Below are 278245 nucleotides of genomic sequence, written 5' to 3' on the forward strand. Positions count from 1 at the left end.
TTTTTCTCACGGGTTAATTTCCTGTTAATGTCAATCCCTTTCCACCCACCCACAGACACTCCCTTTCTTTCCAGGAAGAGAACGGTTTCTCCAGCTTCAAGTGTGTCCCGGGAGACAGGCCGACGGGGCCGAGCCCCCTCCTGGGATTGGGCATATGAGCCAAACGCAGGCCATGGTCATAAGATCAGGGGCACCCCTCTGGCTTCAGAACCGGACCCCTGTGCTTGTACTACCCACGGGCTAATGACAGTTTTTCCATATTTAAATGGTTGGTATAAAAAAAAAAAGGAAAAAGACTGTGTTATGACATGTAAAAATTATATAAAATTCGAACTTCAGGGTCCATAAATAGAGCTTCATTGGGACACAGCTGCATCTGTCATTAATGATTATTATCTGTGGTTGCTTTCACCCTACAAGCACGAGCTGAGTAGCTGCAACATACACCCTCTAGCCTGCAAAGCCAAAAATAGTCATTGTCTAACCCTTTGCAGGAAAAGTGCCTGGTGCTCTGAACAGCCAAGGGCTGTGGGCCCTTCGAGCATACGCTGAGAGTAATGGTAACTCTCCCCCCAAGAACACCTGGGTGCATGAGATAACCTGTGCACACAGCTCGAGGGGGGCTGTGGCTTGTCCGATAGGCCAGCCAACGACCCCCAGATCCACGGGTATCAGTGGTTCTCAACCAGGGCCGTTTTGCCCCCAGGGGACATGTGACAAGGCCTGGAGATGCTCTTTTTACCGCAGAGAGGGGGACGCTACCGGCGTTCGTGCGTTGAGGCCAGGGACGCTGCTAAACTTCCAGCAGCGCATAGGATGTGGCTACAGCAGAGAATGATCTGGCCCCAAAGGTTGACAGGGCTGAGGCTGTGAATTCTGCGGTAAAGAAACCTGATTCCAGCTGGTGTGTGCATCATTGGGCCAGGCCTGCATCAGTGGGGAGGGGACAGATGGAGCTGGAAGAGGCAGAAACTGAGAAAACCCGGCGGAGCAGGAGGCAGACCCTGCGAGCTGAGTCAGGAGCGCTCAGGTTGGGATGTGATGGGCTGCACCCGCTGGCCCTTCCGCTTCGGACGGACAGCCCTGAGCCCTCCCAGGTGGCTCTCCGCACCCATGTGCCGGCCCCGTGCTCCGCCCTGAGGAATGGGGTGCAAAAGAAAACTGGCTTGTGCCTTTGGTTCCTCTCACTGAAGCTGGGGGAGAGAAGCCACGTCACTGACGGCAGACAAGGCCCTCTGTGGTTAACAGCCCCGCACCCTCTCCATCCTCGCCTCTCGGGAGTCCCTGGAAGGCCCTCTGCGCTTCCCCTGCAACTGGAACTTCTGAAAGCTGCCCTCCCTCCCTTCTCCTCCCCACCCAGAATTGCACACACGCCGTGTTTACACACCACTTTGTACAAGCTTCTAAGATGGAGCTCTTGGGGTGCGCCGTGGGGAGCTGCTGACAGAGCCCCTACAGGCAGGGCCTGGGCTCTGTCAGTCCCACTTTGTAGTGCAGGGCTTCTCGCCAAACCTGCCCCAGGCCTCCGAGCCTCAGCTCTTTGATGACGGAATGAGGGCCCGGAGCCATCTGACATCACATGGAATCATCCAGCAGTCACGTGAGAGAGGCTGGCTTTGGACGAGAGGCCTCCGGGGGGCTCCAGGTAACGGAGGACAGTTCCTCCCGGTGTGAGGCTGCCAGGAGGTGGAGGGGAGGAAGGGCAGGGCTGCCCCTGCTGAAGGGGCTGCAATGGACATTCAGAGCCCTCCTCTGGGTCACGCTGATGAATTTCCCAGAACACGAATGAATCCAGAGCAGATTTTACAAACTCTGAACAGACGGAAATCAGCATCAGTTGTGGAGAGACCAAGGGCCGGGCTCAGGCCAACACCATATGAATCATTTTCAAGAAACTAGTCCTTGGCTCCCTGGCCTGTTCTCTCTCCTTTGGAAAGCTGTTTCCATTAAAACATTCTGGAGGGTGGAGGATACTTTTTCAGTGGATTGAGCTCACACATGAGCTCTATGACAGTTATGGGGTTTTTGAGCCACTGGTTTTAAAGATGAGATGAGTAGTTCTATCACTGTGTGCCCGGAGCGCAGCAGACCGCAATCTGGAGAGGCCAAGGGAGCCGAGGGTGTGAGTCCCTTTCACCCACAGACATGGAGGCCTCGGAGATGCAGATGGAGGACGGACTGAGCCTTTGGGGCAACCAGACTGCTCAGCTGATGAGGGACACACATGAGAGAGTCCCTGGAGCAAAAGCACCAAGGATGGGTGGCCCTCTCGCCAGCTATGGGGTTTTGTCAAGATGCTGGGCCTCAGTGGCCTCGTGGGTACAAAGGGATGCTATTAGTTTAGTAGGCTGCTTATCAGAATCACCTGATAGCTTCTTACACGTGCAAATCCTGGACTCCTCTGAGCAGCTTCTCCAGGCGTGGAGTAGATCAGAGGTTTTAACCCCTCTCCTGGCTGATCGTGGGCCTGTTGAGGTTCTGGGGCAGCGCTGTCCGAAGTCCAAAAGGACTCGGTGCGCTGATGGGAACGTTCTATATCTGCAATTTGTGGCCGCTAGTTACCTGCGGCCATCGGACACTCGCGATGTGTCTAGTGCAACTGAGGAGCTGACTCTTACATTTTATTCAATGTTAGTGGATTTTAAATTGATAGTTAAATGGTCCTGTGTGGCTAGTGGCTAGGGTGATGTACAGCACAGTTCCGGAAACGCCGAGCTAGTCAGGCCCACAGCCATGAAGCACCAGAAAAAAGTCACGTATGAATTTTACAGCCGGGACTTGCAGAGAGCACACTCTGTGCTTGGTGGCAGCAGAGGAGCTCATCGTGTGCATTATTCCTTTTCATCACCAGAACCCAGGAGGCAGAAGCTTAAGTGCGGAGGGGCCAGGAAATTGTTCAGCATTGTGACACTAGCCAGGATTTCTAGGCAGGAGTTTGTCAGTGTGTCTCTCAAACCGTTCAAAGATTTTCACTGTGATGTAGGAATAAAAGAGTCAGCTATTTTATGTTTGGGCCTTCAAATTCTCTCAGAGAGAGCCTTCAGAACTGGGGAAAAAAAAAAAAAAGAAGAAGAACAAAAGAAAAAAGGAAAGAAAAGGAATCTCCAAACCCCATGAGAAAGAATGAAACTGAAGCATCATCGGGCCATCTGGTCTACCTCGTGCAGCATCTATGCACAAAGGGACTGTGGACTTTCCAGAAGCCTCCGTGATATTCCAGAAGCCCTATTGCAGCCACTACATGGCCTCAGAAAGGCCAATGCCAGGCTGACCTTCTGGCCTTCTGCTCAACTTGACTCTGTATCCTGTATGCTACAGTACTCCGAAACAGGCTCTCCCAGCTCAGGTCCACCTACCTTACGATCTGCATGACTCCGAGCTCGTTAGTCACCAGCTGGCCTGCCGGTGGGGCTGGGGCATGAGACGTGTCTGTGGACGTCCCCATACTCTGCAGAGGACGGGCGCCGTCTCAGGGCCTCCAATACCACCTCCCCACCCACACATGCTCTCCCACCCCAGCACAACTGCTCATCACTGAGGGTGACTGACGCTTTCCTGCCAATGGACTCACTCGGCCTGGGTGCTGCGGTGGGTGGTTCAGTCTTTCTGGAGCCGTGAGGCTCATCCCAAAGAAGAGGATGAAGAGCAGCTCAGCTATTTCGATCAGGCAGTGGGTCAACCCCCCAGGCCCTCCTGACTTTAAAGCCAGCACTTTCTCAGACAGACCCAGCAGCGTCTCACACACACTGCCGTGGGCATTTGCACATAAGCCTACATCTTCCTTCTGACCAAGCAGCACGGTTTCCCCTGGCCCCGGCTCAGGCCAACACGTCATCTCAGCAGAGGAGGGAGCTAGCGGGGTCCTAAGCAATGAGGCCATTGGGGTGTGAGGACGGAGCCTCGAAGCACAGCTGTGGACTGGAGAGACTCGGCCCAAATTCCAGCCTGGATGTTCCCTTCCCTTCTCTAAGCCTCGGGTTTCATCTGCGAAGCAGAGGCACGGCATCCATCTTCCAGGATTCGTTGCAAGGATAAAATATGATTTTGTGTCTCAAGTACCCCTAGCACTCAGTTCTTGGGACCCGTTCTTTGGACAATGCTGTCATTTTGGTACCTCGGAAGTAGCCATTCCACATGGGAACAAAGGCTGGACCTGTGGCCAGGGGCCCAGAGCTCTCACCTGGGCTTTGCCACACACAGTGTGGGGCAAGACTTGGCTTCCACAGTCTCCTTATTCTTCTCGTGAGCTTCTCGTGGGGGACAAAAGAAAGGATGCGTTTGAAAGCATGGCCTAAACTGTAAGCAACAAGCAAATTGAAGGAAATACTTATCATTCAGTGGATAATAACCATCCTTTTCCCATGACACTGACTTAAGATTGATGTGAGGAAAATGCAATCACTCCCTTCCTGGCGCCCCAAAGACCATTAGTCAACCCAATTTTAAATCTATTGTGGGGACTTCCCTGGTGGTCCCATGGTTAAGACTCCACACTTCCACTGCAGGGGGGCACGGGTTCGATCTCTTCGGGGAACTAAGATCCTGTAAGCTTCATGGCAAGGCCAAAAAAAAAAAAAAAAAAAAAAGAGAAGGAATAAATATAAGAAAAAAACATAAAAATCTATTGCGATCAATTAAATTTGTTTAAAGAGGAAACACAACAAGACAGCATACTTTGTATCTGGGGTGTCCAGCTGACGGTCTGAAAGAAAGCCGATCATCCAGCTGCTGGGAAATGCAGCTCCAGGCCCCACCAGGGCAGGGGACCGGGAACCTCATTGTTCCAGGGTGCCTGCTTCAGGGTCTATGATGGAGACATTGTCCTCCTCGGGTGTTTGCTGAGTGACAGTGTTGGCACTTAGCCCCCCTCCGAGAGCCCCCCCAGCTTTGACGTTCCGTGATCTGATGCAAATAAGGGGCGTCTTGGTCACCACGCCTTGAATTTTTGCTACAAGCCAGGCCTGTGCAAAGAGCTGTGTGTGTGTGTCACCTTTTCCTGGGAAGACATCCAGGTTATACCAACGGGAGGAGTTAGGTACACCTACTAAGAGGGCATGGGAGGGGATTCATTTACAATGAAAGCGTCTCCTCGCGCTGAAAATGAGCTGAGTTTTGAGGGACCCTCAGACAAGATAACCCCTGGGAAGGATTCCTGTGACTCTAAGATACATCTGGAGTGAAAGGAAAACCGTTCTGCCAAGTATCTACCCCGTGTGGCGTTTCTGCTGTCCTCAGGGCCCATATGGAATGACTCCTTTTCCACATGATAGCCCTTCAAATATCTGAGGACAGCTGTTTAGAAAAGACAGTTTCTTAGGAAAACAGATGGCTGTCCCACAGGAAATCTGAGGTTTTAAAATGGAAAAGGGGAAGATCTGCCTTCCCATTCTCCCCTAAAGCCCTGAGACATCACCGAAAGATTTCAGGGGAAGATGCTGGCCTCCAGCCGGGACTCAAGGAAGTAGATCAGGGTCAGAGATCCACTTAGGGTGAAACCAGTGGGGTGCTGGTAAATGTTTAATGACCGACTCTTTAAGGAAAAGGCCTAGCTTGGTAGCGTTCGCCAATTTCTGCAGTGTAAATACTCGCGCCATGGCTGATTTTAAGAAGTTCATGACTGGCTGTCGTGAGCTGGTACAAGCCAGCTCCAGCCCACCTCGGGACCTCTGCTAACATCTGACAAGTGGACAGGCCTCAGGGGAAACAGTCAGGGTCAAGATTAGGTCTTCCAGGGTCTGCAGAGGTAAAGGAGAGGGGCAGTCTGTGTGGGCTGGTTCCCGGGACGGTGGGGCAGAGGCCCCTACCAGCCCGGGAATTATTCTAGTATCTAGACCTTGGAGTGTCTGAAGTTCGCACGCTGGCCAGTTTAGAAACAAAGGTACCACCAAGGGCTCGCCTGTTTGACTCTCCCCAATCCAGACCAAAGTCTGATTGACATTAGTCGACGTGGCCCAAGCACTTCTGCTGCCTGGCCAGGAGGGCGTGTTTTATCCCACTGGGTCCTCATGAAAGCCCGTGAGGTTCCCATTGTACAGATGAGGAAACTGAAGCACGGAGAGGCTGAGTATCTTGACCAAGGTGTGTAGCCCGCTGGCTCGGAGCACGTCTGTTCTTGGTGCCTCCCTGTCCGCGAGTCGGGGACAAGAGTCAGCCTCTGTCCCTGTGGTCCGTGCAGTGAGGGGGCAGCAGCCTGGAGGTGGCATTGGGAACCCGCAGCAGGGAGTGAGGGACAGGGTGGAGCTGAGGTCCCTTGTCTCCGGGATGCCATCCTCCCCCTCGCCCGCTGCCCACAGAATTCGCAGCTGTCCTGCCTGGGGTGGGAAGCCAGGCCACTGTTGTTAAGACCTGCAGGAGTGGAAAATCTGCAGCTTCGGCGCTCCTGGTTCCCATTAAAACCAATCTCCTTGTTGACAAAAATAAAAAGAACTTAGTCGACGCCAGTATTTGCCGTCGGCGTGCTGCTTTTATTCTCCCACAAGAAGCTGGATCCCGTGTTCCAAACTGGCACGGGCCCACGGGCTTCAAAGGGGAAATTCCAAAGCGGGCGGGCCTTGGCGGCGTGCTCTGGAGAATGGAAGTGCCCCCCGGGGGGAGCGGCCTGGAGATGTCCAAGCCCAGGGTCTCATTAGCGCCCAACGCACTCTGTCTCATTTTCCTTGGCACCACGTCTGCATTTTCCTAGGCTGAGAGGTGGGCTGTGAGTGCGGAACGGATGGTCCTGGCAGGCTCAGCTGCAGAGCCAGCGTTCTGAGCTCGGGCAGCTGGGTGAGCCTGAGGTGCCACCGACGGGCCGCACACCCGGGCAGGGGGGCCCCACGTCCCCCCGGGTCGGGTGGGAATCAGCTGGTCTCCCACATCTTTGAGCGTTGGGTCTCTGACGGGGACATGGGGGGCCTGGCTTGCCCAGTTTATTTGCTTCTTGCGGCTGCTGTAACAAAGCACTGGAGAGGGGGACGTGGAGGGGAGCTTCGAAATACAGAAGTTTATCATCTCCCGGTTCTGGAGGCCAGAGGTCTAAAACCAAGGTGTCGCAGGGGCAGGAGCCTCTCGGGGAAGGGGCTGCCTGCCTCTTTCAGTGGCTGGTGGCTCCAGGCGTCCCCGGGCTGGTGGCCACATGGCCCTAGTCTCGGCCTCTGTGGTCACGTGGCCTCTGCTCTTCTCTTCGTGTCTCCCCTCCTCGTATCTCTTATGAGGACGCTTGTCACTGGAGTTAGGCCCACCCCCACCTCTCGGAACCCAGCCTGGAGCAGCAGCCCCCTCAGCCCATCTAGGGCCGCCACAGGCCCGACACCTCCTCCCAGACCCACCCCACTGGCCCAGCGAGGGGACAAGTGCCCCTGGGCCATGTCAGCTCAGGGGCCTGGGCTCAAGACGGACCTGCCTCCTGATATGTCCCACCTCCCTCCGGGTCCCGCTCCAGGTGCCCCACCCCCTGGAGGTCTCAGAAGAACAGCGTATCAGTGTTCGGTGGCTCTGATAGCAAATGACCACAAGCCAGGTGGCCAACACGCAGAGCTTCACTCTCTCCCCGTTCTGGAGCCCAGAAGTCCAGGACCAAGGGGTCTGCAGGGCCGCGCTTCTTCTGGAGGTTCCAGGGGAGGGGCCTCCCTTGTCCCTTCCAGCTCTGGTGGGTCCAGAGGTTTCTTAGCTCGTGGCTGTGTCACTCCAGACCCAGCCTCGTCTTCCTATCTCTTCTCTTCTGTGCATCTGTTTTAAATCTCCCTCTGTCTTCCTCTTCTAAGGACAATTTCCATGGGCTTTAGGGATAAACCAAGATGATCTCCTTATCTCAAGGTCCTTAACTTAAGCACATCTGCACAGATTCTTTTCCCAAATAAGGTCACAGCTGCAGGTTCTGGGGATCAGAGTCTGGGCGTGTCTCTGGGAGCCATTGTCGGTATCCCACAGCCAGACCTGTCCGGGTGTCCCAGGGTCAGCTCTGCACACCCTCCTTCTCGGTGCCCTGGTCCCCGCATCAGGCCCTGAGAGTCAGTGTGGGTCTGCTTGGCACTGTTTCTGTTGGATGGCAGCAGGGAGAGCGCATGCATCCTGGGGTGGATGGGTGGGGTCCTGGCTTCTCCACTGGGAGACTTGACAGCCCTGGCACCCATTTCTAAATGCTCTGAGTCTGAATTCTCACCTGCGAACGGGGGATGCTCTCTGTGGCACGGCATGAGTAGGAGGGTTAAAGAAGCTCACGCAGCTGCCATGTCCCTTCCCGCCAGCATCGCCGTCCTCCTCCTCCTCCCCCTCTGCAGGAACCCCGAGTCACTTGCAGCTCCGCAGCGGCTCAGCTCAGGGACTGAGCTCAAAGATTTGGAGGAATGAATGAAGTCGGTGTCTGGGTTGAACTCCACTTTGGGACACTCATTTTAAATTCTATATTCTCTTCTATTTCCTCTCGTGGAAGAAAATCTAAGCTGGGAGCTATTTCCATTCAAAATATTAGTTTCATACTAAAAATGAAAACAAATAAAACTAGCCCCTGCTGGAAAAAACTATAACCCCAGGCAGCGTTTGGCACCCCTGGGCACCGTGCCGCCACATGCACGGCCCCGCTGAGATGCATGTCCTCTCACCAGCTGCCTTGTCCCTGGCCTCGTCCCCTGCTGTTGGGGACCTTACCCTCGGGACGCAGGGGATATAGTGGGTTCTCTGCTCTTGCACCACTGGCCCGGTATTCCAACCCAGGCTGGCTGCAGTGTCTCCTCAGTCTCCGAGCCGGGGAGTGCCTGAAACTCCAGACACGGAGGCCTATTTTATTGTGTTCAGGACGGCGGAGGGTGGAATGGTGGCCCATGTGAATGTGACCTTATTTGCAAAAGAAGTCTTTGCAGATGTAACGAAGTTAAGAAGCTTGAGAGGAGGAGAGCATTCTGGATTACCCAGGTGGGACCTAAATGCCATCACGAGGATCCCTATAAGAGAGGGAGGCTGAGGGAGAGTAAGGAACAGTCACACGGGAGGAGCCACATGAAGATGACGCGGCCAAAACTGGAGGGATGCGGCCACAAGCCAAGGCATGCTGGAAGCCCCGAGATGCTGGAAGAGGCCAGCAGGAGACCCTTCCCTGGAGCCTCCGGAGGGAGGGCAGCTCTGGCACCTGGATTTCAGAGAAGGCACTTCTGTTGTTTTAATCGCCCGGTTTGTGGTCATTTGTTACCGCAGCCCTGGGACACTAATACGGGGACCAGGGTGAAGATCGTGACCGCAGGACGGGAGCTTCTTAAAAATTAAGCGCGGCTGTTTCACGCAACGGGCATGGTGTATTTGCCCTGCTTGGATGCCGCCCCACCCAGACCCACGCCGCTGACCTGAGAGGTGAAGAAAACAGTTCTGAAGGTTTTTGCCCTAAATGAGCATCTGGTTTACTTTTCAGGAATACTAATAAGCATAAAATCGGCATCCCACCACGAAGCCTGCGCTAATTTAGGGCCCACCTTCTCCTTCCTCTGCTGTTAAGTCCTTCTCATTTATTTACTTTTTAGTTTTATCTTTGTAAGAGATTAATTAATGTATTTATTCGCAAGGCTAAGACACATTCCCTATAATTAGTGACAGATTTTTGTTTTCACTTCATGAATTCTTTGGTGACTTCCTTTTTATAAATTGAAGTCCAGTTGACATATCGTCTTGTTTATTTATTAAGCGGCAGGCTTGTGGCCCTCCACATGCAGCTGTCCTCGGGGCCAGGCGGAGCGGGGCTTAGGACCACCCAGGTTCCAGTCCCCTGGCACTGCCTCCTCCTGGGGTGGCGTCGCCCTCAGTTTCTGCGTGTGGCGTTGGTGGGAGGATGGGGCCACGCGGACGTGTCCCTCCCGTGGCCAGGACTTTTTAAACAGCAGGCAGCCCTGCTTCTCGGAGGGAGAGTGTGTTCGCATCTGATCCCTTAGTGGTGATGGGTGCCGTGCGGGGAGCGCCAGTCGGGCAGAGACGCTGTAGGTAGATGCAGGGGTCTGCGCCCCCCTCTCAGGGCCTCGGCGCTCTCACCTGTGGAACGGGGGCACTGGCCTTTGACCCCTCACAGGACACAGCTGATGAAAGGCCAAGGGCCAGGTGAATGGGGACCGGGAGGTGGCTGTGTAGGAGGACATGAGAAGGGGGTGCTTATGTGGAGAACAGAATATAGACCTACCCTGGGTGGGTCGAGGGCCCCCCGCAGTGGGAAACCTCGCTCCCCCATCCGTGGACGGGCGGGGAGACAACACTCTCCCCCCTCTGGATGCTGGGGCCCCCTGCGAGGTGCCGGGCCCTGGACTCACATCCTGCAGTGGACAGCGTCCGTGACGAGGGCACATAACGGGCGGGTCGGCTTCCTGGCTGGGCCCTGGGCTCCTGGCAAGTCCAGGCGGAACCCAGCCCCCGCCCCCCCCCCCATTCCCCCCTCCATCCCCATCCTGGCCTGTTCGTTCCTTACACCTGCTCTTGCCTCTCTGAGCAATTCTCCACCCTGCAGTCAGAGAACTTTCCAGAACACAGCTCTGAGGTAGGCTTTTCCTCTCAAAACCCTCTGCGCGGCCCCGCTCTCCTTGGCAAGAGGCCACAGTTCCTGCCTGGACCAGCGGCGCCCCCGGCTCCCGGCCTCCTCCACTCTCTGCTTCATCACGGCCCGGAGCGCGGCCCCGAGAGGCCTCCGCTGGGGACCTGGGTGCGCGTGTTCCCTCTGCTGATGGGGAGCATCCAGGGAGGACATCCCTGAGAGGTGGCAGCAGGCCCTGAGTGACTCCTCTGGGACTCTGGGGTCTGAGCTTCAGTGTCACCTCCTCGGGAGCCCCCAGCCCCCCCAGAGGTCGGAGCCCTCGGATGCTAGCCCACAGCCGTCTCGGCTTCCCCCGCCAGGGCACCTGCCCTGCCCTGAGCCCCCGAGCCCCAGGCTCCGAGCTTCTGCCGCCAGCGGGGGGAACTGCCTCGGAGATGGTGCGTGACCAGGCTCCCGGCTCTGAGCCCGGCACACAGGGCCTTACAGGGAGGGCGAGGGCGCCAGGCCCAGGCCCGGGTCCACGCAGCTACGGCAGAGGCCCTTCCGAGCTGCTCTGAATCCACGCGAGGCAGAAGGGCCGGGAGCCCACCCACCAACCAGGCGTGGGAGTGGGCTTCCCCCGCAGGGAGGGGCTCGGGGGCCTCCGCTCTCTGCGGGGCCACAGGAGTGCGGATCCCCGAGGGCACCTCGGCCCCCGCGGCAGCTGAGAGCGGGAACCTCGCACGGTTCGCAGAGCACCTCTGCCGGCTCTCCTCTGCCTGAGCCCACAGACCCAAGAGGCACACAGAGCACTGTGGCCAGGGAGTGGCCAGAGCTCGGCCGTGGGGCCGGGCCCCCCATGCCTCCACTCACTGGTCAGCGCCTTAACCCCTCGGAGGCTCTGTTCCCTGATCGTGAGCGCGTGCTCTGTGCCTGGAACAGTCCCTGCGTCACCCCCCAAAAGCAATCACACGGCCTGCAACGGGGTCTCTCCTGGCCCATTTTCCAGACCAGGAAGCTGGGGTCTGAGTCAGCTCCGTGCACAGAGGGCCATTTGCTCCGGGGTCCGTGGACACCTGTGCCTTCACCTCCCAAGGTGGGGTCCCGTGTGGGCCGGAGGGGAAGATGGGATGAGATCCTGATGTTCAGCAGACGCCGTCCCGGGCAGTCTAGAAATGCCCTCTGCGTCTGGGGAACGGAGCCCTTTACCTCTGGGCAGCTCTCACTTACACAGAGTGCTCTTCCCGAGAGTCCACAGGGATTTTTCCAACCGACGTTTTTCTGGGCTGCAAACTCAACCTTTGCCTAGAAAACATCTCCGGGAGGGTAACCTGCCCAGCGAGTCTGAGGCCGGGAGAGGTGGATCCACATCCTGTTGTATGAACAAAATCGCAAACTCGCTCTACGTGTCCAAAGTCCGACTGGCACCCGTCACGGTCTGTTTTGTCTGGAAATTCCATTATTTTGTGACGCTTACTTGGCCCCCGGTAGAAACATCGCGGGCATGACATGGAAACAGCCGTGCCGCACGGAGCAGGGAGAGGGCCATGCGGTGAGGGCCCGACAGGCCTGATTCACCACCCATCACATCTCTCAGCCGGTCCTGGGCGCGTCTGTTGTGGGCGGCTCTGGCAGTTATGCTGTCCTGTCCCTGCCCTCGATGCGGGGCGGCGCCCTGGCCGTTGAGAACCGTGCTGCTTGGCCCTGGGTGGGCGCTGTGTAGCCACGAAGGACTCCAGTCTCAGGTGGACCTGAGTGTTGGGTCTGCACGATGCCAGTGGCTGAGCGTTGACTGGTTTGCTTGTACAGGTCTGCTGGTCCTGGACGTGAGCTCTGGGAGGGAAATAGCTCCTTGGCTGGACTCTGGGTTGGCTGGGTGAAGAGACCTTCACTTCTCGGAGCTGTGGGAATTTCGACACAGTGGAGCGGGGCCTCACGGGTAAACCATTAGAGAAAACCCATAGAATTTTAGGTGTAATCACGGGGCCCTGGGGTGCAGGGTGACAACAGGAGTCCCTGGGCCAGCTCTTTCCAGCACAGCCCCACTCACTCTCTGGTTCACCCAGCAAATGGCGCACCGGCTGGGGGCCGGCCCGGGATGCCGAGACCGGGTCCCTGGAGGGAGGGACCACGTGGCCTTCCGAGGCCCGGCTCCACCCACGGTGCTGGGCTGCTCCTGCCCCCACACTTGTTACGGAGACTGCGGTGCATTTCCCCGCAGCCCCGGGCCCCTCCTCGGGAAAGGCTAGGTGCTGTGGTTAGGTTAGGGGTGGAGAGAGGTGACCCCGGCCCGGAGCCTCTGCAGGAGGTGGCTCTGTCTCCGCCACACTCTGCCCCCTCACGCCGCCCGCCCCCGCGCTCCCTTGCCCGGTGCGGACAGCATCACGGACCAGACACTTAGCTCCATGTGTGTCGGCAGGCCTGGACCAACAGTCAGGGTGAGCCGCCGTCCAGGCCCCTCCCGCTGGGCAGGGTCCTGCCCCCACCCCCGTGGGCATCAGAATGTCCCTGTTGTTCCGGAGAGCAGAGAGCCCCCACCCCCGGGTGTCTCCAAGAGGCCCACAGGCTAGGATTGCCAAGGTGTTGTGGGCTGAATTATGTGCCCCCCTTCCAGATTCACCTATTGAACCCTGACCCCCAGCACCCCAGGATGTGACTGTCTTTGGTGAAAGGGCCTTTAAAGGAGAGACAAAGGTAAAATGAAGCCATCTTCATTTTAAGGTGAACTCGTCCAACGTGACTGGCTGTCCTTATAGGAAGAGAGTAGGGCAAGACCCGCACAGAGGGAAGTTGCGGGGAGAAGTGGGTCGTCTTCAAGCCCAGGAGCTGCCCCAGGAGAACCAGCCCCGTCCACACCCTGAGCTCGACCTCCCGCCTCCGGGATGAGAGAGTGCATTTCTGTTGTTCAAGACACCACGTCTGGGGCACTTTGTTATAGCGGCCCCGGGAAACTGATGCCCTGAGAAGCGTGGCATCTTGGGAGCTGCCTTTGGCCGTTGGCCGGCCTGGCTAGGCTCTCTCCCCGGCTCCTCCACTGTGCCAAAGCGGAGGAGGTGAAGGCCACGCATCACCTCAGGCCTTAAAGCGGTGGATTTCCCCTAGTAGCTGTGGAGAGTCCCCTGGGAGCAACAGCCACCCAAACCCAGCGTGGAGGGAGAGCCCTGTTGACTGGGTGGGCAGGGCAGCAGCCCCTGGTGTGCTGAAGTCCCAGCACTGCAGGTGCAGCGGGCAGGGCCCAGGGCTGGAAGGTCAGTCGGGGGCAGCGCAGGCAGAGGAGGGGTACCCTGGAGCCAGCCTGGAGGCCCTCTGACCAACAGCCCCCCTCGTCCTGGAGAGCAGGCTCACACGGGGTTGGGGGCCCCGGCAGGAGCTCTGGGTTCAGGCTTGGCCGCCCGTCCCCCTACTTTTGGACCTGGAGCAAGTCTCACGGCTCCCAGCTTCCGTGTCCTCCTGCCCCCAAGGGAGCGATTTTACTCTATTGAGCCAGTGGTGCAGGTGAATGGGGAGAAGCCCTGAAGGACCCAGCAGAAGGCTCAGAGGGGCCGGAGGAAGCCCCCCCGCTGCAGGATGCAGGGGGAAGGAGGGGGTGCTGGAGCCTCCCAACGCCCAGCAGGGCTCTTTAGGCCTTCCTGCCTGGCTTCTCCTCCAAGCTCCACAGGGACCCCCGGAGGCCGGCTTCCTCACCCCACTGCCCAGGAAACAGCACCGAGGAGCAGAGGTGACGACTCACTGGCCCAAGGTCCCCCGGCCGGCGGTTCCTGCCACTGGGGCTGCAGCTGAGTCTGGGACTCTGGAGCTGGCCTGGCCCCAGACACCCACTGCAGGATGCAGCTGTGGCCACAGGTGCGGGGTGCAGGTTTGAAGCATCCTCCTTGGGCAGCTTGAGGGAGCCTCGAGGCCACTTCCGGTGCTGTGAGTAACTGGGGGGCAGCTCCAGCCCCTCACTCCACCAGGCAGTAGCTCTCCATTCCCTCCTGGGCCCAGTGGACCATGAACTCTTGCAGGGCAAGCAGGTTACCGGGTTCCTCCACCTCCTCTGTGGGACTCTGAGGTCGCGCCTGTGAGAGGGGGAAGGAGAGAAGGAGCGCAGTTGTCCTGGAGGGCTTCCCCGGGCTTTCCCCAGCCAGGCGATGGCCCTGGGAGGCTGGGTGGCCCCTTAAGGTGGGAGGGTGGGAAATGAAACAAGCCACAAGAGGGTAACACTTGGGGCTTGTCATGGACGCTAAGAACCACAACTCTGCCGCTTGAAAAAAATCAATGAGGGGGGACTTCTCTGGCGGTCCGGTGGTTAAGAATCTCCTTCCGGCGCAGGGCACTCGGGTTCGATCCCTGGCCTGGGAACTAAGATCCCAAATGCTGCAGGTCAACTAAGCCCACGCGCCACAACTACAGGGCCCTTGTGCTCTGGAGCCCGTGAGCCACAACTAGAGAGAAGCCCATGCGCCCGAACAAAGAGCCCCCATGCGGCATTGAAAAGATTCCGCGTGCCACAACTGAGACCCGACACAGCCAAAAAAGAAAAAAAAAAAAAAAAAGAAAAGAAAAAAAAAATCATTGAGAAGAACTTACAGCAGAGGAAGGAGAAGGTGGGCAGCGGGTCCCAGGTGCAAAGCTGGGGGCACCCCTGGCCTGCCAGGCACTGTGGGAGATACACAGCCGTGGGCGACCAGGGGTGTGCAGAGCCCCGGATGGTGGTGAGTCCCTCCCACGGCGGAGCATCATGGGTAGAAGTCCACGCACAGGGAGGGACTGGGTGGGAACCTGGCAGTAATGACAGGAGAGAAGGGAGGCACGCAGTCAAGCAGGTACCGCTCTCCGTACAGGAGTTGGGGGGAGGGGACTGGGTTGGGGGCTGGCCAGGGGGATGGGTGCCGGGCTCACTGCAGACATCCTAGAGCCCAGAGTGAAACAAACAGTTTTCAAGGGACTCTCCAATTTCATCAGTTATGGGAGGGCCAAGGGATGCTGCTCGGGGTCAACCACCGCCGGGCATTGATGCAAGGACCTGGGCAAGGCGATCAGCATCTTTCCCGCCCGAAGGTAAACCTGGTTTCAAATTCAGGCTCGGCCACGGATGGATGCTCTGGTACTTTGGGTAAAGGTCCTTTACCCTCCCTGATCCCTACTTTCCTTGTCTGTGGAGGGGAGAAAAGACAGTATTCCCTACTGCCGTGTGTGACCTGATGCAAGAGTGGCTTTAAAGTGGGAAACACAAGTGGCTGGCTGGCACTCCTGCTGTTCCCACCGGAACAACATTAGTGACCAGGCATCACGGTTACTCTCCTACAGTCCTGGGCTGCTCAGTTCGGGGATTTTGCTTTTCAAGTTTTCCGGTGGGATAGAAACTTACCTCCTCGCCCAAGTCCAGGTGTGGATGAGCCCACCTTTGTCTCAAGCTTTCTCATTACAGTGAGGTCAGCTCTCTGGGGGACCCTGGGTGTCCCTTGACTCTATCAGCTCTTGAGGGACCAGATGCCCGTCCTGAGCTCCAGGTGTTGGGAGGGCCGGCTGGCCGGCACAGAGGCACCTGTCACTGTCACAGAAGGAGCACCCTGTGTGTCCTTGGGGGAACCTGGAGCCCTGAGTCTGCATTATCTTCCAAAAACTAGACGGTAGCATCCCAAGTCTTTGGGAGAAGCTGGCCTTCCCCTGGTGGGGGGGGTGGTCTAGGGGCCAGGTGGAGCTGGGGGCTCAGGGGGTGTCTGATGGAATTTCTCTCTCATTAAGGCACACAAGGGACCAGCTCCAGCAGAACCAACACACACAACTCACACACACAGACACACACGCACACACACATTTCCTGGATCACATATGTGATCTATACAGGTTGTGAAACAACAACAACAGAGGACCATAAAAAACCAGAAAGACCATTTAGCTTTACTCTGTGAGTCTCATCCTTTTCCCGAGCAACATTTAGAGCCACGGAGGGCACGTGGGGGCAGATGTGGACCACCAGGGTAGCACCAGTGAACCAGCAAACCTAACCTCTACCCACCTCCCCTCCCTTCCTGTTTCCAGAATGATGGGAATTAAAGGGCATTTGGGGAATTTCACGCCCAGTCTGGAGATGTTAACTGGAGACAGGGAGCACTGCTTCAGCATCACTGGCTGAACTATTTGTTCAAAGGGGATGTAGATGGCTTAGGGTTTGAAAAGCCCCCTGACTCACTTTCCCTCCTCTTTAAAAACCAGCTCTGTTGCTCTTCGAGGAAGGGGTGTGAGCGGGGTTTCAGCAGGTTATGTGGGGAGCCAGATGGAAGGGGCTGCTACCGACCACCGGAGCCTGGCACGCCTCCTGCTCCAGGGAGACCTCACCGAGGCTTAAAGAAGTGGAGGGAGAGAGGCAGTGCCCAGTGGCAGTACCAGGGCAGCAGCGCCCCAACCCAGGCACCTCCCCAAGGGGTGTCTTCTTTGCTTTCCTTTTTGTGGCACAGGGGTCTCCACGCAGTAGGAGGGAGTGAGTGGGGAGGGGGTGCTGGCCAACTTCACCCGATTAATATCCAGGATGTGTGGCATCCGAGCTCCCTCGGAGACCTCTTGGGAGCCTAGACCCCAGCCTGGGCACGGATGCCCAATCTGCAGTGGGGGAACGTGGAGGGCGGGTCGTCTCTCTCGGGGTGGACATGTCTGCCACAGTCTTGGGCGCCCCGATCTGGCTGGATTGGAAGTTCAGTCTCCACCCAGAAGAGGAGCTCTGAACTCCAAGTAAACGAAAAAGTTAGGCGGGGTGAGCTGCAACGTCCTTTAGAAACCCCAAATGATCGAACTCGGGGCCCCTCCACACTGGTTCTGGGGCTCGGCCAGGTGCGGGCACCTGGGGCGGGGAAAGCGGGGTCTAGCGTGGGCCGCCGGGCCCCGTCCGCCCGCGCTCGCCCGCAGAGCGGGGGGCGCCGGGCCCTCGCCGAGGCCGAGTCCCCGCCCGCGCCGGGCCAGCCCCTTCCTCGCCGCCGCTCGCCCGCTGGCCCCACCCCCTCGCCCGCTGCGCCCAGTGGGAGGCGGGGGCCGGCCCGGCCGAGCCCAGCGCCGGCTCTGATTTGCTGCGGGCGCGGGGGAGCCACGGCCTCCGCGGGTGCTTTCCCGGAGAGAGGGCGGGAGGGAAAGGGGGAAAAGTGCTGGGCGCCCGAGGCCAGGTCCGCACTCCTCGTTCGTCCCCGCGGCCGGCGCAGGACCGCACTCGAGCGCAGCGCCCACGGGGAGCGAGTCGCGGGGCGGCGGCGGCGGCGAGGAGGAGGCCAGAAGGAGTCGGAGGAGGCGGGGGAGGCCAGGGCGAGCGAGCCGAGCGGGGTCCCGGCCGCCCCGCGGGCCAAGGTCGAGCCCTCCCGCCCGTGGGCGAGCGCGCCGACCGACCCTCCCGAGAGCCACCGCCACAAAGAGAACGGGCCGGCGGCTGCTCCCATGACTCCCTGAAGTTGCGCCGGCCCCGCTGAGTTGTGCCCCGCGCCCCGTGCGTCCCCGCGCGCCCAGCCCGCGCCCGCGCCCCGCCGGCATGGACGTCCACACCCGCTGGAAAGCGCGCAGCCCGCCCCTGCCGGGCGCCCCGCTGCTGTCCCCGCCGTTGTTGCTGCTGCTGCTGCTGTGGGCGCCGCCTCCGAGCAGCGCAGGTAAGGGCGCGGGGCGCTCGGGCGCGGGGGCCCGGGGGCCCGGGGGGCCGGGGGGCCGGGCGGCCGGGGCCGGTGCGGCTGTCATCCCCGGGCGCCCGGCCTCTTCCGCGCGTGCACGACCTTCCCCCCCTGGGCTGTGGAATGCACGGGCCGGGACTTCGAATGCCATTCGTTGGGGCCCCCGGAGAGGGAAACGCGCCGGCACAATACTCCCCACGCCAAACGGGCCGGCGGGTGGGGCTGTCGGGGAGCCGAGGAAGGGCTCTGTGTTGGATCAGCCAGAGGGCTCGTCCACCAGGCAGGCAAACTTTTGTCCCGAAACTTTGCGTTCTCTGTCCCACATCACGAGCGCGCAGCCCTGGCCCACACAGCACAGCTGCAGAACTTCCTTTCCTGAAACCCGGGAAGGGTCGCCCCCTAGAGTCGCAGCGGGCCAGTTCCGGCCGGGCCTCCTGGGATTGGGGGGCCGCTGGGGAGAATCCCAGCAGCTGAGCCCCCAGCCCAGGACTTCGCCAGGCACCCTCTTCCTCTGCCTCCAGACCCGCTGACTCTCCCTTTCCCAGGGAACAGAGCTTCCTGTGGTCCCCACCATCTAAGTACCCAGTGAGTGGTACTGGGGAGCCCCCCGCGGCGGGGAGCAGCCCTGCTCTAATCCCACATCTCGACCTCCTGGAAGGCAGGTTTTTGGGGTTAGCTGCCCAGAGATGGGATTCTTGGAGCAAAGGCGGGAGATGCTCTCTGAGGAGTCTTGGCTGTGAGGGGTTCAGATGACATACAGATGTGGGACTTCTTCTGCCAGAGGTCTGCCCTTAGAAGGAGCTGTCTCCAGTGGATGGCGTCCACCAGGCCAGCCCTGACAGTGTGCCTGCCTGGACGCTTGCAGCTCCAGCTCTCTCCCACACAGCTTCCTGACGGGACAGTGGTTTTTCTAAGCATCAACTTTTGTAAAAGGTTACCTGTGGGATGGGTCTTCACAAGCCTCAGTCGTTGGAGCCCGAGGCCCCCAAAGTCCTCTGGGGCCCCATTAACAGCTGCGGAGACGAGGCTCAGAGCCTCTCTTGCAGGGTCAGGGAAAGTGCGGGCAGACCGATGGGACAGTGGCTCAGTGGACAGCAGGGCCAGCTAGGGGGTCCCCTGTGAGAAGACACCGCTTTACTGCCTTCGCCCTTCTCTCCTCTGCTTTGTCATTTGAAGACGTGTGGGAAGAATCACTTCCGTGTTCCACTTGCCAGTTAAGACGTTCTGTCCCTGGTACAGTGAGTGCTTGGTGGGCCAGAGGGGGTGAGCAGGAGTGTCCAGCCAGTCAGGGGCTGGGGGAGCGGAGGGGAGCCTGGCCTGGCTTTGGGGACCTGGGTCTTAGCCCTGGGCTACCACCTACGTGCCCTGGATCCCAGGCTAACTGGCTTTGTGTTTCTCCCGGGGTCACTGGAGGTGGGGGACAGTAGCGGCCTCCAGAAAAGCGGCACGGAGCAGGGTGGGGATGTGGTCATGGGACCCCTGTAGGCCCAGGGCCATAGCCCTGTCCCAGCTCCTCTGCCGGCCTTTCCCCTAGGAAGTCAGGTGGGAATCCTTCAGGGGAGTCGCCACCTCCAAAATCCGGGGCTGGGCACTGGCTGGGGAGCACGCAGAGCAGGCGTTCGCCTGGGTTTGGGGTCGGCTGTTTACCCCTCTCTCCACCTCGGCCCCCCACCCACCTCCGGTTTCCCTTCCTAACTGAGTGTGGTGTGAGGTGGATGTCTGGACGGTGGCTGTGGAGCTGGACGTTTTGCTCTTGTCGAAAAGACGCTGAGAGCCTGTGAAGAAGCCACCTCTCTGGGCGGGTTTCACAGACCTCCCCTCACCGCCACGAGGGTGGGACCCTTTTGGAAGTCATCCTCAGTGAGTGGCCAGCGGGAACGGCTGTCCACTGACATGTGGGGGGCGGCTGGGGGGGGGCAGGAGAGGCCATCCGCAGGCAGCTCCTCTCCTCTCCATTTCGAGATCCACCAGATGTTTTTTGAGTTCCCTCTGAACATGGCTCTTTTTCCTACCTTCTTCTTGGCCAAGTGTGTGAAGGAATGAAAAGTCAGATTGCATTTGGGGCCGTTTAACATTGTAACGGGCAAAGGAGAGTAAGTGAAATGAAACATGACCCCAATATTTGGAAATTGAGGTCATCTCCTCGGCACATCATTGGTTGACGCCAGTCACGTGATCGCTTTTGCAATAATTTGGTGGGAAGAGTTGTCCAAATGTTGTGGGACTTGACAGACATCAGATGGTTAAATTTCCTCTGACTCAATCAAGTTGGCTGAAAAGACAGCCTTTTCCATCTTCTCCTCCCCTTCCCCCTCCTCCCCATAAAAGAGCAGTCAGTGGGAGGAGCTCAGAAGCCAAGCTGATTCCCCGAAGCCTCTGTCTTCTCTGGTCCAGATTTTAGTGGCCGCAGGACTTGGAGCTCGGGGTCGCCGCCCAGTGCTGGAACCACCCGGCAGTGGCCACGGGCAGGAGTTTCTTCTCGTGCGGAAGCGAAAAGTTCCCTCGTCCCGTGATGTCGCTCCGAGGCTGTTCCCCGGGGTGCTGGCCAGAGCCTGCCCCGTTACCCCACCCTTCAGATATCTCTGGACTCTCACACAGCCACGCCCTTAGCCGAGCACAGCTGATGCCTGCCTGCCCCGCCCCTGCCCTCTGGCCCCGTCGCCCACCCCCTGTGCCTCTTCCCTGGGTCACGGACATTGTTGGGTGGAGCAGAGGGGTGTGGGGAGCAGACACCCACCGCCCCCTGCCCCGCGCTGAATAACGGTGACAGTGAGCACAGGCTCTCTCTGAGCCCCCGAGGGTCGAGGATGAGTCACGCGCACCCCGAGGCCCCGTGGCTGTGCCCACAGTGGAGCCCTGGATTTTCAGCGAGGAGCAGGGCAGCATCCCTGGCCCCTGGGACACCCGCACCCGTGGTACCGATTGGAACGAACCTGCTGGCACTTGCCTGGTCTGCTCTTAGCCCTGTGCCCACATCCTCTCCTTGGACCCTCATCCCGGCCTGCAAGGTGAGGCGGGGGCTGGTACGCTGAGAGGCCCAGGGAACAGGGGCCTGGGACAGAACACTGTGGGTCTGTCTGGTCTCTGCACCTGGGCGTGGAGTGAGCTTCTCCCCGCGGGCGGCCCCGTGCCTGGAGCTGCCCTCAGCCTGGGGCTCAGCGCAGACACGGCCCTGGGACCAGGGAGGGGTTCCATTTGGCCCCAGCAGACTGTTTCGGTTCCTTCCTGCCCCCTACGCTCCTGCTTTATATCCGAATGCCGTCAAGGGGCACCCGGGGCCGGCAGTCTCCACTCCCCTTTCACCAGGCCCTTCACTCACTGGCGTGACCCGATGACCCCTGGAGGCTTTGCCTGCGCTGGGCCTGCTTGTCTGAAGGCTGAGGTGACAGAGCGCCTGGCTCCAGGGCCCACAGGCTGGTGCAGGGCACGCACGTGGACACCGTTCGTTGTACTGTTCGTTCTCCTGCCGAGCGAGCGTTGTTGAAAACTGTCTGGAGGGTTGGCCTCCTTGGGGAGATCTGGGGCAGCTTCCTGGAGGAGGTGATGCTAAACTTGACCGTTCCTTTCTTCTTCCCCTTCCTCTTGATCCAAAGGGCCTCCTTCGCAGGTGCCCTCCTCCACCTCTGGCTTTTGTCTCCTCCGTGCCTTCTTCCCCGCAGGACATCCCACCCCGCCGCTTCACTGTTCTCCTGGAGCTGCTTCCCTTGGCTGGAAAGCCCCTCATTAAATTGGTTGGCAGGGCGCCTCCAGTACCGCCTGCCCCGGGAGTGCTGTGCCAGCAGAAGTGGCTGCTGTGAGATAGAGGGGGCCTCTGAGGGAACAGGAGGGAGGCCGGGGCCTTCCTTAACCCTCTCTGGGTTAAGAGATGATCTGAGGGATGCCGCCTGCCCTGGCCTGGGTGGGTCCTGCGCACTTTGAGTCCCCTGTCTGGGGAGGCAGGGACGTGGGGGGACAGTCCTTGGCAGTCAGATTGTTGAACCCGGGGCAGCGTGGACGGTTCCTCTGCCTCTAAGGGGTTGGCTGGCTGGGGGCCGGCCACCGTGCCTCAGCTTTCCCCTCCGGAAAACGGGGAGAAATGGCTTTCTTGCTTTGAGGGTGGTTATGGAGACTGAGGCGATCTACAGAGACCGTGTGTGGAATGTCGAGGCACAGGAAGCCCCTGATGAGCGGAGAGTCTTATTATGGCTACTGTGTTGGGTGGTGTTTCTGCAAAAGGAAAAAGCGCGGAGTTGCCACAATCCTCTTTAAATGCAGGTATTCCAGCGGGAGCCCGTCAGACGGAGGCGTGTCCGTCCAAGGAGGCTCTGGGGGCTGGTGAGACCCCCCCAGGGCTCTGCCCTCCACAAGTGACTCAGCCCGGGCCCCCCCTCACTCTCCTCAGCACCCCCATATGCTCGGTGGGTCCATTTCCCACGACACCTCGCGGGGTCGCAGTAAAGGTCACCCTAGGCAACGTATGTGAAAATGCTTTACAAGCCCATTGGAGGGTTGTACACCTGTGTGTGCGTTTGTGTGTATGTGTCCAAGCGTGTGTGTGCATGTGATGTGAGTGTGCGTGTGGATGCATGTGCCTGTGTGTGCCTGTGTGTGTGCCGTGTCCGTGCGTGTTTGTGGGTGTACACGTGTACACGAGTATGCGCGCCCACATCCACGCACAGGTCCATGTGTTTTCAGGGTCTGCCCAGTGAGGTGCTGGCGGCAAGGCTGCATCTCTCTCCTTATCGTGCCCCACCCCTGCCGGATTGGAGATGAGGAGACGGCCCGTGGCCACGGAGCTCACTGCACAGCCACGAGGCGTCGGGTCTGGCCCCAGGACAAACTCAGTCCCCCTGGGTCTGATGATCTGATGAGGTTTTTTTTTTTTTTTTTTTTTTTGCGGTACGCGGGCCTCTCACCGCTGTGGCCTCTCCCGTTGCGGAGCACAGGCTCCGGACGCGCAGGCTCAGCGGCCATGGCTCACGGGCCCAGCCGCTCCGCGGCATGTGGGATCTTCCCGGACCAGGGCACGAACCCGTGTCCCCTGCATCGGCAGGCGGATTCTCAACCACTGCACCACCAGGGAAGCCCTGATGAGTCTTTTTTTACTCACAGGAGGGCAGTGTTATGTTATAGCTTCTGCTTTTCGCTCTGTTTATTTCTCCCCTGTAATCGACTCAGCTGGTGTCAACACTTGGCCAAATGTTAGTTTTAAGCTTTCTGGCCTGGCTCGTGGAGATATTGAGGTCCTGAAGGCGGAGCCTGCGTTGGCCCTTCTCCTAGGCAGAGCTGCCCCTGCCACAGGACACGGCACGGAGACCCGGTGTGGGTGACGGCTCAGGGCCGGCGGCCTGGAGCTGGACGGCCTGGGCCCACATCCCCCCCCCCCCACCAGCAGTGCACTTTGCCTCAGTTTCCCTATCTGCAGGAAGGGGTGGTGGCTGTGACTCCTGCAGGATTTTCGAGAGGGTTCAGTGCATAGCGTGTCCAAAGCACAGAGCAAGCCCCTGTCACTGTTGTCACTGTTGCGTCCTCCCTGGGCCCCCAGGCAGCAGCAGGTCTGGGGTCCAGGGTGAGTTCTTGGCTCTGCTCACTGGCTGGCTGGCTGAGTCACCCCCTCTGTCCTGTGAACAGTCACCCTGGTGCACCTTCACGGGTGAGCATGAAAAGGGGTTACACAGCCCCCGGTGAGTTTATTGGAGCCCTTGCTGCTACTTTTGCGGTCCGAGTCCCAGCCTGGAGGCGCGTGCATCCTGGAGCAGTCGTGGGGCGGGTCACGTGCAGCAGGCCACCCCCACTGTACAAGGAGGAGTGGGGACCCCGGGGATGGGAATGGACCTGCCCACGTCCCATCTCAAAGACTCTGGTCTTCTGCCCCTGAGACGTGACCGTGGGTGATGGCTGGTGATCTGGAAGGACATCCGGGCCGGGTGCGGCGGGGGTTTTGCTAACTCGGACGCTGTTCCTGCACCCGCGCTGCCCCGGCGTCTGGGGCAAAGTCCATAGAATGAATGAATGAATGCTCCATTGGAGGCGTGGGGATTCGTGGTGGGCTGATGGGGGTCGCTCCGTGTTATATATGTCATGCTGTCTGAGCCGTCATCCCATCAGCTTAGACTCACCCGGTAGTTTTTCTGGCAGGTTCCCAACCTATGTCATAACCCACAGTAGGAGTAAATGTCGCCACTCCTTGGTGACTCAGACCTAAGAAATGGAACCACAGTCTGACCCACTTTTCTCCACGTCTCATTACACAGAGCTCCAGGGGCCCGTTTCCTGCGATGTCTCTGTGCATGAAATGGGGGATTCCTTTATTTCCTGTCTCCTAGACCTGTGTTCTTTTGGGGGAGATTCACTCTTCTGTCCTGTTCTTTCCTGCCAGCACCTTGGCAATAGGGATTTTATTAGTCTCTTTATTTACTAATTTTTTTAATAAATGCTATAAAATGACATCAAAATGTGCGTATGTGACGGGAGTGATTTAACTAAAAACTCTGACTCTTGCATTGGAAAACTAGTGACCTAACAATGAAAAAGAGTGAGCGTTTTAATCAGAATGGAAGGTGGGAAGCCATCGTCTTCCACTCTGCTGGCAGGGTAACCCAGAGGGCGGTGGGTGAGGCTTTAGTGGAATCCTTTCCTGTGTGGGTGATGGAGGAGAGGCTGGTCCTTTGTGGAGAACTCCGGAGTGACAGTGGCTGTGCTTGAAGCATTTGCAGACCTCTAATGCGAGGCAGACCTGTGCCGGGCACCTGGCAGCAGGTGCACAGGTGAGCGGTAGGTGAGCATCCCAGCCCTGCAGGAGCTTCCGGTGCAGTGAGGGAATCAGACCTGTGAACAGGTGATTGTATCCAGTGAAGTGCAAAGTGGGAGGTGGTGAGACATTCATCAGCTAGTAGAGTGGTGCCACTGGACAATCAGGGGGAGGCACCCGCCGGCCCTTAGGCCACTGGCCAATCAGAGGGAGGTACCTGCCAGCCCCCAGTGGGGCTCTGGCTAATCAGAGGGAGGTACCTGCCAACCCCAGTGGGGCTCTGGCCAATCAGAGGGAGGCATCCACCAGCCCCTGGGCCACTGGCCAGTCAGAGAGAGGTACCTGCCAGCCTCAGTGGGCCACTGGCCAATCAGAGGGAGGTACCTGCCAGCCCCATTGGGGCTCTGGCCAATCAGAAGCCAGCCCCAGTGGGGTTCTGGCCAATCAGAGACCAGCCCGTTTTGCCAGGGCCTGTGGCTTTTGGGGTTCCACCCCATGAGTTTGAAGGGAGGGGTCCCTTGGTGGAGGCAAGTGGCACTTTCCCATGTGTGTCTGTCCTCTGACTCCTGTTCATACTTAACCAAACCCTGCTCTGGGGTGCTACCTGTAGAGTGCCCTGCTCTGGGGTGCACCTGGACCAGGTGGAGTTGGCCCCATCCTGCAGATGTGCAAAGGGGAGGCCCTGTGGGCCCAGCTGGCACAAAGGAGTGATGGTTGCCCTCTGTATCCCAGTGAAAAGCACGGCCCCGCCTTGGTGTAGGTCATTACCGGCATATAAACTGATATTAGGTGCCAGGTCCGGGGGGGGCTCCAGCAGCTTCCAGCTCTTCTTTGCCGTGGGACAGTCCCTTGGAGGCAGGGTCCTTGCGCTTCAGAAAGAGGTCTACGGCCTCCCCCAACTGTGAGTAGCCTCTGCACCTCGGCCTCAATTCCTCCTTCATTTCTGATGCATAAAACTGGGTGTGTGTACAGTCTTGTCTTGTTAAATGTCAAGGTCTTCTCCTTTGGGAGGGTAGTGAGCAGCTGTGTGTGGCGGGACCTGGGGCCCTGGCTCACGGGGGTCCGTGAGGGGACCCTGTTGTGTGGCAGGTGAGGGGAGGGCTGGCCGGGGCCCAGAGCCCTGCACAGGGGAGCGTGCAGCCGAGAAGGAAAGATGGGCCATTTCTGGCCCTGGGCCCCCAGGTTCAGTTTGCAAGGGCCCTGCCTGGGGAGATATTGTCCTCATGTCCGCTGGGGTGAAGTCTCTGGGACCCGCCTTACTGTTACTTCTCTTCTTTTGCACTTTTTTTCTTTGGGGAGAAGCTGAAATGCTGAGGGGCAGTTCTGGCTTCCTCCTTCGAGGCAGTTCTGTGTTCTCCTGGGGTGCGGGTGGAGTAGACAGCCTTCGGCGTCAGTGTTCTGTGTAGACCTTGCTCTTCTAGGGAGAGAGGGTCCCGGTTGGTTTTGAGCAGGGGGGAGGAAGCAGCGCCACCCCTTCCATGCCTTTTAGACCAGAAAATGTTCGCATCGAGAAGGCAGGGCGCATAGCTCATTCTTGGATCGAAGTGCAGGGAACAGGGCTTCTAAATGTAATTCTTTTCCAGGGAATTCTTACTAATGTTGTTCAGGTTCATAGTTTAAATTGTGGCCGTTTAGCTCAGAAAGCACTGCTTGGGCAATGGCTACATGTCAGCTAACTCTGGGACCCCGAGGAGCATCCTGGGGTCCTCGGTGTGATGACGCTGGCACTTGGGAGGGCCTGGGGAGGGGATGCAGGGCTCACACCCGGGCAAGGGGGTGGGGCGGCTCTGCTCAGCGCTGCCAGGATCTCCGGGGGAGGAGTTGGAGCCGACCGAGAGGAGGGGGCATGGGAGGGCGGCCAGTGTTCTCTCAGGACTTCCTCCCTCACCCGAAACAGGTGGACTGCAGGTGTCAGCATGAATGATGGTGGGGGGGGGGCACCTCCGAGGGGAGGCGTGCCAGGAAGGAGGAGAGGAAGAGGCAGATGCTCCCCAACCCCCGTGTCCTCCCTGCTTTCTTCACGGCGGCCCCACTTTCTGGAAGGAGCAGTGATGCTTTGCTTTTCTTCCCTACCTGGGGGCAAGCTTGACCTTCTCCTAAGGAAAGACTCTTATTCTGCAAGAGCGCAGTACGGAGCCTCAAGTGGAAAGGTTTACGGGCGCGGCTCTGAGAGTGTTGTTATTATGATCGTCGTTGTTGTTGTTCGGGGACGTTCCAAACACAGCAGAGCAGACCCCCAGGACCCTCGTGGGTTCGGTGCGGATCAGGCCAAGGACACTCTCGTGGTCCAGCCGCCACCCACTCCCGTCTACCCAGTTACTTTGAAGCCGATCCCTGACGTCAGCTCTCACGTACTATTCCTCTGTGTTCACCACACATCAAGAGCGAGTACTTCCGTCTCGGTGGAGGAGGGACACAGAGAAGGAGCTCAGCCAGGTCCAGCTCCCTGGTGAGCCGAGAGGGCGGGCCCCTTGCTTCCTGCCTGTCCCCGTGTGCCTGGGCTCAGCACAGGTGCCGAGGCACCTAGGAAAGCCTCTCTGAGCCTCAGTACCCCATCTGTGAAGTGGGCATAAACTAATACCTGTCTCAGAGGCCTGCTGGGAGGACGAAAGGCTCTTGTCATCCTGTTGCCATGTGTTAAAGCCACGACGTCAGCATTCAGAACCCCCAGGAATGTTCTAGCTGGAGGCCTGGGCCCCAGACAGCAGCTTCGCTGGCATTTTGCAGAGGGTGGAGTCCCCTGGGCGTGGGGCGCTGGCTTGGGGTTGCCTGGGACCACAGGAGGCTGGTGAGCAGGTCCAGTTTCCTGCGAGGTGGGCTTTGATGGGCTTCAGCAAGGGATCCGGGTGAGACCAGAGCTTCAGCAGCCGTGGGGCCCCGCCTCACAGCTCCGGGCTCCAAGGGTCTGGGGTGGAGCCTGGGGCCTGCCGCTCGAGTTCTGATGCCAGTGACCAGTCGAGGGCACTTTGGGAAACGTGGGGTGTACCAGATGGGAAGTTCTGAACCTCCTCCTGGCCCTCCCTTTCCCTGTGTGGGTCCAGCCACTGTGGCCAGCTGACAGTCAGCCTCTCCTCTGCTTTCGAATGGAAAGTTCAGGAGGTGAGGCAGGGAAGCAGTGATGCACCAGTGCATGGAGAATAGGACCCCCGGCTGTGTGACCTCGAATGCTTTACTTAACCTCTCTGATCCAAGTTAGCTCATCTCCAAACCGGAGGCACTGGTACCACCTGGAAGGAGGTGACCTGCGTGTGGACATAGGGCCCTTCCCGGGGTGTCCTGCATCCCGTGTTCAATGCAGGACAGCAAATGCTAGATCATACTGATAACAGTAACTGCCTTTGTTAATTATTCTATATCATTGTTGTTATTTTGTATTGTTATTATGACTGGCGGAGCTCACAGAGGCAGTGATTGTGTAAAGTTTCTATAAAGTGCTTGAAAGTAGGAATAAAGCTGCCCCTTGCAGGTTCGGGGCTACAGCGGGGCCTCAGAGGAGGCTGAACTGTCAGTGCAAAGGGCCCGGTTAGGGCCCCGGGCGGGGAGCGAGTCCAGGTGGGGCAGGGGGTGCAGTTTGCAGTTAATACTTGGGGTGGGGGCTCTGTGTGGAACCTTCCACTGCGTTTATCTATTTATTTATTTTTATAAATTTATTTACTTATTTAGTTATTTATTTTTGGCTGCGTTGGGCCTTCGTTGCTGTGCGCGGGCTTTCTCTAGGTGCGGTGAGCGGGGGCTACTCTTCGTTGCGGTGCACGGCCTTCTCATTGCAGTGGCTTCTCTTGCTGCGGAGCACGGGCTCTAGGCACCCGGGCTTCAGTACTTGTGGCACGTGGGCTCAGTAGTTGTGGCTCACGGGCTCTGGAGCGCAGGCTCAGTAGTTGTGGTGCACGGGCTCAGTTGCTCCGCGGCACGTGGGATCTTCCCGGGCCAGGGCTCGAACCCGTGTCCCCTGCATTGGCAGGTGGATTCTTAACCACTGCACCACCAGGGAAGTGTCTTCCACTGCATTTAATGTGGGAGCTACTTCCGGCTCTTTTCCTTTACCGGGAGCATGGGGCTCTGACGGCGCCCAGGCCCCGCCCCCCGGGAAGGAGTTGGGTATTTTACCGGGAGGGCTCACAGAGTGAGTGGTCCGGCCTCTGGCCTTGGGGTCGTTTTGCAGATGAATAAACTCAGACCTAGAGGACTTGGGGGTCTCCAGGGCCACAGGCTGCTGAAAGCAGGGCGGCAGGAGAAGCAGGCCCCACAGCATCGGGCTTCGTCACCCGCTGGTGGGCTGTGCTCAGCGTCCCGAGGCTGGGGGAACCCGGTGGTCTCGGAGCTCTGCCGTCGGGGGACGGTGTCGGAACCTCGAAGACTTGTTCTGAGATTCCGAGGCTGCAAGGGAAGTCAGGTGTCCAGTCTCAGGGTTCCTTCTGTCCAGGGCAGACCTGATGACCGTTGTTTGCCGGGCACCTCCGTCGGGGAGCTCACCTTGTGCAGGCGGATGGCACCCAGTTGGAATGTGGCTGAGCCTGGCCTCCAGAGCCCATGGTTTTAACCTTTATGTCACCAAACCTGGGGCTTGTGAGCCTCTTCAAGCTTCCTTGCTCGCGGAACTGAAACACAAGCTGCTCCCACGTGGAGACGCTCTCTCTTTTCTTTCATTTCACGCCTTTCCCGCTGTGGTATTCCCGCCAGGAGGCAGCCTGTCCTCACACACCCTGCAGCGCCTCGGGGTGGACAGGCTCCCACCTCCCCTTCCTGGCCAGGGCCTGTCCGATTACAAACTAGCGGCCTGGCCCGCAAGCAGGATTTACGAACCCGGGGGAGGGCTGTTGTCGAGGGCTGGGAGGCTTGGGAGGGGGTCCGCTCCTTGGAGAGCTGCCCCCCCCACCACTCTGGGAGCCAGTGGGGGTCAGCTGAGGGATGGTCAGCCTCTGGGCCTGGAGGATGAGGGACAGCTGGTCCCATCTGGCCCTGGGGTCACTGCCCCTTCGAGGCCTTTCCTTAACCCAGCAACTGAAATGTGAATTACGTTCAAAGAGCATATGATACAAGAGGGGGGAGGAAAGTGAAGAGTCAGAGAGATCTCTCCCTCTCTCTCTCCCTCCCTCCTTCTCCCTCCCTCCTTCTCCTTCCCTCCCTCCCTCCCTCCCTTCCTTTCTTATCCTAAGTGCTTTCACAAGTTGTTTCCTGTCATCAGGAAAGATGTCCTGATGACATCTTTCCTAGGTAAGAGGTATCCCCATTTTACAGGCAAGAAAACTGAGGCTCACAGGAGCCCCACAACCAGTCAGTGACAGATTTGGAACCTTTAAAGTAGCATTTGACTTGTGGAAATTGGGTTCCATCCAGCCTCCTGGGAACAGGGCCTTCCCAGAGCAGACATCACGGTGAGGTGGGGTTTCAGCCCCATCTTTTTCTCTGGGGTCTTCACCCCAGCAGAGAGGGGGAGGTTGGTGAGACCTGGTGGCTGCCCTCCCCTTGTCTCCGGGGGCCCAGGCTGGGGGTGGGCGCCTGCCTGCTGTCAGGAGGAAACAGTGCTGTATTCGGCACCCACTTTCCAAAGCCCCCCGGAATCCTGGGTTGCTCTGGGCCCTCCTCATGCTTCTTGGATCAGATCTACAGGATCAGATCTTGCGCCCAGCATTCAGCTGTTTGCATACAGGGGTGAGCTGCCCTGGATGAGTCATTTTTTCCATTTTAGTGGGGAGGAAAGAGTGATAGGAGAGGATTATAGCCAGGGAGGTCCTGCCTGTTTAATATCAGTTCACACACGATGAGAGAGGCTCATCTCTTGGGGCTCGGTGCCCCCACATTTGGCTCGGTGCCCACAAGCCAAATGTTGCACAAGATAAGGGTAGGACACGCTTCAAGCTGCTCCCCCTCTGAAGGCGAGGTGGGGACTGAGCAGACCATGAGATGTTTGAAGAGTGAAGCTGGTACAGCTAAGCCATCACCTCTTCTGGGTCAGGGAAGTGGACCAGGGCAGAATCCACATCCTTAAACCATCAGCATATCAGAAAAGAAAAGTAAAAATCCGGCTGGGCCCGTGAGCCACGGCCGCTGAGCCTGCGCGTCCGGAGCCTGTGCTCCGTCCGCAATGGGAGAGGCCACAGCGGTGAGAGAGGCCCGCGTACCGGAAAAAAAAAAAAAAAAAAAAAAAAGAATTCTGCTCTTGGTTTTCCCTTAGGATGGATTGTGGGTCCTAGATAATTGTCAGAGCCCTCTGAAATTTTGCTACTTGGGTGGCCCACCTACCCCACTGACTGGGTCAGGCAGGTTCTACTGGGAAAAGTTAGGGAGTTGCAGCTTATTTGAAACCAAGGGAATAGCACTCATCCTGCACATGTGGTCCGGGGCATTTCTAGTTGAAGGTCATGTCAGCGGGCAGAGGTCACGGTAGACAGTGGGGAAGCAAGGCCCTAGTTCACCGTCATGACATCCAGGCCTCACTTTTCAAGACCAGGTGTGGGCGTGGTCACCTAGAGGCCCAGGGAGGTACTGCAGCCCAGCTCTACCTTCCGTGGAAACCCGGCGAGGCTGGGGGGCTGGGGCTGCCTCGTTGTTGAGCTGTGACCTTAGAAACGTCATCTCTCTTCCATGTCTCTGTTTCTTCACGTGCAAAATAGAGCTGGGGATGTCTTCCTTGTAGAGGGTTTAAGGAGGCGCAGTTTGGATCTCCACACACACAGGGTCTCTGGGTATGTCACATCCCACCGTGTCTGCAGGAGCTGTGGGATGGAGCTGATGATGCTTGGTGAGCCTGGAGGGTATCGGCTGACGTGCTTTGAGCTGGCTCTCCAAAGCAGGGTGGGCGGACGTGAGGGGCCCTGGGCTATTCCGGGCAGAGGATGGGGGCCCCCTCACTGTCTGGCAGAGGTGGGTATTCTGGGCTCGTTGCCCCTGGAGGGGCCAGAGGAGAGAGGAAGCAGGAGATCTGCCAGGGTCCCTCTGGAGTTCAGTCAGGCGACTGTGGAAGAACAGCCCAGGGCGTGTGCAGGATGGAAGCTGTGGGCTCAGGGCTGTGCTGGATTGTCCCGCACTGACATATCCCACCACGCTTCACCGAGCAATGTGGGCCACCCCAGATCTTTCACGGGATCCCCAAGCAAATGGCCCGTTTGCAGCAGGGCGTGTATGTGTGTGTGTGCGCATGCGCGCATGCGCTCGTGCATGTCACGTGCACCTAAGCAGGCGTGAGCACCGCCCTCCTGGTGTCCCCTGCCCCGCGAGCACGGATGCGCCGTGTCCTGGTGCCTTACACTCACGATTTCTTACGACACCCAACAGGCCCGTGAGGTCAGGCGTGTGAGGACTTGTCCGGGTGAGTCAGCTAACAGGGAAGAGCCCGGGGATTAGAACGTGGCTCCCGCGGGGCCCCAGGCTACCTCCTCTGCGAAGACCCACCCCTCCGTCTTCTTGCTCATTTCCCCAGCTGTCACCCTGCTTCTTGTCTTTACTCTGTCCAGGCCCTTTCACCTCAGGCCCCTTTCATTCCAGAATCAATCGTCTTACCCTATAAATAATGTCCAGAAACCCCTGCGGCTGTGTTTTGGAATTCTTTAAATACCGTCAGCTTCTGCCCGCCCTTCTTCGCTTCCGAGCCCTGACCTTGACCTGCTTCTGTCCTCCGGGACTTCTGGGCAGGTGGCGGGACCCCCACGTTGTCCCAGGACGCCACCTTCTGCTCCCCCCCTCCCGCCCCCCGCGAGCATGGGTACCAAGCATCACGCGCTCAAAGCTGCCCTCCCCGGGATGGCTGCTCTTGCCAAGCCTGGGCTGCCTCTGGGTTTCCACGATCTGCCCCCCTGTGCTGAATTTAAGCCCCAATAAAAGCACTGGGCTCCAGGCATGTGCCTTTCCCCATAAACTTTGATGCCTGGTCAATATCTTGGCCAAAAAAAAAAAAAAAAAATCCTCTGAAGAGGGGTAGTCTGGTCTCTTTCTAGTCACTTATTACAATGTTTTCTGGTCTGATGTCTGTAGTAGTGGCAGCAGCCATGAATAACTGCCCCCAGGAAAAGCCCCAACATCTGTGCTGTTCTGAGCACCCACCCATCTCTGGGGTTCGTTAGCCGCACGCTTAGTGAATTTTTCGCTGACGACTCACTGCTTTCTCTCCTCTTGCAGCCCGATTCTTCCTTCCACTTTGCCTTCCCAGCGCCCTGGGAAGCTCCGTGCTGGTGCTGTCACCCGGCCGGTGCCAAGGGGCCAGATCCGGCCTGATGCTGGCCAGGTGTGCAGTGCTTTCTGTCCCGGCTTGCCCAGGCTCCTTGATGGAGCGAGGGGCAGGGCGGCCTGGCCGGGGCGCTCTCCTGGCCTGGGAAACGGTGCTCTGGGTCTGGCGTTCATCTTGCCTGCGCCCAAGCCTGTAACCTGAAACTCCGGAGCTGTTGGCCATGGGAGGAGTTGTTGCCTGGGGAACCTGTGTCTGCGCATCTCCGTGTGCCCTGCCGCCAGTTAGGCGCATGGTGGGAAACGCTCTAGAAACACTGCTTCTGAATTAAACCCACCCAGTGTCTTTGTGGGCGCCCACAGCGTTGTGGGAAGCGTGCACGGCTTTGCCAAGGGGCTGGTTGAAGAGACCGCCTTCCTACAGTGCAATTCAGCATTTAATGAGCACCCACGGTCTGCACGCTGCAGTGCCAGGGCAGTGGGATGCAGCCCTGTGGGAAGGGCTCACAGCCTGGCCCTGGGGGGTGCAGGGGGAAGCCCCTGCCCAACATGGGCTGACCCTGAGGCCTTGGAAACTGGGGCTCCCCGTCCTGGAGTCAGGGCCCCTGGCTTTTCCCAGTCCAAGCAAGGGTCACTTTCCTTGGGCCGCCCTGTTCTTACAACAGCACCCTGAAGGAGGAAGAGCAGTTCTGGACCCTGGGGGTCAGAGGTCAGTTGAAGACCCGTGCTGATGGCGTGGGTGGAGCCAGGGCAAGGCTGGCCCCTGACTGTCCAGCTGTGTTCCTCTCCTGGAGTGTTTTCCCCCTACTTCTCTTCCCTCTTTAGTTATATATGTATATGTGTTTTTTTAAATAAAAATGATACCTGTTCATTATAGGCATTTTGGAAAATAAGAAAAAGTATAAAGAAGAAAATAAAAATCACCCATGACCCCCAGACTCAAACTCCACTGGGTCTGAGTACAAAAAATAAGGAACGGAAGGAAATACCTCATGGTGGCCGATCTGGAAATTCTTGGCGGGGGTGGGGGGCAGTCCTACTCAGGAGCCTTGTCCCCCGCGGGGCACCCCCTCCCTGAAGGGGAAGGCCTCCGACCCCAGCACAGTTGGTTTGGACGTTCTCATTTCACTTGGAAAGGAAGGCATTCTGTTCACATCCATGACGGCCTGTAAAAAGCCTAATTTACTTGAAGAGTCTCCTAGTGTTGGACGTTAGGCTGTTTCCCATGTTTTGGATATTGTCATTATCTGTGTGTCAGTGAAGCATGCTGACTTGGATTTTCCCTGAGCCGCATCCGCTTGCACTTGGGGGAGGAGAGCATCCTGGGGCGGGGGCTGGGTGAGGAGGGGCACACCGCCCCTCCATGTGGGGCATGAAGGGGGTGCGTAGGCATTGCTCTGTGGCTTTTAAGGCCTGGCACACGCAGGAATTTAGGGTTTGATAAAGGCAGCCTTTCAAGTTGGCTGGGAAAGGAAGGATTAGTCATTGAAATGGGCTGGGTTAGGGAAGAAGCCATCTGGGGAAAAGAACTTGGATCCTGCCTCAGTCCTGCACCAAAATGCATTCCAGATGGACCAGTGATGTGAACTTGAAAAACGAAACCATAAAACTACTAGAAGAAAATACAGGAGACTGGGTTTTATGATCTTGGGATGAGAAGGCCTTTCTCTCTATGACATAAATCTTAGAAGTTATGAAAAAAAAAAATTGACCCCATAAAAGTCAAGATTTTCTCTCTGGCCAAAACAAACCCCCCAGACAACTCATCAGTGTAAAAAAAGAATATGAAAATACGTGTATCACAGAAAAGGGATTGATCTTTTTAATGTGTTGTTGGATTCGGTGTGCTAGTGTTTTGTTGAGGATTTTTGCGTCTATGTTCATCAGTGATATTGGCCTGTAGTTTTCTTTTTTTGTGACATCTTTGTCTGGTTTTGGTATCAGGGTGACGGTGGCCTCGTAGAATGAGTTTGGGAGTGTTCCTCCCTCTGCAATTTTTTTGGAAGAGTTTGAGAAGGATGGGTGTTAGCTCCTCTCTAAATGTTTGATAGAATTTGCCTGTGAAGCCATCTGGTCCTGGACTTTTGTTTGTTGGAAGATTTTTAATCACAGTTTCAATTTCATTACTTGTGATTTGGTCTGTTCCTATTTTCTATTTCTTCCTGGTTCAGTCTTGGAAGGTTGTGCATTTCTAAGAATTTGTCCATTTCTTCCAGGTTGTCCATTTTATTGGCATATAGTTGTTTGTAGTAATCTCTTAAGATCCTTTGTATTTCTGTGGTGTCAGTTGTAACTTCTTTTTCATTTCTGATTTTATTGCTTTGAGTCCTTTCCCTTTCATAAAAACAAAAATAAACAAATGGGACCTAATTAAACTTAAAAGCATTTGCACAGCTTAGGAAACCATAAACAAGAGGAAAAGACAACCCTCAGAGTGGGAGAAAATATTTGCAAATGAAGCAACTGACAAAGGATTCATCTCCAAAATATACAAGCAGCTCATGCAGCTCGATATCAAAAAAACAAACAACCCAGTCAAAAAAACAGGTGGAAGACCTAGGTAGACATTTCTCCAAAGAAAGCATACGGATTCCCAGCAAACACATGAAAAGATGCTCAGCATCACTAATTATTAGAGAAATGCAAATCAAAACCTCAATGAGGGATCACCTCACACCCGTCAGAATGGCCATTATCAAAAAATCTACAAACACTAAATGCTGGAGGGGGTGTGGAGAAAAGGGTGGGAATGTAAATTAATATAACCACTATGGAGAACAGTATGGCCGTTCTTTAAAAAACTAAAAACAGAACTACCGTAGGACCCAGCAATCCCACTACTGGGCATATACCCAGAGAAAACCATAATTCAAAAAGACACATGCACCCCAATGTTCATTGCAGCACTGTTTACAATAGCCAGGACATGGAAGCAACCTAAATGCCCATCAACAGAGGAATGGATAAAGAAGATGTGGTACATATGTACAATGGAATATTAGCCATAAAAAGAAACAAAATTGGGTCATTTGTAGAGACAGGGATGGACCTAGAGACTGTCACACAGAGTGAAGTAAGTCAGAAAGACGAAAACAAATATCGCATATTAACAACGCATATATGTGGAATCTGAAGAAACTGGTATAGACTATCTTATTTACAAAGCAGAAATAGAGACACGGACGTAGAGAACAAATGTATGGATACCAAGCGGGGAAGGCGTGTGGGATGAATTGGGAGATTGGGGTCTGACATATATACACTATTGTACATAAAATAGGTAACTAATAGATGTTGTGTATAAGATAGATAACTAATGAGAACCTGCTCTGTAGCACAGGGAACTCTGCTCAGTGTTCTGTGGCGACCTAAATGGGAAGGGAATCCAAAAAAGAGGGCATGTGTGTATACGTACTGCTGATTCATTTTTGCTGTACAGTAGAAACTAACCCATTATTGTAAAGCAACTATAGTCTAATAAAAATTTATAAAAGGATTGATATGCTATAATATGCAAAGAACTCCTACAAATCAATAAAAAAGGGCCAAGAATCAAAACAAAAAAATGGGCAAAAGACATGAATAATTCTTAGAAAAGAAAACACCGGTAGCTTTTAAACGGGTGGGAAGATGTTTGACCTTACAAGAAGGGAATGCGGGTGAACCCCAGGGAGACACAGCTTCTCACCTGGCCAGGTGGACAAAGGACAAACACTGAGAACAGGCACTGTTGGCTCCGGCGAGGGAGGTGGGCATGCTCACAGATTGTTCTTCTAGGAAAGGCTTTTGTGATATCTGTCGAAGTACTAAAATGCACATACTCTTGGACCTGATGACTCTGCTTCTTGGAATGTCTCCTGTGGATACATGCGCACGTGGGTATAGACACCTGTGATGACAACAGGCGTGTAGCGCCATCTGCAAGTGCAGGGGGTCGAAACAACCAGGTGCCCATTATGAGAGCTATTTAGATAAGTCACCGAGCACTTGTGGAGGAGAGTCAGTGAAGCAGCTGCAAGAGTGGGGTCTACATGCTTTTACATTTCCTGAGATGGATCAGTCTCCAGGATATGTAAGTGAAGAAGAGCAAGGTGGAGAATGCTCCTCTTGCTATGAATCCATCTCTAGTAAAAAACCACAGAAATCTAGGCTTTTGCATATTCGTAGATGTCAAGGCAGGACACTCAAAAATTGGGATCCATGGCTTTCTCTAGAGGGGACATCTGGGTGCATGGGGGTGCAGTTCTCTTGGCGTCTTTTGAATTGGGTGAATGTGTTGTTAAAACGGGTGGGCTGGTTGGAAGGTGGGCAGGTGTGTAGGTAACAGAGACACGAGACAGGGGAGTGTGGGCTGGCTGCCCTGGGAGCTGGGTGCCTTTCCTGCTGACAGGCGGATGCTCTGGGCTGGAATGACTCGGTCAGTTAAAAAAGTTGATGGTCAAAAAACAAGTAAAGAAAGGAAATAAGACCAACAGACCAATTCAGGAAGGGATGGACAGGATTGGTTGAGCACGCGCCATTCAGAGATCCTTTGAAAATGGGAACTTGCACCCGTCACTTTGCAGAACTGAATTTGTCCTCGTCACCCCCCGTCCACCCCTTCTATAGGTGGGAGACTGAGGCTGCTACACACATCACCTGGTGTCACATAGCAGACGGGGCAGAGCCCTGCAGACTTTGTCTGTTTTAACCCTCAGAAGTAGGTTCTGATAATGGGTTTACTTTATAAAAAGGGACCTGAAGGATGTTGCCCGGAACCACAGGGCAGGGAGTGGGTCTCAGGTTCAGCCCAGTCTGCGTGATTTCCCCAACACTGCACTCTCTGAGGGCGGCACCCTGCCCGGTACCTGGCGCCCACCTGTGGGCTGAACACTCACGCATTTTACCTTCTGCTCAGGTACCAGGCCCTCCCAGGACCAGGGGCCGCAGAAACGTTTGCAGCCGGGGCCCTCGGGGTGTCAGTGGGAAAGCATGAGAGGGTCGTGGACATGACAGCTTTTCGTGGGACAGGTTCTGTGCCGAGAGGCTGGGGCTCAGCTCAGCATGTGGTAGTGGGTGGTGGGTGTGGCCCTGTGACCTCTGACCCTGTGAGCACCGTCCTGGCTCTGTGGTCGCTCATGACCCTGCATCGTGGCCCCGTACTCCCTCACCAGCTGTCATGAGGCTTGTCCCTTTCCACGGTTGCTAGTCACAGGGTCCTTCCAGCCTCCCTTGCCAGCTGAGAGGTGCCCTGCCTCCTGGAAGGCCAGCCCAGACAAGGGGCCTCGGGGGTCCCACACCTGGAGGACCTCAGGTGTCGACCGTCAGGGGAGGGGGCTTTGTGGGGTCACGGGACGATGGAGACTGAAGTCCCCGCTTGTTGCCCGGGGCCCTCCATGTCTTCTTTCCCTGAGGTCTCTGCTGCAATGTGAGCTCTCCCCCAGTTCCAGTCACTATTATTCCCACCAGGGTGCTGCTCTGCCCTGTTGGAACACAGAGCGGTGGGGGTGGGGGCGGGGCTGAGAGCCCTTCGCTCACCTGTTCCTCTGATGGTGCCATGGGTGTGCCAGGTGCGTTGGCTTGATCATGACACCAGTGCTGGAAACTAAAGGATGGACGGCTCCCTGCCCTCGACTCTCACGTCCTGGTGGCATGGACGGCCTTAGCGTGGCGATGGGTCTGTTTGGTTGAATCACCTGGCATTGCCATTTTGTGGGCTAAAATAGCCAAACGGTCATCTTACACGGTGCAGTCTCACCCCATAAGAGTGCACACTGAGGAGGACCACTGATCCAGCAGGGAGGCTTGGGGAAGTCTTTCCCAGAGGCAGTAATGCCTGAGCTCAGGTCTTCAAGGTGAAAGGGATTCACCAGGAGTAGAGGGCAGGGGAACAGGATTCCAGGTACTGGGAACGAAATGTGCAGGGGCCTTGACACTCTGTGATCTTGGTCTTTGAACGCAGGCTTTAGCTTGGCTAGAGCATAGCGTGAGTAGGATGGTGGCGGAGGGTGGGGCTTTATAAGAGATGAGGCTTTGGGTCCCTAAATTCAGTTTAAACTGTTGAAGGTGTATTGATGTCTTCGTCCATCCACCCGCCCATCCATCTACCCATCCATCCATGCGTCCATCTACCCATCCATCCATCATCCACCATCCATCCTTCCATTCATCCACCATCCATCCATCCTTCCATCCGTCCATCCACTCACCCATCCATCCATCCATCCATCCATCCATCCACCCTCCATCCATCCACCCATCCACCCTCCATCCATCCACCCATCCACCCTCCATCCATCCATCCATCCACCCATCCATCCATCCATCCATCCATCCATCCATCCATCCACCCATCCATCCACCCATCCACCCATCCATCCACCCATCTCTCCATCCATCCATCCACCCATCCATCCATGCGTCCATCTACCCATCCATCCATCCGTCCATCCATCCATCCCTCCATCTGTCCATCCATCCATCCATCCATCCATCCACCCATCCATCCACCCATCTCTCCATCCATCCATCCATGCGTCCATCTACCCATCCATCCATCTGTCCATCCATCCATCCCTCCATCTGTCCATCCATCCATCCATCCATCCATGCGTCCATCCATTCATCCAACCAAGCGTCCATTCATTGATCCATCCACCCATTCACCCACCCACCCATGACCCAGGCCTTAAACCCACCCACTGATCCAGATCATCCAGATCAAATCTGCCCACCCACTGATCCATCCATTCTTCCATCACAGTTCTGGGTTGCCCCCTCCACCAAACCACTTTTCCTTTTTGCATCAGGGTGTATATGGCCACCCAGACTCCCACCCTCTACCTAGGGCTCCTTGAGGGCCAGGAATGGCTGACTCCCTTCAGCTTCTGCAGTGCTGAGCGAAGTACCAGAGTCACCACGAGATCCTCCTCGGGTTTGTTGGCCTGAACGCAGAGACAGGATCAATAGAGTTGCAGCAGCAGAGGGCAGTGCAGTCAGGGTAGCAATGAGGTGCTGGCAGCTTTTTAGGAGTTTAGGAGAGAAGGGAAGCCTGTGGCTCTGGAGCGGCTGGGGATGTGGGAGGTGACCTGGAGCTCTCGGCAGGGGTGGGGCGTGGACAGGTGGGGAGCAACACGGGAAGCCTTCCAGTTGGCAGGAACGTCAGATAAACTCCATCTTGGGAACCCGGAGGTGGAGTGTTCGTGTTTCAGGATATTCGGTTGTCCATTCAGAGATTCTACTAATTCTCCAAATACCTCTGTTAACTTTTCTTGACTATAAAAATAAAGCACACTTATTAGCAAATTCGGGAAATAGGAAACTATAACGATGCCCTTTTTCTTTCCCTTCTGTCTTAGTCCGTTTGGGCTGCTATAATAAAATACCACAACCTGGGTGGCCGATAAACAACAGAAATGTATTTCTCAGAGTTCTGGAGGCCGGGAAATCCAAGATCAAGATGCCAGCATGGTTGGGGGGAGGACCTTCTTCCTGGTTCATAGCTGGTGCCTTCTTGCTGTGTCCTCACATGGTGGAAGGGGCAAGGGAGTTCTCTGGAGCCATCATCTTTGGGGGTCAGGACTTCACTCTCTGGATTTTGGGGGGGACACAGACTTCCCTCACATTTTCCTCTTTTTATGGCTGAGCTCATGTATAGAAACAGTGTTGTGTGTGCCTTCCTGGTGGACACTTCCCGTGTCATTCATTACAGACTCTTCGTAAGTATCTTCATGGCTTCCGACATTCCATCAGAGGCTTGCCTTAGAGTTCACTTCACTGTGCCTCTCATGTTGGATTTGGGTCATTTCCAGTTGTTTGTGTTATAAATAACACTTGGAAGAACATCTTCTGGTGAATCCTCTCTGGTTATTTCCTTAGGGTGGATTCCTAGACGTTGACTGCATCTGAGCACAGGAATGTTGTGAAGCCCTTTTACTGCAGAATTACACTCCAGCCGAGGGTGGGCAGTTACTGCCCCAGCTGCCGTGCCCTGGGCACCGTGAATCCTCAGGTGCTGAACCCAGGTGGACCTCATGTGATAGAACTGGGGTTACCCACCGCCCTGTAAGCCAGCCACTCCCCCGTTTCTCCTCCTGGGAAGCAGCAGGAAGCTGTCGTTTAACGCCTGGGACCTGGCGTGACCGTTGCTGGGCCTGTGGCTCGTCTGGGTCACTTGGGCGCCTTCTGGGCCCTACAGTTTCCTCGTCTGGGGGATGGAGTGGCGCGTCCTACTCTACGGGGTCGTTGGTAGATGTTGGATGGTTAATAACAGTTATAATTCATGTGCATGCCTAGCTTTAGACACCTCCTCTCATGTAGTCAGAAAACCTAAGGGCATCTTTTAGAACCTACTAGACAGTCAATAGAGGCTAATTTTCTCCCCTCCCCTTCTCTCCCTCTCTTGGGCCATCTGTGCATTTGCTGAGTGCCTGCTGTGGCTGGTTGAGTGAACAGTGATATCGGGGTCCGGCTTGGTAGGATCTTCTCCCCACCGAGGAGGTCACATCGAATGAGTGTGCTTGGCGTCTACACTGGAGGACCAGGAAGGAGTGGGCTAGGGTGGGGCTCACATCTGGGGGTGCTACAGAGATGGGTGCAAGATTGGGCTGGCCTGGGCCGGGGTGGGGCAGGTAGGGAGGAAAGGGCAGCACTCTGCTCACCTGGTCTGGGGCAGAGGATGGCTTCTTGTCGTGGATCTTCCAGGAGTGGGTACGGGCTCCGTGTAGCTCTGCACTCTTGCCCTTCACCCTCTTCTGGAAGGTGGATGGAGCTTTCTGAGACGGTGACCCTGACTCCTGGAGAGCCTGCAGCTGTCCACCCGGTGGAGCGGGGGGGACCCTGAAATCTGGCTTCGTCACGCCACTGAGTTTGGGGGCCAGGATGTTCAGCCGGGACTGGTGGTACGGACTCGTGGGTAGTGACTGTGGAAGTCTGGGCTCGGTCCTGCTCCCAGGGGAGTTGATGGAGTCCATGCACAGTTCATTTTGTGTCCACATGGCTGGTTTTGAGGCCTAGTTAGAGTGTTTTGAAGACTTTCGTAGCGATTGAAAGGTGCCTTCTGGCCCCATGGGAAGCGCTGTGACATATTTCTCTAAAGGTCAGAGTGACCCAGTGAAATGTCCTTTTCCTTGAATCACATAGTTGAATAAAGTCATTTCAGTGCCCAATACATAGAACCACCTAGACACCAGAATCATCCTATAGCCTGTACCCTGAAAGCAGCTCCAGTTGGGGCTGTGCGAGGAACCGCACATTTGGGCGAGTGTGTGAAGGTGTTGATGGTCCAGACAGTGGCTTTAATCTGGAGCAGGAAATATTGCTTTGTGACATCTAATAGGTGTTAGACCATCTTCTATTTCCAAAGCTGGATTTTCCAATGAGAATTTCAAGGCAAAGCCCAGCTGATGCCAGTGCTGGAAAATGAAGGAGCCGACAGACACGCTCTTGCCTTTGTCCACATGTTAGTGCAAAAGGGCAGGGGAGAGCTGGCCAGGCCTGACGAAGGGGGCCCTGTGAGGACTCCTGGTGTGGGGTGGCCCACTTCAAATGTCAGACTCTGGGAAGCGTAGACAGTCCAGAGAAGTGCAAATGCAGTTTTGTCTTATAAAGACCAGTTAAACGTTGCCCATTATCAAGGCAAAGAACAAGAGATCTGTGACTATCTTGTATTTTTAGGTAGACATGGAGAGAGGACAGTTATTTAATCATATAATGCCATTTTCTGCTGAACATCGATTGGCATTTATGATGCCATTAATTTGTTATACAAATACACGTCCATCATAGAATTGTTAAAATAAAAATCCATCCTCATCGTCCCTTACTTGTTTAAACCATGGTGCTAATCATGCTGACGCTATGGTGCTTTCTGTTAAGTGCAGCCAAATAAATTACTCATTGAACGTTTTGATGTATTTATTTTCCAGTATTTTTTCTACACCTGCTTTTACAAAACTAGGATTACATACTCCTTTGTAATAGTTTTAAATGAAAAAATATATGATGAGTAAGTCTCTGTAAATGGGGAGTAAAAGGGAACTTCTTCAATCTGATAAAGGATATTCATGTAAAACCCACATACTGAATGCTTTCCCCCCTAAGATCAGGAAAAAAGCAGGGATGTCTGCTCTCAGCACACCTATTCAATATTATTTGGCAATCCTAGCCAGTGCAATAAAGCAAGAAAAGGAAATAAAAGGCATGTAGATTGTAAAGACAGAACTAACACTGTCTTTATTTGAAGACCACATGATTGTCTGTGTTAAAAATTCTAAGGAATTTACCCAAAAGCCTCTCTAGCTAATAAGTAAGTTTAGCATGGTCACAGGAATCAAACTCAGTATACCAAAATCAGTCCTATGTCTAGATAGTAGAAATGAACAGTTAGAAATAGAACCTTAAACAGTGGCATCAAAAATATGAAATACTTAGAGATATATATGATAAAATACCTGAAAATTATAAAACATCACTTAGAGATACTAAAAAAGATCTGAAGAATTGGATAGATATACCATTCTTATGGACAAAAACACTTAATATTGTCAAGGTATCATTTTCCCCTGAAATTGATCCACAGAGTCAGTGTAATGCCAATTAAAATCCCAGCAGGCATTTTTTAAATGGATATTGACAATATGATTCTGAAATTTATATGGAAATGCAGAGGACCTAAAATAACCAAAACAGTTTTGAAAAAGAAGAATACTGGGGGACTCATGCTATGTGATTTTAGAAACTTTCATACATTATTGGTGGGAATGCAAACTGGTACAGAGCCTTTGGGAAACAGTCTAGCAAGTTTTTATAAAGTTAGTCACACACTTGCCAGAGGGACCCAGCAATTCCACTCCTAGGTATTTACCCAGGAGGAGTGGAAACATATGTCCATACAGAGACATGTATGTGAATGTCATATGCCATTTATCACCCCAAACTGGGGATAACCCAGATGTCCATCCACTGGTAGACGGATAAACAAATTGTGACACATCCATACAATGGAATACTACTGGGCCATAAGAAAAATGAATACATGAAACAATATGGATACAAAAGCATTATGTTAAGTCAAAGAAACAGGCACAAAAGACTGTATAGGACATGATACTATTTATATGACACTGGAGAAAGGCAAAACTGTAGAATCAGAAAAACATTGGTGGTTGCCAGTGGCCAGCGGGTGAAAAGAAGGACGTAACTTTTGACAAATGTATAGTCCTGTAGCCACCACCATAGTCAGGATACAGAACATCTCCCTTACCTCAAAAAGTCTCCCATGTTCCTCTCCCCACCCCCTGGCTAGTTGGATGGGAGACAAAGGAGTCTTGATTGATTTAGATTTATTTAACTTCTAGTGACATTGAATATTATTTATTTGTTTGCCCCCTCTTTTTTTTAGTTACAAGAGTTTCATACATAAATAAATTGTATTTCCGTTACAAGTATCTCCTCCTCTTTATTGCTTTTGCCGTTGTTGCGGTTATGTATATTCCTGCGTAACAACCACACCAAAATGTAGTGTCTAAAGTTGAAAGCAACCTTGTACTTGAGCAGTCTTAGTTTGCTTGTGAGTCTGCACCTGGGGCAGAACCTGGCAGCGATGGTTTGTCTGCTCCCATGACGTCAGGTAGAGCGGCTTGGCTGGGGCTGGACGGTCCATTTCTAAGATGATTTTCCCACACGGCTGGCAAGTCGGCCCTGGTTGTTGGCTGGGAGCTTGGCTGGGGCTGTTGGCTGGGGGCCTGGGTTTCTCTTCCTATGGGACCCTCCAAGGGGCTGCTTGGGCTTCTTCACAGCATGGTGTCTGGTTCTAAAGAAGAGTATTCCAGACACCGGAAGTAGAGAGTGTCAGTTTCTTAAAGCCTAGATCCATGAGCTAGCAAGCATGCATCACTTCCACCACATTCTATGGGTCACATAGTCACGGAGCCCACCTTCATTAAAGGGAGGAGGCACAGATACCACCTTTTCATGGGCACTTGTGCTAAAGACTTTGTGGCCATTTTTAAACTGCCACATTTAAAACATATGCTTTAACATTTTTTTTTTTTTTTTTGTGGTACGCGGGCCTCTCACTGCCGTGGCCCCTCCCGCCGCGGAGCACAGGCTCTGGACGCGCAGGCCCAGCGGCCATAGCTCACGGGCCCAGCCGCTCCGCGGCAGGTGGGATCTTCCCAGACCGGGGCACGAACCTGCGTCCCCTGCATCGGCAGACGGACTCTCAACCACTGCGCCACCAGGGAAGCCCTGCTTTAGCTTTTTTTTTTTGTTGTTGTTGTTGTTAATAAAACGGTGCACATTTTAGGTGGATATAGACTTACAGCATTTTTCGGGAGGAGAGGTACACAGAGAGGAAGCAGACCCTCCCATCTGCCATTCTACCAGTTCTCAGCCCCTTCCCAGGTGTACCCCCTTCACTATTTGGCTGGTACTGTTCTGGGCATTTTCGTGTGTGCATTTACCTGGTGTGTTTTCAGATTACACAGACGTCTCTTATTTTAACATCCGAGGGATGGTGCTCTCTGAATGTTCGGTGACTTGCTCTTTTCCCTTAATGACGTGTCTCGTCTGTCTTTCTGTGTCGGGCCATCTAGATCACCCCCCTCCTGCAGCCTCTAAAGAGTATGTCACAGATGAGCCTCCTGACTGATGCGCATTTACCTTGTTTCCAGTTCTATTACAGACGACACTGCCTTGGATGTCCTTGCATGTATACAGGCCTTTGTGCAGGATTTCCCCTCAAAGCGGGGGGATACCAGGTCCATCTGTGTGTACAGCCTGTTGGAATGCTGCAAAATTGCCACCCCTTCCAAAAGGTTCCTCTCCCACTGGCGTTTATCTTGGATCCCTAGAAGGCACGTTCCCTTTGGACGTTGGTTGGTTTCAAAATGGCCAGTTGGTTGGATGTTCCTTCATTCTCGGTGCTGAGTGTCTGCCCCGGGCTGGGTTCTCTCCTCCGCTGTGAGGAAGGGTACCGCTGTCCCTTCTCTCAGGGAGCTCACAGGTGGGGAAGTTGCAGGGCTGCCAGGAGCACCTGCCGCCGCCCAGGGCAGACTGTGGTGAGGAGCTGGGGTGACACGGAGGAGGCACAGGCCCGCCCCGGTGTGCGGTGGCCTCTTGTTCTCCTGGGCCTCCATGAAGCAAAGGGGTCTCCTGTGACCACCACTTTGACTTGTCATTGTAACTCTCGAGGGAGGGAAGGAGTCTGGAAATCCAGCGTTTTCGGTGCTGTTAATTCCAGCGGCCTTTCACGGCTTCCCAAGAGAGGCAGGAGGCCCGGGGAGGTGATGGAGCCGCTGTTGGTTGGGGTGTGCTAGCACTTGCTCCATCGTGGGTGTCACTGTCTCTAGTCCCGGGTCCTGAGGACTCCACTAACACGTGCAAGAAGCCCAGTGTCCTCCTGGGGACCCACCGGCAGCAAATGCACAGGTCAGCGCAGCCAGGGCCCGGCCTGGCCTCTGCAGTGATGGGACGGTGAGTCCAGAAACGGCCCGGACCTTCCCCACACGCGAAAGCGCAGTAGGCCTCATAGAGCATCGCTGAGTGAATGAAGCCCGCCTGGCAGCTCAGGCCAGCCTCAGGCACAGGTCCTGCTGGTCCCTTGCAAGATGCTGTCTGGGGTGGGGTGGTCTGCTCCACAGCTGGTGCGGTTCTGTAATTGGCCCATACCCGTATCCCTCCTTAGCACGGCTCCCCGGGTGCCCCGCCTGGGCGAGGCCCTGGCTGCAGAGGGGCCTCTGCCAGTGTGACCCCAGCTGGCCCGATGGCAGCCAGCCCTCCCTCTGGGCCTCCTGGAAGCAGGTGGGGCTGTGCAGAGCCTGCCCGAGCAAACCCAGCCAACCCCAGCATGTGGAATCTGGCGCTGGGTGCCATCTGCCCCCCTTTCCTCCAGAACAAGGAGACAAATTACCTCTGAAGAAACTGAGATTCATCATCTGGTTCCCCATCACGCCTGTGGGCTCCACTCCTGGACCGGCCCCTGCTGGCAGCGCCCGGCCCTCTCTGCCCTGCACCATCGCTGGCACTCGGATGCGGGATTGATGTCTGTGGCCGTGTCTGTTCTGTCCATAACCTTTGAGGGTTGACAGGGGAGAGGAACGTGTATACTCACACGTTTTTATAAAGGCAGGTGAAAAGCGGGGATGACTGATGAGAGGAAGGGGCGCGGAGTAAGCGCAGGGAGAAGCTGGACGTGTCCGTACTTCTTAGGGCTCCTGCCCCTCGGCTGTGACGTTTCCTCCCAGTTCGCAGCGGAGTCTAAATCTGGTTGCAGCACCTGCAGCCGTCAGGACAGTGGGAACGAGCCTGCCCTGTGTGGCCCGGCTCCATCCTGCCTGGATGTCCCCATGCTGCCCCGCTGGGTGAGGGAGCATCTGAGCCTGGAACATTCCTTGCGTGGCCCCAGACTAGCCGGAGAGGCCTCTGCCAGCTCCCGACACCCCGTCTTCCTCTCTGCTCCTGCTGCAGGACTCCTTCCCAAGGGCTCTGCGGGTCACCTGGCCCTCGAGTGAGTCCTCGTGGGCGACATGACTTACTTCTAAGGAACCGTGTGTATGCTGAGGGGTGGCCAGGCTGGACTGTAGGTGCCCCCAGGCTGGGTGGTGGCACCTGCATCCTTTTGAAACCTGCAGAGGCACCGCCAGCATCTGGGCTTAGTGTGGGATGATGTGGAGGTGCCAGGTGTCCAGACACTCAGGTCAGCCTCAACGAGAAGTGGAAGACGGCCATCACACCCAGGGGAAGCAAGTTTCAGACGCGTCCCATCTCTGAACGCGGGGATGGGGGAGTTGCCTCCCCACCGTGGCCGCTCCCCGGTAACATTGTGTTTATAAGCAGGGCGATGCCCTTGCCAAGTGACATTTCACCATAAAATCTCCCAACCACCTGTCAAAAGCTTCTCAGAGCTCTCGACGTTTTGGCCAGGAGAGGAGAGCCGTCGGGCTGCGAGCGGACCAGGAGCAGGGCAATCAACACTGTGTTCCGGTTGCCAGGTCTGGCACCTCATGCCAGGCCCCTGCTGGGGATGGGGGCTGGGCGGCAAGCCCTCTCTGTGGTCCGTTCTGCACTGCCTCACTCCCTGGAGGACCTAGAGCCCTGAGCACGTACGACACGTTACCCACAGGCAGGCCCTTCTCAAGGGTGCTGAGCCAGGGTGCAGTTTTTAACCTCTGCTCGGGGAGGAGGTTGCCATGGAATAAGACACACGCATCCCACGGGACTTCACCTCTGGCCCAGAGGGAGAGTGAGGCTACTAGGGTAGGGAAATGCTCAGGTGAATTGTTGGTATCTAAAACCTTTGAGAAGTTAAAGTTTATCAACTAAATCTTCAAGATGACGGCATTCCTTCCTTCACTCACTCACTCATCCATCCATTTATCCATGCATCCATCCATCTGTTCAGTCATCTGTGAAGTCATGCTTCTCTGTCCTTCCTTTTTGTCATCTTTCCATTAATCATCTGTCCTTCTGTCCTTTCTTCCATCTGTCCGTCCATCCATCCGTCCTTTCATCCATCCATCCATCCTTCCATCCGTCCTTCCATCCATCCATCCGTCCTTCCATCCATCCGTCCTTCCATCCATCCACCTATCCATCCATCATCCATCCATCCATCCATCCTTCCATCATCCATCCATCCATCCATCCATCCATCCTTCCACCCACCCATCCATCCGTCCTTCCATTCATCCATCCATCCACCCATCCTTCCATCATCCATCCATCCATCCATTCATCCATCCATCCTTCCATCAATCCATCCATCCATCCATCCATCCATCATCCATCCATCCATCCATCCATCCATCCGTCCGTCCTTCCATCCGTCCTTCCATCCATCCATCCATCATCCATCCTTCCATCTATCCATCCATCATCCATCCATCCATCCATCCATCCATCCATTCATCCATCCATCCTTCCATCCATCCATCCTTCCATTCACTTCATCCTTGTGCCCATGTGTCCATCCTTCAGTGAGGCTTTACTGGGCATCCCATGTAGTACTTTGAAGAGACCGAGGAGAGGACACACTGTGTCTCTGAGAAGCTGACGTTCAGACCAGTATTTTGATGAGGTAGAAAGTAAAACAGGAGAGGCGTCCTCTGACCTGTCATTCTTCTCTTAGCCCGGGGTTTTGAGCTTCTCCCCCATCCCTGGACGGGGAGGTCGAGGATCCTCTCTCCACCCACGCTTTCCCAGGGTCCTGGACCTCTAGAAGGAGCAGGTTCTCTCTGCCTTGGGGCCACCTTGCTTCACCTCATCACTGCTGCCGTGCTCTCTGCTGTTCCCTCCCTGGAAGGAGAGTGAGCTCGGCAGTGGTTTCTCTGGAGGTGTCACGGGGAGCATCCTGCCCCCTCTCCTCCCCGAAGTGTCAGCGGAGAAGGGAGACTTTGCCGCCAGACAGCTGTTTGCACCCCAGTAGGACCTGGGATGACTCACCGGACCTCTCCCAGCCTGAGATTCCTCATCTGCAGAGGCAGGTGCCTACTTGGTGAGCCGTCCTGACGACTAAGGGAGCGGAGAGCCCAGGGCCAGCTGCCCCTCCCCCAGGCTGGGTGCCACCGCCCGCCAGCCCTGCCCCAGATCCCTGCAGCCTTCGTCCTGGTGCTGCCTCCTTGCCAAGTGACCCCTCCCTGTCGCCAGTGGCGACATGGAGGCTCTGGATGGAACCCACTTTGCCCAGGGCCACGTGGCCCGCAAGGGGGTTGGGTCAGCGTCACGTCCACTGCACCTTATAACCCGGGTGTTCTGTGTCACCCCGGGGACGCGGGGGAGGCCAAGTCAGGCGGGTCTGCGGGGATGATGACACACAATGGCGCCGTGTCTCCTTCGGTAAAAATCCCCCCAGAAGCCCTGCTGGTGGGTCCTCGGCCCTTCTTCAGAACCGGAAAAATGGACCAGAGGCAAGGGGCAGGCGCACTGTCACCAGGCCCCGTGGGCCCGAGCTGGGCTCATTGGCGGCCATTCCTCGTCCCCAGGAAGCGACAGAGATGGACAGGAGGTCAGAGATGGTGTGAGGCAGTTGGGGTTTGAGCAGGGGATGGAGGGGCTCCCCTGCCCGGCGGGCAGGCCCCTCACGTCCATTCCCGCTGGGCACCCTGGCGCAGGGCGGGCAGAGCTGGGCTCGAGTCTAGCCCTTCCGTCCTCCAGGCCGCCGAGCCTTGGAGGGCTGCAGGCGGCCCCCCGGCCTGGGCAGGGCGGGTACGCTGGCCACTGCACACCCCGGGGATGCTGTTCTCGGGTGTCGTGGGCCCCTGGGAAGGGCTGGGGTCAGAGGGCCAGGTGCCCTTGATGCCGGGCAGAGGAGAGGGAGGTTCTCGGGGACCCACCGAGGAGAGCTAAGGGCGGTGGTTTTTGTCAGCGCAGGAGCCTGTGAACCTGTGACCACGGCCCGAGTTCCCCTGCGCTGGGCTCCGGTCTCTGCCCCTGTGACGTCCCCGGGGGCGTGGCAGCCAGGGAAGCTCTGGCAGGGGACGGCCACCCAGTGTCCTGCCTCACCTGCCCTCGCCCTCCCCTTTGCCGTGTTCCCACGGTTGGGTCACTGAAGAAGAATCTCATTCGGAGCCTCCAAAGCAGCCTGTTTGTTTTGCAACCTGCTGGGCTGACCTTCCCGACAGGGCCACGTGCTTTGTGCCAGGGACCCGCGGGGAGGGCTGGTGGGGAGAGGCCCTGGCCCGGGGTGAGGGGGGCCTCGGCTCCCCCCACCCCACTCACTGGCCGTCCCTCGGTCCCGTAAGAGCCATGACTCTTTTTTGCTTCCGGGCAGCGTACGATGGGATGTAGCAGGGACAGCAGGACGGGCAGGTGTGTTTCTCGGGGGAGCGTGCTGGGTGCCCCGCTAACGCAGAACAGATGCTCCCTTCGGTGGCAATTACCGTGAGAGCCGGCCGGGTCAGCAGGGACACGCCAGGCCGGGGCCCCGCCCTCCTGAGGCTCGCAGCCCAGGAAGGCAGGGCCATCTCATGCAGGGAATTAGGTGTATGTATACTTAGGGAAGGACAGACACACACCAGGGCAGCGAGGGCAGTGGGGCTGCGGTTTCGGGGCCCGTCCCCAGCTCCGTCCTTCATCTGCTGCTGCCGAGTGGAGGCAAGTTCAGGGCTAGGGTGGGTCAGAAGCTGAGGGCGGCTCTGTACCAGCCTGCTGTGTAGTCTCAAGATGGCCACACCCCGTCTCCACACAGCCCCTCTTTCAGAAGAAAGGTCATCAGCCTGGGTGTTATTTGTGACCCCTTCTAGCTCTGAAATTAGCCAGTTCAGAGAAGTTTGAAGACATAATGGCGTTGACCTTGGGGCGAACAAAAACCTCTTCAGCGCCGCCCCTCTGTCGGCCCGTCTGTCCTGCACGTCCTGCTGCACGGCTGCTTCTCCAGCAGCCCCCAGACGCTGGCAGGACTTGGCCTCAGGCTCAGGGTCCAGAGGGCGCGGCGTGGCAGGTGTCGGGCTGTGTGCTTGGGAGGACAGGCCACGGAGCTCCAGGGCCGGGGAGGCCTGGGGAGTCCATTGAGGCTACTGGGTCCCCTCAGCTGGGATCAGCGTCACTCCCCCTGGGGTGCCGGGGACTCAAGCTGGCTTCACTTTACCCAGCAGCGCTGCCCGGGACCCGGGGTCTGGAGCGTCCTGTGCATGCGTCACCAGGGCCATGGCCTTCCCAGACCAGCGAAGGCAGGCATGGGATGGAGGCTGTGCAGACGGTGAGCGGGACACGGGGGGACTGAGGACGAGGTTGCCTCCCCCTGGGCCTCGGTCCTGGGTTACCCGGTGGAATCTCAAGGCGCACCGCAAGCAGTTCTGATACATCACAGACTCCTGCCCGAGCCTCTAGGATGGAGCGGGGGGACAGTGACCAAACACGCTGTCTGGCATGGGCTTCAAAGGCAGTCTTTACCGACAGCACGTGCTGAAGAACGTTCATAGCCTGTTGGGGGAGAAACAGCAACAGGAGTGGGACTTGAGTGAGAGCCAGTGCAGACCCTCGCAAGCCTCGTTCAGGAGGCCTGACTCTCAGGACCTCGACCCCGCTCCTTCCCAGCACGTGGAACGGTGGTGTGTCCCCTGCTGGCAGCTCAGTGTCACTCCGAGAGTTAAGCCCAACGTGGCGCGGTGACCGCGAGCCAAGGTGAGGTAGCGGCGGTGTTCAAGTTGTCACGTCCCCCCTCTGTGCCTGTCGTGTGTAAGAGCCGTGGGTTTTTGCTCACTCAGTCTTTCAACAAACGTGGCTGGGCGCCCGGTGTGCGCAGTCAGCTTCTGCGTGGCTGGTGACTAAGCTCCGTCCGCACTGGTGGCGCCGCCGCCCCGCCCCGCTCCTCTTTTGGGGTCCCCGCTGAGACCTGGGGACGTTAAATTTGGTGAGTCATTCAACCATGGAAATGGCTCCCTCTCCTGGGCCTCTGGGCTCAGGTGGGTCTTTCTGGCCGAGTCACTTTTGTTCGGGACCCCACCTCCCACATCAAGCTCTGAGGGCTGAGGAGGGCTGGGGGGTGAGGTGCTGATGTCAGCGCTTTTGGTGAAGATCCCCCAACCCCGGGCGATCTTGTGCCCTGGGGCTGGCAGAACGCTGGTGGCATTGGTCGGCGGCGCCCGGCTGGGACTTCCTGATACCGTTCTGAGGACGCGTCCTTTGTAGCTCAGGGCGGTGACCCCAAGTCCTCTCCCTGCTTTCCCTCCTCCTCCCGCTCCTGAAAGTGGGCCGTGACTCGGCGTCGTTGGCAGAGAAACCTTCTTCCGTGAGGGGCTCCCCTCGCAAAAGAGGAGCTGCTGCGCCTGAGATGGACCCTCAAAGCCCGGGCAGGCTGGCACCCTGGCCTCAGGGGCCCCCTGCTTGCTCTGAGCACAGTGGAGGGGTGTCCAGAGGCCAGCTGACTGCCAGAAGCCAATTTAAATTCCTGCTCAAGGCAGTCACCCGATTCAGTCTGCTCTCCTGGGTGCTGGATGCCCTCGCCAACCCCCCGGCAGCTCTGCTCGTTCTGGGCAGGGGAGCGGAGCGCCAGGCAGACACAGAGATGCCGTCCCGGCTGTGTCGCCAGCCAGCCGGCGCTACTGGGGCTGGTCGCTTCTCGGTGGGGCTGTGTGCCGCGTCCTCCAGGCTCACCAGCGGGGCTTTGGTCCCGCCGCCTCTGGTCCCACACGCTGCGTCAGAGAGACCCACTGGTGGTCCGGGTCGTCAGTGCCCTGGGCCTGCGGCGTGCTGCGGTCATTCTGCATGGCTGCTGTGGCGCCTCGTGCCCTGCAGCCGTGAAATGAGGGCCGGCAGGACCCTGGGTGACATGGAGCTCCCTTATTCCGTTATTCGGTGTCCAGAGGAGCACAGGGCAGCTGACTGGTAGGGGTGACTGTGGAAGTGCCTTTTGGGGGAGGCAGAGAGGTCATCTTTGTGTGGTGGTCCGTCCGTCCATCCGTCCGTCCATCTTTCCTTTCATCCATCCACCCGTCTATCCATCTGTCCATCCACCCGTCTATCCATCCATCACCCATCCATTCATCCGTCCATCCGTCAGTCCATCCATCCGTCCATCCATCCATCCACCCGTCCATCCATCCATCCATCCGTCCATCCATCAATCCACCCGTCCATCCATCCATCCACCCGTCCATCCATCCATCACCCATCCATTCATCTGTCCATCCGTCTGTCCGTCCATCCATCCGTCCATCCATCAATCCACCCGTCCATTCATCCATCCATCCGTCCATCCATCGATCCACCCGTCCATCCATCCATCACCCATCCATTCATCCGTCCATCCATCCGTCCGTCCATCCATCTATCCGCCTGTCCATCCATCCGTCCATCCATCGATCCACCCGTCCATCCACCCATCCATCTGTCCATCCGTCTGTCCATCCATCCATCCGTCCATCCATCCATCCATCCTGCACTTCTATAGATATATTTTTATTGCAGTCTAGTTGTTTTACCATGTTGTGTTAGTTTCAGGTGTGCAGCCTGCACTTCTGTATTTGAGCTCCTCCTTTGTGCCACCGCTTTTCAGGGCCTTCACGCTGCCTTTCTGGCGTAGGGCAACTGGAACTCGACTCTACGTTTCCACATCCTTTCTCAGCTTCCCCCTTTCTGTCTTAAAACTGACCTCTCTGGCGTCCATTCCTTTACGGGTCTGGAGGCATAATACCTGGTTACAGCCACGCGGCCTCAGGCAGGTTCAGTGCACAGGCAGGAAGGGGGCAGCAGGCTGCTGCAGGGGAGGGAGACCGACTGCAGGAATCGGGGGCTTACGCAGCCACTGGCAGAGCAGGAGTGGTGGGGTCACCAGACCCCCCCATTCATGGTCACACCACCAGAGTGGGAGGGCACCCAGGCTTCAAGGAGTCTGCAAATGTCAATGGACCCCGTGACCTGGTCCCAGGCCCTGCAGGAAGAGGGTTTCTTTCTCTCCCGTTCCAGCTCCCCTCTGAGTGTGGGACATAATTTTCATCCCGAGCCCTTCCCGCAGAGGAGTCTGGGAAATGTAGTTTTCAGCCGCGCAGGCTCCGTGGAACAGGAAGACACTGGAAGAGCCTGAGTGAGCCCAGGCCTGGCGCCCGCCGCTCCTGGGGGCTCCCAGCACGGGGGCGATCCCCGTCACCACCAGGGTTACGTGGAAGCCACTGGGCTCTGTTTCCACGAAGCCCTTGGAGCTGCCTTGTTCACGTCACCTGTGGTTCTCAGGTGGGGAGGGGCCCCTGGTAGGGTGCACGGGCTGCAGGGTCAGTTGCTTTTCTGTCTTCCCTGAACCAGTGGACCACGGTGACCCCCAGGGAGCCCCGGGACGTTCTCTGCTCGGAGGGAGGAGTCAGGAGAAGGGCTCTGGGTGTTGGGCTCTCGGGTCCCAGCTGTGCTGGGCTCTTTGCGGCTATAGCTTCTCTCATTGACCTCGAGAGAGGAAGTGGCCCTGAGATGTTCTCCCTGGGGGGTGATGCTGGGCTCCAGCCCCCGCCCACTTGTCCCCAAAGCTGGTGCTGTCTCCCAGCGGAGTTCTTGCCCTGACAGAGGAACCAAGGCTCCCAGTTCAAAGAGGGGGTCCCTGGTGTCACCAGGGAGGAGAGACCATGGAAGCCATTACCACACCTTTTATAAAATGAAAGAAATACTCTTTTAGCTCTGGCACAAGCAGCAGGGGTGGCATTGGGCCTGGAAATGTTGGTGGCCTTTTCAGCTTGTTGCAGCAGAGGTCCATAAACGTGGCCCGGACAGCTTCTGGGGAGCAGCTCTCTCTGCTGCGGCCGCGGAAGAAGCAGGTCCTCGGCCTGTGCACCTGGGAAGAGCGTCTCATCTCTTGGGATGTGAGTCCCAGACGCGCAGCCCGGATCTCTGATGCCACAGCCGGTCTTGGAGCTGGCCGCCTCAGAGATGAGTCAGAGCTTGGCTGGGTCACAGGGCAGGTGAGCCAGCGGCCGGCATGGCCGTCTCTCCCTATAAGCCAAGCCGAGGCCCGGGCTGTGCCAGGCACCCGTGTCTGGCTCTGCTTCTGATGTCAAGTGGACAGGCTTCTGGTGGGGGGGGCGGGGCTGGGCGGGGTCGCTGGTGCCGAGCGCTTCGGAGGCGCCACCCACGCGCAAGGGGCTGACCCCCCTGTGTGGGGTGAGGGCTCTGGGCAGGAGCTTGAAGCCCCCCAGGAGAATCAGAGAGACCCTGAGGAGCAGCAACTCTAGTCGTGGTGGATGCCAGCCTGGACCAGGGGTGTCCTGGTCCCCTCCCTCTGCAGAGGTGGGAAATCCTCATCCCCCAGGTTTCTGGCCCCTTGATTAAAGTGACAGAGGTGTGCAGCAACGCCGAGTTGGAGAAATGACACTGCTGGAACAGGGGACCTCGGAACCCTGGAATGTGGGCCGTTCGGTGCCTTGCAGGGAACTGTGGGCGGGGCCGGGGGTTGGTGTGTGTTTAGTGATGGAGAGCAGCTTCAATTCGCTTCCACCCTGGTCCCCCTCAGAGCCTGGCCCAACCTGCCGTCCTACCCTCGTGCCCATCTCCTCATGGTGGGAGTGGCCTACAGGGCACCGCCCCCCCTTCCCTCTGGCACCGTCCGCCATGCCTGCGCTAAACGCCCCGCCCGGCACCTGCTCCCCTTCCAGGCTTCCATCTGGGTGATTCTCTTGTTAAGAACTTACCTGGACAAGCAGCGGGGCTGCATGGCCACCCACCCCCGACAGCTGTGCCGGGTTCCACGTGCAACAGCTTGGCTGCAGGATTGCTCAGAACCCGGCCAAGGGGAAACCGGCCTTGGTGGTCCTTTCTCACCTCCAAAACTTTCGCCCTTGTTAAAAAGGTGGAACTTTCCTCTTGAGCGGGTCCCAGGCATGTAACGACCCTCTGGGGAGGAAGGTCAGTGGGCCGGGGAGCTGAATACTTAAGGAGCCCAGAGATCCCAGGGGCAAGCTTGTGTCCGTCCGCTGTTGCACCTAGCAGTGGACGTGGACTTCTGGCAGCGTGTCAGAATCGAACCCAAATTGGTATAAGCACCATGACAACCTATTGGTTTGTGTAGACGAGTTTTCTTCAGGCACAGCTTGATCCAGGAGCCCAGGCTGTGTGGCGGGAGTCTATCTGTCCACATCCTCAGACAGGTGCTCCCCACAACCCTAGAAGACAGTCACCTGCAGCTGCAGGTTCATCGTCCACGTGTGAAGCCAGCAGAGCAGAGAGGAAAAAGCCCCAGGACGGAGCTTCCTTGGCCTGGTGCAGTCACATGCCCAGCCCTGGACCAAGCCCCTGGGACAGGGTGGTGCTGTGCTCTGATTGGCCAGGGAGGCCCACGTGCCCCAGTGGAGGGGGTGTGGCAGCCCCACCCACACCCACTCGGATAGGCGGGTGCTGGCCACTGGGTTCCCCCAAAGCCCAGCTGCACAGATGTCCTGTCACGCTGACTCCAAGTTCGAGTTTACTTTCTCTGCCTGGACTCCCAGGACTCTTGTTTGTAGTAGCATGAGCTGAACTTTCCATACGAAACTGGCTTTGTTTAGGGCAGGGGGGCGTGTGGATCGCAAGCCCGTAGTCCTCACAGCCTGGAGGTCTGGGGTCTTTCTGATGTGGTTGGGGCGTGTGCAGGCACGTGGAGGCTATGTTTTGCATTTGTGGGGGACGGTTGAGCTCACCAGAACGCCAGCTTCTCCCCTGCCATCAGGAGCTGCTCCCTCCTCTGCGGGGCCCTGGAGGGAGGTCAGGAACTTTCCCGAAGGGATGCAGGGACCCGCCCCTCTCTTGCTCTTGGTTCTGCGCTGCCTTGCCCTGTATGCAGCGGTCTTCTGGGGGCAAATAGAATCTGGCTATGTGTGTAAACTGTTACGGGAAAATTACATTTTAATTGGATGAGGATGGGGGATAAAATGTGCCAGGGGCATGTCCTCTGTTCTCAGTGACACCCAGGAGGGGCACGCGCTCCGGCAGTTACATAACAGATTTCATGAGCTGGCAGTCACTCCCGTTTCGTAGGACCAGCCTTTATCAAGCTGCTTCCATCAGCTGTGGGATCTGACACCGCCTTTCAGCTCGTGTTTGGGCTGGGTCTTCTGTGACACTAACGAGAGGTGTCTTGGAGCCCGGGGCTTGTACGGCACTTGGGGAAAACAAGAGCAACGTGAGAGCAAGATCAGGGAGGCTTTGCTCCTGGTGGGTGGCTGCTTGCAGGGACCAGGTGTGCAATTCTACAAAGTGGGGTGTCCTGCCCCCAAGAGCACCCGGTTTCTGAGCTGATCCCTTGGTATCTATCTTCTGAGTGTCAGAGATCGAGGTGTGGCTGAAGGGAGGTGGTGCAGGTTGGTTTCCGGTTCATCTAAACCCTCCGGGGGCTCACGAGAGGGTGGGCCTGCCCTGTGTGCACCCCCTTCCTACCCGTGGCTAACCCTGCCCCTCCTCTCTGTCCTTCCAGCTCAGCCAGCAGATCTCCTGAAGGTCCTAGATTTTCACAACCTGCCTGACGGAATAACCAAGACCACAGGCTTTTGTGCAGCGCGGCGATCTTCCAAAGGCCCGGATGTCGCTTACAGGGTCACAAAAGATGCCCAACTCAGCGCGCCCACCAAGCAGCTGTACCCTGGTAAGAGACGGCGTGTGTGCCTGGTGGGGTGGAGAAACGTGCTTGGTTTTCCGCGAATGAGCCGGGTTTGATGTCAGGATGGTGAAAACACAGCCCGGCACCCCTCACCGCCCACCGCCAAAGGGGCCTCCTCTGGGGGCTTCCCTGGTGGCGCAGTGGTTGAGAGTCCGCCTGCCGATGCAGGGGACACGGGTTCGTGCCCTGGTCCGGGAAGATCCCACATGCCGCGGAGCAACTAAATCCGTGAGCCATGGCCGCCAGGCCTGTGCGTCCGGAGCCTGTGCTCCGCAACGGGAGAGGCCACAACAGTGAGAGGCCCGCATACCGCAAAAAAAAAAAAAAAAAGGGGCCTCCTCTGTTCACACTGCATCTCCAGGCAGGTGTCTCTCCAGCTGTGGACAGGCTGTCAGGACTCCAAAGGCTAAAAGGAGATGGATGGTTCCCGGGTGACGAGGTTAAGAGAAACCCTGGGGTCGCGGGAAAGGAAACGCTTCCAGACAGAAGCTTAGCTGGGGGGCGAGGGCGTTAAGAGGCACGTGAATCAGACGTCATGGCTCCCAGCAAGAGGGTGCAGGCTTTAAATGAGAATCAATTGCCAGGTGTCACGTCGCTGCTTTTAATTACGTACCCAGGGCGGGAAGTGATGTTTCCTGCTCGGATGCAGCGTCTGAGTGGTCCCCGACTGCCCCCCTCCCCCCCACACCCTCGGGGCCTATCTGGACCCGCCCAGGTTTGATGACCTCTCCCTCCACCTCCAAGGGGTTCTTCCTGACTCACATGAGAAAGGGCCCGGGGGACCTTGGACAGATGAAGGGACCTCAGGAGATGTTCTGTAATAATGAGAAGACCGTGTGTCACCTTTTTGGTGATTGCGTGCACCTTGGACGCTGATCCCTGAGTCAGGCAGTCTTCTGACAAGTAATGGTGTCTCTGTTTTGTCACATCCCCACTGGGTCCCAGAAGGACGCACTCCTTCAGGGGCTGCAGTTTGCTCCCTCTAACTCTTTCACTCGTAACTCTCTGCTTCACCCCAGCTCTTTTCTCAGCCTTCCTTTAAATCCAATGGGCACTTTTAAGGGTTTGTCTCTGCGAGAGGGGCTGGGTCTCCTCTTTCCAGGAATGTCATTTGGGGTCGGGGCCCCGAGCCCCTTCACTGTCTTAAAGAGCCCCCCACTTTACCACCTTTGGGAGCCAGACATCCCCCTCCCAGAGCGTTTGACCGTCATTGAAGACAGGGGTCACTGCCAGGGCTCCTGGGTCACTCGCCCCAAAGAACCACGGGGATTTCACTTTCCCGCACGGCCAGAGGAGTGTTTCTTATCCTTTCTTGGGGCCAGCGTTATCTTTTAGAATCACCCAGAAGCTGTCTGCTCTCCTGCCCCGAGTCCCCAGTTTAGAATTCCTGTCCTAGGGGGACTGAGGGGCTGAGGGCAGGGGAGGCTTGTGAGGGCTGACGGCCCCAGACAACGGTGACTGCACTTTGGGACAGACACCCACTGCCTGACGTGTGTGTGACGTGGTCACCTTCCAAGGCCGTCCTGTGGAATTAGGCGTCCTACCTCGAGGTCCTCTGTAGTTGCTTTGCTGACAATTAGTTTAATCTGATGCCTGCCACCCAGTTCAGGGTCACAACCAATTCGTCTGAGTTAGTATCCCTGCCTGCCCCCCGGACCTCGGTTATCTTGGGGCGAGAAATATCAGAGGGTCTCAGAATACAGGCCAATTATTGGAGATCTGGTATGAATTCCTCAACAGCCAGACAGGGATCTTTTTTTTTTTAAGCCCACAGTTTTCCTAACCTCTCAAATTAGGATCTTGATTAGATATTCAAAGAGTTCAAAAGGCCGTTACAGGGCCTTTTAGACATCATTAGCTTATGGGGAACAATGGGTCCATATATGATGATCGTCTCATTAATGCCAAATAGAACTGGAGGTCCTTGGGGATGATTTAAGCGGGAACTTCTAGGGGGCCTTTTCTGCATGCCCCAGGGTTGATGAAACCACACAGACTCTCTGGCCTTTCCTCTCTTGGAAACCTCGGACGGGGCACCCACCTGTCTTGCTTTTTGCTTGGATGCTGACCTCCGGGGAGCCGTGGCGTTTGGCTGTGTCTTAGACGCTGTATGTGCTCGGCAGCTGCAGAGGGAAAGGGTGGTGTGGTCGGGTGGCCGCGGCCAGGCCAGGGCTGTGGGGGCCTGAGCGGAGCGTAAACGTTTTAAATGTCTCAGTGCAGAGGAGGTCCGGGTCCGGGTGGCCTCTCCGTAACGAGAAGACCTCCGTCATTCTCCCGAGAGGCCACCTGGATTCTCTGGGGATGCAGGCGCCCCTGTACAGGCCGGCTGGGTCTGGCTCGTGGATGCGGGCTTGGGGGCCAAAGCTGAGCAGGTTGTCTGGGAGCCTTTGCAGGACCTGTCCCCCTTCCCCAGCCCAGACGCCGGCCTCACCCAGTCATTGCTTCTCCCGCTTTGTAGAGATTGCTGCGATCCAGGCCGTTTCTTTTGGGGAAATCAGGGTTCCTGGGGCTGGGGTTCTTCAGAGGACCCGCCCCCTTCCCAGCAGGTGAAGAGAAGCAGTTTGGTGTTCTCTGTACTTGCCAGCAAGACGGGGCCTCGTGTTCCTCCCCGATCCTAAGAGGATTTTCTAGTCTTGCTTAGAGCCTGTGATCCGGGTTCTGAATCAGCAGGAGCAGGTGTGCAACTCCAAGTTACTGACCTTGATGGTTGGCGCTGGGTGGTCCTGACACTGGGTAGACCAGGCCGTAAGGACTAAAGCAGAACCCGGGACGGTGACGCTTTGTGGGAAGTGGAGGCCACCAACGAACCGGAGAGGGTTGCACAGCTTGCCTGGAGGGGGGCATTTCCTGGGCCTCATCAGCCTCTGCCTGGGGACGTGGGGGGCAGCGCGTCAAGGTACGGCTGGCCTGAGACCCTAGAAGAGGCCGTCACAGGCCCTCTCTGAATGCAGGAGGCAGGCGTGTCCCATGAGGCCGCCCCGGCCCCTGGGGGTGTGCGCCCGTGTCCCGGAACCACGGGCCTGCTGCCGTCGTCCAGGTCCAGCCACCCCCTCCGAAGACATCCAGGCGAGGCAGCCTCCCCGTGGTCAGGCGGGCCCCTCCTCCGTTCTCGTGCGTAGGATTGGGGTCCTCTCCCCATTTCGCCCTCCCTCTGGTAACCTCGGGGCCGCCGAGATGCCCTTCCTGCTCAGGACCTGAGACGGGGCCTGGGCATTGTTATGTCCCCCGCTCACTCTGGCACCTTCGCTCCAGGCCTGCCCTCCACCGTGGGGCGGGACCTCCAGAATCGGCCTCTGTCCAGCAGAACATATAACTGTTGGCTTCGTAGGCTTCAGTTTAATAGCAAATGCACTTATTAAACGCCCACTGTACACCTAAACTGCTCCGTGCCCTTGGGCTTCAGCCCAGGTGGGAAGGAAATGGTCTAAGGAAGTAACTGGGCCTCTTGCTGAGCTCACCCCTCAGTTTTGACTTCTCTCTGAGCAATAAAATATGAAGCTTTGGATAGCAGGTGAGTTCCTCCCAGACACTGTAGATTATAAAGCGTGTCAGCGTCTGGCTCGTGTCCAGACGAGAATGAACGGTCTCTGAACTGTCAACAAATCCTTTGTTATTTTGCCAGGAGGGAGATGAACGTTGAACGTAATTTCTCCTTTCAGCTTATCTGAGCTGAGAACGTGTGTTGCTGTAGCGATTTAAAACTTGGGAGGCAGCGTCTGAATGAGTCGGGAGCGAGGGTGTCCGTGGCCCTGGGTGGTGTGTCACGCTGCAGGGAGAGGGAGGGGAAGGGGGAGGGGGAGGGGCCCTCCCATGTCCGCCCTTCTCGTTACCTGAGGCAGGAGGGTGACTGAGAGGCGTCATCGCGGGGTGGGGACGGGAGGCAGGCGACCCTCTGAGATGAGAGCGAGGGCGTCACGGACTCACATGGTGATTTCTCGTCCATCCTGGATGGGAGCAGGGACCTCTAAGGTGCTTGGGGTCAGACACCACCCTGGGCCCCTTAGTGCCCGCTCACCCCCGGGGACCAAAGGGCCACCGCCGAGGTCCTGCCACTGGCCTGGCTGGGGCCTCCCCCTGGGACCTGCACGCAAACCCCCTCCCCTACCACGGCCGTTCACTCGGGCCGGGATCTCTGATCCCCTCTCACATCCCGCCTTTGGAGGGCAGTGTGGAGGGGCAGCCGTGCCGGCGGTGACCCCCACGGGCCTCTTTCCAAACGGCGTCCCGTCCGTGGGAGGGCGGCCTGGTTGGTCCGTCAGCGGAGCCAGCCTTTGCTCAGACAGATGACCACACTGACCTCACCCCCCACTTGGACCTGGCAAAGTTCGCTGGATGTGGTGGCGCTCAGACATTTGCTGCACGTCTGCCCCTTGATCAAACTGTTCCTGCAGCCTTTCCCTAACAGTACATGGCCAAACCCTTCCCCTCTCTGGGAGTGGAGGCGTCCAGCTGCTTCCCGCCCCGGGGGCTGGGCTGGGCCATGGTGCTGAGTACAGCAGACAGACCCCGACTTCTAGCTCCTTAACACGGGGCCGGATCCCGCCCGGGCTGTGAGCCTTGGGCCTTTCCAGATCCGCACCTTAGCCAGAGCTTTGGGGGCCGTGGGATGGATTTCTCCATCACGGCCTTGAAAACTCACACAACTCTGTTGGCCTTTGGGGTAGGGTTTCTCTGCCTGAAGCTGCCGTGGCCCCTCTTGTCCTCATGCTAGAGAGACCGTGTGTCTACCCTGGGTCCTGCAGGGGCAGTTCTTTTCGTGGCACCCCGCCTCCCCTCAGCAGGGCATCGGCAGCGCTCGCCACAGGGACCAGAAGCAGAGCCCGGCGGCCCCGCAGTGCAACAGTTCTGCCAGCAGAGGGCGCCCAAGGACAGCATCGCCCCTGGAAGCTGCACTGACTCCCTGCTCTGCCACGCGGGCCATCTGGTTGACCTTGTTACAGTTCTAAAGAAGGGGTGGGTCTGATGATGGGCTCTGTCCTTGCCCAGGACCGTGGGCTGGGCTTCAGCGCTCTGCAGCGTGCTGGATGTGAGGCAGCTTCAGCCGCAGGGCCTTGTCCTTCCTCTCTCGGGTGTCCCCATTGACACCCCTCGGGCTCGCTTCTTCGGCCTGGTTCTGAGAAGCACACTGACTTGGGTTGAGCCTTCCTGGCTGCGCGTCGATAGCCCAGCTTCCTTGTCAGCCCCGGGCCCTCGCTCTCGGGGCAATTGCAAATTGCACACAGAGAGAACCAGGATGGATGGAAGGAGGGGGCTGAGATTTCCTCTCCCGTCCGTGGAGGGCAGGGTGTGAAGGGCGTGCGTGTGGAGGATTCTGGAGCAGCCTTGTGACCTCGGCAGGGCCAGCGCGGGTCTGGCTTTTTTTTTTTTTTTTTTTTTTGCGGTACGCGGGCCTCTCGCTGCTGTGGCCTCTCCCGTTGCGGAGCACAGGCTCTGGACGCGCAGGCTCAGCGGCCATGGCTCACGGGCCCAGCCGCTCCGTGACATGTGAGATCTTCCTGGACCGGGGCACGAACCCATGTCCTCCACATCAGCAGGCGGACTCTCAACCACTGCGCCACCAGGGAAGCCCTAGCGGGTCTGGCTTTTAATGGCCTCAGATTGTTTCTGGCCTGTGTTTAAGGATCTCTCCCTCCCACCAACATACCAGGGTTTGGGTTCTCCTTTTATATTTGAAGTCTTTTGATTTATTTTACTTTTTCTCTGATTTGCGTGTCAACCAGGAAATGTCAAAAAGTGCAATTCTAGTCATGATCCCCTGCCTCTTGCCTTCCTTCCCCTCTTCTCTCTCTCCTCCCTCCCTCCAGAGGGCGCAAAATGAGACACACTCTGCTAGGCACAGCTTTAGGCACTGTGGAGGGTAAAAGACGCACCTGAAACAGCACCTGCCCAGAGGAAGCTCACATTCTAGAAAGTTCTAAGAAGGATTTGTGCATAGATGTATTGAGGTGTGGGAACTGGAAAAGATAGCATTGAAGGCTCACAGTTGGAAGGACCAATCAAGTTTGCATTTGGACTGAGCCTAGAAGGGGGTAGGTTTGACCATGTGGTGTTAGGGGAAGGCTGCAGGAACAGTTTGATCAAGGGGCAGATGTGCAGCAAATGCACCACCATATCCAGCAAATGTTGCCAGGTCCCTGAGCCGGTTTGTTTGCAGAGAGCTGTGGCTGGGCATGGTTGGGGGCTTCCGGACTGCCTTATCTCTGTCCTCTGTTCCAGCATCTGCATTTCCCGAGGACTTCTCCATTCTAACCACTGTGAAAGCCAAGAAAGGCAGCCAGGCATTCCTGGTCTCCATCTACAATGAGCAGGGCATCCAGCAGATCGGCCTGGAGATGGGCCGCTCTCCGGTCTTCCTCTATGAGGACCACACAGGGAAACCGGGGCCGGAGGACTACCCCCTCTTCAGAGGCATCAACCTGTCAGATGGCAAGTAAGTGGCACCACTCAGCAACCCACTCCTTCTCCTGCTGGAGGGTCGGGGCAGGTCACCTAAGCCCCCGGCCGAACTGGGGACCTATAGCAGGATGGTGCTGACATGCCCGCAGGTTGGAGGGCGCACTGGGCTTGGAGTCCTGGGAGCTGGGTCTTGGTCTGGGCTCATCCTCTGTGGCTCTGGGGAGGCCTTCTTCTCCCCGGGCCTCCATGTCCCCTTTGTAAAACGCACTAAGCAGTATCAAATGCTAGCCTCTTAGTGTCCGAAGGGACACGGGAGACTGTGTAGGTATACCCAACTTCTTCCAGAAAGGATTTAAGGTATCCTTAAGGATACAGACACAGATGTGAGAGTGAATGATTTTTTAAAAAAGTAAAAGAAGTCAGGTCTTTCCAGAATTCTCTGTTGGATGCATCCCTCAACCCCGGTAGTTTGAAATTAATTGGCTGACACGTTTGAGGCCACGTGCTGTGATCCTTGAAGCCCTCAGGACGTGATTTCTGCATTTCTAATTGAGAGTTTCACATAGATCCATCAGTCGTACCATTTCCTATCAGGCTTGGTTTCTCCGGCAGCCTGCATTTGCTGTTGAGGGTTGAGATGGTACATAGGGAAGTACTATCAGGCCTCCCAGCCCTTGACCCGCTCAGCAGCCACTCCAGGTTTCAAGGCTGTGCTCCGGGCTGCACAGCTGGTCTCATCCCAGAGACGAGAGACCTGATTTTTGAGGCCAGTGGGTCTCAGGTGGCACGCGGTGTGGACCTGTGCCCACGCCTGTCTGCCCACAGAGGCTCGGCTCTGAACTGCTCAGCCCCGTGACACCGCAGGAAGGAGATTTCCTCCTGGGTCCCCAGGGATTTGCGGTTGAGGCACTCGCATCGGTACTTCGTGACACCAGCCCCTCTTCACCTGCCCGGCTGTCTGTCTCTTTGCAGGTGGCACAGAATCGCTCTCAGCGTCCACAGGAAGAATGTCACCTTGATCCTGGACTGTAAAAAGAAGGTGACCGCGTTCCTGAACCGCAGCAATCACCCCGTGATAGACGTTAACGGCATCATTGTGTTTGGCACCCGAATTCTGGATGAGGAGGTGTTTGAGGTAAGCAGGGGGCCGGGCTGTCCCGCGCGCCTGGGACGCACGCCGGTCCTCTCCTCGGGGACCTGGGGCCAGCCGAGCCGAAGCCGCGTTGCCCGGATCCCGGGGTTCTGCCGGGGGCGGCGGGGAGGGAACGCCTACTGACGGCCCTGCTTCTGTTACCGGCAGGAGTGAGGTCTGCCAGCGGAGACGGGCAGGCGTTCGGGCTTTGCGCCCGTGGGGAGGATGGGGTTTGGGTCTCACCTCTCTCGGGGGTCCTCCTGGGGCCACACGCGTAACTATGAGAGGTTCGGGGGCGGGGGAGCTGGCCTCGGTGCAGGCCCGCGGGGCCGGACTCTCCGCTGTCTCGTTTGCTGATTCTGGGCCTTGGGCAGGTTGCTCTGACGTTTCGGAGCCTCGGCCTCTCCATCTGTAAAATGGGGTCATGAACGCGGCTCCTTCATAGACCGTGGCGAGAATTAGGTGGGGCTGGCTGCTGTAAAGCACCACGGCCTCCTCATAGTAAGCGCTTGACGTGTGTCAGCCTTGATAGCAACCCAGCGTCGGGGCAGGTGGAAAGGCGGACGGAGCCCAGTTGGTCAGATGTGAATGCGCAAGGAAAGACCAGAACAGCCACCTCTACGCGGAGGCGGGGCTTGGGCGGATGGGGGACCCAGTGTGTGAAGGTGGGTCCGTGGGTCCTGCCGAAGTTGGCAGCTGCTCGGCACAGCAGGAGTCCAGGACGGCCGCAGCCTGTGACAGCAGGGTGGGCCGGCCGCCTGGGTTCCGCAGGCACCGCCAAATTTTGCGAGTGATGGCGACACACCCTCCGAGCATGGCTCTGACCGCAGTTGCCCAGAGACCCGGGATGAACTACAGACAGCTGGGCTGTCCTCAGCCAGGCCTGAGCAGCTGCCCGGTCCTCCCGCGGCGCTACTGTCAGAAGGCTTGGGGGTCGCACCGACTGGGACTGAGTTTTTGCGGGTGTAGACCTCTTGCTGGCGGGAGGATCCAGGTGAAGCAGGTGGCTTTGGTGAGCTTTAGGACTTCTTTGTAAAACGTGGGTGCTGGCAGTGTTGCCTGGAGAGGTGCCGGGGGCTCACCTGGGCTCCTCTGAGAAGCGCTGGGCTTGGGGACCTGCTCAGCGCCCGGGAGCCTGGGTCGGTGCCACCACCCTTGCTCGAGGTCTGAATGCGGAGGTGGGTCTGTGTGCCGAGGCTGGGGTTTGAATTCATGTACCGCGTGGCAGCTTTTCTGCGCTGTTGCCAGATCTTCCTGATTTCTGGGGCCTTTTGTGTGCTGATGGTGTGTCTTTCATTGTAACGATTCAGGAGAAAGCTTTATCTGTCTTAAAAAAAAAAATAAGGATCCTAAACCAAATCCTGCTTCCTTGATTTTCTGAGCCCGTTTTCCCATGAGCACACAAGTCTGTTAAGACTCCGGGGCTGTAAGGAAGCACTAGGAAGGTCAGGGCTGGGTTCAAGTCCCAGCTGCACTGTTTACATGCTCTGAGATCCTGGGTGACTGCCTAGAGCCTCTCTGAAATGCTTGTGTGGGTGAGGTGTGTTTAAGGACCACCGAGGCATACGCGCGGCCCATGGCCAGCATTCCGTAGCCGTTACCCACGTTTATGGTTGGAGAAGAAAAACAATTTATAATTATCAAAAAGAAATGGAAGAGAAAAACAAATATCGTATATTAACGCATATATGTGGGATCTAGAAAAACCGTACAGGTGAACCGGTTGGCAGGGCAGAAACAGAGACACAGATGTAGAGCACAAACGTGCGGACACCAAGGGGGGAGAGTGGGGTGGAGGGTGGGGGTGTGATGAACTGGGAGATTGGGGTTGACATGTACACGCTAATATGTATAAAATAGAGAACTGAAAAGAACCTGCTGTATAAAAATAAATAAATAAAATAAAATTCAAATCAAAAAAAAAAAAAAAAAGAAGAAATGGATCTCAGATCGGATAACTCTGGCTTCCTCCTCTGTTTAGCCTCCCAACAAGCTGAGTAGATCTTGCTCTGCGGCTGAGAGCATGCAGGCTTTTGATTGAATCTGTAGCTCAAAAATACGTTCAGCATTCTGGGGAGCCCTTCTTCCCGGTCGTGGCTTTCGACTTGAGGGAGAGTGTCTGCCAGGCGCCAGAGATTTTTTTTGACCACATGCTATTCACGTTCTGAAGGAGGTGATTCTGTAGCCTTGGACTTTCCTGGCTGTTGGATGTGTCCACGTCGGAAAATGTGACCTGTCTTTCCTAATGAAGACCAGTGAGCTGGAGGTGGTGATGCCCTCGGGGGCCCCAGAGCATCATTTTTTGCTTTTCTTCCTTCAGAGAGCAAGGATCAAGTTGGGTGGGTGGACCTCATATCCCCAGCCCCCACTTTGTCTCGTGGCGAGTGAAACAGAATTTTTATAAATAAAAGTGGTTTAACTCTTGAGTTTCCAGTCGATTTCCAAATAACGACACTTGCCATTTTTAACCACTTCGGTGTCTGGCGAAGTCTCTTTAAAAGGAGGGGCCAGCACCACTGAAACCAATTCCCCAGCAGCCACGTTCTTCCCCGGGCAGGATGACTTCCCCTCATTAAAAGCCCATTTGTCCCGAAGCTCTTAAAGGCTCTGGGGGAGCCGGAAGGATTCTGGGTACTTTGGTGGAGGGCCAAGTCGCCGCTGGCACACGCTGGGTTTTGTGATGTGTGCTGTTCCCAAACAGGGGTTTACTGAACTCTAGAGAGTCTGCTGGGGCCGCTGGGGTTTTTCCTGGGGTGCGCGTGGGCCCACAGAGGCCCCCTTTCTCCACAGAGAGAGCCGGGGATGGAGACCGTCAAGGCCAAGACAAACGCTTCCTGTAGTGCAGCGCCCGGTTTTAGCCAGACTGTACCGTGCCCGGGGCCTCCCTGGTGCCACCGCTGGCCTGGGTGTGTGGCCGGGGCCGGGGGCAGCAGCCCCCGCTCCCTCGGCCTCCCCACTCCCGGCTTGAGCCTGGCTCTGAGGGGATTGCCCCGCTGCACGGGGGCATTGGACATCCCGTCCTCCCAAAGCCACCCAGGGAGGAAGTGGGGTGCATAGCAAGGTCCCCCAGGCTTTCATGCTCTTCCTCTCCGGCTGATGGCCTGGAGCCCACGCTGAACCTGTCTGAGCCCAGTGTCCCCATCTGTAAAATGGGCGCGACGGGGCCAACGCTAGGGGTCGTGGGGCGGCCCGATGGAGTCTCTGTAAGATGCCTGCACCTGTGAGGACCAGACCCCGGGCCGTCAGAGCGGGTGGCGCACCGTCAGCATCCACCCGCATTTACCTGTCGACCACGGCAGCGGCTGTGACCGAGGTCCGCTCCCTCTGTGGTGGCACGAGCTGTCCCTCACCTCACCGTGCGAGTTAGGTGCTGGGCCTCCGCCTCAGAGATGAGGGCCCTGAGCCGTGCGGGGGGGTGGAGCCGCCTGGGCTCACAGGCCCCCCAACTCCTGTGCCCAGAAACCCAAAGGGAAGGGACTGGCTGTGGGTCGTGCTGCCCTGGCCGGGGTGCACGCTCCCGGCCAGAGCGCCCAGGCGGGGACTGTCCCTCAGGGTGCCGTGGGGTGCTCTGGAGGGGGCTCGGGCTGGCTCCCTGGTCGCCGCTTTGCCGCCCACCTCGCTGACCTGGCCAAGCCCCCGTCCTTTTTGCCCGCCTGTTTTCGGGTGGAGCGGGTGCCCTCCAGGGCTGCCCGAGGACCTGCCCCAGGGGGCATCCGCAGTGATATTCCCGGGGAGCCGCGTGTCCTGCCCCCCTTCTCCTGGGGTGTACCCGTGCCCTGGGACCAGTGAGCAGCTGGGGGTCCCGGGGCTTCGTCCCACCCCCCCAAGGGCCCGCCGTCGGGGCAAGTGGAGGGTATCCTTCGGACCCCTATGCAGCGGGGTCCTGCGGGCCTCCCTGCGCAGGAGAAAGTCTTGTTTTCATCCCGGGCTTAGGACGGGCTTTGTGTTTTCGGAAACGGACAAGACTGCCAGGAGAGCGAGTGTGTCTGGCAGGAGGGGGAAGTGGCTGTATTTCTTCAGTGGCCAACCTGGGTGGGAAGCCAGGCAGGGCCACCAGCAGGGCCACCAGCAGGGCCCTGTGACAACACGCCGCCTGTGTGCTCTGCCCTCCCCACACCAGAGAGGTGGAGTAAGCTGCTGAAAGCCACCCAGCAAAGCGGCAGCGCAGCGGGGTTGGTCTGTTGTTGCTGAGAGCCGATGGCCCGTCCCGATGTCGTGGCAGGTGTGACGGTCACGGCAGCCCCTGTGTCTCTCTATCCACCTGACCGAGGAAACCGGGACAGTCCCCAGCCAGGGCGCAGCCCTGGTGGTCCCGACTGTGCTGGGGGGTGCCTGGCCTTGCTCCAAACCGCTCGGTTCCCATCGTCCTGCGTAGGCCCTGGGGACACCGGAGTCCCCTGGCCCCTGGGGTCTGGAGCCCTGGAACCTTCCAGGAAGAGCCAGCGCGAGCTGCTACAGGGGCAGTGGCTGCCAGAGCTAGCCTCCCCTGCGTGACTGGTGACCTGCCCGGCACCCTTCCCCAGGCCAGCCTCTCAAACATGGGACTGAACTGGTGGGCCCCGCACCCGCCCTGGGCTCACCTGCGGTCCTGGAGCCGGCCGGTGTTCTAGATGGAGAGGTCTGGAGGGTGGGACTGGGGGGCAAGCCAGAGCCTGGTGCTTGGCCGGGGGAGGCCGTCTGCTCTGGGGTCTGCAGGGGAAGGACCCCCCCCTTGGGTCCTCGAATGGAGGGGGATGCGGAGGAGGAGACCTGCCCCGGGGGACGGGGATCCGGTGAGTTCTGGGCCAGGAGCCAAGTCTGCTTTTAAGCTGTTGAATGTTTCAAGGGAGAGCAAGACCAAACAGACCACAAACTGGACCTTTTCTCCGCGGAACCCCCGCACGCTGGCAGGGAAAGAAGTAACGCTCCTGCCGTCTGTCTGCTCTCCTCGGCCGTTTGGAAAGACCCAGTGGTTTACTTAATCCCTGACTCCCTTTTTCCAGGGGGCTGTCTTTTCCACTGACATGGTCTTTCTTGGAATTTAGCTTTCCCGGGGCAGGAACGGGGCCACGGCCGGGGAGGCGCTTTCCCAGCGATCCACGGAGCCGGCCCGGGAGGCCTCTCAGGAGTGCAGACTCACCCTCCTTGATGAGAGAGGTGCCTGGCATCAGGGTCTCGAAGGGGAGGGAGCAGTGAGTTGGTGTCAGAGGCCAAGGCTGTGACCTGTGACCCTTGATTCTGGGAACATCCGTCACTGATCCCTTGCCCAGAGCCCCCTGGGGTGCAGGACACTGGTTGGTCTAGAGGCTACAGAGCGGACAGACGTGCACCCGGGCGACGAGGGGTGTGGTGATGGGTGAGCTGCAGGGCTGGGTAGCACGAGGCCTCCTGTATCCTGTCACACCCGGGGACGGTGCTGGAGAAAGCACCCGTCCCGCCGCTGGCGAGGAGCCTGCTGCTGCTGTGTCTGAGCGTGACCCTCATTTGCACTTGACTTCCTTTCTGTCTGCCTTCCCACGGCTTTGTGTCAATTTGACCCCAGCGTCTCTCTGGAGAGGGGCTGCAGACACTTCCAGAGTGCGCTTTTCCCTTCCTTGGAAGGTGGTGCATTTGCGGGGCCAGTGGGGCCACTCTGGGTTCACTTTCGCGTCCATTCAGACACAGGTGGGTAGGATGGGGATACGGCCAGAGGGCATCTGCGGGCAGCGAGCAGCTCTGCGGGCTTGTCTGGGGGTGTCTCTGCGCTTCCATCCCCACTAGTTGACAGTGTTCACAGGCCAGGTGCCCCTCCCTGGGTCCACGGGTATTTTTCCGGTTGGCATTGGTGGGTAGACCGGTGCTGGGCATAGGAGGAGCTGGGCTCTGGAGCCGGACTGGGTGGGAAGCGCGGCTCCATCTGGAAAATGGGCCAGTGCGTTCAAGATTGATGCTGAGGTCGGCCTGCTGCGCACACAGCGCCCCCATGTTCTCAGAGATCAGGACTCAGAGCGAACCATCAAAGACCCCTAACGAATGCTCTGCCCTGGCACGCAGAGCCGCCGTGGAGGGCCCAGTGTCTGCACGGAAGCTATCCCAGTCGAGGCCGTGTACTCGGACTTTCGTCGGTGGTGTGGAAGCTCCCAGGGCTCAGTCTTGGGTCCAGGTCCCCCAGGGGGCAGCTCAGACCCAGCCTTTGCTACCGCAAACCGCACGTCCCAGGCAGGGCCTGGCTGAGGACCACGTCCACGCTGGTCCCTGCCCTCTCCTTCGCGGCCATCTGTGCGTCGTCCGGGAGCGCGCCGCCCTGCTGCGTCAGGCCGCGTGAGGCGGCAGCCCTGCGGCCAGCGAGGCGGACCCTAGGGAGGCGGAGGGGCGTGAGTGAGTCAAGGCCAGAGGCCTCTCTGCTTCAGCTCTGCCCGCTTCACAGGGACCTCCCCTGATTCCTGCCAGGAACAGGGATGTTGCAGTCTCTGTGTGTTTCCTGGCACCCCAGAAACCCATGTCTCCAACTGGGTCTCTTAAAAAGACAGGAGTTTATTATTACCTGGTTCTGGAAGCCGGAAATCTGCAGTCTGAAATGGGTGGGGCAGAGCTCCCACCAGGGGCTCCTCCAGGGGCGGGTCCTTCCTGCCTCTCCCAGCTTGGAGGGCAGTGGGCGTGGCCAGGCCCAGCAGCAAGTGGAATAATCTGGAAGGGTGCTGCCTCGAGTGGCCCGGCAGGGCAGGGAGGCCCTCCTGGGGAAGCACAGGCCCGGGTGTCGCTGACCGTGGCCGCATCACTGCTGCCCCTGCTCCGTTCTCACCTGGCCTCTCCTCTCCTCTCCTCCCCGCATCTCTGTTCTGTCTGCCTCTTAGAAGGACAGGAGTCAGTGGGTTCGGGGTCTGTCTTAATCCAGGCCGATTCTCTTCCTGAGCCCCGTCACTTAACTACGCCTGTGAAGAGCCTGTTTTCCAGTAAGGCCACATTCCCAGGTTCCGGGGATGAGGACTTGGCCCTGGCGTGGGGGTCCCTGTCCAGCCCTCTGCCCAGGCCAGCGTGGGGAGGGGCTGCTCCCTGTTAATGCCTGCGGGGCACGTGTGGGTAATTAAAAGCGGGTCTCTGGGCCTGCACATTTGCTCGTTTTCAAACCGAGGCTTGTCTCAGGCTGCTGGGTTGTGTCTGCCCAAGGAGGCTGGGGCGTAAGCTCTTGCGGCTGGAGGGGCTTAGGGGGCCGGCCCCGTGCGCGGCTCCCGGCTTGAATGGGCGGCGGACTGACCAGTGAAGCCAGTGGGCGGGGAGTTTGAAGTGCGTTTTTGTCTCCCGTTGGGGTGCAGGAGAGGCTGGGCTGTGGGCAAGCCGGGGCCAGGACTCCGCCTGGGGCAGGTGGCCGGCAGCCTGTGGGCTGGGGAGGGTGTGACCACTCAGCAGAGGCTGGTGGGAGCAGGAGGACGGTGAAGGGATCGCATGGTCTCGTGTTAATGTCTCCGCCAAGGGGCTTTCTCCTGGAGTCGCTCCTCGGGTGGGCAGCGATTTTCAGGGGGCGGGGTGCTCTCCTGGGTCGTTCTGGGTGTTCACGATCTGTGTCGAGCCCAACAGAGGGGGGGGCACCTCTCTACCTGGGCCCGGCAAGGAGGGGCCCGGAGAGACCCCAGAGCATCAGGAAGGCCCTGCTTCGCCCATGTGCTCCGGGACCCGGCTCCTCCTGCTGCCTGGCCCGACGGGGCTGCAAACCGTGAACGACGGGCCCACGTCCCAACCCGACAGACAGGCTGACGCGATGCTGGAGGCCGGCCCTGTGGCGCCACGCAGCTCACAGTGGGCTCTCTGATCTGTGGGTCCCCAGGGAGGATGGTGCCCGGTGACCCGCAGGCCGCGGCGGCTCAAGAGGAGGGTGCTGGGGACGGACTGGGTCGTGTCGGAGGAGGGTCAGGGGTCTGTGGCTTTCCCGGGGGGTCCGGCCGTTGCTGCTGAAGCTTGTGGACGCTGAGTCCTGCGGTCCCGCCCGCGGTGGCAGTGGGTGGGAGGGGGAGGGGAGGGTAGTGGCCCAAGGGGTGCCCACCCACTTGAGCATGGGAGCTGCCGTTGTGCACGGCTGGAGGGTGAGGGGGTCCTGCCGGTGCGTGGCCTCCTTCTTCACCCCAGCCAGCCGCTGAGGGCGGCCCTGCCCTCACTCACCGTCTGCAGGGCCTTGGGCAATCCAGGGACTCGGCTGCTCACCCCGAAGGTGGGACTGCCGCGCTTGCGGTGACAATGGACGGCCACAACGCCTGACAAAGTCCTCAGCCCGCCGGCCGGCACCGGGCGTCCCGCTGCCGTCAGTGATGTTGGTGGAGGGCCCCTGGGGGAGGGGGGACACAGGCATCCCATGAATTCTCGGGGAGGGAGCTTTCTTCTGATGACGGTTCTCGCGATGATATGGATTCTCGTTGCTGTTGTTACCACCCTGTGCCATAGGCAGGTGGATTCCGAGACGGGAGAGGGGACTGAAGGCCTGCAGGCTCAGCTGGCAGGGAGAGCAGCGGGTATTCAATCCTCACCTGCAAACCTTGGGCGTGGGCTATAGCTGGGCGCATCTGGGGGTGCGGTGAGACCCCCCCCCCCGAGGGGCAGAGGGGAAAGCGGGGAGGGGCTGGCCCCCAGCACCGTGCCTCCAGGCTGGGAACCCTGGTGGCCCCTTCCACCGCCTCTGGGAAAAGAGCCTCGGAGATGAGGGTCAGCGCACGAGCTTGCCGGGTGCCCCCTTCTCGAGGGTGCTCTGGGGTTGGAGGGGCCGGTGGCGGGGAGACCCAATAACAGTTGTGCAGAGCATTCGTCAGAGGTCTTTGATGGTCTTGATCTCTGAGGACACGGAAAATCCATCTCAGCTCCTTTCTGACTGTGCCACCGTGGATTTTCCTGGAAGCTCTCAGCACCGGGAAGGTCAGGTGTGTGTGCGGGCTGCGCTGTTTGGTCTCCTTCACCTGATGAGTCTTCACAGAGCCCAGGGGATGTGCATTGTGTTGGCTCCGTAGTACACGTGGGGAACCTGGAGCCCAGAGAGGTAAAACCACCTGCTCAAGGTCACACAGCAGGGAAGTGCAGGGTTGGATTTCGGGCCCAGGTCTGGAGCATTCCCTGGATCAGATGGGGGCTGCTGGGTCCCCAGTGTCAGACTTCTGTCCCTGTCCCTTTGGGGGTCTCACCCTCCAGCCTGATGGAGCCCCTTGTTTGCTCACTCCCCTCTCGGGGGTGACCCTCCAGCCGGCCCCTGGTTCTCAGTCCTTCCTGAGCTCCAAGGACTGAGTGTTTCCACTCAAAATGAGCCCCCGCCTTCTGCCCCCCACCCCCCCAGGCCTGGCCCTGCTCACTTTCAACCTGGCATTGCCGTTTTCTCTCGTCTGAGCTGCATTTTCCAGGCCCCTCCAGGCGATGTCTATCCAGCTGTGGCCGGTCCAGAGTCTGTCCACAAGCAGGTCTTTCCAAAAGGTCCAGGGAGTGACCAGGCGGCAGCCGGGACTTGAGGGCACCGCGGTGACTCTTGACCCTCGTGGAGGCCTGGAATTCTACGAATCGATTAATATAAGTAATTCTACGAGATAATTTCCCTGAGGGCACGCTACCTTCTCCAGAGCCCAGCCCCACTGCTTGCAGCTAATGCTCCCGGGAGGCTGTGTTTGAGGCCACCTCGCAGGGATTGGGTCGTGTAGATTGTCCCCATGAGTCAGGCCCGCTGTGTCACCCCGTCCTTCCGACGTCCAGCAGCGTGTGTTTGCAGTCGAGGTTGCCGGGTCTGGGGCAGAGCCCGGGACCTTGGCCGGCGTCCTGCCGCACGGCCTCAGTGCTTGAGGGGAGGCTGGATTATGGCACAGGGTCTGCCCAGAACGGGGGTGCTGGCCTGGAGCGTGTGAGGCAGCCCGGGCCTCTACGATCAACCCCTCGCCACCACCCCCTGCCTGGCCCCCCACGGGGAAGTGTGTGTTCTGCGTGCCATGGTCCTTCTCGGGGCTGTGGACCTGCAGAGAGACCTGCGTGGGCTCTGTCACAAACGATGCCAAGTTACTCTCGTTGGTTGACAGAGTCAGATGCCACAGAAAGGTCTTTCAGATTGGGACCGTGTTCTAGAACCAAGGAAGTGAAGTTCAGTGAAGGTCAATGTGAATCTCGGCACTTGGGTTCAAAACGAGCCGCTGGCAGGTGCGGGATGGGGAGACGCGGGTGGAGGACGCTCCCGTGGAGGAGGTGCGGCGGTCAGTGCGTGGCAAGCCCGTTAGCGACCACGGGCGTGATGCGGTATCACAGTGATACGCTCGCAGCGGAGGGTGGGATGATAGAGGGGCTGGACGTGCGCGGCGGAGGCGGAACTAAGACCTGAGGTCTGCGCCTGGAGCGGGGCGGCAGGATGGAGGCAGAACTGGTGCCTGAGGTAGAGCGTCTCGTCCAGGGGTAGGGGGTGAGGCAGGGGCAAAGTGGGGACCACGGAACAGGGCTTTCACACGTATGAGCCTTCAGCATCCACGTCCTCCACCAGGGCCCAGCTCTGGGGCCACTGCCTTCAGGATGCCTTCCTTGGCCTCGCCAGGCAGAGGAGGTCACCTGGGCACCTCCTGAGGCATCAATGAGAGCTTGAGATGTGCGGTCAAGGACACTGATTTATTTGTCTTTGTGTCAATAAGCTTATCATAGAGGTGCTAACAATGCTGGTTGAAAGGGTGAAAGAATGAATAATCAGAGCTGACTGCCTTCAGAGGGAGAGGGTAGTGAGCCTTTGTCAGGGATCCAGGGCTGATGGTGATGGTGGCGATGGTGGTCGTGGTGGTCGTGGTGGAGGTGGTGGTGTTGGTGGTGATGGTAGTGATGATGGTGATGTTGGTGGTGCTGATGATGGCAATGGCAGTGGTGGTGAAGGTAGTGGTGTTAACGGTGGAGATGGAAGTGGGAATGGTAATGGTGGTTATGGTGGTGGTGATGGTGGTGATGATGATAATGGTGGTGATGTTAGTGTTGGTGATGGTGATGGTGGTCATGGTGGTCAATGGTGGTCTTTGTGGTGATGGTGATGATAATAGTGATGGTGGTGATGGTGGTGGTGATGGTAGTGATGTTAATGATGGGGATGGGAGTGATGGCGGTAATAGTGGTGATGGTGGGGATGGTGATGGTGGTGATGATGGTGATTTTGGTGCTGATGGTGATGATGATGGTGATGGTGGTGATGGTGATGGTGGTGATGATGGTGATGGTGATGATGGTGGTGATGATGCCGATGGTGATTTTGGTGCTGATGGTGATGGTGGTGATGGTTATGATGGTGATAGTGGTGGTGATGGTGATTTTGGTGCTGATGGTGGTGATGATGGTGATGATGATGGTGATGGTGGTGACTATGGTGATGGTGGTAATGATGGTGATGGTGATGGTGATGATGGTGGTGATGAAGGTGATGGTGGTGATGGTGCTGATGGTGATTTTGGTGCTGATGGTGATGGTGGTGATGATGGTGATGATGGTGATGGTGGTGATGATGGTGGTGACTATGGTGATGATGGTGATGGTGATGATGGTGATGATGGTGGTGACTATGGTGATGATGGTGATGGTGATGATGGTGATGATGGTGGTGATGGTGATTGTGGTGATTTTGGTGCTGATGGTGATGGTGGTGATGATGGTGATGATGGTGATGGTGGTGATGATGGTGGTGATGATGGTGGTGACTATGGTGATGATGGTGATGATGGTGATTGTGGTGATGATGGTGATGATGGTGATGGTGGTGATGATGATGATGGTGATGATGGTGATGATGATGGTGATGGTGGTGAAGATGGTGATGATGGTGGTGATGGTGATGATGGTGATGATGGCAGAAATGGTGGTGGTGATGGCAGGAATAGCAGTTTCCACTTTGTCTCGGCGTCACCGGGTGCCAGGCCCACCGAGCATGCTGCATGTACCATCACGCGTAGTCCTCAGTGAGGTAGATCTTGTTATCTCCTTTGCAAATGCACACTCGGAGGCCTGGGAAGATTCAGTGATGTGTTTAAGGCCCCACAGCCGGCAAGGGGCGGAATCCTGCCCCCAGGCCACCTGTGGTCACTGCCTCACCCCTTCCTGCGGTGGTGCCAGGGTCGTGCTCCTTCCTCTGTGGAGCTTATCACGACACGTGCGTCCCCGTGCCGCGTGATCAGTCCAGTGCCCACAGGCTTGCTGCTCTGAAAGTCTGGGGTGGGCGAAGGATGGGACAGCTTCACTCACGTGCTGCCTAGGCTGGGCTGCTCACCTAAATGTCTGGAGTGAAATATCTAGGGTCGCGTAGCCAGTGGGGAAAGGATGTGAGACCCAAGCCCTTTATCGAGTCCGGTGGGCCTGTGAGCCAGCCTGGCCCCTGCCGCTGGCTCTGCTGCCCTGTCCCTTGATCTGGGGATGAGGTGTCCACTCTCCACTCTCTGAGTTCACTAAGGTGAGCCTTTAGTCACTGTGGCTAGTTTCGGGTCTGATGAGGCTGGGGCTTGACCATCCCCCCACCGTCCCTGCCCCTGGCCCCTTCGTGGAGACTCAGGTGTGGCACACACCGCCTGCACCAGCGCAGGTTTGAGGAGACACCAGGGGTGGGGGGTGCAGGTGAGAATTGGGCCGGGACCAGTGGTGGCCACACGGTGGGGGGAAGGCCACAGACGTGGACCCCGGAGGCGGGACCTGGGGGGCAGCAGGAAGTGGCTTCCAGCTGAGTGGAAACCTTTCTTCAGCCCTCACTCACTCGCCTGAATGGTGTTGAACTCTTTCTCACGCTGTGGGTGCTGCGAAAATCATAGAAAAAGTGACTTAGACGCCCCTGGCTTGGGCCCTTCCCTTTCCATTGTGTGACTTTCGATGAAAAATGTTGCAACAAGATGTAAAGTGTGACCTGTTTGGGCCGTGAGAGCTTGAACAGGAAGCGGGGACTCGGGCGGTCTTTCGTGTGCGAGGTCTGCTGGGACATCAAGAAGGTGGCTCATAGAAGCCCCCTGCCCTGTGTCCCCCAGGCGGGTCCCAGTGTCAGACCCAGCAGGCTCCCCCGGGGAGGAAAGCTTTGCAGGGTGGACAGTGACCCTGTGTGCCTGCTCCGTGGTACTTGCTGGGAAGTGGACTCAGACTGGGCTGTCCTCACCGGGGGCAGATTTGTGACCGGACCCCTGGCAGCCGAAGGTCGATGCTTCCTTCTTGTTTTTGCTCCGTAGACTGCACGCTTCTCCCCCAGCCTGGGACAAGAAGTATCCGTCCGTCCGTCCTCTCAAAAGACCGTGTGTCTCCATTTACAAGTGTGAAGTGTGCTCTGGCTAAAATCAGCTGCAAAATCCACAGGAAGAGCCAAGTGCACAGTGGGAGCCCCTCGGGGCTGGTTCGGGTTGGACAGGGAGGGGCCCGTGGTGCGGGGCAGTCCCTGCAGGGCTGGCTTCCCCAGGGGACCCATGGCTTTTTGTTGGAAGGAGAGATGCAAGATTAAATGGCCCTGGAGAGAGGAAATGAAAAGCCGGGCGCGTGATTAGAGGAAGCAGCGGCACAGACACTTCAGGCTGGGAAGCACGGGGCGAGGGCCTCCCTCATCTGGGCAAAGATGTTTTCCGAGTCCACAGCCCTCAGGGTTGCAGCGCTCTCCAACGAAAACTTTGCAATTTCCTCAGCTCATAGCAGGAGCGCAGCTTGGGTAAAATCTCATTATGGGAAAAGGCAGAACCGATTCCCTCAGGAAAATGCCGGGCTCAGCCAAGGACACCTGTGTCCTGTGTGCCTCGACGGCTGGGGCCTCGTGGGCCACCCAGCCTGTCCTCGGCAGGAAGATGGACAGCCACTGGCCACCCCGGGCGTCCGGGCTGTGTGGGGAATGGAATGGCCACGGTGACCGCTGGGCTGGTGCAGAAGCTTCTAGGGGGTCTGTAGAGCTTTACTGACCTGGTGGGGGCAGAAATAAGGCGCGAAAAATGAGAAAGCCCTGGGTATCATCGGAGCGAGGGATGCAGTGAAAGCAGCGCACCTGCTTCTCTGGGCAGGGGACGTGGGCCACCGCAGGGCAGGCTGTGTGGGGCGCCGAGTCTGGGGCCGGCTTTTAGAGCTAACCTGAGCGATGACAGGGCGTGGCCTGCATCGGAGATGTGGAGTCTGGTGTCAGGAGCATCCACGAGGCGGGTGGGGCGGGGACCTGCCCCACAGAGGGCTGCCCGGACCAGGAGATGGTGTCGTTTATGGGAGCTGGAAGCTCAGGTTGACGTGTGTGCAGGACATAGCCCTCGGCTCCAGGGAGCCCCCATTCCGTGCCCTTGCGAGAGTGACCAACCCCGAGCGTCAGTGGATGCAACTGTGACATGGGGATGAGGGAGGAAACGAGGTCCAGCTCCCTCGTGGAGGGGCCGGGGGGCGGTGGGCTGGAATGGGGACAGGCAGAGGCTCGCAGTGGGCAGTGGCCGCCCGGAAAGCCACCCCGCCGGGTGGCAGGTGGGGCGGGGTGGGTGCGTGCAGCCCCGGGCCCTGGGCTGCTGCTGAAGGAGGAGACGGGGCCCCAGCCGCCTGGTGTCTCTCCAGCGCCCTCCGTAGGTCTGCTGCCCGCTCTGGGCTGGGCCGTATGTGACTGGTGGGTCCTGTTGTCCGTGGGAGCCAGGAGGCCCACCGTCAGGGACAGGAGTGGGGCATGTTCCCCTGCGGGTGGCAGCGAGAAGTGCTCCTATCGGGGGGGCTTGTAGGCTGTGGGAGGAGCAGGGTGGGTGGTAATCGGCCAGCAGCTCCCCGTGCAGCCCGCTGCTCCAGGCTCTGCGGGGCTCGGAGGGCAAGGCTCCAGGCAGGGAGGGGGGAAGGGGGGGAGAGGTGAGCCTGGGCAGGCGACCGTGCAGGGCGGTCGCGGCCTCAGCCATGTATCACGATGGGGATTTCGGGGAACAGAGATAGCAGTGGGGACCCTTGGTGAGCGCTCGCTGCATCATGGGGGAGGGGGCCGAGGCCCTGGTCAAGTGTAAGACAGCACGGAGGCTGCGGGGCTGGGGGCTACACGGCAGGACCTTCCTGGTTCTGGAAAGTTCTTCCACCCCACGGCCTCCATTTCCCCATCTGTGAAGTGGCGGCTGCAGTGAGGCTCAGGAGAGATGCGTGGGGGGCGCCCAGCAGTGGCCAGGCACACTTTGGACCCCTGTCACGGCGTCACAGCTCCCCAGACTTGGAGCCCTTGGGGCTGATGTGAGGTTGAGGCTGGCGGGATCCCCCCCCCCCGCCCCCCGCTGACCTCAGATTCCATCTGTAAAACGAGACAGTTTTACTACATGGGGCATTTTGACTTTCTAAGGGAACCTGTAAACCCTTTCTTAACTAACATTCCTCTGGGGCGGCCTGGTGTGTAAAACCTGCTATAGGACCCCAGGCCCCTCCATGGAACCCCTTTTGAGAAGCCCTGGCCAGGCCAAGCTCCAGGTCCCCACGTCCCGAGGGACCTGCGAGGGGCAGGGAGGCAGGAGGCGGGACCTCCCAGGAGGTCAGCGAGGGCCGGCACGGCGAGTGGGGGCCGTCCGCTGACGCTCCCTGGGCTCCGAGGGGCTGCATCTGGGCTCCGGCATCTGCCACCAGCAGCCGCTGTGCAGACTGCGCCAGGGCAGGGGCTCCGTGATGGGCCTCTGGGTCTGGAGTTTGGAGCTTGGTTTCCCACCCCACGAGGCATTGTGAAAATGCTCTCAAAACACAGTCACGAATGAGCTGTGCTCATTCGTCGCACGTTTGGAGGGCAGCATGCGCCCGCTTAGGGCGGCTGGGGGGCGGGCAGCCAGGGGGCACGACGTCTCCTGTGCTGCCGGAAGCCCTGTGTCGAGAAGGATTCTGAGTTGCCTCTGGTCTCAACAGGACAAAGCACAGCGGGAGACGAGGTCTCTGGGAGGGGCATGCGAGGTGTTCGGGTGTCCCCAGCCTGAAGCGCAAACTCGAACAATTGCAGTTCTGGCTTCCAGCCTCTCTCGATGGCAGGGTCTATTTTGATTTTCCAAACTTCTGGCAGCGCCCTTCTCCTGGACTGCCCGAGGGTGGAGGAGGGCAGGGGAGCCCCAGGTTTCCTTTGGCTAAATGGGGAGCCCAGGGGCTGCGTCCTGTCTGGGGTCGCCGGCCACCAGGACAGTCGCCCACATGCCCCCTTGCTGCAGAGAGAAATTGGTTGGCTCTGATGGGATGCTCCAGAAGGGGCAGAGGAGCTCCTGAGGCCTCACTGGGGACGGAAGGAGGGGTACTCTCGGGGTGCGCAGTGGCGGCTGCCTCTGACCCATATGTAAGATCAGAGCTTGTCTGAAGACCTGAGGGGCCGCTCTCGGGCCTGGCTGCCCCTCACAATGACCAGAGCCTTAAGGAGCCCAGATCCCAGGCTCTGCCCCCGAGCCCTTTAGCGCAGAGTGTCTGGGGGCCTGCGTCCCTCGGGAGCCCCCGCTGGGTGTGGGGCAGTGCTGCCTGAGTCCCCGTGGCACCCCAAGGGCTGCCTGCGCCGCCAGTGCCCCATCGGTGCTTTGGGGTCCAGGAACCAGCCTGCCTCCGATCAGAACCGTTGACCGACCGCCCCAGGTGACAGTGGTCAGAACCCCCAAGGAGGGCCGAGGTTCTCCCTAGCTTTGTGTAGACCTGGTGTTTCCCGTGAGGCCAGGGAGGTGTTTCCTTGGCTTGTGCCGGGGGGGCTGGCCACCTGTTCCCTGAGACCCAGCTCCTCCTCCCAGTCCTCAGTGGGGTCTGCTGCTGGGGGCTGGGGGCAGCATCCTGAAGCCCCCCTCCCCACCCTGCCCTGCCCTCAGGAGGTGGTACCACTGGGTGATTTGGGGGCAGGGGAGCCACCTGCTCCATCTGGGAGCCCAGAGGCAGAGCCAGTGCCACATCCGTCACCCCAGGGTCCTGCCCCAAAGCTCCTGCCCCTGATGGGGTGCCCGGGGACGTGAGCCCCTCCCTGTGTGCAGGAAGAGGTAGGGGGAGGGCTGGAGGGAGCTCTGGATGAGGATCCGGGTGCAGAGCTTCTGGGGGGCTTCACACCCACGCCTCAGTTTCCCCTTCTCCGTAGTGGGTGGGGGACAGTAGACCCCTGCCCTCTGAGGGACACGCCCACAGAACCAACAGGCATGTTTTTTGGTGTGAAAACCCACTTGAGGATTTGGCAGGAGAAATGATTTTCAACATGTACGGGCATTTGCAGGGGAGGGTGGGTGCTGGAAACGAAGGGGGCTTCCTGCCGGCAGGGCCCTCGACTGGTCACGTGGTCGCTGCTGCCATCTGGGGCGTGGGCGGGCAGGCGGGGAACCAGGCCTGGCACATCCCAGAGCCTGGGCTGAGAGGTGAGGTGGGAAGCACCTCCGCCCCGGCTGGGCCCGTTCGTGGGAGTGGGTGCCCGCGCCCTTGGCCTTGCTCATCGCCCTGTGCGGGGCCTGCGGGGCCTGGCGCTGGGCCGGACACCTTGTGACACAGGGACACAGAGGTGCACCGGCCGCGTCCGCCACCGGGGGACCCGGGCTTTCCGGGGAGGCAGGCCCTCCGCCGGACCACTGTGATGAGCGTGCTGGCTGCTCCTTCGAGGGCGCACCCCCTGCCCGGGGTCACAGCTGCCCCCCAAATGCCCCGAGCCTATTCCTTTTCCCAGTAACTGCATGTGGAGAGCATATATTCAGATGTCAAGCTGCCAGTCACAGGGAGAAATACTGTATTTGAGTTGCATGAAATTGGAACTAGAAGTCACGTTGTTTAATAAAAATGTGTGGTTTTGATTCACTGTGCCCGTCGTATGGTTCCTGTCTGCTGGAGAGTTTAAAACGTGTGCCGGGAGCCTCTGACGTCCAAAGGGAGAGAGAGGGGGTGGCTGAGAGAGGGGGTGGGCGCTGGATGGGGAGCGCTGAGGTGTGGGCGGGTGGCGCCCCTCTCCTGCTCTGCCCCCGCGACAGCCCCACTTGCTGTTAGGGGCCCAGGGCTGTGGCAGCGCAGGCCGTTCACCCTGCACGCCCGCTCCTCCCGGTGGCAGGAAGGCAGGGGGGCTGCAGACCGAGCCCCGGGGCACCGCGGCCGGGCTCTTGTCGGTGACACTGACGGTGAGCGTCCGTCTGTGTGCCGGAGACAGTGCTGGCCGTCGGGGTGGGAGGGCCCCGCTCCATTCCTCTGAGCCCCCCCGCGTGGAGGCGGGCAGCCGGCGGTAGTTCCGAGTCCTCACTCGTCACGGGGCGGTTTCAAACCTGGGTTGGGAGGCCACGTGTTTGGAACTGTGCTTCAGGGATCGGGTAGGAGCGGGCCTTTGCCGGACTCCAGGACTGTCACCCCGTCTCTAGGTCAGGTTACCCATAGAGCCTTTGGGAAGCCGAGGAGGGCGAGGGTCCTGTCCCCAGAGCTGTGCACACGGCCGGCACCTTGCTTCACAGATCCCGGAGGCCATCCGTGGACCCACGCTTAGTGACTTCGGGTGACACATCACCCCAGCCCTGCCATGGTCCAGCGATGAGAGGCCACATCTGGCCCCTGCCCGGGGGCCCGTCTCTCTCTCCTCCCGGGGTCTGGCGCAGAGAAGGGCCTCCCGCATCTTCGCCAAATGACTGGCAGGGAGCGTGCGGCTTCCTTGCCGGGGCCTGTGGTTCTGACGTGTGCAGATGGGCACCGTGTTCTCGCTCTCCCCGTGGCCCTGCCCTTCGGGAGTGGCGCGTGCCTTTTGCTGGATCGTGGCAGAGCAGAGGCTCAGGAGCAGGGGCAGCCTCAGGCTTCTGGCCGGAACGGGGCCGTGGGACTGGTGGAGGAATCCATGACAATCTGATGAATACGCAGTCTGGGTACGGTGGGGTCTTCTCCGTGGGGCACAGGGCAGGCCCGAGGTGTTAGGAAGGGTGTGGGCACCGCCAGGCAGTGGTTCTGGGCCGTGGGGGCACCCGCCACGTGTGATGCGGTAGCTTGCACTTAGTAGGTGCTCAGTGATGGCTATCGAATGAGTGGGTGGGTGGCTGGAGAGAAGGATGCATGGTCCACGCGTGGATGGACGGGTGGGTGGAAGGATGGACGGGTGGGTCAGTGACGCGTGGATGGCTGGGTCGCTCGAATGGCTCTCGGAGCTAGCAGCTCCCCGAGAGGAGGAGGATGAGCTCTCAGGCGTCAGGCAGTTCCCCTGGGTCCCCACGTGGGTGCCCCCTCTGTGCTGCCTGTTCAGGGCTTTCGTCCTTTTCCAGGGAGACATCCAGCAGCTGCTGTTCGTCTCGGACCACCGGGTGGCTTACGATTACTGCGAACACTACAGCCCTGACTGCGAGGCTGCGGCCCCCGACAAGCCCCAGTCCCAGGACCCCAATCCAGACGAATATGTGAGTCCTGGCGGGAGCCGCGGGCAGGCCGTCCGGGGGTGGGGGGCGCGGAGGGACACAGAAGCTGGGCGACTCCCGTCTCAAGCAAACCCACTGGGTGAGACTATGACTGATCCCCGGGGCAAGGTGGACTCCCGACTCACTTTACGGAGGGTTCAGTGCTCCCAGAGCAATTGAGTCAGAAAGGATGTTGGTAAAGAATCTTCCACACAAGTTTCTGGGTGAAGAGAGCCACGCGCCCTCTGGATCAACAGATCCACCCCACCCCTGGGTGGGGTGCTGTGAGCGGAAACGCCACGGGTGCCCTCGGCGGGCTGTCCGGAGCTTGCCAGACAGGAGGGGCTCAGGGCTGCCGGAGCGGAATGGCGGCCCCCTGACCCCTACAGTGGCAGCGACTCGGAAAGGGCAGCCTCGGCCCGAGCGTCTCAGGAGCACGTCCAGTGCCTCTGTCCTCTGGCCGCGAGCCGTGTGCCTGTGGGTCAGCCTTTCCCACCCACCCGCCCTCACGCCCCAGCAGCACCTCGGCTAATTTGACTTGCAATTCTTTGTACCGTTTGCAAATGAAAATCCTCTCCCATCCCCTGCGCAGATTGCACTCCTGTTTCTTTTAAGTGAAACTCAGTCCTGCTCTTTATTTTTTCTCTGAGCTTCCCTTCTTTCACGAGCAGTCAGAGGAGAAGGAGGGGGACCCCCTGAAGCTGTGGAGTCCTGGGCTGGGCATGTCTTTCACGGCCCGAGAATAGGGTGGGCAGTGCTCCCAGCTGGGCTGCTGCAGCCGAGGCCTCCTGGCCACGCCTCACCCTCCCCATGCCTGGCACCCAGAGATGGGTCTGAGGGTGAGACCGTCTCTGTCGCTGTGAAGTCCCTGCCGTGAGGCCTGGGCCTTCGGTGAGGGTCGGGGAGGACCCTCGCTTTGGCTGGTTGTCCTGGCCCTCGGGTGCCAAAGGGTCAGAACATTTGGACCTTTTAGGGCTCATCTCTCTTCGAAGGCCACCGGGGGTCCCCGTTTCCTTCCCTGGACTCCTCATGGGGCTTGGGCTCTGCTCCCCCAGGGGATGAAGGGGGAGGACTCCTTTCAGGGCCCACGGGGTTGGTGCCTGGAGCTGGGCACGACTTTTTGGGATCCGATCTTCCCAGTTGAGCCCACGAGGGAGGGAGATGGCAGGCTGGCATCTCGGGGTGGGGGGCCCACGCCCTCCTCACGTGGCCCTATTTGCTCTCAGTACCCGGACGGAGAGGGTGAAGGAGACACCTATTACTACGAGTACCCCTACTACGAGGACACGGACGACGTGGGCAAGGAGCCCACCCCCACCCAGACTCCAGTGGAAGCTGCTCGAGAGACCACGGAGGTGGCCGAGGTCTGGCCGCTGTTCCCCGGAGGCCGCGGTTGGCGGGGGGGCCGTGCCGAGCATGGGGGCCGTTTGGAGATGCGTGGAGAGCAGGGGCGGTGGGCGGGAGCTTGGCAGGGAAATGGGGGACCGGGGACCGTATGTGCTTTGTCCTCACGGGGAGTGTAGGGCAGAGGGCTTCCCGTGGTGCGGGGGACACCAGGGGACGTGGATGTGATGGAATCCAGTCCCCTCCCCAACGGGTGGCCGGGACACTGGCCCATATGGCTCTAAGAGTCTGGAATGTTCTCTTACTTTTTTTTTTTTTTGTTTGGTCACCGTGTGGCTTGCAGGATCTTAGTTCCCCAACCAGGGATTGAACCCAGGCCCTCGGCAGTGAGAACAGGGAGTCCTATAACCACTGGACCGCCAGGGAATTCCCTGTTCTCTTACTTTTTAAAAAAAATTTGAGATACGGTTCAGCCTGCCCAAGTGCGTGATTGCGGGGGGTTGAGTCGTGCGGAGCTCTTCCGCGGGCCGGGCTGCCTCCCCCGGACCGAGGGGGCCCCTGTGCCCCGATCCACAGGGGCCGGTTGGTCGATGGGTCAGCCTCCCCCTCGAGCCACAGAGGAAACCCCCGAGCCGGTCCCTGCCGCGCCGGCCGCCCCCCTAACCCTGCGTGTCTCTGCCCGGCTCCCAGGAGCTGACCCAGCCCCCCACGGAAGCCCCTCCGGTGCCCGACACCAGCGAGGGGGCCGGCAAGGAGGAGGACCCCGGCATCGGTGACTATGACTACGTGCCCAGCGAGGACTACTACACCCCACCCCCTTACGAGGACCTCCACTACGGCGAAGGCATCGAGAGCCCCGACGAGAGCCCCGACCGGTCCCCCGACCAGGGCGCCCCGGCCGAAGTTCCCACCAGCACGGTCCTCGCCTCCAATGCCTCTGACGTAATTGCCTTCCCGACGCGTGGGCTTGGTCCAGGGGAGGGGGCTGGGCCCCGGGCCCCTCCTCCTCTACTCCTCCCCTTGCTGTCCCGGGGCAGCTGCCCTCCCCCAGCCCAGCACTACTGGCCCTGCAGCCCTTTGCAGCCGGGCCGTTTTAAATGATCGCCGAGGGTGCCCGGTGAGTCTGCGGTCACTGACTTGCTGGGTGCATCTCAGTGGTGTCAGTTTGTCATCAGCAAAAACGGGTGGCACGGGCCCCGCCCTCCAGGTCTCTTGGGGTTCGGTGGAGATGGATGAGGACATGCGTGTTTACAGACGGTGTTCCTGTCTGTGGCCCGGGTGAGGGCAGGCCAGGCCGGTACATGAGCTGCGGGTCTGGACAAGCAGACCAGACGCGAGGCCGGGTAGGACCGTAGGCTTTCCCATCGGGCAGACCTGACTTGAAATCTCTGCCAGTGACCTTGGAAGGTGCCACCCCCCGTCTCAAAATCAGTGACCTCATTCACAACCTGGCACCAGCGTTGCCTGCCTCTTGGGATTGTTGCCTCGTCTTCAGATTGCAGAGGACTTGAGCTCAGCCCACGGTCCGTAGGGAGTGCTTGAGAACAACCGTGGTGTGATGCTGAATTCTTGACGCCCGCGGGGCAGACACACGGGGTTCTGATGGGTCCAGACCCCTCTGGCAGCGGGCATGGGATGAGGGGCCTGTTACCCCGAGACCCCGGGCCTTGGGTGGAGCCCCTGGCGGCCCCGGGTTTCCCCAGGTACACGGTGCAGCCTGGTGCCGCGTGCCCGGCCTCCCGCAGCCCTGATTTGCCGCGGGGTCTTGGGCGTTTTGGGGTGAGTTTCCCCGTCGTGAGAGGGAGCCGATGACTCCCAACAAGTGAGACCCCAGGCTACCTGTGTTCTGTGACCTCGGGCGCCACGGTGCTTGGAGTCCCGGGGCTGGGGGCCTGTGCGTGTCCGTTACCTGGCGTCCTCTGGGTGACCCCTGCCGCCTTCCCTCTCAGCCGGATCCGCCTCCGGAGGAGGGGATGGACGACTTGGAGGGAGGGTTCACAGAAGAGACCATCAAGAACCTGGACGAAAACTACTATGACCCTTACTACGACCCCACCATCTCCCCGTCGGAGATCGGGCCGGGCATGCCCGCCAACCAGGACACCATCTACGAAGGGGTGCGTGGCTAGGAAGGGTGCCTTCCCGGGGGCCCGTGGTGGGGGGACCCCTGCTTCATCAGCCGTATGGATTTGGTGTAATCTGTACCTTCTTTCTGTCCTCCCTCTCCTCTCTCTGCATCTTACAAACCTCAGATCGGACCACGGGGCGAGAAAGGTCAAAAGGGAGAACCTGCCATCATCGAACCAGTAAGACACTTTCTTATGGTCTCCCCGAAACCGGCGGGGTGGTGGGTCGCAGCTTGGGGCACGTGGCGGGTTAGGTAGGATGTGGCTGGACCTGCGGGACCCCTGCGCCTCTACGCCTGGGGCGACCACGAGGGGCTACGTCCCCTCGTGGATGCCACACGCTGCTTCGAAAAGCGCCCGGGCCGGGGTAAGGTTCCGGACCTCGGATGAGGTGGTGGCTGCCCGGGATTCGAATGGGTCAGGACCCTTTGTGCTGCGTGCTTAAGATCCGGGCACATCACTGCGTGTCGATTTCTCCTTGATAAAAAAGACTCGGGGGCTTCCCTGGTGGCGCAGTGGTTGAGAATCCGCCTGCCGATGCAGGAAACACGGGTTCGTGCCCTGGTCCGGGAAGATCCCACATGCCGTGGAGCAACTAAGCCCGTGAGCCATGGCCGCTGAGCCTGTGCGTCCGGAGCCTGTGCTCCGCAACGGGAGAGGCCACAACAGTGAGAGGCCCGCATACCGCAAAAAAAAAAAAAAAAAAAAAAAGACTCGGCTTCTGGGAAGGAGGGAGCTCCCCTGGAGGACAGAGGGGCTTAGCAGGCTTGAGTGTGGACCGGGAGCGGCCGGTCTGGAGCAGGGAGCGTTAGCCACGGACCCAGCTCTCCGCGCCGGCTGTGCAGCCGTGTGGCTGCAGCTGGTGAAACAGGGAAGCCTGGGTGTCAGCCACGCCGAGGGGACTTAACAAAAACAGCTCTGCACTGCAACTCCCACTGAGTGAAACTGCCCTGTGCCAGGCTGGGGGCGAGTTAAACAAATGGACTGTTGAGAACGTCTTAACCTTGGGGTCACAGGGAAGAGGTCCCACGTGCACCTCGTGGGTCGGTGGGTGTGGGCGGGGGCCCCGCTCTGTGTTGGCATGTCCTCTGCCCTCAGGGAGCCGTGCCTGGCCGGGAGCACCAGGGCCCACCCTGTGGCCTGTGGGCTGCCGCGGTCCGGGCCCTGAGCCGGGGCGGGCGAGGTGCCAGCTGATCAGCCGGGTGGGGGCGGGGGGTGCCCTGCAGCGGCACGTGGTGGGCATGGCATCGTGGGCTGGGAAGCAGCTCTAAGAGTGGGGAGGGGCTGGCTGCCAAGGCCCACCCCTGCCACATCCTCCAAGAGCCAGAGGGAGGAGGCCAGCGTCCTGCACTCGACGGCTCACGAGGCTGGGGCCGGCCTCCGGCTTTCTCTACTGCCGGGACCTGGTTGCCCGACGTGGAGGCTCCAGGGCGCTTCAGATCTTGGGGCTCTTCTGGGACGGAGAACCGAGGTGACCCCCATCCTCCCGTGGGACTGGGAAGGTTCTTTTGGAACCTCATCCCCCTTAGAGGCACCCGAAGCCCGTGGCTGGGGCAATCAGGCCGGGGGGCCTAGACGACCGTTCTGCTCTGTGCTCCCTGCCCCGCCCCCCAGGCCTGTCCCAGGGATGGGCCACCGGGCGCACACGTCCTGTGCTCGGGCTGGGAACGTTCCTTTTCCGCTGCTCCAGGCTCCAAGGCAGTCAGGGCCCGTCTGGGGCCGAAAGATGGTGATGCAGAGGAAGTGGGCAGAGGGCCCGAAGGGGGACACCAGCACCAGGTGGCCCCTTGCTCGGCGACATGTGAAACCCTCACACCAAGTCCAGAGTCAGGGAGGAAGGCGACCCCGGGGAAAGAGCAGTGCGGCCAGTGGTGCCGCCTCAAGACACGGGGCTGCCGGGGACCCGCTCCGGTCCTCGAGGGGCTGTGTCAGGAGGGGGAGCACACCCAGCGTGACTTCCCTGTGGTCCAGCTGTGTGCAGACCACGGTCCAGATGGCCTGGGTCCCCGGGGGACCTGCCGCTGACTCGGATGCCTTCTGTGGTGTCCCCATTGCTTCGGTGAAAGGGGCACCTCGGGCAGGCGGGGGCCAGGCTCTGTGGAGCCCCGGGTTTGGTCCTGGCTCTGGGAAGGCCTGGCCGGCACCTCGGTCAGGACGAGCTTCCAGTTCACACGTCCCCCAGACCGGGCTGCCCCTGTGTGAGAGCCATAGCATCCCAGGGCCGGGTGTGGGGGGTTGGTGAGAGTGAATGAGGTGTCCAGTTGCCAGGCTCCACCGGGCTCCACCGGCGAGGGTGGGTCAGAGGAGCAGGCTGAGAAAATGGCAGCGGCCCAACACAAATCGCATGTCTCCAGAAGATGCATTTCATCTTTGTTCGGGGAGAAATGAGCCATCGGGACGCAGTTAGGGGAGGATGCCCTCCCCTCTGGCCCCAGCATTTGCTCCCGCCCAGCCTCCAGCCTGTGTGGAGTGTCCGAGGGGCCGAGGCCGGTCTCCCTGGAGACATCATGGAAACAGTTGGAACTTCTCAAGCTGGAGCCTCCCCAGATGTCCTCAAAGCCTTAGCTCCCTGTAAACAGATGGCCGAGTCCTGGACGACGGCCGAAGTGGTCTTGGCCGTGCAGGCGTCAGGGCCCCGTGAAGGTTGGGTGGCTGTTTCCTCTCCCCAGCGACCTCCTTCTGGGGGGCGGGGCTCACTGTCCCAGAGCGTGGGGCCTGGGAACCAGCTCCTGCTCGTTCCATCCATCCACCCGCCCCGGGGACACAGGGGCTATTTCCCACTCAGGCCCGGCACCCTCTGTCATGGCTCAGCAACACCAGCGGCTCCTCGACAGGACAGGAGTCCCTCAGCCGAGAGGATTCAGGTCAATCAGATCCGGTGCTCCTGGCTGCCCTGGGACCTCAGGGAACCAGGCATCTCCAGAGTCAATGTCCTATATCATCTGGTGAAGGCCCGTAACAGGCATGTCTACCTTCCGCTGTGGCTTAAGGAAGGTTTTCTTGGTCTGTGCTGTGTAGCAGATGAATGGACCCCCGTTAAGGATTGTTTCGAGTTCTCAGCTGAGGCTGAGACCTTCCACCCTGGTGGGGTGTGGAGCGGGGCCAGTGGAGGAAGGCCATGGCTTCCCATGTCTTGGGAGCACTTCTCGTTGGGGTGGTGGCCAGGGGTCCATCCCTTCACTGTTCCTGGGAAAGCGCCGGCACGCCTCCGCTGGGCTTATCCATCCAGCGGCCTCCAGCCCTTCCCGGGCCGACCTGGAATGATCCTCCCATGAGAGCCCACCCACCGTGGCCCCCAGTCCCTGAGAGCAGCGGTTGTGTGTCCGGGAAGACAGCTGCGGCCCTGCAGGGTCCGTGGCAGCCAGGGGTTTCTCTCCTAATCCTAGCGCAGTTCTGAGCTTCCTCAGCTGCCTTTGTCAGAGGAGGAAACAGGAAGGTGGGGCTGATGAGGCCGTCTGAGTGGACTCTGTGTACATCTCGTGGACAAACATTTCTCTGGGTGCACATCTGTGTAAACCCCGGGTGCATCCTCCCAGCGACTGGGGAGCCCTGGTGGGGAGGGTGAGGGGCTTGGAGGGGACCCGCAGCCCCTGGCCTGGATGCCCCCCACTGGGGGGTGTCCGACACCTGGGCTGACCTGGTGCCTGTCCTGGCCACACACCCTGTTACTGCTAGGAGGCAATTCCAGGTTTCACAAGAGGACTGTTCACTTGCAAAGAAAAGCCCAGGGCACGGCAGCATTGATCAGCCCCAGAGAGAAGCAGCCTGAGTCTGCGTTGTTCCAGGGAAACAGGAGGCAGCTCTGCCACTGGGGGGCAAGTCTGTCCAGGCTTCTCACCGCTGTCTCGGCCGTCACAGGAATTCACTGGGAGGAGGGGTCCGCGGCAGCCAGGCACCGTGCATGAGGCTGAAGCCTGCCCAGCCGGGCCGGACGGAGCCCACCGGGTCCCAGGACCTCCAGAAACGATCCACCACTGTGTTCTCAGCATGCAGACCCTTGCAGGGGCCAGAGGTCCTTCCCTCCCTGGAAGGCCATGCGTTGCCTCTGACCCCTGAAGTGGGCATGGAACACAGAGGACGCTGGGGCCTCCCTGACCTTGGTGTTGACCGGACAGGGGTAGAGAGGAGGCCCGCGCTGGGAAGGTGGCTGAAGCCGAGGCCCGAGAGCAGGAGCCCCCGGGCCGGGAGCTCTGTCCGCAGAGACCTGAAGCCTGCTCTCCCCTGCGCTGCCCGTGCCGACTCCAGTGCCCGGGCTGACGGGGGGGCAGGAGGCCTCGTCCCCATTTGTGGGGAGAGACAGTGAGGCCTGGGGGCCAGAGGCAGCGTGAACCTCGGCTCAGCCAGGTGAGGGGCTAGAGGAGGAGGAGGGCAGCTGAGTGTCCAGTGGACTTGGCTGTGTTTCCCACGTGGAGGGAGGAGGGGGCTGGAGACCCCAGCGTGGCTTGTCCAGCAGTTGGGCCTAACGCTTCTCTAGGCGGGGACCTCAGCCTGTGGCTCCCTTCCCTCTGGTCCTCCCTTAATCCACCGGGTGGTCGTGTCTCCAGCCTCACCGGGCCCCGGCCCTGGGGTCCACTGCTCCCTCAGGCCGCCGTCACCAGGGCCTGCCGGGGCACTGCCCCCTGGCCACAGGAGGGCCAGAGGTGTGCCCGGGGAGTCCCGGTCCCCCTCTCTCCTCTGGAAGCTGTTCTTGAGGGAAACCTGGTTGCTGTCTGGCTTGTGGCTGCCCTGGAAACGCTCAAAGGACGGCCACCGTGGGCCCCATTCCAGAGGCTGCTGCTCGGGACCCCTCCCAGGACGGAGGGTGCAGACCCAGAGGCCCGAGACTGTGGTCCTCTGGTCCACCCAGCATGGAGGGCTTCCTCAGGACTGGGGTCTGCTAGCGGCCGGGCCCGCTCGGGGTCTGGGGATGGAGGGAAGGGGTCCTGGGGTCTCACACGCTCTCCCTGTCTCTTGCAGGGCATGCTCCTGGAGGGCCCGCCCGGCCCCGAAGGCCCCGCGGTGAGTGTCCCATTTTATTTCCCGTGACTTGTGGGAGGCGCTCGGGGGTGGAGGGAGACCCCTTAAAGCTCCCAGATGGAAAAGAGAGGGGTAAACGCCCTGGGACCGGTACTTTCTCGAACCCTCTCCTGGCCAAGGCGGGAACCGCCCTGTGGCTGCACCTTTAACTCCGCCTGATTTTATTCTTAATCCTAGGGTCTCCCAGGACCTCCAGGAACGATGGGTCCCACTGGCCAAGTGGGTGACCCTGGAGAAAGGGTAAGGGCGCCTCAGTCCCCTCGGATCAACGGGCTCTGTGGCCTCGTCCAGGTGTCCTCCCTGCTCTGGGAGCAGCCTTGACCTCACCTGTGTGGGTGACCGCGGTACACGGACGTCCTTCCCCAAATTGCCCCGTCCCCTCGCATCTCACGCCACCCCTTAGTGCGTCCCCTCTCTTCAGATGTTTAGGGGGCCGACTGTTGCGTGGCCCTGAGCTGGGGGCAGGAGACCCCCCTGCAAGAGTGAGCCTCAGCTGGGCTGTGGGGCCCCCGGTGGGTTCCAGGGGCCCCAGCTGACAGTGGCGGCCCTGCATTAGGGTAGCAATAACAACAGCCTCAGTGGCCAAAGAGCTCTGGTGCTGCCTGGGTATCCCACAGGATCCGAATTATCCTCCCTCAATACGAGAACTTCATTGGCCTTAAGACCCCCTCGCTCCAGCTTCCTTGTTGGAAATCTAGCGACAGACACAGAAAACGTGCTCTGGGTCAGAGAGACCATCCTGGGATCTCCCTGGGCAAAGGGACACATCTGGGGGTCACACTGGTCAAAGGGACCATCCCCGGGTCGCCCTGGGTGGCTGCCGGAGAGATGCAGGCTGAGCCCAGTTGGCGGCAATTTCGTTCCGACTCCTAGTGGGCGTTTGGGGGGACTGCAGCCCTGTGGGTTCTCGTCCAGCTTGACACTTTTTTCTTTTCGTTTTTCCTGCTGATCTAATGAATATCGATGTGAGCACAGTCAGACTGAGAGCTGTAATTGGGTGTAGTTGTAGATGAGAGACGCTGGGGGCGTGTGTGCATCCTAACAGACCTCTATCCCCAGCGCCTGGCGCACTGCCCAGAGCAAAGACCTCACGGTTTTGGGGTCTGGTCCTGAGGAAAGGCGGCCGGGGTCTGCTTCCAAGGGGGCGCCTGGCTGTCAGGTTCTGGGGGCTTTTGGGCGGCGCTCGGGGTGAGGTGAGGTGATGCCCGCAGACAAAGCAGGCGGCCACGTGACCTCTGAGGGCAGCCGGGTCGGACTGGGCACCAAACAGGATTCTCCGCCACGCTGCGTCCCTGTGGCCAGTGGCTCTGGGGGCAGAGTAGGTGGGCCTTGCTCCGTGGCTGGCCTGTGACATGCTTGGCCTTCCCGTACTTCCCATATGCTACTCCTGACTCTGCCACGGTTGAAATTCCAGACAAGCAAGTGAGGGGCCTGTCCCCTCCCCACCCCTGAACCCACACCAGTCAAGTTCTGCCCCAGGGGCTGCAGCCTCCAACCCAGCTCACTCCAAAGCTCTGGGAGTGGATGGAGGGGTGACCGCCGTGTCCCCCCACAGAGCCATCCCCAGATGGACCCAGGGGTGTGACTGAGTCCAGATGTCCGTGAGAGAGGACAGCCTGCCATAGCACACATCTTCTCTCTTAGACGTAGGGAAGGTCGCCGTCCACAGGGGGCACAGGTACTGACTGACATCTCCCGTCAGCCTCGGTGTTGCTCCAGGTGTCTGTCCGTCTGTCCGTCCAGCACAGATATCCACAGCGCTGGGTGCCGGTCCAGCACTGAGGACCTAGATGCTCACGAACCAGAGGGGCTCTCCTCCCCACTTGGCGCCTCTGGACTGAACCTGGGTCAGGGCCAGAGGCAGCGACCTTGCGGGTGCTTTGTGTGCCGAGCTGAAAGCTGGAAAAGCCAGAGCACCTGACAGTGGAATCCCGGTGCTTTTAGAGCTGGCGTCTCTTAAGTTCAAGTCAGGGTCCAGGAGAAAGGGACTGGGATGAGGGAGGCAGAGAAATCACCGGCTCTAGAGCCTCTGCTCTCCCTGGAATTGGAGGGGGAACCTGCAGCCCATTGGCCTTCCCAGGGCCCTTGCCCGGGCGAGGGGCTGATTCCAGGAGCTCACCCTCTGGGCCCTGCTTAACCAGCTTGTCCAGGAACTGTCCCTGCTCACAGCTCAGCATCCTCTCCACGCCCAGATCTCCTGGCTGTCTGCCAATTAGCTGTGAAAGAACATTGCATGCAGAGTCAGGATCCTGCAGTGCCACTTGCTGGTAGCCTGACCTCAGCATTCCTGTGTAGGAGAGGAAAACACTTTACCCTCTTAGGTTTTGTCGGTGGGACCTGCCAATTAAACTGACCAAAGACATTAACGGGAGAAAAGGCAAATGAATTTAGTAATATTTTTAATTTTACATGAGGCTTCATGAAAAAGAAAAAAAAAAAAAACCCAGAGAAGTGGTTAGACTTGGGAACTTATATACCATTTTAACAAAAAGCAATAAACCACGGAGAAGTGACTGCAAAATACATGGGGGAAACTAATGGAAGGTAAGGCTTGTTTCAGTAAAGGTCTGTTTATGCCGACTCGTCTGAGTGCCCACTGTCTGTCTCCAGTGATAAGGGTTCCTCCCTTTGTCCTGGTACAGGTGGGGTGGGAGTGAATTCAGGCCACCTTCACAAAGGGAAATGTGTGCCCTGCTTGCAGGCTGATGAGGGGAGGGCAGGGGACTCTTCCTGCACCTGTTGATTCTCAGTTGCCTTCAGCGCAGAATAATCCTTATGCCGAAGTGGCATGTTTTGGGGTGCCATATCCTGGTCCCCGTCACCTGCGTGGCCTCACATGCCCGTCTGCACCTGAGAGCTTTTCACGGAGTGATCTGGCAGATCCTGCCCTCCCCCTGCCCCAGGCCTACCGTCCTGGGACTCTGCAGCTCTTCTTATTACTAATTACTTCCGGCTGCCTACCCTTTCCTCGTTTGAGCCTTTCTTGCTAACCGGGTGGTGAGTTCCTTGAAGGCAGGCCCCACGCCTGCATTTCTCCTTGTAACCCCGTCCGTGTCCGGGGTACCCCATGGGCAGGTGGCTGTGAGCCTCTCTGCATCCTGGCGCCCACAGCGTCGCGTCGGGGCAGACGTCCAGTCCTGTTTCCTGCCCTGCTCCGGCCTCCTCCGGCCCAGCTGTGCTTCCTGCCTGATACCATGCCTGAGGGCTCTGCGCTCCTGGACCTCTCTTCTCCGCCCTGTCTTGGCTGCTGGCTCCTCGAATCCTTTCTTGTCGCACACTTACTAGTGTGGATTAAGCAGTAGTTGGGTTTGTTGGGTCTGAATGGCTGAGGAGGAAATCCCTCCCCCACCCCTAAGGGCCTGGTTGCTCCCAAAGCCTCAGGGATTCCTTCCAAGACCCTTCAGGACCAGAACGGAGGCCCTTTCCCGCGGGGGGGTGCCTCCCTCCCTGCAGAATCGGGCTGCACTTGATACCCTCGGGGCCAGAGAGAGGCAGGGTCAATGACTCTATAGCATGTCCACACAGCCCAGTAATGACGCTGCCACGAGCACAGCTTCTCCAGCCCCTTCTCCCGGTTGTTGAGACCTCAACCCCTCCCCCCCACCTCTTTAGGTTTCAAGGGTTGGGCATCCTTTTGGGATTTTGCTTGAGGGTCTTTTCTGTCCTTTAAAAGGCCTGTAAGAACCCCCATTATTACACCCACGGAAAGCGTGCTTCACAGGTGCCTGCACTGCTCCCCAGGGCCACCTGGGACAATGCCCAGCTATGTCACCACCTCCCCCCGCGGCTGGCTGGATTTATGCTCAGGGCCGGGGGAGTGGACACAGGCTGGGTCCCTGCAACTTGGCTGAGAGGCAGAGTCCACTGAGGCCCATAGGAAGCTTTTAGCTTCGCAGAGGCCGTGGTGAGTGACCGCTGTTGCCCGCAAGGCAAGGTTGTCTGACCATCTCCTGCCTTCTGGGGGCAGGACAGGTGGCTCTGCCTTCCGGGGCCCCTGTGTGCCCAGGACATCTTTTATGGGGCCATCCAACCTGGGACACCTGGTTACTCACCTGTTCCACACAGCCAGGTATCTCTGTGATGTCCTGGCCACAGGCCACAGTAACACGGGCCTCCCCTGGGTGTGTTGGGGCCACGTCCTCTCTGTGACCTGGTCGTCCCCCCTCCAGTGCTATCAGTGAGGCATCGCTAGGATTGAGCCGGGGCCACCTGAGTCGTCTTGTTAACCTTTTGAACCCCCTAGAAGCCAAAAAGACCCTTTTTCATATTAGGGAGCACATGGCGGGGGGGACCTTTTGAGCTGGGACAAGGCCGGAAGTATCGATGGAAACACCTCAGCGCCTCCCTCCAGGCCTGTCGGGCTTCCCGGGCTCAGAAGACCTCCGTGAGCTCCGCTGGGACTTCCCAGCCTTCTGCTGCTGCAGGGCCGGCTGAGGCTCCTGGTGGAGTGGGAGGGTGCATGGTGCCAGCTTCCCCCAGGGCTCTGGCCCCGGCCGTAGGTATAGCCAGTTTGCAGATCTAGAGCAGGAGCTGACCCCTAAGACGTTCTCTGGCCTCTCCCAAGCTCTAATTGCACAGGAGCTGACCTGAAAAAAAAGAAACAAAGCAAACCACTGGTACCGAGGATCTGAGGGTTTGGTGCATGTGCCTCTCCTTTTCTGGGTCTTTCTAAGAGCAAAAGCAAAAATATCTCAGCATAAAGACTCCCCTGGTCTTTGCAGCTTCCTCCCCGACCCTGCTGCTTTTATCATGAGAAGCAGCTCGGCTTTGCAGCTGGTCTTGAGCCCCGGGCTCCTGGGTTCAGCCTGGGGCCTGAGTCTACAGCCACTTTCAAAGGGTCCGAGCTCTCTGTCCCCTCATCTCCGTGCCAGAGTGACGCCAGGACGGCCTCAGGAAAATCCTCTGTTAACCGTGGAAGGGGTGCCTTGTTTCTTTACCTGGTCTATGTGTGACCAGCCCTGCGGTGCCAGTGCTTTAAAACATTTCCGTTTGACCAACTTAGGCCTCTGATCAGAAGACACACAGAGGCCGGGTGGCTTTTCTTATCTCGCCTTGAGCCTGGTGACTGGAGCGTATGCCCCCTACCTGACAGGCCATGTCATTAGCCTGCGTTCAGTGTCCTGAAGGGTGGGAAGGCGGCTGTGATGTAGCCCCATCTTTTGGCTCAGGGGACAAAGTCTTTGAGTTACAGACCTCAGTGCTTGGCAAAGCTCGGCTGATGGTTTTTTCAAGCCGTGGTAAATACAGGTGCGGGCAAAGGGGACACGCGGGACTCAATCAGATTTTAAAGAGTCGGAAAGAATCACGGGGTGCTTTTCTCCCACAAACCTTCTCTTTCTCACAGGGTTTCCAGAGTTTCCTTGTCCATCTATGCATACGCTCTTGGGAATCACTCTGGGTGTAATTGAAGCATGCCGGCGTGAGGGTGAAATAGCCTTTGGGCCCCTGAGCTTGAATTTTCACCCTCTGTGGCTTAGGAAGAGAAGGAGGAGGGTCTTTGAAGGTGGAAACAGTGGATGAGGGGCTGCCCCAGTATGCTTCCTGGTTTCCAGTGCTACACACACACGCGCGCACACACACACACACACACACACTCACACACACACAAGCATGCGCTCACCACGTGGACGCCACATGGACAGCATCTTGTCCCTGGGAGACACAGACCCTAAGTTTTGAATTGGGGGTTTGATTTGGGATCGACTCAGCAGCAGAAAGCTCAGCTGTGAACAGCTATCAGCATTGGATTTCCAGGAGAAGATCTGGGTGGCAAAACACATTCTGGATTTTTCTTTTTTCAGCAAGTTTTATTTTCTGAGAATTTTTTTGTTTTTTTTCTGAAATGGCAGGCAAGGACCATTTAGCTGTATCCATTAGCAAAAAGGGGAATGGGAATCCTTTGACCCAGCAGTTCTGCTTCTGAGGACCTGCCTAAGGAAGATGCCTGGGAATTCCCCGGTGGTCCAGTGGTTAGGACTCTGTGCTCTCACTGCCACGAGCCCGGGTTCGATCCCTGGTCGGGGAACTAAATCCCACATGCTGCACAGCCTGGCCAGAAAAAAGTTAGAAAGAAAGAAAGAAAGATGCCTGAAGACTCATCACGGCAGCCTGTGTCCTAATGAAAATTGGAAATGACCCGAACGTGCATCAGAGTGGGATGGATTAAATAAATGATGAGTCTGTGATGTGTGGCCATTAAAATGAATGAGGCCAAGCTCATAAATAGGCCACGATGTGCAGCAGAGGAAAAGGGCCAATTACCGAACAATATGGACATGATGATCTCGTGGAAAAGGAGGAAAACCACCTCCCTGGCGACGGACCCCTAGACGGACGGACGTGATCCGTGTCGGGTGTTCGGTGCCTGTGCTTCTGGCCTCTCTGGATATGCACAGGGTTTTAGCCCTGGTTACTTCGGGAGGAACGAGAGGGAACTTTCGCTTTTCCCTTTGTGTGAATCTGTGTTATCCCACATTTCACAAGAGCGGGGATGGGTCCTGGAGTAAACATAACCGCTGAAGAAAAGACGGTGTTAGTTCCGGCCCAGGCAGGGCACACCCTTCTGGGTCGTTCCAGGATGGACCCCCTGGGTGCCTGGTCTTCTGGGCCGGGGAGTCAGTCTGTGTCTGAGCTGGGAGCATCGTAGGCTGTGGTGGCGTTTGCACACTCGGTTTGAGGGCTGGACCCAGCATCGCTCGCCGATGGTGGGGCCGATGCTGGTCTCTTTCACTGAGGAGGGGGAGCTAAGCTTCATCTGTCTGCAGATGCAGACAGACCTCGTCCCCCACCAGCTCGTTGGGAGTCTGCCTGTGTCAGTGGAAAGCTGAGCGATGAGACGCTTTTTTGTCCATAAGCCATATTATTCGTGTTACGTTCACATAAGCCTGACCTGGGCCAGAATCAATTAGAGACTCTGTCGGCAGGGGGCGGGGGTGGGGTGGGGTGCTGTTAGGATGAGCTGGAGGTATGATGTTTGTGCAGAGGTGGGGGCCTTGAAGTGCTTGAGCGCACTGGGGTCCCGTGCACTGCCCTCCCGGCGACTCCGGGCCCGCACGTCTGTCCAGACAAGTGGATGCATCCCGTCTGGTCTCTGCTCCACCCGCAGAGCCGAGGGCGCGTGAGGAGGGGCCCCTCGCTGGCCACGCGTGAGCTGGCCCTCTGAGCAGCCAGCGCAGGTGTCCTTGGGCTGCCCCGCCCAGGTGGGACACCCGGCAGGGACGTTCCTGGCGTTATTCCTGTGGTCGTGGAAGCCCCAGCACCTGCCCCCAACCACCTCCCGCAGTGTGGCCTCTGCCCTCTACCCCCCGGCCCCATGGCAGGCTCCAGCCTTTCTGTCTCCGATTCCTCTGGATCCGCTCAGGCCTCCCTCCATCCTCCTCCCTGTCCTCCTCAGCCCACAGCAAAGCCCCCTCCTCTGGGCGTGGGGTCCGCGCATCCCTCTGCCGGGGTCCTGCGCCGCTCTGTGCCTGCGCGGTGCGTTTCCTGCGGGCCCTGACTCCGCCCCGTCTCCTCATCGCAGCCCAGCTCCGCCCTGTGCACTGACCCACTCTCCTGGCCCCTCTGTCCACAGGGTCCCCCTGGACGCCCAGGCCTTCCTGGGGCTGACGGGCTGCCCGGCCCTCCTGGAACCATGCTCATGCTGCCTGTGAGTGTCCTTACCTGGGGGCTGGGGGGTGGCGGCCGTGTGGGTGGGCTCGGGGCTCCAGGTGCGACGGGGGAGCGGGGCCCTGGGCTGTTTCCGAGGGGGTCGCTCACCGGGCCAAAGACTAGCTCCAACCTGGGCCCCGACTGTCTTGTAGAAACAGGCTCCTTGGGGCTGTTCTGCTGACACGGCAGGGTGGACACCGGGGTCAAGGGCTCCACCTCTGCCGGCGTCCAGGGCTGGCCCCTCCGAAGGGAGCGGAGTCCAGCTCTGCGGGAAGCTGTGTGGTGTCTGCTCCCATCACCACACACCTGCCCTCTCCACTCGGACCCCCGTGCCAGCCGGTCCCTCCTTGAGCTTGACCTGCTCACGACTTTGCGGGTCCTCATGGGGAGGCCAGGCCCGGAGGGCGGGTGTGTGGAGGGCTGGTCTGGGCCCACGGCAGTTTCTCCGTGAGCCCGTGTGCCCGGGAGGCTGGGTGCAGCTCGAGAGATCCTGCGTGGACCTGCCGCCTCCCCGCTGGGCCTCAGTGCGGGGTTTGCACTGGGCCCTGGGCTCTTCCTTGTCATAAGTCGGGGCCATGGGGCCTCAGGTGAGATGCCTCAGGTGCCAGAAAGGGCTTCCCGGCTGCAGGGAAGGCTCTCTGGGTGGCCCCAGGGCTGAAATGGGCCGGCGGGGCTGGAGCAGCTCTGTGCTGGCAGGGTCGGGTGGTGTGACCGAGACGGGGTCTGGGGCTGGAAGCTGCCCATCCAGACTCTGCAAGGCTCTGCTGTTGCCAGAGAGGCCGATGGGCACTGCCTCAGCCCTGGCGTCCAGAGCGGGCACCACGTCGGTGTGCCCTTGGTGACCCCAGTCTCACACCTACAGTTCCGGTTCGGAGGGGGCGGCGATGCGGGCTCCAAAGGACCCATGGTCTCAGCCCAGGAGTCCCAAGCTCAAGCCATCCTCCAGCAGGCCCGGGTGAGTGGTGCCTGGGGCCGGGGGGCCTGGGGGGACAGAGCCCGGCCCCATGGGGCTCGGAGCCCAGCTTGGAGGGGAAGTGCCTCTGGCCAACTTGGGTGTGCTTGCCCAAGAGTCAGGAGCCTGCGGGGATCCAGTCCTCCCTGTGCATTTGGGGTACCTGGGTGAGCACCAGGAGGGGTGGGGGAGGTTTCTTAGGGGTTCCTTGCCCACCCCGAGGGTCCAGGTTCCTGGATGAGGACTTGGCTGCTGAGCCCCTCTGGCACCTGCTGACGCCGTGCGCCCAGCTTCAGCCGTCTGCTGCCCTGCTCTGGGCTCTGGGGATGGAGAGACCCCCCCGCCATGTACTCCCGGAAGGGGCTCCCTGTGATGGGCTGGGCCGAGCCCGACTCCCCGGGGAGAGAGCCCCTGGGCCCCAAAGCCCCTTGCTCGGCCTGGGGGTCCCGAGGTGCCCTTGCCCCGCTACTGCTCTGCTCTTGGCAGAAGAGCTGATTAGTGAATTTGTTTTTAATTGACGAGGCTCCAGGTTGCTGACTGCCTGTGACAAGAGCAAATGCCACCCGGCGGGGTGCGTGACCTTTCAGAGGAGTGCCCGTAATGGGGCATTGCAATAGGCTGCTAAGTAGTCCCTTGTTTGGCGATATTTACGTAGCTCTGGCGCGGCGGACAGCTGCTAATGATCAGAACGTGTGGATGAGGAATTACAGGGCGGCGGGTACTGAGTCGTTGCTGTGGAACAAATTGCCGTGTCATATAATCAGCGGGTAACAAACCCCATCACCTGCCACCGGGTTTACTGACAGGCCGGCCTGGCCGGCCTTTGAATCTGTGTGTGTTTTGACTGAAGTCAAGTGGGCGATGGGCTCCCAAGAAGATGTCATAACACAGAATCTTCCAAAATTAAAATGGCATCATGCAGGGGAAACAGTCTCAGAGTGGCATGGAGGAAGCCCTTTAAGAAAGCAGGTTGAACTGTGTGGTGGCAGCTGGGAGGCGTGGAGCCACCCGCACAGGTATCTAGGTGGGGCCCTGGGTGGCCGAGGCTCCCTGGCTGCGTCTTCCGGGCAGGACTTAGTTCACCCTAGGAGGGCTCCCCGATACCTCCCCGGTCGCTGGAAGTGCCTCTCGTGGAACCCTAACCCAGCCCGGAAGCGGGGCTGCTTTTCAGGCTTACTCAGCGAGGTGCAGGGCCGAGGGCAGGCCCTGCCTGTGTGAGGCCGGCTGGGGAGAAGGAAGCAGTCAGCAGGAGGCTCTGAGCACCCACGTGGCTGGAGCGCCCGTCCCCAAAGTGGGCACCCACCCGGCTCCCAGCCCACCTCTGCCGCTCTGTTTGTGATTGTCGCCGGGAGCCCAGAGGGTCGGAGCAAGTGGGTCTGGGGGGGGGGTCCGTGTGACCTCCTCCCCCAGAGGCTCCTGTCCTTGGCCTCTGGTATCGGCCCCCCTTCCCATCTGGCACGTCTCACCTGTCGGTACAGGTGAACCAGCCATTTCTCAGCGTGTGCTGTTTTCCCTTGCAGCTGGCGTTGAGGGGGCCGGCTGGCCCCATGGGTCTTACTGGGAGACCCGGCCCCATGGTAAGTAGCCATGGGGGAGCCTGGGGGGTGGGGTGCCTTCCCTTCCCACCCACCCCGAGCCCATCAGGCTCCCAGCTTATCCAGGTCAGAGCACACTTCACACCGCTGGGACCTCGGGGCAGGAGGGGCCTGGGTGGGCGGGGCCTGTGGTGCCCTGGGGGCTGGGAAGCCCTCACACTTGCACTGGCTGCGACTTTACCTCGTGACCCCGGGGGCTCCAAGCCTCTTTCTTTTGAGGCTGCCATCCCTCTTTATAGTCGAGACCGCCTCAGTGTGAGGCAGACCCCGATTCCAGCCCCCTGCCCACCCCCTGCTGCACGAGCCTCGGGCAGCCAGGCACACTCGGGGCGGTGAAGGGGGCCCCTGGGGGTGTGCGTGGCCCTTGAAGCTTGCAAGGAGCCGGGGGATCGAGGCGCACGGTGCCCCCATCCCCATTCCCCACGTGGGGTGGGCTCGGCCCCTGGTCCCGGGTCTGCGTCGGTGCCCTCCCAGCATCTGGGGATCTTGCCCTGCGATGGGCGAGGATGTCCTCACGCGGCCCTGGGCTACCGTGGTCGGATCCATCCTGGAGAGAAGCGGGCGCGTTCTGGGCTCGTGGCCCTCGTGCGCACCACCGTCCAGGATCTCCCTCAAACCTGGGGAGAGATGCAGACCAGGAAAAGTTACTTGCTTGTCCCTCGGGCTCCGTCCACGGCAGCCGGCCGGGCTCTGCGGGAGCCCTGCCCACGGACCAGTCCTGTGTCCCTGCTGCTTCCCGGCCCTTCCCCAGTCACCCCTGCAGCCTGTACCTGCCGGGCATCCCCTAACCGGACGTGTCTCCCCAGGGCCCTCCCGGGAGCGGAGGTCTGAAGGGCGAGCCGGGAGACATGGGGCCTCAGGTACGTACCCCCCTCACCTTCCTCTGTCTGAAGGGGTGCCCCCCCCCCCGGAAGGCGGTGTCCCCCGGTGCTGCATTTCGTCAAGGAAGTGGCGGGAGTTGCCATCACCTGATGCAAAGCTGGTTGCAGAACAGCAGTGGTGTCTGCAGCAGGGGACCGAGCTGGCTGTTTTCGGCCCCCGCCCTCACTCAGGGCAGTGGGTCCTGCATCCCGTCCTGCTGTTGCCCGCGTGCTGGCAGCTGGGACAGTAGCCACGGGCCAGGTGGACAAGCATGGGGACCAGGCTTCCCTTGTTCCCCCTGCGAAACAGACACGCTACTGACCTTTGTCCTCTGATGCCCGACAGGGTCCCCGGGGTTTGCAGGGCCCACCTGGCCCGTCAGGAAAGCCTGGAAGGAGGGTGAGTAGTTCTCAGTGACAGCGGCTGGGCCACGGATGGGGCGGGAATCTGCGGTGCGCTTGCCCTGATCACGCTGCGTCTCGCCGGCTACGCTCGGCCCAGCTGCTCCCCTCCCTTCAGAGGGCGTGTCTGTGTCCAGGGCTTGGGTGGGTCCCGTTCCCCGGGGGCAGCGAGCTCCCCCACCCCTGCCCCCAGCCTCTGTCCCGAGCATGTGATCGTAGTTTAACAAACATGTTTAACTAAAGCCATTTCCCACGCTCTTTGGGGGCAAGTATGGCAAAGACAAAATGATCAGTGGGCCTTTCTTTGGGGGCAGCCTCATTTCTCCAGAAATGGCTTTGGCCGGGGGGGAATTGGCCGGCCGGCTGCTCGGGCCCCCCGCGCCTTACCTGTGCTCCTAGACTCCTGCATTCTCTGTTTGGGTTGTAATTTTAGTGGATGGAACTGCTTTGCCTCCATACGACCGTGGCTACTGACAGAGAGCGTGCATTTATAACCTAATATAGATTAACGAACACCCTCCAGACGAGCTCGGGAAATCCTAATTAACCCACGTCAGGCTCTAACTAGTGGATCTTTTCATCGAGTGGATCTTTCTACTGAATGAAAAAATTATGCGTTCCTGTGTTGTATTTATACCTAGATGAACCCCCGCCGGGAACTGGGTGGGTCGCCACTGAGCTGCCGGTTCCCGCTTTAGCTGCAAAGTATACAAGGCAAAAATGAATAATTCCTTAGTGGTTACAGGGCCTCTGTCCCGGGAGTTAATTGTAGTTACAAGGCAAGTGATGGAGTGAGTAGCAGTCAGTCACGGCTGTCTCGTGCTGGCCCCTCAAGGCTGCAGGTTCACAGATCGTGGAGGGGACCCAGGCATGGGGCAGAGGGGTGCCCGGATGATTCTGAAAGGGCCACTGCTGCCGGAATTCCGTGGTTCTTGATAGATAGTGAGGTGCTTTATCTTGGATCTGGTTCTGAAAAGCATTTTATTTCCTTGAGGGTCTTTTGTATCTCTGTAAACACTTATTGTCAAGTTTCAGTGGAAATGGTTTCTCGGTCAGGGCGAGGTGAAAACCGAAAAGGGAAAGACGCCAGCGATGGTTCCTAGGGTGGCTCGTAGCAGAGACCACTGGCACCAGGGCCCGTGGATACGCATGTGCTGGAGGAATGAGGCTGGAGAGGAGGGGACGGCGGGAGGGGCTCGAGGCCGCATGGCGGGCTGTCCCTTTAGTTCTTCGTGCAGCGCGGAGCCCGTCGGCGTGAGAGAAGCATCCAGCCGTTTGCCTGCAGTGTCCTGCAGTGAAATGCTGTCAACTCTTCTGACAGATTTCTCTTGATTTCCGAAAGCGCTTGGAAATTTGAGGAGAGGCTCCCGGTCGGCCCCTCCGTTCGCGGGCTCGTGTCTGCGTTCCGCCTGGAGCTGCGTGGCTCGGGTGCATATGTTCTGAGATGACTTTTCATCCCTGGCGGTTCCTTGTAACCTTTGACCTGGGGCGCGCAGGCCGCCTCCTGGTGGCCCCCCCAGACCCTCGCCGCTTTCGTGCCGCCCTCCCTGTCCTGGTTGTGCTGTGAGGCCTTTCTGCCTGCGGGCGCAGCCCCGGTGCCCCTGGCGAGGCCTCCTGGATCAGGCACATGTGGCCTGGAGAGGAGGTGCTGTCGGTCCAGGCCGGCGCTTTATGCTCAGCGGCCTGACGTTCCTTATCGGCGAGAGGGCAACTGCCTTGGTCCCCGCGCCCATTCTCGGTGGCCTCACGCCTGGCAGGCTCTCCTGGGGGACTGCGGCCTTTATCGGGGACCCTGGTAGGTCCGGGCCCTGTCCTCCGGCCCCGGGTGGGGACCGTGGGCCTCTGCTGCCCCGGCTGGAAGGAGTGGCCGTGAGAGTGGCCCCCGGGCGCGGAGGGTCGAGCTCACAGCCCAGACCTTGCCTGGGGGCGGCTGCACGGCCTTCGAGAGGCAGCCCACCCCTCTGGGCCTCACTTTCCCCCCCCTGCATCACACTAACCACGTGCTTTCTCTCGCCCTGTGGCTCTCTGGGCTTTCCCTTGATGTCAGCGGGTGGACAGGACATGTGCAGATGTCAGGGGCGGGCTCCCTCCCGGGTGGTGAAGCGGGCGCCACGGACCCACACGGCCCCTCGGTCGCCCCCCGTCACACCATCTCGGGCACACCACGTCCTCCTCACCAACACAGAGGGGCAAGCGCGTCAGCCCCGCTCCAAGGTTCAGGATGGCGAGGCTCGGAAAGACCAGAACCTGCGTACGGCAGCCGGGACTCCGGATTGGGGTCCTCTGGGCCAGCCTGCCCCCTGGGGCTGTGGAAACCTCTGCTTGGTGTCACAGGCAGCCTCCGCTCAGAGGTCTCTCTAAGCCGGCCACTCCTTTGTACTGACGGTTTCCCCGCTCCGTTCCAGGGGCGAGCCGGCAGCGACGGAGCAAGAGGGATGCCTGGACAGACGGGCCCCAAGGTAGGTGCTGCTCACCGCCTGCTGGTGCCCTTTCCTCGCTCAGCGTCACCACGGCATCAGCACGTGCTGACGTGACGGATATGGTTATGCCGACACGTGATGACTCGGACATTTGCTCTCGTCCGGGGGTAGGACCTCGGGGGTTGGAAGGTTCAGTCTGGATCGGCTCCTCCGGCACGTTGACACAAAGACAGGGGTTGGCGGGGAGAATTTCATGGGTCACTCACAAGTCCACGGGGCAGGAAGTCCTCTTGCCTAGATTTGGGGTGTCTGAGCTCTTCGGAGTTGCAGGGAGCGAGGAGACGGCGCGTGGGTGACTGTGGAGCTGAGGCGTGTGCGTGTGCCCCGGGGGCAGCCGCCGGAGCCCCCAGGGAAGCCCCAGCCCTCCCGGCTGCGGAGCTCCGGTGTGCCTGTCCCTCTGTCTCCGAATCTGGGATGAGACTCCCCCTGTTCTTGGTCCACCCTTCCTTCTCGGCCCCGGAGACGTTTGTCCAAAAGCGCGTACAAGGTGCTGGAGGAAGTGCTGACTTTCTCCAGCGAGGAGAAAGTCCCCCCCACACACCGTGGGGACAGCAGCTGTTCTCAGGGGCCCCCAAACCCACCACGGGGCGCTGCGCCTGCTCCCCCAGGAACTGGCTTGGATTGGCCCCGGGGGCTCCTTTGAGTGCTGAGCGAACGGGCGGCCCTGGTTTCCAGGGGCGTGCGGTGACAGAGGAGGAGAAGTTTCCTGAGTCTGTCCCAGTAGATTGTGGTCTTTCAACAGCAGAAGTGCTCAGGCCTCAACTAGCCTTCTCTTGACTTCTGTCCCACATGGCTTGCAGCCCCCGTGAGGCGGGGAGCTGGGGCGCCCGAGGGTGGGCGGGGCCGGGCCACATCCGCCAGACGGGTAGGCGCACCCGCCGTGTGCGGGCGGCACTCGGAGCCCCGAGGGTGCCGTGATAAGGGACACGGGCAGACAGCAGGTGCGCGCACACCCTCTCTCTCTCTCACACACACACACACACACCCCGACTTTGCAGCCATCACCCCAAACACTGAGGTCGCAGGACCCTCCAGGCTCCTGTCTGTGGCTCTGGGACGGAAGGCCCGTCTCTGTTTGCAGCCTTTGTTGGTGTTTTGGGGAGAGGCGTTGGGAATATGGACCCAAGGCTGTGGAATGGAATGTGTGATGGGGCAGCGGCCAGGGGCCCCACCGCGGGGTCCTGGGGCGCCGGGTGCACAGGCGGTGCGGAGACTGCGGCCCGAGGCGGGTGGAGGGGGCCGAGTGGCACGGGCTGAGCTGCCCTCTGTCCTCCTCGCAGGGTGACCGCGGCTTCGATGGCCTGGCCGGGCTGCCGGGAGAGAAGGGCCACCGGGTGAGTGTTTCCCCTCTGGGAGCTGCTGGGGGAGGTACTGTCGGGGGGCTCTTCTGGGCACAGCCTTAGGCTTCCTGGGGCGTTGGGCACTCGATTCCAAAGTGGTCGCTGATGAGCCTCATGGGGCCGGGGCAGTGGACTTGGACGCGGGCGTGACATCCCTGCGGATGGAAGGTCAGCCCACGGAGAGCCGACTTCACACCCGCAGCTGACGGTGCAAGAGCCGGTGGCCTCCTCGAGGGGACTCTGTTAAGGGGCCCTCCACACCTTCAGGAAACCCAGTGGCTGCCCTTTTGGGAACCCCCGAGGACCCTTCTCACCGTTAAAGGGGCGACTCCAGGAGGTGTGGGCTGGTCCCACGTGACCGCCCCGTGGATGGGGGTCGGGGTGCACGTGTTATCTTAGCCGGTCCCACGTGTCCCCGTGAGATGCTCTTTGCAGCCCTTCCCTGTTTTCTTTGATGTAGATGATGCCTCTTTCACGTTTTGGCATATCCTGGGCATGCAGGCACACGCACGTGTGTACGTGAACGCACATGCACACACACACACACACGCTGTTGATTTTGTCATAAGGTTCACCCAGCATGTCTCTGCCGCCCTGAGAAGTGGCTCTCGTGCCTTAGCCAGAGCTGCTTCGCCCACCTTCTCCGACACTCCTGGGGAAACCGGAGGGAAGGGCCAGTCCGTGGGACTGACAGATGAGCACGTACTGTGCACCGATGGTGCGCGAGGCCTGAAGCTGCAGGGGTATCAGCTGGACCGGCGCTGACCTTCACAGTCCAGAGGGGTGGCCCTTTCAGGGGGCGGTGCGGGGCCGGGGTGTGCCCCTGCTTCACACGGAGAGGTCAAGAGGGTGCAGCTCAGACCCTGCCTCGGTGTCCTGGGGTGCCCGCCGGTCCCTGGGTGCCGGTGCAGCCTGCACCCTCCTCCAGGACACCGAGTCCCGGGGTGAGAGTCCTGCCAGCCAGCCTTGCAGCCCGTCACGCCAGGAGGCCCTGTCTCCAAAGGGGTCCTCTGTGACTCTGGGAAAGCCTTGGGCGGGGGTTGGGACTTTCAGTCCCAGAAGCAGGGAAGGACGCAATGGGGGGCTTGAGACAGCCGTGCGTGTCTGCCCGCGTGCCTAACCCTGACCCTGCTTGGCTTCCCAGGGTGACCCTGGCCCTTCCGGCCCTCCGGGACTTCCAGGGGAAGACGGAGAAAGGGTACGTATCCTGCTGGGGGGGGGCCACACCCGCTGCCCGTCTCCTCGGTGAAAACTGCACAAGATGCTGGCAGCGGTGGTCGGCACCTGCGTCGGGGAGGGTGTTGATGGGAGTGGACAGACGGCCGCGCGGGACTTCCTTCCTGTAGAAGCAGATCTCAGGCCTTGACGTTGGGGAGCAGATAAGCTCCGTGTCTGAGTGAGGGGCGGACAGAGGCAGCGAGTGGCAGAGCTGGGGATTTGGGGTGAGGAGTGAGGTGCAGAGAGTCCAGAAAGTGACCTTCCTTGGCCCTGGAGGTGGGGACAAGGTGACGGACGCGTGTGGACACGGCGAGGGGCGATGATGCCATCCTGGGCTGGGTCGGGCGCCCAGGTGGGCTCTGCCCCGAGTCCTGGTTCTGTCAGGTGCGTCTTGGTGGGGGCTGCAGACTAAGCGATGTCCTTAGATGGAAGCGCAGCTCTCCTGTGGCAGAGAAGCCTGCAGCCCCTCTCCCTCCGTGCGCCCCACTCACTTAGACAACTTGTGCGGGCATTAGGGGTATTTGGGGGACAGGTTGAGAAGCCCTGGTACCTGGAAAGAGGGGCGTGCCTGTCCTGACAGCTCCTGGGCTGGCACCATCAGGGCACTGTCTCCTGTTGGGGCCTCAGCCTGCACGGTCCACTGTAAGATGAGAGAGGGGAGAGGGGTCCCCTAGATGTCTGTGCTTCTGGAATGAGGAGGTGCACGCGCGTGCACGCGTGTGTGTGTGCGCGCGCGTGTGCGGGGCTGTGTGTGTACACGTGCACTGAGTGGGTACGTGTGCGTGCATGTGCAGTGAGTCTGTGTGCACGTGTGTGTGTGTGCGTGCGTGTGCCTGTGCAGGGTGTGTGCATGTGTGTGGTGAAGGAAGGAGGAGGGGGCAGTGTCTTGATGGAGAGAAGCGGGGTGTGGACAAGCAGCTCCTGGTCGTGACCCAGGCAAGCTAAGGCAGCTTTCCTTGCAGAGCCAGAAGGAAAAGACTCATCCTGGTTTGCTCCCCTGGCTGTGTTTAAGACGTTAGGGTCCCTTGGGGTTGGCCCAGGGCATCTGGTGATTCTCTCAGGATCTTTCCCTACACTAGTTTCTATCATTCATGTCTCTATCTACCCATCACCTATCTATCTATCATCTATCTATATCTATTTATCTCTATCATCTATCTATCCATGATCTATCTATCCATCTATCTATCCGTGTCTATTATCTATTTATCAAGCTACCTACCTACCTATTTATCTATCCTCTAGCTATTTATTTATCTATTATCTATATGTCACCTATCTCTCCATCTTGCTGTCTTTCTACCGATCTACCATCTATCTCTGTCTAGTTTCTGCCATTCTGTTTTTCATCTGTATCTTTACCTATCAGGTAACCATTGGTTTTTTTCTGCCCAGCTTTCCCCTCATTGGGGCTGTGGTTTGGGAGCCCCAAACCCCACCTTTTACCTGTAGCCTCTGGGAGTGGGGACACTCCGGACTTTTCCTGCTGGCACAGGGCTGGTAACTGTGGCATATATGCTGAAGCAGCCCCAGGCCAAAGAATCCTGCACGGATGAAGGGAAAATTGTCTCTCTCGTGTCCAGGTTTTATGGCTTATCCCTAAAATCCTGCCTCTTTTCTCCCCCATAGGGTGACGATGGAGAAGTCGGGCCCAGAGGGCTGCCCGGGGAGCCTGTAAGTCCACTGACTGGGTGGGATTCTGTGTCTCCTCCTTGATGCTCTGGCCAGAATCAGGGATCAACTCAGAGCATAGATTAGAGAGGGGCTCAGCCTTGAGACACGCAAGTCCGGGGACCTCCCGGGAAGGGAGCGGGCGAGGTGCGTGGACAGTGCTAAGTAAGGACTCAGCCTGAGCCTTTGCCAGGGGGGAGGCCCCGGCCCCTGAAGGTCGTGATTGGGACTCCAGGTACAGACGTGGTGGGTGTCCAGGGCCCGCGATGGTGGGAGTCCGGGGCCCGCGATGGTGGGAGTCCGGGGCCCGCGATGGTGGGAGTCCGGGGCCCGCGACGGTGGGTGTCCGGGGCCCGCGACGGTGGGTGTCCGGGGCCCGCGACTGTGGGAGTCCGGGGCCCGCGACGGTGGGTGTCCGGGGCCCGCGATGGTGGGAGTCCGGGGCCCGCGATGGTGGGTGTCCGGGGCCCGCGATGGTGGGTGTCCGGGGCCCGCGATGGTGGGTGTCCGGGGCCCGCGATGGTGGGTGTCCGGGGCCCGCGATGGTGGGTGTCCGGGGCCCGCGATGGTGGGTGTCCAGGGCCCATCAGGGTAGGTGTTCAGGGGCAGCCCCTTGACCAGCCACACGTTCTGATGGCTACATTTTCCAAATAAAAGAGTGTCCTCCAGTAGGGTGCCCCTGCCTGGGCCTCCAAAAGCTCTTTCCCCTAAGCTGACTTCTATTTAAGACCAGAGCAGATTTCCTCAGTGACAAAAGGACATTAATTGCTTTTCACTTACTGTTACTTTTCAAACATCTCATTTTTGTTACCCACGCCATCGTGGCCATACACATCTGGGGACGTTAATTGAGGAGAAATGTTGCAGGCGCTGCCCGGGGTCGGCGTTTGCACCTCCGCTTGGGACTAAATTACACCCCAGGTGTCTGGTGGCCATAACGGGGACGCATCAGCTCAGCTGCCCTCTTAACACGGGTCTAGGCGATGCCTTCTGGGTGACTAACTTCCGAAAAACATGTATGTGGCTAGGTATTAAAAGAAGGCAGGGAGCATTTCAGTGACAATGAACGTGGGAAGGGTTTCTCTGCTAGTGCATCTGAGCAGGTTCTATCAAAATGCAAAAGGCACTCGAAATCGCGGTGCCTTGAAAGGCTCTGTAGCTCTCCAGCTGACGGGGAGGGAGGGAGCCGTCGGAGGTGGGTCCTTCCCATGGCAGGTAGTGACCGCTCTGGGGCCCCTCCCCCTGTGCGTGGGGGGGGGTACTGAGCCCCTATCAGTTCTAGCCACCCCTGCCTCTGGTTCTGAGAGCCCCGGTGGAGAGCTGGGGTGCGGTGAGGAGTTGAAGCGGAGGACAAGGGGGAGTTGAGCCGGCCACACTCCCCGGGAGACCTGCCTCAGCAGCAGAGGCTCTGGGAAGAGGGGGTCGCTCGGGAAGGCTGGGGACGGGGCAGGGGGCTGGGATTCCCGGCCGAGTCTGAACCTTCCTTTTGCTCTTTCCTCTCGCAGGGGCCTCGTGGTCTGCTGGGGCCGAAGGGGCCCCCAGGCCCCCCTGGACCTCCCGTAAGTCCTTCGCGTGTCTGTCCCGCCCCTGCCCTCGAGATCCCGCCCCCAGCTTGTGGTCCGCTCGGGCCTGCCGGCAGCTCCCCACGCTGACGGCTGTGGACGCCGCCCGGCGCTCGCGTTGGGTGTCTGTGGGGCCCTGGTGCAGCCCCGTGGCGGCCCCGGCAGGTGTGGGCCTGCAGGTGGAGGTGCAGGGTTCGCTCTGGCCTGCGCCGCACACAGCATCTGCCAATATAAACGGTCACCGGGACGCCCATTTTCCCCCCTTGCAAACACTTCCAGTAGCATCTTGGCAGCTCCTGGAGGGAGACGGAAGCCCGTGGTTCTGGCAGGGCTCTATCCAGGGGGCGGCTTCCCCAGGGCTGGCCCCTCGGCCCAGCTGTCCGAGAACTCAGGGCTGCCCCACGTGATGCTGGGGCCTGGAAGCCCCGCTAAACCCCAGCCAAGCTCGGGATGTATTTGGGAGCGAGCCTTTCCCCTGCCCCAAAGGATGTGACGTCCTCTGGCACTGCGGGCAGGGACCGAGCTGTGTTGAGTGGACGTTTCCCGTTGAGCTTTGTTAATTTGGGGTCTCTTTTGTCTCAATGTCATTCATCCAGGGTGTGACGGGAATGGATGGCCAACCAGGCCCGAAAGGCAATGTGGTAAGTCTGGGGGTGCCGTGCCCCGGTCTCACGGCGGTTACCCCTGGGCTCACTCCCAGCCGCTCGGGGCAGGGGAGGGGGGGATCCATGCCACCAAAACCAGGTGGGGGTGTGACGGGGAGGGTGCAGAGTCTGAGCCCCGGCCCCGCGACACCGCGAGGTGCGGGCCTCCGGCAGGAGAACACATGTGAGATCCCGGGGTCGGTGCGTGCTCCGTCCAGAGCCTGACCGCGTCAGCGCGGGTGTGGAGCGAAACCTCTTTCTCACTGCGCGTGGCAAGCTGGTGGTGGCCAGGTGCTGTGACGACGCCCCCCGAGAGAGAGGGGGTCTCATGGGTCTCTTTTAAGGGCCCGGGAGAATTTAGCTGGCGTGATGATTTGGGAGTTTTCAGCCAGGGGGGGATATTTTCTGGTAGATCCTGTCCCTTGTCCCTCCTGGCCAGCTGTCTGCCGTGCCTGCACAGACACAGCCAGGTGCTTCTGGCCCGCAGGGGCCTGGGTCGGGCTCCCTGCCTGCCCCAGGGTCCCCTGCCTTCCCGTCGGGGCACGAGAGCAGACTGCACCCCCTGCTTGCCCTCCAGAGCCCCCTTCAGTCAGTGTCTCACTTGTGCTTCCCGTAGGGTCCCCAGGGAGAGCCCGGTCCCCCGGGACAGCAGGGTAACCCAGGCGCCCAGGTGAGTGAGCCGGGCGGGCTTGTGGGCAGCGGGAGGTGCAGGCCCGCGGTGCCCCGGGCGCGAGCGGACGCTGAGTGCAGCCCCGCGTTGCCAGGCAGCCCAGAGGGGCCCGCAGCCTGGAGGTGACCCAGGGTGGGGTCGGCACCCAGATGAGGGAGAGGGTCGGGGAAGACGGACAGATGGCAGGGAGGGGTTCTGAGTCAGTCGGATAAGTTGCCTGACCTTTCCTGCTCGCTTTCCCCTCCCAGGGTCTTCCGGGCCCCCAGGGTGCAATCGGACCTCCAGGAGAAAAGGTAGGTGGGCTGAGCTGCGCATAGGGGTGCTTGCCTGTGGGGTGCATTAGGAGCAGTGGTCACCAGCTTGTGGTGTGGACCTTTGTCCTTCCTTCCTTCCTTCCCCCTTCCTTCCTTCCTTCCTTTCTTCTTTCCTTCCTTCCCCCTTCCTTCCTTCCTTCCCCCTTCCTTCCTTCCTTCCTTTCTTCCTTCCTTCCTTCCCCCCTTCCTTCCTTCCTTCCTTCCTTCCTTCCTTCCTTCCTTCCTTTCTTCCTTCCTTCCTTCCCCCCTTCCTTCCTTCCTTCCTTCCCCTTCCTTCCTTCCTTCCTTTCTTCCTTCCTTCCTTCCCCCCTTCCTTCCTTCCTTCTCTCCTTCCTTCCTTCCTTCCCCCTTCTTTCCTTCCTTCCCCCTTCCTTCCTTCCTTCCTTTCTTCCTTCCTTCCTTCCCCCCTTCCTTCCTTCCCTCCCTCCCTTCTTTCTTTAGCTATGTATAAGGTTGCCAGATTTGAGAAGAAAAACGTACGGGACGCTCAGTTAAATTTGAACTGTGTTTTCTGAAATTCCAAATTTAACCGGGCATCTCGTTTTGTTGTTGTTTGTTTTGTTTTGTTTCTTTTTGCTAAATTTGGCAACCCTAAATATATCCTCGGCACCCCGAGTCCACATGATGGGACGAGGACCGGGGCCGGAGTCTTGCGCAGCTTGTGGCTCAGCCCCAGGTGTGCGGTGGACTCAGCAGCCGGGGGGCACCAGCAGAATGGCCTCAAAGGGGCGGTCCTCGGTGCATCATAGCCCCTGGCCGCCCTGTTTGAGAACTGCTCCTGACTTCACTTGGCGGGTGGTTGTTTTCCGGTAGCAAACCTGAAGGCTCTGGAAACAGCAAAGGGTCCACTATCTTTGGGCGCTGCCCGTGGCTGGAAGCTTTGTAGCCAGTGCGAGAGGGTGCCTGTGAGCAACCTTTTTAAACAAATGCTCTTTGAGCAGAAATGTTGAAAAATAACTTGGGGGCTTGTAGAGAGGGTGGGCAGCTGAGGGGACCCCTGGGGCATCTGCTCATGGAGTCTGTGGTTTGTTCTAGGGCCCCCTGGGTAAACCAGGCCTCCCAGGAATGCCCGGTGCTGATGGACCCCCGGTGAGTACCACCCCACCCTTTACCCCCCACCTGCCCATGTCCACCCAGGGGTGGACACTCGGAATCCGGGCAAACTGTCCCTCCCCTCGCTCTTGAGACGGCCCTGCATGCGTCGCCCCCGTCTCCTTTTCCAGCTCCTTCGATGAAGACCTATCCGATGGCGAGCCTGATTGCTCAGGGATTACTTACTGGGTTTTGGACACACTTTCCATAATGAGGTTCAGTCAGAGGGAGGTGATCGCATGAGTAGGAACGTCCGTTATTTATTGGGGTTTTGCTGCTTGTGATCAGAGCCCAGCCTCGTACTTGTAACTCTGCGGAGGGCTGGGCTGGGCTCCGAGCAATCGTGTGTGTCACCAGTGCCGGGTGTATTTTTAGCCATCACGCACGCACGGGGAAGAGGGCTGTGAACACGCAGCTGTGGAGCTAAGTAGATGCTGCCTAGAAACAGGGAGTGAGGGACAAATCCATCTGTGGCCAAGCTGTGAGGGGGAGGGGCGGGGAAGTGACCAACACTGGGTGTGGGCCTGTCTTCGCGAGCTTATCTGCACCCACCCCCCTTGTGTGAGTTGCCGGTGGGTTTTTTGTTTTTCGGTTATTTTTAGCATATCCAGTTGATGCCGAATAGAGAGCCTATTTCAGAAAATGAGATTAGCGAAATTATTTATTTCAGACAGTTTTTTTGTTGTGTTAATAATGCCATTATTGGGCTTCCCTGGTGGCGCAGTGGCTGAGAGTCCGCCTGCCGATGCAGGGGACGCGGGTTCGTGCCCCGGTCCGGGAAGATCCCACGTGCCGCGGAGCGGCTGGGCCCGTGAGCCACGGCCGCTGCGCCTGCGCGTCCGGAGCCTGCGCTCCGCAACGGGAGAGGCCACAGCGGTGAGAGGCCCGCGTACCGCAAAAAAAAAAAAAAAAAAACCGCCTTTAAAAACGAAGCAAGGAAGTTCAGTCTGTCAACCGTTCATTGGTGATCGGTGATTGGCATAGGACGGTGTCTTTCCGTTTTCACGGCTGAGAATCCCTTGGTCCCGTGAATCTCACATCACCCATTGCCCCGTCCTTGTCTGAACCAGCAGATTTACAATCCCGTTCCTGCTCGAACTGCTTTGGGGGACTGAGTCTCCTGGACTGAGTTTGGATATGAAGAGATGAATATTTTGCAATATGTCTTCTATGTGCTTTCATTCACATTGACACCTAATTGCATTTTCTAATGGTAAAATATTTTCTTCTGGAAAATTAGGAAAATAAGTAAAATGACAAAATGCAAACTACCTCTGCTCCCATTCCTGTGGATTAAACCCTGAGAGCAGGTGAATGTACATCCTTCCGGTCATTTTTTCTATCCATCTTCTGCAATATTGGGTGTCAATGGGGCATTTCCCTCAGTGCATCATGTCAGGAAGGGGGCGGTGCCTGCACGGCCCCCCGCTTCCCTGACCTTCCCGGTCACGCCCTGGAATCCCCCTCTCTGAACTGAAACTCTATTCACTAGGGTCCCTAAAGGGTCACCAGTTTCCCTTCAGATTCTGTGGGGAGAGAGGGACCTGTAAGAGGGTTAGGGAGCCGGGAGGCTGCCTCTCCATTTCTCTTCCCCAACCAACCATCACACTGTAACGTTTGAGTGTATGAAGGACCCGAGGGAGTGTGGTTGTGCTGGGTCGACACTGAAGATAATCAAAGCGAAAGATAAAAAGAGAAAACATCAACACTGCAGGCTGAGGGAAGCGGAGCCCTTGTCTTAGGTGAATCGGGAGGAAGCAAAAGATTAAAAAAAAGACTCTCCTTACAGATGCATCACATGGTTGATCAGCCTGAAAGAGGAGAGGGTTTGTTCCTTTTCCCCTTTGCGTTGGTTTGGCGTGGCTTGGGCTGAAGAAAGAAAGGAAGATAGATTTCAGAGCCTTTGAGAAGCGTGAGGGGCTTGGGGGCAGACTCGATGCTCTGCAATACATTGTGAGGTTGTCCTGGGCAGCACACGAGAAGGATGCGGGAGATGAATCTCGGCCCGTGGGAATATTACAGAGCCAGGAAAAATTGAATTCCAACGAATATTCAGTGACGTGAGGAAATGCTCATGATATAATAGTAAATTAAAAATACATCTTCCGATGCCAATTTTGCATGCAAATGTGCAGAGAAAATAGATTAACTGTGCTATATCACACCCTTGGCCACCGTTGCCATGAGTGGTGAGGTTATGAAGGGTTTTAATTTTCTTTTCCACTTGCCTAATTGTCTACAATGAACGTATATTACTTTTTAAATCAGAAATATATCAAATACAAATAATTTAAGCTTTATTATTTTTCCATTTGCCTACAATGAACATATATTACTTTTTTAATCAGAAAAATATCAAATATACATAATTTAAGTTTTATTACTTTTCCATTATAGAGTCTTGCTGGTTATAGAATACTGGGGAAAGGCCAGCAAGTAGAAAGAAGGGTGGAAACGGCCTGGCCTTTCACGGTGGGAAGGCAGCTGCTCCGACTTTGATGTATTTCCTTTCCATCGTTTTCTGTTCGAACATTTAAAATAAATGAGCTTTGTTCTCCCCTGCAGAAAGTTACTCTTATCCCCAGAAAGTTACAACTTAGAATGCATTTAAGAAGCTTGGCCTTGATTCAAACAACAGCAGTCATGGCAGGGACTTCCCCGGCGGTCCAGTGGTTAAGACTCCGTGCTTGCACTGCCGGGGGGCACAGGTTCAATCCTTGGTCAGGAAACTAAGATCCCGCAGGCTGCCTGGTACGGCCAAAACCAAATAAACAAACTAAAAAACAAAAAAACATTAATCGTGGTGACGATCAGTCCCTCTTTTTTATCTCTTCCAAAACACTGCGATCTTATCGCCACCATGTACGTGAGGTCATTGCCACGTGCAGGGGTCAGCTCTCTTCCCCACGTGAGTGAGGCGTGGGGTCTGCCCCCGGGTGTGTCTCTGGGGCCTGGCTTTCACCACAGCTGTCCGTCACCTCAGTGCCTTCACAGAAAAATTCTGGGTTTGATGGAAACTGTGAAAAAGGCCCATGAAGAGCCCACAGGGCAAAGGGAGCGGGACTCTCCTCTCTCCCAGCCCTCCCCAGGGCAGGATCTTCTCCAGGGCACCGTTTGGGTACAGCCCTGCCGGCCTGGGTTGCTGGTGCTGTGAGCCTCGTCTTGGGGTGGGGGACGGCGGGCAGTGTGTCCCTTCCAGGCCCGGGCAGCTGGCGTGGTCCGACCGGCGCCTAACTGTCCTCAAGGGCTCCCTGGGGTACCCCACCCTGCAAAGGAACTTCTGCATCCTCCCCCGTCGCGTTGCCACCGTGATAGGCTATTTGCAATGGCATCAGATCCAGTTCACGACGAATACAAATTGAAAAGAACACACACATGTCGTTCACTTGAGTTGAGGCGCTCTGGGTCTCCACAATGCTGCTGTGTTCGACAAGTGGCATCCTAGAACTTTAGAACAATCAAGCTGGATGAGCAGCCAACCCACCCTCTCATTTTACACACATGAAAGCGGAGGCCCAGAGAGGGCAAGTGGCTTAGCTAAGGTCACACAGCGGGTTGGGTGTTACCAGGAGTAGAACCAGACCGCCCTACCCTGCCCTGCCAGCATTCTCGCCACACCACATGGCCTCTCTTTACTGGAATCCTTGGGGGTAGAACTGTATTTCCAGATAATGAATACTTCTGTTTCTGTTTTTATCATCTGTGTTTGGCTCGTGAACTCAGAGGCATTGAACCTAGTCACCAGCTTGGGTCAGAAAGTCAGAGAAGGTCAAGTTCCTGAGAATAGAATTGCTGGGGGCCAGGGTGGAGGGGGCAGTGACCAAGGGGCCGTGAGCAGTTCCGCGGGGGCCTCAGCTCTGCATCTGTGGGGCAGGATGTATATTCTCCCCTGCGCTCAGCTTCTGTGTCACCTGGGGTGGGGGGGTGGCTTTGAAGACCTAGGGTGCGTTGGGACCCGGGAGGTCTGGTCCCACTTCACTGTCCTTGTTTGGCCACCGATTCGGTTTTGCTGGGTGGCCTTGAACAAACACCCTTGTCACTGTCCCTCCCACTGCACTTGGGGGCAGGCTGGGCTCTGGCTGAGTCAGGGGACGCTGGTGCCCAGTGGGGCCTGGAGCCCATCCGTGGGTTTTGAAGCACATTCCCCTCTGCTGTTGCCGGGGCCCGGCATTATTCCCATTTTACAGATGAAGCAGCTGAGGCTGGGGCTAAAGGACGGGGGGTGACCAAGCCGCTGTGGGGAGGGGCGGGGAGGAAATGGGAGGGACCTGGGCTCTGACCCTCAGTTTTGAAGGCAGCTACAGGGAAGCTGGAGCATGGCCAGGCCTGCTTTCCCAGAGGCCACTGACTAACGCCAGCCTTCTCTTTCCTGACAGGGGCACCCTGGCAAAGAAGGCCCTCCGGGAGAGAAGGGAGGCCAGGTGGGTAACGGCCGTGCCCTCGGCCCCTACAGCATCTCCTGCGGGATGGGCAGGGCTGCCCCCCGCCGCCCCGTTCTGGGACCTCCAGTCCGGAAGGGACTTCCTGCCCTGTCCTCACCCATCCTGAGACACCCGTGCGGACCCGCCTTCCCCGTGGGGCTGGGCGGTGCCCGCGTGCCTACCCCCGCGGGTCCGACCTGGGACGTCCGTCCGCTCTGCTCGGAGCGAGAGGGCAGTGTGCTGGGGGCAGGCACGCTGTCTGGATTGTTCTGGAAGGACGCAGGGGTGGCCCAGAGTGAGCCCTGCGCCCTCCACCTGAGATAGGCCTAACGTGCTTTCCCCTCTGTTTCCAGGGTCCGCCCGGCCCCCAGGGCCCCATCGGCTACCCAGGCCCTCGTGGAGTCAAGGTGAGGGTCTCACAGCCTCGGGTCTTCCTGGAGGTCAAGGTCGGGACTGCGGGGCATGGCTGGGCCGGTTTTAGAGATTCCTCTGTGCTCTGACCTCCCTCCTGCCCCCAAACTGGGGTGGCCCTGGTCTGGGAGGTGTGTGGTCCCAGAATGTGGGCCGGAGCCGGTGAGGGAGGGGCCCGCGGGGCCAGGAGGGGCTGCAGTGGAGCAGGGCTCGCTCCCGGGGGCGTCTGGGACAGCACGAGCAACGCGGTGGTGGCCGTCTGCCGGGACGGGGTGGCACCCTTCTGCCCCATATGCTCCTTTAACTATCACCGCCTGCCAAGTGGACTCAACCCTGGACTTGCTTATTCCTAACCAAGTACCCCATCCTGACCCCAAGGGGCTCTGACTTCCATTTCCCAGAATTGGGATGTTCCAAGGTCAAGGGCAGAGAGATGCCCCAGGTCAGGACCCTTAGACAGGCGGCTTCTCTCTGAAGCAGGCTTTCGCCCCACACGCTGCCTAGTGAGTTTATAAGGGCGGTGATTTAGCAACTGTGCTGATCGTGTGAGCTCTGTGCGTGTTTATTTTACAAATTCCCATTGCACAAAGAGCCTGTGCCAGCCACCACCGTACACGGCCGACGCGTGATGCTGCTTCTGTGAGCCGGGAAGGTGTCTACCCTGAGCTGTTTGTGGAGAATGCTCTTATCTTGTCGGTCTGATTAAAATTCATCCGTGATATGAGCAATCCCACTAGACGGGCAAGCGGAGGGTGGAAGGAAAAGCAAGACCGAACGCTATTTTCATTGGAGAGATAGATTGCAGAGCCCGTGGCGTGAGGAGCCCCGGAGGGCGCTGCTGGCGGAGGTGGGCTGGGAAGTCCGCGTGTCACCGTCAGAGCCCGAGGTCCTTAGCTTTCCTCCACTGGAGCCCTGCCTTCCTCCTGGGAAAGGTGCCCCTCCAAGCTCTTGGACCTCACTGACCTTTAAGCATCCCCCGGGCTGCCCTCTGACTTGCCCCTCCCTCAGGGCGCTGTTTGGGCTTGACTGTCAGCAAATCAAATCAGCCGCTCACTGAGCCTACGGGACCTGGGTGGGCTGGCGGAAGTCCCCCAGTGCGAACTCACTGGAGGCCTTGGGAAAGCCCTGTCCCCCTCTGTGCCCCCACAGCCGCTGGCCCAGCAACTCCTTCCCCTCAGCTGTTCTGTGACCTCTGACCTCGCTCCCTGAGCGCTGGACCACCCGGGCCATGGTGGCTGCTCTAGGCCAGGGGTTCTCACCCAGGGCAGAGGAGACATTTCTGACCGTCTGGGCTTGGAGGGGCAGGGCAGAGGTCAGGGAGGCTGTCCAACCCCTTACACTGCCCGGGGCAGCCTCGCGACAACAAACTATCCAGACCCTGAAGGCGACGGCGCGAGGCTGGGAGACCCTGGTCTGTTTGTCTCCTTGGCCCCATTCCCCTGGCCTCGGGCGGGTCACGAGACGCTAGAACTTTAGGTCTGGGAGGGATCCGAGCAATGCCGTCTCACCCTCTTCTTCCCGGAAGTGCGTGGGCAGGGGAAGCCCACTTGGCCTGCCCGGCAAGGGGGAGGGGACCTGGTGCCAGAGCCCCCCACCCGCCCGACATCAGGGTTTCGGGGTAACTGGCCTCCCCTCTGTCCTGAAGCCGACCGTGACCTGGGCCGATGGAGCCGAGGGCGCAGGCCAAGCCCGGCTCTCTGCGTCTGTCCGGCCCCGTCCCTCTTTCCCTCCGCAGCTTTTCTCAGCTCTCCTGGGCCTCAGAGAAAAGGCTCGGAACTGCAAATGCTGTGCAAGGTTCTTGCGACAAGAGGGCAGCTGGCAGCCCGAGGGACCCAGCTGCAGCCTCAGCTGGACCCGAGCGGGAGGCCCCGCCTCTCTGGGGCCCCGCGGGCTGGTGGCTTGAGGAAGCTTCGGGCAGTTCAGTGGGGGGCAGGCTCTGCATTCTGCTGGCAGGCGGGGGGCACGGCCGTCAGGTCCGTTCCAGGGATGGAGTGGTTTTACCTGGGAGACAGGGAGCAGGCTGGTGGTGCCCTGACGGTCTTGTTCAGCACGGGGATGAGGAGGTCCTTGGCCGATGCGACGAGCTGAGCGGGGGTGGCTGGCGTCGTTAAGTGGTAACTGTCATCACTACCATCCTAACGTGTGGTGATACGTCGGTAATAATAGAGACGGAAGATGGTCCGACGGTGCACAGCTCAGCTCACTGAGCACCTGCTGTTTGCCGGGCGCGGTCCCAGGGCTTCCCGAGCTCCCCCCCCCACCGCACGCCAGTGGTGATGGGGCGAGGGCTGTCACCACCCCCTCTTTCCAAGTGCCTGGAAGTCCGGGGCCTCGTCAGAGACCGCATGTGGGGGGCCTGACCCCGTCTGCCTGATTCCAGAGCCTGAGCTCAGGCCTCACACCCCCTCTGCTCCCCGGGCGGAGACCGAGGGAGAGACCCAGATGTTTCTGGAAGAGGGCAGGGGGTCAGCGGGCGACGCCCCGCACACCCGCAGAGCTCTCTCTCCCGAGACTGGGGACAGTGGGAGGGGACCGGTCTGTGCGGGGCGCTCGGGCTCCCCTGGCGTTGGGGGTCGGGCCCGTTTTTCTGTGGGCTCCGTAGAGGCTCGGGCTTGCGGCCGCTCACTTTTCTTCTCTGTTTGCGCAGGGGGCAGACGGCATCCGAGGTCTGAAGGGCACCAAGGGCGAGAAGGTGAGTGTCCCCTGCTTCCCTCGGGGGCTTGGCCAAGGGCCGGGAAGGTGCATCCTGGGAGCCTGAGTGAGCGTAGGCCACGGACATTTTGAATCCCCCAGTCCACAAATAGCATGGGCGTGTACAGCTCCCCCGTGGGATGCGGGAATAGGTAACTGAGCGACGCCGGCCACCTGCTTGTCCTTGGCCCAGGCTGCAGGCAGGACAGCGCGCGCCCCCAGAGCCCCCTGGCGACGCCTGTCCCTTCCAGAGAACTCTTCCTGGCCCCCCCCCCCCAATAAGGCCGTCAGCAGCAGTCCCAGCCCCCTTGGGGGCGCTTCCAACTGGCTCCCCCTCCTCAAACATCTGCTTGTCAGCCGCTACTGGGCCTGCGGTGATGCTTGGACGAGACAAAGACGCTCCGAGAAACGGATGCTGACAGGTTGGGTGCTGGGCTGCCCCCCCGCCCGGCCGTGCAGAGCTTTTGAACTCAGACAGGGTGAGCAGGGCTGCAGCGCTCCCGCTGCGGAGGCTGCAAAGCCAGCCGGAAGCGCAGAATGCAAAGGGTTGACAGGAACACATCCCGCAGGGGACAGGGGGCCGGGCACTGACCATCCTCTGCCCAGCATGTCTGGCGCTGGTGTTGGGGCCCAGAGGCTCTGGGTGGGGGGACCTCGGCGGTGGGTTTTCTCATACAGACCGAGGCTCTCTCCGGTCCCCCGTGCAGGGTGAAGATGGCTTTCCGGGCTTCAAAGGAGACATGGGCATCAAGGGAGATCGGGTGAGTGTTTGGGGGCAGGGGAAGGTGGGCTGGGCGGGAGGCCCTGCCGGGGCCACGGGGCAGCTTCTCAGGACAGAGGTGATGCCTCCGTGGGGGCTCCTGGGCCGCCGGCAGCTTCCAGCTCCTCCCCAGCTTCCAGTTCGGAGCCGTGGCAGCTGGCACCTGCTCCTAAACCCCTGCTTACAGGGTCAACTGGCCCCGCTGCCCTGTGTCCTTGCCCTGCATTAGTGGGTCAGTGGGAACTTGGTTTTTTTCTGGCTGATACCGTGGTTTGCAGAGCAATTCTTTTGGGTCAAGAAGGGTGACAGGCGTCTGGGAGAGAAGAAGGGGTCGCAGAAACGACCCAGCTGGCCAGGGAGGGTAGCAGCCTGACCAAGGCCACCGGCCGGTCACTGGCAGGGCCACACCCTGACCAGCACTTGGAGTGTCTTGGCCCCCAGGCACCTCTTTGGCTGCTCTTCAGACCCCCCAGACCTCCTGCTGGGCCGTCAGAGGTTACAAGAACCAAGTTGGTTTTCAATGAATGATTGACCTCAGCTCCGGGGAAACTGGTGGGTGCGGGGGCGGGGTGGCGTGGGCCACGCGGCTGGCGCCCCACAGAAACCCACTGGCGGTGATTTTGTGCAGATGAGGAGAAGGTGATGCAGGTGGCGCTTCAGGAAGTGGGGTTAGGGGGCCAGCTGCCTGCTGCCGTGGGGCCACTTGGAAGTTCCCCCAACAAGTTCGGAATGAGCGGAGGCCAGGCAGGAGGGAGGGGATGCCCACACCCCCGGTGGGCCCGCCGTGGCAGCAGCGGCACACATGCCTGGACCGACGCTGTCGTGGAAACAGGGCTGTCATACAGGCCGCCCTCCTCGTGCACCACAAAACAGATGCCTTACCAGAACCTGCCGGGACCAGAGGGCCTGCACGCTTGGCGCTTTGTCCCACGCTGAAAAGGCAGACGTGATCCGGGGCTCTGTCAGAAGGAAGGGGAATAAAAGAGAGGGGTTCATTGCACAGTCCTGTCCCAGTTATATTGCTGCTGAAGACAGCCTTTCTAGAACTTTCTCTGCGGTGACCACGCCCCACTTCTGAGGGCCTCTCTCTGTCTGGCTGGTGAAAGTCCCTTTTATCTTCCTTTCCAACGACTTGATGCCCACATTTGGGTCCATACTAGGAGAGCGCATTTTCAAAAGACATTCCGCAGTTGCACGCCGTGCCCTGAGTGGCCCTCTGGCTGGAATTGGATGAGGATGGATGGGTGGGTGGGTGGGTGGGTGGGGGGGGGGGACACTTCCTCAGCTGGGCAGTGAGGCTCCTCAGTCTTGATTTCTCCCGGAGAGGAATTTCTGCAGTCTTGATTTCTCCCGGAGAGGAATTTCTGCACGGTGCTTAGCATTTCCTAATTTTCTGAGTGCTCAGAAAACGTGGGAAGGATTCTTTTGCTGAACGAGAAAAGCACCTCTTAGGGACAGAGAGTCCTTGACCTGTAGATACACTGGGGCTGGGGAATAAGGGAGTCATTAGCTTTCTTTATCCGTGCAGCACACATTTCTGTTGGGGGTTTGCACAGCTGTCCTGCAGCTGCTTCTGGAAGCCAGTGATCGGAGGAGGACCCATCAGTAGACAGAGAGGGCCGGGGTGGGCACTCGAGGCCGGGCCAGACCCCCGCTGCTGCACTTGGCCACGCCCCAAGGCCCTCCTCCTTGTGTGGGCTCAGCCCCCCCCCCCACCTGTTACTTGGGGAAGTTGGATGAGTGACATTTCGGTTCTTCCGTCTCTGGATACACCCTGTGGGTCTCCCTTGTGCCACGACGGCCAGGCGTGGCCCAGCGAAGCCTTGTGGTCCATTTTGATGCCTCCTGGGGCTTCCGGAGAAGAAAGCAGCTCCCCCAACGCATGGCACTTCTGCTCTCTTTGGGGAAGTAGCAGTTCAGGGCTACCGTAGTCACCGAAGTTACCTTAGCCAAGAGGTGCTCGATTTGGAGAAAGGTCATCGGGAATAGGAGAGCGAGGGCTCAAGCGTGGGTCCCGAGGGACATCGGTCGCTCAGCGGAGCCCTGGTCTCCTCGGTGCGAGGACGAGGGTCCATCTGCTTGAGGGGGCCCGGCGGCTCTTACCGCCCTGGCCTGGGATCCGGCCCCTCGCTCCCAGACGGTGGGGGGGGGGGGCGCCTTGGGGGGGCTAGAGACTCTGGGGGTCTCCTTCACCTTCTCTTTCTGAACTGCAGGGGGAGATCGGCCCACCTGGTCCCAGAGGGGAGGACGGTCCCGAAGGCCCCAAGGGTCGTGGAGGTCCGAATGGTGACCCGGGTCCTCTGGGACCCCCTGGGGAGAAGGTACGTGACCCAGGAGGTTGACTGCTTCCCGGGGACAGTCTCTTGCTGAGGGCCTTGGGCGTCCAGGCGGTGGCTTGGTCAAGCTGAGCCCCGGGTGGGAGCTGGTGCGAGTCCTGGCGTGGTTCCCGTCCCCTTGACGCCACCCAGCACCCTTGTCCCCACATCCACTCCTGGCAGAGTTCCTTCCTCCGCCGGTCACAAAGCTCGGGGCCTGAGCTTGGCAAGCCACATGCACCATCCTCTGTGGCGGGGTGGGCCGGGGTTAGGGCTCCGACAGCTGCTCTTACACCTGCAGGAGCCCCCCCCCCTCGTCTTGCTCCCCTACCCCCCCTACCTTCACCCCTGAGCAGGAACCCGCTCTGAGTGGCCCAGACCTCCCGCCCTGTCCTGCCCCAAGGCTGGAACTCTTTTACAAGAGGATTGAACAAAATGTCGCAGACAGAGAACTCTTTTCCTTTATTTGGAGCGTTTTCCTCCACCCACTGTTGCTTCAGCAGTGGCGTCCGTCCATCCCTGCTCGAGGGCCCTTTGCTTTAAACCAGGCAGGGCGCTTTCCGTGATGACCGTATCCTCGGCCTCTGGAGACTCCAGCCTGCTCCAGTCCCCTGTCGAGACACACCGGCTTTCTCTCTGCTCAGGGAAGTACAGAGCTGGCCGTGAAAGTCACCTCCTTTATTTCCCCAGGGAAAACTCGGAGTCCCAGGATTGCCCGGCTACCCAGGAAGACAAGGGCCAAAGGTAACGTACCAACTACCTTGTTAGATTTGACAGTTGGCGTCTCCCTGCCCCACACGCTATCACCCATTTGCCCTCCCTGGCGTAGCTGCTGCAACAAAGCAGAGGGTCACAGTAGCTGTGTCTCGTTTCTGCCCCATTCGCCACCGTCTGTGTCAGAAGGAGGGGCCTGGACAGTTAGGTGAGCCTTTTCGGAGAAGGGGGGCCACCCAGCCGAGCGTGGGCTGCCCCCCGGGATCCTTAGTGCCCCTGGCCTCATGCAGACCGTTGTGCACTGGTTTCTCCACACCCAGGACTTGTTTTCCTCCCTCAGATGTAACTCACCATGGAGATCCAAATGTTATTTGCTCATAACTGAGTATAAAAGAAAGATGAAACCTTTCTTATGGGAAATCATGCTTTACTTTACGTGCAACAGCTCCTTGAGGCTTTGCAAATCATTTAAAACATTTTTTTAAATCTCACCTTTTATTATTCATGGTTCTTCCTTAAAAAATAACCAGCTGCCTTCACTAGAGACATAATCAACAGCAAGAGAGAACTCGTGGGTCTCTCCTGTCTGCGTCCGTGCGTCCTGCCCTCCTTGGGCTTCCGGCCTCTGGACACCCCGCTTGTTAGCAGAGGAAAGGCCCCGTGGACTGGGCTGCAGCTCTAGCTATTTCCTTGCTGCTGATGGCAATGCTTACATCAGTCCTTCCTGTAGAACGCGAAGGCCCCCACTCAGCAGCCGACAGCCACCCTGCAGGGGAGATCATTTGCTGTGACACAGGGGTTTTGTTTGGTATCTGTCGGCGATGTAGTTGCCGACTGCAGTGCTATCCACTGTGTTTGGAGGGAGAGAGGCTGATGGACCCATTTGCTCCCCTGAAATGCGTGTCCTTTTTGGGGAGGAGAAGAGCCCGAGGAGGAGTTGGGGAGAGACGGGAGTAGGGGGAGAAGATAGATCGAGTTCAGGCAGCTGTTTGGAGAGATGAGGGCAGAACCTTGGAGCTGCTCAGGCAGTTTGGACGGTCCTTGGGCGGTGACCCAGCTCCTGAGCCGAGCACTGTGGAGCCCGCATCCCAGGTTTTCCCGCCCTGAAGCTCGGTACAGCCTCTCCTACTTGGAGCAGGCAGGAGGGCACGTGGGTGGCTTGGCGAAGCTCAGCACCCTGGGAGAAGTTCAGGGTTTGAACCTGGGTCAACTGTTCCCAGTCTAAGCACACGTTCAGGTCAGGATTTCAAGTCACGCAGAGAGTAGAGACGTGCTGAAGACATGCTTTAGACAGTGTCACTGGGGGCTCACGTGGTAAGTGTTTGGATATTCGTCCCATCAAAGCCCTTAAGTGCATCCCTGCCTGTGTGCACCTTGTAAAGTCCTAGAATTAAAGAGCCGTGCGAGGCCACAGTCGGTGCATAGGTTTGCATTCATTTCTGACTTTATAAGCTGCCATGCTTTATTTAGAGGTGTTCTGGGAAGATAACAAAACATGGCGACAAGGTGCGGAAAACAAATGCCATAAATGTGACATTCACACAGCATCTCCAGTTAATCTGAGCGGCACATGTTCCCTTTTCTTCCAAAACACCAGTGTTTTGCAGAGATGGGTGTGTGAGAGGAGAGTGTGGAGAGAGGGAGAAAGGGGAAGCCTGGTTAAGATTCAGTTCTGGTTTTAAAATGTGGAGTGTGTGAGATGCTCAGGAAATACTGAGTAGGCGGGTGGATGGATAGATGGATGGTGGATGGATGGTGGGTGGTGGGTGGGTAGACGGGTGGGTGGTGGGTGGGTGGGTAGGTGGGTGGTGGGTGGGTAGACGGGTGGATGGATGGCGGGTAGATAGGTGGGTAGTGGGTGAGTTCGGTCCGAGACTATGAACTCTAACAGACTCTTCTTGCTGCTTTCCCAAGCAGCATAGCTTGTCCACCTGATCAGGCTCTCCAACTTCTTCCCTAATTAACTCTCTTTCAGGGTTCTATCGGATTTCCTGGATTTCCTGGCGCCAACGGAGAGAAGGGTGGCCGGGTAAGGACGGTCTGGCCTCTGCTTAGACGGCTTGTTCTGCTGCCTTGGTATTTCGCGGGTATATTCTCCAATACGTCCTGTTTATTTCTCACCCACTTGGCTGCCAAAACTGCTTTCCGGAACAGCTGACCTTAAGCCTGTCCACTGAGCGCTGGTGACTCTTGGACCCCGGGGCGGGGCAGTGCCGCAGGAGAAAGGGCAGCAGGCCGGAGAGGAAGGCATGCTGAGAAAACGGCACTTTCTCATGCGCAGCCGCCGTCCTGCCAGCTCTTTTGGGTCACCGGCGAAACCCAGATTCTCCTCTTTCAGCCCAAGTGACTTTCCCTCCAGGCTAAGTTTAAAAGGAGGGAAAGGAGTCCTGCTTTGTACCTCAGGGTCTCTGCTCAGCCGGGGTCAAGTCGCTTCCTTCCTCCTCTTGGCGCGCTGCCGCTGTCACGGGACCCCGCCAGGTGCCACGCGCTTTGCTTCCCTCTGTTGTCCCCCTGAGGGAAGGTGACCCGAGGGCTCAGGCTGGGGGAGCCGTCCTCCCGGCGCCCTGCCGGCCCAGGCCCTCCTGCAGGAGCTGCCCTGGACGCTGCTTAGGGGAATCGTGGGAGGCTGCCTGAGCACGGCCACTCGGCCGACCAGGATAGGAAGGGTCCTCCCGGGCCTTTGGACCCTGAGCGGCCTGGTCCACGGGCGTGCGGGGTGTGTGCAGAGCAGGCCTGGGGGAGACGCTGGGCCCAGCCCCGTCCCCTCCGCCCCAGGCTGGTCCTCCCCACACAGACGGACGGGCTGCCCCTCCTCGCTACAAACTAACGTTACCGCGTTTGAGCAGAGACAGTGAGAGCTCTTGAAAGCGGGGAGGAAGGCGTCAACCTTCCAAATTCCACGTGCACGAACGTGTCTGCCAGGCTCAGAAGAGAGAAAAGCGGGGACTTTTCTGAGTGCAAGTCCACCGCATAACCACAGGGAGACCTTTATCTATTTGTCTGCGTCGGTATCTAGATGCGTCTACACCTATGTCTGTGTCTGCAATGTTTAGATGTATGTCATGTCTATATCATGTCTGTGTCTGTGTCTGTATCTGTAACTGCCTGTGTGTCCATCTTCTACCTGCCTACCTGTCTGTCTAGTGCCTCCTTGGAGGGACAGTCTGAGCGGTGTCTTTAGGGAAAGACTGTCACTTGAGCAAAGCGGTCCAGGGTCTGTAAGAGCGTGGGAACCGCGGGGTGACGGGGTGGCAGCCCCTGAGCTTGCGGACAGCGCAGAGTTTTCCACACCACGTTGCCGTGAGACTCCCCAAAAGGGGTCGTGACGGTTCACGGGGGGTCATGTGACGTGACCACAGGCCCCTCCGTGGAGGAGCTGGGCTGCAGCTCCAGACCCTGTGGGGTCACGTGGAGCAGCCAGAGGCCCGGCCGTGGCTCTGGGGGCCGGCACTCTGGTGCAGGCTCTGCCCCCCTCTTCTGCCCCTCTTGCTCTCAGCCTCCCCACTCCCGAGCTGAGAAGGCCGGGCCGATGCCCGGACGCCCCCCGGCCCTCACGGGTCATCGTTCCAGTGCGTCAGCACGTGGATCACCGGGGTCACCGCTGAGAACAGGTTGTTGGAAGGCAGGGGGGCCTGGCACCGGGAGACTTCCTCCTGTTCTGAGCTTCGGACGTGCTTCCTGGGGCCTGCAACCTGGACACCCCGAGGAAACGCTCTACTTCGGGATTTGCAGGGACTGTCGAGTTGCATGTGGCTGTATCGTGGCCACGTGGGTCGGTGTGGCCGCGAGCACTTGGAGAGCGCTGGGATGGCAAAGGTGCCAACTCTTCCAGAAGGGAGCGGTCGGGCCGTGGTCAGGCCTGACCGGAGCACACGTCTGTTCGTTGTGGGAGAAATGTGCCTGGGGCACGGGGGGGGGCGCTCAGCGCCCCCCAGGATCCAGGGGAAAATGGCTACGTCTGTCCCCAGGAAGCGTCTGAGATCACCGTGCTCGCAGCGAACTAGTTAGTGCGGCCGTTTTAGTGCACGTCCTGGCAGACGGACAAGCCCCCGGGCCTGAGACCCCGAGCGTTCATTGTTCAGCCGTGGGCTCCCCATGTCCCCGGACCCAGGAGAGGAGCCTGGAGTCACGAGACTCAGCACTTACGGCACGTCTGCCCGTCCTCTCCTCCGGAGAGACAGACGCCTTTATTCTGGAACCTTCCCCACGGAAGGAAGGAGGAATCCACCCTGGCTCTCGTGCCCTGGACTCCAGACCTCCCCAGGCCTCCACTCCGAGGCTGTCTGCCCACAAGCCTCGCCGTCCTTGGCTCAGAGGATGGAGTGTGTGGGGACGCTGAGGAATCCAGGGGGAGTGTCTCCCGCGGCAGTGGCCTTCCCGCAGTCCTTTCCCCGCGGTTTTGAACTTCCAGTGTCGGTGCCCGTCCTGCTGTCCGTCCTTGTCAGACGGAGTTACGGGCTTGTTCTTATGTCACTGTGTCTGTCTGTTCCTGCACACTGTTGGTTGAGCGTCTGCCCTGCATGTATGTCCCGGGTGTTCTGTGAGCCCAGCGGGGGACACTGAGGGAAAAGGCCAAATCCGTGCCCTGGGGGTGCTCACCTTCCAGAGCCGGGACTGTGGACAAAGCAGTAAGTGAAGCAGACGGCGCGGCGGACGCTGGTCTGTTGCTCTGGCAAAAGATAAGGCAGGATGTGGGCGGGGAGGGAACTCAGGGGAAAATTGCGATTTTAGGTAGGGGGTCAGGGCCGGCCTGGAGGAGGAGGCCTGAGTAAGGGGCAGAGCCTGGGAGGGGCAGGGGGCAGAGGAAACCCGCCTCAGGGGTGGAGGACGGTGACCAGGGTGTGGGGTGGTGGAGGCGAGAGGGGCCAAGGCCCCAGGATTCACAGCATCGCTACGGAGCACTTGACGGAAGGCGCCACTGCCTTTGAACCGTCACCCACGGGAACTGCACGTGGAAATGATCGCACTTTGGATGGGGGCCGGGGGAAGAGTGGGAAGGTGGTGAGAGACACAGGTTCCGTGCCCTCGGTGCTGGTGGCCCCCGATCCTGCTCCACAGTTGAGGAGGAGGCGCACAGCTCTGGGGGCTGACAACGGCGGGACCCAGAGCATAGAGGCCAGACTCCAGACCTCCTGGGGTCTTCAGGCCACTTCTGCACTCCCGAGGCTGGAGGCGAAACGCAGAAGCTGAGACCAGTCTAGACCAGCCGGGCAGCCGGCCCAGCCCCGGACGGGAGCCCCTCACCCCTGCCGGCATCACGAGGAAAGCCAGACCCTCTGCTTCGTGAGCTGTCTGGTGCGGTTGGTCTCCTGAGCCGTGGTGACTGGAGGAGTCCCCCGGCGGCCACTGGTGTGACTGTCCCCCACCTTCCCTTGGCTTTGGAATTCAGAGTGACTGAGGCCATTTGGAGAGAGCTCATTCACTCCTACCACAGCTGGTGCTTCTAACGTCCTGTGAAGTGCCGGGCCCTGGGGACCTTGCCGCCCAGAGAGGGCACCCATAGGCCGGCTCATGAGTGATGAGTGTGAAGGAAGACAGGTGAATCGGGGTGTCTCCCAGGAGGAAGAGCCTAAGCCGGCAGTCAGGGGAGGCCTCCTGGGGGCGGTGACGTTCCTGAGACCCAAGGAGGGACAGGAGTTGGGTGGGTGAAGTGGGGAGGGAGGAGGGGAAGGAAGGCTGGCCGTGGCTGCCCCTGCAGGCCGAGGCCTGGGGGGTGAACAGCTGACCTGTACTCTTTATCCCCAGGCCCTGGGGACCCACCCAGGCTTTCATCGGGGGAGCAACGTGGGAGGTTTTTAGAGTAGCTCTGGTCCCCGCTCTGGTGTGGGGAGCGGATGGGAAGGGAGCAGGCGGGCTGTGCTTCCCTGGAGAGGTCGTTTTACTCTCCTTTTGGACATTCTGGTCCGATGGATGCTTCTGGGTGCTGGGATGCTCAGCGGGACGGGTGGCGTGAGTGCTGATACGCGTGTGCCTCCCGTCTGACAGCTGCTTGTAAGCCGGCAGGTGCCCTTCTGTCCGCCTCATCCTGGCCTCTGCGGAGGGGCGGGCTGGCTGGGTTGGGGGACTGCCGGCTGTGGATTCCACGTACAGCTGTGGCTGTCACGTGAGCAATCAACGGTCTGTCCGTGTCACTGGCCTGCAGCCCGGGCCAGGGCGGGGTCCCGGCCTGCCCTGCCTGGGAAGAGCCAACCCCTTAGGAACACCACCATCGACCAGAGGCTTCTGCTACCTGCGTCGGGCATCTTGGCTTGAGCAAGGCTAGTTCTGGGGTGGCCCGTGCCTCCCCGCAAGGACGCAAGGACAGGCGCTCGCGGGAGATTCTGTTAAGGAAGCCATGGATGGGGCACCTTCTGTTCAGTGACGTAAGTCACCGGGATGCAACCCTCTGGGTTCGTTTGCAAGGAAACCTGGAGAGCGTGGCACCACCTGGGAGGCCTGACAGAATCCGTGGCTGAGACTCTGTTTTGCTGCCCTTGCCCGGGGCACAGTTAGCTTAGGTTGGAACCCAGAGCCTTTCGGGTGACCAGGTCAGAACTGAGATCTGGGTCGTGGCGTCGGGTGGAGGCTGGGCGTGAGATGACGTGCCAGCCGGACTCAACCCGCAAATGCCAGGGGGTCACCCGGGTGGGTCACGGTGTCTCTGCTGGTGAAAAGCCCATCCTTTGAAGGAAGCAGATGTTTCATTAATTTTTGTAGGCAAATATGTATTTGAAGCCGAAAGATATCGTCATCTAATGAAAGCAGCGAGACCAGAGTGCGTCATTAAAAAGCATCGTAATCACCTCATTATCATAAAAGGTTTTATTAAATTCATTTCAGAGCGGGAGGCTCTAGAAAGCAGTTTTGATTCTGGCAGCGAACGAATGAAAGATGGTGAGAGGAAATGTATCAGGTGGCCTTTAGCAATACAGATCCATCTTGGGCTTTCTCGTTAGAAACCAGAAAAAAAAAAAAATTCCGGAAAATGAATGGAGAAGTGGTGGAGATATAGGAGCTGTGATCAACCCATTACTTCCGTGTACTGTGGGTAAACTGCACTTACTGGCTGTTATATATTTGCTTTAGAAAAAAACAAACGCGGTGCGTTTGTTTTCCTTGGTTTGGAAAATGCAAAACCACAGAGGAAGAAGGAGTCTAAATTCTATTAGAAGAGAAGCAAATCACTCTCGGATATATGATTTATATATTAAATTGCAAGTTTGTTCATCTGCAGAGCCTGTTGAAAATTTAATGGCTAATATCCTTAACTGTAGCAAAAGTAAATTATGTAGGAAAGGGGTTGACTTCCTTCTCTTTGCTTGTAATAATGATTCCGCCCACCCCTGCTGAGAGAGAGAGAGAGAGATGAAGGGGGAGGAAGGGGGAGGGGGGAGGGCTAGATGCTTTGAGGGAAGGAAACCAGATAAGCGTGGTTGACATCCATCAGGCAGCAGGAAGAAAATTGGAAGAAAATTGGATTTCAGCAGGCCTTGTACAGAAATATAGAGCTGTGTGTATTGGATGTGCAGTGAATTCTGTCACCCTGAAAAGTCTTCATTTAAAACAAAGATAAGGAGGGTGGTCTTTCCCAGCTTCTGACTTTGTGTGGTCTCTCCATCACCCAGGAGAGGGGCCACCGCCCAGACAGTGACAGGTGTGTCAAGTGACTGACCGACACCCATTTTCTCTGATTCCAGGGCACCCCTGGGAAGCCGGGACCACGGGGGCAACGAGGCCCAACGGTAACCCTGGGCGTGAGGGCCGTCTTCCAGATTGGGAGTGGGTTGTGGGGTGCATGCCCGGTAGGGAGGGGGCGGGGAAGGAGGCGTCAAGGGCGCCGAGGATTGGAGCTGACCTGTCTTTTGTTTCCTGCTTGTCCAGGGTCCACGGGGTGAAAGAGGCCCCCGAGGCATCACTGGGAAGCCTGGTCCCAAGGTATGTGTGCAGCATCCTCTGTGGCCCCGGGATGCACCAAAGTTTTTGATGCACCAAAATGTCAGGCACCTGAGGGTGCCCCATGGCCTTTCTCACTTGAAAAAATAAAAGAAAGAAGTTTTCTTGGCGGTATTTAAGACGGAGCTGGTCTCCTCCACCAGCCCTTGGATGAGTTAGGTCAGGTTGAGTCACGTGGCAGAGGCTACCCAGGGCCACCCCCCACCATGGAACTTTCCAGCCAGAAGCCCCGCAGCTCCAGGAGGTCAGGCCCAGCCAGGCTTTGGACAGATTTCCGCCACCCCCGCCCCAGCCCCCGGCCCTGGTTCTGATGGGGAGGTCTCATTTCTTTTCTTGAGAAGGGGTTTGGAAGCTGCAGACATCTTCGCTAGGATTCTAAAGAAGGTTCTTCCTGCCCCTCCTCCCACCCTGGGGCCTTGAAGCCAATTCCACCCCCCACCCCCCACCCCGCCACCGTCAGTGTGGAAACGAACCTCGGCCAGGCGGGCTGGTCCTGTCCTGTGCTGTCCGGGATGTGATTTGCAAAGTGCATTCCTGCGAAGGAGATGGGCCCGCTGCTGGCCGAGGTGCAGAGCCGGCCAGATGTGCCGGCCCGGGGGCTACACACATCCTTCCCTGACGAGCTCTGAGCCACGATCATGCTCCCTGGAGGCTGACTTAATGCTCAGCTGTTGCCCGGTGCCGGGTGGGCCCTGGGACGGGGCCTGTGTCCCGTCTTCTCATGAGTGAGTTTGGGCTGCACGCCCTGGTGGAAGTGTGGCCTTTGTCCCACAGCAGGAGAGTGTCCTGGAAGGTCACGGCCCCGGGGATGCCGGCTCAGTGTCAGGTGTGCCTCTAGAAGCAAGGGGACAGGTGGCCTCTGGGAGCCACGGCCTGGCTCTTTACTGAGAATCCAGTGGGGTGAACCTCCAGAAGGGCACACATGCAGTATGTGACTCTGAACTTCTGATGATGTCATGGGCCAGAGTCTTTGCTCAAAGATAGTAATAGTAGAAATAATAATAAGCTTTTCTTGATCTTTCCCTCCCTTCCCAGGGCAACTCTGGAGGCGACGGCCCGGCCGGCCCTCCGGGTGAACGGGTAAGCATCTCGACATGACCCGGAAACATCTCCAGGAACATCTGCAGGAAAGCAGCCTGCCTTAAATAGCCTCCCTGCGTTTCTTCCCCAGTGGGCGGGGGAGAGGGAGGCTAGCCTTTGACTCTGCCGAAGGAGAGGGTTTTCCTAAAATGGAAGGGGGGTCAGAGGTAGCCTTCCCTGGGAGTAAAGTCTTCTGGCGGTTGGAGATGGAGCGCCCATCCACTTGGCCTTGGGGTTTGGGGGGGCAGTGGCTGAGATGTCAGGAAACTGGGTCCTGGGCCTGTGCTGTCCCGAGGGACCTTGCTCTGTGACCTGGCCTCCTCGTCTCCTGACTGGACTTCTTTTCACTTCGGTGAGGGCAAGGGCTGGAAAAAATAGAGGAAGAGTCATGGGGGGCAGTGATAAATCGTACCTGGTACTTGTGCTCAGAGAGCCGGCGGTGAGGGCTGCTGGCCCCCCCCCCCCATGCTGCAGAGAAGATAGCTGTCCTCATACTGGCCATTCTCTGTCCTCAGGGACCCAACGGACCCCAAGGACCCACGGGGTTCCCAGGACCAAAGGGCCCCCCGGTGAGTACTGTGTTTTCTCTGTGGCGCTGGCCCAGGATTTCCCAGAGACATTGGATCTTCCCCCAGGCTCCAGCGGCCTCCTGGCAGCCGGCGGGGTGGGAGGGAGACCTGCCCGGAAGCCCTGGCTGCAGAGAGCTGCTTTTGGGGGACACGGACCCCTCTCTCATTTAGGCCATCCCGATTCTCTGGTTGGTACTGTCTCAGGGCTCTAGGGCTCTGCCATAACATGATCACACACCCGGTCCCTTAAAACCCCCGCACAAATGCGTTCTCTCACAGTCTGGAGGCCAAAGTCCAAAATCCAGCTGTGGGCAGGCCTGGTTCCTCCCCTGAGGGCTCTCGGGGAGAACCCGTCCCAGGCCTGTCCCAGCTTCTGGCGCCTGCCGGCCGCCCTTGGCTTACAGGTACTTGCCCGGCTCTCTGCCTGCATCTTCGCCTGGCCTCTCTGTCCCTCTGTGTCTTCAAATTCTCCATCTCTATCCATCGGCCGCTGGATCAGGGCCTGCCCTCATCCATTCGGACCTCACCTTGACCTGATCACATCTGCAAAGACCCTATGTCCAAATGAGGCCACGGTCACAGCTTCCAGGGGTTAGGACCTCAGCCTGTTTGGGGGGAGACACAATTCAATGCGCAACAGACACAGTATATTTCCTCTGAGAAAGAAAAACCCCTCATGACTGGAGTTACTGCCTAACGGCGCTTGCTTGGGGGCAGGGGTTGGGGAGGAGTTTGGCTTCTGAGCCAGACAGACTTGACCCCCTGCACCCTCCCACTGGCTGGACCCCAGGGAGCTGCTGACCTCTCACCGCCTCGGTTTCTCCCCGTGGGAGACGACGGTGGTCCGCAGGGTGGTCGTGGGCATTCAAGGGGACGGTGCCCAGACCCTGGGTCCCGTGTGGTACCTGTCACCGTGACTTTGCCATCGTGACCTTGGAAATGAAATGATAGCTTTTGTCACCTGGTGCAGCACAAAACCCTGAAGGTGTGTGCGTCTCAGAACAAAATGAAACTCCCTTCCTTTGCTTTCTTCAGGGGCCCCCGGGCAAGGATGGGCTCCCGGGACACCCTGGACAGAGAGGAGAGACGGTGAGTATGGGCCTTCGCTGCCCATCAGCTTATGGGAGGCGGTCAGCCTCGGGAAAGCCCGTGCGGGCCGGGCCGTCTTCTGTGGCCTCTGGGAGAGCCCAGTGCAGGCGGCAGCCCTGTGACACCCTGTGTGCAAAGGCAGGCGCCGCCTGCAGACTCATCCTGGCCAGTTTGGCCCGCGGTCACACGTGAAACCGTCGTGACACAGACGAAAACCTAGTGCCGCCCTTTCCTTCCTCCCGCGGCAGCCTGAGTGTGGCGGTTTGCTGTGTGTGCATCGGATCCGGAAAAGTAGTTGGGAAGGTTCTCCGTTTGTCGTTTGGTTATCTTATGCCGCCCACAGCCCTGTCTGTCCAGGCCCTTCCGTCCTCGGGGTTGACGGCAGGGGGCCTGGAGGGCTCCTTCCAAGTCCCCTTTTATAGGAAGGAGGACAGGTGGCCGGTCAGGGCGGAGTTTGGGCCCTTAGCTGTGCTCAGGGCCAGCGTCTCTGCTGTCACAGGCCCTCCTTGACCTTTGCCCTGACTTGTAGCAATGCCCGTTCCAGCCTTTGTCAGCTGGACTTAAAGGACACCCGCATGTTTTAGTTCTAGGAAAAGCGTTTATCGGGAATGTCATGACGTTCCGGTCCCGGGAGCCACTGGGGACTTCGGCCCAGCTTCACGCTGTGTCCCCTCCAGGCCTGTGCCCCAGAAGGGCGTGGGCAAACCTGTGACCTCGGGGCTCCAGGCTTTGGACAGCTGGGGACTCACAGCGCCTGGTGACGTCCTTGTCACCAGATTGGTGGAGAGTGACCGAGAGGCCCCCTTGTCTCTGCACCTGGTGTCCTTGTGGCCAAAGGTCTCTGACGGACTCTCCCAGGAACAGTAATCCCCTCGTGAAAGTGCATTTTGCGTGGCGCATTTAATATGTTCTTGGTGACTGCTTAAAAAAATGCCTTTGTCCCTTTTCGGCTCGTTCTGATGAAACGTCCTCTAATTGTACCATCCCGGCGTTCTGTACAGCGCTCCGTGGCTGATAGATGGAGATTCCTTTGCTCTTTTGTTTATAGAGAAAAATGGAAACATTCCGAGCTTTGCATATTTTTCTCTAATGCTTTTCTGAGGAGACAAGATGGAAGGTTTTGCATAGCGTGTGCTTTTCCCCCTCTGCCTTGTTCCCGGAAGAGGCTGGCAAAGTAAGGAATCTGCTTATTTTTGCGGGAAAGTCGGACAGGTTCTTGCCGGCTCCACCTGCCACGCCGGCTGCCCCCGTAGACTCGGGGGCACCCCCATCCAGACCCACCTGGGCTGGCATGTCCTCCACGGGCCAGTCCGGACGCCTCCAGAAAGGTCTTCCCTGGGGTGTTGACTTGTGCTTTCTGTAGAGGCCAGAAACACGAGAGGTCATGGCATCTCCTAAGTGCAACCGCAAAGCCCATGTCTCAGGAGGGGCTAGAGACGGATACGGGCCTCAGCAGCCGTGGACGGTCCCCACGGCGGACCATGCCGCGGGCCTTTCTTGCCTTACACCCAGGCTCCTGCCTCCACTTGGGCACTGCCGCCCGGCCCGCCGAGCAGGGGGTGCCCTCGCCCTGTCCGCCATTCCTTGTTTCTGACCCTGTAAAGGCTGCCTACGGGGAACGCTGCATTGTCCGTGGCCGTTTTAGTCCATTGCATGCAACTCAGCTGGGCCTCAGAAGGGAGCCCTCCCGGAATCTGCCGAGAGGCCGAGTCCGCTGTGGGTTTGTGGGGTCCGGCGGCCGAGCGTGAAGCCTCCATCGCCTGCACGCTGGCCGTCGTGCAGTGAATCGGAGGCGCTCGCTCGTCAGCCCCGCGGGCAGCTCACCCTGCAGCTCTCGCCGCGGCTTTCCACAAGCCACCTCCCTCTCCAGACTCTAAAGAGTTTCCGCTAAAATCCTCCCGGGCGTAGCATCTGCCGTCTTCCCCAGCATCGCGTGACACCTGCAGATGGCATCTCGTTGGCACGTGCCGTGCTCTGTAGACGTGCCGGAAATTAAACCCGCGTTGCTTTGCTGTCAGCCCTCTCCTCTGGAGGAGAGTGGGTGCAGTGCAGCCAGACGGGTGCCTCCGTGCCGCCGTGCACAGCAGAAGCAAGAGATTCCTGTGCGGCCGATCTAAGAATATCTCCCAGCCGCTGCGCCGTGAAAGCGGCAAGTCCCCACCGCGCCCCAGTCTCAGCCAGTGCAGAGGGACACGGTGCTGAAACCACCTGCCCTGCCCCGGGAGCCTTGGTGACAGAAGCAGGACAGTCTCCACGAAGTCACTTGACGAGATACAGCCCAGAGGTGGCTCCTGAGAGGGGACGGCAAGTCTGCTCAGAACATGAACGCTTAGTGACGTTGGAAAGATGAACGGTTTTAAAATATATTTCTCAGCACAAAGCAGGGCGATGGGAAGCAGCTGGTGAAACTCACCTGTCTGGCTTCACGACCTTCCCGAAATTCACGCAAAATGAAACAAGAGAAACGGCCCTTTTAAATGAAGGCTGGGGCGTCCGCTGTTTGGGGGTGGGGTGAGGGTTGGCGGGGGGGCGAGGGTTGGCGGGGGGGCGAGGGTTGGCGGGGGGCAAGCCTTCTGTTGGGCCGCTTCGGACATCTCAGTGTGGCAACTCTCTCTTCACAGGGTTTCCAAGGCAAGACCGGCCCTCCAGGACCCCCGGGTGTGGTCGGCCCTCAGGTGAGATACAGCATATCCCCTGGTGTCACTGGCCGTCCTGAGTCTGCACCCACACAGGAAAGAGAGTAATGCTCGGGACGGACGTTCCCCACCATTCTCAAGGTCTGGGTGCAGCCAAGAGGGCATCACGAGGCCTGCAGTTCTCGTTCAGAGATGTGCTCCGTGCAGGGCAGTGATCTGTTGACACGGACATAAACATAAACAGAAGCAGGCAGAGCCATGGGGGCTGCGAGGCCCGTGGGCAGACCAGGCTGGCTCGGGAGTCCGGCTTCCGCCCCCGGGGCAGCCCACCCCTTGGTGTCCGTGCAGCCTGATTCCCCGGCCCGGATCCGGTACCCAGGGCTGCTGTTCTAATCGCCCGCAGGTCAACGTGAGGACGGGCTTGCAGGCTCCGAGCCACAAAACAGGGCGCAGTCACCTGGCTTCTCAGAAAGTTCCCACCTAACGTGGCAGTGAATAAGATACTGACCCAGGAAAAGCGGGTGCACTCCCCGCTCCCTCTCGCTGCACTGGGTTCCCCGTGACACCCTGGGAAACGCAGGCCCTGCCCCGCTTCATTGGGGAGGAGACACAGGAGCACAGGGCCAGACACTGGCTATTCATCATCACCCACCTGGCTCGCTAAGACCTTTCTGGATCTTTACCGGGGGCTTCCCTGGTGGCGCAGTGGTTGAGAGTCCGCCTGCCGATGCAGGGGACACAGGTTCGTGCCCTGGTCCGGGAAGATCCCACGTGCCGCGGAGCGGCTGGGCCCGTGAGCCGTGGCCGCTGGGCCTGCGCGTCCGGAGCCTGTGCTCTGCCAACGGGAGAGGCCACATCAGTGAGAGGCCCGCGTACCACAAAAAAAAAAAAAAAAAAAAACCTGTTACAATGGATCTTTACCGGAGGGAGATGACTTTCAGAGGAATGTGGAGGTCTAGTGGGCTTGCGATGGCCCTTTGCCTCTGTGGCCAGGCTGTCCTTAGACTTAGGAAGAGAAGGTTACTTTTGCGTGTCCCTCAAACACGGTTTATGGCTGACACGCTTTTCCCAACAGGGTCCCACGGGAGAAACTGGGCCCATGGGTGAGCGTGGCCACCCTGGGCCCCCGGGCCCCCCTGGTGAACAAGGGCTCCCGGGCCTGGCCGGAAAAGAAGGGACAAAGGTGAGTGTCCGGGACCTCCGTGCCAGGTAGACTTTCCCAAGGAACCATTGCGGCCTGCGGTCTGCTTTCTTCTGAAGAGTGGGTGATTCTCAAGCAGATCCTCCTTGTGCCAATCCATCCCCCAAACCAGGAACTTAGTTCAGCTTTTGCTGGCCTTGAAGGAGGGGCTGAGCAGACCTGCCGCCCGGATGGATGTGACAGGGGCTGGGGACCGCCTTTTCCCTGGGCTGCCCACCCCCATTCCCAGAAATGGATACAACTCTGACAATTCATGTGTCTAAATGGGATTTAGCAGAAAGCGACCCTTGAAGAAACGGCCCACTGTAAGAGGTGAAAATATATATTCAACATATCTATGCCCACCCTGGGTACCCCAAGCTGGTGGTTATAACTTGCTGTGTTTTAGCATAAAAGTGAACAGCCTTCCCCTTTTCAGCTTTGCAGTGAGGGACACAGGAAAGATAAGCTCTCCAGCCCCTTGTGTGACCACAGGCAAGAAATTAAACTCGAGAAGTAATCAAATAGTGAAAAAATTACACGCACGTACATATGCATGCATGTATATATGCTTGAGTACATACGTATGTGCTTGAAGAACTGCACGCACACGTGTGCGTATAATACAGAGCCAGGTGTCTGGCCACAAAGGGAGCTCTCTGAGTTTGGAAAGGAAGCCAAGGGCATGCTGGTTTGAAGACCGATATGCTGCCATGTTGGACCCCAGAGAAAATTCTGGAAGATGTCAAAGCTTTAGTGAACTTCCGGGAAGGTACACGCTCAGGTGGAGAATCTTTTCAGAATATGTGGTTTCAGACTTGAGACAAGGGTCTCGAGCGGCAAGTCCTCTTCAAGGCAACGCTTCCCATGCTTCGGCCGTGGACTCCTTCCCCTGAGCCCAGTTTTCGAGGATCCCCAGATACATGAGAAGGGCAGACGTGGGGCCCTCAGCCCCGGCTCAGCCGTCGTGGCCCCGAAGGACATGGTGCGGGGCCGGGACTCCCACCCAGTCGTGGAGCACGACTGGAGTCCCGGTGGGAATCCGTCCCCCCGCCACACGCAGAGCCAGCCCGCCGCACAGGCCCCGGGTGTGAGCTCGGGCTGCGCTCCAGCGCGTGGACCTGCCAACCAATGATGCAAGTCAAGACTCGGAGGTTCCTTTTAAAGCCAAGTGCCCGGGGAAGCCCCCCGTCCAACCCAGGTCCCGAGCACATCTGGAAGACCAGACCCCGCCCAGCTCCCCGTCCACCCTGGTCTTGGGCATCGCTCGGAAACTCACCTATGGCTCTGATTTCAGGGTGACCCAGGCCCCGCCGGCCTTCCTGGAAAAGATGGCCCCCCAGGGCTACGTGGCTTCCCCGGGGACCGAGGGCTTCCTGGTCCAGTGGTGAGTGAGGGGGCCAGCCGGGGGGGATGGAGCTGGAGGCTGCTCAGCCCGGGGGGCGTCTCCCCTCGGTGCCCTGCCCACATCTTGTTGCTTTGCAGGGGGCGCTTGGACTGAAAGGCAGTGAAGGCCCCCCAGGACCGCCGGGCCCCGCGGTGAGTGTGCTGGCTCAGCACAGAGCCTCTTTCCCACCCTCTGCTCTGCAGGCAAGACGGGCGTCCCGAGGCCCGGGGAGCACATGCACCTGCCCTGGCCCCGCGTGGGTCCTGGGAAAGCTGGTGGGGGCGCTGGGCTTGGGAGGGACGTGGACAGTATACCAGAGCTGGCAGCCAGTGCCGAAGGGCCAGGGGCAGGGGGCGTGTTGTGTGAGGACAGCTGGAGAGCTGGGCGGTTTGGAGGAGGGCTGCACGGGCCCCCAGCCTGTGGAGGAGGCTTCGCGTGGGTCTGGTCCCAGAGCATCCGGGACGGACGTGGACACACGGCTCCACGGCCTCGAGAGCGGGGCTGTCCGCACGCCCGGGGCTGCCCAAGGCAGAGGGGACCCAGCACAGGCGGGAAGCCTGTCCCCCAGAGCTGTGCTGTCTGTTAACCTAGGTGGTCTCCCCCCCCACCTTTGAGTCTAGCTACAAGAGGCTTGGAGATCCAGAGCTTCCAGACCCTGGACTGTGGTCTGGGGGAATCAGGGGCCGCGAGAGCCTGTGCCCACCCTCCAGAGACACGCCCACAGACCCCCTGTCCTTGCCTCTTGCCAATGAAAACATTGCCTTTCCCTGTGATAAGGGCCGGGAGCGGGACGGCACCCCGGGCAACAGTGGTCTCTCAATGCTGAACCCCTAGAATTAGTCCAGGGGCTCACCTGTCAGCCCCGCTCCTGGGCCAGAGCCTCGCCTGTACAACGTACAGCGTGGAGGAGCGGGGCAGCGAGTGAACGCTCTGTGGTAGGCAGACCCCAAAGAGCAGAGTGGGTGCCAGCGTCCCCGAAGAGGTCATTTCAAGCCAGGACTTACGGAGGGAGGATGTGTTCTCAGACACTGTGGAGGGACTTGGAGTGATGGGTTGGGGAGTGAAGAGGGCCTCAGAAACACAGCCTCAAGTGCTAGAGCAGATCGCTTGCGTTTGCAAGGGGCCCTGGGGCGCTCTTGTGGGCTCTAGAGTGAGAGGGTGAGTGGGGTGACCGGGGGTGCTTTAGGGAGTTGGATCCGTGCATTTGGAGAGCCTTTGAAATAAACCACTTTCTTGCCTCGCCCCAGGGATCTCCAGGGGAGAGAGGTCCGGCCGGTGCTGCTGGGCCCATCGGAATTCCAGGGAGACCTGGGCCCCAGGGACCCCCTGGGCCGGCTGGGGAGAAAGGAGCTCCTGTAAGTACTGCCTCGGAGGAGCTCTGTCCCTGCCCCTGTGCTGTCCCCTCCCCAGGCATTTCCCTGGGGGGTTGCGGGGTCGGGGAGGTGGGGGCGGTTTGTGGCGTGGGCCCAGCTGTCTTGACTGAGGTCCAAGGGCCGATCACAGTGGCGGCCACGTTCTTTTCCGGAGTTGCCTGAGCTGGAGGGGTGTCCGGGGAGCGTCCGGGCCAGGCTCGGCCGGTCACACCCACGCATCTGGGCCCCGGCACGTGCAGGCACGGGGAGGGGTGGAGACTGTGTCCAGATGTGGCCTTGGCCCCGGTCCAGGCTCTGGGTGCCCCGTGTGGACGGGCCACTGCCTCCTGCTGTGTACACAGCCCGCTGCCGCCTGGCCTGGGCCCACGGCTGGTCAGTGTGTGGGAAAGGTGGACGTTTGGGGTGGCGCTCGCGTTGTTGGTCTGGGGACAGGCGTGGAGAAAGGAAGGGACGGGAGACATGACCGGCAGATAAGCAGCTTCCTCCCAGGCCCCTGACAGCTGACCTCCCAGTGAACCCCAAATGTGAGCACCCCAGCCTGGAGGCTTTGTGAAAGCTCAGGGCCAGGGGGTCTGCAGTCCTGCTTTCCACGAAGGGGGTTAGAGAGACCCTTCCTGTCTAGACACCTCCTGGGAAGCCAACCGCCAGCCCCTTCCCCAAACGACTCCCCAGAACGCCCCTTCCTGCCTGGACGTACCCTCATCCCGGCCACGTTTGACGTCTGCCACATGATTTCGGAAACGCCCGGCTGCCCCTGCATTCAATCAGCCATGGGGACAAATTCCAGCTCGAACCTCCCTTCCGAATTCTGAATGTCATAGGAGCCCGAGTTCTGGGGGAACGGGCTATGAGCATGGTGTCCCGTTGAGTTAAGACCCCTGCGTGGATTGATTTCTGTTAGAAGGGGTGGTTTTCCTTATGTGTTCCCCTGTCCACGGCGCATGGGTAGAAAGAGGGCCCTGCTTGCCTTCCCGGCCGAGAACGCCCCATGGGAACCACGCTGGATGCGTGGGCCCCACGGAGAATCCGATCAGCGCGTCGTCGGCACTGCTGATGGCACCGGCTCCCTTCCCGTGAGCCACAGATCCCGCTGAATTCTGCCTCGGAACCCTGCCTCTGGTCGGGCGCTGGGTGCACGCAGAGCACCCACAGAGGTGGCTGGAAACGGTTGAGTTCATTGTTGCAAGAGTGTGAATGCTTCAGCAGAAACCTCTCCGGGCTGTATCATCCTGTGAAAGGCTTGTCATGCTTCCAGAATAGCTGCAGGAGAAGAAAAGGTCAGGTGTCCTGTCGGGCAGGAAGGTTCCCCGTGAGCCACGGTCAGCCTGGACCTTTTCTGGCCTAATTGGGGAAGAACTTTAATCGGGGCGGGCACTCCATCGAGGAGCAGGAAGTGAATATTGTGCAGCAGGAGAGGGGAGGAGAGGGCAGCAGGGGATGCCGGCCGAAGTCGGTGACTGTGTGACTGTGCACTTTGCCGCCCGTGCCCCCTCGCCGACGTGCACGCCTCTGCTGGGAGAAGGGAATCGCGGCTTGGGTGAGAAAGTTCCAGCTTCTCACAGGGTGGAACGTGGCTGGTACAACTGAGCAAGAACTCAGTAAGGATCATTTGAGATGACCGAGGGGGCAAATAGGAAAATGAAGCAAAACCATGAGGAAGAGAAGATAGGAGAGTGTGTGTGTGTGTGTGTGTGTGTGTGTGTGTGTGTGTGTGTGTGTGTGCGCGCGCGCGCGCACGTATGTGCCCGTGCGCTCTTGCAGGGAGGGTGTTTGCGGGGAATCGGGAGAGTAAGCAAGTTGGCCGAGGCCGGAGCTCAGGCCCTCCTGGCCACTGGCTTGGACGATCCCGCACACAGACCCAGGAATCTGGTTGGCGAGGTTTGAATCTCAGCTGTGCTGCTTATGGACGAGCCTCAGTTTCCGCCTGTGTAAAAGAGTAGCCCTTCCTAGGATGGGCAAGGGTTAAATGCAGAGATGCAGGGGAAGGGGTGATACAAGGCCGGACTCGGAGCCTCCCTCGGGGCATCCGCGGGAGATCCATTAGGACCAGGCTGATGATCCCTGCCCAGGAACTGCCCCCTTCCTGCCTGTGGGCCTCTCTGTGGGGGATGAGCTGGTGGCAGGACGTTCCCACGGTGGAGCTGCCTGTGAACAGGGATCTCCTCTCCTCTTTAGGGCGAGAAAGGTCCGCAAGGCCCAGCTGGCCGAGACGGTCTACAGGGGCCCGTGGGGCTCCCCGGCCCAGCTGGCCCTGCGGGTCCCCCTGGAGAAGACGGAGATAAGGTAAGAAGAATTCGGAGAAGTCCCCCAACCTGGGCCATATGCACAGCCAAGCCTGGCCAGTGACGGCAGGTCAGAGCCGGCGGGGTGGGGGTGGGGGTGGGGTCCTTTTCAACCAAGGGATGCAGGCGACGTAGGGGCTCTGGCGACAGAGGGACCCCGTGCCGCCATCCGACGTTCTTGGCGTTAGTGGATGATTTTGGAATCGCTCACAAATAATGGTAGTAAAGGAGATCTCCGACATGCTTGAGGGGACTTAGACGCTGCTTTTCTCTTGTGTAGTTTTGGGGTTGCCAAAGACATTTGCTGTAGCAGCCAGAGCAAGGGAAAATGCTCTCAATCATTTCAAATTCTAAATCTGTGGAGCCCGATTTAATGAGGTTTTACTCAGTGTCTATTTTTAAATGTCTCCCCTTCAGTGATCAAGGCCCCCTTCCATTAAGAACGCGCTTTATGACGCTGACGCTGTTACTGCCGTAGCTTGTATTTTATCCTCTGTTCAGTGAAGACAGTGAAATTTATCTCTTCGGTTTGACTTTCTGTTTATGAGAACTCTCCGGTGACATTTCCGACTTTGTCACCTCTGCAGCGGTGACGCCTTGCCTCTCGGGGTGGGAGGCAGCCCTGCACAGCAGAAACACTGGGGAGAGTTTAATAACTTTGGAAGCATAGTAACTGAGTTGTCTTTATTATACTGTCATGTCATCCAACTTGACAAAGTAAATATTTCCATTATGATTTTTTATCACACTTTCAAATCTGGTACAGGCCTGCAAAGCGTAAGATCAAGGTCTCAGCCCTTTTAGTTCTCTTAGTTAAAAAGAAATCAAATTAATATAATGGAAACGTTTCTTCTTAGGAAAGTTATAGGGCCCTCTGGAGAGGAGATTATCCTTACTCTCCAAGAAAAACGAATTAAGGGGAGCAGATAACATGCAAATGATTATTGGATCGTCTGATGAGTCATTCACATGTTCCCACAGGGGGAGATCGGGGAACCCGGACAGAAGGGGAGCAAGGGAGACAAAGGTGAACAGGTAAGGGGCCACACGAGCCACACGCAGGGCCACCAGGGGAGCCACGGCACACGGCCATGTGCTCGGTGTGGGCCGCGCTCGTCGCTGACATGAACAACCGTTATCATGTGACAGCATTCACACCGGTAACGGACGGCACAGAGCCGGGCTTCGGGCTCTCCTCCCCTCTTGAAATCTCGTGTGTGTGCTGGTGCCTTACATGCGTGTGTACGTGCACAGGTATGTGTTAGGTGCACATGTATCTGTAAGAGAATCCCTTATTAACAGATGAGCAGAAAGCACTCACACGTTCTGCGAAGTCAAACAAATTCAGAGTTTTTGTCTTTGAGGTTTTCGGTCCCATAGACATAATCACCGCCCTCCCATGCTGAGGGCTGCAGGATATTCCAACAGAGGCAGCGCCCTGACCAAATGCCTCTTAATTTTCCCTTAAAAAAAAAAATTCTGCTTTAGAAATACTGGTGCGTTCTTGCAAACGCCCTGTCACTTGGCTGGCAGCTCCGCCCGGTGGCCCTGGAAGGAGGCCTGCACTGCGGACCTTTTCGCCAGGCGTGTCTGTTCCCGGGAGACGGTGACCGCGTCCCTGTTGACCCGGGGCCAGTCAGGCTCCCCAGGACGGCGACAGCATGCTGGCCTCTCTCACGCGCACCCTGTGCCATCAGTGAAATGTGCTTGGGGACATGCTTGGGGGCAGGCATCGTGGTGCCAGGTGTGGACTTTGGAGTCAGTCCCTTGCTCGGCCACGGATGAGCCACGTGGTTCTTGGTCCTCGTTTTCAAACGGGGCCTCTGGGGCCTGTGTCATGGGTGTGTGGTGGGGGCCGAGATGATGCACGGTGGCCTCTGGCGGGACGTCGGTGTGGCCGCCCCCACCCCCACCCCCGACAGCACACGCTCGGGGTTGAACAGAGAGCATCATGCATTCCAGAGCCGGCAGCCTGGCCCAGGACGGCCAAGTGTGGGTGCTGCCCCGATGACCTTGGCTGCAGGGCCCCCTGTGCGCACTGGCCTTTCTCCCTCAGCCTCAGCTGTGACTCAGGAAACGACCGTCTCTGTCTCTTCCCCACAGGGTCCACCTGGGCCTACAGGACCTCAAGGACCCATCGGACAGCCAGGCCCCTCTGTGAGTATCGGAGAGTCCCCACCCCTCGAGCTGATGTGGCCCTGTGCCCGGCCCTCGCCGTATGCTGAACGATCTCTCTGTAGGGAGCTGACGGCGAGCCAGGTCCTCGCGGGCAGCAGGGCCTTTTTGGGCAGAAAGGTGATGAAGGTCCAAGAGGTTTTCCCGGGCCCCCGGGACCCGTGGGGCTGCAGGTAACAACAGAGTTTGCACAATGGCTGGGGGTCCACGTCAGCTGATTCCTGCATCTCTGCGACGACGCCTTCCCCTCCCCTCCCGTCCCCTGCCCTGCCCTCCTGTCCCCTCCCTCCTGTCTTCTGAAGAATGGGGCAGCTAAGGCGAGGCTTCAGGGGCTTCTCCGTACATGAAGTGCTGTGAATTCTCAGAATTCCAGACACGCCCACACTCACTTCTCTTAACCGGTGACATTTGTGAATTTGCTCATTGTAGAAGTGTTGGAGACTACAGAGAAACTGTTAGAAAAGGAAACAAAAATGGCTTCTCAGCACGTGGTGGTGCCTTTCCGCACCTCCTTAAACGCTTGTGCCCCCACACACACACACATGCACGTGCATAATTCTATTTGGTTTTTGCAAACTCCGAATCGTGCTGCATGTATAGAGAGTTTGGATCCAGCTTTTCCCACTTCCTTTTATATTACATGTCACGTCAGATGTCATTAAATATTCTTTGAACACATCACTTTTTATTTATTTTTGGAAACGTGACTCTCAGTCACTGCCTTGTGTCCCAGCATATGGTGGTGACATAATTGATTCAAACATTTCCCTGCTGGTGGCTCATTAGGGTTTATTGTTTGACGGGACACTTTCAATAAGCACCTTGTCAATAAATCTTTGCATACTTGCCTGATTCTTTCCTTGCGCTAATTCTGCAACTTGGGATTTGGGGGACGTGCTCATATGTAGCTGTACGTCGAAAAGCACATCCCTGAGGCTTTTGAATGCTCGGCTTGGGGTCCTGCCGGGGAGGTAGTGGAAGTTGTGTGTTGGGGGGACAGAGCCGCGCCCACGGGCCGAGCTGCTGATGAATTCATGTCCCTAGGGTCTGCCGGGACCTCCAGGAGAGAAGGGCGAGACGGGAGATGTGGGTCAGATGGTGAGTGGTACCTGCTCGTGGTGGCTGGTTGCTGTTTTGGTAGACGTTTGTGTTTTTCTCTGGGCTCAATGGCTCTTCTTCTCTCAGGGTCCCCCAGGCCCCCCCGGCCCCCGAGGACCCTCCGGCGCTCCAGGTGCTGATGGGCCGCAAGGCCCCCCAGGTGGAATAGGCAATCCTGGTGCAGTGGGAGAGAAGGTGATTTCACGCCCCGTCACCGTCCCGGTGTATGATGTGCGAACGTGTGTGTGTGTGCGCGCGCGCGTGCGTGTACACGCGCACGTACCCACGTGTATGTGTCCACCGCATCCACGGAGACGTCCAGGTGCACTGCTGGGCCATTCCTGCCAGATGCATGTTGAAACTTCGAAGTTGTGTGCAGTGGACCCGGGAGCCCTGCCCTTCCCCAGGAGATTTTCCGAATGATATAACCACCAGCAAAGGCCCCGCCTCCTCCTCCTCTGAGACGTGGCTCTGATAGACATATAGCTATTTATTCCTTCAAGTGCATAGTTGCTACCCTTTCAACTCCCGTTTCTGTCAAATGCTGTTTCCTCATAGCCCCGGGTCCTCTTCATCTGATCTGGTTAATGTTAGGGCCTGGGCCCTGGAGATGACGCGAGCATATTGGACATATGTACGTGCACACGTGTGTACATGCCTTACTTGTGTGCATGTGGGCAGCGGGCGAGACGGTGCCAGAGTCCGACTCCACCGGGGCCCAGGAGTTTGCACTACTTTTAAAGCACTCATCCCAGTTCCTTGGGGGTAAAAGGAAGGTGATGGACGCGCTCCCCTGTGTTTGCACTCCTTTCACACCATTCCAGAACTTTCTTCTGACGTCAGGCCCTTCCGTTGAGAGAAGTCTCCCATCCCTGCTCATATCTTACGATAGGAAAATCACAGAGAAACATACCTGCTGAGGCCACCAGTGAATGGTGTGCGACCTCTGCTCAGAGCAGCATGCTCTCCCCGTCCCCTCCCCACCCGCCACAGGGCACGTCCCAGCTTCGGCCGCCACCACTCTCGCCCTTCCTGCCCTGTCCCACCTGCCGGCAAACGGAGGACGTTGTGGGGTTTTCTGTCCACCTCTGCCTGGCTGTCCCCCTCCTCCTTTCAGCTGGTTTCTCTCAGTCGTCCTCCAGAACTCACCTGCAGCATCCCTTCCTGGGGAAAGCCATCTTTAACGCCCCCACGTACCCTCCGCGCCCGCTCTGCGTGTGTCACATGCCTGTGTATGTCACTGTCACGGCTTTGTTCCTGGGTCCCTCACCTGTCTCTCCTCCAGTGCTGGGAGCCCTCAGAGGACAGTGACCGCGTCTCACCCCCGGCCCCGCGCCCCCCCCCCCACAAGCCCAGTGTCAGGGGCGAGTCGCTAAACGCCTGACGCTGGGACCACTGTTCTCATCACTGCTCTAATCACATCACCTTTCCTCCTTAGGGTGAGCCTGGTGAAGCTGGAGAGCCTGGCCTTCCCGGCGAAGGGGGTCCCCCGGTGAGTGGGTGGGCTTTGGGGGAGGAGCGGGATGTGGCGTGGGTGGGTCCTGGGTGGGAGGCTCCTACTCTGCCTCAGTTTCCCCGTCCCTGAAATGGGAGTCACGTCTCTTCCTGCGCCTACCTCACCGTCTTGCCGGAAAAGAGAGGGAGTGCCGTGGGGCGTGTGCGCGTGCGTGCGCAGCCGTTAGTGATAGACGCCCAGGACGGCCGTCCGCGGTGCTCCAGGCCCTCTCACTGGCTTCCGTAAATGTGGGGCCCACCGTTGTCACCTGGTCAGCCCAGACCTGGAACCTTCGGACCTTCGCAGGTCGCATGAGCCGTCTCTTGAGGCCCCCCCGAGGGCGGTGGACAGAGGTCTCCTGGGCTCCCGCCCCCTGAGGGGACCACTGAGTGGGTGGGCGGCCCGGGTCCCCTGCAGCCCCTCGGGGTCCACGCTGCCTGCTGTTTCGTCAGGAGTCAACCCTGCCCACCTAGAAGCCGAGTCTCGGCCTCAGAGGCCCCGGGGAGCCAGTGGGCTGCTCAGGCCCCCCCCTCACGGTACCAGTGGAGCCAGACGCCCCCAGCGAGTTGCTGAGGGTTGGCGGGGCTCGGGGAGCTGCTGGCACCCACAGGAGCCAAGGCCCGGCCGGTCAGGGGGCTCCCTTCCCCCCCGATGCCGGTGAGGAGCACACCTCCGGCCAGCTTCCTGCTCGAGGCGGCCGCGAGGCTGGCTCTGGGAACACGGTCCCCGCCTTTCCCCCGCAGGGACCCAAAGGCGAAAGGGGAGAGAAGGGAGAGTCGGGCCCTTCTGGTGCCGCTGGACCCCCTGGACCCAAGGGCCCTCCCGGAGACGACGGTCCCAAAGGCAGCCCCGTGAGTACCCGGGAGATGCCAAGGGGCCCCTAGACCTTCCTCCCTCACGGGCAGTGCGCGCCGAGGCTGCCTGACCGTCGCTGGTCTTGGGGTGATTTCCCGAGGTGTAGAGATTTCCACAGCAGCTACTGCACCAAAACAGTGGAGGTGGGAGAGGGGAGACGTGGGGCGAGGGGGACACGTCGCAGGCCGTGTCTGTGGGCCGGGCAGCTCTGTGGGTGGAACAGGCTCTGTGTGCCACCCCCCCAAAACCCCGCCGCAGCCCTGGCTGTGCGTCAGGAGGGCCTGCAGAGCAGCGCCTTCCAGAAGCTAAAGGTCCAGGTTCCGGTGTCAGCCCGGGGCTCCAGGAACAGAAGTGTGGTCAAGAGCCTGCCCTTTGAGGGCCTCCGGAAGTCGAAGGGCCGGCCTGCACTGGCTTGTGTGGCTCACGTGAGAGGATGCTCTGGAAAGGCCTTCTTGCTGTGAAGGGCACCGGGGTGTCACAGTTAGCGGGATGCCCTGGGGCTGGACGGCGCAGGGCGGCAGTCTGGATGCAGCCACGCAGAGCAGCGCGCTCCAGGCCGGGTCGCTGAGGGCCCCGATGCCTCTCTTCCTCTGTTTCAGGGCCCGGTCGGTTTTCCCGGAGATCCCGGTCCCCCCGGAGAGCCTGGCCCGGCGGTAGGTGCTCGAGGTGGCAGAGCCCCTGGGTCCCCACAGCCCAGGACCCGCCTTGCTGGCCCCGTTTTTTTCCTTTCCGGTTCTGTCTGTTAGGACTCTCCTTTCCCACTGCTGGGCGCCCTAGGCGCCGGCACCTCTGGGATGGAGCTTGATTTGGGGGTGAGGACTAGGGACGCGTTGTGTGTTGGTGCCTGAACTCGGGTGCCATCCAGGAGGTAGAAGGAACTTGCTTTGGGCTCCACAGGGTCAAGACGGTCCCCCTGGTGACAAAGGAGATGACGGTGAATCCGGACAGACGGTGAGTCCACCCAGGACTTCTAAGGACCCTGACGCAGCTCCTCGGGGAGGTGTCAGGGCTTGGGGTTTACAACTTGCTTTGTTCATTTCTGAGAAAAACGTACACCCAGTTACCTTAGAATAGTGATTCAGCCACCATAGGGGGCCGAGAGCTCCCTCTGAGGAACCTTGGAAGCTGGGGACCCTCCTCCCAGAAGGGGAGAAGCACACACCGTCCCGACAGTGGTTCCGCGCACAGAGCCCGGCGTCCTTGACCGCCCCCCAGAAGCCCACCCCGGAACGTCAGGATTACCTGTTTCTGCCCGATTGGAGTCGGATGCTCTCCTCGAGAGACTCTTTGCACATCAGCCCCTGGAGCTGAGCTCACATTAGACGTTGCCCCTCACCTGATGTCAAGTTTTTTGAAACATTGCCTTGAGCTCAGAAAGCTTAGGGACACCGGCTCTGGGGCCAGTTCCCCTGGAGAGATGTCTGCTGCTCTTCTGCTTCCTAGCCGGTGACCCAGGACAACACCTGCCCTCCCTGTGCCTCGGGGTCCACTTCTGCAGAAGGGGTGCTGGCAGGCGTGGTGGGAACGTTCCCCAAATGTAGCAGAACTGCAGGTGGCAGGCGGGTCCCCTACGCCGCTGCTGAGCGTAGAGGTCAGAGCAGAGGATTCCAGGACCAGCTCCACTTAGGGCTACTTAGGGCTAATTCCGCAAAAGAAGAGACCGTTTCAGGGCTGGCCGAGGACAAATCAGACCTGAAAACTCTGCGTTGTTCTTTGCCTCAGACCCACCCAGCCCTGCCACGTCTTAGCTTAACTGTCCCTGATTCCTAAATGCTCTGTTCTCTCTCCGACACCAGGGATCCCCGGGCCCTACTGGTGAACCAGGTCCATCTGGGCCTCCGGGAAAAAGGGTAAGTGGTGCTGCAAGGGGCCCTGGCCTGTCAACCTCCTGAATGAAGTGTGCCCCTCCCCCGCCCCGGCTTGGACCCTGGGGCCCTAGGCAGCTCGAGGAGGAAAGTGCTTCTGTTTGAAGTGCATTCCCTGCTCAGCTTCCTGCCTCATCAAATCTCAGACCCCCTGGTTCGGTGCTCCGCTCCATTTAGGATGAGCCCACTGCTGACACCATCAGTAACGGCCTTCGTGGGAGAAAAACACCCGTGGAGCTGAAAAAAACCCCTTTTCCCCGGGGTCAGACCTTTGGAAAAGTCAGAACAAGCTAATTGAATAATCCAGCCTTTCTCTGGGGCTGCAATAAACTTGGCCGCTTGGTGTGCAGCCGGGAAGGAGGCCGCTGGAGTGCCCCCTCCGCAGCTGACCAGGGGCCTCTTCTGGACGTGGAGGCCCTGGGCCTCGTGCTAAGGGCCTGGGAGTGACCTCCACGCCCCTTCCTCAGCCCCTCACTGAGCTTCTGCGGACCCACTTGTCACATGTCGCCCTCTTGCTCCTTCCAGGGTCCCCCCGGCCCCATAGGTCCCGAAGGCAGGCAGGGAGAGAAAGGAGCTAAGGTAAGTGCTTTTCAGCCCGGCCGTGGTCACGCCCGTGACGGAGCGTGCCGAGGGCATGGTGGCCACAAGGGTGGGGACTGCACACATATGTGAACATGCTGAGGGGGCAGGTCAGGCTCACCGGGAGGTGGGCGGGCTGCGCCTCTGGGTCCGGGGTCCCCGACTCTGCTGTCACGTTCTGTCTGCCCCGCCAGCCTGGCGGGGAGGCCAGTGCTGGGTGCCCTCGGGCCTGGTGTTGACCTGGCCAGGCCTCAGCTGCCTTGCCTGCGAAGCAGAGATGGTGACGGTGCCCACGTCAGGGCTGAGGAGAGGGTGGGGTGCCCGTGCGGTGAGGTTAGGGTGGGTGCAGCCCTGTGCCCAGAGCCCTCGAGGCCGCTCCCCCCGGGAGGTGCTGGGCGGGGCCTCTTCCTGGACGTGCTCCGGCATCGCCTGAGACAGTGATGGAACTCGTGCAGCCCCACGTCTGCTCAGGACATGGCGGCCGTGCCCACCAGGAGTTCCGCGCCAGCCATAACTGCTGTTGTGGCTATGACAGCTGGGAGGCTGGGAGCACAGTGGACTGTGGACGTTGGTGGGTGGAGGATTGGGCAGGGCGGCCTCGATAAGGAATGTGGAGAATCGGGGGCAGCCCCTGGATATCAGGGGGCATCTGGGGTTCTCTCCAAGGCTCCTTGGGGTTTCTGAGCAGCGGTTCTGGGCTGGGGTGACCGGAGCCTCAAGCGTTGGGGTCCCACCGCGTCCCCCTTGGTGCCCTGCAGGGAGAAGCCGGCTTGGAAGGCCCTCCTGGGAAGACTGGCTCCATTGGCCCCCAGGGGGCCCCTGGGAAGCCTGGGCCCGATGGCCTGCGAGGGATCCCTGGCCCTGTGGTGAGTGGCCCCCGGGGAGGCCTGGGGGGCGTGGCTCCGGGGGGGGCGGAGCAGGCATGGGCCCGGGAACGGGGATGGCCAGGGCGGGACTCACACGGAGGCTCCACTGTGTTTCAGGGTGAACAAGGTCTCCCAGGAGCTCCAGGCCCCGATGGCCCCCCCGGCCCCATGGTGAGTCGCGGACGCTCCCGAGGAGCCCCCGGTGGTGGCGGAGGGCGGGGTCAGGAATGAGAAATCTGATCGCGCTGCCTCCCCCGCAGGGTCCCCCAGGACTCCCTGGCCTCAAAGGAGACTCTGGACCCAAAGGGGAAAAGGTGAGGTGGGGCTCCAGGTGACTCTGTGGTTGAAACTCGGGCCCCTCAGATACCCGTGGTTTCAAACTCAGCAGCGTGCTGTTCTTTCCCCACGTTTGTCATGTGCTCGGGGTGGGGACGCACAGAAAACAGATCCATGCGACTTGGGGACCTGGCCCCTGCCCTCAGTCGGGGGCCTGCGGGGCCCCGTGGACGGCAGCCGCCCTGGGCCTGTGTCCGTTCCAGGAGACGGCAGCCCCCAAGGCAAAGATGCGCCGCCCCGCCTAGCTGGCCCACGTGGCTGGACGTGAGGCGTAGCCACCGCAAATGCCCCTTCACTTTCCCACAGGGGCACCCAGGCTTGATCGGGCTCATCGGACCTCCGGGCGAACAGGGAGAAAAGGGCGACCGCGGTCTCCCCGGCCCCCAGGGCTCCTCTGGCCCTAAGGGAGAACAGGTGCGTGGGATGCTGGCTCTGTGTCCAGAGACCCGAGGTCCGTTAGAGCCGGAAGGCCGCCCCCACGTCCATCAGGTCCAGGTGGCAGCAGCCGAGGGGACGGGCTCGCCCAGGTGACAGCCACCTGGGGCAGCACTGGAGCCCAGCCCGGGCCTCGTTAGCCCTCGTGGTCCTGGTGAACTCAAGAAACGAAGGTCATTTCCCCCCGCCCTGCGCAAGACCCCGTGACCCAGCGAATTGTCCAGGAGGTCACTGGAGATGCTCAGCCACGCCCTCGCTCCCACCTGGACCCCATATGCACACCTGACCCTAGACTTCCCTGGGGACCCCTGTAGCTCGTTGGAGTTTGAAGCCCCCAGGAAACCACAGCCGAGGAAACCTTAGCCTGCAAGTTTGGCCTCTCCTGCACCTGGGAGCCTCTTGCAGTGGATTCCATGGCCAGGAGAGGCGGGGAGCGAGTGGAGGCAGGGGGCGGGGGGACCTGGCAGGCCGGCCTTTCCCGTCCCCGTGTCAGGGCCACGGGGCCGCACTCCAGCCTGTGAATGACCGCTTCCCAAGCCAGGGGTGACAGGCTCACACGTGCCCCCGTGCTTTGCCCACCTTGGCCTGCCCCTGACCCGGAAGAGGACGGGACGCCCGAGACAGAGCTGGAGGCGGCAGAGCCGTGAGGCGGGGAGGAAGCCCGTCCCCCCAACCCGGCCTCGTCCACGGAGTCTCCCCGTGGCACCGAGACCCGGAGAGAGGGTCGGCTCAGAGGCTGCAAACTCCGAGTGTGGGAAAAGCCACTGGGAGGCTGGATGGACAGACAGAACAGACAGGACCCGAGGACGCTTGCCGCCCCCTGCCCCGGGGCCCCTGCTTCAGGAGCGGAAAGCAGCCAGAGGGGACCAGGCAGGGACGGTTCGCATTAGAACATTAGAAGGAAGCGTTCTCACTCAGCCACCTCCCCGCGGCCCTGCGGGCAGCAGCGCCGCCGCCGGGGTGCTCAGCCTTACAGCAGGTGTTCAGGCCCAGCGGGCCCAGCAGGGAGCGAGGGCTCCCCTCGCACGTGGCCGGCCCGGGTTGGGGGAAGAGGCCAACGAGAAGCAAGGGGCGTGGCTGCAGGACAAGCTCCCTCCTGATCCGAACGCTGATGACTGCGTTTCTGCTCCTTTCAGGGTATCACTGGTCCTTCGGGCCCGATTGGCCCCCCAGGCCCCCCTGGCTTGCCGGTGCGTATCTGGGAGGGGCGCGCGGCTCCCTGGGTGGTTCTGGGCGAGTGGGGGGATGGGCCTCAGAGTTACAGGGAAGCCATGGGACCCCCTGGGGTTGGGCCACAGCCCAGGTGGACCTGGTGCCCCTCACCATGGGTTGATCTGCTCATTAATTCGCATCCGCGTTCCGAGCAGTGGAAACAAGGAAGTGGGGTCACTGGGCTCTGGTTTCAGACTGGGGAGGAGAAGCGGGGAGCCTCTGTCTCCGGGCATTGTAGGGCGTGTGGACAGTCCACGGTAGGCACTTCGGGGGCGGCAGGGACGGTGGCTGGCCCCCCGGCCTCCCCGTCGGCATGAGCTGGGCCAGCCTGGCCCGGACGTGATGAGTTGGGGTCCCGTCTTCTAGTCACCAGCCTGGCCCCCCCAGGCAGCTGGGAGACCCACGCCTGCAAAGACATCCTCCGGCCCTGAGTCTCTTCTCGGCCGAAAGCAGCCAGCCTCCGAGCCCCACCTGGGCCCGGGCGCACGTGGCCCAAGGTGGCCCCGGCCGATCCGACGCTGGCCCCTGCTGTGGGCTGCTGCGAGGGCTGGAGCGGCTCTGCGTCAGGGCCTCTGAGGCCAGCACACCCTTGTCACGTCTGACTCTGGCTGCCTGAGCTGTGATTTCCCTGCTGGGGCGGGTGGGAGGCTGAGCCAGGGCACTCGGGACCCTCCTGGCCTCCGTGTGGGTGAGCGCCTGGCCCCGCCCACCTCCCCCGGGGACACGGGCGTAGCCTCTCGGAGGCGGGGCCACGGGCGCCAGGAGGGCGTGAAGAGCAGGCTGGTGCCGGGAGGGGAAGGGACCGCCCACCAGCTGACGCGCTGCCCCTCTCTCCGCAGGGCCCTCCTGGTCCAAAAGGTGCTAAGGGATCCTCAGTAAGTGGTGCTGCCCCCGACCGGCCCGTGCCCCCCGGGGGAGGGATGTGCATCCCTCGGATGAGAACCTCCCCGGGGGTCCCCCTTCCCCCTTGACTCATGGGGCCGTCGTTCACACCCCTTCTCTGTGGCTGGGCTGCCCCGAGCTCACCTCTACCCTGAGTCATCTCAGACTGAGGCTGCCTGCCTGGCAGAACGGGCCCCGTCCCCCCAAGTCCCCTCCTTGGGGTGTCCGGTTCTCACATCTGGGACCGGGAAGGGGCCTCAGCGTCTTAGGTTTGCCCCTCCACCTTGCCCACGTGTTTCCGGGGGTCATTCTAGACCTCGAGGTGGACTCAAGTCACGTCAGGCCTCGGCGACCAAGGTTGGTTCTCTTTTCTTCTTCCCCAGGGTCCAACTGGCCCGAAGGGTGAAGCAGGCCAGCCAGGACCCCCTGGCCTGCCGGTAAGTAGCCCTTGAGGACTGGGGCGCCAGATGGGGGTCCTCCTAACACCGAGGGAATCGTGGAAGCATCTGTGTGTCTGGTTCAATCCCAGAACGTTATGCAACGTGTGTGGCGGGGCGGGGCCTGTCTCCTTCCCCGGGACGCAGCTCAGCCCAGGGCGCCTCCGCCTCGGAAGTCTGGTTGAGGAGAGAGGAAGGGGGAGGGGTTTGTGCGTGTGCGCGTGCGCGTGCGCGTGCGCGCCCAGGTGCCTCTGTGTGCGCACGTGGGCACGCGTGCGTGTGTGCGAGCGTGTGTGCGTGCAGGCACGTGTGTGGCAGGAGCAGGCAGCCCTAGACAAGGCCCCGAGGGATGGGTGTGGAATGTTCCAGAGACAGAGGAGAGGGAAGAAGACTGTACCACTAAGAGGGGCCGGAGTCTGCAGCCCAGGAGCCTGCAGGTGTGGCCCTGGCGGTCCCGCCCTGCCGCCCCCCGGGGGCCGCCTCGTCCTCTCCCACCCGTCACTGTGCCTCTTCCGCACCCAGGGCCCCCCAGGCGAGGTCATCCAGCCCCTGCCGATCCAGGCGTCCAGGACCCGGCGCAACATTGACGCCAGCCAGCTGATGGACGACGGGGAGGGCCAGCAGTACATGGACTACGCGGACGGCATGGAGGAGATCTTCGGCTCCCTCAACTCCCTGAAGCTGGAGATCGAGCAGATGAAGCGGCCCCTGGGCACGCGGCAGAACCCCGCGCGCACCTGCAAAGACCTTCAGCTCTGCCACCCTGACTTCCCCGACGGTAGGGCAACTGTGGGCCCGGGCGCCGACGGAGGGGGTTGGGGCTGAGCAGCCGGTGTGGCGGGAGGGACCCGGGCCTGGGCGGGCACGCACCTCGCTCGGCCTCAGGCCCCCGTCTGCGCGGCGGGGATGCGGGGGCATCTCCCCCCTTGTCACCCGACGAGGCATCATAGTAGGAGGGGAAGCCGTCCTGGGAGGTCGGGGAAAGAGGTCAAGGCTGTGAGGTCCCACAGAGCCGGGGTCTAGTCTAATCTTAGCCATTGTCTGGCAGGTAACCTGCTCCACCTGGAGTCCCATGATTCCCGTCTATAAAATGGGAATTAAAACACGTACCTACCAGAGGACGTGTATACAAGGTCCGAAATGCTTTGGGCCTGACATATGATGTTGGCCGTTCATAAGAGTCCTCGTGCTGCTCTTTGATGTTGTACTTGGAAGAGCACTATTTAGACTCCAGAATATGATACAAATGCAAATCAGTCCCGTTCTCACCATTAATAACCAAGCACTACCTACCTACTGGAAAATAAGATCACACTGGCTTTTTGCTCCGGGAAGGATGAACTCTCTTCTGCCAGGTTTAAGGGGTGCCCGTGGTTCCAGCTGGCTCCGATCCTAAGTACGTGAACTTCTAGGAGTCTTCCCGGAGCACCTCTGGGTTCCCACCCGCCCGCCCGCAGGCAGAGCCACCCTCCCGGGTCCCCAGAGCTTGGACCCCGTGGGCCTCGCGCTCCAGCCCAGCCCTTGGTGATGAGTCTGTCCCTTGTCGCCCCGTGGGCCCAGCGGGAGCAGCGGGACGCCATCGGGCAAAGCCCAGAAAGGGCTGTGCTGCGACACGTGCCTGGGCTGTGTGCTCTCACCGCTGGACTGAGATGTGGCAGAGCCGCTTCTGGAACTGTCCAGGGAGCAGCTCTCACGACCTGCCTCCCTCCCTAACGCCAACCCTAACCCCGCGATCCAGGTGAATACTGGGTGGATCCGAACCAAGGCTGCTCCAGGGACTCCTTCAAAGTCTACTGCAACTTCACAGCCGGGGGGTCGACGTGCCTCTTCCCCGACAAGAAGTCTGAGGGGGTGAGTACCCGCCTCCGTTGCCTCCTCTCTCTGTGGGGCCGGGCCAGGGCTCCAGATAGTTCACGTGCACGCGGCTTTAGGAATGAAACCAGAAACTGGCCAGATCTAAAATCAAGGCTTTTCCTCCGGAAGTAGACTTGAGTTTGCCTTAGGAGGAAGTTTCTAGCAATGGGACGGGCTTAGCGCAGTCTCATTTGCGGAAGCCGAAGGGGTGGTTGGCTCGTGGCTATCTTCGCCCTACCACCCCCGGGGCTGGGATTTCCGCCACTGGTTGGTCAAATCCTGCCTAAAATGACCCTACAGTTCTGACCTCAGAGCAAAACCTGAAACCCACGGAAGGACTTTTGGGAGCGAAAGTGACCCGAATGCGTCTTTTAGAAGCTGGCACTTTGCTGAAATTCTTAGCGTCAGCTTCCTGAGTGGTCGCTCCTGAGTGCCATGCGTTCCTTTACAGTCTGTTTAGCGAGGTTCTGATCCATGGAGATTTTGTGGGGAGTTGATCTGAGTCACCTCTGTGGCCTTTCAGCATCCTCGCCTCTGCGGTGGGGTCTCTGTGTGTGCGGAAGGGTGTGAACCAGTGTGTGTGGATGGGTGTGCAGGTGCTGTGCAGTGGCGTGTGGGTGGCTGGTGGATGGCGTGCGGATGGTGTGTGGGTGGCGTACGGATGGCACGTGGATGGTGTGGATGGCATGTGGATGGTATGTGGGTGGCGTGCGGATGGCATGTGAATGGCGTGTGGATGGCTTGTGGATGGCGTGTGGGTGGTGTGTGGATGGTGTGTGGGTGGCGTGCAGATGGTGTGTGGATGGTTGGTGGGTGGCTTGTGGATGGCGTGCGGGTGGTGTGTGGATGGCGTGCGGATGGCACGTGGATGGTGTGTGGATGGCGTGTGAATGGCATGTGGATGGTTGGTGGGTGGCTTGTGGATGGCGTGCGGATGGTGTGTGGATGGTGTGTGGGTGGCGTGCGGATGGCGTGTGAATGGCGTGTGGATGTTTGGTGGGTGGCTTGTGGATGGCGTGCGGGTGGTGTGTGGATGGCACGTGGATGGCGTGCGGGTGGCTTGTGGATGGTGTGTGGATGGCACGTGGATGGTGTGTGGGTGGTGTGTGGATGGTATGTGGGTGGCGTGCAGATGGCACATGGGTGGCGTGCGGATGGCACGTGGATGGCGGGTGGATGGCGTGTAGGTGACATGCAGGTGGCGTGCAGGGACAGGCACGTGTGGCAGGCCTGTGCTCCTTTCTCTCAAGCACGCGTTGGAGGCCAGGCCCACTGTGGCCCAGGACAGGTGAGGAAGTGAGGCGAGGTCTCTACCTGGGAAGATGGTGGAGACTGGCCGCAGTGCCCTTTGCATCTGCCTGGACAGACCCTCCTCCATAATGTCCCGCCCAAACGGTTCTCCATCCCGTGCTGCACACCGAGGGCAGTGGGTTCCTGGAGCCACAGCCATGGTACCTGTGCAGGTTCAGGGTCGGGCACAGCAGGAGTCGGGCAACCTGTGGTCCTTGGCTTCCCAGCTGCCTCAGCGCCCAGAGCCACTTCCTCTGGAGGGAGAGGTGCCCTGTCCCTAAATCTCACTGTCGCCTAGGGGAGCTCCGGCACTCCCGTGGGCCGGCAGGAACAGGGGCTCTGCACTGACGTGGATGCCTTGGGGACCCCTGTTTCATGTTCACGCTCTCCCTACCTGGGATTTTAAATCCTTGGGAAGCCACACTCCTGGCAGCAAGACCCCTATGGTTCACAAGGAAATTCAAACCTCAGGACCCTTGCATCTGGCAGAGGCCCAGGATGAAATTCAAGTGGAAAAATGCTGGCTCACATTCTTTTATTGCTGTCTGTCCTCTGCAAACGGCCTCGCTGCTGGAGAACCAGTAGGACGCCCCCCGGGAGCCCTCGCTGGTGCTGGAGCCAGGCGGACGGTGGGCTTGGGGCGCTGAGTGACCCCCGCTTCTCCTCGCCTTTCCTCTGCACGTGTGCTGACCGCCAGGGCCCCTCGGGCGGGTTGAGGCATTCTGCCCAGTCTCCCGGGTTGCAGCGCCCCCGTGGTGGCGGAAGGGAATGGGGATGGAGGACAAAAGTCTGGGCGAGGCGCCAACCTGCCCACGCCTCTGGTCCTGCTCTGGGAGGAGGCGGCCTTCGTGCTTTTTGAGCGCAACGCTGACAGCGGCAGGTTTGGAACCAGAGGGGAGAGTCCCGAGGGGCGGGGGGCAGGCTGGACTTGCTCTTCCTCCAGTGGGGCCGCTTCTCAGGCTCCCCTGCACGAGGCCAGCTCAGAGGAGAAGCCGGGGGATGGGGAACAGGACCTGGCGCCCAGGCAAAGCACCGGAGGGACAGCTGGGGACAGGCTGGACCTGTGGGCAGCCTCCCCAGAGAGAAAGCCCCACCACACACTCGGCACGCACACCACACCCACACACACCACAGACGCACACATCCTGTGCAGAAACACACCCGCACGCCTCACACCCCGCTGGACCTCAGTAGGCTCTGCTGCCCGCTCTGTCCGCGGGTAGAGGCCTTGGAGATGGAGCCACGCCCCCAGATCAGGGGAGCGAATCAGAGAATGCCCACCTGTCTGCTCTCAGCCTATCAGTAGTAAATGCTCTTATTATCATTACTGTCGTCATCTGGGCGAGATGAGTGAGAATCCGCCCGTTCACCCCTTCCTTACTTCCCTCCACGAGCATTTTTCTGCAGTCACGCAGCGCCAGGCTCTGTCCTAGGTGCTGGGTACACAGAGCTGATCAGATGCAGACTCTTGTGACCCCGCATGTGAAGCAGGGCTCGCGCCTGGAAAGCACCAGGGCTCCCCCGTCCCCATCGCGGTCATGGGTCCATCCTGGAGCGAGTGGCCAGCTCTGGGGAAGTTAGGTGCACCTAAGGGCTCTTCTCTCAGGAGGCCGTCTTGCATCTCCGTGAGGGCAGGACGCCGGCCCTCTTGGGCGGGGAGAAGGCGTGTTTGCAGGACGTGGGAGCATTTCTCGTGAAGGCAGAAGTAACACTGTCGTTCTCTCTGTTTCTCTCCCTCCCCACCTCCCACCTCGATGTTTAGGCCAGAATCACTTCTTGGCCCAAAGAAAACCCGGGTTCCTGGTTCAGTGAATTCAAGCGTGGCAAACTGGTAAGACAGCCTCCGGCCTGTGGGCAGTGTCGGTTAAACCCACCCGTTTCGTATCTTGCAGAGTAAAATGGCCCGCTGGCCCAAAGAGCGGCCCTCCACCTGGTACAGTCAGTACAAGCGAGGGTCCCTGGTAAGTGGCCACGGGGCTGCCTGCTTGTGGCACGGCCTGGCTCGGCTCTGCATGGGACTAATTTCCCCCAGCGCCGCACCCGCTCTTGCCCTTTGGCCAAACCGCTCCAGGGCCGTGGCCGCCTGACTCAGGCCGGCCCCTCCTGCCACCGTGACGAGGGTTCACTTCAGCCGGGAGCAGCTGGATGGCTGTCTGTTCAGGTGGAGCACACGAAGCTGGCGTTCAGAGCCCCAGCTGGGTGCCGCCAGGAATTGAGACCAGAGACACCAGCAGTGGAGGGTTTATTTTGCTGAGTCCTGGCGGGCAGCTTGGATGAAGTGGGTCCTGGACCATTAAACCATCCAGTTCTTTCCAGGATCCGTCCTACTTGTGCCCTGCGCCTGCTGTGGCTGGGGGCCGAGGGGCCATTCCGGTTGCCGACGGGACCCTGGGCTTCTCCGTCGCGTCACACGCGACCGTGCTGGTCCCTGTGTTAACTTCTGGGGAGCCGGTCTTAAATAGGCCATCCCGGAGGTGAAAGGCAACTGGCATCCCTCTAAAAATCTGGATGTGAGGCTTTTCTAGCCCGTGTAGAGGCCGAGGCCATTTGGACCCGATCATATGGGGCCAGCGACTGCTTCCACGAGGCAGGGTGTTTTCCCCGAACATCTCGGGAGTTCGATTTGGGCCCGTTTCCGGAATCAAGTGCAGAGTTCTGTGCTCCCTTCCCGGCAAGTTCAAGGTTCAAGGACTAGGTTCCAGATGTGGCCGCCTTGCAGGTGCCACGAGAGCGCCCTTTGCATACTGCGTTCACTCTTCGGCTAGCGTCCCCCCGGGCCATCCTTGAAGGACGTCGTCCTCACTCAGAAGCCAGCTCTCGGGTCCACGACTTCGGGCCCGACCCTCTGCCCTCAGTTGGCTCCCCGGGGGTCCCAGGGCCACGTTCCCCCAGGACTCAGAGTAGGGCCTTCCAGCGGCCTCTGCCCGCTGCACTTGGGGAGCCCCCGTTCCTAGGCCCGGAGGTGCTCCGTGCTCAATTAACATCTCACGCCCCGTGTCCTTGATTCCCAGTCACTGCGGCTCTTTCCAGACACTGAAGGTTTGCGCTCACCTTGCCACGTCTGGGGACTTCCTCTCGTCTTTGTGCGGGGACCTCCGGCACCCTCGCTCCCTTTTTCTCCTGCTGTTTCTCCTCTCCGTCACCTCCTCGGTGCTGTCCTCGGGAAGGAGCCACTGGCAGGCAGAAGGACCTGAAGTGGATGCCCCCTCGGGGACGCAGTGCCCGGGACACTTGAGCCGGGTGGATAGAGGGGGGCGTGGGCACGGGGTGGGGGTCAGGAGGGGCTGGGGCCGTGGTCCTTTCTGCAGCCGTGCTGGTGGCCTTCTCCAGACGGGGCTCCGCACACCCACCCCCCTTGCTCTGTGGAAGCGGGTAGAGAACGGCGGCCACTTTCAGCCGCCAGCCCAGAGCCTGCCCGCTGCTTGGGTCCTGTTTCGCAGACAGTTGACCGAGGATGGAGGTGACGGGACGGTCTGGGGGAGACATCAGCTCGTCTTTGGCATTTCCCCGCTGCATCATTTCTAGCAGCCTGTGGCCATCAGAGGGGACAGGGCGTAAATACAGGTCCCTCCCTGAAGAAGTAGGCGCTTTTCTGGGCTGGCTGCCCTGGGCATCCCACGTGAAGGTGATCCTGCAGAGCTGCTTTCCCCCAGCAGGGCGGGGCCTCACCACGGGGCTCTGGGACTCCATCGTGGGGCGGGGCTTGGCCGTGCCTGGTCCTCCCCCTCCTGCCTGGCACTGGGGGCTTCGGGTCCTCCTGCGCCCAGCACCGCCCCGTCTCTCTCTGTGCACGCGCCCCTTCCTCCAGTCAGTCGCCTTCCGTCCCGGAGGAGCACCCGACGGCCCGGGCTGCGGTTGGTATTCACTCTCTCTCCTCAAGGTCCGGCTGGAAGTCGGTGGCTGGTGGCCGTGTGGGGAGCTGGCCAGCAGCTCTGCGCTCTCCCCGCTGCGCTGGGAAGGGCAGGATCCCAGGCCTGGCTCACCGCCTTCAGCTCTAATTCTATAGATATCGCTATACATACGTGCACGGTATCAGCTTAAATTCTCCCTCGTGTGTTCAGCACGGCTCTTTCAGGGTAGGCCGGGGGCTAGGGTCCCAGACAGAGCAGCGGGGGAGCTGCCGTGTGCAGGGAGGAGAAACGCGGGTCTCAGATCCTGACGTCAGTCCGTGCGTCGTCTGACGGGGAGACGAGAGGGGCCATGCCTGCTCTGCTGGGGGTGTGAGGAGAGCCCGGCCTCTCACGCCGAGGGCCTTCGGGGAGAGAAGAGACCCGCCTCGTCCCAGGGGCTAAGGACTGTCCCCGCCCCTGCTGTGTCCAGCAGCTCAGAAAGCTGCAGTTTAGAAGACGCAGCGACCGATCTGTCTCTCGCGACGCCTGGCACGGGCCCGCGCGCGGCTGAGCTCTCAGCCCAGCGTGCAGCCGACCCGCGACGCTGAGAAGCCACTTGAGAACCGACACTCTCTCCCGGGTGCTGCCCTGGGTTTGCTGGCAGAGAGCGGGGCTTTCGGCGAGGCTCCTGCCACCAGAGCGCCCCGGGCTGCCCACTCAGTGTGGGCTGACCACCCCAGGCCACAGCACGGCCCGCTCTGCTTTCCCCTGGGTTCGTGCCCGGGAAGGGGCAAGAAGGGCCTCTCCCCTGTGCCTCCACGATGGTGCCTGGTCCCTCCAGGCTTCTGGCTCTTGGCCATATGTCCTGTGACCCTCTCACAGGCCGACCTTCCTGTCTGCTGGCCAAGACCCCATGCCTCAGGCCCCTTCCCCCCCGAAGCCACCTGCCCTCTCCGCCTCCCATTCTCATGGCCCCGGCCAGGTCCTCGTGCATCACAGAGATCAGCCAGTGGTTTTCATGGATTAGCATGATCCAATGAGCACCCTCTTTTCTCCGGCATCGGGGCACGTGACAGGGATGTACACGCCAAGCCCGTGCCCTCAGGGTCCTCACGGTCCAGGGAGGGCTGCAAGACCAGGCCCCGGGTGCCTCTGACACAGGAGTCCAGTGCCGGTGTGGAGGGCCTTACAGCCGGTAGGAAAGATAGACACTGAGCTGGGCCGAGGTGGGCGAGGGCACCTAACCCCGGCAGGCTTCCTGGAGGCAGAGGCACATGAGCTGAACCCTGGAGGCCGAGTAGGGACCAACCAGGTAAAGTGGAGTGGGTGGGTTATCTAGGTCCCTGCAAGGAATGAGGCGTGGTTCACAGTGTTCCAGGGAACCCCCCAGAGAGCCCAGTGCATGCTGGCCTGGGGCCCGGGGCCCGGGCTTGCAGCAGGTTTCCCGGCGAGGCTCTTGGCGTGGCCCCCGCTCCAGAGGAGACAGCGAGTGGGTGAAGCTCTGGAAGCCCCGGCCGCGTGGACGAGGGGCTTTGCGCAGCCGTGCGTCCCCTCCCTGCTGAGCGCCCCTTCTTGTCCCCCTGCAGCTCTCCTACGTGGACACTGAGGGCAACCCCGTGGGCGTGGTCCAGATGAGCTTCCTACGGCTGCTCAGCGCCTCCGCCCACCAGAACGTCACCTATAACTGCTACCAGTCGGTCGCCTGGCGGGACGCCGCCACGGGCAGCTACGACAAGGCCATGCGCTTCCTGGGCTCCAACGACGAGGAGATGTCCTACGATAACAGCCCCTACATCCGCGCCCTGGTGGACGGCTGCGCCGTGAGTGTCGCCCGCAGCCCTGCCTGGGGGTGGGGGCGGGGGACGGCGTCCGTCGGTGTCTCACGCGGTTCATTCGGCCACCGCGAACTTCCCGGGCACCTACCGTGTGCCGGGCCCTGGGTGCAGCGAGGGCCCAGACACAGAGCCGCTGACCGCGGCTGGCGGACGTGGAGTCCCCAGGCCAGCGGTGGGGACCCTCCCGCGTGGCTGGGGTCGGAAAGGCCACGCTGAGTCCTGATGGCAAAGGCCGACCTGGCTCCCTGACCCCGTGCCTGGCATGGCGTGGGGCGTTCTTGGTCCGATTCGGAAGTTGAGACGCCTCCGCTTTGGGGGGAATGGCCAGAGCTGAGTCTGAGTTCGCCCCTGGGAGTGTGTCCGTGCTGGGAGGTGTCCTGCAGACTCAGAGGGCGGTGACCGTGTCGACCCTTGTGACACCGCCAGGCCTCGCCGGGTCACCCCCCTGGACCCCGTGCTGCCCTCCGGGAAGGGCGTTCTGCTCAGGCCCGAGAAGCCAGTCGGGCCTGCGGTTGCTTCACTCTTTGGCCCCCGGCCCCCGTGCTCGCCAGGGTCAGCCCCGCGACGGTGCCTCCTGGGGCTGCGTCTGCCCTGGGCAGCCCGGGTCTGAGCTGCGTCCTCCTGTCCTGGGCCGTGCACGGGGCCCGGTCCTGGTGAAACCCTCGGACGTGTCCCTCCTGTGGCCTTTCCAGGACTGGAGATGGGGGTGTCAGCAGGACGCGCCGCCTCTGCGGGTCTTGGTGTCACATCTGACATCAGACCCCCGGCCTCTCACCCCCTGCTCTCCAGAGACCCTGCCCGAGGCCCCCACCCAGCCCGGCTCCCTTGGGGGACAGGGCTAGCGGGGGGTCCACCCCACGTAGCGTCCGGGGCCAGTTTCGCGGTGCCAGCGCCTGTGGACACCCTCCTCTGGAAGGCACTGTGCCTCTGGTCTCGAGGTCGGGAAGCTCTTGCCTAATTCCCGGGCCCCAGTTCCGGTCAGGGCCCTTCCCGTGGATTTCCACATTGAGTGAACCATCTGCAGTCCCTTCTGGATCTTCCTGGTTCCAGGAGGTTTCACCACTTGGCTGCAACCCCCGTGTTGTACAGAGCGGCCAGGGCATGTGTCAGAGCTGATCACAGGTGTCCCCAGCCAGGGGCAGGTGTCCCGGGCACTGAGCTGTCCCTGCGTGCTGGTGAGCAGCCGGCTTCCCTGCTGTGCGTTCCTGTCCTGTGCTTTCGGGGGCGTGGGTGAGATCTGAGGGTTCTCCCTACGGCCTGCTGGGGTGGTCCGGCTACTTGGCCAAGCCAGAGTGTCTGGATGGTCCTGCAGGGCAGGCTCAGCCAGGCCGGAAAGCGGGAGGGCAGTGCTCACCCACCGGGGCGCCAGTAGCCGCTGAGAGCAGGACTCGGGTGGACCCAAGTTCACGTCTTGCCTCCTCCCCTGGCTGCCCCGCTGGGACTGGGATGGACCCTTCAGCTGTGCGAAGCTCCAGTCCTTCTCGCTACAAAAGGATCTAGTTATAACCCCCAAGGGATTCCTTGGGGCTAGGGGTGAGTGCAGGGCAGGCATGGGGCCCGGGGGCCCGGAAGGGCAGCCTCCTCGAGATTCTGGGCCTCCCCTCCATGCTGCCCTGGCCCCTGGGCCTGGTGAGGGTCAGTCCTTCAGACCTGCCCATGGAATGGGCAGGACTGGTCCCTACTTAAGGTCAGATAGGGATGCAGTTCTCTGTGGAAAGGGATCCAGAAGCATCCGGAAGCCTCAGCCATCCAGCATTTGTTCACGTTCCTGACGCAAACCCCAAGCTGCCCCCAGAAGGTCGTGGGGCACCAAGTAGAATCACCCCTCCTGTCTGTCTCCTGCGGACGCAGGTCATGATAGCACCACGTCGCAGGGCTGTTCCAGGGGGAACGTGCCTAAAAAGGGCTCAGAGCCGTGCTCAGCTGCCATGAGCCCTAGAAGAATCCCCGTTCCTGTGATTGTTTTAGGCAACACGGGCTCGCAAGCACAAGGCGGTCAAGGTGGGGATGTGAGGAGAAACAGGGACTCTCGTAGAGCAGAGGCAGAGCCTCGGGCGGGGCCTGGAGCTCCTTGGCTTCCACGGCCGAAAGGGAAACGGTCCGGGTGGCCCCGTACGTGTCATCTGGTAAAGGGTGCAGACTGGTTTTCTGGAAGAGAGACCGTTCACTGGAAGGGATGCTGGGAAAATGTATCTTGTGAAGAACTGACTGGGGTGAAAAGGCAGGTGCCTCTGGCCCCCGAATGCAGCTCAGAAGACTCCTGCACTCTTGAGAGCTTCCTGGGAAGATTCAAGTGCCCCCATGCCTCTTCCTCGCGAAGCTCCCTGCCCAGAAGTTTCCAGTGCTGCTGTCTAACTCAGAACCTGACCTCTCGGCTCTGCAGGCTCCCAGTACAGGGCAAACTTGGACCTTCCTTAATCCCACAATCCGAAGTCTTCTCCCTCTGGCCCAACGTCTCCTGATGACGTGGGCGTGCTGTCAGCGTCTGGGGCAGCTGCCCATTGCTTGGGCCTTTCAGGACATCACCAGCACCCATGCACCCAAAGGCACAAGGAACACTCCCCGCTCCTGGGTGGGAACCGCTGATCAGGGCCTTCGCTTTATTTTGCGAGTGACTTGCCAAGACCCTCAGGGTACGGCAGAGCGGGTCTCCTGATTCCCACTCCAGCATTCTTCCCACCGCAGTCCCTTTCTGGCATAGCTGCACCTTGAATGCCTCCGTTAACAGGGAGCTCACCACCTCCTGAGTCAGCCCAGGCCACGGTTCTGAAGTCTCAGTGTTAGGAAGCTCTTCTGAGAAATGAGCTGGAACCCGTTCGCCCGTTATCTCCACCTGCCATTCCTGTTCTGCTCCCTGAAGGCATGCAGAGAAAACCTGGTTCTAGACCAGAGTTTCTCAGCCTTCGGGGCCGGATGATTCTTTGTTGTGTGTGGGTGTGGCAGGGGAGTAGAAGGGTCCTGTGCGTCGTAGGGTGTTGAGCAGAACCCCTGGACTTGACCAGCTAGATCCTCTTCCCCCTCAGCTGTGACAACCAGAAGTTCCTCCAGACATTGCCACATGCGCCCCGGGGAACAAAACTGCCGTTCTACAGGAAGGACAGTCAAAGGTTCGGGGATCTCTCCGAAGGCTGGAAGGACCGGGCTCCTTCGCCTCCACCCAAAGCAGCCAGCCCTGCTGCCCGGGAGCCCCGAAGCTGAGATCCACGTGACATCCCGACCGTGAGCTTCTCCTTGAGAAAATCAGCAACACAGATCCAATTTTCTGCCCCGACGCCAGGAATCCTGGCACTCACGTCTGAGCTCGGTAATGGTCCTCTGGGCATCTCCAGTGCAGAGGCAGGACTCAGCATCATGGGAATATCCGGATTTGGCGCTTGACATTTGTACTTCTGGAAAAGATGCTACCTTTGAGGAGGTGGAGAGATCATGACTCTGAACAGAATAATCCCGATGATGGAGAACATGGGCTCAGCAGGCAGGCAGGGGAGGGGATTCGGGGGAGGGTTGGGCTGAGCAGAGCATGGAGGTGGGGCATAGGGGGCGCTTCTGAAGAACGGCTCTGCTCAGCCCACCCAACTCCACTGCCCACCAGAAGTTCAGCCACAGTTTGAAAAGTCACACCCCTCCCAGGTCATCCTGCAGGATGACCTGCATGCTAGCCTCCTCCTCCAGGGGTGGGGGTGGGGGGCCTGCTTGATTCACATGGTGATAAGGGCCAGGGCTTCCCTGGTGGCACAGTGGTTAAGAATCCGCCCGCCGATACAGAGGACACGGGTTCGAGCCCCGGTCCGGGAAGATCCCACATGCCGCGGAGCAGCTAAGCCCGTGCGCCACAGCCACTGAGGCTGCGCTCTAGAGCCCGCGAGCCACAACTACTGAGCCCGCGTGCCACAACTCCTGAAGCCCACGCGCCTAGAGCCCATGCTCCGCAACAAGAGAAGCCACCACAGTGAGAAGCCCGCACACCGCAACGAAGAGCGGCCCCCGCTCACCGCAACTGGAGAAAGCCCGCGCGCGGCAACGAAGACCCAACGCGGCCAAGAATAAATAAAATAAATCTATTTAAAAAAGTAAAAAATAAGGGCCAAAGACACTGGGATCCGGACGCTGGCACGGTGCGGCTCTGTAGCCTGATGGGTGGGGGCCACTGAGCAGGGCCGGCCCTGTGGAGGAGCACAGATCAGCGGGCAGGAGGCCCAAGGAGCCACGCCACATAAATCCCCGTGTGTGTGCGGTTCTGCACACCCCCGGGGGCCGTTGCCAGCCCATAATGGTTATTTATGTCTCAGGAATAAGGGGGTAATGGAGTGGTGTGCACACGGCAGCTTACAGCTTACAGCTGCCCCTCTAAGTGCTCTGATCATTGGAGCGCTGGGGCCCCATCAATCCGGGAGAAATCACCCTGCCAGCTGAGCACGCACCGCCGTCCCTTGTGGGCGGAAGAGACGGCGCTGGCCCTGCCAAGGCCTGTTTGCCCCGCTCCCTGTGGGGAGGGAGAAGGCTGGGCTGCCCAGCTCACTGGCGTGCGAGGCTCAGGCCGCCTGTGGCCGAAGCCGCACAGCTCCCCGTGACAGCAGCGGCCCGGGGGAGGCCAGGCCAGGCGTCTCACTTGAGCCCCTGCTGGGTGGCGGTCGGACCGGTGAGGGGGTAGAGCTGGGGCAGGCAGGGTGGACTCTGGCCCCTCCTCGCTGGACTGGCCAAGGGAGGGCGAGGGCTCGGCTCCCTCCCAGGGCTCCATCCTGAAGGGGCGTGGGCGGGCATCCTCTCTGGGAACCCTGTGTCCAGCCCTGCTGCCCGCCCAGTGCTTCCCCAGCAGCTACGAGGCCACAGCGGTCCTCAGCGCCTTCCCTGGCAGCTCAGTTGGCCGTGCTCCCCGAGGCCGGGCCGTGGCCCCCGTGTTGTAAGCTTGTAGCATCTGTGCCCTTGAGCTCCCGGCCGCCGGAGCAGGTCCTTCAGACAGTGTCGCTCAGGAGGTGGCCGTGACCCACGTGTGTCAGAATTGCCCGAGATGCGTCTAAACCACGCGGACGCTGCATCCGCCCGAGGCCTCCTGAGTCCCGTCTCGGGGACGGGCCGGAGCCGGCAGTGCGAGTGAGCTCCCAAGGGGTTGCACGTCGGCTCGTAAGTGCGGGTCCTGGCTTTAAAGTATTTCCAGCCTGGCCTGCTGCCGGTAGCAGTGAGTGCTCTCGTTAAGGCAGGGCCGTGGGAGGGACAAGTTCGCGGGGTCGGGGAGACCCTTCGGGAGGCGACGTCCAGAAACTCACAGAGCAGGTCGTTCCCAGGCTCGGTGCCTTCGTGGAGGGCTGGCCGGCAGCCCTGCCCCCACGAGGCTTCCTTCCGTCCTCTCCACCTCCGTGGAGCTCCAGTTGAGAAAAATGAGCTGCGGAGAGCATATTAGTTATCCATGGCTTGTAACAAATTACCTCCCAAAGTTAGCACCTAAAGCAACAAATATTGGTCATTTGACTCAGTTTCCGAGGGCCGGGACTCTGGGGGCAGCTTAGCTGGATGGCTGTGGCCCAGCGTCTCTCCCGGTCTGCTTGAGCTGCTGTCACAGATCACTGCAGCCCAGGGACTTATCAAGAACAGGCAGTTGTTTCTCACGGTCCTGGAGGGTGCATGTCTGGGCTGGGCGCCAGCTGCAGGGCTCTGGTGAGGGCCCCTCCCCCGGGTTACAGACGGCCGCCTTCTCGCAGCAGTGTCCTCGCGTGGGGTTAAGAGCTAGCTTTCCGGCTGTTTCTTAAAGGGGCACGAATCCCATTCGTGAGGCTCCACTGTGACCTGATTGGCTCCCAATGGCTCTGCCTCGCAACTCGGTCACACCGAGCTGAGGCTTCCCCACCCGGACCTGGGGGCCACACACAGTCTGTCCCTGACGGTGCCGTGAGGTTGCTGGGCTGCTGTCACGTGCAGGTGCCCTTGTGAGGGGCTGCTCCTCACCAAGCGGGCTCCCCCTGGGGAGGGATCCGTGGGGAATGTGGGGGCTGCGGCTGCCGTGGAAGCTGCCACCCGGAGGGTGAAGGCCACCTCATAGCAGCTGGACTTACTGAGCGCCTCTCCAGGGTCACGCAGGGCTCCGGGGGCTTTATGTGGTCACCCAGGTGATGGTCATGGCGCCCCCCCAGAGGGACGCCATGGGACCCACGCTGTCCCACGGGAGGGGAACGAGGCCCCGGGAGGCACCGCCTTCTCCCTCAGCTGGACATGCCTCGCTGGGGGTCAGACGGGAGGGAGGGCCTCGCCGGGGCCAGACCCAGCTGAGGATGTGCCTGGTCCGGTGCGAGGTGGAGAAGGCTGCCGGTCCCAGACAGGTGGGCAGACCGTGTCTACGAGGGTCCGGGACCCTCGTCTCGGGGGGGATTGATGAGGGGGCGGGGCCAGCGTGGCCCTGACAAGTGCCGTGATGCTCAGCGTTGGGCGTAGGTGCTGTGTGACCAGGGTGGACTTGCACCTTCACCCCCTGTATTCTGGGAGATGTGGCTGGCGGGAGAGAGGTGACACCACTCCCGGAGCGGTTCTGTCCCTTTCCTGGGGCTCACGTCCCCCAGGGCGGTGCTGAGCGTGAACTCAGATGCTGCCGGGGATGGAACAGGTGGTCGGAGCAAAAGGGAGGGCCCGACTCATCCCAGCAGGTGCTCCTTTCCCAAGCTCGCCCTGTCCCTCCGTACCTCAGTTCACCCGGTACCCCTCTGAGGGCGGGTAAGGTTCCCTCTCCTCGAACTTGTGAACGCAGACCCCTCTCACTTCCGAGCATGACCCAGCCTGCTGACGGCCCCAGGGAGGGCCTGCGATCCGCTCTCGCTGTCTCGGGACTCCCAGACTTCTTCATCTTCCAACAAGGAGTCCCTGCTGTGGATATGCCACCTGGCCGGGAGGGGACATGGCTCCAAATGGGCTGCGGACCCTTGCACAGCCTCCTTAACGCGTGCTCCTGTGCCCCTCCTGGACGGGGGATGAGGCGGACGTCTTGGGGTGCACTGCCCGCTCCCCACGGCTCGTCCTGCCGGGGGTGGGCTTTCGGAGCCAGGGCGGGCGCGGCGGGCGCGGCGGGCGTGGGTGGCTGGTGCGTCTCGGAGCCCCCGCTGACCCGCATCCCCCTCCCTCCTCTTCCCCAGACAAAGAAGGGGTATCAGAAGACCGTTCTGGAAATCGACACCCCCAAGGTGGAGCAAGTGCCCATCGTGGACATCATGTTCAACGACTTTGGCGAAGCGTCACAGAAATTCGGATTTGAAGTGGGGCCGGCTTGCTTCCTGGGCTAGGAGCCGCGAGCCCGGCCCCCAGAGCAACCTCGTGACCTCAACGCACCGCTCGTGGGTGTCCTGGACGGTGAAGGCCCCTCGTCCCTCCCCACCACGCCGGGCCCACTCCACACCCAGAGAGAGCAAAGGGAAAAGAGCCGAGTCCCCGCCCCGGAGACGAATCACATGACCTAGATGCCCCGCAGCCGCCCGCTTCCTCCAGCTCCGTTCCGTCTACACCACGCTCCCCAGGGAAGGGAACGGGGCCCACACGTCTCGCCCCCGAGCCCGTGGATCTCGTTCACGGAGAGTCCACAGGGGCCCGGGTGGGGCTGCAGTATTTGGAGATCATGTTTTGTTTTTTGGGTTTTTTTTTTTTGAAAAAATTCAACTTGAAGATGTGTACTTCCCCTGACCTTCAACAATTGTTCCGAGGCAAAGCCTTGTAAAGGTCACCTCACCCTCCAGAGCCTCTGTTTTTCACAAGATCCATTCGCAGGCCAAATGTCATCCTGCATGTGCCTTTCCGATGGATTAAAGGTGCTTTTGTTTTTGTGAGTCTTAAGTAAATATTTGTATTGTATTGTCATAAATGTTCAGTGTCCCTGACTTTCAATCATGCCTGTAAACCCCGCTTCGGTCCCACTGGGAGAATTGAAAAAACAGGTGGGGTGTCCGTTGTGGGATGCAGTCCACACCCCTGCCCGCTCAAGGACGTGTGAGAAATTAGAAGTTTGCCAAGGGCAGCAAGAATTCACCCCACCGTTTAAAAAGCAGGTGCCGGTGCCCCTTTCAGACAAGTCTTTGATTAGCTCTGGATTTTATTTTTTAACAGGGAGAAAAAGAAAAAAGGATTTTATCCTTTGCCTTCTCCACATGCGCTTAGATGAAAACGCAGGCTTAAATTAATTTTAATTGCTTCCTTTTTCCATGTTTCTTCCTGCAGAGCCTGATGGGAGGATGTCCAGGGCAGGGAAACCACATTTTCTGTAGATGAGAATTAAATGAAAATTGGTGCTTATTTTTACACTTCTCTTTCGTGGTGCTATCTGTTAAGACCTCCTTGGAGGTGACACTGGGGGTAGCTGCCATGCCCCGTTCTCCCATCTTTCTCCACCCCGGCCATTGCCTCCACCATCTAGGTTTTTGCCGAGGACGTTAAGGTAAATGCGGGTCACCTTCCCTCCCACGGCCCCGTTCTCCTCCCAGACAGCAGTGAAGCCGCCCCAGGCCGGGTACCGATCTTAGGCTCTGCATCTGTGATCTGAAAACACACACACACACACACACACACACACACACACACACACACACACACACACAACACATGGTCGCTTTCTTCATGGTCCACGGTGTAACGATGGCAGATTGTATTCTGTCGCCGAACGTTTGTGGTGCTAATTTCTGCGTTAGTTGCAAGAACTGAATTGAAGCAGCACGTGGCCTCGCAGCTGGGCTGCCTTTGGTTCAGCCTCAGCAGACAGACAAATGTGCAATGAACTCTGTGAGTCCCTCCGGGGTTGCCAGCGGTGCTTTTCCCCAGGAAAGTGATTTGGATTTCCATCTGCAAATGCGCTGGGTGTGGGTGTCAGCCGTGCACGCGGGCGCTCGGGACCGGCCAGGCTCCATCTCATACCGGCCCTCCTCCCTGAGCGAGGGTGGTGACTGACAGGGCCAGCAAGGAAAGGCGATCCCTTTACTGTGAAAAGCTGCCCTTGTGCAATGCCCTTTCCTTCCGCAATGGGAGAAGCAAGACAGGCCCCGGGGCCCTGTGCAGCCTCCTAGGGAGGAGCTGTGACAGGTCCCAGCTCTGGTGCTGTTCTCCGCCCGCCCCGCCTCATTGGACCGTGGTTCCAGCTTAGGAGACCACCGGGGAGCAACCCGGGAGTAACAACACACCACCCACGAGGATTTCCCGAATCCCCCTGGAAATTGAGTCTTGCTCTTGCCAAAGAAAAGTCTGGCTTCGAGATTCTTCCGAACCCAGGATGCCAGCATCTGCCAACGACCCTCTCCTTCATCTCGTCGAAAGAAAAGCCATGTCGGAGCATTGCCGTAGGGCGCCCTGTGGGTTTTGTCTAGGTCATGTGATTCCATTTTGATTTCTCGTCCTGCCCGAGTTCTCCTCTTATTCTGTCTATCTTTTCCTCCATTGGACCCTTCAAAGCTGTTGTAATTTGTACTGAAGTCAAAATGTGTCCCGTTTTCCCCAGACCACTTAGCTATGGTATATTGCAATAAAATTACTTCTTATATTTGCAGAAATTCTTTTGGCGTAATTTTATTTTTTTCCCCCTCATCTACATAACTGGACACGTGTTGGCGACCAGAAAAAGAAAACAGTTCAAAGAAAACCAATGGTAAAGATTCTAGGACATAAGGCCCTTTAAAACTAGAATGTTGAGTGACACATTGTACATTTCCTGAAAATCCAGTAGACGTGTTCATACGTTTTAACTGTAATGCCCAGGAAAGGGTGTTTTAAAATATTTTAAACCTGTGTAACAGAGGAATAATTGTAATCGTTTTTCAATAAATCAAGATTAATGTTTCCACCGTAAACAGATGTGATCGGCTGTCTTCTTAAGTGTGACCAGGGCCTTCCCCTGCATTAAACCAGTGTGTGACCCCAGTCTCAGGACAGGAGAAACTCTCAGAATCCTGGCCAAGGTCACAGAAAGTGGAAGGAAGCCACTGCCCACGCCGTGCGCCAAGGGAGCTCCTCCTCGGAGGAAGTGGCGGTGGGCGTCCGGAGACAGAGCTGTGCCTTGGGGCGCCCTTGGGTTGGGATCCGGCACCAGCCCTCCAGGCTTCCTGGGGGAGCTTCCACAATCCTGGGGCATCCTGACCTCGACAGTGCGCGGGCCTCGCTCTCGCCCTGAGGAGGTGGCGAGTCCCCGGGCTCCCCCTCTGCTGTCCGACTACAGAGCAGGGTGATGGTACCCGGCCCCCCCCGGCTCGTCCCGGCCAACGACCCTGAGCAGACGTAGCACGTGGCCCTTCCAGTCCGACATACTGGTTCCCTCTTGCGTGTCGCCAGCCACGTCCCCGGAGTGGCTGCGTCCCCAGCGAGTGGGTTCCCGGAGGGGGTCCCTGGCCGACCCCCCGTGAGCTTACAGCACGAGCGGGAGACATGTTGCTTTCAGCCGACACTGATGTCAGGGATTGTTGTGAACTGCGGCCACACCTAGACCCAGTGGCTCTCAGCGTGTGGTCCACGGACCACCGTCACCTTGTTAGGAATGCAGATTCCCGGGCCCTGCGGCAGGCCTGCTGACTCAGACACGCCGGGGGAGGCCCCGTCACCTGCGTTTTGACAAGGCCCGCAGGTGATTCTAGGGTTTGCTCGGGTTTGAGATCCACCGGCCTGGGCAAGCCGGAGCAGATGGGAACGAGAAAGCAGAAGTGGGCAATTGCCTTGAGCGTCACCGATGCGAGCTGGCCGGTCCCCTGCCAGGCAGTGGAGGCGGGAACTTTTGTCAGAAGATGGAAGGCTCCCTGTCTCCGGGGGCCGGACGTGTGGTCAGATCGCTCTTTGCTACCTGGGCGAGCTCACAGGCCGATCACGGGTGGTAGCGTGTGGCCCGGGAAGCGGTCGGAACCAGGACGGGGATGCGGGCCGCTGGCCCTCGCCTGCGCTTTTGGCACGAAAGGACGCAGAGTCCGCAGATTCGAGGGTTTTCGGGGCTGGAAGAGGCAACCATCGCTCAGCATCAGCGGTTAGAGGTGAAGTTGAGAGACACTCTGGGGACAAATGCCAACGAAAGCTCGTTCATCGCAGGTCTGAGCAACACATTTGTTTGAAACCTCGGCCCGGGCTGCAGTGGCGCCTAATAAGTGACTCAGGAGGCAGTGTGGCACTCCCATCAGAGCCGAACAGGTCGGAAGCTGCTGCACCGACGTCAAGACGGGGAGCGGGGCAGGCGGGGGGTGTAGGAGGTAAGGGCCTGGGCGCCGCTCCTTGCAGCCCGGTGAAATGCAACGGGCCGGAAGCTACGGCCTGGTTGAGAGGTGTCCTGCAGGGCGAGCCGCCAGCCCGGCCCGAGGAGTCCGTAACCGAGACTTAGAATGACCCGCAAGCCTCCAGGGGTTGCACTGGCCCACGGGGCTGGGTGACGGGACCTGGGAGGACCAGGGGCGGCCTCCCCTCACTGCAGGCAGGTGCTCAAAGGTGAGCAGGCTGGGCCTCGGAGGGTGGGGGAGGAGGCTAGCGTTTAAGATCGTGGTGTCCTGAGCGAGACCCATCGGGGGCAAGGCCCTGCAGAGCCGCCAGTTCTCTGCACCTCCTTCCTCATCCCGGAGACTTTGCAGATGAAAGCACCTGCCCGTAGGCTGGGCCAGAGGAGGAGAGCCTGCAGGTGCTGGTATGGCTGGAGCCTGGAAACCAGCGAGCAATCCCACCTTTGCATCCCCGGGGATGGGAGCAGTGAAGCTAGACTCTCTTGGGCACCGCTCTCCCAGCCCCAGGGCCCGCCCCACCCCGCCCCTGCACCGTCCATCACGCCCCAGCGACAGGTCCACAAGAGCTCATCAGGCCCCTGCAGCCCCCCACACCTGGGCTGGGTCTTCTGGAGAAGCTAATGGAGACCTCACACCGGGACTCTGCTCCCCGTCTTGGGAGAGGTGAGATCCGTGGAAATGAGGGTGGCAACCCGGGTCTTGGCTGCAGAGCGGCTGAGTATCTACAGTTCACAGCATCTGTCTCAGGAGCCTTGGAGAGATTGTGCCTAGAGCCCCCGCAGGAGCTAGGTGACGGCTGGCCATTGGTTTTTAGCATTCCCACGGGGCTGCGTTAGTTCTTGCTGGATGAGGGGAAACACCTGTCCCCACAAAGGAGAAAGCAGGCCATTGTTCACCGTTTGGAGCTAGAACTAATCCAAGCTTCCCATGTTGGAAAAGATGTCCTCGTTAGCACTGCTGCCCTGTGTCCCAGGGTGCCCGAGGAGTGGCAGGAAGGGAAGGAGGGAGGGAGGGAGGAAACTGTGTGCACACCCATTTGGCACGGGGGCGGGGGCTTTGCTAAGAGGCTTCTGCTGCTGCAGAGCTGGGGCTCCTGGGCTCCAGATCTTGGGGCACAAGTCCCTTCGTGTCTGTCAAGGCTCTTGGCCTCCAAGAGCTGAGCCTGCCTCGGGCCACGCCTCCATTTGGATGGTACGTGGGTGTGGCCATATCTGTCTGGGTCTCAGCCAACCTACCTGGCTGGGGCCTAGGAGGGCTGGGGTCCTACTGATCCTGGGTAGGCTGGCGGCCGATCGGTGGCCGAGTCTGGGAGAGCCGGCTCCTTACCCCCTGCCTAGAGTGTCTCACATCTTCTTAGAGGAAAGGAGGGAGGGAGGAGGGGCAGCCTCAGCTCTTGGTGCTTTCCCTCGGGGAAGGGCTCCCGCAGAAAGCGTGCTCCCCGCCTGCCTTCCTTTTGCCCCGACCTACCCCTCCCACCCCCAAAAGTTCTGCTACCAGACATTCATTCATTCATTCATTCAATGCCGCTTTATTGAGTGCCTGCTCTGTGCCGGGCACTGGTACCCAAAAGAGGGGTGACAAGGACCTCAAATGGATACAGTGTAGACACACTGACTTGAAAACACAGCAACGTGGAAACACACAACACGGGGAAACAGAGCCTGATGATGATGTGTCAGGACTCAGGGTGCAAAAGGCCTCCCCGGCGCCCAGGGAGGACGCAGGAGGGAGGCATGCCCACGTGGAAGTGGTGCACTTTCAGAGGAAATCCGCCTGGATTTCCTCCGAGAAGTGGTCCAGGGAGAAGGGAAGGCAGGACTCAGCTTGTGCCTCAGCCAGGAAAGTTATCACTTTCCAGTAATCCCCCAGGAGCCAAGAAGTCAACAAAGGCTACATGCACAAAACATCCTGCTTTCTTTTTTTATTTTTATTTTTCCAAATTGACGAATGGAGATCACGTAGATTTGGGAGAAGTCCAATTCCCAGGCCTCTGTTGGGAGCTGGTGTGTTTGATGGTGCAAGAATTTTGCTTCACTTGGGACTTTCTCAAATTCATTTTAAAACTAGAAACCTCGATGGTTAGGACGATCTAAAAGACTCTAACTGGGGGAGACGGACCAGGGACACCACTTTCAGCATTTGTACCCTTTGTTGCCACATGACAAATTACCCCCAAACGTAGCTGAAAAGAAAACACAGGCATCGTCTGACGTTTCCGTGGGTCAGGAACCTGGACGTAGCTGTCTGGTCCTCACGTCAGGGTTTCTAACAAATCTACAAGCCAGGTATCCCATGACTGAGGTCTCATCTGGAGACCCGACCGGGGAAAGGGCCCATGAGATGTGTGTTTGCGAGATGTGTGCGCACGTCCTGGGTGTGCTCCTCATCGACTTGGAGGCCTCAGGCATATTTCAAACCGCGATGCATGGGGACAGGTCAGCAGTGAGGTGTCCAGCTGCCTGGTTTCCTCACCTGTAAAATGTGGCACCAGGCTGTGGAGTCAGATGTGATCCTGAACGAGAAGCGCTTTGTCCTGGGGCCTCAGCATCCATGTCGTGTGATAGCTTTGCATCCCCAGCACCCACCCCACCTGGGCGCTCACTGTGCGTAAGCCCAGTGATCTCAGGATACAGGGCATCACGCCTCTGACGTTTATCGTTGACCCACCTCTAAGTGCCCGGCCCCTGCGGGGTGTGCGGCCCTGGGCTGGCAAGTGAGCAGATAGAGGGAAGAGAAGGATATCCTGCTTCCCGTGAGCTTAAGTGTATCTGAAGACACCAGACTCACGGCCGCCGCTCCAGAGAACCATCCAGAGGTGATCAAATCCACAGGCTGAGGGACGGGTCTGCTGAGAGTGGGCTGGAGCGAACAGGAGGAGGTGTGACCGATCCTTGGACAGTAGGGAGAATTCGGAGAGGTGCAGAAGATTCCTTTGGAATTCCTTGTGTGTGCCTCTGTGACGTCTGTCTGTCTGTCTGTCTGTCTGCCAAAAGACTGTTGGAATGCTCGTCGATAGAGAGGGCCCTTTGCACTTGAAGGCTGGATACTGGAGCTGATCCTCCGCAACTGACATTCTGGAAGATGAGGGAGAAAAGTGAGGAGAGGCAGGGTCCGTGGCTTGGCAGAAGGAACCCCACTTGCCACCACTGGAGCCAAAGCAGCCTGTGGGGGGGGAGGGGCTTGGGGTGCACACCACCAGTCCACCTTGATCCAGCCGCCACCTTGGCCCTCAGCAAAGGCCACAGGGCTGTGACTACGGAGGAGATGCAGGCCCTGACCTCAGGTGCCCCCATGCAGGCGGAGGTCCACGTGCACATGGAAACGGGGCTCTCAGGTGCTCACTGCTCGTCTCCTGAGCTGCGCTGCCTGAAAGGCACCAGCAAGCTGAGCAAAGGGGGCCAGGCACGGAGAAGGGTGGGGTCCCCACGAACCCCCATGGTCAGGAGGCTTCATGGTGAAGAGGATTGGGGCCAGCTCGGGACGATGAGTTGGATCTGACTCCCGTGATCCTGCCTGGCCCAGCTCAGCTCAGGGGAAGCCCCCGCCTGGGCTGGGTCCCTCCCTCCGAGGGGCTTCCTGGGCCTGGAGGAGTGTACACGGAGCCAGCCGGGGCGGCTGGCAAACATCCCAGCTCACCCCCACCACATCCACTCCACCCCTGGAGCCCTGGGGCTCAGGCTTCTCCGAGTCCTGCTGCTTTATCTCTGCGTGGGCAACACCCAAATCCCACCACGTGCTCCCCCAGGCGGGTCTCCCCCCACCCAGCCTGGGCCTCTGGGTCAGGTCCTGCAATCTGGCTCACCGGCCCTCACGATGGGCTGAGAATCACTCAGTGTGGTGACTGGCGCGTCACAAAGGCTGTACAGTGAGTGAGCTGTGATCGCCCCGGGCTGCACACTCTCTAGAGGCCGAGGCTGGTGACGTTGTCAGCGAGAGTTCAGCTTGGCCCGGGCTTTGCTTCTGGTGACAGTTGGCTGGGAGTGGAGTGGACTGTCCGTCAGGCTCCATGCCTGGGGCTTCTGGGACCAGGCGATACGAGAGCTTCAGAATGAAGGAAGAGAGGCTTGTCACGGGAGGGAGGCGGTGCTTCCTGGTCATGCGCACAGAAAGCCTGCGTAGTCAGAGCTCAGGGCCTGGAAGGCACTGGAAAGTGCTGGCAGAAGCCTGCATCTAGGTCACCTGGAAGGTTTGTTAAAACATAGGTTCCTGGGCCCTCCCTCCCCTGGTGACTCAGCAGCTCTGGATGGTGCTTAGAACTTGTAATTCCCCAAATTTCCCCAGGCATCCTGCTGCTGCTTGGAAACACACAAGGATTAGTATCATCAGTAGCTCTTCCCGTCTTGACCCCAACCCAGTCTGGCTACAGAAAAGGCAGGTGCCTCCCGCATGCTGGATTTTACAAAGGCTCGAGCATACACCCCGATCCCCTCCCGCCCTGGCTCCCCTGATTCTAAAATTCCACTGTAAAGAAATGTGTTCGTTTTGTATAAAGTGCATCTCTTTAAAGTGCAAGTCTTTCAAAGACTTGAGCGGTGTTTCTTCTTATTAGCGACCCTTCGATAGAAATCAGTTTGACGACCTGATTTGGAGTGGAATTTGGTGCAGAAAGACAGAGTTTAAGGAGGAAAGGAAAGGATGCAGGACCCTTCTGACGGGTGGAGGTGATAAGTGTGGGGTCGATGTCGCGTCTTTAACCGCTTGTCAGAGGAGGAGGGTGTATTTCTCTCCGGCCTGAGAGCCCAGTGGACATGACCATGGATGGATGGGGAACATCAGGTCTGTACATGGTGCTTGTTCCACCCTGGCTGACCTCACGGCCCCTCTGGGGTGACATGAATGGGGCTCAGGCGGAGGAGAGTGAAATGACCCAGCGAGAAGAGCTTTACAGGTGAGGGAGGGAGGAAGGGGCACAGCAGCTGAGCAGTCACCGTGAGAAGAGGCATGGGACAGGGACACATGTGCCGTGTGTCGTGAAGAGAGCATCCCCAGGTTGGCCAGGGGACAGAAGGATACCAAAGATGACAAGGATACGGGCCTGGCCCAGATGGGACGGAGGCTCTGAACACTTTCTGGGGCGGACAGTCTGTCCTGGAGTCAAGGACGGACGTCCAGGGAAAGGTTTGGGGAGCAGGAAATGGACGTGATCAGGGCTGAGTGGTAGAGATGTGGACCTGATATTTCGGTGTGGAGGGAGGCCTGGAAGGCACAGAGGCCTGGTTGAAGGCCCTTCGGCAGTGCCGCGGGGAGGAAAGAACGTGACTGAAGGAGGGGATGCCTGTGCCCTGCACCCATGTCCTGCTTGCGGCAGGGGTGATGTCGGTCTTGCTGCGCCATCTCCTACCCGTGATCTCCTCTCTACTGTCTCGGACACCCCAGCCTCCTTGCTTTTTCTCAGATCCACCAAGATCTCTTCTTCTTGCTGTAGGACTCTCACCTGAAACATTGCACATCCGACCCATGCCTCTCAGTTCCCGGCTCAAATGCCACCTCTTCCGAGAGGCTTTATGGAACTAAGAGCTTAAAACAACTTACCCTCCAGACTTCTAGGGTCTAATCATTGGAAGACGGCATACATTGTATTAACCCTCCTGCCAATAAAACAATAAAGTCTAGAGTATCTATGAAAATACAGCTATTAGAGGGCAATGGAGAGACGCTAAAAGCAGATAGAAACTGGATGTGGAGTAAGACGGACAGTTACTCTGACCTTCTCCTGAGGGCCCTCCCGGTCCACGGGATGCAGGGGTAGCATCATTCAAGCAGATGAGGCTGTCTCATTGGGCTGGGGACTTGGGTAAGAGATCCAGGCTACCGGGTGAGGAGTGGGGTGGAAATCCTACAAAAGAGGAAACCACATCAGGGAAGCCCTTAAATCTGCTACAAACCCTCTCCTGTCCTTGGCTGGTGGCTGATCTGAACATGTGTGAGGTGAGATGCCCAGGGTGCACTGGGGGAACTGGCTGGGAGGCCGACACAGCTGAGTAGAGATTTCAGCACTGCCCAGTGTCAGGGTATAGTCTGAGTTCAAGTCCCCTCATTTTGGATGGATTTGACAAACAGCTCAGGCTTTCCCCCAGGGACCCCAACCCTTAAGTAGAAGGACAGTATCCCAGGGCTGAAGTTTCTGCCCTGGGATTAAGGACAAAATAGAGCCACTCTAATAAGCCTAGAGCCCAGACCCCCAGGCTCAAAGTGACCTCACCCACCTGCCCGCCAGCACCAAGTTCATCTCTCTTCTGAGGAAGAGCTCAGAATTCAGAGTCTGTAACACAGTATCCACAATGTCTGGCACAGAATAAGGTTCACTAGACACACAAAAGAAGGAAAACATGACCCATAATCAAGAGGGGAAAAGTCAACAGAAACAAATGAATGGGTGCCTCAGATGTGGGAATTTACAGAAAAGGACTTCAAAATAAGTAGGATAAATATATTCAATAATATATGAGAAAAGATGGATGTAATGAGTAAAGAAATGGAGGTTTCAAGGGAGATAAGAAAGCTAAGAAATGAACCAGTTGTAAATATTAGAACTAAAAATTGCAATATATGAAATAAAAAATTCATTGGATAAAGAAGACATACATATGGCCAATAGGCACATGAAAAGAGGCTCAACATCACTAATTATGAGAGAAATGCAAATCAAAAGTACCATGAGGTACCACCTGACACCGGTCAGAATGGCCATCATTAAAAGGTCTACAAACAACAAATGCTGGAGAAGGTGTGGGGAGAAGGGAACCTCCTCCACTGTTGGTGGGAATGTAAATTGGTGCAGCCACTGTGGGAAACACTATGGAGGTTCCTCAAAAACTAAAAATAGAGTTACCATATGATCCAGCAATCCCACTCTTGGGCATCTATCTACAGAAAACTCTAATTCGAAAAGATACATGCACCCCAATGTTCACTGCAGCTCTATTCACAATAGCCAAGACATGGAAGCAACCTAACTGTCCATCAACAGATGAATGGATAAAGAAGATGTGGTGCATATATACAACGGAATACTACTCAGCCATAAAAGAGAATGAAATAATGCCATTTGCAGCCATGTGGACGGACCTAGAGATTCTCATACTAAGTGAAGTAAGTCAGACAGAGAAAAACAAATACCATGGTATCACTTATATGTGGAAGCTAAAAAAATGATACAAATGAACTTATTTACAAAAGAGAAACAGGCTCACAGACGCAGGAAACAAACTTATGGTTACCAAAGGGGAAGAGGGGGGAGGGACAAATTAGGAGTTGGGATTAGCAGATACAAACTATTATATACAAAATAGATGAACAACAAGGTCCTACTGTAGAGCACAGGGAACTATATTCAATATCTTATAATAACCTATAATGGAAAAGAATCAGAAAAAGAATATTTACGTATAACTGAATCACTTTGCTGCACACCTGAAACTAACACAACATTGTCAATCAACTCGACTTCAAAAAATTATTTTTGAAAAAATAAAGATTATTCGTTGCAAAGCAGATCCACGTAACCAGGAACGAGGAAGGAAGTTCTTCAGGCTGATGGGAAAATGATCCCAGTTGAAAAAGCAAATTCTTAGGAAGAGGCAAAGGGCGACAGAAAGTCAATACAAGCATAGGTGTAAAGGACTCTCTTTTTCAGTTAAAAATCTTGTTAAAAGACTATTGAATTTTTAAGGCCAAAATAATGAAAACGCATTGTGTGGTTAAACTATAGGTAGAAGCAAATTCTACAAGAACAGTAGTGCAAAGGATTGTGGAAGGATTGGTACGCGATGGGTGAAGTCCCTTGAGGGGGACAGTATTCATTTATAAAGTATTCCCTGGGCAACCGCTCGGTGTAACACAGAGGAAGAACCCCAAAGTCAAGGCAGCTATGGAATGAAATACTAAAAGTGCTTGACCAACACAAAGGAAGCAAAGCACAAGGGAAAAAAGATGGGATGTAAATGGAGGAGCACATGGGTAGACCCACCACAGGGACACCAGCAATCACACCAAGTGTCACACCAAGTGTCAATCCCATGAGCGCAGATAAGAGCAGCAGCAGCCCGCGATGCACTGCTTGCGGGAAACGCGCTGTAAAGGGACAGCAGGGCGGAAGCTGATGAACGAAAAACACACGCTAAGCAAACACTGACCTTGACAAATGCACCCTCCGGAGTCTTACTCCGTTGTCCCGTGTTCTTGGCAGCACCTGCCGGAAGAGACTCCCTCGTCACACAACCAGGCTGCTTCCCCAGGACCCTGGTGGCCAGATGGGGCCGTGGTCCAGAGCCAGCGCAAGGAAGGGAGGGCCCACCCCCACCAGGCCCAGCGTTGCCCCCGTGGGGGCAACAACCTGGACAGGGGCTGTCGGGAAGGGGTTGAGGGCACGGACTTGCCACCCCCGTCTCTAAGGGTCGTCCCGGTGACAGCTGGCGTCGGCGTGTGGCTCTTCCCCGGGAGGTGTGGGAAAAGCATGTAGCCTGGTCCCTCCAGGGGTGGGTGCCGAATGCCCCCCCCAGCAATTTCATGCCCTCCCCCGCCCCACCCCACGCCTGGCCCCACTTCCATGCCCCCCGGGCTGGAACTGCTGGGTCGAGTTCACGCCCCGCCTCTGTCAAGGTCCCGGGGCCATGCCTTGCGACGCTCCTGGCCTGGCCGCCCCTGCTTCTCTCCTGCTGCACATCCACTGCAGTCGGAAGCCCACGGCACACCGGCCTGGGGGAATCTCCACCGCACACATCCTGCTCCCCTCGGCCCTCTCCTCTAACCACCCTAGACCCCAGGAGAACTTTCCAAATTTCTGTAGACTTGAAGCCCATAAAATGCAAACGAATTCCTCAGACCCTGCCCCCTGAGAAGGCCTCAGGTGTGTGTGGCCTGGGCAGAGCTGGGTGATGTGGCGGGGGTGGGGTGGGGGCTGGCCCTTCCCTATGCAGGGCCGTAGGGGGTGTGGTGGCTGGAGGGAAGTGTCCTTGCCGAGGGGCAGTGGGGCTGGTCCACAGGGAGCACGGAAGTCAGATGCTCAGGAAGGAGGATCTGGGCCCTGGAAGAGAACCAGCTGAGGCTGCTTCCACGTCCAGCTGGCGCCACAAGCTGGGAGGAGAAACAGGGTCAGAGGTGACAGTGCGTGGCCACAGCCCTATAAGAGCACGGGGCCCCTCGGGCGGCAAAGAGCAGAGCGATGGAGCCGCGTGGAGTGGCCGTGGCCACAGGGCCGGCAGTGCTGGCCATGGCCTTCCTGTGCGCCGCAACCACTGCCCCTGACACCTGTCCAGGTGAGTCAGACACCAGGTGAGTAGGACCTGACAGCGGTCGGGCCTGAAAGCCGCAGGCCCCTTGCGCTAACAGCCAACCGTGCTGGGCCCCGAGCTAAGCCCTTCTGGACAATTTCCTTATTCCTCACGGCAGTGAGCTGCAGTCGTCACTTCTCAAAGCAGAGACGGAACATTTTTGAACACCTCACGGCCGGGCTGACCCTCCAGCACTGAGGCTGGGGGGAGGGTGGCTCAGGCAGGGTGGACCACAAGGCCAGGGCTCTGCCCTGCATCACCTCCACACCTGACCAGTGCCCACCAGAGGCGGGACACTCACTGCCAGGCTGACCCTACATCTGAGACGGGTGACTCTGACCACAGCCAAGGGCCCAGGCCGAGGTGGCCGCGTGGCAGATCCCCGTGGCTCGGGCGGCCTGTCGCCCGCTCTGCAGGGCTCTCAGGCCCAGGACGAGCGCCCTGACTCGCGCTCTGTGTCTCTCTGCAGAGGTGAAGCTGGTGGGTCTGGAGGGCTCCGACAAGCTCTCCATCCTCCGAGGCTGCCCGGGGCTGCCTGGACCCGCAGGGCCCAAGGGAGAGGCAGGCATCAGTGAACAGAAGGGTACGTGCTGCGGCTCGGGGGTGGGGGTCACCGAGCACCGGCTCTTCTCAAATTAGAGCCCGGGTGGGCAGTGCCCCCTGCGGGTCTCAGGTCGGGAGCTTGGCTCATGGCCCTGCTCAGAGCTGGCGTCAGGAGCGACCCCTGGGGCCCACCGGGACCTGCCATCCCCTGGGGCGGGGGCTGGTCTCAGCTAGTCTATGAGCTCACATGTGGGCACACTTTCACAGAACACCGCTTCCTGGTGCTCGATCCAGCCCTGGCTTTACGTGGCCGTGGGCAAGAGCGCCAAGCCTTACGTACCTCGGTTTTCTCACCTGAGAACTGAGGCCCCAGCTTTTTCTATCTGTACCGCGATGAGAAAACTGGAGCTCAGAGCAGTGAGCCGTCAGCAGCCAGGGGCTCCTGCTGGGCGGACACAGGGAGGAGGAGCAAGTCTGGGGCGGCTGCCCGCCAGTGGGTGTGGTTAGTCCCCGCGAGCTGAGCCGGCGCCCCATCTGCGCCACACACCCCCTCCCACACCCCCCGGGGAGGGCGGCCTGCCAGCAGCTGCTCCTGCTGCCTTGGCGGAGCCCCCGGGCCGCTTCTCCTGGCCCCGCCCTCAGTGCTCAGGAGGAGGGGCCGGGGCCCTGGGCGGTCCTAGCGCCCTGCTAACATCAGTGACTGCAGACCTGGAGGCCTCGCGGCTCCTGATGCCTCCTCTGCGGAGGTGGGGACAGAGCCACCACAGAGGCATGCGTACCGCGCCTGACCACGCCTGCGTCCAGGGCTGAGCACAGGGCGGGGCCCGCCTCCCCCCGAGAGCCAATGGGCCGGAAGCTCCCGGGGGACAGGGTCTCTGAGGACACGCTCTTGGTCCCAGGCCCCCAAGGAGACGGTGGGGCTCTGTGACGGCGGCCTGGACCTGGGCGGCCTCACTGAGGGGGTCGGGAGCCAGAACGCTGGTGGGTCCCTGGGGCCCGAGCTTGGCGTGCCGGCCGCTCGGCACCGGGTGGCCGTGAGGGCTTTGTCCCCGCTGTCGGCTGTCACCTCGGGCTGAGGCCCAGGACAGAGATGCTGAGGATACCGCAGCTGGCATGGGAGGGTCAGGACTGTATTGCTTAGGGCAGAGACGCTCAAGTAGAATTCTTCAGGTGGCCTTTTCTCAATGATGTATCTTTGGAATTTACAGGAGAACGAGGTTCTCCCGGAGACCCTGGGAAGGCAGGGCCGGCCGGGCCCAAAGGTACCAAAGGTGATGAAGAGCTAGGACCCCTGAGCAGGACCCCGGGGCCTGTCTACAGAGACATGAGAGATGGAGACAGACAGAGAGAGAGAGGGAGGAGGTGGAGACAGAGATGGGGGAGAGACAGAGAGAGGGAGGGGGGCCAAGTGACAGAGAGGCACCTGTCCTGTTTCCTGTTTCCAAAGAGCTTCGAGACAGCGTGTGAGTCCCCAGGTCCAGAACAGCCTCTCATACCCCAGGGAAGAATCCAGGCCTCTGAGTCCCCCCCCCCAACTCCCCCGGCTGAGACCCAGGCACTGGAAAGGTGTGGGCCGTGGAGCACGGGTGTGTGGTGCCCAGAGCCTCAGCCTCGTCCCCCCCGCCCCAGCTCCTGAAGAACCGAGCACTTGGGTGGTTTCCAGAGCGGAGGGTCGATGTCCACTGACCCGACGTCCTGTGCATCTTCTGTCTCTCCCCAGGAGACCGAGGGGAAAAGGGCGCGGGCGGACAGAAAGGTGAGCCCCTCCGCCTCCCTGGGGTCACTGGGCAGGCTTTGCGGGGGGTTGGGGGGGCCCAGAGGCCTCGGCCACGCCCAGCGCCACCTGGGGGAGGGTCTCAGAGCACAGCCCTGGCCCTGTCCGTCCCGCCGATGGGTGCGGGAGGAGGGGCCTCTGAGGCCGGCTTGCCCTGTCAGCGGCCGGTGAGCGCTCAAAGCCCAGAGGCTCCAGAGCCGGACCCAGGTGACCGGCAATGCTGCCTCACTCCATGATTTTGGACGTTTTGCTTATAATGTTCTGATTTATGCTCATTTATTGAAAAATTTGTAAAAGCAAGAAAAGGCAAAACTCCAAGACACAGTCCATGCTCTGGCTGCAAATACAGAGCGCAAGGTTGGGGCCCAGACTCACATCGCAAATGCTCCCGAGTACTTTCCTCGACCAGAGGCTCTGATGGAGACACGGGCTGTGGGAAGCGATAGGCCTGGGGGCGCTGACCCTCCACCGCCGTGAGCCGCGAAGCGCAGGCGAGGCGGCCGGCACGGCGGTCCGGCCAGCGTCCCGCGGGACGTGCTGGCCGCCAGCCCCCGGGCAGGCCGGATGCAGCGGGGGCCAAGCGAGCCCAGGGATGCTGAGTCTAGGAACGGATCCTCAGGCTGGAGGCCGATAGTCGTGCAAAGAGCCGGACAGTGGCTTCCGTTCTCCACGCTGTGTTCGCGGAGCCACGGGGCTGAGGGGCACGGGGCGCTGTTTCCCGACGTGTGACGTGCACGTCCTCTCTCCCCACCACAGGAGAGCCGGGGCAGCTTCATTCCTGTGCCACAGGTGAGTGCGCACACGCCGACCCCCGGGCCTCCGCCCGGACCTGCTCCTGCTGGGGGCGGGGGAGGGCGGGTCGACCAGAAGGCCGGCCGCACAGACTCCGGTTCCACCTTCCAAGCACAAAACCCTCTCTGTGCACATCTTAGTCCCCAGTTACCCGCGTGACAGGCAGCCACTGCCTGGATAACTCGAGCACATTCCAGGAGGAGGCCAGGTGCCCAGGAGACTAGGCGGGGGCAGCCCTGGGAGGTGGGGAGGGCCAGGCAGACGGGGCCTGGCCGTCCTAGCCGGGTGGCCTTGGGGGCTGCGTCTCTGTCCGAGGACTCAGAGCCCACCTCCCCCAGGCAGGTGTCGCTGCCTCTCCCCCCTCCCCCTCGCCCCTGCCCCGCCCAGAGCTCCTGTCCTGGCGTCCATTCCCGGCTTCCCTTCCCAGGACCTCGGAGCTGTAAGGAGCTGCTCACCAGGGGGCACCTTCTGAGCGGCTGGCACACCATCTACCTGCCCGACTGCCGGCCGCTGACCGTGCTGTGTGACATGGACGTGGACGGCGGGGGCTGGACCGTGAGCGGGGGCGACCCGGTGATGGCCGTGGGGTTCCCGGGCAGGGGTGAGGGTGCCTGGGAGCCGCACCTGGGGGCAGATCACTCCTCAGTGGCCTTGGTGAGACCGTCCACTCCCTCCAGGCTCAGGCTGACCGCGTCCTTTCACTGAGGTCGGGAGAATGAGAAGTGTTGGGGGAGGGGGTGTGGACCCCTATGGGAAGGAGTCCTGTGGCTCAGGGCTGCAGGCTCAGGCCCGGAGGCGCCCACTCCTCTCCAGCTGTGTGGCTCTGGGCTGGTCGCCTGCCCTCTCTGAGCCTCCATTTCCTCCTTGGTCCCGTGTGGGTGTCCCTGACTGCCCCTGGGCTCTTTGATGAGAGCCACGTTCTGGTCCTCGGCCTGTGAGGCCCGTGAACTAGCAGCGCTGCTCCCACGTGTGGCCGGGGTGCCAGTGGGGTACGGCGGTGGGACCCCGTCTCACCAGCCCTGCCCATCGTGTGCAGGTTTTCCAGCGAAGGAGCGACGGCTCCGTGGACTTCTACCGGGACTGGGCCGCGTACAAGCAGGGCTTCGGCAGTCAGCTGGGAGAGTTCTGGCTGGGCAATGACAACATCCACGCCCTGACCGCCCAGGGTAGGGCCACGGCCGGGTGTTCTGCGGGGGGCGGCCTGAAATCCACATGCCCCTGACCTCAGCCCTGGGCCGCGTGGACCGGAAGACCCCCTCCTCCTCGCCCCAGGGGTGGTCAGGTCCGACAGCAGGAAGGGTTAGTACTCTGAGAATCTGGGACATGTCTTCTCTTACACGTGCCGAGTGTTCAGATCGGGGAGGAGGGTTGTTGGAGAGAAGACGACTTCTGTTCTCGGCACCGATCGTATCCGGAGCCCGAGAGTCAGAAGGGAGGCGGAGGCCGTCTGGATTGGGGAGGCCCTTCTCTCCCTTCCAGCCGTTGGTCCTTCCTGGAAACTGGGATCTTAGGCCCACAGAGCCCCGTCCCTTGCCTCTCCTGCCCAGTGCATGTGGCGGTCCCCACGCAGGCCCCCTCACCCCACTTCTCCGTTCCGCAGAATCAGCCTCACAGCTGGTCCTGAGGTCAACGGCAAACCTGTAAATCCTTTCTCAATCATCCACCCCCTCATGGCAACCCTGACGGTGTCTACTCGTGTGCCTGAAATTCTTGCAGAAGAAACTACACAAACAAAGGTTTCCTGCCGTGGCACTCCCGGCTACTTGCAGGAGAAGTTAGGGTTTCAAACTAGAGCGAGGCTTCATGCCGTCCGAGGAACCCCGGCCGTGGGATTTCAGGCATGGCTGATGGAAGAGCAGGGGAGCCATGTGAAAGCGGGGAGCCATCCCTGAGGTCCCCCCACCAGCCCAGCCTCTCACACCTTCCCGGTGAATTGTCCCCGATGCCAAGTTCAGACGTCCCCTAAAACCCAAATTCCTAACCCCCCTGCCTGGAGGCAGAGGGCCCCTCCTGCTGGGACCTGAGCACCCACCTCCAACAGGAAGCAGCGAGCTCCGGATAGACCTCGTGGACTTCGAGGGCAACCACCGATTTGCCAAGTACCAGTCTTTCAGGATGGCGGGTGAGGCAGAGAAGTACAAGCTGGTCCTGGGAGACTTTGTCGAGGGCAGTGCAGGTGAGAGTCCGCGCGGGGCACAGCAGTGGCCTGGGCTTCAGCACGGGGTCTGGGGAGGCAGAGAGGACCCGCTGAGCGTCCTGGCTCTGCCTCTTCTGTGTTATGTTCTTGGGGACTTAACCTCACCAGTTTCTTATCCACACGGTAAGGCAACACTACACACACCTAAGTGTACCCACAAGGCTGATGCGACCCATGACCAAGTCCAGCAAGATGTGGCATTATTATTAACTACCATTACTGATGAAAAACAGGGAACGATATGATAATTTAGCCCATTTCCCTGAAGGCTCCATTCCCACTCTTGTTACTGGAATTCTCCCCTGAGGAAGGAAAGAGTTCTCCCCCTAAGTGAGAGAATGCCTGGTAGCCGGCAGGAGCAGACCAGATGAGGGGATACCAAGGCCACTGCATCAGCAGAGGGATATGCTCCCTGGGGGTCAGGTGAGTGGCGCCCCTTGGAGTTGCACAGTGCGCAACATGCACACCCGGACACAGCAGTTTTGACCTGGACCGGCGTCGGGGACCTCCTAGCCCTGTGTGCCAATTAGGCGACCTTTCCTTCTGAGCAGGTGATTCCCTGATGTCCCACAACAACCACGCCTTCTCCACCAAAGACCAAGACAACGACAAAAATACTGAAAATTGTGCCGTGCAGTACCAGGGGGCCTGGTGGTACACCAATTGTCATGTGTCCAACCTGAACGGTCGCTACCTTGGGGGGCCCCACGAGAGCTTTGCAAACGGCATCAACTGGAGGTCAGGGAAAGGGTACAACTACAGCTACAAGGTGTCGGAGATGAAGGTGCGGGCCACCTAGGGCGGGGCTGGCCGGCCAGAGTCCTCCCCAGGAAGGGGACACGGACCTCCGCGTCACTATCCTCATGGGAGCAGAAGAGCCGCACCCTGTCCCCTGGGCAGGAGGCTCTCGCTCTGTGCCTCCACTGACTTCCAACCCTTCTGTCCCACTCACGAGGACAAGAGAAAATGCTAATCCAGATCTTGCCAGACACACATATTCTCAATAAAGACGCTTGCTCACCCGACAGCAGTCATGGGACTCCTTCGTCACTTGCACGCTCCGACTTGTGCCCCTGTCTGTCCATCTGTCCCCGTGACCTGGCTCTGCAGGTGCCCTTTGGGCTGAAGGTGTTTCCGATGGTCTGAGGCCAGAGTCACAGATCGGGGCCTGCCCGTGGGGCTGCGTGCTAGTCAAGTGTCACCCTCCCTGCCGGGCCAGGCTGCTGTCTGCCTCCAGGCAGTTTTCAAGCTCAGGCTGAGTAGAGGGCCAGAGGCTGAGCCATATGACCACACATCCTAACGTCTTTACTCTCGGCCCTTCAAGAAAGTGTCCTCTGACCCCAGGCTCAGAGGTGACGTGGCCTGTGCAGTCCCAGCCTCCTGGCCCCAGCTGTCCCCGCTAATCCTCACCGCCCAGGCTCCTGGGTCCCCATTACCCGTAAAGGGTGACGGTGGCCTGGGAATTCCTCACCACCAGTAAAGAAGGAAATGGAACGGGAACCGCTGTGGCTGATTGGAGCGCTCCAGGAGAGGGGAGAGTGCTTTCATTGCAAAGCGCCCCACAGCTGAGCCAGCACAGACCTGCAGGCGGGGAGACTCCAACTTTCCAGGCAGCCGTCTCTGAGAGATATGCCAGTGCCCTCGGCACCTGTACTTGTGTCTGCTGAGGGCGTCCCGCTCTCTCCTCCTGCTGCCTCCACCGCCATTCACCGAGAAGCACCCCCATCCTCAGGTGGCCAGCCCGTCCTGGTGCTGGCCGGTCCCCAGCCCTTGCCTGACTGTTTGGGTCCTCATAAGCCCGCTTGTGTCTGTTCTGGCAGCATCATCTACTCGGAGAGAATCTAGAAAGGTGCAAGGTGGTTACTACCAACCATCCTTTCCCCCGCCAGGCGTCCCTTAGACGGGTCCTAGCGGGTCTAAGGACCATGCAAAGCCACATAGAACGTGGCACGTCTGGGATTTTTCTGGGAGAGGGCCCACGGCTGTCTCGCCTTGCCTGGAGGTGCTGTGTCCCGAGGACCGGGAGACACTGCTCCTGGAATCCATCCCCACTCTAACTCCTCATGCTGGCCCAGAGGCCTGAGACAAGCCAGTGCAGGACAGAGAGGGACGGACCTGGGGAGTGGGCTCAGGAGAGAGGGGGTGGCCCTTCCTTGCCCCGAGCCCGAGGACGGGGCCGCACCCTCCCACCCAGGGGCCCCGATGGGTCCCCAGGACAGAAAGTGTCAAACTGTAAAATACAATGGTTAATATTAGATCCAGGATTCTGCTGCTATAAAATTATACCCAATCGTCTCTTTCTTTTTCTTGAAGACCTGTTTCCTTGACATCTTGACAGGACGACAGCTCCCGGAGGGGTGCGGTCTCTTTGCCGGGCAATACATAATGGAACTCTTCATATGTCAGCCCTAGGCTTTGCTGCCCAATCTTCGACAGCAGCAAAGGCCTCACCTACACGCGCCAGGAGCCACGGCCAGGAGTGTGATCTGGTGTTGGGGGCTCTCCTAAGGCACCCTCCACCTTGACTTTCGCCCCTACTAACTATGTTTCACGGGGACTAAGCCTTCAACAGTGGAGAAGTACCCACTGGCTCAACTGGAAAAGGCAGGACAGGCAATTTGAGCTTGTGTCTCAGCCTTTCAGTCCTAGAACCAAGATTTTCCCGGAAAGGACCCTCCCTTCTAGAAGTCCTAACTTTGAAGTTATAATTCATGTGGTGAAATTAAATCTTGAGAAATCCCTCTTGAGAAAAAAACTTAATTTCTTAAGCGCCCCGTCATTATTGCAAAAGGCAAAAGTAAAACTATTAAATACAGAAACAGGCTTTGCTCGGCAAACCAGAACTTTTTTTAAAGTGTTATGCTTAAAATCTGCTTAATTGAGAGATGGGCTAAGAGTTTAGAAAGACAATTTTTAGAAACATTTAATTTGACCGTTACTGTAATTTATTTACAAACACTCTTTTGCTTTGGGGACTTGGTAAGACTGGTTTTTTTTAAGTACTTATGAAAATGGGGTCAAAGGGATTCCGGAGAGCGAGGGGGCTTAGGGAACTGGCCTCATGCAATAATTCACTTGCATTTTATGGGCACCCACCTTGTATACAGTGCGTGCTTGTTCATGTGGGACCATGGGAAGGTGTAACCGGCCGGTGGGCAGCTGAGGAGCTAGGCTGCGTAGGCCACTGTAGGACCAGCTGGCTCTGGGTGGCCCTGGGGAGAGAAGCTTCTGGGCCTGCTCCCTCTGGCTCCTGTAGGCCACCAGAGCTGTCTCAGGGCCGCAGGCTGCCCCCTGGAAGCAGGGGTTTGGGGCAAGATTGGAGCCTGGGCCCAGGTCAGGGGTGTCGCCTGGGCTGGGTTCTCCCCGTCCCTCTACTGGCCCTGCCCTGCCCTCCTGCTCCTCCTCCAAGGGCTTGGTGTCCGTGCTGGCAGACAGGGAGGCGTAGGACTGGGGGGTCCTGAGCAGAGGCCTCAGACTCTTCACTGTGGCCATGACCTCTGTGGTCCGGGAGGGCACAGGCCCAGCCTGGGGTGGGGGGCCTTGCTCTGGTGGCAGGGACCCCTGATGATTGGTAGAGAAATGCACTCCACCGAGATACCGTTTATCTGGAAGGTCCTGACAGCCCACCCAGAAATCCCGGCTGCAGCGGGGAGGGCGGTCGTCCAGATGCAGGTGAGCGAGGCTGGCCTCCATCTCCAAGAGACGCCCCCCTCCCTTGCAGTGAGAGCGCCTCCGGGACAGGACGCACCCCCACCCCGCCTGGATCTCCATTCCCCACTGCATCACACACCCCCGTCCCCTCCCTTTTCTACTCTGTCCCTTGACAATTCCTCCCAGACTCCAGTCTGATTTCTGGTTCTGGCTACCTTACACTCTCCCCACGGGAAGAAGGCCCTTTCTCCCGTCCAGCGGGGGTGGCCCTATGGATGGAACCCATAGGAATCCCCATCCCTGCCCCCAGTGGCTCTGGGGCTCTTGACTCAATTGTTGCTCTTGCCTGGCCCCCACGCAGTTTCCCCTCCAGTCCAGGCCAGGCTGGGGGGCCGAGCCCGGGGCTCTGCGGGCTCCCTGGCCTCGGCACTGGTGCCCACCCGGCACCTTGGGCTCCCTGCCCTGGCCAGCTGTCAACACGGGTTTACAGGGCCCATGTTGGCCACCCAGTACTGTCTGTGGGCTCTGGGGTTCGGGACCCCCAAGGTGAGGGGACCCAGAATAGACCTGGCCGAACTCAAGAACTGGTAAGTTTCTGTTTCAGCTGGTGAAGGGCAAGGCCTTTGTGTCCACACAGACCTGGACTCCCTGGGCTCTAGGTCCAGGTGGTGTGACCTTGGGCCAGTCACTTGACCTCTCTGAGTCTTCTTTGTCACGTGACTCAGGATAACAGGGTGGGTTTGAGGACCCCGTGGAGCGAGGATCATAAGTGAGCAGCGTGGGGTCTGGGACGGACCGAGGGGTCCATGACCGGGGACGTGGGCGTCACCCACGCTTCCCCAGCTGGCCGCAACTCCCTCCCAGCTGCGTCTCTGCCTGTTCCAGGGCTGCCCTCCAGGGCCTGCCCCCTCCCCACCCGCCTGTGCCAGGCCTCAGTTTCCGGTGGGTGTTTCACAACCTGGGGGGTGGAGCCCGCTGGCTGGTGGCTGGTGGAACCTCCACCCCCAGCGCACAGTTTCCCTCCCCACCCCTCCGACAGCTGGGTTGGCAGCCGCTCCGTCGAGGGTGTCTGGAGCTGTGTCCCCGGGGCCCCGCTCAGGACAGGAGGGTTCCTCCCAGGACAGGAGGGCGGCGCCCCTCGGTGGGCAAAGGCTCTGGCCTTCTATCGCCTCGGTTCACACTCGCCCGGGGTGTGCTCTGCGGGCTCACAACTGGAGCCATGCTGTCTGCCTTCTTTGCCATCAGCATCCTCTAGGAGAACTGGCTTCCTCCCCTCTCTGCTGCCATCGGGAGCATCACCCCCTCCCTCCAGTAGAGCTGAACTTTGGGAGCTGGGACTGGCCCCAAACCCCGAAACCAGCCTGACACTCTTGCCCTGTGGCCCCTGGAATCCACTGGTCTCGGGCCCCTTCGCCTTTCCTTCACCCTGAGGTTACAAGCTTTCCCAACGATCCCACACCTTAAGAGCTATTGACAAGAAAAGGACTTGGAAGGGGCCATCTGGTGGATTTCAGGCTCGGCTGGGTCCAGATGGAACACGCAGGGGAAGCTGTTTGGGGCTGCATTAATGAGGGCATAGAGTCTAGAACCAGGGAGGAGAGCGCCGTGCTCCTCTCTGCACAGGTTGGTCCACACCTGCACCCTGGGCTCTGAGTTTTGCACTCTAAAGCAACCAAGGAGGGGGTATCGCCTAGGGTGGGATCAAAGAGCTGGGAACGACATTCTTAGAAACGGTTGAAAGCGGGGGAGACGAGGACAGCCTGCCACCAAGCAAGAGGTGTGCATCGTGGGAGCGTGACCCCATCCCCAGAGGAATATCGCTGCCCCGGACCCCTGGCGCCCACAGGCCCCCTCTCCCATCCCTTCCTCCCCCTGCACCCGAAGTGCCCTTTGCCCTATGGCTCCTGTCCTCTCCCTGTAGCCGCCGATCAGGAAGGGTGAGGTGACCACCTTGTCCAGGTCACCCTGGGTCTTCCCGGCGACCGACCCTCCCACATCCTGGGAAACCCCTCAGAGCTGGGCAAACCAGGAGGGTTGTGGCCGCCCTGAGAGGAGGCTCAGTGGCCATTAAAACTGCAGCCCAGTCACTAGCAACAGAGCAAAACCCCCAAACCTGGAGCCCCTTCCCTCAAGGCCAGGGAAGGCCTCCTCTTTTCTCCACGAGAGCAGTTCTAATTGCTTAATGAAGAAAAGGCAAAATCAGGCCACCACCTCGCCATCCCTCAGGAGGTCTGCTGACCGCAAAGCCCTCTCTGGCGGGCAGGTGAGGCCATCTGCCCTCGGAAGGAGCTCCCGGTCTAGCGGGGGGCATCCTACAAACGTCATAAATTAAAGACTCAGGCAGTGGGTGACACGCAAGGGACGTCTGTGTTTCTTTCTTCCAGGCCCAGCCTGAAGCTCGGAGTCCTTACGGGAGTCAGGCTTCCATCACCTCCTCACCGCCTGCCCAGCCCGCCTGGACTTCCACATTCATAACAGCTACAGATGGAACGCTGACAGACGTCATGCAGCCTCTTGCTGGGCCAGCCCTAGAGACCCCCGGGCCGTGTCCCAGTCCAGAAGCCCAAGGTCCTCAGCCCACCCCCGTGTGCCCTGCACCGCAGTGTGAGGGCTGCTCGTTACAGCAGCTGTCAACCCGGACGTCTTGAACAGAAGTTGCATCAGAAGAGCAGTGCGGCTGCAACAAAGTCTCAATTGGTGGCATTAGGCTGGCAGCCAGAGCATGGGGTAGAGGGCGAAAATTTTTGTTTGATGCAAGTGCTGCCTCTGAAAACTCGGAAAGCAGCTCCATGGAGCATCCTCTGGGGCTCCGGGGAAAGATCCTGCAAATCCAGGACTTCAGTGGCGTGTGTTTCTGCATTGGCTGTCTGAGGAGGCGTTACGAGAAAAAGAAGAGCTTAGGGAAGACCCGAGGCATTTGCAAGCAGCAGAAAATAAAGTGTCCTGGAATGTGGGCTATCACGCAGTTGGAAAATCCCTGAGCAGCTCTAGACCCCAAACAATAGGAGATGGACTTTTTGAAAGTCCTTGAGTTCCAACGAGCAGTGAAGTATTTATTTTGGGGGATAGAGCTACTCAGCCTTGGGAACAAGGTCCTTTCTGCCCAAGCCTGGAAGCTCTGAGCAAGCCTCCCTAAGATGAGACATACAGGGAGGCGTGGAGGTGATGTAGCAAGAAATGCAACCTGAGACGTGCCTCAGGAAGGAGCAGCCAGAGTCCGGGGCAGGGGGTGTCTGGACCACTGCAGGGCTAACCGGCCCCCCCACCACGCCCTGTGCGGCCAAGACAAGTTTGCATTGCATTACAGCCCCGAGCTATGAAGTTGTGCATGAAATAGGCAGCTGTCACTTACCTTTACAAAGAGGTGGCCTAGGGGAGGGATGGGGTGCAGGGAGGGGAGAGGGGGAACCAGCAATCTCATCCTCGTCCCGAATCCCACTCTGGGCTTTGAGCCCACGTTGCCTCCCGTCAGTTTCCTATCCATTTCTTCCGCCACCTTTGAGCTACTCAACTTCATTGTCATTGTCACCCTGACTCATCAGCCATACGGGTGGGGGGCGGCCAGTTATCTGATTCCTGGAGCTTCCCTGGAGGCTGCAAGTTCCACCCGCCCACCCCAATATGTGGCACAAGTCCCAGCCAGGAAGCTGGGAGAACCAGGCACCATCTGGAAACGTCCATCTGTCCCAAGGGAGCGAACACCGCCCTCCCAGAGTCCTGCGCCTGCAAGAGGGGTGTCCTAAATTCTAATTGGGGTGGAAATGGAAATCATCAGATCTTGGCACTGGAGGTGAGGCGCAGCTGCTCCGGTGCACGCTTTCACGTGGAGCAAGAACCAGCTCCTCTGCAGCCCCTGAGGGGTGCCCGTTCCATCTTGTCCTAAAGACCTGCGGGCGCGGGAAGCCTGCCGTCGCCTTGGACAACTCGTGCAGTGACGCCAGGGGCAGCTGTCGCGACCTCGGGGGCACCTTCTCCTGGGGATGTGGCCCTGCTTCTCCGTAGAGCCCTTCCTTGGAGGGGGCCGGGTGCCCTGGGCAGCAGGATGTCCAAGTTGTTTCCCCACCACCTCAGAAAGGCCTCATCAGCTGGTGGCCGAGGCGTGGGGGCCAAGGGCAGAGCGCATCTCCAGAAAACGAAACAAAACCCGCTACTCTCCGGCAGGCTGGGAGGCTCTCGGTGCAGTGGCCCAATAACTGAGCAGGGCTTTCTGGGTCTGACAAGCTTGAGTGGTCTGGGTGTCCCCCGGTCGCTCAGCCGATAACCCGTCTGGCTCCGCCACTCCTGTGTCCCTGGGAGTCTAACCCAAGTGTCTTCCTGTTAACTAGCTCAGCTCTGATGCCCTGTAGCACCACTGTCTCCTTTCACACAAGCTCTGCTCTGATGGGCCAGAGGGCCCAGGGCTTTCATCTGCTTGCCCTGAAATCATCCGAGAGCACGCTTAGCCCTGAAACTAGCATATTAGTGCGTCCTAAGCCCAGCTGTCCCTCAGAGCTATCTGGGGAGGCATTTAAAATACAGATTCAGGCAGGGAAACAACCTAAATGCCCATCAACAGGTGAATGGATAAAGAAGATGTGATATATTTATAAAATGGAATATTACTCAGCCATCAAAAATGAAATAACACCATTTACAGCAACATGGATGGACCTAAAGATGATCATACTAAGTGAAGTTAAGTCAGACAAAGGCAACTATGATATCACTTATACGTGGAATCTAAAATATGACACAAAAGAACTGATCTACAAAACAGAAACAGACTCAGGACATAGAGAACAAACTGTGGTTGCCAAGGGTTGGGGGAGGGATGGGCTGGGAGTTTGGGGTCAGCAGATGCAAACTATTATATGTAGAATGGATAAACAACAAGGTCCCACTGTGCAGCACAAGGAACTCTATTCAATATCCTGTGATAAACCATATTGGAAAAGACCATAAAAAGACTGTATATATATGTGTGTGTGTGTGTGTGTATCTGAATCACTTTGCTGTACAGCACAAATTAACACAACATTGTAAATCAACTATACTTCAATAAAATAAATTTTAAAAGTACAGATTCAGGGCTTCCCTGGTGGCGCAGTGGTTGAGAGTCCGCCTGTCGATGCAGGAGACACGGGTTCGTGTCCTGGTCCGGGAGGATCCCGCGTGCCGCGGAGCGGCTGGGCCCGTGAGCCACGGCCATAGCCGCTGGGCCTGCACGTCCACAGCCTGTGCTCCGCAATGGGAGAGGCCACGACAGTGAGAGGTCCACGTACCGCCAAAAAAAAAAAAAAAAAAGTACAGATTCAGGAAGTCCATCTCTGACCTGCGAAACCAAAATCTCAGCAGTGATGCCTGGAGCCTGTAGTTTTTGAAGTTTCCTGTTGATTCTGAAGATAAGCCATGCTAGGAATTGCGTGGCAGCATGTCAAGTGGACAGAAGTGACAGCAAAGCATGTCCCCAAACCGTGTCCAGGCTCCTTGGAGCCACATGTCCCCAGTTTCTCAGTCAATCCTCAGAGCCCAGGCAGGCTTGACCCAGCTGAAAAGGGAAGTCAAGTGTCCAAAAAAAAATGCTGAATTAAGATCTAGTTATTACAGTGACTTTTTACATGGCTTAAATCGATCATTTTATGGTGAAGTGGTTTATGATTTTAGCCTTTCACATACAGTGTCATGTCCTAAAGAAAAGTGCACACACTTTGAGTCAGTACACACTCACCAGGAACTTACTTCTAGAAAACCCCACAGATGAGAGAAAGCTGTGTACGTAGATGTGTTCATTCAAAATTGTGGCCACAAAACACCAGCTAGAATAGAAGTATTCAACCATAGGATTGCTGACCATTTCCTCAAATGAATGTTCAGTGACGATTTAAAAAAATGCTAAACCAGCAAACTCTAGGGCCATGAGAAAATAACTCACATCAGAAGATAAAACTGTACATTCAGGCTCTCATTTCCAGGAATGATGGATTAGATAATGAGCGCCACACTTCCTTTGAAAATAAATAAAAAGCTGGACGAAGCTCAGAGGTACTCTTCCTAAGCATTAAAGATGGCTAATTGCGAGGCATTTTCCCAGAAGAAAGTCTAGCGGAAAGGGAAATCAGGTAGCTGTATTTGCGGGTATCTTTGCCTGGGGTCATTTGCCAATCCCTGGAGACTGGGCAGGTGTTTTGGCAGCTTATCAGAGGAAAGGGTTTTATTATTGAACTGGAATAGAGGTCAACAGAAAATATCCAGACTGAATGTGGAGGGGGAAAAAAGAATAAAAGTACAGAAAATAGCATGAGAGACATGGAACACGGGGGGACAAATGCTCATATGTGTAACTGAAGTCTTTGAAAGAGTGGAGAGAATGGACAAATTCAAAGAAAATCCCACCCAGGCCTGTCGTGGCAAAACCATCGAGGCAAAGAGAAAACCTTGTAAACGGCCAGAGGAAAAAAGTCACGTTCCCTTCAGAGGAGCAACAGACTTTCAGCAGAAAGAATGGAATCTGGAAATACATGTTAAAAGTGCTGGAAGAAAATACCTGCCAACCTAGGGTTTTACACCCAGTGAAAATACTCTTTGAACGTGAGGCAAAATAAAGACGTTTTCAGAAAATAAAAAAGGACAGAATTCATCACCAGCAGACCTAGGTCAAAAAATATATATATATCTATGAAATGAAAGGGGGTCTGTTGGACAGCAAGAAAGACTGAAAAAGAGTTGGAAGATGGGGTAAGAGCCACATAATGGGTGACTATGGAGAAGAGCATGGAGGTTCCTTAAAAAACTAAAAATAGAGCTACCATACGATCCAGCAGTCCCACTCCCGAGCATACATCCAGACAAAACTCTAATTCGAAAAGATACATGCACCCCAATGTTCATAGCAGCACTATTTACAATAGCCTAGACATGGAAACCGCCCAAATGTACATCAACAGATGAATGGATAAAGAAGATGTGGTACATATATCAACGGAATACTACTCAGCCATAAAAAAGAATGAAATAATGCCATTTGCAGCAACATGGATGCAACTAGAGATTATCATACGAAGTGAAGTAAGTCAGAAAGAGAAAGACAAATAGCATATGAAAGCGCTTATATGAGGAATCTAAAAAAAATGATACAAACGAACTTATTTACAAAACAGAAACAGACTCACAGACATAGAAAACAAACTTACGGCTACCAAAGGGGAAAGGGGGTGGGGAGGGATAAATTAGGAGTTTGGGATTAACCGATACACACTACTATATATAAAATAGATAACCAACAGGACCCACTGTATAGCACAGGGAACTCTAAATATCTTGTAATAACCTACAAGGGAAAAGAATCTGAAAAAGAATATATATATATGAATCACTTTGCTGTACACCCGAAATTAACACAACATTGTAAATCAATTATACTTCAGTTAAAAAATAAATATAAAAAATTTATATATAATCAAAAAAAAAAAGAGGCAAGAATGCAGATACGTCAAGAGGAATACGGGCTGTGCAACCCCGTAAGAGCAACATCTGGCGAGGCGTTAAATAAAGAGATAAAGTGTGTGCCACACGCGGTGACACAGAAGGCAGGAGGGGCAATGAGCTGACAGGGGCTGAAAGACCCTCCAGGTCAGTGGTAGAGGGACTCAGTCTTGGGCCGTAAGAGGGCAGGGGTGGACAGGGCGTCTCGAACACGGACTCCACAAGAGTAGGGGAAGAGCGTCCACGGCATAAGCTGGTAGAGGGGAAGTTTGGGTGATAAAAATATTCACTAATAAGAGAAAAGGTGATGAGAACAAGGCTGGGGGAATGACCCCACATGCGCTGAAACCTTGCTGGTGGGGCCCCACCTCCCCTCCTGCTCAGGAGAGGGTGCTGGGAACGAGACTTGGGGGGTTTCGCTTATTTGATCCTCCCCCAGGTACCAGCATGGAGCTGTTTGAAACGTCACTGAGTTTTGATGATTTGAGTTTGAGAGGCATTTGTGTTAAGGAAAGACACTCCTTTTTAAAATTAAGGTCTGGTTTCTGAAAGCTACAGATTCAAAAACTTAGCCTAACATTTTACATTTGGCATATACAGACCTTGTTTTTCTATTCATAAGACCTGCGAATCTGAACAGTCACTTTTAAGGGTCTTTGAATACGACAAATCGAATTCATTAAACTTTCAAAACTTTGAATGGTGATAATAAGTGTAATATATTCAATTCCTTCTTGGGCATTTCAGTTGCCTAGTGGACAAAACCTTCTTCGTACTAATTAATTTTTAGAAATCTAATGATTTCACTTAGAAATGCAACGAGCCCAGAGTTTCTTACATATTCCAATACTGTGTATAAATGCACCAAGCTTTCCAGATAACATTACAAGACTAAGTCAATTAGTTAATGGCATATTTAACTTTGGATTTATGAGAACTTCTTTACAATAGGCCATCTTCTTTAAACATTATGAGACTATGAGATACCAAATCTATCCAGATTTCTTAGTATGAAAGTCATAATTCTATGGCTTTTAGTATAGGAATCATATCTAGACTTATAAGTCTTCCTGGGTTTATAAGATGCTTACCTACTGAGGAAGAAAAGTGCAGTTTCAACGAGCAGACTTTACTTCTGTGGAGAGATTGTGGCCAGGACCTGGTGTGTGTGGGGGGGTCTGGTCAATGCCAGGTGGGCCGCAGGGACCTCTCCTCAGTTACCGAGTCAATGACCGTGGACGTCAGGAAAAGACATGTGTGTTGTCCACACCCCTGGAGCACGGGTGTGCCCTCTCTTTAAGAACAGTTATAAAATTGTGAACGTAACATGTACACAAAAGTCCATAAAAGGTTTAGTCTGGGTATTTTTCTTACCGTGTGGTCCACGTGCTTGTCCTCACCCCCCAGGACCCCAAAGGCCATCTCTGTGTCCCTACCCAGTGGCCACCCCTTTCCACTCCAAGTGCAACCACTTTCTTGTTTGCCTGGTGCACGTTTACCACCTGAGTAGGCATCCGAGACACGGCAGGTCGTCTTTGCTTTGAAAACAGTTTTGTACAAGGTGGAGCCAACAATACGGGCTCTCTTGAATCCAGCTTCCTCCGCCAGCCGCTGCGCTGTGCTCTGTCCGTCCTGCGTGCGGTCGTAGCTGGACGTTAGCACTGCTGTGTGGCATTCTAGTGCGCGACTCGCTTTGTATTGCTATCTGCCTTCCTCCGGATGGGCCTTTGGGTGGATGCCAGGGTGTGGCTGCCGTGAAGAGTTTGGCTGTAGATATTCTTGGCACGGCCCCTGGGTTGCACCACAGTCATTTCCAGGTCAGGCAGTGGAATTGCCAGGTTATGGGAATGCGTGTCTTCTACTCTAACAGTTGATGTCAAACACTTTTCCAAGTTACTGGCATCAATTTGCATTGCTACCAGCAGTATATGAAACCCCCCTTACCCTGCAGCCTCTCTAACATTTAGTGTTGGCAGTTTTTCAAATTTTAGCGGTCCCGATGAGAGAGTAATAGTGGCTCGTTTTGGTTATAATTTGCATTTTGCTGAGAACCAACAACATAGAGGAGATTTTATAAATATATTGGTCCTATGGATATCATTTTTTCTGGAGTGTCTGTTCAAATCTCTTAACCACTTCTTACTGAGCTATTAAATTTTTTTTACTGACTGGTCAGAGTTCTTTAAATATTCTGGGTAGGAGACCATCATTGTTTTTAACAGGTTGTGGTAGGCAGAATAATGTTTCCCCTGCTAAAGATTTCCTGCCCTAAATCCCCAGAACCGGTGAGTATGTCACCGTACGCGGCAAAAGGGACTTGGCAGATGTGGTTAAACGAAGGATCTTGCGATGGAGACATGGTCCTGGGATACCCAGGGGGGGGCCCAGTCGAGTCACGTGAGTCCTTCAGAGAACCTGTTCTGGCTATGCCCAGAGCGAGACGGGACCGTGAAAGCAGGGTCGGAGTGACGTGCTGTTGCTGCTTTGGAGATGGAGAAGGGGCCACGAGCCAAGGAATGCCAGGGACCTCCAGAAGCTGGAAAAGGCCAGAAAACAGACCCTCCCCTCGAGCCTCCAGAAGGAACCAGCACTGCTGACACCTTGCTTCTAGCCCAGCCACACCCACGTCGGACTGCTAACCAGCAGAACTTTGTGATAACACGTTTCCTTTGTTGTTAAGCCACTCAATTGTTGGTAATGAGTAGAGACAGCAGTAGAAAATGAATAACCTACGTGTGACCAAGGGATTCTACCCCTCTGTGACTTTCCTTTTATTTCCTGCGGTGTGTCCTTTGATAAACAGAAGCTTTTCATTGAATGTGGTTGAATCCATCCATCTTTTCCTTTATGCCTGGTGCCTCTGAAGTCCCAGTTAAGAAACCTCTCCCTGGCCCGAGAGACCGAGAAAACTCTCCTTTACCATCTCCCGTCAGGCTGTTCGGCTTCGCACCCGGAGGTCTACAATCGCCCCGAAGCTGAGGATTGTGCGGTGTGAGGCCGGGCCCCTCGGGGTTTCGTATGGTATGTGGACAGCCAGCTGCCCTTGTTCCGCGGGGCGGACGCAGCCCTCCCTGAGGATCTGTGTTTGGTGTTTTCAGCTGTTCTCCAGGGAAGCCGGCCCAGAACACCCACTGCATTGACTGAAAGCCGAAAGGTCCCTCTTTAACTCCTCCCCCACCCCTTTTTAATGGGAGTTTTCTAGTCTCAAAGTGACCTGTTTAAAGATGAGTGAAGATGCTGTGAGCAGTATCAGGAAGGGGCAGGTGACTTTGGGTGAGGGAGGGGACATCCCCCCGCAACGTCGACGAAATTAAGTGGGAGCTTAAGGCTGGGGGCTGATGCTCTGGGGAAGAGCCACTTGCCCTCTAGGAACATCAGTGGTTGCATCTGCTAAATGGGCTCCCTGACTCTCCCTGACTCGGCCATAGCTCCTGCTGTGGATGGGCTCTGGGAAGAATACTCGAAACAGCTGATGTTCGAGGACGCAAATGAAAACTGGGAGGAGAAATATCTGCCAGAAAGCCAATGGTTTTAAAACACGATTCTTCTCCTGGTGAGGCTGTGGGGGCACGAGGGTTGGGACCCTTTGATGAGAGAGAAGGGGCTGGACAGGCAGGCCTTGCTCAGCAAAGAGGTGGCGGGGAGCATCTGGCCTTCGCTGGGGACTGAGCGAGGCTTCGGGAGGCCGCAGGCAGGGGGGGCGGGGAGGCGTGGGGTCGGGCTGCCGGCCCCGCCCACCTAGGTGAGCCGCACCTTCATCGTGGATGCCTTGTAGCTGTAGTTGTACCCTCTCCACGACCTCCAGGTGACACCATTGGCATAGCTCGTGTGCGGCCCCCCGAGGTAGCGGCCGTTCAGGTTCGATGAGTGACAACTCTTGTACCACCAGGCCCCCTGGTACTGCACGGCACAGTTAGAGGAACTCTGGTCGTTGTCTTGGTCTTTGGTGGAGAAGAACTGGTCGTTTTGGGGCGACAGGGAATCACCTGCTCGGGAGGGAGTGTGGGTGTCGCTCAGGCTAGAGGGAGCCTGCCCTGCCGCCTGCCCAGCGCCGCCTCCCTCTAGACACGCGCGAGCTGACCCCCAGGGCCTCACCCTGGGGAAGATGGAGGCTCCTGGTCCAGGGGCTCTGCCCCAGGGCACACGCCTGCCTCCTCCAGCCTCACCTGTTTCCTCTCGGCTCCCCCAAGACCGCCAGGACCCGCGCCGTCCTCTCCCCTGAGGTGCCCTCCCTTCCCCGAGCCTGCATCGCTTTTCTGGGCTTCATACCCCCTCCCTGGGTTGCGTGGTCATCCCAGAGGGACAGCACGGCCTCATCCCGGGGCCCCCGGCTCCACCTTCAGCCCTGGGTGCGCCACTCACCCCAGCTCCTGTGGCACCCCACTTCCCTCCTCACCCCTGCCAGACCCTCAGCGGTACCACCTGCAACACGGAGAGGAGGGGCCCTGCCCTGCTCCTTCCCTGGAGGCTCAGAGGAGGTGTGTGGGTCAAAGGGGTGCTTGAAGGCTCCCGTTAGCAATGCTCCCCCACCCCACGCCCTAGGAGAGCCTTGCTCTCTGCAGCTCTGGTTCAACACAAGCAGACAGGCTCCTAGCACCTTTCCTGAAAGAGCGCACACTGGGAATTCTCAAGAGGAGGCGCCGTAAGAGATGCCTCCCCACGTCCTGTGACCGAGGCGTCTTTTCGGCAAAGAACATCCCACAGGGTTTGTGTTCCGTGGAGCCCAGTTTGGGAATCTGGTTCTAAGGGCTCCTATGAAATGACCACCCTCTTCCAGCTGTGAGCAGGGAAAGGGGTCAGTGACCTCAAGGCCCATTCAGAACAGCTCTCACTGCTCTGCAGACGCTGCCCTGGGAGCGGTAACTGATGGCGTCACTGGTCCCCACGTTACACAGAGACTCAGGTGCCTTCATGTCTGCATTCAAAGACGGAGAGGCTGGATGCAAGGAGGGGAGCCCCAGCGCAGGGTCACTCGGGGAGACAGAGCCAGGATGCTCAGCGGGTCCTCTCTGCCCCCCCAGACCCCGTGCTGAAGCCCAGGCCACTGCTGTGCCCCGCGCGGACTCTCACCTGCACTGCCCTCGACAAAGTCTCCCAGGACCAGCTTGTACTTCTCTGCCTCACCCGCCATCCTGAAAGACTGGTACTTGGCAAATCGGTGGTTGCCCTCGAAGTCCACGAGGTCTATCCGGAGCTCGCTGCTTCCTGTTGGAGGTGGGTGCTCAGGTCCCAGCAGGAGGGGCCCTCTGCCTCCAGGCAGGGGGGTTGGGAATTTGGGTTTTAGGGGACGTCTGAACTTGGCAGCGGGGACAATTCACCGGGAAGGTGTGAGAGGCTGGGCTGGTGGGCGGACCTCAGGGATGGCTCCCCGCTTTCACATAGCTCCCCTGCTCTTCCATCAGCCATGCCTGAAATCCCACGGCCGGGGTTCCTCGGACGGCATGAAGCCTCGCTCTAGTTTGAAACCCTAACGTCTCCTGCAAGTAGCCGGGAATGCCACGGCAGGAAACCTTTGTCTGTGTAGTTTCTTCTGCAAGAATTTCAGGCACACGAGTGGACACCGTCAGGGTTGCCATGAGGGGGTGGATGATTGAGAAAGGATTTACAGGTTTGCCGTTGACCTCAGGACCAGCTGTGAGGCTGATTCTGCGGAACGGAGAAGTGGGGTGAGGGGGCCTGCGTGGGGACCGCCACATGCACTGGGCAGGAGAGGCAAGGGAGGGGGCTCCGTGGCCCTAAGATCCCAGTTTGCAGGAAGGACCAACGGCTGGAAGGGAGAGAAGGGCCTCCCCAATCCAGACGGCCTCCGCCTCCCTTCTGACTCTCATGCTCCGGATACGATCGGTGCTGAGAACAGAAGTCGTCTTCTCTCCAACAACCCTCCTCCCCGATCTGAACACTCGGCACGTGTAAGAGAAGACATGTCCCAGGTTCTCAGAGTACTAACCCTGTCGGACCTGACCACCCCTGGGGCGAGGAGGAGGGGGTCTTCCGGTCCACGCGGCCCAGGGCTGAGGTCAGGGGCATGTGGATTTCAGGCCGCCCCCCGCAGAGCCCCCGGCCGTGGCCCTACCCTGGGCGGTCAGGGCGTGGATGTTGTCATTGCCCAGCCAGAACTCTCCCAGCTGACTGCCGAAGCCCTGCTTGTACGCGGCCCAGTCCCGGTAGAAGTCCACGGAGCCGTCGCTCCTTCGCTGGAAAACCTGCACACGATGGGCAGGGCTGGCGAGACGGGGTCCCACCGCCGTACCCCACAGGGCACCCCGGCCACACGTGGGAGCAGCGCTGCTAGTTCACGGGCCTCACAGGCCGAGGACCAGAACGTGGCTCTCATCAAAGAGCCCAGGGGCAGACAGAGACACCCACACGGGACCAAGGAGGAAATGGAGGCTCAGAGAGGGCAGGCGACCAGCCCAGAGCCACACAGCTGGAGAGGAGTGGGCGCCTCCGGGCCTGAGCCCGCAGCCCTGAGCCACGGGACTCCTTCCCATAGGGGTCCACACCCCCTCCCCCGACACTTCTCATTCTCCCGACCTCAGTGAAAGGACGCGGTCAGCCTGAGCCTGGAGGGAGTGGACGGTCTCACAAAGGCCACTGAGGAGTGATCTGCCCCCAGGTGCGGCTCCCAGGCACCCCCACCCCTGCCCGGGAACCCCACGGCCATCACCGGGTCGCCCCCGCTCACGGTCCAGCCCCCGCCGTCCACGTCCATGTCACACAGCACGGTCAGCGGCCGGCAGTCGGGCAGGTAGATGGTGTGCCAGCCGCTCAGAAGGTGCCCCCTGGTGAGCAGCTCCTTACAGCTCCGAGGTCCTGGGAAGGGAAGCCGGGAATGGACGCCAGGACAGGAGCTCTGGGCGGGGCAGGGGCGAGGGGGAGGGGGGAGAGGCAGCGACACCTGCCTGGGGGAGGTGGGCTCTGAGTCCTCGGACAGAGACGCAGCCCCCAAGGCCACCCGGCTAGGACGACCAGGCCCCGTCTGCCTGGCCCTCCCCACCTCCCAGGGCTGCCCCCGCCTAGTCTCCTGGGCACCTGGCCTCCTCCTGGAATGTGCTCGAGTTAGCCAGGCAGTGGCTGCCTGTCACGCGGGTAACTGGGGACTAAGATGTGCACAGAGAGGGTTTTGCGCTTGGAAGGTGGAACCGGAGTCTGTGCGGCCGGCCTTCTGGTCGACCCGCCCTCCCCCGCCCCCAGCAGGAGCAGGTCCGGGCGGAGGCCCCGGGGTCGGCGTGTGCGCACTCACCTGTGGCACAGGAATGAAGCTGCCCCGGCTCTCCTGTGGTGGGGAGAGAGGACGTGCACGTCACACGTCGGGAAACAGCTCCCCGTGCCCCTCAGCCCCGTGGCTCCGCGAACACAGCGTGGAGAACGGAAGCCACTGTCCGGCTCTTTGCACGACTATCGGTCTCCGGCCTGAGGATCCGTTCCTAGACTCAGCATCCCTGGGCTCGCTTGGCCCCCGCTGCATCCGGCCTGCCCGGGGGCTGGCGGCCAGCACGTCCCGCGGGACGCTGGCCGGACCGCCGTGCCGGCCACCTCGCCTGCGCTTCGCGGCTCACGGCGGTGGAGGGTCAGCGCACCCAGGCCTATCGCTTCCCACAGCCCGTGTCTCCATCAGAGCCTCTGGTCGAGGAAAGTACTCGGGAGCGTTTGCGATGTGAGTCTGGGCCCCAAACTTGCGCTCTGTATTTGCAGCCAGAGCATGGACTGTGTCTTGGAGTTTTGCCTTTTCTTGCTTTTACAAATTTTTCAATAAATGAGCATAAATCAGAACATTATAAGCAAAACGTCCAAAATCATGGAGTGAGGCAGCATTGCCGGTCACCTGGGTCCGACTCTGGAGCCTCTGGGCTTTGAGCGCTCACCGGCCGCCGACAGGGCAAGCCGGCCTCAGAGGCCCCTCCTCCCGCACCCATCGGTGGGACGGACAGGGCCAGGGCTGTGCTCTGAGACCCTCCCCCAGGTGGCGCTGGGCGTGGCCGAGGCCTCTGGGACCCCCCAACCCCCCCCAAAGCCTGCCCAGTGACCCCAGGGAGGCGGAGGGGCTCACCTTTCTGTCCGCCCGCGCCCTTTTCCCCTCGGTCTCCTGGGGAGAGACAGGAGATGCACAGGACGTCGGGTCAGTGGACATCGACCCTCCGCTCTGGAAACCACCCAAGTGCTCGGTTCTTCGGGAGCTGGGGCGGGGGGGACGAGGCTGAGGCTCTGGGCACCACACACCCGTGCTCCGCGGCCCACACCTTTCCAGTGCCTGGGTCTCAGCCGGGGGAGTTGGGGGGGGGGACTCAGAGGCCTGGATTCTTCCCTGGGGTATGAGAGGCTGTTCTGGACCTGGGGACTCACACGCTGTCTCGAAGCTCTTTGGAAACAGGAAATAGGCAGGTGCCTCTCTGTCACTTGGCCTCCCTCCCTCTCTCTGTCTCTCCCCCATCTCTGTCTCCACCTCCTCCCTCTCTCTCTCTGTCTGTCTCCATCTCTCATGTCTTTGTAGACAGGCCCCGGGGTCCTGCTCAGGGGTCCTAGCTCTTCATCACCTTTGGTACCTTTGGGCCCGGCCGGCCCTGCCTTCCCAGGGACTCCGGGAGAACCTCGTTCTCCTGTAAATTCCAAAGATACATCATTGAGGAAAAGGCCACCTGAAGAATTCTACTTGAGCGTCTGCCCTAAGCAATACAGTCCTGACCCTCCCATGCCAGCTGCGGTATCCTCAGCATCTCTGCCCTGGGCCTCAGCCCGAGGTGACAGCCGACAGCGGGGACAAAGCCCTCACGGCCACCCGGTGCCGAGCGGCCGGCACGCCAAGCTCGGGCCCCAGGGACCCACCAGCGTTCTGGCTCCCGACCCCCTCAGTGAGGCCGGCCAGGTCCAGGCCGCCGTCACAGAGCCCCACCGTCTCCTTGGGGGCCTGGGACCAAGAGCGCGTCCTCAGAGACCCTGTCCCCCGGGAGCCTCCGGCCCATTGGCTCTCGGGGGGAGGCGGGCCCCGCCCTGTGCTCAGCCCTGGACGCAGGCGTGGTCAGGCGCGGTACGCATGCCTCTGTGGTGGCTCTGTCCCCACCTCCGCAGAGGAGGCATCAGGAGCCGCGAGGCCTCCAGGTCTGCAGTCACTGATGTTAGCAGGGCGCTAGGACCGCCCAGGGCCCCGGCCCCTCCTCCTGAGCACTGAGAGCGGGGCCAGGAGAAGCGGCCCCGGGGGCTCCGCCAAGGCATTAGGAGCGGCTGCCCGCAGGCCGCCCTCCCCGGGGGGTGTGGGAGGGGGTGTGTGGCGCAGACGGGGCGCCGGCTCAGCTCGCGGGGACTAACCACACCCACTGGCGGGCAGCCGCCCAGACTTGCTCCTCCTCCGTGTGTCCCCCCAGCAGGAGCCCCAGCCTGGAGCCCTCCCATCCCCAGGACCCAGCCTGGGGGCCCTCGGCCCCTGAGCTGGATACGTCCCAGGACGTGAGAGGCTGGAGACCTCCGAGCCCGCCCTGTGTCCGGAGCCCTCGGAGCGTCCTCTCGCACCCAGGCCCGGGGCACTCACCCCGTGAGCCGCGTGCACACCTGCCCTTCATACTAGGCGCGGGGCCCAAAACCCCACGAGGGGGCCACCGCGTCGACGGGAGAGGAGTGCAGCGCTCGGGGGCCTTCAAGCTGAGTCGAGGTCCAGCTCCGCCCTGGCTGCTGACGGCTCACTGCTCTGAGCTCCAGTTTTCTCATCGCGGTACAGATAGAAAAAGCTGGGGCCTCAGTTCTCAGGTGAGAAAACCGAGGTACGTAAGGCTTGGCGCGCTTGCCCACGGCCACGTAAAGCCAGGGCTGGATCGAGCACCAGGAAGCGGTGTTCTGTGAAAGTGTGCCCACATGTGAGCTCATAGACTAGCTGAGACCAGCCCCCGCCCCAGGGGATGGCAGGTCCCGGTGGGCCCCAGGGGTCGCTCCTGACGCCAGCTCTGAGCAGGGTCATGAGCCAAGCTCCCGACCTGAGACCCGCAGGGGGCACTGCCCGCCAGGGGTCTAATTTGAGAAGAGCCGGTGCTCGGTGACCCCCACCCCCGAGCCGCAGCACGTACCCTTCTGTCCACTGGCGCCTGCCTCTCCCTTGGGCCCTGCGGGTCCGGGCAGCCCCGGGCAGCCTCGGAGGATGGAGAGCTTGTCGGAGCCCTCCAGACCCACCAGCTTCACCTCTGCAGAGAGACACAGAGCGCGAGTCAGGGCGCTCGTCCTAGGCCTGAGAGCCCTGCAGAGCGGGCGACAGGCCGCCCGAGCCACGGGGATCTGCCACGCGGCCACCTCGGCCTGGGCCCTTGGCTGTGGTCAGAGTCACCCGTCTCAGATGTAGGGTCAGCCTGGCAGTGAGTGTCCCGCCTCTGGTGGGCACTGGTCAGGTGTGGAGGTGATGCAGGGCAGAGCCCTGGCCTTGTGGTCCACCCTGCCTGAGCCACCCTCCCCCCAGCCACAGTGCTGTGTGTCCTTGGGCAAGTCACTGAACCCCTCTGAGCTCTGTCCCTTCGGCGCCCAAGTGGAGACAGGAATAGGACTGTGGGGAGGACTAGATTAAGTAACGCCGATTTTAAACTTCTTAGTATCATTCATGGCATTTTAAAAGAACCTCATAAATAGTGGGTGCTTTCACTAAATAACAACAATAAATATTTAAAAGACTTGGGGAATCTGGGTTAAAGTAACATTTTCACCTCCAGACCTTGGACTTTTGACCATAGAATTCCTGAGCTGGAAGGGGTCTGCGTAGGTTCCCTGGAGAGGGGATACATTTGACCCAAAGACGCAGAGCAAACTCCAGTAGAACTGGAAGCAGAGATTCATTTCCTTCTCAGAAAAAAATAATGAATTGTGTTGATTTCAAAACTGAAATATCCTCACGAGAGACAACTTAGAGCATGTGGGAATCAGCTGTGCTCTCACTGGAGACACAGGCAACTGTTGTCTTGGGGTCTGTCTCCAGCTGGGACTCTCTCACGGGGGCAGCCTTATGCTTCCCCCATAAATACGTCCTCAACTCAGGGGGAGGCTGGTCTGTCTTCAGGGGCAGCCTCTTGCCAGCTGTGGGCCCCATCCACCTGCGTGGGATCGGGAGGGAGACCACAACCCCCCCCAGACCCGACTCCGCTGGATCGCACTCTCTTGGGTAAAAGCCAGAAATCTGCACTAACAAACCCCAAGTAAGCGTGGGAGCCCTTGGTTTCGAACATCTTTCTGAAAAGTCCAGGAGAAGACAGAGAAAGGGATGGGCATGGTCCTTCTCCTCGGTGGCAATGTCGAGACCTGGCTGGGAAGCTCGTGGGGCAAATCACAGGCTTGAGAGTTGGACAGACCTGGCATTAAGTTCCTGCCCCTCCCCGTCTGACCTGTGTGACCTTGGGCCTGTCGTGTCCTAGTCTGAAGATGAAGTTGAACTGTTGAGTCTTCAGAAGAAGATGCATATGGAGGGTTTAACCCTAGATACCATTTGTGGTCAATGAGTGGGTAGTTACCAGCTTTCAGGAACTGGAAATGCAGGTCCATCTCACCTGGACAGGTGTCTGCAGTCTCGGCAGCCAGGGTCTTGAAGCACAGGAGTAAAAGGAGGTGGCCGGTGGGCCCCAGGGCCATGGCTACTCCACTCAGCTCCATGTCCTCCAGTCTTTGACCTCACTCTTGTGAGCAGGGAAAGCCAGCCCTTGCCTGGGCCTGTGGTTTCTCAGCTCCCATGGGGACACCCACTTCCTGCAGCCTCTTTGGTTACACCAACAGGAGGTACCAGTGATGGCAAAGGGTGTTTCCTTCCTGCTGGGCCCCACCATGCTGCCCGCTGAATCAGGCTCACTTCCTCTGGCAGGATACTCCATTCCCAGTCGAGAGAGCTCCCAGGACCCCTCTGTTGGAAAGGGTCTGCCTTCTTTGTGGCTTAAGGAAAGCCCAGTCCCCAGACCCCCTCCTCATTACCCAACTACACCCAAACAACACTCTGAGACCTTGACTGGGATATAAGGAGGAGTTGGCTAGAGATGCTCCTTCCCTTGCCTGACTTCCAGAATATTCTAATAACTGAGGCAGTCCTTGAGCACTTAACACAGTGGAAGAGAAAAAAATCCCGAGCACTTCTTATGTGCCAAATACTACTTACGCCAGCCCCATTCGGAAGACACTATTATCTAAATTTCACAGGTGGAGAAACAGAAGTCACACAGCTAGTAAGAGCCTGACATTACCTCGAGTCTGTCTAATGCTCCAAGGACCACTGGGTCCGGTCATTACACCAGAAGGCGAGGCTATGTCTTATCTCCCCCCAAATCCCGGAGGCCATCCTCCACATCTTGTACTATGATCACCCTTAACCAGGACATGTGGTGGGCATTCTGTAAAGGGCTTCTGCAGATGTGTAGAATGTCACTAAGGAGAGTAGGATGAGAACAAGAGGGGAGGAGCTGAGGATGAAACTCTTCTGTGCTTTGATATTATTCCGGGCCAGTGCTCGTGGGCTGGTGTCCCAGCCACACACACTGTCCAACTAGGAAAGAAGCAGGGGATGGCAAGACCAGAGGTTTAGCAAAAGGGGTTTAGGTCCATCTCTATGGGCACTGGAATGACACTAGACTTTGCAAATTTTTGTGCGGTGGCTCCAGCCCATGGAGACGGAGGGAACAAAGAGATCACATTGCCTCAGGAGTTGCATTGCCTCAGGCACCCCTCAGCCTCCCTGAGCTACTGGACGGGGCCGCCTGTCCCTAGCATGGGCCATAATTTCATCTGTTGGAGAGGGGCCCGTTCAGGGGTGTTCACCTGGCCTTAGTCAGGACAGGGAGAGAGGCAGCTGGTCTTTGTCCTTCAACCCCATCTGCCAGTGACACCCCCCACCCCCGATCCCAGGGTGCTTTCTCTTCTTCACTTTGCCAATAGAACGAATGCAGGTGAGATGTTGACAGCACGATCAGGTGTCACTTTAATGTTCCTAAGAGTATGTGGGCCTAAGAATACAAAAGAATGCAAGAGTCTGTCAAGTTCAGATATCTTAAAGCGGGATCAATCAAGGTCATTTGACTTCTGACACCGGCAGGTTAGGTATTTGGGGCCATCTATCCTCATAAAGACAAACAGACAAAACATTTAAAAAGAGATTTGCCTGAAGGTAGAGTCAGGTGAACCACGTAGGGATGGGTTACTTTGCTATGTTCTAGAGAGCAGCAGAGATCTGGAGAGGGGAAGCCAGCATGTGGGGTCTCTTTTTGCCAGTCCTCCAAAGATAGCTGAAAAGCTGGTCAGTTACCTCGACAATTTTGCATCATTGAAGGTCAAAGTTTGGGGTCTATGCTCTGTCAAAGAGTGGATTTGGGGTGGGATCCAGAAGCATTTCTTCCTAGAAATAAGGATGAATCATCAATAGGCAGCCCTAATGTGGACTGCAAACTGGTTTTGAGACATCTAGGTGTCCCAGGAAAAAAATCTCAACTCCTGAAATTCTAATAAGGTCTTCCTAGATCACTAGTATCCACTTGCTCTGAGCTGAAACCAACACAAATCTTGTGGGAAGGAGAACAGTATGACCGCAGGATTTAAATGATTTTTGCAAATATATGTATTTTCCAAATTAAATGTTAGAACACAACAGAAGATAATCAGGTTCATGAGGATAAAAGACAACATGTACAAGAACAAATAGAAACAACAGAGTATAGAAACAGATCCCCAGAAGCTACAGATACTGAAATGACAACATAGTTAATGGTGAAGATTGAAAAGCATCCTCAGAGATTGAAAACAAACAAGGATGCTCATAAATCACTACTTCTGGTCAATGTTGTGTCACTGTCAGTGCAGTGAGGCAGAAAAAACAAATATGATGTAAAAGAATTGGAAAGGCAGGTACAAGGGCATTATTATTTTCAGAAGATATGGTTTATGTAGAAAATTCAAGAGAATCTAAAATTAAATTTTTTAGAATGAATAAGCTTAGCAAAAACCAATTATGTTCCTAAAAGCTAGCCAGAGAGAATTACAAAATGAAATTTTAAACATTTACGATAGTGACACCAAAATCAAGTAACTGTGACTAATTCCAGCAAAATACATGTGAGCCCTCCATCTGGCAAGTAGAAAACTGTCAGATGTGAATGAGTGATGTTTAAAAAGATCAGAACAACTGGAAGAATATTCTCCGTTCATGGATTCAAATGCTCAGTATTGTAAAGACCTTAGTTTCTCTCTATTTGATCTGCAGATTCACTGCATTATCAATTAAATGCCCATTTTATTGGGAAACTTGACAAGGTGAATTTGAAATTTCTTTAAAAGTTTAAAGGGCAATAATTAGGATGTTCTGAGCTAGAACAAGGAAGGATGACTTGTTCTGCTTGAGGTCAAGAATTGTCACGAAGATATAGGAGATGGTGTGGCACCAGCTCCAGGATCCAGACTAAACCAGCAGAACTGAACAAAGGGTCTAGAAACAAATTCGGGCGTAAACGGACCCTTGGTGCGTGACAGTGGTGGCTCTGCAGAGCAATGGGGAAAGAATAAACTTTTTAAAATTGAAATATAGTTGATTTACAATGTTGTGTTAATTTCTGCTGTACAGCAAAGTGATATGGTTTTATATATATATATATATATATATATATATATATATATACTTTTAAAAATTCTTTTCCATTAAGGTTATCATAGGATATTGAATATGGTTCTCTGTGCCATACAGTACAACTTTGTTTATCCATTCTATATATACTAGCTTACATCTGCTAACACCGACCCCCGACTCTGTCCCTCCTCCAACCCTCTCCTTCTTGAATAAACTTTCAATAAACACTGTGAGCTACTGGGTACTCATGTGGGAAAACCAGAAATGAAACCTGACCCTAATCAATGTTGGCAGAATTATAGACCCAAATGGGAATCGTTTTAGACCACGTTGTAAGACATCAAATAACCTTGGTGATATCTTACGTAGGAATGAAAAGCACTAAACATAACGGAAAAGTCTGAAAATTGACTTTGAAATTAAGAACTGTGGCTTCTCAGATGATTCCCCCAAGACAGTGGAAAGACACACCGGGGCGAGGGGAGGAGGTATTTGCAACACACAGAAGTGACAAAGTGTTGCATCCGGGATAAATAAGGAATTGCAGTAAATCAATACTTTATTAGTAATCAGAGAAATGCCTGCGTGTACCTGCTCGATGACCCACAACCTGGAGCTCAGACCTGCTCCACGGCAGTGCCTGTCCGGGCAGAGGAGACACATAGAACAATGTCCCACTCCAAGCTACAACAATCAAAATGTCCATCCAGAGCAGGATGGACCCCTGGCTTGAGGGGTGTTCAAGCTGGAGAAACCTGCACAGGGTAACTCGGACAAATCTCTGCTTCCTTCCAAGCCCCGTGGAAATTCACAAACACAGCACTGAGCCCAGGAAGCCACACAAGGGAGGAAACATTGATTGCATGTGTAAGTAAATTTCAAAAGTGGGCCACTCTGCACAGCCGTGGTGGGGGGTGCGTGCTGAGTGGAATGTGGAGAGAAGGGCAAGGGTGCCCCCATTCAGGATGGCAGCCCCCTCGCGAGGGGGCCCTTGGCATTGGGAAGGGGCTCGGAGGCTGGCGCTGGGCTCCGGCTTCATCCGGGTCGTTTTATGCACTCTGGCGAGGAGGTGTTATCTTCTACTTCAAAAAGGAAGTTTAAATAAAATGAAAGGGAGCGTGCAGAGGCCCCAGTCGTTCTGCGTTGCTTCCCGCAGCAGTGCAGCGGGTCCCCAGGAAGCACAGAGGTTTGCAAGGGCCCTTTGCCCTGCCTAGCTCCTGGGATGCCGGCTGTCACTGCACAGGTGCCACTCGCTGCACTGCATTTAAGGGGAGGTGGTCCCAGGGGGCCGGGGACTCCCGCACACCTGCCCTCCATCCGGGTACCAGGGCTGCGCAGTGGAGCTCTCCTGAGGGCTTTGCACGTGACTCCACGGATGCAGGAAGGATGTCAGAGCCCACCCGGTGATGCTGTCTCTCCACCCAGGTCCTGGCTCGGGGGGGTAGTACCACACCAGCCGCCAGAGCTTCAGGAGCTCCAGAGCGGGAAGGGCGGGTCTGATTTAGGGTCTCCCAGGGGCACCTGGGGCAGGGGGTGCCACCTCATTGTTTAGCACTGGTGGATGCAGCAGGGAAAAGACTTTGAGTCGGCGGGGTTCCAATCAAACCCTCGGTTTCTGCTGATGAGTTGACGGGTCTTCGGGGGAAATGCAGTAACAACAGCATTTGCAGCTTCCATCTTCCTGAGCAAGCGTCTCCAGGAATAGCAGGGCACCTGGGAGAACAGGTGTAAACCGCCCCCCATCCCCGCAGAGAACTGGCTACTCCAGGCCACCAGAGCCAGCCTCGGGGTATCCCCCTCCCTCCCAGGAGTAGGGCGTGTTCCCCGGGCTGGGCTGTCCCCTGTCTCTCAGCTGGTCCCCCTTCCTTCCTGCTCCTGGAAGGACTCGTGTCTGGAGGGCTGCAGGAAAGGGGGCCACATGCCGGCCGGACCTGGCGGGGGTCCTGCACACGGTACACCTGAGATCCCCTGAGGCACCTTTGTTTGGCTGTGAGGGCCATATACACCCGGAGCCCTTCGGCTGGGGGAGAGGCTGCTTGCCGACCCCAGTCCAGCCCAGAGCCCAGGAAAGGGACCCCTCCTGACCTGGCTGGGGATTTTCTATTTGGGGGGAAGAGAACGCAGGGCTTGCCTTGAACCATGCCCCAGGCAGTACCACACAGGCCTGGGTTCTCCTGACCCAAGCGGTGTGACCTTGGGCCAGTCACCTGACCTCTCTGAGTCTTCTTTGTCACGTGACTCGGGATAACAGAGTGGGTTTGAGGACCCCGTGGAACGAGGATAATAAGTGAGCAGCGTGGGGTCTGGGACGGACCGAGGGGTCCGTGACCGGGGGCGTGGGCATCATCTGCATGTCCCCACACAGCTGCGTCTCTGCCTGCTCCAGGGCTGCCCTCCAGGGCCTGCCCACCCCCCGCCTGTGCCAGGCCTCATTTTCCGGTGGGTGTTTCACAACCTGGGAGGTGGAGCCCGCTGGCTGGTGGCTGTTGGAACTTCCACCCCCCCACCCACAGTTTCCCTCCCTGTCCCTCGGCAGCTGGGCTGGGCCACGGATGCTCCGTCGAGGGTGTCGGGAGCTGTGTCCCCGGGGCCCCGCTCTGCTGTGCGCGCAGACCCAGGACAGGAGGGCGGCGCCCCTCAGGTGGGCAGGGCTACGTGGACACGCCGCCCCCACTGGTCCGTGAGGGCCTTACTATCTCACAGGACAATTCCTACCCTACTCTTCTTTTATGAAGCTGGAGTAGCTATCTGTGGACCTTAATACCTCCACATAAATCTTAGATCACATCTGAGTTCTGCAAAAAAAAAAAAAAAAAAAATTTGATTGGGATTGCATTGGATTTATAGTTTAATTCGGGGACAGCTGGCATCTTTATATCATTAGGTCTTCCCATCAGAAGGTGTGGTGTCTTTCTATTTATTAGGGTCGTATCAGAGTTTCACGTTTGGGTTGAGTTAATTCCTAGATTCTTTATGGTTTCTGTTCCTATTGTGTGAATGGCACCTTTGGAAAAATTATATTTTCTAATTGATCATTACTGGTGAAAATAGACGTTATTGACTTTTGTCGCTTCAGTATGTCCAACAGACATACCCAGTACAACTGCTGGTTCTATTGGCTTTTTTCTAGAGAGATGATTGAATGAGGAAGAACTGTAATGACTCACTAAAAAGGGAGCTGAGGAAAACCAGTTCCCTTTTTTTCTAGAATGAGAACTCATTCTCTCTCTCACACACGCACACATACTTCCATACACACAAGCATGCATGCACACACACTTGCTCATAGATACTCAGGCACAGACATCATGCACATGTATATCCATGCACACACGGCACAGAGATGCAGGCACGCATGCAAAAATAGCCAATCTCTCTCCTCTCCTGCAGAGTCCTCTGCGTCCTGCTTGGCACTAGGGCACATGCTCTGTCGGCAGCACGTGCTGGCACACAGGTGGTGGCTCCTGCCCTGCAGCTCAGCTCTGGCTGCGGAAATGCAACACATTTTCAAAGAGTCAGGGCAGCAAAGGAATAAACTCTGCCTTACCTTTTTTCCAGCCTCAGCGGCCATCACCTCGTTTCTCCTCCTGGGGAGGCGAGGGTGGGGACCTACCAAATATGAAAGGCAAACGCCTCTGGAAGACAGGTCTCCTCTGCCAGATGAGCGCTCCCACTCCAGGTCCTCCTGGCCGTGGCGTCCGAGGCAGCCTGGTCCGGAAGAGGACGAGGAGGCTTCAGGCTGGTCTGTAGCCTCAGGGACACCCCCGCCCTCTCAGAACCTCAGTTTCCCTGTTTGCCAGGGGGTGTTTGGACTGGACGTGCTTTCTGACACTTCTGTGCTGAAGCTGGCACCCGCCCCCCACCCTGGCCCACCCCAGCTGCTGCAGGCTGACGCCAGCATCCCTGGACCGCCTCTAGCAGAGTCCAGCCCTTCTCCCAGTTATACATTCACTGGTGGAGCCTCATGGAACAGGCAGGAGTCTCCCAGCTCTTGTATGTGAACTCTGCTTGGGGTAAAAGATCCTAAATTCTGCAGGAATTGGGGCCAGCCCACGGGTGGCTTGTCCCCATGAGGGTGGGAGACAAAGTGGGACGAGAAAGCTCCAGGAGGCCGGAATGGGAAGCGGGGCAGCCGCCAGGGAAACCGCCCGCAGCTCCCAGAGCTCAGGGCCACCACACGAACCGGCGATTCCACTCCCAGGTGTGTCCCAGGGGAAATGACAATGGACGTCCACATGAAAACGTGACCCTGCTGTCCACAGCAGCCCTCCTCACAATGGCCAAGGGGTGGAGAGAGCCCAAACGTCCATCAGTTGGTAAGTGAATAAATAAACTGTGGTCTATCCATGCCACGGGGCGTTATTTGAGCAGAGAGACGGATGAGGTGCTGACTCGACACAGCACAGATGAGCCTTCGAAAGACGCTGAGTGGCGAAGCCGGTCACAAAACCACGTACTACCCGACTCCACTGATACAAAATGTCCAGAAGAGGCGAGTCCGTGGAGACTGGCCAGGGGTTGCCAGGAGTGGGGGTGGGGGGCACAGAGGGGAGACAGCGGAGGGGTACAGGCTTTCTTTGCAGGTGATGAAAATATTTTAGAATATTCTAGACTATAGAATATTCACCACATTCTAAAACTGGAACGTGGTGAAGGTTGCACAACTCTGCAAATACACAGAAAGTGTTGAATTGTGCACTTAAAATGGGTGAATGGGGGCTTCCCTGGTGGCGCAGTGGTTAAGAATCCGCCTGCCAACTCAGGGGACACGGGTTCGAGCCCCGGTCCGGGAAGATCCCACATGCCGCAGAGCAACTAAGCCCGTGCGCCACAACTACTGAGCCTGCGCTCTAGAGCCCACGAGCCACAACTACTGAGCCCACGTGCCACAACTCCTGAAGCCCGCGCACCTAGAGCCCGTGCTCTACAACAAGAGAAGCCACCGTGATGAGAAGCCCACGCACCGCAACGAAGAGTAACCCCCGCTCGCCACAACTAGAGAAAAGCCTGCGCGCAGCAACAAAGACCCAAGGCAGCCATAAATAAATAAATTTATTTTTTTTTAAATGGGTGAATGTTGTGGGATGTGAATTAGATCTCAATAAAGCTGTTAAAACATAAAAAGGGTTGGTTCTGGGAGGAAGGTGAGGGATGGACCGGGGACACTGGCACATAGGTCCTTAGCATGGGGGATGGGTCCTGAAGACCTAAACGGGGGCGGGGGGACCCTTCCGCCCAGTGGGGCCAGCTGGGGAGAGACCCTGGCCTTCTGCTGTGCACAGGGGCCTCTTCTCCACCCATCCCCCCCGCCCTTCTCTCCACTTGTCTCCCTTCCAGCTCTGTCAGCCTCTTCTCTGCCCGCCCCCCAGCCTGGCAGCCACACTGGGCTTTCCACCGGCCCTGCCTCCAGTGACCCAGGATCCCGAGGAGCTCAGCTGCCCACTCCCAGCGCCTGGAGGTTGGACGGGAGAGACAGGCTCTGGCAGGAAGTAATCCTCACCCCCGGGGGGGGTTAATTTCCCAGAGATAATAACACCAGCCAGACTATCCGCGGAAACCTGAAGACGGTGCCCACAGTTTGCAGGCTGATCATTTATGTCCGAGTAAACGGGAACTTGTATCTCAGAAGGCAGACCATCCCCTGAGACCCCTCGGCGTCCCGGGATCGGAGGAGTGTGCCCCGCGCTGCTGGCTGGGGACGCCAGCAGAGGCAGCTCCACAGGAGACCCCCGCTCGCCCGTGTCCGGTTTAATATCTTTTTTTTTTTTTTTTTTTTTTTTTGCGTTATGCGGGCCTCTCACTGTTGTGGCCTCTCCCGTTGCGGAGCACAGGCTCCGGACGCGCAGGCCTAGCGGCCATGGCTCACGGGCTTAGTTGCTCCGCGGCACGTGGGATCCTCCCGGACCAGGGCACGAACCCGTGTTTCCTGCATCGGCAGGCGGATTCTCAACCACTGCGCCACCAGGGAAGCCCCGGTTTAATATCTTAACTGAGCCTACAAGCCCGGGAACGCTGTGGGGAAGGCAAATCTCGCAGTGTCCTCCCCCTGATTGGCAAGGGACAGAGGTCAATTTCACCTTCCGGGCACTCAGAGAAAACAAGTCAGGAAGCAGGAGTTGTTTTGTTTTGTTTGTTTGGGGCTGTTGTTTACTCCTTGTGTGTATTTTCAAAGCTTGTGAAAAGACAAGAAAAATCTAGGAACCGGTTCTCACCTAAGTTAAACTCATTCTTAAAATCCCAAATCCTTTCATGGCTCCCTGTTTCCGGGAACCAGAACACCATCTGCTTTGCTCTTGATTTGAAGGCTGGTGAGATGGGTGGGGATGGTCATATATAATGCATGAAAAGAGCAGCAGAGAGCCTGAAGACGTGTTGAGCGCATGCGTTACCTGCTCTGGAGCTCTGTTCCCGGAGCCGTTGTGCAAACGTATTTACTCTGCATAAAAGAATGTGATGAGGCTGCCCAAGACATTTGTCCATCGCAGTGGATTTAATGTTTAAACTTGCATTAGAACAGGATTAACCTTGCTGAAGGGTATTGAGATGTGGGTGAAATGGATAAAATTAATCCTGGATACACGTTGCCATGGGAGAAGCACTGGGTGCAATTCAACATTTATTGCACGTGAATACCATCTCCTCAGCTTCCCTATTCCCATGCAGTCACCTCAGGTAGCAAGTTCTCTGTCCAGTGGAGTGGAACACAGGGCCCCAGGCTTAGGCCTGGACACGCCACTCTGCCTTACCTCCTCCCAGCATCCCTGATCCTAGTCATCTCAGTGATGGCTGTGGGCAGGTGGGTGGGTTTGCAGACTCAAACGAGCACACCTACCCGCACGTAGTCTCTGCCTGGGCTTCTTTCTCTCCTCCTCCAGAGGCAGAGAGAACATGGCCACAGTCACAAATAAGTCACCACCATCCTAGCCTTTGACCAGGGAGGCAAGAGAAAGCATGACCCAGCAACTCCAAGTAAAGAATCCCAGGGAAGCCTCTGATTGGCTGGCCACTGGCCAATCATCACGATGGAGCTTCTGGGCACAAACAGCTGTGGCCACCGTAGGGAACTTTGACTAACCAGTCCCATCTGCCTAGGACTATCCCAGTTTCAGCAGTGAAAGTTCCAGGTCCCAGAAACACTTCGGTCCTGGTCAAGCCAGATGGCAGGTCACTCTAAGCTCAAGAATCCACCTAGAAATTTCCAAACCCAATTAGCAAGTTCTGTGAGCATGTTGTAACCTGTTTTGCAAACATTCTGTTTGAGCAATTTCCCCACAAATTGTTTCAAAAGGGACAACAAATGAGAACTGAAACCAGGTCAGCTTGTGGTCTCATGATGTTTAGTTTGGCAGAATGTCAGTCCCTGGGCCATCTCGTGGTTAAACCAAATCCACAGTTTGGGAAGCTCTGCTGATCCCCAGCCTGTCAGGGAGGCAGATTCCTCTTTCAAAAGTTGCCAACCTGGAGCTGCTCAGGTAACATTCGGGGTCAGTCACACCTCGGTGTCGGATTCAACAGTTTCCTCAATCCTTTCCTACAAGTCCTCCTAAAAGAAACCTCAGTGACATGGTCATAACAGCTCCCATTCCTGATGGAGAGGGTCCTGGATCCCAGGACAGTCTAGACATCTAGATATTTTAAGTTTCCTTCAAGCAAGAGGACCGAGGCCTGAGTGGGCCCCTGATCACTGCATGACCTGCACAGACAGCCAGGAGAGGACATTTGGGCCAGCCTGGTCCCTGTGAGCTCACTGATGGCAGGAGTGGCCCTGGGACCTCGGGTCGCCTGGGCACACTGAGGACACGGAGGGGGCACTGCAGGGTGGACGGCACGGAGCTGGTAGCACGATCCATGGGCAAGTTTCAACCATCTTTGCTGTGAAGGAAATCCATGATGACATCACCATCGTAGGTGACATTCATTGTGGGCTGGCTGGGAGGGCTCCAATGACACTATGGTGGTTCTTTATCTTTGTAGCCTGGCAGGGGCCGGGGAGCTCATTCTTCATTTAACATTTGAGGAGCCAGAGGCAGCCTGGTGGAGGTCACAGAGGTAGCCGAGGTGGAGAGGATGGACGCTGGATGGCGGTGAACTGTGGCTTTGCGAGGAGGAAGAGTCTTACCCTTTGCAGCATATGCAGCTGCTGTCCCCTGATGCCCTGCCATCACTAGCATCCTCCGAGGCTCAGATTTCAAGTTAGTTCTGCTTCCTCCAATCAAATCTCTCTGGTTTAGCTTAGTTGGAAGGACCCCAAAGATTACCCGATGAAAATAATATCCACGCTCTTGTAAAGAATGATAAGCGGAACATTCCAGGGAGGTGTTGCCCTCCCCCGCCCTTTGAGCACACATCTACCACTAACTAGACGGTCGAATTGGGGGGGTAACTGATTAACTCAGGGCAGCTCCCCGACCCTAGGCCAATACCCCCTCCCCTTCTACCTCCCCCGACCCCACAGGTTGGAGGAGAGCAGCCTGCAGGGTACATTTGGAATAGTCAGGCCCCCTCCCCTAAAGAGAGCTGGTTTGGGGTGCGTGTGGTCCGAGGTCTCGTGCTCTCGCTAGGGCGGGCTGCTGTCAGTGGGAGTGGGGGTCGCAGCGTGCTACCTTGGAGTTAACGGTGACAGATGAGGTCGGATCTGGGCCCCAGCGGCTTCTCAGGGCTTGGGACCTCGTCCTGCTCACAGAGGGCGGGACCGGGCGCTGGGCTTTGTCACAGGCAGGTGAGGAGGAGGAAGGGGCGCTTTGGGAGCTCCCTGCAGAGGGCATCGCTCACCTGTCAGGAGGACCCTGTGGTTATTCCCACTTTCCAGGTGGCAAAAGTGAGGCTCTGTCGGGGGAGGTTGCTTTTGCCCGTCACCATCAGAAGTGGAGACTCCGCCAGGCTCCTGGACCCCGAGCTGGAGCCCGGTTATGTCACCTGCCCTTGAGGGAGCCCTCTCGCTTCCCTTGGCCTCAAGTCCTCAAGTCCCATCTGATCTTAAGACGACTTCGAACGCCTCTTTTCAATAAACTAGAGGACAGGACACTTTGGAGAGGGAAAGAGGTCCCTGGAAGTGTTAGCAGGTGTTAAGGATAGCCGCTAAGGATGGACCCTTCTAGCTGGAGGGACTTAACTAGGACTCGACGCAGCGAACAAATCTGGAGCGTCCACGCTGACAGCCCCGCCGTCCAATTTGGGACAGGCTCTCTGAGGGGCCAAGGATACTTGTCAGCTGGCTCGGGAGGACACGGGATCAATACTGTTTTCATCGCCTACGAAGAGGCATTGCTGCCTCTTCCCCATCTGCCCTCTCAGAGCCTTCGAGGCCCATTTCCCTCTGAGGCTGCATCGTATAAAAAGGCTCCTGGAGCTTTTCTGCGGCTGCAGAGAGAGCTTTGATTCTCTTCCGAGAACCTGTCCCGCTGGCTCCACATGGGGTGGCAGCCTTCCCTCCGGAGACGAGCAGGAGGGAAATCATTTTGTCACTTGTGGGTAATTAAGTCGCCTCACAGTTATGGAATTAGATATTAGATTATGATATGATATGATATTATATTATATTATAATATTATATATAATATATATTATATATAATATTATATATAATATATAATATTATATATAATATATATTATATTATATATTATATTATAATATATAATATATATAATATATATAATATATAATATTATATTATATATTATATTATATTATATTAGATATATTATTATATATTAGATATAATATTAGATATTAGATTATGGAATTAGATGGCATTAGATGATGATTAATCCCCACGAAGGCGAAGGTATTTTTCATCTTCAAAGCTCTCCTCTGCTGTTCATTACATCTCAGCCCCGGGGAGAGAAAGGCTGCTTCTCTTCCCGAGAGCAGGGAACCTGACTCAGCCGTGCCCACCCCGCCCCCTGGGTACCCAGTGGAAATAGCCCCAAGGCGCCACGCTCTGGGGGCTTCTGGTCCAGGGAGCATCTGCTTGCTTCTCCAGCCTCCCCGGGGAGGGAATCAATTCAGACATTTCTTTACAGAAACAGAAGGCCACCCAGCTACCGGCTCTGCCCGCGTGGCTGTCATCGAGGGTTCTTCGCGTGTGCCTTTGTTCTTATTTTTCTCTGGTACCTGCATTTCCAGCTCGCAGCCTCCCTGGGAACACTGACAGCCTTACCATTTTCGTAGCAAGCAGTTTAAAGGAAAGCACTGTTTTGCTCTCAAATGCCTTCCTTTCCAATTGGGACAAACTGCTGTAAATATAGCACATCCAGCTTTGCATTCAAATTGTTGTGAAAGTCTGAGGCTGTAAATAATATTCTCTCAGTGCTCAAGGCAGAATTATTATTATTTTTTTTCCCCAGTTCTTGGAAGGGGGGATAAATTGAACGTTTCTTATGCTCCCCAGCCCTGCCCATAGCTGACATAGAGCATGAAGCAGTGGTCCACTTCTCCGCTCACACCAGAGCCTGCGCAACTCCCTTTTCTGGTCCTCTGAGACGCTCATTCACCGGGGCTGACTGCGTGGGCCCTGGCACCCGCTGCGCGACCAGTGAGGGCGAATCTGAGGCAGACAGCCCAAAGCTGCTGGTGCGGACACCCGAGCCGAGACTGCGGGACCCTTGAGAGGGGACGTGTGCCCTCCCAGCCAGGCCGGGGCCGGGCTCTTCGGCCAAAGCCGCTTCCTTGGGAAGAAGTGAAAAGCAAATCTGAGGGAAGAGGCCCTGACACTCGCACAACCCCGTTTCTGGACGTGACCCCGTGCAGAGAGCAGGAAAAGCCCCCGGTGTTTTACAGTGGCTTTGAGAGGCCGAGGAGAGGGGCCGCCCTGGGCTGCGCCTGTGAAGCCGATGAGGAACCAACAGTGGGGTCCCCTCCCAGGCCCTGCTCTTCGGGATGCACGGGGAGAAGCGTAATGAAGGCCTGCGCAGCTGCAGGATCAGTGATCCAAGCCGGGAAGCCCGGGTTTTAATTAGCAATTAGGCCCTTTCTGCAGAGCCGTGCTAAACAGACAAGGGCGCCGTGACCTTAGTCCCCACAGGGATGGTGACACAGCCTGCCTGTTTTGTGGAAACACCGATGGCTTCTGTCACAGCAGTTTGGATGAAGGGACACTGGCGAGAAGCTCGGCCAGAAGGAGGGTGCAGGTCTCTCTGCTCCTGGGCACCGGGCACTGAAGACTCAGCTCCCGAATCCACCCAGAGCCTGCAATGGCAGGTTTAGCGGCTTTTCTGGGGCAAGTGCACAGCCAATACAGTGACAAGCTGCCTGGAAGGTGCGTGGAGCATTGCAAAGACCTCCCTGGCTCCACCAGATGCAAGAGTTGGGGAAAGAGCAGCCAGTAGGCACCCACACCAGACTCCAGGGAAGTGGGCCATCGGCCCCCACGCTGGGCATCTAGGACCCCACGGCCGAGCTGCCCTGTTCTGTCTAAATCACCCTGTGTCGTCAAATCACAGAACCTTCCAGCCGGCCCACCCTGGAGACCAACTCCCCCAACCTCCTGCTTCCCAAAAAGGGCAGCTGAGGCCAAGGGCAGCTGCGCCCAGAGGCTGGCGGCCAAGCCGGGACCAGGGCCCGGGGCTCCTGCTTCTCTGGGCTCTTCCTGAAGCTCACGTAAGACGCCGACAGTCACGAGCCCTTACTGACAAAGACATGGAGTGAGTTTCCCCAAGAGGACTTCTTTTGTGGCTTTGCAAAAGCCCGAAGTCACGACGCCTTGGAACCCCGTCTAGACGATGCTGGCTCTGGTCTCCTGAGGGTGCAGCTCTCACCTCGGCCAAGGCCCCCAAGTCTCCACCCCAGAGGCTCCCCTCTCAGCTCCCGCTGGGCCCGCAGACCCCCAGGGCCCCCTCCCCAGCGGGCTGCCCAGGCCTCGGCTCTCCCATGTCCCCCCTCCACCCCAGCACCGGTAAGTGGGACGTGCAATTCCTGGGTCGTTAAGGCCATGCATGGGGCACTAACCTTCCTAGCCAGGCTGCGAGCACCCGAGGGCGGGTCGTGCGTTGCTGTTTTTCTCCATTTCCCAGACGCTCAGCCCACAGGAGAGACCCTGTTCGCTCTTGTCCATTTTTTTAGGAGCTGCAGGTACTGGTCTGTGCCAGAGGAAATAGAGGTCCACTGGTACAAACTTTCTGTATGTGAGGTGAGTTCTAGAGCTTTGCTGTACGGTATAGTACCCACTTCACTATAGGGTATCACTCACTTTAAAATACGTGGAAAGGACAGATCTCAGGTTGTGTTCTTACAAAACGAACAGAAGATCGCAAGGAAGTTTGGGGAGGTAATGGGTATGTTTAGTACTTCGGTCGTGATGGTATCACGGGTGTCTGCATACGTCCAAACTCATCAAGATGTAATTCACACGCACACACCACTGTATATAACCAACAATGACCTACTCTGGGCACAGCGCTCCATACTCTGTAATGACCTGTATGGGAAAAGTACCTGAAAAAAGAATGAATATAGTACATGTATAACTGAATCACTCTGCTGTACACCTGAAACTAGCGCAACCTTGTAAGTCAACTATACGCCAACGAAACTGAAAGATCAAAAAATTTTAAAAATTACACAGGGGAGAAGAAAGATGTACACATTAAATGTGCACGTGTTTGGATATCAGTTACACCTCACTAAAGCTAAAATTGTTAAAGAAAGCGCAGCTGGAGGCCTGTGGTGCCTCTGGCACCGTCGGTGGACGCGCTCTCGGGACAGGGAGGTGAGTGGAGCTCTCGCCAGATGTCGTCCCGAGAACACGGGGGCCTGACGCCTGGGTCCCACTCACCGCGGCACCCTGAGGACCCTCTCCTGCCCCCTGCCTGCCCTGCGGGAAGCGTGTTTGAAATCAGAAGCCTGCATTTCAGTGCCAGCTCGGCACAGCCCTCGACACTTCTGAACCTCACTTTTCTCCTCTGTATAACGTGTCCACTAGCTAGACATCTCCCATTGACTTCATGGGCTTATGGAGAGGAACGAGCCAGCCGGGCTGATCATGACACCGTTGCTACAGCCGCTGTCACCTGGGCCCTGCGCACATCACCGTCTTCACCTGAGATGAGGTCTCCGTTGTTCCCGTACACGGGTGGGGAAGGCGAGGCTCAGAGAAGTTAAGGCACTTGCCCTTGGTCCTGCAGAGGTGGCTGGGCTAAGATTCAGCCCACAGTCTGGTTCCTTTAGCTCCAAAGTGTGACAGTAACCGTGACAGCAAACAGGAGAGGGTGCCCTGAGAACAGGGGACACACGCGCACGCGCACACGCACGCACGCACATCTGCTTGCACCTCTTCCCGACACGTCATCATGGGGCCTAACTGCTCTCTGAGTCGCCTGAAATAAAACGTAGAACTTTCCATGTGAGGCTCTTTGTGCTGAAGAGAACGATACCAAATGGGGAGTAACTGGCTGTCCAGGGCCCAGTTCTTGCGGTTGAAACGAAATGTGCCGACGTGTCAGAGGAGCAGAAATAAAATGACCGAATATGAGACCCGGAGCAGGTAATGAGGGCAAATCGGCAGGTTTCAGAAATGAAATACAATCGTGTGTCTGTAGCTGCAGCCCGGGGGGCGGCCCACACAGCACGACGGGGGGCTCGAGCATGGGGTGTGGGGTCGGCCCTAGGGGGCGGGTTTACCGGACCTCGTAAGAGGGACCTCCTCGGACCCTCGGAGGCATCTGGCCGCCTCCTGCTTGGAGACGTTAGACCCACCTCAGCCAGGCTCCCAGCCAGCACTTTCCACAAAGCCCTCTGTGTTGGTTTGCTCGGCTGCTGTAAAAAAGCACCCTAGACCCGGGCGGCTTGAACATCAGACAGTTACTGTCTCACATCCTGGAGGCTGGACGTCCAAGATCAAGGTGTTGGCAGGGCTGCTCCCCCTCAGGCCGTGCTCTCCCTGTGTCCTCACGTGGACTTCCTTCTGTGCCTGCCTGGGTCCACAGCTCCCCTTTTCCTGAGGACACAGGCCGTACTGGATCGGGGGCGCTCTAATGGCCTCATTTTAACCTGATGACCTCTGTACAGACCCTGTTTCCTAATACAGCCACACTCTGAGGTCCTGGGGGTCAGGGCTGCAGCACATAGACTTTGGGAGACACAGGTCAGCCCCCAACACTTCCCTCACCCTGCCTTTCTTCACTCCTTATGGTTTTTGCTCATTCACCTATGCCTACTTTGTGCTTGGCTGGACCAAGACAGAAAGCCCTCAGGAGCCCGGCAACCGGTGGACATCAGGACAGAGCATGGTGGTACCACAGCAGCGTCAGAGCCAGCCCGGGCCCCATCTGCAATGCAGCCCCCGGGACGCCCACCCCCACCAGGACTTGCACAGGGCAGGCTCTTGAATATTCACTTCTTCAAAACCGCATCCCTTTGCAGACGCTGAGCTGAGCCGCTCTGTCCACTCGGGCAGTTCATCCAGGACGGCGGGACGGCACCAAGGCCTGAGGACAAGGTAGGTCCTGAGCCCCAGCGAGCACATCTGGCGCCCACCCTGCCTCGCGGTGGAGCTGGCGGGGGCTGGAGGCTGGGCCACAGAGAGCCCTCGGGTGGACGGGTGCCACACGTAGAGGGCGGCTACGGCGCGTATCAACATTTCAAACGCACGTGTCCTTCGACCTAGCACCCCGCCCGTTGGAGGTTGTCTCCGGAGGTCCCTGGAAACGGGCACAGGAGCAGGATGGGCTCCACCAGACGGCCCCCAAATTCCAGGCGCTTCTCCCAACAGAAAATCCACGCAGTCGCTCGGGGATCCAGGCTCCCCTCCCTCAGGACTCCAGCCTCCTCCGTTCAGACCGCAGAGGAAGGGAGCGTGAGGGTGGCACTAGGGAAGGTCTATGGCCCACCGGGCAGTGGAGTGCATGACTTCCCCACCCCCACCCCTGTGTTCAACTGGCCGGACTCCTGCACGTGGCCGCCCCCAGCCCAAGAACGCCTGGGACGCGCGGCTGCACGTGCCCTGGAAGAAGAGAACCCAGGTGGAGCGCTAGCTGTCTCTGACGCAATATTCGCCCAACGTCTGTCTAAAATAATTAAACGTTAACTCCAGCTTGAGTGACCTGTGAACAGAGTGAAATACACTTAATGGTGGCACAAGGCATTCATCCAACATCCACTATTCCATAAACACTTCCCGGGGCATCACGCTGTGTGAAATACATATTATGCAGCCCAGAAAAATAATGGCACGTATCGATGTTCATGGATATTGGTTGAATGACAAGATCAGGATTCAATAAAGATTATATAGTATAATCCAGATTTTGACGATTCAAATATTTATGTCCATCGGTATACACAAACACAGAGAATTATGGAAAGATTTTCACAAAAATTGAAAAAGACATCTACAGTTTTGTTGGCAAGCGTCCCTTCAAGGATGGAGCTGGTTTCGCCTCGCTGTGAATGCGGGCTGGGCTCGTTTCTAAAGAGCGTGGAAGATGAGATGGGCAGTGACTCCAGATACTTGGCTGTAAGTGGATTTGCAGCCTCTTCCCTGCTTCCTCCCCTGGACCGTCTGTGCCTGGCGAAGCCAGCAGCCTTGACGCAAGTTCACCTGAACAGCCCTAGGAGAGGCCCACGCCGCGTGGCATGCCGTCTTGGAGGTGGCTTCTGCAGCATCTGGAGAGGCCGGAGGCAGAAGCTCTCCTCTGAGCTGCTCTTGAATTCCTGACCCTCCAAAACCTGTGAGAAGAGAGACGTCTGTCGATTAAGCCTCTACCTTTGGGGGTAACTTATTACGCAGCAGTAGATGGCTAACACACCGTCTTTGCAAAGTGAAGGGCCAAGGCTCCGACCCTGCCTTGCCCTCTCTCCCCGCTGTGTCCACTCAGAAGAATTCTGAGAGCCCCCTGGCTGGACTCACAAAGTCAGCTGAGGCCGGGTGGCCTGACTTCAGTAACTGGCCACCTGGGTGTAGACCCCCAACCGTGGTCTCTCAGGGCCTCTCAGGGCAGAACTGTGGCCCCGGGCCTACCTCACTGTCCTCCCGCAGGGTCCCCCCAACTCTCCAGCCGTCCCATTCCAAGGCCCTCAGTCTGGACACAAGCCTAGGTGAGCCATCATAGCCATTGCTTCTCGGAACCCCGTGCCACGTCCACACCAAGCACAGTGAGAGCCCTCAACGCGGCCTTGCGGGACGAGCAGAGAAATGCAGAGAAAACCTTCTAAGATGAACGTGTGTGACCTTCGGGGAGAATAAGCTATATCTAAAAGCAGGTGGGTTTGATGCAAGGATTCCCCTGGAGCAGGAAGAAGATCAGTGACGTGACAGCTCCACACGCCGGCTCCCGGGAAGCCGTCTGGGGTGCTGGGCGGCGTCCCTGTGCCTGGACTCTGCCCACGTCACCCTCCCCCCCCTCCCCTGCTGATTCCCAGGATGCAGAGGCTGTTTCCCCGGAGCCGTTAGCGGGCAGAAATGGGCTTGCTGCTTGGTAAGAAGAGCTAGTCCAAATGGACTGGGAACCGCGAAAACGCAGTTAACAGAGCTGGACAGGGAGCCTGTCCTGTCCCCGGACGGTCCCCGCCTGCTAATGGGCCTTCCTGGAAAGGCCGCTCAGGGCCGGTCTCCACGCTCTGTGGTGGGCCGAGCAGGCACTGAACAGTCTGAGGGCACAGTGTATATAAGAACCACTTTCCCAAACTCATTTCCCTTGCGGGCCTATAGCGTGTGCAAGGGGGGCCTGTGCCTTGCCTGGTCCTGGGGTCGAAGGGAGGAGGAGGCGAACGGAGGCGCCAGCAGACTCCTAGTGGCCTGGAGCCCGGTCCGCCTGTCCTGCACTTACCTGCCCGAGGGCTTAGGGCTAGGTAGGCGGTGGCACCAGAGGTCTGGCCTGGGCACTGCCTGGGGGACCCCGGGCCCCCCTTTCACATCCTGACCCATTTCATCCTCTGTGATGTGAGGCTGTGGGCAGACCCGTGAGCTCTGGAGATGCCCCGTGAGGGATGGTCCAGGGGATGGGTTGGGAGCCAGGCACACCAATGGGAAAGCAAAAAATACGCCCCTGGGTGCCTCCCAGCCCTGGATGGGGCAGAAAGGGGTCACAGCGAAGGAAAGCTCAGCCCAGGGAGAGCAGTGACTTTGGGGGGCGGGGGAAGTGCAGCCACGCAGCCCCCACGATCGAGCCTCCTCGGGGTCGGGGAGAGCTGGGCACCTGATGGATGTCCTGAGTCTCGGGTCCCTCAACTAGAAGACTGGGGGCAACACAGCCTCCCTCAGAGCTGCCTGAGGATGGGAGCAGGGGACACGTAACACAGCAGAGCACCCCAACTCGGAGCTGGTGGGAGGGCAGGGCTTCCAGCCGCCCCCCGACGCAGCTCCACACGCCCTCTATCCAGAAAGCCTTCGTTTCGTCGTCAGGTCTGAAAGAGGCTGAAGCGTTCCTCAGCCGTGCCGACTCTGCCCTGCGACCTTGAATGAGCGCCTTGGCCCCGTGCTCATGCCTACGAGCTCATCCCTGCTGGAGAAATATGATTACACCCAGGCGCCCGCCTTCTCGTCTCAGGATGTCTCCCCCACGACGAGAAAGAGAACATCTCCTTCTGTTCATAAAAAGCGTGCCTGTGGGCAGGAGGCGGCCTGGCGTGGGCAGCTGCTGACAGCTCAGATGATGGGACCAGGAGGCCGTGCAGCCCGCCCACTGCACACGCATCCATGCCACCCCCGATTCGCAGCCTCAGCCCGGCTGGGCTGCTCACATCCTCCTGTCAGTTGATTAATCAAGGGAGGAAGGGCTGCTGGGAAGGCAAAATTAGTTTTTCTAGAATTTTTCTATAATAATTTTCTAAAATTATTTTGCTGCTTTCTCAATATCTGAATTTTTCGCAGTGCTGAATTCTGTTTCCTTTTCCTTAAAACAAAAACAAGGAAACACGTTGGGACAATTCTCTGTTTATATACGTTCCTTCTTTTTCGACCTCAAAGGTGTATTTCCAAAAAAGCAAAATGTTTTTGGACAAGACCTCGATGATTAGAAAGGGGGAAATAAGGCCTGGATTTCAGCAAAACATCGGTGGCCTGACTTGTCTCCGCCTTCTCCCGTGTCCTCATGGTAGAGGGACTGATGCAGGTCCTAACTTCAGAGCGGCGCCCTGCCCTGTGCGGGGCCTGGCCCGGCCTCCCGCCCCAGCTCAAGTGCAACGCAAGGCCGCCCTGGACTTGACTGCCGTGTTTGCTGATGCTACACAGAACCACCTAGAATCCTGCCAGCCTAACTGGCGGAAAGTGGGTCTCCCTGCTGGCTTCCAATCATCAACTGTAACAGATTGGACACTCGCCTTCTGTACTGAAGGGAAATGAGGCCTCGTGAGAGGGGAGCCGCAGGAAGCAAGACCTCCAGGAAGGCTGGAGCCTCCTGGGCCTGGAGCATGTCTGGTGTGGGCAACGGGTTTCTTCCCAACCCCGTCTAGGAAGGTGGTGGGAAACGAGCATTTCAGGGCCCCTCTGGGCCAGGCCGGGTCTGAACATTCAATATCTGGGACTCGGTCTCTCACTGACATCTCCCAGTGCAGCCCAGAGAAGTAATGCAAGCTGTGTTCAAGGTCACACAGCAGCCGAGAAGCAGAGGCAGAAACCCACCCTGCTGCTAAACCCCCACCCCGATCTCCCCAGAATTTCTCAGCGTCTCCCAGTCAGTCCCCAAAGAGCCCTCTGGGTTGGATGCAGAGATTAAAGGCACCCCTGGGATCCAGGACAGTCCCCAGAGGCCTCCAAGTCCTGTCTCGTCTGCAGGACCTGTGAAAAGTCATGTCTCGGCCCCTCTGCTGACGGTTGTGACCTTCACTTGCTTCCCGGAGCCCTGCTTCTGCCTCTATAAGAGGGGAGCCTGCTGGTTGGGTGCGCGGCGTGAGATGTGGAAATGCTTGGTAAGCCAGCACGGCTGACAAACACTAAATCCTCACGGCTCTGAGAGTGGCGAAGCTCCAGCACGGCTCTCCTGGGAGCAGATGTGGCCTCTGCCACCCACAGCTCTGATCTCACGCCAGGATAGAGAGGCACAGGCTTGCGGCACCCCTGTCTCTTCACCCCCGTGGATGTACAGCGGTGTCAGCCCTGGGAAGGGCCCAAAGCAAAACCGTGCAGAGCAGGAAGGCCAGGAGGGCCAGGCGGGGGGGCTCGGGCGGCGTCCCTGGGCTTCACGGTAGAGACAGCCACTGGGACCTGGGAGGCCGTGTGACTGTGCTGAAACCTCCCATGGGAATAGGCAGTGGTGAGTGGGAACACAGCCTGGCCTAAGACTAAACCTGAGAAGACATTCAGGCGGAGAGCATCCATCGTGGGTGTGGGAGAGGGGGGAGCAGACACGTGCCCCTCAAAACATGCCAACTGCCTGGCCTGCCTGCCCGAGGGCCACCTCCTCCAGGGAGCCCGCCAGGACTCCTGCATCCCAGGCCATGACCCCACCCGCAGAATAGCATCCCAACGGGAGTCCCAGTCTTTGCCTTCTTCCTTCCAACATTTTAGGCAGGTGGGTCCATGGTCCTTGACAATCCTGGCTGGAATTCCCCACTCTCTCCCACAGCTCAAGCTCTGGAGCTCTGGGAGCCTGAGCGCTCCCCTCCCACCCCCCGAGGGCCTCCCCCACCCCTGGGAGGTGCCATCCAGGACTGCAGGACTTCTCTCCTGCCTGCTTCCTGCTGAGCTCCGTCTGAGGACTCTTGCCCTCGAGGAGGTAGGGGGTAGAGAGGGGAGGTCAGCTTGGGGGTCAAAGGTGCCAGACCAGACATTTTAGCCTAGTCCAGCGTCTGTGGGCACCCCATGGGACGATGCACTGCCTTCCTTGGTAAACGCTTTTCCTGTTGATACCTGGATCCCAGAGCAGGGGCTGGCCCTCCCACAGCTCGTGGCACCTGGGCTCTCCTAGGGGGCCCAGGTCTCCCCACACGGCTGTTCTTGGTTCATTGTCCTCTTTTCCTACTTGACTGAGAGCCAGGGAGGGTGCAGGCTGTGTCTGTTTCCACATTCATCCACTGACCGTGTGTGAGTGAATGAATGAATGAATGAATGAGTGAACGGATGCCTTGACGGATGCCTCCCTCGGGCTCCGACAGGCCGGGGTGTTCATTGAATTCTAGCGGGATGACACCCATATCACCGTAGCTGGTGGGGCTGTCTCATGCCTTCAGCATCCATCAATCCGCTCTTAATAATAAAGTGACAGTAAACCACACACAGTATCTGTCTTATTAAATTGAAATTAAGTTCCTCATGGAGACAGTTAAGGTCGACTGAGTTCTTGGCAGCTGTGGGCGTGCCCACGGACGCTGGACTAGGCTGAAATGTCTGGCCTGGTGCCTTGGACCCCCAAGCTGACCATATGTGTAGCCTGAGCACTGCCTGCCCTTCCCTGACTCTCTCCTGACCTTCAGGTCGGGGAGAAGGTCCTGCGGTGTTTCTCGGAGCAGCTCTGGTGTTGACCCAGAGGAGCAAGGGTGGAATCGTTTATCACCCAATTAATGGTGTCAGCAGAGTCATTATTTAAATGACCAACCACATGTATAATCCATCTTTTTTTTTTCCTTTTTTTTGCAGCACGCGGGCCTCTCACTGTTGTGGCCTCTCCCGTTGCGGAGCACAGGCTCCGGACGCGCAGGCTCAGTGGCCACGGCTCACGGGCCCAGCCGCTCCGCGGCACGTGGGATCTTCCCGGACCGGGGCACGAACCCGCGTCCCCTGCATCGGCAGGCGGACTCTCAACCACTGCGCCACCAGGGAAGCCCTATAATCCATCTTTAATGAAACAATAACTGTGCTTCCTAGTCGATGAGCGCCCAGCCTCTCCTAAAACCTTGGTATGAAACAGAAATGGCCGTGGGCTCTGTGGGGGCCACTCGGCGGAGCCGAGTTCGCGGGTGGGTGCTTTTCAAGGTACTTCGGGGCAGGAACATCACAGCTTCTGGGGAAGGCTGGGCCCGTGAGTCCGTGCCCCTGCCCGCGTGGTGATCGGAAGGGGCTACATCCCCCCAGACGGACTCCCAGCCTCAGGACCTCTCTGGCCATGTGGGCCAGGTAGGGAGGCACAGGAACGAGACATCAGGGGATTTAGGTGTCGAATTCCACGACATCTCTACCTTCTTATATCAATACAACCTCACTCGAAGCATCCCTACTCCCCACCTCGGAGCCCTCTCCCATCTGAAAGGTCAGGGTGAGGAAGGCGAGATCCCAGGGTTCATTTCTCTCTGATTGAGCATCTGGGCTCCCCAGGAGGGAGGGAAGAACAGGAGACATGGCCCCGACCCCGTGTGTCTGAGGCATCTTCACACCCCGAGCACTTTCCCTGGACACCAGCAGCCCCAGCTCAAAGCTGTCTGGCACAGTTTGGCCCGGCAGAATCGATTTTCTCCGTGCAAAGGTCCCGGGCCCTCCGGAGGAATAAAGCTCAGCTCCAGGGCAGAGGGCGGGGCTAGCAGACCCTGGAGGTGGAGGGTCCGGAGGCCTGCTTTCTGCTCCTTGGGAGGGAGTCCTGTCCTGGGGCCCGATCCTCCTCCTGGTCGACTAGGGGGCACAGCCAGGGGACGCGCGCCCGCCGAGTGTCACGCTTCTGTCTTAGGGTCCCTGAAACCTCCGTTTTCTCTGCTCTGTTCGTCCTGCTGAGACGGAAGTGTGGGGAGGTGTGGGGAGGTCAAAGCAGCAGCAGCAGTAGGTTTCTACTGAACAGGCCAAGCCCCGCATCTGCGTCTCGCTCCTGTTCATAGTGGGGGGTCGCTCCCTCCGTCCCTCAGCCCCCAGGGTCCTCTCTGTCTTCGTCAGCATCTTCCCCAACACGTCAGGAGGTGTACCCTCTGGCCTCTTCCCCCGGCTGTGAGCCTCCCGGGATGGGGCAGGTGAGGCCCAGTGCTGGAAGGGGTGCTCTGTGGATGCTCCAGGGAAGACACACACACCCCTCCCCCCGCAGCAGCCTCTTGGCCAGCGGATCTCCACGCAGCCCACCGAAATGGCTCCTCCAGCTGTGCTCCAGTTTTGAGACCTAGAAAAAATGAGGGGGTTTCATCCGCTTAATTCCAGTTTCATCGGACCCACCCCTTGCCCCAAGCCAGCATTCCATTCAGCCAAGACACACACGTGGTTCCTCTTAGACGTGACTGGTCGGTGGGTATTTGTCTGAGTTGCACGTGAAGGCAGACTCAGGGCATCGTGGCTGCCTGAGCCCAGCTCTCAGCCCCTCCCCAGCACGTGCTGCACTCCCTCGGGCCCACCTTCCTGCCCCACGCTGGTCAGAGCACGGCCTCCACCCTCTGTGTCTCCCCCTCCCCTGTAACCATCTCCACCGTCACCCACCCACACAGTTCGATGTGACCTGTGGAGCCCATCACATCCTCCGCCCGTCTCCTAAACTCCCATCACCTTGTATTTTCCTTATTAGCACGTTCATACTTTTCCTCTCCCATGAACGAATTTTGTTGGTGCTTTTGTTTTTTAACCCTCGGCCCCCAGCACCAGGCTGGGCACATGCGAGGTGAGTGAATCCCGCTGCTGTGTGACTGTAGAAAGGAAGTGGCTGCAGCCACAAGCTACAGGAAAACGGTGTCTCCCTGGGGCATCCGTGCAGGTGGGGCAGGTGTCCTAGAGGCACCTCCTCCTTCCCCCGTCCCACACCCTTTAGCCAGGACTCCCTTTCTTCCCACCTGGTAAATCCAGTGGCCATCTGGACCCACTTCTATTCTCTCTGCCTGGTTCTGCAAGGGAACTCATCATAACTCATTATCTAAAAATACATTTCATGAATGATCACACTGACTTGATCGCTTCTGCTTGCGGACTGTCAGCTTTCATAACCCTCGGGGATCACACTGTAATTAAATAGCTAATTGTGAGACTCATTTAATGTCTCTCTCACATCTGAGGGCAGCCATCCTGCCTGTCTATTCACTGCTTCATCTCCCCTTGTCTAATACTCTGCCTGGCATATTTACATTCAGCGAATAAATACTTATTGAATGAATGTGTTGAGGAAAACCTCTTGGAACGAGCAATTTAAAAAATAAACATAGCTTCCAGCCAAGATGGAGTAACACAAACCAAACTATTCTCCCCCTTGAAACAAAAACAACAACACCAAAAAAAACCCAAAAATGAAAACACTGCACGAAATATATCCAAACGATGGTTCTAAAGAATCTGGACTTCAGATGAAACAAAGCACAAAACATACACCCTGAAAGATGTGAAACAAAGGAAGTAAGCCCTGTGATTGTTCCAGCTTGCTACCCATGGAGAATGTCCAGGATGTAGGCAGGAAGGGAGCTCAGGAGACCCCCAAGTTCTCTCAAAGTGGAGGAGCTGGAGCTAGGAATTCAGGGAGGCCAAGACAGCTGGAAGTCTGCAGGGGAGAGAGCTGCAGAGAACCCCAGACATCTGCAGAGGGGCCCACGAGTTTTCAGCAAATCAACACATATATGTGAGGAAAAGACCTGAGGACAGCGGGGAAAACCACCCAAAAGGAATGCAGGGAACAGTCCTGGGAACTCATGCAGGACTAGGATCGGTGCTTGTTTCCACAACCAGAGTATAAGACATCATAAGTCACAGGGCATCAAGTGGCATACTCAACAGGGTATTGAGAAAAAATAGCCTTAGGCTAAATGCTGCTCTGTTTTCATCTGCAAAAGCTCACCAAAAGGATAAAATGTTTCCAAGGAACTTAATGCCCCAGAGTGGGCTTGAAACTCTGTATAGTATTATATATAATCTTACTATTAACAAGGTAAAATTCTTGATATCTCACGTCTAACCAAAACTTCCTAGATATGCAAAAAGCAAGAAAATACAACCCACACTGAGGAGAAAAATAAGTCCATTGAAAGTGACCCAGAAATGACACACATAATAGAATTAGTGAACAAGGAGTAAATAGTCTAATCGAATTCCACACCTTCAAGACATTACAGGGGCTGCCCTGGGGGCATAGTGCTTAGGACTCTGCCTGCCAATGCAGGGGACATGGGTTCGAGCCCTGGTCCGGGAAGATCCCACATGCCGTGGAGCAACGAAGCCCGTGAGCCACAACTACTGAGCCTGCGCTCTAGAGCCCGTGAGCCACAACAACCGAACCCACTTCTCTTGTTGTAGAGCCCGTGCTCCACAACAAGAGAAGCCACCGCAATGAGAACCCCACACACCGCAACAAAGAGTAGCCCCCGCTCGCCGCAGCTAGAGAGAGCCTGCGCACAGCAACAAAGACCCAGTGCAGCCAAAGACAAATAAGTAAATTAATTAATTTTAAAACAGATGTTACAGGAAAAAATAAACATATTAAACAGAGACATGGAAGATACAAAAAAGCCAAATCAAACTTGTAGCCATGAAAATTATAATATCTAAGATGAACTATACATTAGACAGAATGAATAGCAGTACTGACCTTGAAGAATAAAAGATTAGTGAAATTTAAGACATAGCAATAGAAACGTCACAAAATAAAACACAGAGAAAGACAAAGACTGAAAATATAAATAAAAGTGTCAGTGAATTGTGGGACCACTTCAAGCATCCTGATAAATATGGAATTGAAGTCCCTAATGTAGAGAAAAGAGAAAGTGGTCAGGAAAAAAATATTGAAAGAAATAAAATACAAACATTTTCTAAATTTGGTGAAAACTATAAATCCGCATGCCCAAGAATCTCAATGAATTTCAAGCACAAGAAACCCCAAGCACAACTATACCAAGGCATAAAATAACCAGATTTATTTAAACCTGCAATAAAGAGAAAATCTTAAAGGCAGTCAGAGCAAAAAGGACACATTACATACCAGATAACAAAGCACAGCAGATCTTTTGCCTGAAACAATTCAAAGTATTGGAGAGTGGAGTGACATTTTAAAGTCTGAAAGAAAAGCAAAACTGTCAAGCAGGAACTCTGTTACAAGGAAAAATATCTTTTAAAAATAAAGGTGAGGGCTTCCCTGGTGGCGCAGTGGTTGAGAGTCCGCCTGCCGATGCAGGGGACACGGGTTCGTGCCCCGGTCCGGGAAGATCCCACATGCCGCGGAGCTGCTGGGCCCGTGAGCCATGGCCGCTGAGCCCGTGCGTCCGGAGCCCGTGCTCCGCAGAGGGAGAGGCCACAGCAGTGAGAGGCCCGCGTACCGCAAAAAAATAAATAAATAAAAATAAATAAAGGTGAAATAAAGAATTTTTCAGACATGCAACAGCAGAAATAATTCCCCACTAATAGACCTACACTACAACATGTGTTAAAGGGAGCCCTTCAAGCATAAGGAGAATGAGACCATGCAGAAATCTATTAAAGAAAAAAAAAAAAAAAGTATTACGTGGTTTATAGCATATGTAGGAGTAAAATGTATGACAGCAGTAGCACAGTGAGAGGGTTTAATAAAATTTTCATTAAAATCACAACTGATTCTTTAAAAAGCTTAAAAAGAGGACAGAGAGAACAAAAATATAGAGAATAAATAGGAAAAAATATCAAGATGGCAGATCAAAAATGAACCTTATCAATAATCACATTAAATGTAAATGAGCTAAATGATCTAAAATGATCTAAAAACCACCAATTAAGGCACAGTGGGAGGCCCACATACCATACACCCAAAAAAAGGCAGAGATTGACAGATTAAGTAAATAAGCAAGACCCAGGTATATCTGACTTATAAGAAATCCATATTAATATAAAGGCAGGGCTTCCCTGGTGGCGCAGCGGTTGAGAGTCCGCCTGCCGATGCGGGGGATGCGGGTTCGTGCCCCGGTCCGGGAGGATCCCACGTGCCGCGGAGCGGCTGGGCCCGTGAGCCATGGCCGCCAGGCCTGCGCGTCCGGAGCCTGTGCTCCACAACGGGAGAGCCCACAGCAGTGAGAGGCCCGCGTACCGCAAAAAAAAATATATATATATATATATATATATATATATATATATATATATAAAGGCAGAAGCAGGCTAAAAGAAGACAGATCAGAAAAGATACATTATGCCAATGCGAATTGAAACAAAGGTGGTTTGGCTATACTAATATAAGACAAAGACTATTTCTGAGCAAAGATACCACCAGGGATAAGGAAAATCTTTTCATAATGATAACAAAATTAATTCATAAGGGGGCATAATAGTCTTAGACTATTATGCACCTAATAACAGAACTTCAAAAGCACACAAAGCAAAAGCTGATAGAACTGTAAGGGAGCTGATGGCTGGAGGTTGGGTGCCGACCTCTCCCCAAAGCTGGGCGGCCAGGCCATCCTGAAGGGGGTCTAGCTGGTGCATCTCTGTGTCCACCCCTGGGTCCTGGAGTCCTTTGAGTCCACCTAGAGTGGGGACAGCAGGGCCTCTGGCCACTTGTCCTGGGATTGAGCAAGGACAAGATGGGGTGAGGGAGCAGTGAGGCTGGGCTTCCCTGCTACGTGTTGTCGCTTTGCTTCAAGCTTTAAATGTGCTGGTTTTTGAAGCATGTGCCCACCCAGATCTACTGGAGTCCTAGACCCCTGAAGGCTGTCTCCTCAGAGGGTGAGGAGTGTGCAAGAAGGGCTTATGTGTTGGAGAAGCAGCTCTTGACTGGGCGTTCCACAAGAAGATAATAATAACTGCATTGAAGGATGTTGTGATGATACCACAAAATCGTACACACACAATGCCCCATAAGTGGTGGACTTACTTGTGTGAGGGCCAAAAAGACCTTGCCTCATTTCTTTCTCTTGTTCATTTACTCTAAATATCATGCTGGGGACAGATAGGTGTGAGGTCCCTTCCACTCTGAGTCAGACCCTGGACAGCTCTTCAAGTTATCTCTGGGGATCACACGTGCCCTTTGGTACCAACCAACGACACCCTAGATGTGATTCCCGCTGCTGTCTGCTTTCCGCTCAAACCGGTGCCCAAGTGCTCTCCCGGGACCACCGTGTGTCGACCAGGAAGTTTACTTTCTGAGCCCTGCTGACCTGTGGCTTATCACCCTATAGCCCAGGTGCCATGTATCTTCCTGTAGATACTCGCTCCATTCCCTGACGGCGTGATCTGGGCAGAGTCTCAGGAGGGTCCACCTGACACTGGTGGTTTGTAACACTGAGGTTTTCCCGAGGATATTAAATTTTCTGCACAGCAGGACACAATTCCTCCCATCCCTGAGCACAGGCCCCTTTCCAGCGTGACTCGGCAGCTCATTTGTGGAGCTTTGTGGAGCTTTGGGCAGCTCTTCTGTTTTCCTGCCCCTTGCACCTGGGCTGACCCCTAGGCCTGCTGCGACAGGTAGGCGGTGGTAGGCAAGGCTGTGGCAGCTGGGTGGAGGGGGCGGTCTCACACTCAACTAGCTGCCCTGAGACAGCACACGAAGGAGCCCTGACTTGGAGGGGAGAGAGGCCCAGCTGGCAAGTCGGTCCCAGCCGGCCGGCACGTGGGTGAGGCTGTCTGGGGCCATCGGGCACCACCGACTGCCAGACGTCTGCAGCTGCAGGAGTCACCCAGGCGAGGCTGGTCCAGACTGCTGCCCTACAGAATCCCGGGCAAGTAAAACGGCGGCCAATTCAAAGCCAGGCGTAAACCTGCCCCTCCCAGGAAAATCCCTTGACTCTCCCCCTCCACACAGCTTAGGGAGAGGTCTCCCTCTCTCTAAGCTTCTCTGCTTCCTGATAGGAACCACACTGTTTACCAGCTAATTCCTTCTCATCTGTGTTGTATTTGTTGTTTAACGGGCATACATCCAATCTCCCCAACCAGACTGTGAATAATCCAGGATTGAGAATTTGTGCACAGCTGGAACCCAATCAGTAGCTGTTTGCTCTCACTCACCTTTCTTATGAGTAATACAGAGACCTCAGCTGTGAAGGGAAAAGTTGGACACGTTTTTGTTATAGGAATTCAGGAGCCACCGTCCTCAGCGGTGAAGGGCTGCTAACCACAGTGCCTTTGCATGTGAGGTCAGTGTGGAGGGAACCCAACCATGCAGTAGGAGGAAGGGGGTGTCCTTGTCTTTTGCCTCAAGCTTCCTGGGTGTGAGGGGCCCCAGTTCATGATTCTACCAGCTGTCAACATGGATCATTCCAGGACTTTGCTTCTACAATGGCGTTTCAACATCTTAATCGAATTATGCCTGAAGATCTTCAGCGAATACAGCCCTTGCTGGTAGCAGATCTTCACGGTAAGTGTCCATTAGCTGCTGGGGATGCCGCCCTCAGCTTTCCCCACCCTCCTCCACGCCAAAGCCCAGAATATTGACTGTTGGTGTTGACTCTGGCAATGGAGCTCCCCTTGGGCCTCACAGGGTCCGGGCCAACTGCACGCAGAATAAAGCCACAGTTTTTCAGCCTGGAAACTTGGGTTTTCTGTGATTTGGCTCCAGTCTCTGCTTTCAGGTATGCGGATGGAGTCATGAGCTGGCTGAGATGGGGCCGAGCCCTCACCCCACTGGGCGGGTCCGCACTCAAACCTGACTTCCCCCGGAACTGGTGGCCCCCAGCTCCCCAGCAGGAGGGGCTGCACTCCCAGGACCCCAGCCTCCAGGAGCCGGCTTTCCCAGACTCCACTGTAGAACACCTGGGACCCACGCAGGTCTCCTTCTGTCTGCTTCAGAAATCGGGGTGCAGCGGGGCTGCCGACCTCCCCCGGAGTTCGGGCACTGGTTTTCTTGGGGGCCAGGGACTCGGCACGCTCTGCCCTTGGGCTCACGGGTTCCAGCCTGCACAGGGCTGCCCCCGGCTAACCTGCAGCACCTCCTACGGCAGCTGCCATCTTTCTCAGGCCACCAGCAGGGTGGTGCTTTTAGAACTGGGGCGAGGGGTTAGATACGGAGCAGAATTAGGGAAAAACGATCACTCCTCATTTCCAGGCGTGTTTTGATCCGGCAAAACAGATGTGGTCATTGAGGTCGGAGCAGTCTTGTCTTTGCCGACCACGTTAGAGAAACAGAGATGCCTCGCTGCGACTGTGGGAAGAAGTTTGAGGGCTCGCCGGGGCCTGGATTGGACCTGGGACACAGGGTTGCAGTGTCGTTCCACTGCCCCGAGCCTCGGGTTTCTCATGTGCTTGCGGGAGGGGGGGTGGGGGTGTAAAATGACCTGCCCCACAAGATGGTGGGCGGTGAGCCCTGGGGGCGTGGCCAGTGCCCCCTCTCACCCATTGCCTTGCCTTTCAGCTTCCACTGCAGAGACGCGGCCTTTCCTGACTGTGGTCCCCAGTCTCGGCCAGCGCCGTGGGCTGACGGCACCGCGCCTACCACTTAGACGAGTGTGGGGAGATGGAGGGGTGCCTTGGACAGTGTAAGTGAGGACGGCGGCTGAAGTCACGTGACGTCAGCCGCCGTCCTCATTTCCATTGGTACAAAGGGATTTACGGATTTCATCGTAATAATTTTAAGACTTACTGATTAATTAAACAGATTTTTTAAGCCCTGGCAGTGTATTTTTACATTCAGCATAGAAACAGCCTTGACTGTCATGAAGGATTTTCGCCCATCGAGCTCGGTGATGGGACAGCCGAGCAGAGCAGTGCCAGCCCCATTGCTGGCCGAGAGCCTCGGGATGTTTTTGGTTTTGTTTTTTGGCGGTACGTGGCCTCTCCCGTTGCGGAGCACAGGCTCCGGACGCGCAGGCTCAGCGGCCACGGCTCACGGGCCCAGCCGCTCCGCGGCACGTGGGATCTTCCCGGACCGGGGCACGAACCCGCGTCCCCCGCATCGGCAGGCGGACTCTCAACCGCTGCGCCACCAGGGAAGCCCGCCTCGGGGTGTTTTTTGCTTCTTTTCTTAACGCCGGTGCCTGGACTTTGTAACACCTGCCTGAGGGCAGAACACAAAGGACCTGGCCTTCAAGGGGACTCACGGGTGCCTTTGGGAGAAACCAGGAACTGAAGGGGAACCGGCGGAACAGAGAGAGAGCCAGCCTCCTCCCGAGGGCGCGACACCGATGGCGGTGGAACACAGTGCGCAAGGCCCAGGCCAAACCAGCTTCCCCATCTGCACGCTTCTCCTCCTGGCGCCGCCAGTGGGCTGCGGGGCTGCGGGCGTGACTGGGGGCGGGGTGGGCAGAGGGTTTCCTCACGGGTGCGCTTTATGCACTGAATGTGGGTGTCTGCCTGCTGAGCGTCTTCAGTGACTTCTAGAAAAATGCTGCACAGATTCTCCCAGCCCGCTGAGCCTGGGCTGTGGGTCTGCCCTGGGGAGGAGGAGTGTCGGTGGGGAGGACATCTCCAGCATCGGCCTCAGGGCACCGCTCTCATTCCAGGGAGATTCACGCAGGGGTGGCATCCTGGCCCTTCACTGTGGACCACGCGGGGGGTGGAGGGGATTGAGAGGCGGGAGAAGATGTGATCCACTCCAGAGCTCAGCCCTTAAAGACCACCTGTCGGGGCTTGGAGCGCGGCTTTGGAGGAAAAAGCCAGCTGGCATCACGCGGTGTCTTAGCTGGATCTCAGGAACCAGGCGCGGCCCAAGCTTTGCAGCACAGGTGTACTTGGCTGGGGCTAAAGGTTCTGAAAAGAACCTCCCCTCCCTCCCTCCCTCCCTCCTTCCTTCCTCTTTCTTACAACAAACACTTACTGAGTATCTGTCACGCACCAAGGGGAGGCCAGGCTGTAGAAGCCTGGACTTGAGACAGGCTGGCACCTGGGACCCTTTGCTGCAGTGATTGCCTCCAGACACATGTCTCCTTGAGTGACAAAATGCAAAGACACTGTATGGGACTGAATATAACTCTGTGCATGTGCAGTTGGGGCAAATTCTGGACAACAAGATACAAAGAGACCAAAAAGCCCAAATGCCACTTCTGAAGAGCCGGGAACAAAAGCAGGGGGTTGGGAGCAAAAGCTGGGCACTGCCCATGCCCCCCGCCCGCCCCCGCACACACCACCACCAAGGGGGTGGGCAGACCTCCTAAGCCACGCCTCCGGCCCCACCCCTGGACACACCCCTACCCTCACCCCATATAAGGAGCCAGACCCCTCCCCCTCAGGGAGGGAAGGGAACCTGTTGTTTGTTCTCACTCCCGCTGCTGCAGCAGGGGCCCCACTACAGCCTGGCCTGACTTTCTTGTCTGGCCGCTAATTAATTTCTATTGATCGGGGACCAAGAACCCTGGTCGGTATCAGACTCAATCCTTAGTATCACCCCCTGAATTAATCCTCTTGTTCATTTATTTTACAGATGCCCCCTGAGGCCCAAGCACTGTGCCAAGGGAGTAGGGGTCCTGTTCTCATGGGCACGAGGCCAACAGTAAGGACACAAATATCGACAAGTACAAATGCAACCAAGGCCGTGTTTGGGTGTCTGAGTCAAAGTGGGGCTCACGTCAGGATGAGCAGAAGTTCAAGTCAGAACAAAATACAGCCAGGGCTTCCCTGGTGGCGCAGTGGTTGAGAGTCCGCCTGCCGATGCAGGGGACGCGGGTTCGTGCCCCGGTCCGCGAAGATCCCACGTGCCGCAGAGTGGCTGGGCCCGTGAGCCGTGGCCGCTGAGCCTGCGCGTCCGGAGTCTGTGCTCCGCAACGGGAGAGGCCACTGCAGTGAGAGGCCCGCGTACAGAAAAAAAAAAAAAAAAATACAGCCAGAGATGGCTGATGTCTGGCCCCATGGTGCTTTGGAACCAGCCCTACAGGAGGGGCGGTGTGCACTAGACCTTCACCCCCGTCCCCAACTCACAGGTGGGAGGGGACGCTGCAAGGGTCCCAGGGCTGCTGTGTGTGCTGATTGAAATCCAGGCTGAGAGGACCCAGTGCTGGGCATGTGAAACCTGTACTGGCCAAGCCAGGTGTCCTGAGCAGCCATCAATCTGGTGTCTTCCTGGCAGCCTGACGTGAGGCCGGCCACACCCCGGGACAATTCCTCAAGGCAGCGTCCCTCCTTCCTCTGAGCACAGCCAGGGCCTGTGTAACTCTCCAAGGGCACGCAGCGGACCGGTCTCTCCACGGGGTCGCTCCAGGGTTCTGGCTGGGCTGTTTCTGCTTCTTCGTTGCAGTGACTTTGGAGAGAGAAAAAAAAGAAAAAAATGGAGCTGCTAACATTTGCAGAATTCGTTTCAAACAGTATTAGACTTTGCTAATTAAAATGACTTATGCTGCTACGAACGGAGCCAAATCAATCAATTTTTAGCAAATCCAAGCCCGTTGCTCTCCTCGGCAGCTCTGGGGAGCAGACGAGCAGGGGAGCTTGCCCAGGTGTCCTCTCTGCGGGGCCGGGGGGACACGGCCGGGCTGCGTCCACCTCCCGGGGAGATCAGCGAGCACTTCCCGGGCGTGGGTTCAGAGGGTCTCCTGGCGGCCTTTTCCTGGGACATTCAGCACATTGCATTCTCAGTTTTGTCCTTTCCTAACTGACTCCGAAGTATAATGAGTATTTACTGGATCCCTGCTTTGTGCCTGGCGGGAGAGACTATGGCGGTGCTTTGGGGGGATGACAGTGGAAAGGGTGGGGGACGGGAGGGCTGGAGATGGGAGGGCTGGGCAGGAAGGAATGGCGGGAGGGGAAAGAGACAGCGACAATGGGTAAAGAAGGTCATCTCCCAGGGTATTAAGGGTCTAGAAGACAATGGTTCAGGTTGACATGGAAATGGCTAGCTGGGTGGGGGGTGACTTTGGATGGTGGGGTCCCTAAAGAGGCAGCAGGAGTGGGGAGCTTTGCGCTAGTCAGGGAAGGGTGTGGGCAGGGCCAGGCAGGGAGCAGGCGTGGAGTGACCATCTGGGCTCTGCTTTCACAGCTCTGTCTGCGGTTCTGTGGGGCTGGGCTTTGGCGGCTGGGATGTATCTCGGAGGTGGGCTGACGGTGCGGAGAGAGGGTAACTTAGGGTCCCGACTGGGTGGGGCAGGGCGGCGGTGCCATCTCAAGGTGGAGGCTGCTCGGGGAATGGGCTGCAGTGGACAGCGAGAGCTCCTTGGCGAGGTCAGGAGTAGACACACGTGGAGCCACTGGTCTACAGATGTGGCGTCTAGAAGCCTGAGGCTGCACGCGGTCACCTGGGGCCAGAGGGCAGAGGGGGGAGGGGGTGGGGAAGTCCAGGCCCTGGGTGTCACCACATAGAGGCGATGAGGGGGAGCCTTGAGGTGAGAAGGAATCCAAGATCCTGCTTCAGGAAGGAGGTGATCCAGCAAAGCTGGGGCAGAGACCTGGCGACGGGGTGGTCACGGGCAGCTTGTCAAGGTCAGGGTGGACGGTGGAGGAAACAGAAACCCAGCTGTAGCCACTGGTGAATCTGAATGACACGCTTCAGACAGGAGCAAAGCCCTGCAGCCAGTGGGAGCCCCACCTTGCTGTGCTGTGTGCTGTGCGCTGCCTGTACCACTCTGGGCCAGTGTCAGAGCCCTGGTGTCAGACTGCCAGGTGCACAGAGGGAGGAGCTGTGAGGTGCAGACAGGGGAGGGACAAACTCCATCTGCTAGAGACCCGGAGGGCTTCCCAGAGGAGGTGGCATCAGTGGAAGCTTGGAGTCTGTGGGCATCTCCTAGCTCAAGAACCGGGGCGGGCAGGAGGCAGAGCAAAGCAGGGAAGGCTCTGGAGAGGCGGGAGGGATGAGAGCTCCGGAGATGAAGTGGAAGATTGAGCTGGACTATGGGGGACTTCGGACGCCTTGCCAAGGGCTTTTAGCCGTAAGTAAAATACACAAGCCCAACTCTTCTAGGGGATCACTTGGTCTGCAATACAAAATGCATTACATATTTTTGTGCATTCTAGGATAATATGTATTCATTATGGAAAAATTGGAAAATACTCTGGTGGGCTGAATAATGGTCCCCCAAAGATGGCCATGTCCTAATCCCCCAAAACCTGTGAATCCCCCTTCATGGTAAAAGCTGGAAAAAGAAAGGAAACAGATTCTCTTCTGGAGCCTCCAGAAGGAACCTGCCCTGCCAATGCCTTGATTTTAGACTTCTGACCTCCAGACAGTGAGAAAATAAATCTGTGTTGGTTAAAGCCACTGCACTTACAATGATTTCTTACAGCAGCAGTAGGAAACTAACACAAATAGCAAAATATAGAAAGGAAAGAGAGGGGAGAGTATCACGGCCACAGTTTACCTTCCACCCAGTCTTTTGTCCTCACAGAATTCTTTTATACAGAATTCTTTTATTCTTTTAAGACTGGACAATTTGGCATCTTGCATTTTTCACTAAACTTTACAATGAGCATTTCTCCCATGTTATTAACATTATTTTGTAATGGCTCCTCATCATTAGCAGATCTTTAAAGTAAAGGAACAACAAGATCTGTGAAAATTAATAGAGGGAAACCTCATTAAAATGGAGTTAGGAGTCCAGAACAGCAAGCTCTCACACACATACCACTCAGCATTGATATAGATCCCAACAGGTAGAGACCTACCTTGCATCTCCAACAGGAAGAAGGTTACTACTTACTACCCAGCAGGAGGAAGGAAGATTTCTCCCCGCCCGGCAACAGCCCAGCCAATGAGAGACCAGGACAGTGCAGCCAATGAAAAGCCACCACACTTCCAACTCCCAGTTTCTCCCAATGGACTCTTTGTTTAGAACAGCCCCTCCCACTTCCCCTTCTGCTCTAAAAAAAGAGTTTCCTCTCCTTTGCTTTGCCAAACTTGGATCTGGTTCGTCATGGACTGCATGTCCCAAATTGCAATTCTTTGCCAATCCCGAATAGACTCATTTTGCTAGTAAAAATAACTGGCTTTTTATTGTGTTAGGTTAACAATCCAAACTACCTTTTGGAAGGAAAACTCTGGCACACAGCACCCAGTCCCAGAAGCTTGAGCAACTCTTAATAGGAGTGATGAGGGCGTTAGTTAAAGTATGATACCCCAACCCCCACACATGTTTATTTCCCACTCATGTGAAGTTAAGAACGTGGCTTCCTGTTGGCAGGCAGTCTTCGCAGGGTGGTGACTCCAGGGGCACACGCACTTTCTCTCCCGTGCTTCTGTCACCTTTAACCATGGCTTCCAAATTCACTGTGCTGGAAGGGGATACAGACAGCACGTTGAACCAGGGGGGAAGGGGAGGTGCAGGGAAGAGATAGAATCAGGGAGGGTCTAATTAGGAGGATTTTATGGTCTCACGTGGAAGAAGCTCATTACCACCACAAACGTCCAATCCTGTGGCCACTCCCAAGGGCACAGAGGCTGGGAGACTGTGCTGGACAGTGAACCAGGGAGCTGAGAAAGCATCTGTCCAGCTGTGTGTGTCCAAAGTTCAGTGATGCTCATTTGGGGCATGTTGGAGCACACATGTGTAAGTAGAATGTGGGAGGAAAAGGAGCTGATTGTCCAGTAGCGGACAGGGGACAGCTCACGAGACCCTGGGAACCGAGGAAGGACAGACCACCAGCAAAGCCTGCAAGTCTGGAGCAGGACCCTTTGTCGGAGCAGAAGGTGTCATGGGTTGAATGGTGCCCTCCAAAACGGCTGTCCACCTGGGACCTGGGACTGGTGTGTGGGGGGGGTGGATTTTTATAGATGTAACTAAGTTAAGGGTCTCAAGATGAAATCATCTGGGATTCCCCAGGTGGGTCCTAAATCCAATGGTGAGTGTCCTTATAAGAGACATAGAGGAGAGATGCAGGGAGGAGAGGAGAGGCCACATGGGGACGGAGCAGAGACAGGAGTGATGTGGCCACAAGCCAGGGATGCCTGGGCCACCAGGATATGAGGGAGGTGGGGAGGACCCCCCCCACCCCCACCCCAGAGCCTCTGGGAAGAGCAATGCCCTGTAACACCTTGATTTGGGATGTCTGGCCTCCGGAATTTGGAGATAATAAATTTTTGTCGTTGTAAGGCACCCAGTTTGTGGGCCTTTTTTAGGGCAGCCACAGGCCACTAACATGGGGGGTAAGGGGCAAAGTAAGCTCCCCAGGAAGCCGAAGCTGGAGGCAGTAATGGCATCTTCTAATATCTCTACAATTCCATAAGCTCCTGGAGAGAGGACCAGCTTGATTTGTCGCTGCATTCACCACTCTGCCTGGCCTGTGTGGCTCCAGGCATGGGCTCTGCTGATTGGGGGGCGGGTCTGGGGCTCACCAGCCAGGTGTGCGTGGAGACCAGGGCACAGAGGGTGCTCCTGGCCTGAGAGCCAGGCCGAGGCTCGGAGGGAAACAGTCACCCTCTCTCTTCCCAGAGACAGAGGCCAAAGCATCCCTTCCCAGATGTGTAACAGGAGCCCATGGGGGTGGACCAGCCATCAACGCAGAGGATTTGCTTTCAAACCCTGGTAATGTTATAACTAAGGAAATGATTTCCCAAGATAAGCTTCCCGTCTAGAAGTGCATTAAATAATTTGTTATTTTGAAACTTCTGCAAGATTTATTTGATTAAAAAACCATCTACTACAGTTTTGAATCCACACATTCGAAGAACATTCTTGAAGCTTCCAGCTTATTAAGATGAAGAAATGGAGTTCACAGAGCACCTCGGATGACACCCTCTCCCTTCCGCATGTTCAATTAGCCACACGACCTCAACTCAGAATGGGCGTGCAGGACAGACCTGAGATGAATTTTTCATGGGGCATTGGGCTGTAAATGATTTTTCTATTTACTTATGTAACTCCTACATAAAAGATGATGGTATTTAATCAAATACAGACCAATTGCAAATTATGCTAGATAATCAGTGTGAAAAAATTCAATAGGCTATTGACTGTTTATACACACACACACACATATATATTATTGATATGTATTTAAGAGTAGCAATCTACTTCATATTGTTAACCCCTCACTTTCCAGGGCTTTGCTTGTGGTTTAGAGAATTTCAGATGCCATTGCAATTGAGGATTTGTTGTAACAGGTTTTCTTTTCATCGCTCCGCCCCCAACTTCTGTGCTGACACGTTTCTGGGCAGACCATAAGCTCCTTGAAAAAGACCACACCTGTTTTACTCTTTGCCTCTCTAGCCTCTAACACAGGGGTTCTCAACTGGGGGCGACTTGGCCCCCCAGGGGACATTTGGCAAAGTCTGGTGGTATTTTTGGTTGTCACCACTTCTGCTGGCATCTAGTGGGTAGAGGCCAGGGATGTAGCTAAACAAAGCATTGGCTTGTCCAAAAAAGTCAGGAGTGCCAAAGGAGAAACCTGGGTCTAAGGCTGCAGAAGACTCAGTCCATGTTTCAGGAATGGAACACAACGCTTGAGTTATGACTTTTCACAGCTCCCGACATCAGCTGCTCCTGCTGCCTGGAGCGCCTCCCCCACTTCCCTTCTTCCTTAGCAAGTGTTCTAATCCCAGAACACTTGCTAGTTAGCCTGGAGTCTGCTTCCCCAATGGCTCATGAAGCCCACTGGACATATAAACTCCATCTTGTTATTTCTGTTTTCCCAGCAGCTATACAAGACCCAGAGCCTAGTCTGCTCTGAATAAATGTTTGCTTGTTAGCTGGCTGGCTGGCTGGTTGGATGTGTGCATGGTGGATGGATGGATGGATGGATGGATGGATGGATGGATGGATGGATAAATGGGTGTATGGTGAATGGATGGATCAATGGATGGGTGTATGGTGGATGGATGGATGGATGGATGGGTGGATGGAAGAGTGGATGGGTGGATGGATGGGTATATGGTGGGTGAATGGATGGATGTTGTGGATGGATGAATGGGTGGATGGATGGGTGAATGAATGGGGGATGGATAGATGGATAGATGGGTGGATGGGTGGATGGATGGATGGATAGATGGATGGATGGGTGGATGGGTGGATGGATGGATGGATGGATGGATGGGTGGATGGATGGATGGATGGATGGATGGGTGGATGAATGAATGGGGCATGGATAGATGGATAGATGGGTGGATGGGTGGATGGATGGATGGATAGATGGATAGATGGGTGGATGGGTGGATGGATGGATGGATGGATGGATGGATGGATGGATGGGTGGATGGATGGATGGATGGATGGATGGATGGATAGATGGATAGATGGGTGGATGGATGGATGGATGGATGGGTGGATGGATAGATGGATAGTGGATAGATGAATGGACAGATGAGCAGTAGGTAATTCAGGAGGCCTGGCTGTTGTCCTTTGTCTGCCACCAACTGGCTATTTGACCCTTGAAAGGTCAATTAGACTCTGCAGAAATGAATAGTTGGTCTGGAGAGGGCAGGGGTTTCTTTCCAAGTGGTGCTGTGAGGTCCTGAGAGCCCTGTGGAGGTGGCCTCAGGGCTGCCCTAGGGAACACGCTGGAGACCGGAGGGAAGGGTTGCCAGATAAAATACAGGACTCCTAATTAAATTAGATTTTTTTTTTTTTTTTTCAGTATGCGGGCCTCTCACTGTTGCGGCCTCTCCCGTTGCGGAGCACAGGCTCCGGACGCGCAGGCTCAGCGGCCACGGCTCACGGGCCCAGCCGCTCCGCGGCACGTGGGATCCTCCCGGACCGGGGCACGAACCCGCGTCCCCTGCATCGGCAGGCGGACTCTCAACCGCTGCGCCACCAGGGAAGCCCTAAATTAGATTTTTTTGATCAGATAAATAAACTTAATTTTTTTAGTGTAAGTATATCTTAGATGTTACAGGACACCCTTATACTAAAAAAATATTTGTTGTTTATCTGAAATTCAAATTTACCTGGGCATCCTGCATCTCTATTTGTATTTTTATTTGGGGACCCTGGCTGTGAGGGAAGGTGTATGTGTTTTTCTCTTTCACGAACTCTGTGAGGTTCTGCTGCAGAGCTTGAACACTGCTGGCAGAAAAGACTCTAAGGGCCCTGTGGCATCCCCCGGGGTCTCGGGGGGCTGGCGGAGGGGCTGCTACCTCCCGTGTATCCCTCAGGCCCCAGACAGCCTGGGCAGGACACACAGCAGCAGGGAAGCCGCGCTCCCGGCCCGCCCGCCCTGCCCCGCCCTGCCCCGCACTGTCCTGTTTCAAGGTCCCCTTTCACTGTCAGGCTAGATCTCCAGCCCTCCCTGTGTCTGGGCCTTTTGTGGACAATTCCAATCGCCCTTCCCTGCGGTCGGTTCCAGCTCTGCTTTGAGATGACAGATAAAGTAATTAACTGCAAGGCAAACAGCAAGAAGGATTTGTGCACGCCTGGGGAACCAACAGTGAAAGGTTTGGAGAAATCACTGGCCCTGCAAAGAGTTCCAGACAGGGGGTGTTGGGGGGTGGGCAGGCGGCATAAGACAGTGGCCTAAGTTTAGCAAAGAGACGGCTGGGCTGCCCGAGGACTCAGGCCAGGCCAGCGGCAGGGACTCAGCCCGAGGCTCTCATCGGCGGGGAGAGGAGGACAGAATAACCCTCCTGCCTGAGTCTTCATGCTTTGTTCTTGCCACCTGAGACCCCAAGACCCCAGGGCGGCCCCTGGATTTCTGGGATCAACGTTTTACCAGATCTCGCCCATTGCCTGTCTGTTCAGTAGATACTTCGTCCCACCCCATGTCAGATGCTGGGAGACACCTGCTCCCGGCCCTTGACCCTCGGCAGCCAGAACAGCGCTCCAGGGTGGCCCGGAGCGGGACTCAGCCTCGGAGGGTCGGGGGCTTCCCCCAGGAGGTGGCTTCTAAGCTGGGTCCCGAAACGTGTCCAGGTGGCCGGGAGGGAGAGGATGTCGGAGCTGCCACGGGACCAGCCCGTGAGGTACTTGGAGGAGACAGAAACTTGCGGTGTGAAGAAGCTGGCTCTGCCCTGTGGGGTTGGGGTGGGGGAGACGGAGGGAGAGGTGACCCCGTGATTTCTGCCCTGGGGGAGCCATTCCTTGGATTGCAGGAGTCTGAGGAGGGCAGCACTCCGGAGAAATATTCTGGACATGGTGGCTCTGAGGTACCAGTGGGGCGTCCAGAGGGACCGTCCAGAGAGTGGAGGATGTCGCCCCCGCACCCCACACCCAGGCTTTCAACCCGGGGCTTTGAGAGACCCCAGTGCCAGGCCACACCTTTAGGCGACTCCCAGCTCCAGGGAATTCCAGCGTGAGGCCGGGGTGGGGAACACTGATGCAGGTGGACCACTGAGGCCCATCCGCAAACAAACCACGACCCTGGCCCTCCCTCAGGCTCACAGAGAAATGGTAAGTGACATGTATCTCCCCGGTCATGCCCTGGACCTCCTCTCGGCTGTGGTCTGCACCAGCCAAGGTGAGCCTCCCTCCAGGCCGCCCGAACCCAGGATGCAGCCCCTCACTGCTGGGCTCCGGTCCCTGTGGTGCCCCCAGCCTGTGTTCAGCGCTCAGAGTAGTGAAAGCAGCTGTTGCCCTCAGTGTGCATTTAACTGCACCCTCCAATTCCGGGACTTAATGGTCTTTCTCGGCTGAGTTGCAGGTGACGGCAAGCGAAGCTGACACTGAAGATCCACTTGCCCTGAATAGATAAATCAAACCAGGATCTTGCTGGTGTTTGAGCTTTGCGGGTGCAAATACGCATCACTTTTTATAACCGGTAGTTAAAGGAGGAGGACCAGCCCCAGAAAAGTTCTCCGAAAATAGACTTAATAACGGTACAGTATGCAATTATTATTTTTCTTTGGGATCTTAAAAAATCCTTGTCACAAAGATTTTTTTTCTGTCTTAGATGAAGATAATCCTCCGCTGAGCACGGAGACTGGGCTTCACGGTCTTGACTGGCCGTGTCATGTCGGGAGGGTTTATGTGACAAGGACAGGCTTCCGTGGGATGGAAATGAGGTGAGGGCTGGGAGGCTGAGTCAGGGTGCCTGACTGGGGAGCAGAGCAGAGCCCACCGCGGCCATGCTTCCCTCCCCCGGCCCGAAGGTGAGCCAGAACCACAGAACTGAGGCGTTAACAGAGGAAATGACCATCAGCCCTTGCTGCTTGCCAAGACGCGAGGAAAAGAAAAGATGAATTACCTTTGACAAATTGCGGGGAAGTGTTTCAGCAGGGGGGAGACTCAAACCCGATGCCCCCAGCGTTGTGGGGAATCGTGCCCCCCTCCCCAAATTCACATGTCAATGTCCTGACCCCCAGTACCTCAGAATATGGCCTTATTTGACATTGGGTCTTTAGAGATGTAATTAGTTAAAACAGGGTCACTTTGCAGCAGGGTGGGTCCTCATGCAACATGACCAGTGTCCTTGTAAGAAGATGGGACACAGAAGGAGGCCTTGGGAGGACAAGAGACTCGTAGAGGGAGGACGGCCGTGTGATGACGGAGCCACGCATTGGAGTGATGCGTCCACAGCCAGAAGCTGGAAGAGGAACGGAGCAGACCCTCCCCTGGAGCCTCTGGAAAGAACCAGCCCTGCTGACGCTTTGACTTGGGACTTCCAGCCTCCAGACTGCGAGAGGGGAGATTTCTGTCACGTCGAGCCCCCAGCTTGTGTCCATTTGTCACGGCAGCCGTGGAACGTGGGCGTGCCCTGTCTCTCTGGGCAGCCTCGACTGTGGTCCCTCCCCTAGGGTCAGGGACTAGCATCCCTCTGGCAACAAAAGCCACGACTCTCTTCCTGACCAGACGCGGGTCCCCTCGCTCCTGTGTCTGCTCAGCGTGGCTGGAGAGGTTTCAGCAAAGAGAGCCATCGACATCTCGACGACCAGGCTCTGATTGGGGTGGCCACCTTCCAACTGTGGCCACTTTGCCGGCAGGTCCCGTCCCCTCTTAGCCGCGCTTTCTCCATCTGTATGGTTGGCGGGGAGGCTGTGTGAGCACAGGGTTACTGAGAGGCCTGAAGGGAACAGTGGAGGGAAGGGGCCCCGGGTCTGCGAGAGCTCCGAGGCAAGTGGCGCTTCCGGGCGGCGGCGTTAGGGCCGGTCCTAGCTGGGGTCCCCCAGTTCCAGACGCCCTGCTTGTAACCGCTGCGTCTGAAGTCTGGCAGATGCGGACAACTGAGAGATCCGGGGGGGGTGGGGCGGCTCTCCCGGAGGGACAAGGGACAGGGCAGTTTCTCCCTGGCAGGGCTGCTGGCGGTGGTCTCTCCAGGCACGGGGCTCCGGGATCTTGCCAGGGCACACGTGCATCCAACCTGTCCTCCCCCAAGGTCCTGGCCCCCCCCCCACTGTGCAGAGGCAGCAACGGTCCTGCAGCAGGAGGAGCACGTGGGGTGGGCGGGTGGAGGGAAATGAGGGAGCGATGTCCACTCGAGGCACCGAAGCTGGATGGAAGCGTCCCCAGCAGCCAGCTGGAGTGGGATCCACCCGGCTGGTGCCCACGGCCTGGTGTTGGCCGCTGTGAGGATCCCTCGGGAGCTCCCTAGACATGAAGACTCCTGGGTCCCAGACTCCAGTTCAGAAGGGCTGGGGGGGCCTAGGAATCTGCACATTTGATGTGTGGTCTCGTGTCTTCGTTCCCTCTCACTTCTCCAGAAGCTGAGAACCTGGCCTCTCCCACCCGCCCCTGGTGGCCTTTCCGTCTACAGGTTTCGGCCCCAGGGCAGGCCCACGCGTGGGTTGAGGCTCCGACGGCTCCCCCGGGGCAAGTCCCTCATCCCAGGCCTCAGTTTCGTAGGGTATCAAAGAGGAACAACAGTACCTGCCTCTGGACGTCACTGTGAGAATCAGATGGGCCGTGGGCAGAGTGCCTGCTGCTGCACGGAGGGCACACCAGCGCACACCTGGCCGATGAGTGGGTCCGGTACTCTCAGTGGATGAAACACCCAGGATGTGACGAGGAGCAAATCACTGTCGGAAAAGTTGGGGATGATAAATGATGCTTTTAGATCCCAATTGTAGAACTCCCGTCAGTGGCTTTGGGAACATTTCTCAGGCTCCTTCACCTCTGGAGGAAGATGATGAGTGACTTATGCCCAGGAGTGGAAATTCTGGATCATATGGTAGCTCTATTTTTAGATTTTTGAGGAACCTTCATGATGTCTCCCACAGTGGCTGCACCAATTTACATTCCCACCAAGAGTGCACAAGGGTTCCCTTTTTTCCACACCCTCGCCAACATTTGTTGTTTGTGTTCTTTTTGGTGACGGCCATTCTGACACGTGTGAGGTGATAGCTCACTGTGGTTTTGATTTGCATTTCCCTGATGATTAGCCGTGTTGAATATCTTTTCACGTGCCTGTTGGCCATCTGCATGTCCTCTTGGGAAAAATATCTATTCAGGTCTTCCGCCCAGTTTTTAAGTGGGTTGTTTATTTTTTTGATGTTGAGTTGAACGAGCTGTTTATTTATTTTGGATATTAACCCCTTATGGGGTCATATCATTTGCAAATATTTTTTCCCATCCAGTAGGTTGTCTTTTCCTTTGTTCCTGGTCTCCTCTGCTGTGCAAAAGCTTTTAAGTTTTTTTTTTTAAGTTTAATTAGGTCCCATTTGCTTCTTTTTGCTCTTATTTCCATTACTCTAGGAGATGGATCCAAAAAATATTGCTGTGATTTATGTCAAAAAATGTTCTGCCTTTGTCTTCCTCTAGGAGTTTTATACTCTCCGATCTTACATTTAGATCTTTAATCCATTTAGAGTTTATTTTTGTGTATGGTGTTAGAGAATGTCCTAATTTCATTCTTTTACATGTAGCTGTCCAGTTTTCCCAGCACCATTTATTGAAGAGACTGTCTTTTCTCCATTGTATATTCTTGCCTCCTTTGTCATGGATTAATTGACCATAATTAATGTGGGTTTACTTCTGGGCTCTCTATTCTGTTCCATTGATCTATGTGTCTGGTTTTGTGCCAGTACCATACTGTTTTGATTACTGTAGCTTTGGAGTAGATTCTGAAGTCAGGAAACATGATTCCTCCAGCTCTGTTCTTCTTTCTCAAGATTGTTTTGGCTGTTCAGGGTCTTTTGTGTTTCCATACAAATTCTAACATTATTTGTTCTAGTTCTGTGGGAAATGCCATTGGTATTTTGATAGGGATTGCACTGAATCTGTAGATTGCCTTGGGTAGTATGGTCATTTTAACAATATTAATTTTTCCAATGCAAGAACTGGGTATATCTTTCCATCTGTTTGTGTCATCTTCAAATTTTTTCATCAGTGTCTTATAGTTTTCCTAATACAGGTTTATTACCTCCTTAGGTAGGTTTATTCCTAGGTGTTTTATTCTTTTTGATGTGATGGTAAATGGTATTGTTTCCTTAATTTCTCTTTCTGATACTGCATTGTTCAAAAAGACACATGCACCCCAATGTTCACAGAAGCATTATTTACAAGTACCAAGATATGGAAGCAACCTAAATGTCCATCAACAGATGAATGGATAAAGAAGGTATACATATGGAATACTGGCCAGTCATTTAAAAAATAATGAAATTTTGCCATTTACAACAATATGAACGGACTTGGAGGGTATTATGTTTGGTGAAATAAGTCAGACAGAGAAAAACAAATACTGTATGATATCACTTATGCACGGAATCTAAAAAATAAAGCAAACTAGTGAATATAACAGAAAAGAAATAGACTCACAGATACAGAGAAAAAATTAGTGGTTACCAGTGGGGAGAGGGAAAGAGGAGGGGCAATATAAGGGTAGCAGATTAAGTGGTATAAACTTATGTATAAAATCGACTACAAAGATATATTGTACAGTACAGGGAATATAGCCAATATTGTATAATAACTACAAATGGAGTATAACCTTGAAAAATTGTGAATCACTATATTGTACACCTGTAACTTATATTGTACATTGGCTATACTCCAATTTAAAAAGGTTTCACTAGTGTTTCCCTAATGTCCTCCTCTGTCCCAGGACCCGCCATCCCCTCTGAGACCCACAGGACATTTAGTCCCCACGTCTCTGTGGGCTCCTCTGGGCTGGCTTGGTTTCTCAGGCTTTCCTTGTTTTTGGTAATAACCTTGACAAGTTTTCAGGAGGGCTGGTTGGGGATCTTGTAGGATGTCCCTCAGCTGGGATTTGTCTGATCTTTTCTCATGTCAGTGGCTTTGGGAAAATGTTACTCCAGTTACTGGTCCAGATCCCTCTGGCTCCGGTTTAGACTGGGGTGGTGGTTCTGGGGAGAAAAAACACAGGAGTGAGGTTCCCCTTCCTCTCGTCCTATCTGGGGCACCTGCTGTCAACACAACTCGTCACCCTTGACGTTGACCTTCACCACCTGGCTGAGGTGGGGCTCATCGGGTTTCTCCAAGTTACTTTTAGTTTCTCAAAAGGGACCTATTTTATTATTAGTGTTTCCTGTAGACTCACCAGGCAAGGGGCCTTTCCCCTGGGCCCAGAGTCCCCTGAAAGGCCATGTGCAGTGCATTTGCCACCTATCGTCTATTCATGGGGATGCTGGTGTGCATGTGAGGGCCACCGCTTTCAGGGGACCCAAGAAGGGCCTATGGCCTCTTCGCAAAAAAGAAATAACAATTAGAAACAAGGACACCAGAGTTTGAGGGTCCACGAGCCTGCCTGGTGGCCATTCCGCTGTTCTCCCCAGGGGCTGTCGCCGGCCAGCCTGCCCCCCGGCACTGACCTCCCTTGTATGGGGCCTCAGCCCTGCACCGGCTCTGCGGCGGGATTCTGCAGTGCGAGGGCTGCAGACAGCAAAGCCTAGACGTACGCTAATGAGGCGGAGGCAGGCAATTTCATAGCTTCTCTGCCCTTTTCAAGTATTTCTTTCTCAGCGCTGCCATTCTTCACTTTCAAGGGGCCTGTATCCTAAAATGGCACTTGATTTAGTGATAATGATGGCAACTGCTTAAACCGAGGTACCCCTAACCTTAATTAAGATGACAAAGAAGGGGGCTGGGGCTGAATTACAGGGGGGAATGTTCTGTTTCCCTACAGCCTTAGCTAGAGAAGAGGGGGTGGGCTGCCCTTGTTGCATTCTTGATTTAGAGCCGCATGGCAGGCTCACCGGGGCCCCCGGAGCCAGGGTCGCAGCTGGGGAGCAGGCTGGCAGCTTATTCCTCCCTGGGAAGCCCAGGGCCTGGCTGTGGGCCATGCCCAGCGATACTCTTGCTGCCGTCTTCCTGTCTGTCTCCCTCCCTCCCTCACTCCATCTCTCTCCTCATCTTCCTCCTGTGCCTAAACGGGTCTTTACCGAAATCCTCTCCCTTCTCAGAAAGACGGCCCACTCCCAGATAGACACCCAGCACCGCTTTCCGGTTTGGTTCATGCTACAGGATGATGTGTGTCCCCCAGATTCCTGTACTGAAGCCCTAACCCCAGGATCTCAGTATGTAACCGGATTGGGAGATAAAGTCTTTCAAGAGGTGGTTAAGTTAAAATGAGGTTTTTTAGAGCAGGCCCTAAACCCATCTGACTGGTGTCTTCATAAGAAGAGACGTGGACACAAAGAGAGAGACCAAAAACGTGCAGAGAAAGACGGAGGCCATGTGAGGACACAGCAAGGAGGGAGGAGCCTTCTGCAAGCCCCCCCCCGAGGGAAGGAAGCCAGGAGAAACCAGCCCTGCCCACACTCTGCTGGAGCCGTCCAGCCTCTGAACAGGGAGAGAATCCGCTTCTGTTGCTGAAGCGCGTCTGGGATGCTGTGCTGTGGCCTCCTGGGCAGACGTCCCACCCACCACGAGGGCGTCTGGGAAACTTGGTCTCTGTTTCTATTCATACACTCGCCCAGCCGCCCTCGGGTGTGGGGACCCAGGGCAGATGTTTGAAAGCACATTTCCTCGCCTATTTGCCGGGATTGCCTGGGTCCTCTGGGGTCCCTGGGACACCAGGAGTGGGCGGAGGTCTCATCCTCACGCGGGCCACCTTGCCCGCGGTTGAGGGCCTGCCCGCAGGCTGGCAGCCAGTGACCGAGAGCCATGACTTACCGTCCCTGGCATGTGCCCCTTTCCGGTCCTGGGGGGCTAGAACCCTAACCCTAATCCTACACTTAAGCCCACGAGGGCACAGCGGAAGGGGTCACCGCCCCACCTACCGTAAGACCTGTGCATGGGTGGGACCTGAGGTTGCCAGATCAAATACAGGATGTTCTGTTCAATCTGAATTTCAGCCGTGAGACCCAGAAATTCCACTCCTATGCTCCTACTTAAGAAAAATGGAAACATGTCCACACAGAATCCTATACATGAGTGTTCAGAACAGCAGGTGGAAACATAGCCTAAAGGTGGAAACAGCCCAGATGTCTGCTGTTAAAGAAAAAATTTGCACCAGCCACGTGTTAAAAATAGCAAGACAGACTTTATTCAAGCCACTGTAGTGGGCAGGAGAGACTCCAGGGTAGAAATGAGCTCAGTTCCAAACAAAGCAAGACATCCCCGGATGGACACTCAAGGACGGGGGGCGGGGGGGCGCGTATAGGGGGGTTAGGGTGTCAGTGGATGGAGGTCACTCGGAGGAACTTGGTATCAAGTGGGTGATTCTGCTATCCTGGCCCAACAGGGTTTCTGCTGAAGGGTGGCCAAGGACCTCGGCATCAAGCACGGGGGACAAGGGACAGGATCAGGTACCAGTGATGGGGGGAGTGGATTCTCGAAACGTTGGTTTTTAGCAGAATTCTTTGCTCAACCTGAGGTTAGCCTGCCAGGGGCAGGCAGCAGGCTGAGGTCGGGAAGAGGGCGCAGAGTATCCTGACTCAAGTTCGGCTGAGGAGACAGCCCTTGCCGTCACCGCTGATGGCTGGGTAAACAGATGTGGTCCCTCCACACGAAGGGGTTTTATTAGCATGAGAAGGCGTGAGGCCCTGTCACACCCTACAACGCGGATGAACCTGGAAAGCACAGGAAGTGAAGAAGCCAGTTATAGAAGACCACGTATTGCACGAGTCCATTCATAAGAAATGCCCAGAAGAGGGAAATCCGTAGGGACATAAAGCGAAGTAACGGCTGCTTAGGACAGAGGAGCTGGGGCAAGAGAGAGATATGGCAGGGAAAAGCCACCTGCTTTTTGCCCTAATAAAAAGTCCTAAACAATGATTGTAGTGATGATTGTGTTTACCTGCAAAAATACGAAAAACGGTTGAATTGTACACTTGAAATGGATGAATCGTGCAGTATGTGAATATATGTCAATAAAGAAGTTAAAAAAAGAAAACAACAACAGGTGGGGTAGATGCCCCCCCAGCACACACGAAACTCGACTGATAGCTGCTTGCTCTGAATGGTTACCACCATTATCCTGAAAAAAATTAGAATTCAGATAAACAAAAATCTAAGCATAAGCATGCCTCGTACAGTATTGGTTGTTCATCTGAAATTTTTGTGTAACAGGCATATTCTGTATTTTTATTTGATAGATCCAGCTACCCCCCTCCCAGCCCAGGTCTGGCCATAGAGCTTCTTCTCCAAGTTCGTCTTGGCCTCGGAGGAGTCTCAGCCTGCTCTCCAGGTGCCAGCAAGTGGCTCCTTTTGTGATAGGATGGACCAGTGATAATAACGGCAATAATAATACATCACAACCTCTGAAACAGTACATAAGACAGCTACCACAGGCTGCTGTTGATTGGGTTTGCACCTCGGGCTGTGAATGCAGCTAGATGTCCCAGGTGGGGCGTCTCAGTGAACTTGGATCGGACTCCCACGCAGCAGGAAAACTGAGCTCAGGGAAGCTGCCGAAATGCACTCGACCCTTAGGTGATGGGCAAGGTCACACCGGCTCCGGGACCCTACAGAGCAAAGGCGTTACAGATGCCGGCCGAGTGAGGCCCCGAATGTTCCCGCAGGTGGCCGTGAGGATGCACTGGCCTCCCTGCAGGTGTGGGAACCCCTCCTCCTGGGCCTCCCAGGGCCAGGGTTGGATTCCAGACGCTGGGAGGCTGGTGGAGCTCGGGCGTGGAGGTGGGCAGACAGGGTGCACGGCGAGTTACAAAATCCACGCGGACCTCGGACCGGGAAGCGCTGTGCCCGCGGGAGTGGAGCTGCATCCTTGTCCGAGGCCCTGGGGCCTCCGAGGCTCAGCAGCCCACACGCCCCATGGTTCAAAGCAGGCAATAGCTTTCAGGAGGAAGCGCTGTCTGACCTCCGTGAAGAGAAAGGGAAATGAAACCCTAAGTGCTTCTCTAAAGAGTTCTCCAGGGGAGGGGGAGAAGCGTGTTCTGCTGACAGCCCCAATCCTCTCTGCGTGTATTTGCAGAAACCCCACCCAGCGGAGGTCCTCTGTGCTAAAGTTCAGCTCTGGCCGGGCCTCTCCCCCTAACGCCTGCCCTGGTGTGGGGGGCTCTGCCGTGCCCCGTGGCTGACATCGTGCAGCTGGGTTTACGGGAGAGGATTTTGATCCTGGAGCCCACAGACAACCGAGAATGAGGATAAGGACAGCTAACAGCAGGGGCCACTGCTACCTTCTCCGAGTAAACACAAGCGAACGGGGGTCCCGTGAGGCTAAGGCTCTGGGCATTGTGCGTAGAAGGGACAGAGCCCGAAACCGAGCCAAGTGTCTCGCTCCCAACTGGGTGCTCGTGACACTGTGTTATTTGGAGGATAAATTCCTTGGAAACAGCAGCACGTGTTTTTCCATCTCTCAGCATCCCTGCACTTTCCAAGACAAGACCTGGCCAATGGCAGGTACGGCCGCCACCACCAGCCTCGACAGAGCCGCACTCTGTCCCAGGGCTTAGACCCTGTCTAGCTGGGGCCGACCCCGCTCTGGGCCAGGCCCTTCGATCCTTTCAATTGTCATCAAACCGGCCCCTAAGGTCACCAAAGAGATTGGCCGGAGGGTCCCACACGCCTTTTATTCCTGTTAAGTGAGTCACCCAGACAGCATTTCCGGACCCACCTGCAGCCTCTCCCTGAGAGGGGAGAGGCTCATCGTCAGGGTGGGGTGGACAAGGGCAGAGGGGCTTTCTGCCCAGCCCCCCGCACCTGGGCCCGGCCTACCATCTTGGGGCCAGAGGAATGGGTGAGGGGCTTCTAACCCCCTTCCAAATAGCCTTCTCCTGGAGAGGCACTTTCTGGCCCTCTGCGGTGAAACTACGGGCTCTCGGGGGCAAATCGCCACCAGCCCCCCAGCCCCCGTCGAAATCCCATGGCATCTCTCTGTTGGATGAGGGTAGCAGAGGAATAAGTGTTCCCCTAAGTAGACCCAGGAGGTCCGGCCCATCAGAGTATGGGTGGGTGGCACCTAGCTACCGGGGCTGTGGGGCAGGAGCCCTGCATCTCTGGCCAGCGGTGCCCACCTGCCCGCCCCGACCTGCGGGCCTGTCACACCCCTGGCCGGCCTGTGGGATAGGGTGCCAGGTGCCATCGGTCGGTTCCCTGTGCTCCAGTAAGAAGGATACTCAAAAGGACCTGCCTAGAGGGAGCTGTACCTTTGGGTCCCGAGCCACCCGTGGTCTGGGCTGAAGGTGGACACCTGTGGCTTGGCTTGTTAGCTGCAAACCCAGCCCAGGGCTTGGAGGGGCGGCCCCTCCACGGGTAGGTTGTGGAGGTGATCTAAACATCACTGTCACTTGTCCCCGCCTGGGGCCATGGAGAGCTAAAGAGATCATGGATGTATGTGGACGTGCCCCAGTTCTGAAGCCGGGATGCACTCCACGGATGGGAGGTGTTATTAAACCAGTTTAGTTCCTGGGACGTCCCTCCCAGCCAAATCCACTTCAAAGCAGTTAAACTGCAGACTGGCTGCAGAGAATGGTACACTGAGACTCTATGAAGTTTTTAGCCTTGGGCTTCTACTTTTGTGGGGCTCCTGCCCGGGTCTGCTCAGCCCGCCCGTGGCCCCCAAAGATAACAGGTCCCAATCCCTAGAACCTGTGAAGGTTAAGTTACATGGAAGCAGGGTCTTTGCGGGTGTGATGAAGGATGCTGAGATGGGGAGATATTCCTGGGTTATCCAGGCGTTCCAATGTTATCACAATTATCCTGATAAGCGGGAGGCGACGGGACATTTGACGCAGACAGAAGAGAAGCCACGTAAAGACGGAGGCAGAGACTGACCGCAATGACTCCTTTGGCCACAAGCCCGGGGACGCCTGGAGCCTCCAGGAGCTGGAAGAGGCTGCCAGGTTCCTCCCCTAGAGCCTCCGGAGGGAGCGAGGTCCTGCTGACACCTTGCTTTTGGGACTTCCGGCTTCTAGAATTGGGAGAGAATGAATTCCTCTTGTTTTGGGCCGCCCGGCTTGGTCCTTTGTGGTGGCAGCCAGAGCACTGGCCTGGGGGCAGAAGCCGCTTGGGGCCTGGGTGGGAGTCTCTGCTGTCCTGACGGCCTGGCGTTTCCCAGCTGCAGGGGTGGACGCTGATGGAAACAGTAGTTGCCGGCTGAGCAGCCCTGAACCTGCTCAGATCCGTCCCTCACCTGGTCTGGTGGGTTTGGGGTTCGTGTTACTTCATGCCTTCTCCATCAGGCCACGCTGATCCAGCCCACAGCCTTGGGAACCGTGAGACCTCCAGGGAACCTCTGTCCCGGGATATGTCGTGAGAGGATGTTACGCACACCCGAGTTCTGAGGCTGGCTCCTCAAATAAGACCCAGAAATGTCTTGGCAGCACTGAAACCCCAGGGGAAGCCAGCCTCCTGCACGCCAAGCCCTGCGGCCGTGTCTGCCCTCCAGAGTGGTCTGAGCAAAGCTCTGGTCCCTGCCCTGGGGTCCAGGAGCCCCGTTTGCCAGTTGCCCTGAGATGGAGGACTTCACTGGGGGCTGCAGGAGCTCCCCGGGCTTCCAGGCGGCTGTCTGGGCTGGCCCTTATGTCCCGCCCTGGCCACTCACTGCGCTCTAGAGCCCATGAGCCACAACAGCTGAACCCACTTCTCTTGTTGTAGAGCCCGAGCTCCACAACAGGAGAAGCCACCGCAATGAGAACCCCACACACAGCAGAGTCCATTGGTCACCTGCCACGTTGCAGTGAAGAGCTTCCCGCTTTCCTTGGAGGCCTGGGGGCGTCGAGGCTTGGCTGTGCAGCTGGGCGCAGGGAAGAAGGGTGGAACCCAGCTCCAGGACGTGGAGCGATGCCCGTGGCCTGAGGGGCTTTGGAGGCTGTAGTGGCCGATGAGAGCACTGGCTGATCAGAGCATCGCCCGACTGCAGTAACGTGCTCTGCTCGCCCAATTCCCCACAGTTAGGAGACGCCGATGCCTAGTTCCTGGGCCAGAGGGGTTTCTTACAGCCCCGAATGCCACCTGAGGACCCACAGCCAGCTTCCCGCCAGACACCTTGGTTCATTCACTCACACATGCCAGCAGCGCACACGGCGGGGAGAGCAGACGGTCACAGGCGCTCTCAGCCGCGCGGACGCGGTGTGCAGGGCCCGGGGGCTCAGCCCCGCAGGAACCGTGGACTCCCTCTCGAGCCCCTGCAGACGCTCTGGCCTGGGCTCAAGGCACCAGAAGCTGCAGGGCCAGGGGGTCTGACCTTGCGGCCAGCCGTGGGAGCTGGGCTGGGAAGAGAGCTGAATAATAATTCACACTTATCTAAGCTCCATCCTATTGGGAGGGAAAAGGGGCTTTACTGGCTGTCTACTGGGCCAAAGCTTCCAGAAAGCCTCTTCCTGATTGGATTCTGAACTTTTGTCTCGTAAGCCCCAGAGTTGGTGAACACAGCAAGGGATGGGGGAAAAGCCCGACTTCGTTTTTCATGGGTGACTTTTTTCCGTACGAAGTCGGGTCTCATGTGTGTGGACTCAAAAACAATGATCATTGCATGCCTTTGGTTATAGGCTCTTTCCTCCTCGGATTTCAAAGCATTTTCGTGCTGAAATACGACAGTTTCTTGGCAGATTGGATCTCCCATGCCCACCATGGGAGAGGCCATCTGTCACCTTTGTGCACTTGGAATGACAGTATTTACAGCGATCATAGTAGTATTAGCTCGCATCCGTAGGGTGCTTTATGGCTGTTGAAAGCCCTTCCACGTCTCTCATCCTCACGTGTGCAGCGACCCCACCCTCAAGGAGGTGAAGGGTAACTCCCACTCCTGCAAGTGTGGGCTGCACATCGTGACTTCCTTGCACGGGGTATGGGGCCGGTCCCTGATCCACGGGGGCCACAGGGACAGCCCTGCGACCACGGATGCTACTACTACTCCGCGGCCCTTAAATCCCCGCACGTGGGGCCGGGCCGAGCACGGGGCTCTGGGTCCTTGGTCAGCAAGTGTCACACTGTCGTGACGATGTGACCACCACAGCCCAGCTGTCCTGGGGTGTCTGTCCTTCTCGCACTTGCCAAATCCTCCTGCGGACTCAGAGGGAACCGGGGTGTATCCGCCAGCCGCTCACTGGCCTTGACAGGAGTTGAGCAAACAAGACACCGTTTGAACGTGACCTTTGGCCGGAGCCTCCATCTTCCGTCTTCTGGGTCGCAGCTCCTGGGGCAGCGGAAGGAGACGCTTCCCACAGTGTTTCTCTGGGAGAAGGTCACGGGGGCTGCTTGGCCCAAAGGGGACACAAAAGTGGGGCGGGCTGTGCCTGGAAAGGCACGACAAGGTCTTTTCCAAGTACGACACCCTCTGCGCTCCACCGCCAGAGCAGGGCCATATTCAATCACACTTGGGCACAAACTGTGTCTCCGGAAGGTTCCCACAGGGTGGCCCATATGTCAGCCCAGGAGCCCAGGCTGCTCTGTAATTCCCCACCTTTACTGCCTTTACTGCTGGAACCTGGTCTCTCTGTGGGGACCACCCCGCACCCCGCTTCTCGGTACCCACCTCCCCGGACCCTGGTGGTGGCCCTTAAGCCGTGCTGCTCTCCTTCCCTCTGACTTTCCCCTGCGTGCCAGCGCCCAGGGAATGTGACCGTCGTGCCACCCTGATGACCCCTCCTCCTGACCCCTGACCCACCATCCGTCTCCAGGACTTTCTCATCTTCCCAAAGTGACACTCTGTCCCCATTAAGCACTCACTCTCCATCCCCTCCCCCAGCCCCTGGACCCCATCACCTACTTCCTGTCTCTGTGGATGTGCCTCTTCTGGGTACTTCATATAAGTGGATCCTACAATCTTGGTCACTTTGAGACTAACTTATTTCACTCAGCCTAATGGCCTCAGGGCTCATCCATGCTGAGATCTGAGTCGGGATTTCCTTCCCTTTTATGGCTGAATAGTATTCCAGTGTACGGGTGGGCCACACCTTGCTTACCCGCTCATTCCTTGATGGACACTTGGGTTGCTCCCGCCTTTTAGCTGCTGCGAATAACGCTGCTGTGGACATGGGTCTGCAAATACTTCCTCAAGACCCCGCTGCAGTTTTGGGGGGTGCACAGTCCGAAGTGGGATTACAGGATTGTGTAGTCGTTTTAATTCTCATTTTTTTGAGGAAGCCTCGTGCTGTTCTCCCCAGCAGCTCTGCAACATTACACCTACACAGCGCACCAAGGTTCTACTTTCTCCACGTACTGGCCGACACTTGTTGTTTACTGCTTTTTTTAGATAATAGTTACCCAAATGCCTATGTTGGCATTTGAGACATTATTGCATTGACTCTTTTATTCCCGAAAGTGGGAAAATAAGAACTTTCTATTTTGCAGTGATCCCCATTTGAGGATGAGGAAATTTGGGGCAGGGGGGCTAAGTTCTATGTTCCATGTTCCGTGGCTGGTGAGAGGCCAGAGTGCCCTAAGCCAGGTCCCAGTCTGGTCTGGTGGGGACACCTCACTTCTCACCAAGGACACCCTCAATCTTATCTTGTCAAATGATCACATCTGTGAGTGAATGAATGAATGATGGATGAATGAATGATGGATGAACGAAGGAGTGGCAGCCTTAACTCGCCAAGCAGAGTGGTAGACGGTCCCTCCTGGGAAGACTCAGTTGACAAAAGGGGTCCAGGGAGGGCCCTCGGGAGCCCTGGGAAGCAGGGGTGCAGAGGAAGCTGAGAAGGGGAACAAATCTGCCTCTGGAGCTGTGGGCAGCCAGAGCCAGGCCATAGCAAAGCCAGGCTAGAACCACAGGGCCAGAGGCCGGGGAGCCAGCCCCAGCTGGGTGCGGGGGGGGGCTGTTGGAAGAGTATAATTCACTTTTCCCCAGGAACCCCCGTCTGACTTTTTAGGACAAGGGAAGGGAAGGCTCTTTGACAGGAGGGAAAGGAAAAGGCGGCTCTTTGATCAATAAATGAATTAGTCTACCCTGATTGGCAAATCACCCGGCCTCCTTTTGCCCGGCATACATTAACCGGCCACACTGCAGGGTCTGGAATTACTTAGCACTGCTGGCCTGCCTCGCGCCACTCGGGGCTGGGTAGGTGGAGGGCGAGATACTGTCGTGAGAGAAGGTGAGATGTTACCTGTCTCCAGAGAGGGCTGCACCCCAAAGCCCCAGGGTGGCTCTGTGGCTGAGAGCTTGGTGTAGCCATCCCACACTTTATGTGTCACCTGGGAGCCTGTCCCACTGACCACAGGGAAAGGATGGGGTGAAAAGGACCAGAGAACGTCCAGCTGGTCCAGCGTGGGCTGGAGGCGTCCTGCACCCTCCTTTCTCCCCAGGAGATGCACACACACATTCATGCTCACATACACACACTGGCACACACGTGGCGTGTGACACATGTGCTTATACACATGCACAGCTGTGTCATGCACCACGAACAAGGCACACACTCATGCCCACACACGTGCACGCACGCGCACGTGCCTGTATACATGCACGCACACACATGTGCACACAAAGCATTCCGAATCGTCTGGCTGCATCCCTATGGCGTGTGTCTGGTCTTTTCACACCCTCGGGGCTGAGGCTCCAGCGCCCTTCGGAGCCGGCCCGTCTTTGGCAGCCCTGAGCGCTGGCTGAAGCCTCGAACAGTAACGCCCTTCAGCCTCTGTGTCATGTCCCTCCATCTGTCCTCGTAAGGACCCTGGGGCCATGCGATGCTGGGCCCCCTTCTTGGGAAAGCCCGCTGAGGGGCAGGGCGCTGCAGAGGGGATGCTAGCCAGGGGGTAGAGGAGGGCTCTGGTGACCCTGGGAGCCTGGCCAGCTCTCAGGATTCTGAGGTTCTAACTTAAACGTGGACCCCAGACCTACTAGCATAAACCTCGAAGGTTCCATCCCACCCCAGACCACACCAGGTAGATGGCACCTGCTTGAGGCCAGCGGGTCTGGGAGGGAGAGGGGACAGGGGAGGATGGCAACCAGAGCTACACACATGCATATGCGCATGTGCGCACACACACATATACACACACTCACACACACCCACACATATGCACACATACATGCAGGCGCACACAATACATACATATACACATACATACACTCTCGCACACATACACATGCACACATACACACTCACACATGCACACACATATACACACAATCACACACGCATACATGCACACAAATACACACATGCACACGCGCACATGCACCCACATACACGCACATACACACACACACACGTACAGACACGCTCTCGTGTGGTCTCTGTGGTTAATCCTCGTCAGCGCCAACTCTGTGCCAGGCACTGTTCCAGGCGCTTCCGAAGCCTCAACTCACCGAGCAGCTCTGAGTGACGAGCAGGAGACCCTCAGGTGGCAACGTGGCTGGAGGTCAAGGTACAGTCGGTGGTTGGGGACTGAGCTCAGCCCGCCCGGCTCAGAGCCGCTGGAGCGGGGAGGGCCAGTGCTCTCTGCTCGCCTGGGAGGGGGCAAGCGGGCGGTGGGGGCTGGTCTCCAGGCGCTCCTCTCGGGACCGGGGGTCGGATCCCTTCCAGGGCACAGGGGATGGTGCGAGGTAAGCCAGACTCTCGGGCCAGCAGATGCAAAAGTATGAGAAACTGATAAAGTCATTCATTCAAGACTTGCATTTATTCATTTTGAATCGATTTTTCATACATGTCCAACAGAAATAGTTTGATGAACCTCCATGTACCGATGGCCCGGGGGCAGCAGTTGTCCACACGCGGCCAAGCCCACCGTATTCAAAGCCCTGCTCCTTGGGGAGAGGGCACTTCCTTCCACACTGCATGGGAGCGTGGCACACGTGAAGCCTCCACGTTCCTGCCTAGGGGGTGAGACGGTGTCGGCCTCACCTACGCCTACAGATCCTCCCGAGGCTTCCAGCTGCACTGACCAGTGGGGCCTCGGTCTGTCTGCTGCTTCACAGGGGGTTATACAGGGGCTGACCTCACGCCCAACCCCGAGCTTCTGGACTGGGGGACCCCCACAAGGAAGAGCTTCCCACGGAGTGGCCTCCACAGGGAGGGGAAGAGAGGCACTTGACTGTCCCCGGTATCCGCCCATCTCCAGAAGGACAAGATGGCGCCCTGAGTCCTCCTGGCCCCCAGGATGGGTTTCCTTAGCTTAGTGCTGAGCTCATGATTTCTCGGCACACTTGCTGTGTTTCCATCCACTACAGCTGTTATTTTTACGCCCAGATCTTCCCATCATTGACTTAGAGGGAGCATCTACAAGCTGTGTCCTCTTAAAAACGCTTTGCTTTTAAAACATCCTTATCCGTCTCTCACGAATCAGTTTTCAGTTTGTACAAGACCGGTCTCCAGCGGGGACCCGGGGGTGAGCATTCCCACGCGGCCTCCATTCTGGCCCGTGGACGCTGCGTCCCCTCTGAATGTCTCTGGCTCCTTGGCCCTCCTTCTCCTGCGACCTCTGCGGGTGACACGGTCTTCACTGTGTTCTCAAGGGTGAGTCCAAGAAGATCCGGCCCGGGCTCTCCCAGAAACAGCTCTGTGGTCCCGTGGATGTGGCCTCCAGGAAACAGATAAGGAGAGGAAACAGCCCGCACATGAGCTGGGGCCGTGGGCCTGGCCCACCTCCATCCCTGCAACGCCTGGTGGTTAGAATCAAGTCCGGTCTTAATGAATGACTTATATGTGCATATATATACATATAACTGTTTTTATTCTAGGGTTTTACTATCAGAACAAGAGACGCAGAGTCCTCTCAGCCTTAACGAGGTGAGTTCTGCTGTGCAATCCAGCCGTCTCCGCCCTCCTGCCCTTCTCTGTGGACAGATCACAGGGGACTGTGGTCAAATCGCAGTGTTTGTAGCTTTCTCGGGAAAGGTTTCCAGAGGCCCACATTCTCACCCTCTCCTGGGATCCCCGGGTAGAAGCAGGACACACGGTGAGTACACGCAGATGGGAGCCACCAGTGCCACTGAAAGGCCACAGTCCAGGGACGTCCCACCTGCCAGCTCAGGTTTCCACGGAGAACAGTCGCAGCTCCCCTGAGACTCACAACCCAGAGCTAAGGTCGGAACATTCCGGAAGGTCCTTGAGCGTGGGCTCCCACTCCGCCTCCCCAGGTGGCAGCCAGAGGAGAAGGGCGGGGAACCCAGGATGCACTGTGGGGTGAGTGTCTTGGGGTCCCCGATGGGCTCTGGATGCACCCACCCCCAACTCGCCCTGGGTCACTGGGCAACGTGAGGAAGCCACTGGCCATGGCCGGACCAGACTGCGGCCTCCAGAAGCACATGCTCAGCCGAGTCAGAATCACTTTGACCAGGGCTTCCAGCCTCCCCAGGTCACAGAGCCTTCACCACCCAGGGGGACACTCACATTCGGGCTTGGCTCTCAATTGCCCAGAGCTGGATTTGCCCAGATGTGCTTCTTCCAGGAGAATTGACAGCAGGCGGGCAGATGACAGCACTCGAAGGTGGTGGGTCTGGGACAGAAGCCAAGTGCACGGCTCACAGGGGGGTCCTGGGAGCCCCCGAGCCAAAGAACTGTCATAGACTTCCAGGGTCAGCCCTGCATGCTTTTGGCTTAAGGTCCTACCCTCGGGGAGCCAGTTCTGAAGGTACCTGGACCCCAGGCTGACCTTTCATTTAGAAAGATGAGATCACACCTTCCACCCAGCTCACCTTCTCTCCTTTGATTGGATTTCCATTAAAATTCACTCAAAATAAGGCTGACCGTTCACCCAGGCATGCAAGACTCCAGAATTTCTGAAGGTATTTTTCAGGTTACATGCCTATTCACTCAAATTTTACTTGGTACCTGCTTTGTGTAGGAAGCACGCGGGGGCTACACACGCTCACTGGTGAGCAGGAGAGGCGGGTGTGTGCAGTGCCGGCTAGCGTCTTTTCTTTAAAGATGAAAAGCATTGGAAGCCATTTCCTTCCACTTGTGGTGCAGCATTTCACCTTAAGTGTAATAAAAAATACATGCAAAAGGGAACTATGAATATGGCATACCTTTAAAAGTCTGCGGTCTGTACCAACAAAAAAGATTGTAAAAAGAGGACAAACCAAGAAATGTTTTCATCGCGTAAAACTGGAAAAGTCGACATTAATTATTCGTAACCAATTCCTTCAAAAAGTCTGCCTGCACTGTGCAGCTCCAGAAATACATGGGTCCCTTTCTCCTGGCCCGTATATCACTGAGTTGAAATAGCTTATTCACCATCTGTATCCCCTGATGCTCGCGGGTGCCACTTCTTTCCCCTGGAAGCCTCTCCTAGGCTGAGCTGGTCCTTCCCAGCTCATAGGAAAATTACACTGAATCTCGTCTCTCCACTGGGCCAGCATCTCTCTCCCAGGAAACTTCCCTAAAGGCACCGGCTCTGTTCCCTTCTCAGGGACCGGCCCCAGCGTCAAGGTGGCACATCCGTGACAGGTGGGTGGAGAAACGTGCTTCACACAGAGGATTTATAAAGAAAGGACAGTTGCAGTTAAATTTTTTCCTTTTCTCTGTGTGACTCAAGGCCCTTTGAACAGAAACCCAGTT

The 278245-nt window shown here is 57.8% G+C and overlaps 3 protein-coding genes and 2 long non-coding RNA genes across 18 annotated transcripts; 2 read left to right on the forward strand and 3 right to left on the reverse strand.

The window, feature by feature from the left end:
• Positions 1–17854: 17854 nt before the first annotated feature.
• On the forward strand, positions 17855–177366 carry COL5A1 (collagen type V alpha 1 chain). 2 transcript variants are annotated; one of them, XM_059071149.2, is made up of 66 exons: positions 17855–18066; positions 57819–57986; positions 64218–64431; positions 65370–65532; positions 84618–84749; positions 85973–86110; positions 86781–87032; positions 88040–88207; positions 88343–88396; positions 93173–93214; positions 93410–93472; positions 100803–100877; positions 101742–101834; positions 103352–103408; positions 104233–104286; positions 104633–104686; positions 107094–107147; positions 108449–108502; positions 109653–109706; positions 111356–111400; positions 112903–112956; positions 113556–113600; positions 114220–114273; positions 114522–114566; positions 115623–115676; positions 120056–120100; positions 120454–120507; positions 123159–123203; positions 123910–123963; positions 126176–126283; positions 126968–127021; positions 128967–129020; positions 134668–134712; positions 134852–134905; positions 135959–136003; positions 136519–136572; positions 137608–137661; positions 140283–140336; positions 141373–141480; positions 142775–142864; positions 142963–143016; positions 144112–144219; positions 146413–146520; positions 147501–147554; positions 148623–148676; positions 148760–148867; positions 149739–149792; positions 149880–149987; positions 151231–151284; positions 152031–152138; positions 152742–152795; positions 153040–153093; positions 153939–153992; positions 154533–154586; positions 155345–155452; positions 155570–155623; positions 155713–155766; positions 156095–156202; positions 157360–157413; positions 158275–158310; positions 158701–158754; positions 159277–159532; positions 160493–160605; positions 163661–163729; positions 167315–167548; positions 174679–177366. In XM_059071149.2, the coding sequence occupies exons 1-66, from the start codon at positions 17952–17954 to the stop codon at positions 174823–174825; spliced, it is 5532 nt and encodes a 1843-aa protein (XP_058927132.1). In that variant the 5' UTR covers positions 17855–17951; the 3' UTR covers positions 174826–177366. The 2 variants fall into 2 exon arrangements, with proteins under 2 accessions (XP_058927132.1, XP_058927133.1); XM_059071150.2 differs by lacking the exon at positions 163661–163729 and adding an exon at positions 163791–163859.
• A 3304-nt stretch (positions 177367–180670) lies between these two features.
• On the reverse strand, positions 180671–189320 carry LOC136794693 (uncharacterized). Of its 4 annotated transcripts, XR_010841800.1 has the most exons (5): positions 188934–189309; positions 184971–185069; positions 184472–184600; positions 182567–182805; positions 180671–181838 (listed from the first exon to the last, which is right to left on the reverse strand). It is a non-coding gene; the product is annotated as an uncharacterized lncRNA (long non-coding RNA). The 4 variants fall into 4 exon arrangements; XR_010841801.1 differs by lacking the exon at positions 184971–185069 and having other exon boundaries at positions 188934–189320; XR_010841803.1 differs by lacking the exon at positions 184971–185069 and having other exon boundaries at positions 188920–189033.
• LOC131760972 (ficolin-1-like) lies at positions 187835–194367 on the forward strand. Of its 4 annotated transcripts, none has more exons than XM_059071155.2 (9): positions 187835–188021; positions 188506–188619; positions 189788–189850; positions 190300–190335; positions 191110–191142; positions 191573–191700; positions 192182–192311; positions 193187–193321; positions 193894–194367. In XM_059071155.2, exons 1-9 carry the CDS (start codon positions 187928–187930, stop codon positions 194139–194141), a joined length of 981 nt encoding a protein of 326 aa, XP_058927138.1. In that variant the 5' UTR covers positions 187835–187927; the 3' UTR covers positions 194142–194367. The 4 variants fall into 4 exon arrangements, with proteins under 4 accessions (XP_058927138.1, XP_058927139.1, XP_066896461.1 ...); XM_059071156.2 differs by having other exon boundaries at positions 187842–188021; positions 189788–189841; XM_067040360.1 differs by having other exon boundaries at positions 187884–188021; positions 189788–189841; positions 191573–191718.
• A 13597-nt stretch (positions 194368–207964) lies between these two features.
• On the reverse strand, positions 207965–216162 carry LOC131760971 (ficolin-1). Of its 6 annotated transcripts, none has more exons than XM_059071154.2 (9): positions 215965–216162; positions 214507–214620; positions 212989–213051; positions 212505–212540; positions 211698–211730; positions 211140–211267; positions 210528–210657; positions 209525–209659; positions 207965–208440 (listed from the first exon to the last, which is right to left on the reverse strand). In XM_059071154.2, exons 1-9 carry the CDS (start codon positions 216065–216067, stop codon positions 208193–208195), a joined length of 990 nt encoding a protein of 329 aa, XP_058927137.1. In that variant the 5' UTR covers positions 216068–216162; the 3' UTR covers positions 207965–208192. The 6 variants fall into 6 exon arrangements, with proteins under 6 accessions (XP_058927137.1, XP_066896465.1, XP_066896462.1 ...); XM_067040364.1 differs by having other exon boundaries at positions 212998–213051; positions 215965–216102; XM_067040361.1 differs by having other exon boundaries at positions 211122–211267; positions 215965–216084.
• A 17917-nt stretch (positions 216163–234079) lies between these two features.
• On the reverse strand, positions 234080–253308 carry LOC136794637 (uncharacterized). Of its 2 annotated transcripts, none has more exons than XR_010841708.1 (4): positions 253243–253308; positions 250661–250888; positions 240109–240961; positions 234080–234677 (listed from the first exon to the last, which is right to left on the reverse strand). It is a non-coding gene; the product is annotated as an uncharacterized lncRNA (long non-coding RNA). The 2 variants fall into 2 exon arrangements; XR_010841709.1 differs by lacking the exon at positions 234080–234677 and adding an exon at positions 243746–243819 and having other exon boundaries at positions 239500–240961; positions 253243–253283.
• Between the last annotated feature and the right edge of the window lie 24937 nt (positions 253309–278245).

The sequence above is a fragment of the Kogia breviceps genome, chromosome 8 (assembly GCF_026419965.1).
Source record: "Kogia breviceps isolate mKogBre1 chromosome 8, mKogBre1 haplotype 1, whole genome shotgun sequence".
Taxonomy (NCBI): domain Eukaryota; kingdom Metazoa; phylum Chordata; class Mammalia; order Artiodactyla; family Physeteridae; genus Kogia; species Kogia breviceps.

What these genes read in the sequence shown, in the direction of transcription:
- LOC131760971 (XM_067040361.1), bottom strand. Translation starts at nt 216,067, where the DNA reads ATGGAGCTGAGTGGAGTAGCCATGGCCCTGGGGCCCACCGGCCACCTC. An exon ending in GGGCGCGGGCGGACAGAAAG is followed by an intron (nt 211,731 to 212,504) that starts GTGAGCCCCTCC and finishes TCCCCACCACAG; the next exon opens with GAGAGCCGGGGCAGCTTCAT. An exon ending in GCTTCATTCCTGTGCCACAG is followed by an intron (nt 211,268 to 211,697) that starts GTGAGTGCGCAC and finishes TTCCCTTCCCAG; the next exon opens with GACCTCGGAGCTGTAAGGAG.
- LOC131760972 (XM_067040359.1), top strand. Translation starts at nt 187,928, where the DNA reads ATGGAGCCGCGTGGAGTGGCCGTGGCCACAGGGCCGGCAGTGCTGGCC. An exon ending in CGGGCCCAAAGGTACCAAAG is followed by an intron (nt 189,851 to 190,299) that starts GTGATGAAGAGC and finishes GTCTCTCCCCAG; the next exon opens with GAGACCGAGGGGAAAAGGGC. An exon ending in GCTTCATTCCTGTGCCACAG is followed by an intron (nt 191,143 to 191,572) that starts GTGAGTGCGCAC and finishes TTCCCTTCCCAG; the next exon opens with GACCTCGGAGCTGTAAGGAG.
- COL5A1 (XM_059071149.2), top strand. Translation starts at nt 17,952, where the DNA reads ATGGACGTCCACACCCGCTGGAAAGCGCGCAGCCCGCCCCTGCCGGGC. An exon ending in GCCGCCTCCGAGCAGCGCAG is followed by an intron (nt 18,067 to 57,818) that starts GTAAGGGCGCGG and finishes CTGTCCTTCCAG; the next exon opens with CTCAGCCAGCAGATCTCCTG. An exon ending in CAGGCCCCCCTGGCTTGCCG is followed by an intron (nt 157,414 to 158,274) that starts GTGCGTATCTGG and finishes CTCTCTCCGCAG; the next exon opens with GGCCCTCCTGGTCCAAAAGG.